Genomic DNA, 260,092 nt, shown 5'->3' with positions numbered 1-260,092 from the left:
GCTAATTCAGCATATAATCTGTCGAGTAGAGTTGTTCCTTTCTACTTTACTATACATTTTATTTCAGGAATGGATGCACTCTTTTATAAAATGTCTTGTCTGCACCTATCAAGATGACTCTGCTCTCTGACTCTTAATGTGCTGGCTCGGTTCTGTGAGCAGATTTCCTCAGTCCATCCACCCTGCATTCCAGGAATAATCCTCGCGGGTAGTGCTATACTTTTGTTTCATTAATCTGCTGGGATCGGATTTTTAATATCTATATTTTAGAACACATCTATCCATTTGTTCATCCAACAGACTCCATGTGCTAGGAACTGACCAGTGTGGGATAATGTTGGTGCATGCATGGTCCAGGAAAGGTACTGGACTTGGGAGCAGACAGTCATATGCAGCACAAGCCATAGAACTTTCTTCATTGTTTGTTTTCCAGCAGGGCTGGGCTCCATTTTAAGGAGGATGGAGGAAGGCACCTCTTTGTCAAGCTATAGTAGCAAGATTATGCTTCACTTGAAAAAATGTAAGTCTGAGTTCTGAAACAGTTGAAGAATATAAATTATCCTTCCTTGAATGTTGGATAGAAGTTGCTTCTAAAAGCGTACACCTACTTTTCCTTGGAGGGGTTGTTCTTGGGAAATATTTTAAGGTTTTTAATATTTCATGGTGATAGGACTTGTCAGGTTTTCTATCACTTTGTTTTCAAATTTAATGAGATTTTAATGAATATTAATTTTTTAGAATCTTATTTATTTTTATTAGAGAAATTTTACAGAAAAATCATGCAGAAAATACAGTTCCTATATACTGCCCCCCCATTATTAACACTTTGCATTAGTGAGGTACTTATGTTGCAATCAATGCAAGAATATTATTATAATTGTACTATAAACTATAGTCCATAGTTTAAGGTTCACTGTGTTGTACAGTCCAAATTTTATTCCACTAACATATATGCAACCTAAAATTTACCCTTTTAATTACATTCAAATGTATAATTCATTGGTGTTAATTACATTCTCAAGTTGTTCTACCATCACACTACTATCCATTACCAAAACTTTACAATCAACCCAAACAGAAATTCCATACAATTTAAGCATTAACTCCCATTTCCTACCCCAACCCAGCCCCTAGTAACCTATATTCTAGATTCTGACTCTGGAGTTTGCTTACTCTAATTATTACATGTCAGTGAGATCATGTAATATTTGTCCTTCTGTGTCTGCTTTATTTCCCTCAACATAATGTCTTCAAGGTTCATCCATGATGTCACATGAACCAGAACTTCATTCCTTTTTGATTCTGAATAATATTCCATTGTATGTATCTATCACTTGGGTTGCTTCCATCTTTTGGCAATTGTGAATAATGCCTCTATGAACATTGGTGTGCAAATATCTGTTCAAGTCCCTGCTTTCAATTCTTTTGGGTATATACCTAGTAGAGGGATTGCTTGTTCTATGGAAACTCTATACTTACCTTTCCGAGTAACTGCCAAACTGACTTCCACAGTGGTTGCACCATTTTACATTGGACATCCTTGTCTTGTTCCAGATCTCAGAGTGAAGGCTGTCAGAGTTTCACCATTAAGGATATTAGTGGTGGGTTTTTCATATACGCCCTTTATCATGTTGAGGAAGTTTCCTTTATTCCTACTTTTCAAAGTGCTTTTATGAAGAAGGGATGCTGTATTTTGTCAAAAGCCTTTTCTGCATCAATTGGGATGATCATGTGAATTTCTCCTCCTCCTTTTGTTAATATGGTATATTACATTAATTGATTTTCTTATGTTGAACCACCCTTGCATACCTGGAAAAATTCCATTATCATCGTATAAAGTTCTTTTAATGTGCTGTTGGATTTGATTTGTTAGTACTTTTTGTGTGTGGTTTTGTTAATTCTTTTTTTTTAAATTCAGTTCTATTGAGATATATTCACAAACCATACAGTCATCCACAGGGTACATTCAGTTGTTCCCAGTACCATTGTATAGTTGTGCTTCATCACCACAATCAATTTTTGAACATTTTCATTACTCCAAAAAATAAAAATAAGAATAAAAATAAAAGTAAAAAAGAACACCTAAAACATCCCATCCCCTCCATGCCACCTTATTTTTCAATTAATTTTTGTCCCCGTTTTTCTACTCCTCTGTCCATTCACTGGATAAAGGGAGAGTGATCCACAAAGTTTTCCCAATCTCACAGTTACACCATGTAAGATACATAGTTATACAAATGTCTTCAAGAATCAAGGCTACTGGGTTGCAGTTTGACAGTTTCAGGTATTTCCTTCTAGCTATTCCAATACACTAAAAACTAAAAAGAGATATCTATATAGAGCATAAGAATACCCTACAGAATGACCTCTGGACTCTACTTGAAATCTCGTAGCCTCTGTAACTTAATTTTGTTTCATTCTGCTTCCCCCTTTTGGTCAAGAAGACTTTCTCAATCCCACGATGCCGGGTCCAGGCTCATCTCCAAGAGTCATATCCCATGTTGCCAGGGAGATTTACACTCCTGGGAGTCATGTACCACGTAGGGCAGTGAGTTTTCCTGTCGAGTGGGCTTAGAGAGAGAGAGAGAGAGACAGGCCACCTCTGAGCAACAAAAGAGGCTCTCTAGGGGAGATTCTTAGGCACAGTTATAAGTAGGCTTAGCCTCTCCTTTGATTTACTGGTATATTGTTGAGGATGTTAGCATCTATAGTCATAAAAGAAATTGGTCTGTAATTTTATTTTCTTGTAGTATCACTATCTGGCTTTGGTATCACTATCTGGCTTTGGAATGATGGTGAAAGTGGCTTCATAAAATTAGTCAGGGAGTGTTCCCTCCTCTTCATTTTTGGGGGAAAGTTTGAGCAGGATTGGTGTTAATTCTTCTTGGAATATTTGGTATAATTCACTAGTGATGCCATCTGGTCCTGGGCTTTTATTTGTTGGGAGGTTTTGATTACTCTTTACCAGTTACTGGTTTGTTGACATCTTCTATTTCTTCTAGAGACTGTGTAGGTAGTTTCTGTGTTTCTAGGAATTTATCCATTCTGTATAGGTTATCTAGTTTGTGTACAGTTGTTTATAACATCCTCTTATAGCCTTTTTTATTTCTGTGGAGTCAGTAGTAATGTATCCCTTTTCATTTCTGATGTTAGTTATTTGTGTCCTCTCTCTCTTTTTCTTTGTAATTCTAACTACAGTTTTGTCAATTTTATTGATCTTTTCAAAGAACAAAATTTGGTTTTGTTGATTCTATTTTTTAAAATTCTCTGTCATTTATCTCCATTCTAACATCTTCATTATTTCCTTCCTCTGCTTGCTTTTGATTTCGTTTGCTCTTCTTTTGCTAGATTTTTTAGTTGTGAAGTTGGGTCTCTGATTTGAGATCTTTCTTCTTTTTTAATATAAGCTTTCAGAGCTGCATATTTCCTCTCAGCACTGCCTTTGATGCATCCCATAAGTTCTGGTATGTTTTTTTCATTTTCATTCCCCTCAAGATATTTCCTAATTTCCTTTGTGATTTCTTCTTTGACCCAGTGGTTGTGTAAGAGTGCATTGTTTAATTTCCACATATTTATAAATTTTCTAATACTCCCTCTGTTATTGATTTCTAGCATAATTCCATTGTGGTTGGAGAAGATATGTGGTGTGATTGCAATATTTTTTAATTTATTGAGACTTGTTTTGTGACCTAACATATGGTCTATCCTGTAGAATGATCCATGTGCACTAGAGAAGAATGTGTATTCTGCTGCTGTTGGATGAGATGTTCTATATGTCTGTTAGGTCTAGTTGATTACAGTATCATTCAAGTCTTCTATTTCCTTATTGATCTTCTGTCTAGATGTTTTATCCATTATTGAAAGTGGTGTATTGAAGTCTCCCACTGTTAATGTAGAATTGTCTATTTCTCCCTTCAATTCTGTCAATATTTGCTTCATATATTTTTGGGCTCTGCTATTAGGTGCATATATATTTATAATTGTATGTGTTCTTGTTGAATTTACCTCTTTATCAGTACATAGTGACCTTCTTTGTCCCTCATATCTGTTTCTGACTTAAAGTCTATTTTGTCTGATACTAGTGTAGCTACCCCAGCTCTCTTTTGGTTACTATTTGCATGGTATATTTTTTCCCCATCCTTTCACTTTTAGCCTACTTGTATCTTTGAAGTTAAGGTGAGTCTCTTGTAAACAGCATATAGTGGGTTGTGCTTTTTATCCATTCTTCCACTCTCTGACTTGACTGGAGAGTTTAATCAAGTTACATTTATGGCCATTTTGCTGCATGGTCTTTGTAAGTCTTTTACCTTTTGTGTCCTTCACATCCTCTGTTAAGGCCTACTTTCATATTTAATTGATTTTTTTATTGTAACATTTTGAGTCCCTACTCATTTCTTTCTTTGTAGTTTCTTTGTGGTTACCATGGGGCTAAAATTCAACATCCTAAATCTATAACAATCACATTTGATTTGATACCAATTTAACTTCAATAGCATACACATATACTGTTCCTATACCCTTCATCCCCCCACATTTGGTTGTTCTTGTTACAAATTGTATTTTTATTCATTGTATGTCCAAAACCATAGATTTATCAGGACTTTTTATGCATTTGCATTTTAGTACCTGTGTGATGTAAAAAGTGGAGTTACATAACAAAACAACAACAACAACAACAAAAAAACAATATAATAGAACTGGCATTTGTAATTACCCATAGTTATAGTTACCTTTACTGGACAACTTCATTTCTTTATGCTGCTTTGATCCACTGTCTAGTGTCCTTTCCTTTCAGTCTGAAGAGCTCCTTTTGGCATTGCTTGCGGGGTAGGTCTAGTGGTGACTACCTCCTTCAGCTTTTGTTTATCTGGGAAATTAAAAAAAAAAAAAAAATCCTGCCAGATATAAAATGATTGGTTTTCTTTCAGCACTTTAAATATTTTGTCCCACTGCATTCTTGCTTCCATGGTTTCCGATGAGAAATCAGCACTTAATCTCATTGGGACTCCCTTGTACGTAACATGTAGCTTTTGTCTTGCAGCTTTCAGAACTCTCTCTCTGTCCTTGGCATTTGACAATTTGATTACCGTGTGTTTCCCTTCGAGTTTATCCTGTTTGGGGTTCCCTGGATTCTTGAATGTGCATATTCATGTCTTTTGTTAAATTTGGGATGTTTTTTGCCTTTATTTCTTTGAATATTCCTTCTGCCCCTTTCTCTCTTTCTTCTCCTTCTGAACTCCCATATGCATAATATTGGTACACTTGATAGTGTCCCACAGATCTCTTAGTCTCTGTTCACTTTTTTTCATTCTTTTCTCTTCCTGCTCCACAGTCTGAATCATTTTAATTGTCTTGTCTTTAAGTTCACTGATTCTTTCTTCTTCCAGCTCCAATTTGCTATTGGCATCCTCTAGGGAATTTTTCATTTTAGTTATTGTGCTCTTCAACTCCCTCTGGAATAGACTTTCTCCTCCTCTCAGGTGCTCTATTCTATGACCTAATGCAAGTAATATTTGCCCCAGGCCACTTTGACTTAATTGTGTCTTACACTGTTTTAAGTTGTTTGCAAACTGCTTCTGCCTGCAGGGCAAATTCTGGGAGGGCAAGCCCAAGTGGAGTTTCCCAGAGAAGTCTTTCAGATGTCAAGATTGGCACCAACATAGAAGCACCCCAGTATGCTCTGTGGGGTCCTCTGCAGTCTCTGGAACAGGGCCAGTGACCCACAGTGAGAGCATAGGCTGACTCCTCACCATGCCAGAGAGCGGGTGGGGGAACTGCCTGCAAGGGTACCCCGAGCTTCTCCTACAGCTTTCAACTGCGTTTTCTTGATTCAGCACCCACTCAATTACTTCAACCCTTTAACAGTTTTCCAGAGTTTTGAGGAAGATGGCTCTGTCAGTTTTTGCTTATTTTTCAAAGATCCTGTAGGGGTACAGTTCTCTGGAGCATCTTATGCTGCCATCTTGTTCATCCTCCCCTTTCTATCACTCTTTAAATTAGGTTAAATGCTATGTATTTTTCTTAGAAATTATTCATTTCATCCGGAATGTAAATTCATAAACAGGAAGTTGTAAACAGTCTCCAGATTCTGAGAAAGTACATTTTCCCTGGATGTGGTTCTAGTCCCATTCCCACTCAAAACATGAGGAATTTTCAGTTTTCTTCTCTTTTTGTTTTTCTTGGAAAGACTTAACAAGATACATGTCTATTTTGTTGTCATTTTTAAAAAACAAGCTATTGGTTTCATTTCTGAAGTCTATGATTTTACTGCTTTCTAATGCATGAATATCCTCTTTTTATCTTTATTAATTCCTTTTCAAGTGTCTTGAGCTGAATATGCAATAATAGGTAATAAATGATAATGAATAATTTATTTTCATTCTTTCTTGGTTGATATTAAAAGTATTTAGACCACGACTTTTTGGCATGCACTTCAGGCCCACATCACATGGGCTTTGTAATATGTGGTGCTATTATCTTTCTACACTTTAATTGTAGATTTTCATTTAGCTTTTATTTAAAACTATTTGAAGGTTAAAATTTTTTTTCAATTGAGAAGGTGGTTTACCTTTTGTTATTTATTTCACCATGGTACGAGAATGTCCAAATACAATGGATGTCTCTCTTTCTTTTGTTATGTCTCTCTGTGTTCTCTCTTCCTTTAGTCTCCCAGAGTCCAATCAACCACAGAGCTCAGGGAGTGGCCCTTGCACTATCATCACTGGCTTGATTTTCCCCTTCATCCTCCATTTCTTCTCTGCCCAAAAGTTAGCTCTCCAAATCTCCTTCGTATGTGTGCTTATAGATGTCTGTATCTTTGAAAATGTATTGTGTTGCTGTGTGTCTTTTAATTTGCATAAATGATTTGGTACCGTGTATCTCCTCCTGTATTTGTTGGCTGAAGAGTCTCAATTTGTTAGCGTATCCATGTTAAATGGTTTTATTCCTTCAAGTAATTGCCCCCAAATGACCATTTCCAATTTTCCCCCCACCCAACATCAATTTGAACAGCCCATAATTTTCAGTTACTTTCAGTTATTAAAAGTTTTCTTTTCATGAAACGAAATAAAGCTTCAGTGGCTGAGAGATTTCAAATGGAGTCGAGAGGTCACTCTGATGGACATTCTTATGCACTATATAGATAACACCTCTTAGGTTTTAATGTATTGGAATAGCTAGAAGTAAATACCCAAAACTGCCAAACTCCAACCCAGTAGCCTTGACTCTTGAAGACAACTTACAAGGGGTGACAGTGTGATTGTGAAAACCTTGTGAAGCACACTCCCTTTATGCAGTGTATCGATGGATGAGTAGAAAAAATGGGGAAAAAACTAAATGAAAAATAGGGTGGGATGGGGGATGATTTGGGTGTTCTTTTTTATATTTATTTTTTATTCTTTTTCTGATTCTTTCTGGTGTAAGGAAAATGTTCAAAAATAGATTGGGGTGATGAATGCACAACTATATGATGGTACTGTGAACAGCTGATTGTACACCATGGATTATTGTATGGTATGTGAATATATCTCAATAAAACTGAACTAAAAAAAAAAGTCCCCATTTCAAAATTGATTCCATTTGAGCGTCACCTCACATCCCAAGCTTCCTTCCTCCTCCAGTGGGAAACTCTCCTGTGGGGGTTGGGAAGCTGTGGACTGTGAAGTATCCTGGACATGGACGTCCTCCCAACTCCCTCCAGCTCTCTTTCCCTTCGTGCTAATTTCCAGGAATTCCTTAGATATGCTAAATATTGACCTTTTGTTGGTTTTAGGCAAAGCAGATACCCTGTCTAAATCCATCATCTATTGTCAATGAGATTTTATGTAATTAAACCTAATGCATTTTCCCTCTTAAGGCTTGTTCTAGTTTGCTGATGCTGCTGGAATGCAAAACACCGGAAACGGACTGGCTTTTATAAAGGGGGTTTATTTGGTTACACATTTACAGTATTAAGGCCATAAGTGTCCAAGGTAACACATCAACAATCAGCTGGCTTCACTGGAGGACGGCCAATGGCATCTGGAATACCTCTGTTAGCTGGGAAGGACATGCTGGCGTCTGCTCCAAGTTCTGGTTTCAAAATGGCTTTCTCCCAGGACGTTCCTCTCTAGGCTGCAGTTCCTCAAAAATGTCACTCTTAGTTGCTCTTGGGGTGTTTGTCCTCTCTTAGCTTCTCCAGAGCAAGAGTCTGCTCTCAATGGCCATCTTCAAACTGTCTCTCATCTGTAGCTACACTCTCAGCTTCTCTGCATTTTTCAAAGTGTCCCTCTTGGCTGTAGCAAGCTTGCTCCTTTTGTCTGAGCTTATACGGTGCTCCAATAAACTAATCAAGGCCCATGCTGAATGGTTGGGGCCACACCTCCATGGAAACTATCCTATCAGAGTCATCACCCACAGTTGGGTGGGACACATCTCCATGGAAACACTCAAAGAATTACAATCTAATCAACACTGATACATCTGCCCACACAAGATTGCATCAAATACAGTGGCATTTTGGGGGACATAATACATCCAAACCAGCACAAGGCTTGTGAATTTTTAGTTTTATTTTTAAAAGTATACCTCATTCCAGGTCATAAAAACATAGTTTCACATGTTTTTAATTAGCTTTATCATTTTACTTTTCAGATTTAGGGTTTTAATTCCTCTGGAGTTTTCTTGTGGTAGGATCTAACTTCATTTCTCTCCCTCTGGTGAGCCAACTTTCCCACCGTCTACTGCAGAGTCCTCCTTTCTCACAGACTTGACACTTTCTTTAGCATGTAAGGAATCCCATAGGTGCAGGCATCAGGTTCCAGACTCTGTATTGCCCTGTTAGTATATTTTTCTGTTTTTGTGCCAGCACCACACTGTTTCTATGATGATAGCTTTGAAATATATCTATCTCATAGCTCAAATCTGTCCCCCACCTGACCCTCCAATTATTTGCTCTTCTTTTTGAAAATTGTCATATTATCCATGGACTATTATCTAAAATATATCCATTTAGAATCAGATCATCAAATTCAGCCAAAAATCCTGCTGGCAATTTAACTAGAATTGCTTGAACTTTAGGAATTAATTTGAAGAGAATTGACATGTTGTAATATTTAATTGTTTCTACTATCTGTTGAATAGATACAAAAGATAATTTATAAAATATGTACGGGTTCTGATACATGACAACATGGATGAAGCTTGAAGACATCATGTTGAGTGAAATAAGTCAGACACAAAAGGACAAATATATAATTCCACTTATATGAACTGCCTATAATATGCAAATTCATAGAGACAGGAAATTACAGTTTACCAGGGGCTGAGGGGAGGGGGATGTTCAATGGGTACAGAGTTTCTGTTTAGATTGATGAAAAAGTTTTGGTGGTGGATGGTTGTGACAGAAGCTCAATATTGTGAATGTAATTAATACAACAATGAAATGTATGCTTGAAAGTGGTTTAATGGGAAATTTCATATTGTATATATGTTACCACACAAAAAAATTTTAAAAATATGAACAGAAAATAAAGAATAACACCCATGTACCCACCACCAAGCATAAGAAATAGTACATTACTGGAAACTTTGAAAATTCCATGTGATAATTCCAGTATTTCAAGGCTTGAAGGCTCCTGATTCTACTTTTTTTTTCTTTTTCTTCTGTTGGCTTCCTTTTGCTTGTAATGCTTCAAACTTCTTTGTGTGTTGTGTGATGTTTTGAGGGTGAAGATCTGTTCTTTAGAGGGTTATCTGTGGGAATTCTCTGAGGCATGGTTTCAAGGTGGTCCTCTCCAGAGAGAATTTATGTTTGTTTCTGCCAGGTTCCTGGAGGGACAACCAACTCAGGACCTCTTCAAATAACATTGCTGGTTTAGGTTTTTTGAACCACCCAGACCATGTGGATTCAAGTCTTAAGCTCACATAAGGGCGAGTGCTTGCAGTTTGTCTTCACTCCAAGAGTGTGGTCCTGTTTAAGCCATGTAGCGTTTTGTAGGAGGTCTTTCATCAGGCTCCTCTGTGGGCAGGCCTTGGGTTTTGCCTTTTGTCTCCTGCACCTATGGACAAAGCTGTGGAAACTGAAGCTCAGTTTCACTGGGTTTGGCAAAGGCCTGGGCTCTGCTGGCCTCTCTGGGTTCCAACCCTCACTTAAGTTTTGGGCTCTGAGTATTCTTTATTTTTGTTACAACTGTCCATACATTTAAAATGATACATCAGTCTTTAGTTATCTTTAGCAAGAAGGTTGGTTAGGGTATCTAGTCTTCCATTTGGTAGGAAGCCAAATGCTGAGAATTAATATTTATACATGTTTCTAAGTTGTGTTATCTGTGAACAATGGTATATCTATACATTAATTTAGGTCTTCTTTTATGTTCTTAGGTATAGTTTTATTATTATTTTCCTCAAAGGCCTTATGCACTCTTCATTAGATTATGTCCCATAAATCCTGATTTGCATTGGTTAAAAAATATATATATATAATTAGGTGTTTTTCTGATTTGTAGAACTTTTCAACAATACAGAAGAGTGTAAAAGAAGTTGAAAAAAATTCTTAAGAAACCCACCGTCACCAGAAATAACAACTATTACCTTTTGATATATGTCCTTGTAAACATTATTCTTACACATGCACACATTTTTACACCAAAAGTGAGGAGGCTGCTTTGCATTTCAGATAGCTCACTCTACAGGCAGGACTGTAGAAAGAAGATGGTGGACAGTAAGTCCTTGGAGGCCCACTGGGATTTAAGGGTTGGCTCAGAGGAGAGGACCAGGGAGTTATGACCACAGAGTTAGCAGGAGAATAAAGACAGACCAGCATGGTCCTGAGCTCAGGCCCCATTGCAGAGCTTATGCACCAGAGAAAACATTCATAGCCATGTCCCATCCCCAGGAGCAGCACAGGCCTAATACAGCTCACACTGAGGATGTGTGAGAAACAAGCACTATTCCTAAAAGGAATAAACGCTCACCTGATTGTGGAGAAGAAAAGAATTTATTCACGATCTTGCAACAACGGGCACCCAACCAAAATGTGGGGGGTTGGCACCCAGAACAGTAGACCCAGCAGTATTTATTCCCTAGGCCTAACTCGCAAGTCCCTCCCCTGTTTCTCCAGTGGCTGGATACTTCAGAGATTACATTCTATTGGACAAGCCTAACTAACCAGCGCAAATTTGAAACATGCAGCCAATCTAAATTGGAAACATTTGAAAAAAGTCTCCTGCACAAACTTGAAACATTTGAAACAAGTCTCCACCTCTCTTTCCTTTGTTTTTTAACTGAAGAGCCAGTCTGAGCTAGTTTGGTAACAACTTATGAATCTATTTTAGGAACCTCTACCCCTGCCCCCCCAGTCTCCACCTGGCAAGGACAGTGGGCGGATAAACAGGAGGACAACAGCCACTGATTATAGCTTGGCTTCTTGACCCTCTGCCATTCTCCTGAGCTGCCCCCACTCTGTGTGACAGATAAACTTAATCTAATTCTCACAGATGTGGCCAGAAAAGGCCCCTGCGGTGAGGCCCTCCCTTCTGCTTTCCTTACGCCTCCCTTCCTCCCCTCCACAGGGGGAATCTGGCAGCCCCCTACTCTGCCAAGTGAACAAGACCTGGATTCAGATGGGGGTGGTGAGCTGGAGCTTCAGCTGCAAGCAGCGCCAGTACCCAAGTATCTACACCAGCACCTCCTACTTCTCACGGTGGATCCAAAAGTAGATCTCCAACAAGGACTTCATCAGCAGGGCTGGCCCTACCTTTCTGAACCCTGTCTTCCTCACTGGCTACATCCTGCTGGTTTCCTTGGGTTCCCTGTGGCTCCTGTAAATGGTAGTCCTGTGGTGCCCCTTCTGGAAGCTGCTTCTCCCTGCCCTCTGCTCTGCCTTCAAGAGATGTGGAGACAGGAAGAACGCAGGACATCAGGGCAGGGCGTCCTTGGGGGAGGGTCCCAGAGCCACTGTGTTTTCTGTCATTCAATGAAGATGCTCTTGAACTTCAAGCAACTGAAGTCATCACATTTCTTCTTGACTTTGAGTCCTGGAGCCCCCCAGGCACCCCTTCTCCTGCCCCTCATGCCCCCCCCCCCATCAGCTCTGGCTGTCCTCTCAAACTGAGCTCTCCCCTCTAGGGATACCTGGAGTGTAATCCTCTATCTGTCCCGTGTTGTGTGACCTTGGCAGATTGTTCCCCTCTCTGGGCTGCAATTTTTTCTGCTAAATAGGAGGTTGGATTCTGTGATCCCCAATCCCTGCTTAGTCATCGCTGCATGCCAGGAATCCCTGAGGTCCCTGGGGGCCCTCCCTTGGTCTCTGCTGAACACTTTGCATCAGACCCTCCTACAAGGTTTGGCCCTTCTCAAGAAACTCTCAATGGCCAGATCTCAGACCTGCCCTTGTGGCCTGTGTTCCAGAGCCCCTGGGCCTCTCCTAATCCCTCATTCCCCTGAAGGGTCTGCAGAAACTGCCCAGTTCCTCTTCCCTCCCTTCTTTGCCCCACACCCTGGCAGGGGTGGGTGTTGTAGGGGTCAGGGCAGAGTGCCTGCATGGATGACTGTGTGCGGTGATAGCACCCTGAGCTGTCTCGGTGACCTCATTGAATCAGACACCAGAGAGCAAGGACGGGCTGACCCACGCTAGCCAGACTGAGGGGAGACAGATCCCTGCCTTGTATGAGACAGCATGGGGCCCCTCAGACCTGCAGGGCTTCAGGTGTGGAGAGCTAGTCAGCCGCCCTTGCTCCTTGGGTGCTAGAAGGGCAGTGGGCACCACTCACGGTCTCAGAGATTGGAGCACTGAATGGCCAGCCCAAGTGTGCCTCCCAAGACCCCAAGCAACAGTTGGTGTCCTGGCTTCACTTAACTTTCACCTTATCTTTTATTAGGCTAGGATTTTCCAACAGCTCTGGACCAAAGGTTCTTGTAGTATTTCCTCACATGCCCTTTTTTTTAAAATTTAGTTTTATTGAGATATATTCACATACCATACAGTCATCCACAGTGTACAATCAGTTGTTCACAGTACCATCATATAGTTGTGCATTCATCACCAAAATCAATTTTTGAACATTTTCCTTACTTAAATAAATAAATAAATAAATAAAAATAAAGTAAAAACAGAACACCTAAAGCATTCCACCCCCCCAATCCCACCCTATTTTTCATTTAATTTTTGTCCCCATTTTTCTACCCATCTGTCCACACATTGGATAAAGGGAGTGCCTCACACTACTTTTTAAATATATATCTAATTTGATGGTCACTGAACCATTGAACTATTTCCTAAATTCCAACATACAAAGCACTCTCCTGCTTCCAGAATGGCATGATGGTTAACCCTTTCTCTGTGCATGGAAACCTCACCTTGTGCCTTCTTTTCTAAGCAGATGGGCTGTGAAGGAGGGGCCTTAAAATGATTCAATCTTTAAAAATCAGTATTTGAAGCATTTTACTCTGCTAACTTTCCGGGCCTTGGGACAAAGCTCCATTGTAATTACCAGGCTAGAGGGAAGGTGGGGCTACTCCAGGATCCTGGATACCAGGCCCAGGGCTTTGGACCATCATCTCATCATGGGAGGGGCGAGGCCATGAACAGGCTAAGGGCAGTGGGTTGCAGGGGACAGGAACTGGCCAAGGTTCGGTTGAACGACTCCGGAAACTGCTTGGCCAAGAGGGGTGAGAGAGAAAGGGCACAGGTGATGGGTGGGGGAAGGCTGTGGCCAGAAACAGGGCAGTCAGCGGGCGCCCTCAAGGCCAGGCACCAGTCTGGGTTGCATAAAGGAGGCGTAAGGAAAGGCAGTAACTAGGGGAGTCCTGGCACCAGACACCAGGAGCGCCATCGCCGGCGGCCCATGGGGGGCGTCGTTGCGGACCAGACACCAGGAGCGCCAGTGCGGGCGGCCACTGGGGGGCGCCGTCGCGGGCCGGGCACCAGGAGCGCCCTCGCGAGAAGAGCAGAGCAGAGCAGCGCGGCCACTGCTCTCCGGGATGGAACCCCGGCGTGGGCAGAGCCGGCAGGGCCTCCAGAGCCCCCTGCCCTCTGCCCCTGCCCGCGCCGGTGCCCGCGCCGTTCTCCTGCTGCTGCTGCTGGGGCCTGCGGGTGAGCCCCGCTCCTGCCCTCCCCTCCCGTCAGGCCCTCGGCCGGCTCATGTCTGACCTGCTCTGTGTCTTTCCTCAGGTTCCCTGGGCGCAAGGGAAGCCCCGGAGGCACTGTCTGTGGCCCCTCCTGCCGACCCCAGTGCCCCTTGTGCCCCCGGTACCACCTGTTCCTTGGGCCGGACTCCCATTCCCCAGCTGCCTGAGACCGAACAGCTGCAGATCTCTCCTCCTGGCCGCAAAACAAATTTTCAACCCTGTGAGTTCTGTGGACTAGGAGAGAGGGGTTCAGAGGAGTCTGAAGGGCCTTTGATCCCTGGGGAGACAAGGGATAGGGGAGGAAAGGGGGTGATGTGGAAGGGGGTGGGGTAGAAGAGACCTTCCTTTTACAGGCGTTTATTGAGCATCTATTATGGGCCCTGCCCTGTTCCCTCCTGAAGGAATGAATCAAATCTGGTAAGATAGGAGGCAAGGAAAGCCCAAGTCAGGATGCCTGTTCCCACCTCGCTGAGCTGGCTGTGGGGTAGGTCTCCCTCCCTCCAGGCCCTGCCCTGTCCCCGGTCCAGGTCCCAGTCGGTGAAGACCTGGGTCTCCAGCCCGGCTTTCAGGGCCACTGCTGTGTGGCCTTCCAGTGGTTTCTCTGAGGCACATGGGCAGCACGTTGTCTGGAGCAGTGGCTTTCAAGCATGTTTACTGAGACCCATCGTAAGGAATGCTTCTTATCCATGGACTCAGGGTACACAAGTTCACCGCCATAGAAAAATCCCACAAATAGGATTTACCGGCACTCTTGCTTTGCAGGCTGGTTCTCCCTCTCCTATGTTATCCTTCAGAAGTGCTGGTCCTGGCCCACCTACATAAATTTCACAACCCACTAATCCGTTTGGAAAGCACCTAGGGGTGAGACTACTGGGATCTTCAATTTTAAAAACTGGCTGCCCCAACTGACACTCCCACCAGCAGTGGGTGTCCCGGGGTGACACTCCTCATTGGCACTCAGTATCACAGACCTTTAGTTTTTGCCAGGCGGGTGGTATGGAGCTGAACCTCACTGTGATTTAACTAACAGGGCTGAGCAGCTTCTATGATCATTTGCCCCTGGAACCCCTTGGGATGTGTCTGTTTGTGTACACTGCCCATTTTTCTGTGGATCATCTTTCTTTCTTTTACTGAATTACAGGAGGGGGTTCCCAGAGGAGGGAGAGGGTCTGCTTTGATGGAAGTAGGGGGCACTTGATCACTGAGAAAGGAGAGGAAGGTGAGGGTGGATCCAGATAGATCATAGGCGAGTTTGTGAAAAGTCTAGCAGGAGATGAGGGGGCGCTCAGCCAGTTTGGAGGGGCTGGTGGTGCACTGGGCTGGTTGGCTGGGGCTGCTTTGGGGCCTGGGCCATGGGAAAAGGGAGAAGGAGAATAGCTGGGTAGCCCTGAGTGCCTTCTGAGGCTGGAGACCCCAGTCTGCATGTGGACAGCATCATTCCATGGGGAAGCCTGGATGGGTGCAGGCCAATGGCTGGAGAGGTGGGGAGTCGGGGCTGAGGGGAGAGGTGGGGAAGTTGCCATGGGATGTGGCTGGAAGGACACAGCCCCCATCAAGCTCTTGCCTTCCTCCTCAGCCTGTGGCAACTCCTTCGAGAAGGACCCCACCCTGAGGGACCCAGATGCCATGGCTCGGAGGTGGCCGTGGATGGTCAGTGTGCGGGCCAATGGCACACACGTCTGCGCAGGCACCCTCATTGCCTCTAAGTGGGTGCTGACCGTGGCCCACTGCCTGACTCAGTGAGTTGGGCCCCAGGTGGGGTGGGTGAAAAGGTGTTTGGAACCGTTGAGGGCCCGGTCATCCCACCTAGCTCTGCTCTCTGTAGAACACCACAGCCCCGGCCCCAGGTTTACTCCAGCTCCAAGCACAGGGGCTCTGAGCCTGCAAATTCCTGCCCAGGAGCCAGTCTTTTGAATGGACCCACCCCTTGCTCCCCTTGCCCCACCCTTCCGTCCTGTGCAGTCATTCCTCAGATAGGAAATGGAGGCTGGGGAGCTGTTTGCCCAGTCCTCCTGCTCCTCTTCTCAGGAAGAAGGCCCTAGTTCTTTCATCCCGCACTCTTCCTCACTCCTTCATTCATTCTTTCATTCAGCCAACAGTCTTTGACACTCCTTTGAGCCAGGGCAGAGAGAGGATGAATCATTCTTCACCAGTTGGCTGGGGAGACAGATGAGAAGATAGATGTCACGGGGAGTATCGTTGGTATTGGGACAAAGAAGTGGATGTGCCCATGTTCTTGGGCCAGGGAGAGTGGACTGGGGATAACATCTGTACTAGCTACAAGGGCTGACCCATTGGGGAGAGGAGCTGGAGAGTGAGGCCAAGGGCCAATTCCACTAGGCCTGTGTCACCTGCCAGGGGACAGCACAGGGCAGTGTAGTCTAGAATTTGGAACCAGAGAAAGTTCCACCAGTTCCTAGCTGTGCAGCCCTGAGCAGGTCACTGGGCTTCTCTGAGCCTTAGAGCTTTGGTTTCCCCTCCACAAAACAAAGGGTCGTTTTGAGGGCTGAACCACACAGTGTGTGTGAAGGGTCCTGTTGTAGGAGGCTAGGAGCTTGAAGCTGGTGGGTGGGCTGCCTGAATTTGCTCAGCAGGGTGGAGGGCAAGGATGGGAGCCTGGGGTAGGGATGCCTGGAGCTGATTGCAGACTCCCCTCATGGTTCCCCTAGGCAGAATGTATATTATTCGGTGCTGGTGGGGAGCCCGGTAATGGACGAGACTTCACCTGATGCCTCCAGTGTCCCGGTGCTCCAGGTCATTGTAAACAGGGAGTACCGGGACCAGCGGCACTGGTCGTGGATTGGCCGGGCCAACGACATCGGCCTCCTCAAGCTCCAGTTGCGGCTCAATTACAGCAATTATGTCTGGCCCATCTGCTTGCCTGGCCTGGACTTGGAGGTGAAGGATGGTACTCTCTGCAGTGTGACAGGCTGGGGACTCCCCAAGGCGAACGGTGAGTTGGAGCCTCTCCACACCGGGGTTGGAGTGGACCTGGGTGCAGGATGGGAAGCTACCATGGACAGACATTTCTGAGCCCCCTTCCCTGGGGAGACTGCTGCTCCCCTGGACCTCCCTGTTGGCCTCTCATTTCCTCAGCCTCCTTGGCTTTGAAAGTCTCAGCGGTGACTGAGTCACCCCTGCACAGGCCTCAGAGGACCCTATCAGTCTCAGGCTAGGACACACAAACAGGTTCTATGTCTGTTAAAAAAAAACAAACAAAAAACAAAACCGGAAGACCCCACCTGGCCAGCTAGGGGCAGAGTGCAAGCACAGGTTGGGAACCACGCAAGGCCCACTCATGGCTATTCCCTCCTTCCCCCGCTGGCCCTCAATCCCTCTTCATCCCAATTTAGGAGCAAGGTCCACAGAGCAGACATGTTCTCTCAGGCCAGTCCAAGGGTCCATTTCCTGATGGGCCCCAAGAGTGTCCACTCCCTTCAGGGAGCCCCCTGCCTTTCCCACAAGAGGAGTCTTTCCCTGTGGCCTCAAGGAGCCAACTTCACCGGGAACAGCGCACAGTCCCCTATCCCCAAGAGCTCAGGCCAGGGACAGACACACGGGTGGGAAGGACAGGGGGGAATAAGCAGTGCCTGGGCCTCCCGGATTGGGCCTAGGAAAGCTCTGAGGAGGGAGTGGCCTTCAGGGAGGGCTTGAGGAAAAGGCAGAGTTTGGACCTGACAGAGGCTTGGCAGGCATTTGGGATGGAATGAACAGCAAAAGCAAAGCTGCTGAGTGAGGTGTGGAATGGAGGGGTCGTTAAGGGGAAGACTGGTGATCTCATTGGGTTGGAGTCTGAAGCAAGCAAGACCAGGGAAGGCAAGGCCAGACTGTGGAGGAAGTCTGCTCCAGGGTGTTTGTATCAAGGGACCTTTGGGAAGCGTCAGCTATAATGGGTGGTGGCCACTGGAGAAGAGGCTGGGGGAGTTGGAAAGAACTAAGGGAGGGTGGAGAGAAGGCCCATTCCCAGGGGTGGGAGAGAAGTAGCCAATCCTGATGGGGGGCCCCTGTCCCACAGGCATATGGCCCCAGTCCCGCTCCATTCAGGAGAAGGAAGTCACCATCATGAACAACAAGCAGTGTGACAACTTCTACCACAAGTTCTCCAAAATCCCACCTCTGGTCCAGATCATCACCCCCCAGATGATTTGTGCAGAAGACAACGACAGAGAAAATTTCTGCTATGTGAGCACCTGTCTCTGTTGCTCACTCACCTCCAAGAGCACCGAGGGCACGGGGAAGGCAGGGCCTGAGGGATGGGGCAGGGGAGAGCTAAGGAAGAGAGTGGGAAGGGGATGAGCAGGGATGAGTGAGGGGAGGGAAGATAGGGGATGAGAGAGGAGCGGGTGGGGATGGAAGGTGAGGGTGAGAGATGGGGATAGGAGATGGGAGTTAGAAGGGGGTAGGAAATGAGGGATGGAGGATGGAGAGAGATGGGGAGATGGGGATGAGAAAGATGGGGGTGAAGATGGCAGATGGAGGACGGGGGAAGAAAAATGAAGGATGAAACCCTTTGAGGAAGCTCTTCTGGGTCTTGACCTCTCAGCTACCTCTCAGCTGTATTGACGCTGGGGGCAATGGAGGGGATCTAGTGTCCCTGACTGGGTCACGTTTCCCTCAGGCCACATCTGACCTCCTTGACCCTTTTTACCACCCCCCCACCCCATCCTACCCCCCACAGGAGATGACTGGTGAGCCCTTGGCCTGCCTGGTGGAGAACACGTGGTACCTGGTAGGAGTGGTGAGCTGGGGCCCGGGCTGCAAGAACGGCAAGGCCCCGCCCATCTACCTTCATGTCTCCCCCTACCAAGTGTGGATCTGGGACCGCCTCAACGGGCAGCCCATGGTCCTGCTAGCCCCATCCAGGGGCCTGCTCCTGGCACTCCCGCTGTCCCTCAGCCTCCTTGCCTCACTCTGACACCCTGCATGGTGTCCCTGGAATGCCCTCCACGCCCAAAATGCCATAAGATGCAGCCCTCACAGCCCTGGAAGGCAGGGCAGAGACTAGGTGCTCAATTAAATGCATCTCTTCCTCACACTTCCTTCTTCCTGGGCCCTGGAGGCCCCTTGCTCCCTGGGCCTGTGCTCATGGGAGACGTGTGAACTGGACAGGGGTGGGATGGGGGACTCCATCCAGTTTATGCTGAAATGTGCAGAGCCCTTCAGCCTCTGCCTCGCTCCAAAGGTTCGGAGTTGCTCCCATGGAAGGTGGAGGGAGTGTGAAGAGGTTTTATTGGGGTCATGTGATGGAGGGCCCAGAATGTACTACTCAGACTAAGCTCAGGCTGCCAGGTTGCAGCTTGAGGCTGGGGTGAGGGTTGTGGCTTTGTCTGGGCCCGGAAAGGAAGTGTGTTCTTTCTGCTTTACTTTAGTGGGAGTCAGACTCTCCTTGACTTTGACCTGCCTCCTGGCCAGCAGCTGGAACACACCCTAACGTTGCCCCAGAAGCACCACAGAGAACCACAACTGGAGACTGGGGCCGGTGCCCACTGGATCAGGCATCATCCCCACCACCAGCAGCCATGCCTGCCCATAAAGGGCTAGGGGAGGCTCCAAGTCAGAGGTCAGGGAGGCAGCTGGTCGGGCAGGCAGATGGAGTGCAAACGTGGACTTCCTCCAGGCGCCACCACCACCTTTCTGTGTGACCTCAAGTGGCCCTTGCCTCTCTGGTTTTCTGCTGCCTGGTCACACAGGAGGGCTCTGGCCTGTTGGTGGAATGACCTTTGCCACACCCTACAAATGAGAAACCCTTAGGCTGGACCCTGAGGGCAGAGGGCAGCTTCCATGGCAGGGCCTCTTGCAATCTGCCCTCTCTCCCTGATCCCAAGAGCCCACACTCCTCCCTTCTGTCAGCCTGGATCAACTGTCCTCCTTGTATCGTTGTAGTCTGGGTCCAGGTCAGAATCCAGGTGTGGCTTCTCTGTGTCCCCAGCACTGGGCTCTGCCCACCAAAGGCCTATTGAGAGCCATGGGGTGGAGTGGAGGGGAGTTGGGAATAGCCTTGTCAACCCTGCACCCTCTAGAGCAGGCAGCTTTCTCTCCAGTCGGGATGCCCTGCCCCTGGGGATGAGCTGAGGTGGCAGCAGCTGCCCCTCAGCCTCTTAGCCACTGACTCTATATCATCCTAATTCAGGCTGGGAGAAGAGTGGGGGGAGGGAACATCAGTCTGTCCTGAGCCACCTTTCACCTGACTGCTGCCTCACACCCCATGTACACGCTCCAGGGACAGAGCATCCTGAGGGGGTCATCTCGGGAGGCAGCTTTGTATGCTTGGGTTTGAGAAGGCACTCAGCTTTATTGACAAGTCTCTGCAGGCTGCAGAGGCAGCCGTGAACTTTTCCAGCAGGCTACTCTGCCTTGGGAACCTTCCTGGATGACCCCTTAGTCTCCAGGCCCCAGTCTGAGCTCCACATCCTGAAATTCGATGCCATCTGGGAGCTCTTCTGTGCATCTCTCCACCCCAAGGATTCAGCCCCCAGTGGGTTGTTTGGGCCTTTGCCTTCTGGTCAGCAATGCTCCTTTTAGGCACCCAGAGTTGAAAATGGTCGAAGAGGAGGCTGTGTGCTATTATATTCCGTGGGTGGAAGGCAGGTTTCTGCCTCAACACACCACTGCCCCCTGCTGTGATTCCCGAGAAACCTCCCACTACAGCTGGGCATAGAAAGGAACACCCAGAACAACCTAAGGCACCCCCACCCCTGGCTTCTCAGATATTCCCTGGATTCCCAAGAAGGGCCCCCAGACCCCAGCTTCCTTCCCTGCTCCCTCTGGGCCCGTGGCCTCAGGTCTCTGCACCCAGCACACCCCTGCAGTCTCCAGCCCGGAGCCCCTCTCGGCAGGCCTCCCAGCAGCCTCAGCTCCATCACAGTGTGTAGAACGGAAGTGGATCTCATTGCCTTGAGCTTGCTGTCTGCTGGGCTAGGGTTTCTCCTCCTTTTGGTTTCTCCTCCTCTGCTCACTGCCCTGGGCCAGAAGCCCTGCCAGACTCAGGGCAGTCCCCTCGCCACCAAGGCTGCCATCTGGCTGGGTCAGAGAAACTCCTGCTGCACAGCTTTCCCCAGAGACAGACTCTCTTCCCTCCTCACACCCCAACCCCACCCAGTTTGGTCATCCTCTTCCAGAGAGCAAACCCCATATCCCATTACCCTTCCATAGCCACTGCTGTTCCTTGCAGAAGGGGTGTGACAAAGGCACTTCTGGGTGGGTAGAGCAGTGTGAGGCCGCTCTGCCTCTGCAAAGGGACGGTGGCTCAAGACCAACTTTGCTGGGGAAAGCAAGGTCGCGTGGCTGGGTGAAAGGAGTGGAGTCTGGGCTGGGAGGCAGGACACCTGGTGCAGTCTTGTCCCTGCCCCTGATGGACCATGAGGACCTTTCTTGGGCCTCAGTTTCTCCTTTGAGCAGGGAGGGGCTATTCTGCAACCTCTCATCCATGCATGAGCTGGGAGTTCATGATGCCTGGACCCTGGAGAGGGCTTGGGTCTAAGGGCCTGTCAGCCCCAGTTGCCGCCTCCAGGAAGCCCTCCTCATTTCTCCCCTTTCTTCTTCTTGGCCTCATTCTTCTCATCCTCCTCTACCTTGATGGCCACTGTGTCCACACTGTCCTTCTTTTTCTTCTTCTTATCCTCTGTGGGGTAGGGGAAAGAGGCCGTGTGGCAGGACTGAGACATGGTCCTGGGGCCCAGTGGTATCAGGAGGGGAAAGGCACCAGAACCCCCCACCTCCTGCCTTGACTTCCTTCTTCCAAACCTCTCCTACCTACAGAACAGGCTCCTGGTTTTACCTGCCTCACTCGGACCAATTTCTGTGTCCTGGTCTCCCTGAACAGGCTAGGTCCCTTCCCTGAACCTGCCACAGGTGGAGGGAAGGAACAGGGCGACTGGGGGCAGCAGGACGGATGACCTGGCTAACTCAGCAGGGTTGGATGGTGGCAAGGGGCCAGTGCCTACTCACCTCCGGGAATTTCTGTGAGCTCGTTGAGGGGAGGCACAGTCTCCAGCTTGTCTGTGTACATCTTGGCTGCCTTTCGCTGCAAGTACCGGGCTTCGATCTCCTTCCGGGTCCGCGGCACGCGGCAGTTGAAGACACAGCACAGGGTGATAACTGTAGTGGGGACAGAGCAGGCTTGGCCAGGGACCAGACTTCAGGCACACCAGGGATGGCACCCAAGCTTCAGGCCTGCCTCCATCCACCTATGTGTATCACGTCCAAGAGACTCTGGCAGGAGGCTCAGCATCTTGACAAAAGCCCTGGGGCCCCCGGGTTTCCAGTGTCTTTCCTGAGCAGGACTGGCTTCATGCGGTCACACAGTGCCCTGTGCTTGGTTTAGTGTTCCACTGCTGTCTTACAATTCTTAATAATTTTTGAACAAAATGCATTTTCATTTTGCCCTGGGTCCCACAACTGATGTGGTCAGTCCTGGTCCTGAGGGTCTTTCTGACTAGACTGAGAGTTTCTGGAGGGCAGGGAACAGGGCTGTGTTATGACTCGAGCTGCAGCTTCCTGGAGGCTGCCCTGTGCTTTGAGCCCAGGCCTCTGGGCTCCCAGTGCATCCTAGATTTTCCTCCCCAGGCTCCTGAGAGCAGAGCCATACTCACCACGGATACCAGAGATGTGGCTGCAGCCCCCTCAGCCTCCCTGAGGACAAGCCTGGGGAGGGAGCTCGTGAGAGGGCACAGACCCTGGGCGTTCACTTCAGACAGAGTTATTCTAGGAGCGGTTTTCCGGCCGAGGGCAGATGCGCCCACGCCAGCTGGGCCAGGGCACAGAGCTGGCCTGCCAGGACCTGGCTGGGCTGAGTTTATTTTTCTAAGGTCCCCACCTTGGCCCCAGCCCCAGGGGACGGGATGGAGCTGGTTCCTATTATAAATCAGATGACCAGACATAACTTCCCGGCAGGCTCCTGGGGGCAGGAGGACCCCGGGTGGGACAAGCCAGGCCTATTTTGGGGTAGATGGGTTAGACCTATGTAGCCCAGGTTGGAGCACCTTCTGGGGTCATCTTGTGCAGTTCCCAGCCTCAAGGCAAGACAATGTCCCTTCAATCAAATACTGTAGCCCCACTGGGTCTCATCTAGACTCACAAAAAGAAAGAAAGAAGAATGAATGAATGAATGAATGAATGAATGAATAGGATGGTCTTGGAATCTTTGCTGCTGAAGACAGAACTGGATTCCTGGAAGAACAGACAGGGAGCTGATAGCACCCAAGCATGCTCTGACAGGGTCTGCACAAGGTCCCCAGCAGTAGCTCTGACCAGACACTGCTGTCTGGTGGTAGACCCGAGCAGATGGCAGGCCTTTCTTACCTTCAGGGCTGGGTTCTGGTCTTCTCTAGAACCTTGTGTGCATACCTGAGGCCTAAGTCTGGTTCCCTACTCCAAGCCTACTGGCTTGGACCCCCTCCTCCAGCCACCCAGCCAGGTGCCTCCTGGAGACTGTGGCCACTTAGGCTCTCCACACAGGTTGGCCCTGGGCAGCCAGAGTAGGGCTCAAACCCATCCCTTACTCCAGGCCTGCCCCACCCAGCCTGGCCTGGTTACTTCTCTTCAGAGAGGTGGAGAAGCAAAGTGCCTTGAATGAGTTCCAGGTTCCAGGCAGGGGCCTGAGATGTGAGTCCCCAGGCTGCAGGAGACCCCCCCCCCACACACACACACAAGGGGTCCTGTATCCATGGGCTTCTGGGAATGATGCTCCACTAACAGCCCCGCTGCCTGGGCCCAAGCAGACTGGGAAGCAGGAAAGATCTGTTTCCTTCCCAGGAGATGGGCCATGCTGCCTCTGCTCCCTAGAGATGTGCAGTGGGAGGTGACAGTGCTGACCTCCTGCTTAGGGGACTTTGGGACCATCCCGTTTCTTTCTAGCAGAGGGAGCTAAGGGTAGGGGCTGGTCTGTGTGGTTGATAGCCAAGTGCCTCCTCAGGTCCGGCACTGTGTAAGTTTTTTGTGTGGCCCCAGACACCTCTACCACGTGGGGCCAAGCAGTGCTCCAGAGAGGTCACTGTGTCTCTTGAGGCCCTATACTGCCCGCACCTTTGCTCCCTCGGGTGTCCCAGAAGTGCTCCCTGGACCTGCACTCTAGACTACTCTGGTGGTCCCTACATGGCAGAGGCACCCCCCAACCTGCCTCTTGGGGCTGGAGATTGTCCTCCCCTCTGGGCACCTGGGTTGAAACTTCTCCCTTTGTGGGGCCTCCACTGAGAGGCCTGTCTGCTTCTCAAATGCATTTGCTTGTAGGGAGGGCAATTCTAATGCCAGGAGACGCACATGCAAATCAGATGTCCGTTTCTCCCTTGGAGCCCCCCACATCTGGATGGGCCCTCTGTGGCCCGCCCTGCCCTCCCTGAAACCTCATCCCAGGACAGCTCTGTCTGGAACTTAAACGTAGCTTCAGTCTTCCCACCCAGGGTGCACTCGGTAAAGGTCCTTTAGGGTTTGTCTGTGACCTTGGGTAGAGGCTGTGTTTCCTCTCAGTCTCTGCTCACACCATTCCCTCTTCCCTGAATGCCTCTCCATCCGTCTCACTTGGCAAAATCCCTTTGATCTCCCAGGTGCAGCTAGAAGATTCCTTCTCTATGAAGCATATGCAAAGGAAGTGAGTTTTCTCCCCCTCACCTCCAACACACAAACAACACACGCACACACACACACACACACACACACACACACTTTGAGCTTTGTGGGAACCTCTGTCAGACTTTGTGCCATGGCAGCCTCCCCCACCCAGCCTGTATTTCTTGTGGCTCTCTATCCCCCTTCCCAAATTCCAGACCCCCACTCTGGAAGGAGGGCTGAGGGGAGCACGCCAAGCCTGCTTCTGTGGCGGCTTTGCATCAAGCAGCTCTCGGTCCCCAGGAGAGGAATGGGTCTCCTGCTTTTAATTGAGGCGGGTGTGAGTCATTCCCGGGAAATGGTATTTGACAAGGCAGAGTTTGCAGCTTGGGAACCACATCTGCTGGGCGTCTGGGGAGCCTCTGGGCTGATCTGTAGCCAAGGGTGGCCTTGCTGGGGCCCCTGGGTATGGGCCCTTTAAGCCAGCCAGACTGCAGGAAAAGCATCAGGGGGCCAGTGGTGACAGGGGAAAATGACACGTTCTTGTCCTTGTCCTCATCTTTCAGTGGAGTCCCCTGTAATTACCATAATTGCTGTGTGGCCGCCTCCCTGGGTCCAGCGGAATATTTCAGGTCACCACGGGCCCATCAGCCCTCCACGGGGACTTTGTGTGGACTGGGAGGTGCCAGAAACCACAGTGGGCCTCCTGTGGGTGCCTGGCCTGCTTGCACTGCCCGGAATTGCTGCTCTGAGCCCGCGGGGGTGGTGCTGGGGGTGGGGTGGGGTGGGGTGCTGCACTCCCAATGTGGTGTGGTGGGGAGGGTGGGGAGCAGCTACTCACTGATGGACAACACGAAGAGCGAGAAGATGCCCACCACGTGCCACAGGCGCATGTCCCAGAACACCACCGTCTCCTTGGTCAGAGGGGGTGGCTTCGGCTTCGGCGGGGCCGTGCTGGGCTGTGGGTCAGGAGAGGGGGGGTAAGTGAGGCAGAGGCCAGTGGGCTGGGACTGAGAGAGGCCCAGGTCCCAGCATGGGGTCAATCCAAGCATTTCAGAATCTCCTAGAATCAAGTGCCTTAGACATTAAAACCGACACCCTAGATCTTGGGAAGTTCCTGGTTTAGAACAGGAGAACTGAGCAGAGCCCTAGAACCACAGAGCCAGGGATTTGGAGTGTGAGGGTGACTGATGCTTAAGGAAACCAAGGCCTGGAAGGGCAAAAACAGACAGCTTGTCCTAGCAGGGTTCAGGGCCCCTTTGGGCTGGCTTTGGGCCTCCCTTCTTGCTCCAGTCCTGGGCCCTGCACAGACAGATGGGGTCTCAGGACCAAGGCCAGAGACAAGGCAAGGCCTGTGCGGTGCTGGTGGACTGACTTTGCCCTCCTGTCCCTACAGTGTGGGGTAGAAGTGTGGAGCCGTCTCTGCCACCTGGCCAGGACCATCACCAGGTGACCTCATACAGTCGCCTGCCCTACGTGGAGTCCCTCTCTGGTGATCAGAAGGCTAGACCAAAGTCCTTGCAGGACAGGACTAGACAAATAAATAAATAAATGGTCCACAGGGCGGCAGCGACACCTGGAGGCCAAACTATGTAAGCGCGGCTAAAGCGAGCCTGGGCCGAGGTCCCCATGGGACCTGACTCTACCCGGCAGTCAAGGGGACACGTCACTACCCTATGGGTCTTAGAGGCCCTGCCCTCCTGGCCCGAGAAAACAGCCCTGCCCCGGGAGTGTGAAGGGACCCTTGGGAGTCCGAGTGAGCCCTGTCCCTGATCTGAGAGCCATATGATCCTATCTTGGTCACCAACTTCAGCTGAGAGGCATGGATGGGAGTCAGGGCTTAAAGGGAGAAAGGACCCTGGGGCACCTGTGCAATACACTGTCCCCTGATGATTAGTCAAATAAAGTTGGGCATGAGGAGGCTCTTCTAGTTCTCTGGGAAGGAAAGGCAACTATCCACCTTCTCATTTCCCAGATCCACAAATGGTGACCGGGCACCAGTTACTATTCTCTGGCTCTCTTCTCACCAGGGTAAACTGGGGTGGGAGCCTTCTTTTCTCTGGACCTTAATTACTTCAAGTGCAGCTTGAGTAGGGTGGTCCCAGCAGACTCTGGAAACCTCTCTCTGCCTGACCTCAGCATCATTCCAGGGTCCTGAACCTGTGTATATGGGCAGACACACGTTTTATGTGGTGTGAAGGAATGCAGGTTGGGATCAGGCATGTGTGTGGGTTCAGGGAACACATGTATGGGTATGGAGCATGTATATGTGGTTGGGGCACATGTGGAGGGTCAGGTGCATATGTGTAGGATACAGGCGCACATGTTGTTGAGACACATGAGTGTGTGACTGAGCACATGTCTGTGGCATTGGGGCCAGGGTCTGGGCAGTGATAGAGTTCTCAGTATGTCGGCCTGGTTGGGTTGTGTGACTAGAAGACTCTAGGACTGTAATAAAGTTCTCAGATTCCAAGCCTAGGAGGCCAAGAGCTCACTTCTGACATGTTCTTGTTCCAGCATTGTTCTAGGTGGAGCTTGGCTTATACTCTCACCCCTGATGGGGACCAGGGTGGAGGGTGATGGGAATGGCTGTGCTGACAAGGGAAAAGCTGGGCCTCTCCTTGTGATGGGTTCTGCTGGGGGTCTGTCTGAATTCTGAAGCTTGGCAGCCCCCACCTCCATCAGAGCCTCACAGCCTGATAGAGAGGGTGGTGCCTGAAAGGCTGGGGTGGGTGGTGCCACAGAGCCCAGCCCTGCCCATCTCTCTGGTGCCTCCCCCCTCAACCCCCACCCCAACTAAGTCCCTGTGTGAGCCAGGCTGTTGCTCAGGCTGCAGGGAGATGATGGGCAGATGGACTCCAAAGGCAGTTTCCCCTGATGAGTTGCGAGAAGATGTGTTCCTAGAAAAGTCCTTGGCTGAGAACTGAATTGAACCCTGCTCCTGCCCCCAGCCTTCTGCCTGCACTCTGGCCAGTTCAGTTTCTGCATCTGAGGCCTCAGGGCAGCTGGCGAGAGGCCCAAGTATACCCCTTGGGGCTCAAGCCAGCCTGGCTCCCTTTACAGGGACACTGGAGCTGACACCTGACTCCAGCCCAGCTTCCTGGTCACACTCCTCTGGTCAGCATCCAGGACAGGCTAGCATTGGGGTGCAGGGCTCTGTCCCCATGTTCCCCCTCAGACCTTCCAGTTCAAGGCTGTGTTCTCTCAGTCCTCCCCATCCTGGGTAGACTCTGTCCTCTCTGCACCAAGCTGTCCCCCGGTACCTGCCCCTCACGGGTTCATCTGGGCACTTCTGGCTATCTCTTACAGTCCTGTTTCTTTGCACTGCCTGTTCCCGCCTCTCACCCCTCTGTGCCAACACTCCATCCCCCACTCTTGCCTGCTCTCTTTGGCCTCCTACTCCAGAATTCTTGGTCTGGTCTGCCACCTCCCTCTTTGACTCCCCTTCCAGACTTACAGAGATTGGGGTGCAAAGGGGACCAGGGATGCTGCAGGGAGCCCTCACCTACCCCCCCACCCCCCCACACACCTCCAGTCTTTCCTCACTCCAGCCAGGCTCCCAACCAACCATCCCTAGCCACCCTCACCTTGCCTGGGCTGTTTCCACAGCCCCTCTCAGCTCTCCCAACTACATGCAATTTATCCTCCTCCTTGCAAACCACAAGACTCATCTTGGCTCTCCCCTGCTCAGAAACCTTCCCTACTCCCTTTTATCACCAGGACCGGGTCAGATTCCCAGTGCCTGGGTCCCACCTGGCCCCCCTCACCTCAAGCTCAACACACTGCTGCTTCACCAAGGGTCTCCCCATAATCCTGTCACCCCTATTCCTCCTTCCTGGAATGGCCTCACCTTTTTCCTAAGGCTATTAGGGGGTCCTGGAGGATCTCTGGAGGCCATTAGACTAAGGACATCCTCCCAATTGGAGAAGGACTTGAGGATCAGGACTGAGTCTCCCTCATCTGACTAGGCAAAGCTGTGTTCTCCCCTCAGGTTGGGGATCCTTAAGATCAGGGTGAGTCTCTCTCATCAGACTAAGGATCCTGAAATCAGGGGCTCTGTCCTCCCATCAGATCAGGCACCCCAAGATCACAGGCTGAATCTCCCAGATAGCTTGGGAATGCTTGGGGCGGGGCTGTGTCCCGCCCCCCACAACCCCATCACTAAACGGGGTCTCCTAGGACAAGAGGAGAAAGGAATAGGGCAGCTTTGGATCAGAAGGGCGCCCCCCACTCCGCCCCCTGCCTGGATGGCGACAGTCACCCCAAACTCTCCGCGCCGCCCACCTCACCTCCACCAGCTGCCCGGCGACCCCTGCGAGACCAACCCCCAGTGCGGCGCCGCCCAGCGCCCAGAGGGGCGCGGCACCTCGCCGCTGCCCAGCCATCTTCGCGCCGGCTGCAGGCCTGGAGAGCGCTGTGATGCACGGGCCGGGCCGGATGGGCCCGGTGACCGCCCCCGGGCCAGCCCGCGTTCAGCCGGGAGCTCTGGTCGCCGGCGGCTGAGCAGGCATCACTTATTCATCGTCGGTGTCTAGTTCCCGGGCCGCCTGCCCCCACCAGCGCTGCGGGAGGAGGGGCCCGGGCAGCGCGCGCAGGTCCTGCCCCCTCCCAGGAGATCCGACTCCAGACTCCCCACCTCCCTCGCCCGCCCGGGGCGACAGGAATACTAGGAAGATGGGTGTGGGGGGGGGGGGGATCCTTAAGTGCCTCCCTACTGTAACCACTTGGGCCTCAGTTTCTCCATCTGGCCCAAGGGGAGGAGCTGCAATCTGCGTATCAAAGAGGCCCTCCCCATTCTGATGTTCTACTGGACCCAGGTGAGGGGGGCGAGTCATGACAAGAGCAGGTTGCTATGGTGACCGTCACTCAGGGATGTCCTGGGCTTTCTGGGATGGCTTCCTGCCCAGAGGCAGCTCTGGTCGCTCTGGACACCAGAACCAGAGGGGGGTGGGGTGGGGGTGGGGGAACAGGAGACTGATGTGGTCAGAGCAGCCACCTGCAGGTGCCATGGAAAGTTCCTGAAGGAGCTGCATCTTCTGCCCTTTGAACAGAGCAGCTCCCAAGAGAGAGGCTGAAGGACCATTTTCTGACTCTGGCTGACCCTCAACCTCTGCCCACACCTGAGCCCTGACCTCAGTCTGAGTCATGACCTGACCTCACACTGAACCTGCACACTGCACTCTGTTCCTGACCCCAGGGTAAGCCTTGACAACTCAGGGGTGGAAGGGGGGTCTGAGGAGCTGTGGAGACCAGGGGGAGGAGCCGAAAGCTTTGGAAGAGGAGTGAGGAAGCCTGGGTGACTTCTCTGGTCCATCCTCTCTCCTGCCTCATTTCCTTCCTTCCACTATTATTTATCTCCTGCCTGCTTGGTGCTAGGAGAGCCAGCCAGGTATTGGACCACCATCCTCCATCTTCTACTCAGTGGAGACCTGCTCAGGCCCGGGGTTGTTGGGCTCCCTCTGGCAAGGCCTCCTGCCCCCCTCCTTGGGCCCACCCTCAAAACTGGAACCATGTAGATCCAGAGCCTTGAGGGGCTCTGGCCTGAAGGTGCCACAGACAGGCAAGCACCAAGGCAGGCTGCAGGGGGAGCAGAGGGCCACCTGCAGACACCCTCAGGCCTCAAGACCAGGAGATGAAGGGGCAGGCAGGTAAGCAGGAGAGCTGCCAGCAAAAGACAGCTGGCTCAAGGGATCCGTTGAGGAGATAGGTTGGATCATAGGTACCTTGCCCCTCAACAATGGGTAGCAAAATCTGGGAATTGGGTAGGATGTGCCACGCAGTCCTCTCTAGGCTTTCCTTGGCCAGGCAACCAGGAACTCCATGAAAGCTCAAGTCCCTCCCAGCAGCTCTCTGTCTCCAGCTTCCTCATGCCATTGGTCATAGGCCAAGCTAGGGAAAGTCACCCTGGCCAGCCAGGGGTGTCACCCTGAAGACCTGGGGTCGGAGAGGCCTCCGATGTACTGAGGCAGTGTTAAATGAGCCTGACTGTGGCCTTGTGCAGACCATTACTCCTCTCTGCCTTGCTTTCCTCATCTGTGGAATGATGTGAGGATTATGTGAAATAATGAATATGGGAGAGGTGAGTAAATGCTGGTTTTTGCTTCCAGACACTCACACATGGCTCAGCCTGGGAGGGGAGGGGTGTTATTGTTTCCTGTAAAGTTCATTGTCTTTCCAGCCATCAAGAGGTAGGACAAAGAAGAAATCTGAGAGGGAAAACAATCACTGTGTATCCCTCACCACTCCCTGAGATGGCCACTGCTCCACATGGCGCCACCTGCTGAACAAGGCTGAGGTCTCACCGGGTACCAATTATCATAGGCCTTCTGTGTCCAGAGGTTTTTAGCTAACACAAGAATCCTAGGTCCCCTTCCACACTGTCACATATTATCACACGGGCTTCAAAGTCAAACTGATTCGGTTTTGGCAGGATGCCCCAAAAATCTTAGTGCAATTTTAAGCTTTAATAACCTCAAAAGTATAAAGCTACTGATTTAAATGAAAAAACCATTTGAAAGTTTAACTATTTAAATTTCCACTTTCTGCCCTCTGAAGATGGCAAAGTTGACTGAAAAAAATTAGAACGTTATTATTCAGTATTCACAAAATTATAAAGTTATTTATTCAATATTCACAATAAATAAGTGGAAAGAGAATTTAAAAAATTAAATTTTCAAATTATGTTCCTTATAAATGTATAAATATGTTCCTATTTCTCTGAAGTTGTTAAAGCTTAAAACTACACTAAGACTTTTGGGACATGTTCACATTCACAGCTATGAGACCTCAGGCAGGCTACTTAACCTCTCTGAGCTTTAGTTACTCATCTGTAAAATGCACAGAACTACAGTATCATGGCAACTGCACATCACAGGCCTTCATTATGATTATTGTTGTCATTGTTGTTAAGGCTGTAATATTTCACTATATAAAAATCCAAAACACCTTGCTCACTCAATGGACATTTTGGTTGTTTCCAATTCTCCAACATTAAACACCATAGTGAGATGAATATCCTGAAAGCTAAGGCCTTTTCCGTTTTGGGGAGCTTTACAGCATTTGGCCTGACTCTTTCTCTCTCTCCTTTGTTTGCTCATGAGGAATGGAGGCCCAGAGAAGGGTTATGCCCTGCCTAAGGTCACACAGCAACTGGGGCCTGAAACTCTGTCTTCTATCTCCAGCTCAGGGCTTCGCCCACTGCCCAGTACTGTTTCTACCACCCTAAGAGACCCCCACATTCCCCCTGCCTTCTTCCCCTAGTTGGGTCCATCAGGTCTGGGGAGGGGGAGCTCTGGATCACTGTGGCTCCCCAGCCTGGCTCCTTGGAAGACAGTGTTCCCTTCAGGCATGATGTCATGCATAGGGGCCTGTAGAACCCTGCTCCTCCCACATGTGCTATTTTTAGCTCCTGTGGGTTTCCTGTAGGGACCAGTCTAGCCCCCAGAGCTGCTGGGTTAGAAGCCATGACAGGCAATGGGCAGGGGTCAGGGGATGCTGTGCACAGCTCTCTCCTGGAACTTGAAATCCCAAGCCTCTAGGTCTGGGTCTGGAGAAGCCAGTGGGCAGGGAGTCGGGACCCCCAGACACAGAGCCAGGCTGGATCTGGGGTATCAAGAACTCAGCCTGTCGTGAGGTGGGGGCCAGGCAGCCTGAGCCTGTGACACAGCAGCTGGGGCCTGCTGGGAGCTGACTGCCCCTAACCTTGTTGGCCCCAGGCCTAGCCCAGAATAGCTCTGGGACTGGGCCCAGCTTGAGTCAGTCCCTGTGTGTGAATGAGCACGTGCTTGTATACCAGGACACTCATGTACACTGAGTGTATGTGCATTTCTACACATGGCTGTGTGTGTCTGGGTGTGAGTCTTGGTGTCTCCAGAATCACAGGCACCACCAATATACATGTGTATGCTCCCTGGAGCAGTATATAAGTCTGAGTCCATGTGTATGTTCACATGGTCTGCACATGTGTATCCATGTACAGGGCACCTTACTAGAGTCTAGAGTTGTACAACACAGAGCCCAGCCAGTGAGTTCGATAAAGATGGATGGGTCTGAGTGGCATAAATGTGTGTGCACACATTCCTGTGACTATGGAATCAAATGTGTGCAGGGGTGTAGGACTGGTGTGGGTGAGTGTGTGCACATCCATGGGGGACTGGGTAGGGCCCTTGGCTGTGTTGCAGGGGGCCAACGATGGTAGACCCAGTGGAAATACTACCCAGGGCCCAGGGGCCCCACCTGGTCTCAAGCCAAGGACAAGCTGGGAGAGGCTGGGCAGCTCTTGCCCCATTGGTGGATGATAAAACTGGGACTTGGCAATGCCTGTGAAGTCACCCAGTGAATGGAGAGTGGATGGGAGAAGATTGGCCCCCAACCCAGAGCTCAGCTAGCCTTCTAATTCCCCTAGATATGACCGAGCAGGAAGTCTGAGTTCTGGGGAAAAGCTGGGGTGGGGGGTGGGGGCCCTTCCCTTCCTGTCTAGCCCAGGCAGCATTGCCTTCACTCAGCTCCACCTACAGATGAGGGAATTGAGGTCCAGATGGGGGGAGGGGCTGGTTAGAGATGCCCAGTAAGGGAGGGGAAGGCTTTCCAGGATGAGGACCCAGGAAGAAGGTGATATGGAGCAAGAGGATTAGGTCACCGGGGGTCCAGGGGCTGAATATGCTCCAAGCCTGGTTGGGGGTGGGGAGGGCAGCTTAGCAGAACTCAAGCTCTCATGTGTTGGCAACCCAAGGTGGGGTCTGAGATTGACAGGTGCCAGGCCTCTTCTGGCCTCTGCTGGGGTTCCTTCCAGGCTGGCCTGAAAGGGAGGCCTCTGCATTCTCAGACTTGAACAGGGGGCTAGTGGGCCTCCCTTTCTGCTCTCCCTCTTCTCTAGACCTGGGGCTCATGCTCTGTTATGAAAAGGGGCAGATGCTGCCCAATGACACGGTCAGTGTCACGGGAAGTGATAGGGGATTGTAGAGGGGGACCAGGTGGCAGACAACCAGCTTCTTTGTTACAAGCTTGCGCCATTCTGTCCTCGCCCCCCACGCCCTCCCCCTCCCCCCCATTAGTCTTCCGCCTCTCCAAGGTCGCAGGACCTGGCACAGAAACCGCTAGCTTCACATTCTACCAGGCCGTGTTGAGACCCAAGAGTGAGGGGGGTGGGAGGGAGGCTTCTCCAAGGCCACACAGACAGGAGTGGAAGCCGGCCGCGGACGCCCAGCCTAGGCGGTCGCGGGGCCGCCTCGGTTTACCCTCTATCAGCTACAGGTTTCACTGATCACCCCGAGCGCCACTTCTGCTGGCCTCCGTGACTCAGTACTGGTCGGGAAGGTCCTGCGGTGCACTCCAAACCCGCAGAGAATCAGGATCGGTGGGCGAGAGAGACGGGGGTGGGGGGGTGGGGGTGGGGCGGGGATCCGGGACGAGGAAACCGAGGTCGTCTCCCGAATGCTGCTCGGCTCTCCTCGGAGCCCTTGCTGGGGAAACGAGGAGGGAGAGAAGAGTCTGGATGTGTGTGTTTGGAGGGCGCGGAGGGGTCAAGTCCACCCCCCCTCTTTCCCCTGCCTGTCCCCGCCGGTCCCAGGAGACTTCGGATACTTCGGCCCCTGGAGGACACCTAAGAGAGACCTCAGGAGAGATCTCCGGCGCCGGGCCGGACCCAGGCGGCGTCCCGCCTCCTCTGAGGCGGGCCCCGCGCTTCCCCGCCCCTCTTCTGCCCGCCTTCTTCCCAGAGCAATTCCCGAGGAGGGGCGGGCGGGGGGCGGGGCCTGCGCAGAGGCCGAGGGGCGGGGGCGGCGGCGAGTGGGGAGCCTCCCGGGGACTCCCGGTGCCGAGCACCCGCGCGGCTCAGGTAAGGGCGGGAGGGAGGTCGCGCGTCTGTGGGCGGGGTCCTCCTCTAGCGCCCTCCTCACCCTGGGTCGGGGCGTTCGCCTGGGCGCCCCCTCGGGCCGCCGCGCCGCCGACTCTCAGACCCCTGCAGGACGCACTCCCCGGCTGACGAGGTCGCAGCTCCGCCCTTCCCGTCCCACGGTCACCGGCCTCGGGCCGAGGGGTGGCGTGGGGCAGCACCCCGGGATCTGGCCTGGGCCGTGGTGCGAAGGCCGCGGGGCCTCACCCCAGGCCGAGAGGCTGCCAGGAGGAGGTGACGCCGGGCTGGTCCGGGCGGAAGGGCTGGAACCGAGCAACCCAGAAGGTGGTGTTGCCCGCACTGAGAACCGCACCGGCCAGTGCCGGGAAGCTGGAAGAGGATCGCGAGTTGGGAAACTCGAGTGACTGCGTGTGCTTGAGCGGGGGAGGAAGGGGAACTGCGAAATACGCTACCGAATAGATGTGGGTGAGGAGGTGTGTCTAGGGCAAAAAGCTTGGAAGCATGGAGAGGCAGGGAAGGGTGCTAAGGAAAGAGGCGGACGTGAGACAGAGGGCACTGTGACAGTTCAGACCCTCCATCAGGGGCGGTCCTCCTACCCCAACTGTCCACCACTGCTCCTGAGAGTTGATCCAGGGGCCTCCAGGGCAGCCCATGAGAAAGCCCCCACAGCAAGTAGAACTTCCCTGCCTGTCCAGACCAGGAAATACCAGAGTGGGTGCCATGACAGGGTGCGGCTGAGGTGCCTGCAGGGCCAGGCCTGAGAGAAGGCAGGGGGAGGCCCCAGTGACCTTGCCAGGAGAAACCCAGGTGGGGAAAGAAGTCAGGAATGCAGGAAAGAGAGCAGGTCTGGCTGCTGGTTAGATCGCCATGGAGACAGGCAGCTGACTCACCTGGACATGTCAAGGCTGGCCAGTCCTGTCCTCACCCCACCCCACGGTGAGCATCAGTGCTGCCTGGGGACGAGGTAGGTGGCTTGGCCCTGCCAGGAACTTACTGTGTGCCCTCAGGTGAGTCACTCAGCCTCTCTGAGCCATCTAGTTGAGGTGAGACTGGTGAGGCTGAGAGTCAGAGGCCTGGGTCTGAGCCCTGTACATGCTCTACAGATGGTGTCTCTGGGCCCTTCTCTCATTCTTGGGCCTCAGTTTCTCCCTCTGTACATTGTGTGCAGCCTGCCACTAAGGTATAACCTTGAGGACTGAAGAGAGGGAGCAGGTGAGGAGGCCAAGCCCTTGATGTCCTTGACCAGAGGGAAGTGGTTTATGGGTGGGACTGGGATTTGGGAGGGGAGTTCTCTTGCTGGATCTCCCCTCATGTTAAGGTTCAGCATCTCCTCCCTCCTTTCCCCCAAACACACTCATGCTTATTTGTGCCTGGTCTTGTCACTGCCCTCTCATTCTCCCCCTTGTCTCCAGGATGAACCTCAACACTCCCTAGTGTGAGAGTAGGGCCCCTTGTCACCACCAGACCAGTTCCTCAGCCTCAGCTGCAGCCTTTCCCCCACCCACCACCCTACCAGACATGCCTAATCTCTGGCCTTTCCTCAAGACAGTGTGACTCAGTTTCCCAGGGTTAGAGATCCCTGTACGGCCACAGTCCAGAAAGGGCCCCCAGTGATTGGCTGCCAGCCTGGGTCTGTAGGACTCACCCCAAGGGGAACCAGGACCACTTTGAAGGTGGGGAAAGCTGAGGACAAGTTACCACACCCAAAGCAGTTCCCCTGGACTGGTTCGTCCTTTTGAGGGGGAACTAAAATAGTTTGAAAAGCTTGGATCTAGTTGGACATTCACTTTATAAAGAAGGTGACTGAAGCCCAGAGAGAAGCAGGACTGTGGATGAGACATGGGTCCAGGGCAGGGGAGCAGCCTTTCATGTCCCTGTGGACAGAACTGGGCAGGGGCTGGCCCCACGGGCGTGAGGTGGGAGAAGTCTGAGGTGGAGAGCTCCCTGCCTGGGGTGCGGCATTGGCTGGGGTGGGGGTGCATGACCCTAAGTTGAGTGTGGGGGGTGCTGGTGTTCAAGACTTCCCAACCAGTGAATTATTTACTGCCGTTTCTTTTCTCCTTGCCCTGATCTGGTTCCTAGTTCACACCTCCCATTCTGCTCCCCACCCCGATCCAGCCAGCCCTGGGTGTCCTCGCCTCCCAGCTCAGACTCAGAGTTGACTGCCTGCTGAGGATGGAAATGTCATCTTCCAAAGGCCTTTCTATTCCACCAGTTTCTGGAGACATGGGTGAGGGTCAGGTGGACCCAGGCCACACTTGTGCACCCTCAGCCCCTTGGCTGGACTCTCCTGGCCTGCCTGAGTTGACCTGGAACCCCCTGCCTCCCTGGGGGCTGGAGCCGCATCAGGGGCCGGCAGAGAGAAGATGGCTGCAGCAGGGCGTCCAGCTGCTTCCCCTTCCTGCCTCTCCCTCTGGCGGCCTTGCCCCCTTCCCAAGCAGCAGCAGGAAAGGTGGGGCAGGAATGCCTGCGTCAGGCCCTTGGCCAGAGTTTGAGGAGCCTGCCCCACTCCACCCCAGAGCTAATTCCCTGGGGGCTGTGGGCTCTGCCAGGAGCCTGGAATCCCCTGTGGAGTCAGGTGACCTTGGACAGGGTGGGGGGAGGCTGAGACCCCTTCCCGTTTGCTCTTTGGGGCCTGCCTGTGTTGCCTTCCCATCACTGGCTGCCTATCATCAGCTACCCCAATTGGTTGTCCCCTGCCCCATCCCGGTGTGCTGACTCCAGAGGCTCAGAGTGCTAGAGCCAGGGAGAAGCCGAATCTGAGGGTCTTAGTCTAAAAGATCCTCTGACTCCCACCCTCAGAGGTCTGAGCAGATCATCCAGGCAGGAGACCTCCTGGGCCAAGGTCTGACAGGGGAGGACTCTGTCTAAATGGAGGCTGCAGCCTGGATGTTGGGGGGTTGGGGGTATAGATTTGAGCCCAGGCCCCTTGCAGGCCTTTCTTCCAGTCAGAAGGCTGGAGTCTCAGGTGATCTCTACCTGCTCACAGGTTCCCTCATCCTAGAGCAGGAAATCCAAAGGCTCAAGCCACCTGCCCAGCCCCAGTGGCACCTTCCTCTTGAGTAGGACATCCCAGCAGGCTTATCCAGGTTAGGGGGCACGGAGGATCAAGGATTCTTCCTGTACGGTCCCCTCCCTCTCACTGTTCTGCACCATCTCCTCTGCATCTGTCACCAAGTCCTTCTTCCCGAGTCTGACTTTCGGTCCTGCCACTACCTTACTCTAAAGTCCTCTGTGGCTCCCCATGGTTGACTAAGGCAAAGCAAGTCTCCTTGGCAGCCAAGTAGGGTGCTGCACGGTGGGCCTAGCCCAAAGTCCAGACTCAAACCCATGAGTCTTTGCTCTCACAGTTCCTGTACCTGCATGCCATGTCCTCCTCTCTGCCTCTTCATTTCTGCTCCTCCTTCATGGTTCCAGCAGGAAGCCTCCAGACTCCCCTTCCTCTTTCAGGCCTCTCTTTGCTTACATAGGCTTGTTGAATGACAGGCAGCCCTGAGCCACAGCCTCAAGGACAGGGCTGGACCCCTCTGAGAGCACATCCCTGCCTCCAGAGAGTCAACAGAGAACAGTACCACTAGAGTAATTAGAGTACCACTGGATGGTACCCTAGATACTGGGGAGCCATGGTATGTATTGGAACAGGAGAGGGAGCAGGCCAGAACTGGGCTTGAGGAGCATCTGCCCTTTGGAAAAAAAGAAAAAGATGCTTTCTTTGGCAGTTGTAACCCTTCTTTCTCACTCCTTCAGGCTCCCATTAGTTGGGCCTAGGGAAAGAGGAGGATATGAGGTCAATAGCCAGTCCAGGGGCTCCCCTTTGAGGCAACTGGGGCTCACTGTTTAGTTCTGATGAGGAGTGGCCATGGGCCTTGCTTCCAGGCATCTGTCCTGACAATGATAGGTACTGACCCTGCTCCCACCAGCTCTGTCTGCCTCTAATCTCTCTGCCCTGTCCAGGAGATCTTGGCCATGTGCAGTCCTGAGGAGGGCGCCCTGCTGCGACAAGAGGAAGTCTTCTCAACCACCCTCGCCCGCATCAACACCCTTGTCCTCCAGCCCCTGCTCTTGACCAGTGAGTCTAGGTCTCCAGTGGTGGGGAAGGTGGGAATGGACCCAAGGCCAGGAGTCCTACTTTGCTGGGCCCTCTGAACCGTGACTTTCTCAACCTCAAATGGGGTGGCAGTATGTGATATGGCATCTTTAGGGCCCTGGCCCCCCTTTGCTGGCTGCTGCCTTCTCAAAGGGACCTGAGGGGCTATACCATAAGCCCATGTCCTAGCCCAAACCCAGCGGTACATGCAGGCCAAATTTCACCCGTCCTGGGGCACAGGCCTGGAAGTGGCCCTCTGCCTGCTTTCTCAGCTTGCCCCTACCCAGAGCATCTGGTGGTGCCACGAAAGGCCCTGATGGAAGGCAGGATGTCTGAGTTTTACCCTCAGCTTTGGGTCTTGCTTGTGAGGAGTCCTTGAGCAGATCCCGGCCTCTTGGGACCCCTGTTGCGTCTGTGAAATGGCAGAGGCATAAATGAACCTATGAACTCTACATCCTGGATCCTGGGGACAAGAAAACCCAGAGACATGGGGGGAATTAGTATGCTGAGTTCCCCTAGATTTATCAGTGTTATCTCTGTTCAGTGAGGAGGTGGACACTGCCCCTGTTTACTCCTCCAGGTGACTGCCCACTCTTCCAACCTTTCCATCCCCCACTAAGCTCAAGGGGACATATCCACTTCCAGTCCTGCCCTGAGGACCCCAGGGTTGCAAGGACCTGGCTGCAGCTCCAGGGCTATGGGCTCCTGCTGGCCCTTGTGTGACCCTGGGGCCTCTGCCTGCTCTCTGGGAGATGGAGCAGCCATGTCCCCACCTCACAGTGTGGCTGTCCTCCTGCCCTAGCCCCAGAGCCCTCAGACCCCCGGGACAGAGAGTGCCTGCGGCTCTTGCAGCAGCTGCACAGGAGCTCCCAGCAGCTCTGGGAGGTGACCGAGGAGAGCCTGCACTCGCTACGGGAGAGGCTGCGCCACCCGGATTCCGTCGGTCTGGAATCTCTGCTGCTGCTGCGCAATGCTGACCATGTCCTGCAGGTCCATATGGAGTAAGAGAGCCTGGGCAGGGTGAGCTCACCTGGTGCTCACCTAGGGTGTGGGGAAGGCTCACCTGGCATCGGCCTCACCTGAGCTTGGAGATTAGCTTGGAAGCAGGTCCTGGCACTCTAGATCCTCATGAGCTTTGGGGCCTCCCAGGGAAGAAAGTCTGTGAATTAGAACTGCCTGGTTGGATCAGGACTTGAAGTCTCCGGTGCCCAGAGCCAGGCCACACTGTCTGGGCCTTCAGGACTGCAGCTGCTCAGTGGGTGGGGTCTGGGGAGCCCAGAAGGGCAAGGGCATGGGTCTGGGGCCAGGGGCTGGGCTTGCAGGGTGTCCTGTGTGCTGCCTAAAGGTACTTCGAGTCCTACACGAGCTGTGTGGTGGTGCAGGCCTTTCAGAAGGCAGCCAAGAGGAGGAGGTGAGCGTGGGTGTGCTGCAGTGGGCCTCTGGGTGGGTGGGGGCATCTGGGTGAGGGTGGGCTTGGGGAAGCCTGGTCCCCAGGGCAGTGGCATCACAGCCAGTGGCTTATCCTGGAACACTCCGGCTCTAAGAATTCTACATTAATCCACACCAGAAGAGAGAGAGGGAAAGCCTGCTGAGGCCGTCAGCAGAATCCGTATGTTATTTAGCCAGGGATAACTGGCTATAATCAGCCAGGGATGAGTGTGAGGCAGGGAAGGAGGGCCAGTTCCTGCTCATAAGTGAATGGTTGTAACCAGCAGTCCTGTCAAACTCAGATATTGCTACTAAATCCCCATTGGGGCAAATCCCGGGTGGTGTCTGTCTGATAGGGGAGAGATTTGGGGTCTGGGGCTGACCCTGGGTCCTGGGTTCTGAGGGATTAGCCCGGGCAGGGAGACCATGGTGGTGGGTGCTGGAGTGGAGGTGGAGAGTGAAGGTGCGTGTTGCCCTCCTTCAGCGAGTACTGGCGAGGCCAGCGGAAGACGCTGTGGCAGCTCCTGTCAGGCATGGGCTCCGAGGGCTCCATGGGCACAGCGCTGGTCCAGGTCCTCCGCCAGCCGCTTGCCCATCACCTGCAGCAGTATGTGCTCCTCCTGCTCAGCCTCGGGGACACCATTGGGGAGGTGGGTACCAGGGGCGGCAGAGGGCAGGTGCTTCTTACTGGGCCTGTGGTTTGTGGGGAGCTGAGGGAAGGGAGAAATGGGGCCCAAACTTGGGGACCCAGCCTTCATTCAGGAGGTCTGTTCTGAGAAGGGCCATCCATGCCTTGGGGGTCTGCAGGGGTCACAACACTGCTCTGGGGTGTTGGAGGGGGCATGCCCCTGCCTGGGAGTCTGAGAACATGGTTCTGCCTTGGAGGTCTTAGTGGGTCACAGCCCTGCCCTGGAGTGTGTAAGGGAACCTGGCCCTGCCCTGGTAGAGCCAGCAGGGACCCAGAGAGCAGATGTACAGTCAACCACTGGGTGTGAGGGATGGTCCTGACTCCCCTGGGAGCACCCCCATTTACACCCAAGCTCCAGGGAGGAGAAGGAGGAGCTGGAGCAGCTGTTGGAGGGAAAGGGGCAAGCTTTGGCCTAATCTCAGGCCTCCTGACCAGTTGGGGCTGGGACAGGGCTGGGGAAGCCATCACGGGGTGGGGTAAGGGTCCCACAAAGCCCCTCACTGGCTGCCCATTCCCCCTTACAGCATCACCCTGCCCGGGAGCTGGTGGTGCACGCAGCCACCCTCTTTGGGAACCTCCAGTCATTCATGAGGCAGGCATTGGACCAGGCTGTGGCCACGCAGGCCTTGTGGCACACCCTGGGCAGTCGGCTAAGAGTGAGTTTGGGGCCAGAGGGTCGGTTAGGGAAGGGGGTCCCCTATTGGGAACCATGGGCCTGCTGGGTGGCTCGAGCTGCTTGCTTTACTCCCTGTGCCTCAGCTTCTCCATCAGGAAAAGGAGTAGGTGGCTGAACCAGCTGGCTGTAAGGTCCTTCTGTGGAGCTGCCCTTGTCCATTTGCTGAGCACCTCCTGGCTGACCCTGGGGAAGCAGTGGTCAGCAGGACTGACCTTCTTTCCTGGGAGCTTGTTCAGAGTGGGAGACAGTATGTCACCAAACACTCCTGCCCCTGCATCACTATCCACCGTGGTGTGTGCTGCCTACACTGAGGAGTGTGCCCTGTCTCCTGAGAGGACTGGGCTTGAGGCCCATTGTAGAGAATTAGGAGAATAGATAGAGGGGACAAAGATTGCCAGAAGGAGATGGGTTTACAGAATCCCGGGCAAGAGTTGATGGGGGCTTGGCTGGGGCCATGCACAGGGGTGGAGTGTGTGGGGGTACAAAGCAAAACTCCAAGAGACAGAAGCGCTGCTGCCTTGTGGGAGTGGCCAGGAATGACCCCCCAACCTTGGTTCCCCTGTCCCTATCCAGTGGGGGTCCTGGGAGTCACCCCACTGCAGCTGGAGGAGGCCCCCCAGGAGGTGTCTGGAAGTGGAGGGTGGCATAGGTGGTGGAGCAGCCAAGAGCTTCCAGGACAGGGGTCCCTGAGCCTTGAACCTCCCTTCTCGACCCCCCAGGATATGCTCTGCATCCCTGCCCACCGACTCTTACAAGACAGCAAGGACATACCCGTGACAGTGGCCCCACTCCGGGCCGAGCGTGTGCTACTCTTTGATGATGCCCTCGTCCTGCTGCAGGTTGGAATGGGGCTGGGCTGGGGTCTTGGGGCCACAGCAGGGTCCTGGGGTCTGGTTGAAGGAGGCATGGGAAAGGGACAAGCCTCTGGGAGTGAAACTTGGGCTTGAAGAGCTGAAGTGGGGACAGAAAGGCAGCCCAGTGCTGGGCCAGGGGTGGCTAGCTAGTAGCAGCATGCCTTTCTGGAAGGAGGGAGGCTGTGGTGAAAGGCTGCTCAAGGTACATCCTGGCTTCAACCCTTCCCAGCTGGCATCCTTGGTTAGATGGCTTCACTTCGGTTTCCTTATCTGAAAATTGTTATTTTCAGGGATGCACAAAAAGTAATTATCAGGGGGATAATTGTTAGTGAGTTTGTCCAACAGCAAGTGCCAGACAACAATTAGTTCCCTTCTTCCTCAAGTAGGAGAGGAACTGGTGGGAGGTCACTGGTGGTCTGTGGTGGCCAAGGAGGCTGGATGAACCCTGCAGGACATGTACGAGGCTTCTAGAGAGAAGGACCATCTAGAAGTAGTGCCTGGGCTGTCAGCATTACAGAAGTCAGGAGGGAGCCAGGCCTGGGCTCTGGAAATTGTTACTTCACCCAGTAACCTTGACTGTGCTGTTTCCCCTGCACTCACATTGCCCTTGTGACGTCAGGATATCTTCTCTGCTCACTAGGATGTTAGTCTGGAAGTCCCTCATTGTTGCAGACAGGGAGGCAGAGGCCCAGAAGGGACCCAGTGCAGCCCCGTGTCTCCTGGATGCCTGGTTTTGGTGTTTGGTCTGATTTAGTTTGAGTTCCCCTCTGTTCCTGGCTTCACCCTCTGTGCTCCAGATAAACTGAAGAGATTTGGTCCCTTGAATGCACCAAACCTTTCACACCTCTGGACCTTTGCATGTGCTGTTCCCTCTGCCTGACTCACTCTTGTTCCTGGCCTGCATCTAGGTCTGATACCTCCTCCTCCAGGAAGCCTTCTGAGGCAATGGTGCAGTGGCTGGCCTGCCTGGGCCAGGTTGGAGGTGGCTAAGCAAAATCTTCCCAGAGGAGGGGATGCTCAGTCTACCTTTTAGAGTGGGGGTGACCCTCCAAGTAGAAGGAACAGCGCAAGCAAAGTTTCAGAGTGAGGAGAGTTTGGGGCAAGCCTGGGAAAGTGTGAGTGTGGAGAGGCCATGATGCAGGGGTGTGAAGAGGGGATGGGGTAGGGGCACACGAGCCCAGAGTGGTCATGTAGGGCTTGAATGTTAGGCTCAGCACTGAGGTCTCCGTCCCTCTGGCAGTAGGAGCCTTGGTGAGGTTTCCAGCAAGGGCTGACAGTGTCGGAGCTGTGTTTCCAGGAGACCACTCTGGTGGTCAAACAGAGAAGGCTGCAGGAGGAGAGGGCTGATTCTGGTTTCTTGGCCAGGCCCTCAGTGGGGAGGGAAATGGAGGGACCGTTCCTGGGATGGGAACAGATAGGGGTGATGAGGGCCTCGATGCTGGCATGCTGGTCCCCTGGGTGGTGCGGGCAGGGTTGGTAATTGGGGTAAACCTGGACCAGAGGTGCTGAGAGCGTCCGGCTCGGGCTCCCGCTGACACCTGTGCTCATCTCCTTCCAGGGCCACAATGTCCACACCTTTGACCTGAAGCTGCTGTGGGTGGATCCTGGGCAGGATGAGTGAGCAACCCCCCTCCATGGACACCCCAGGCCTTCCCTCCCTCTACCCTTGTGAAAACTGCCCACACCCAGGCTTAGATTTGCCCTCCTGCCCCTGCCACCGGAGAGAGCTGGGGCCTACTTGTTGCCTCTGTCTATCTAGGTACACGTTTCACCTCCTCACGCCTGAAGAAGAGTTCTCTTTTTGCACCAAGGACCCCCAGAGCCAGGTAAGTAGGGTGAGCTGTGAATTGGAGGAGTGAGGTTAGGGGGAGTGAGGGGAGAAATGGGTGGGGGAAGGCATAATGTGCAACCTTGGAGGGCTCCTTGGGAATGCAGGATGAAGGGTAGTCAGGATTCTAGGGTCATGGACAGTGTGAGTTGGGGGTCAGCCTGGGGTCAGGGGTTGGGTCAGCTTGAGGTCAGCCTGGGGTCGGGCACCAGAATGCCATAGAGAACAGGGTTTTTACTCTGAGAAGCCAGGATTGAGGCCTGTGTTGATTTTTTCCCTGTGGGTGTTGTCTAGTCCCTCTGGGCAGGCCCTGAAACTGCAGGGGAGGCTCTTACATCTGGCTGGGGGGCCTTGGGCAGCAGTGGGGAGCTGTTGGAGGTTACCCCAAGAGATAGAGAGGGAGTGGGGGACTGGGAGGGGTGGTACCTGGAGCCCTTAACAGCCTGTGCCTGATCCAGCAGCACTGACCTGCCCTGTGTTTTTCCATCCCTACCAGGCAGTGTGGCAGTGGAAGGTGACCCAGGCGGTGTGCCAGGCCCTGCGTGGCAAGAAGGACTTCCCAGTGCTGGGGGCGGGCCTGGAGCTGCCCGAGCCCCCTGCCTGCCGCTGTGGAGCATACACCTTCCGTGGGGAGGGCCGTCTCTGCCAGGCCACCTACGAGGGCGAGTGGTGTCAGGGCAGGCCCCACGGCAAGTGAGTGGCCAAGACCCTGGACTGGGCAAGGCGGGCTTCTCCTGGCCTGTGGTTTCCTCATCCACCAAATGGGCTTGATGATCCACCCCCCTTTCTGGAGTTGTTCGGACCCTGATTCTCCACTTCAGCTGTGCGCCCCTGTTGCAAGGCCCTGCACCTCAGCTGCCTGCTCTCTAGAACTGGAGCAGTGATAGGGGTGACCTCATGGGGGCATTGTGGGGGCCTGAGGGGCAGGCAGGACTCACACAGACCTAATTACCTCTCCCTGTGGTTGGTGAGTCACTTTTCTGTGCCCCAGAGTCTCTCTTAAGTCCACTTGGACAAGGCCTGATCATGGTAGGTCTGTGCCAAATATTAGTCTTGGTGATGGGGACACTTGGGAGCATGGGGCCAACCTCAAGGGGTGGGCCTGCAGTTGCCATTCCTTAGGAGGATGGAGGAATTCTTCTCACACCTGCACAGCATTGTCTGGTGGTGGTGAAAATGGTTTGCATGGATTTTGTCCCCATCAGTCCTCACAAGGACCCCATTTTATAGTTGCAGAAATGAGGCTGGGAGACTGGCATGGCCTGAGAGCAAGTCTAGATGACCCCACAAAGCAGCAAGAATATTCCCCCTGCCCCTGCCTCCCCCTGCCATGCAGTGGCTGGGAAAACCAGAGAACAAAATGCATCGCCGAGGTTACACTCCCAAGCATATTAGTTTCTTTTACCCTGCCTACTTCCAGAAAGGACTTGAGGAGGCTTATGAACAAAGACAGAAAAAAACAATGCCATGTCAGAAGAGGGAAGGAGGATGGTAGAAAACCTGCTGACTAGCATTTGGCTTGAGCTTGAAGTTAAGCTCTGAGCTTCCTGTGGGTCAAGGGAGAAAGGAAACCAGGCTCTCCCTTTGGCATGCTGCGTGCGCCCCACATGGCTGCTGGGGCAGGTGTGCTGGGAATAAAGGGCTAAAGGGCTTTCTGTAGGGGACTTGGAGCTCAGGCAAGAAAGCTGGGGGTTGGCCAGGTGGTCAGTCCAGGGGAAAACCTGGGGGTCAGGGAAGAGAGGGCCTCCAATGAAAGTCTGCAGCTGAGGCCAGCCGGGGGTCCTGGAGTGTGCTGAGGAGGGGTCTCATGGACCTGATGCCTGTGGACCATGACTGTGTTCCAGGGGGACCCTGAAGTGGCCGGATGGGAGAAATCATGTGGGGAATTTCTGCCAGGGCCTGGAGCACGGGTAAGGCTGACTGGGGCCAGTGCTGGGGGGTTGTGGGCAGGGGAGTGATTCCTTTCCTGCTGTGGTCACCAGTGTGGTACCATCCAAAATTCCCAAACCTCAAGCAGGAACTTAGAGACCATGTGGTTAAGCCTCCCCTCATTGTACAAAAGGAGAAACCGAGGCCCTGAGTAGGGGGCATGTCTTAGCTTAAGGTCAAGGAGGGAGGTGATCACAGGGCCAGCAGGTGCTTGGAGGGAGCATGGGGGCAGGATGGAGGGACGGGGCGTCTGGAGAGGGGCCCATGGGAAGAGGAGAGGGAGCCGAGCACCTTTGAGATTCTCCCCATTTTCCAAGAAGGCTCCTTGGAGGCAGGAGCAGCCTGGGTGGCGTGGAGGGGGTGTGACGGGGTGCCTCAGATCAGGGCTGCCCAGTACTGACTTCTCACCCTGCCCAACTGCACCTGGCTAGCTTTGGCATCCACCTGGTGCCCCAGGTCTGTGAGGACAAGTTTGACTGCTACAAGTGCCACTGGTGGGAAGGCAGCATGTGCGGCTACGGCATCTGTGAGTAAGTGACCCCTTGGCCTGAAGTCGGTGGGGCCGTTCCTGGGATGGGCATGTCCTCTGGGCCGAGCTCTGTGAGGCAGGGTTAGCCATTCGTGACTCTCTCCAGGTACAGCACCGATGAGGTATACAAGGGCTACTTCCAGGCAGGCCTGCGGCACGGATTTGGGGTCCTGGAGAGCACCCCACAGGCCCCCCAGCCCTGCAGGTACACAGGCCACTGGGAGCAGGGCCAGAGGAGCGGCTACGGTGTCAAGGAGGACAGAGATAGGTGAGCACTCTGCAGCCACCTCCACCCCCAAGGACCACGGGGACACAGTCCCACCCTGGGGGTCTGAGGGGCAGACAGGACTCTCACAGACCAGATTATCTCAGGCAGTCACCGTGGGCTCCCTGTGGTCAGTGGGTCAATTGTGTTTGTTACCCAGAGTCTCTCAAGTCTATCTCACTTACTTTCCCCTCTCTGAGTCATTGTTAGAGCTCTGCTGAGGGATCTGGGACCTCCCTGGCTGCAGGCCTCCCTCTCCCTGCGACCCCCTCCTTGTGCTGCTGGAGAGGTGCTTCCGACTCCCTGATCTGGTTCCAGATCTGGTTCTAAGGATCGCAGCCTTTCCACCAAGTCTGGTCCTTGGCCTGGCATTCGAGGCCTCACCCGTTCCTCTGACCTCACCCCTGCCTGCTTCCTGTGTGCCTCTCCAGCCTTTCTGGACCACTCAGCATTCTCTGCATCACACACTCCTGTCTTCATGGCTTTGCATGTGTGTGAATCACACCCCCACTCCATCTGTCCTTCCTGCCCCCTCCCGTGGGAAGTCTTCCGGGATGCCCGCCCCCACCAGCAGACTCCCTTTCCCCTCCCCCCTTTCCTTTTGGGGATCCCAACCTCACCTGCCCTGTGTCTGAGTTGAGTGGGCTCAGGGAATGTGTCACGTCTCCTTGTCCCTCCCACCCCCATCCCCTCCTCCGGCAGGGGCGAGCGCTATGTCGGCATGTGGCAGGCTGACCAGCGGCATGGCCCCGGGGTCGTGGTCACACAGGCGGGTGTCTGCTACCAGGGCGCCTTCCAGGCGGACAAGATGGTGGTGAGTGTGGTGAGCTTTGTGTGTCCTGAGCTGCCCCTCCCCCTGTACCCAAGACCAAGGCTAAAATTCTGGAACCTCCCTCCTGCTGGCTCTGAAGCCACGCTGAGGCCGGTGAGGAGTGGACGGGGCCGGAAGCTGGGTTCCCGGGTACTGGGGGTAGCTGGCACAAGGCAGGAAGCCAGCTCTGCCACCTGCCTGTCTTCACTTTGGCCAAGTTCCTACACCACCACCCCCAGCCTCAGTTTCCCCATCGGCAACACAGGTGAATAGTAAAGTCTCAGTGAAATAACAAGGAGAAGGCACTTATTATCCCCTGATTTGATGATGGCTGGCTCTGGGCTGAGACCTCGGTGTGATCTCGTGTAATCCGCTCAACAGCCCTGCAGGTCAACGTCGTTTTTCCTAATGTACACTTGACAAGTGCAAGGCTCACATTGGTAAAAGACCCTGCCTAGGGCCACAAACTACTGAGCGGCAGAGCCGAGGCTCACACACCCAGGGGTCCTGAGCCTGGGTGCCCCAGTGCTTGCCTTCTGTCTCACCCACACCCACCAGGTACTTGGCACATAGGAGTGCTCTGCCCTGGTGGCTATTATTGTGGTTTGTTTGTTTGTTTCTGCTCTACTTGGTCCTGGAAATGACTTAAGGAGGACTGTAAGGAAAAAGGGGAAAAAGGCAAGAGTAGGCACATAAAATAGATTTGAAAATAAGTCAAACACAAACTGTATCCTGTTTGGCTCTGAGCTTCCTGGTAGCCAATGCAGTGAGGGAGCCTGATGAGCTCCACTGTCAGCGAGAGGGAAGCAGGGATGGTTCGGGAGATGCCCAGCACTTTCTGAGCCTTGGGGGGCAAGGACGGGTATCCCAGGGGCTCTCTGAGAGAGGCCCCTGGTGGTGAGGAGCCAGGTCCAAGGGTGTAGTTTAGGGAGACCCAGGAATGAGGTCATGGAGCTGGTGCTCGGCAGGCCAAGGGCTGACAACCCACCTAGGCATAGATGCGAGGGGGTCTGTGACGGGGCTCAGGGTCTCTCTGTCTGTAGGTCAGTGCCCTCCTCTCCTCCTCTGCCCTGCTCCTGGCCCTCCCTAAATGTTCCTACTCTCCCCGGCTTCCTCCCAGGGCCCAGGGATCCTCCTCTCTGAAGATGACTCCCTGTACGAAGGTACCTTCACCAGGGACCTGACCCCCATGGGGAAGGTGAGGGCCATCGAGTCCCCACTCCACATCTGCTGAGGCCTTGGCTGGGGTCTGTAATCGCCCCCCTTGGACCCAGGGCTGAGGGTGCAGGCAGGGAGGTGGAGGAGGAAGGGGTGGGCCTCTCCTGCCTCCACCACATACAGGGGGCGGGTACAGCAGCTGCTCCCCAAGCAAGAGGGAGCAGGCTGGCTTGCCCCCTGTCCTGGGATGCTCGTGGTCTCCTGCCAGCTGTGTCCACCCCCCATCAGTCCCCCTAGTTTGGAACACTTCCCCTCCTCCCCCCAGTTCCTTGGCAGGTGTCCCTGGAGTCGCTGCCTTTCAGTTTGTTCATTCCTGAGCTGACCCCATAGAAGGCAATTATGCCCCTTATGGGGGCCTTTGAAACGTGGGGGCTGCTTTGGTTTAATATACTGGGTGGGGGGAGGTTGGGCACTACCGGCATCTAAAGTGTGCAGAGCAGGGGTGCTATGCTTGGGAAAGCCCCTGCTGCAAAGAATTGTCTCTCCCCCAATGCCGATGGTTCCTCGTCCCCTCCCCAGGCTGTTACCTGCCCCTGGACTCCCCACTCCTGCCCCATGGTGGTGGTTCTCCCCACTCTCCCGTGGCTCTCCTCCCCTTTGACTTCTCCCTCTCTCCTCCCTCCTGCCTCAGAGAGCGGCCCTCGGGTGGTGGGCACAGCTGTTGGTGGGGGGCTCCTGCAGGAGTGGAGGATTATGAGCCCCTCAGGGTGGGGCAGGTAGCAATAGATGGTGGGAAACCTTCCCATCAGCCCCTAGCCTTTATGACCCATAATGGATGTGAGGCCATGAGGCCTGTTGTGTTTGGATGGAAGGACAGCTGGACAGACAGGTTGACAGATGGACATCTGTGTCCCGCTTCTGGCTTCCAGGGCAAGATCACCTTCCCCAATGGCTTCACCTTGGAGGGCTCTTTTGACAGTGGGACAGGGAGTGGATTGCATACGCAGGGTGTGCTGGACACAGGTGCCCTCCCCCCGGACCCGAGCAGCACCTGCAAGCGGTGAGAGCCTGGCTCATCTGGCCGTGCATCCTGGAGCCCGTCTTCGGGTGTGCTTTCCACTCCAAAGTTCTCAGGTCTCATCAGAGAGTCTTCTCTGAGCCTCCTCCTGAGCAAGTTAGCAAGTTCAGAGGGGGTTCAAAGAAGGGCACACAGCCCTCCAGTTAGACTCTTGGAATCAAGGCTATGTGGTAATAACTCTGTATGCCATAGATATGGAGAAAAATGTTATTTGTTGGCTTTGCTTAGGCTCTGCTTATTTCTAGGATGATTACAGGGCATTTGACAAAACAAACAAACATAAGAATAAAATAGGAAATGAAAGTATGGGTCAAGCTTAAAAGAAAGGCAGGCAGCAGTTAGGATTGAGTATTTGCCTGGCTGAACTCCCTGCCAGCCAAGGTGAAAAAGGAAACTTGCTAAGTGGCATCACTGTCACTATCATGGGGGATTTGAGAGGAGGATAGACTTCTTTTCCTATGGGGACAGAGTTCTTCCTTGGAAAACTGTAGTTCAAGTGTTGACTCTTGGCCACATCTGTTGAGGAAGACTTGGTATTGCACCAATGAGAGAGTCTGTGTGGGTGGTGGGTGCTAATGGGGTGTGGTCCTGGCATTGATATAACCCTTAGGCAGCTTCTCAGATGTGCAGCTGACTACTTGATCCAATCATTGTTCCTATATGCTTCCTCTCCCTGACAGCAGAAACTGGGAGCAGATGGCAAACCTTGGGGGCACAACAGCCCAGGTGGGGTGCAGTTGTAGGATGACGAGTGAATGAGACAAGGGAGGGTCAGTACTCCATTAGAGTGTGACCTCCCTACCCCCACATAAAGTCAGACCCCTGGGCCTGTTGGCCATGGTGGGGATCAGCCTCAAGAAGGAACCAGGTCTGGTGGGAAGGCAGAGTGGAGTCTCATGACAGGGGAATTCCAGACTTGGGGCACTGATCTCTTGAGCCAAGATTCCACTCTGGACTTTGGGCTCCACCTCTCCAGCTCTGCCCACTTTTCTGTCTCCATCTTTCCAGGGTTCTGTGTCCCGGTCTCTCTTCTCCATCATGGGTAGATTCCCTCCCTCTCTCTGCCTCTCCTTTCTCCTCCTGGAGACTTTGAGGTCAGCCCCATCTGCATCCCCTGATCCATCCAACCCTCCCTGGCGCTGACTCCGGGCTGGGCTGGGTACCTCCACCCTTCCAAGGGCTGGGTCCTGGCCCCCACAGCTCTGTCTCCTCCTGCTGCCTCCATCGCAGGCAGCTGGGTCTGGGTGCCTTCCCTGTGGAAAGCCGCTGGCAGGGCGTTTATGGCCCCTTCCGGGACTTCGTGCGTGCTGGTTGCCCTGGGGACCTGCAGGAGGCGTTGCTGGGCTTCCACGTGCAGAGCTCGAAGGTGCTGCGCAAGTCCCAGGAGTACCTGTGCTGCGAGAGGTGAGGCCCCAACGTGTGACATGGTGTCATCCGGGCTGCTGAGGATCAGAGTGGGCTGGGGAGGACGACTGCAGAGGGGAAGACTTGGGCCCAGGTGTGGGTGAGGGACGTATATGTGGTACCCCAGGACCCACCCTGAGGATGGTACAGGCAGTATCGAAGACATCCTGGAGGAGGTGCTGCGACACCGGGAGCCCAAAGCCCTGCAGCAGTACCTCGGGAAGGTGAGGGCCTTGTGGGGAGGGGATGTGATGCTGACTGGAGGGGACAGGCCTGTGGGCCCCTTCTCCTCAGAGGGCCTTGATGTTCTCATCTGTGGATTGGGGGCGGTTGTGAGTCTTGCCTGGGCAGGCTGTGCTCCAGCCCCTGGCTTTGAGCATCTCTTCATTGTCAATGCCCTGGCCCAGGCTCTGAGCAACTCGCTGCACCCCCTGGGAAAGCTGCTCCGGACACTGATGCTGACCTTCCAGGCCACCTATGCAGGTGTTGGGGCCAACAAACACCTGCAGGGGATGGCCCAGGAGGAGGTGAAGCAGCATGCCCGGGAACTCTGGGTCGCCTACAGGTGAGCTCAGTGGCACATAGGAACAGCCACCACCTTGCAACCCAGGGTGCAGGGGTCTGTCCTTTCCAAGCATCAGCTCTGCCTAGTGCCCCAGGCAAGAGTAGTGCCTCTATCTCAGGTCTGAGGTGACAGAACCAGAGGGTTGGTCAGTTGTGGGACTTGTGAACAAAGGAGTTACAGGGTAGGGAGATGAGAGCAAGGACTCAACTGCAGCCCTCAGCCTAAATCCATTCTCCAACCAGGCCCTAAGCTGACCTCTAGTCCTCTATTCCTACTGCAGGCTGAGCCCTGATCCTCAGGGAACTCTACCCGTACTCTATCCAGGCTGAGCCCTGATCCTCAGGAAACTCTACCCGTACTCTATCCAGGCTGAGCCCTGATCCTCAGAGAGCTCCACCCCTATTGCAGACTGAGCCCTGATCTTCAGAGAACTCTACCCCCACTGCAAACTGAGCCCTGATCCTGAGGGAATTCTACACCCACTGCAGGCTGAGCCCTGATCAACTCAGATCCCATCTACAGTCCCATGCTGATAGGTGACCCCATCACACATTGCAAATAGGAACCCTAGATGCTACAGTTCCTTCTGGTGCTGGGATTTGAGGATTCTCCATGCTGACATCCTGTCATTCCAACTTTCTAACCCCTGTGATTTGAGAGACTGGACTCTGTAAGTCCATGTTCCACAGTTCTGAGAGGCAGAGCCCATTGGTCTCACTGTGGTGACTAAGAGGGTAGACGTCCCACTTCTGTGGGACGTGGGAGCTACATTGTCCCTCTCTCATTGTTTTGCAGGGGACTGCTGCAGGTTGCCTTACAGCGAAAGGGCCAGACTCTGGAGGATGAAGATGTGGAGACAAGGTGACCAGCCCAGGCCCCCATGGGGTCTTCACAGGCTCTTCTCCCCTTTGTAACCAGGCTCAGTTCCAGGGTGGCCTTGTGCCTCTGCTCCTGGGGCCTCCCTCAGGGAAAGGGGTGCTACTGGGGAAGTGTTGGAGGGTTCATGCTGTTGACCAAGTCTTGTTCATGGACCATTTGGGGTCAGAATGACTTGTGACCCCTGCCCCATGAGCAACCAGGGAGGGGCACTGCCACAGTTCATCGAAAGCGTCTTTATTTTAAAAGCATTACCCCAGCCTCATCTCTTGGGTATACAGAGAGTGAGAGCTCTTCCAAGCCCCCCCTCCCCCAACCTGTACACAGTTGGGAAAACTGAGGTTTGGCAAGGAGTGTGCTAGAGGTCACTCAGAAAGAGCAGGAGTTCCGTGGGTTATTAAATCCAGTCCCTGGACACTGAACCCTACAGTTTGCCTTCAAATTCCAGGCCCAGAGATGTTCCCGATCAGAGAGGCCTTTCTGTCACTGCACTGCAGAGGGGAGAGTGAGGTTAGACATCAGGGAGAACTCACCCCTGGACTCCTAGGAAGCACAGCAAACTAGGATGACTGCTGAGAGCTTTGCTGCAAGTCATTTGTCCTTTAAGGAACCTGGGTTTGCTTTCAGTCAAATGGGGATCAAAATCCTCTTCTACTCTGGTGTGCTAAGTTCTGAAAGTTAAATAAGAGAATGAGGTGGCCAACAGATAACAATCGAAAGAGTAAATGAATGAATGAAAACAGGCTTTGGAAAGGGTTTTCTAGGTAGTGGAGTGGAGGAGGCCAGACACAGGGACTGTGTTTGTTGGGGGAGTCAGGGCTCCCTGGGCTCTTTGAGAGGTGGCCCCATGTAGTGATCCCCATCTCCTAGACCCACAACCTGCTGACCCCAATGCCCCTGTCCTGGTCTCTGTCACCCAGGGACCTGCAGGTACATGGATTGGTGCTGCCCCTTGTGCTGCCCAGCTTCCACTCAGAGCTCTTCACTCTCTACCTGCTTCTTCACGAGAGGGAGGACAGTCTCTACAGCCAGGGCATCACCAACCTGAGCCTCTTCCCTGACACCAAGCTGCTTGAGTTCCTGGAAGTGCAGAAGTAAGCCTTTCCTGCCCCCGCCCCCCATGCCACATTAGTCAGGGTTCTTGGGTTAGCAGAGGATGCGAACTCAAACTATCTTCAGTAAGAAGAAAAAAGGGGGAGGAGGGGGTGTTTAATGTGCTCATGAACTTGGGAAGTTCCAGGGGGTTTGCATTCAGGTGTGGCTGCATCTAGGTGCTCAAACACATGACAAAGGGAAGCACCTTCTATTTCTCCGTCAGTATTTCTCTGGCTCCCTGTGGTGATGAAAAACATGGCACCATTTTGTTGAGGATCATACTCTTCCAGTTCAGCCTGGCCTTGCAGGGAGCTTGTGCCTCCCAAACAGCTCCAGCAGAGCCCCTGGAGTCCCTCACTGGCACGGCCCTCCTCTGAACACTGAGCTCTGAGGTCCTGAGCCCGCCTCTGAACACTGACTGTGGTTCCCATTGACTAGGCCTGCCTCAATATCCACTAGGGCTGGGGCAAGGTCACCTGCTCTGGGCTCTTGGACTGGGAGTGGAAATGGGGAGGTTCTCAAAGGGAAAAGCAAGGCTAGTCCTGGAGAAAGTCAGGTGGGTGTTCACCACATCCCAGGAGTGGTGCCTCCTCCAGGGCCTCCCTTCCACCCTCGGCCACCAAAGCGTCCTTTCTCCGTGGTCTGATCCAATGATGTCCCAAGTGATTCCCTGTCCCCATGGAGGGCATGGGCGCCCACTCTCCCTCCTCCCACACCTGGGTCTCCTTTGTCACAGGATGGTGCTTCCCAGACACACCCTCAAGCCCTGTTTCTTCTGTCTTGGTGAATGTTTCCTAGTCACCAGGCCAGAGACCTAGCTGTCAACGGCCTCCCAAACTTCCCTCCTCTTGCCTTCCTGCTGTCTCGGTGCCACCTCCTCCACCCTGGCCTCCCAGCTCCACTCTCTCCCATGCCCCTGCCTCACATTGCAGCCTCTGCAGTGTTTCTACATCCCTCCCTGTTCACCTCCCTGCACTGGCTCCCCATTGCCTCCAGAACAGAGTCCGTTCGCAGCCCTCACACTCTGGCCAGACTACCCTGACCTTGCCCGGGCAGGGCCCCTGGCCTGCAGTGCTGGCCCTCCCTCTCCTCGTCCCCTCCAAGTTCAGCTCTGTTTCAGGGCCCAGGGGGAGCGCTGCCTTCTCCAGGAATCCCTCCGGCCTCCCTTGCCTCGGCTGCCTCCCCTCGCCTCAGGCTTCTCACATCACAGCCTGGCTCAGGGAGGCCCCTGTGGAACATACCCTTTCCCTTCCCTGCACTTGCAGGTGGCACTGCTGGGGTACTTGGGGGCACATGCCCAGCCCCCTGATCCTATCGAAGCCCCCTCTTCCTACTCTCTTAATTTCAGGCACCTGTGGCCCCTCAAGGACCTCACTCTAACGACCAATCAGGTGAGGGTCGGGTCCATTACCTACCCCAAGAAGGTGGCGGGGAGGTGGGGAGAGCTGAGCCTAGAGCCGAGGGCTTCCAAGGACCCTCTTGCCTCACCCTCGCTGGTTGGAGGCTGCAGAGGAGCTGGGCAGGGGCAGAGGTGAGGGAGGAGACTGCAGGCTTTCTGCGTTATTCTAGCCTCCCTGTGTGGCTAGGCCAGGCCCAAACACAGGTGCGACCCCTTTACTGGCTGTTCACCAAGGTCCTTGAGCTCTGTGTCTCCTTGGTAAGAGAGAAGCAGTACTAGGACTGCCTCCTGGGTTTGTTGTGAGATGAAGTGAGCCAGTACAGTGAGGCAGTGGTTCGTGGAGTGTGCTTGCCTGACCAGCAGCACCAGCATCACCTGGGAACCTGTTAGAAAAGCAGATTCTTGGGCCCACCCCAGACCTACTGAATCAGAAACTCAGGGGGTGGGCCCAGGAATCTGCATTTGAACAAGCCCTCCAGAGGTTTGAGAACCACTGACATGGGCACTCAGAACCAGGAGATATCCAGTGACCATCGGCCATTATGACAATCTCCCTTGTCCATTTTGATCCTCCCAACCTTCTGGAGACCATTTACCCCTTTTTACAGTTGGGTAAACTGAGGTTTGCAGTGGAGCTGTGACTTATCCTGGGTCACTCAGCCCTCAGGGCCTGGGCTGTGCTGAAGGCATGGCTGGCAGGGTCTGAGCTAAGTGACAAGGAAGGGGTGGGTGGCAAGGGGCTCAGGGCCAACCTTGAGGAAGGGGGAGTTGACAGAGCTGGGGGGCCACCGCCCTGTCCATCAGGCCCCATCCAACCTGGCTCCCCCCACCATGTAGAGATACTCCCTGGTCAGGGACAAGTGCTTCCTGTCAGCCACCGAGTGCCTGCAGAAGATCATGTGAGTCCCGCCCGCCCTGGGGAGGGTGGGGGCGGAAGGCAGGCATGCTGGGGGCTCCCAGTTGGCACTGAACTGGAGGGCCTTGACCCGGAGCCAGCTACTCTGCAGCACCACCATGGACCCGCGGGAGAAGCTGGAGGTGCTGGAGAAGACATACGGGGAAATTGAGGCCACTGTGTCACGGGTGCTGGGCCGGGAGCACAAGCTGCCCATGGACGACCTGCTGCCACTGCTCATCTATGTGGCCGCACGTGCCCGGTGAGCCCCCTTCCTCCCCAGCCCCAGCTAAGGTATGTGCCCAAGTCCTTGGACACGATGGTTTATGGATACAGCCTTTCGTGTTACAGATGGGGAAGCTGAGGCCCAGAGAGGGGAGGATCCTTCCCAGGGTCCTATGGGTGTCAGAGGCAGATTGGGGTCCACCCCCCAGGCAGCCAGCCACCCAGGGCAGGGCGGCTGGGGAAGAAGTTCTTCCCCAGTCACTTGGTGCCAGGCCCTGACAGCCCCCCTCCTTCCTCTTGCCCTCCCTTTCTTGGAGGGGTTATTCCCCAGAATCCAGCACTTGGGAGCTGAGATCCACCTGATCCGTGACATGATGGACCCCATCCACACAGGAGGCCTGTATGACTTCCTGCTCACAGCCCTGGAGGTGAGGGACGGAGGTTGATGGGCTGGGCAGCAGTGCCCCAGCCGTTGGCAGGCCCCTTCCCTGCCCCAGCCCCCATGGTGGGGAGGAGCTCGCACTGACAGGCTCCTGTAGTTTCCTGAAAGAGGGTCCTCACAGAACCCCTGGTCCTGCCCTTGTTAAAAGGACAAGGGAAGGGCAGGGGATTCACCAAGGCCTCATGGTGCATCCCAACCCTGGGGACCCCGGGGTCCTGACAGGGCTCCAGGCCACATCCCCGGGCCCTGTAGGAGAGGGAAAGCCCCATTTCCCTTGCAGACTGGGGCTGAGGGGTGAATTGGGGACTTGGCTGGTCCAGGCTGGGGAGGCAATGGGTGCCTCCCCAGAGCCCGTGCATGTTGGGGGAGGTGGGGAGCAGGTGGCTGGTGGCCTCAGCCTCACCTCTCTCCACCAGTCCTGTTACGAGCACATCCAGAAGGAAGACATGAGGCTACACCGCTTTCCTGGCTGCTGGGAGCCCAGGGAAGCCTGGTAGTCTGGGCTTTCCCTGACTGACTGCAGGACTGAGAGGGACCACACTGGACTTCCTGTTGGAACAAGCATAGCCTGCCCAGCCCTTCGTCACCCAAGGGGCAGAGGGCAGGACGGGTCCTTGGAGATGGATCTTGGGGGTGGGGGGGGTAGATGTATTGTTTTATGGAGGAAGATGCCACTGCTGCCCTGCCTGAGAATGAGGAGAAGGGGTGATGGCCGTGACTGTCTGCCACCACTGTCTAGGCCCTGGTCCAGTCTCAAATGACTCTTGTTGACCTGTAGCAGTTCACAGGCTGGAAGCAAGGAGTCACTGGCTTCTCCTAGCCTGAACTTTGCTCCCAAATTACTGAGCCTTTCTGGGCCTCAGTGTCACCATCAGCAAAGTGATAGCCTGGATGGTCTGTAAAGGGCCTCTGTCCATCCTGCTGAATTCTGGAGTCCTGCTGGAAGTTGGACTTCAGTCTGTTGGGCTGTAACTGAAATTCTTATGTCACTGTTGGCCTTATTCCCCGTTTCTCCACTCTTGGTCAGAAGGCTCCAAGTTGCAAGTATCCACCCTATTTATTCGGTCTGTCTCCTGTGGGTGATCTCCTGGGGATCTGCCTCCCTCCCACCTCTGCCCAGGGCTGAACCCGCCTCCCAGGGCTGCAAGGCAAGAAGAGCTCCTGCCTGCAGGGTGACCTCAGCAAGGCTGTTTCACTCGTAGGGTGTGCAGTTGAAGGGGTGGTCTTGGGGGTCTCTAAACTGAAGCCCACTTTCATGTGATGTAAACAGCAGTGCTGGAGCAAGCAGGAGGGTAATAAACTCACCTTGCTTGACTGAGTGCCAGCAGGCCCCAAGTGCCATGTGAATTACATTCCTGTGACTGCTGTGCACCTGCGTGCACATGAGGCAGGCCTGGGTGCCTGACCAATAAGCTCTCTGGCTCAGGACCCTTCCAGTTGGAGGCAAATGCCAGTGGGAGCTCAGTTGCCTTTGAGAGGGGACTTGATTTAAATAGTGGTTATAGTGTGGGACCAAGAGATGCAGGAGCTGGGTCTTGGCACAGCTTCATCCCTGCTGGGCCCAAGTTTCCCCTCCCCACGTGGACAACAGGCAATATGACTGTGTTCTGAAATGGTCCAGGGCAGGAAGCATGAAATGGTCCAGAGAAGGTGGCTTGATGCAGGCATGTGGTGGTGCTACAGAGGCAGCCCCCAGGGGCAAGCTGGGCCCAGCTGCTGGACCTGCTCCTGCCACCATCATGCCCTGGGCCATAAGCAATCGGGTCATCGTTCTTGGCTCCTGGTGTCCCTTCTGTAAATAAAGCACTGGCTCTCTTGGGCTGAGGGAGGCTCCGAAACAGCCCAATCACACCTGAGTCCAAGGCAGGGCCTCAGGGACACCCACTGAGCCCTAGGGATGGTGCAGGGCAGTGGATACAGAGACCCAGGGAGGGGGGCAAGGGCAAGGCTTTATCTGGCTGGTTCCACCATAGGTAGCAGCTTGAATGAAGAGCCTCAGGCCCTGGTTCTGCCATTACCTGTGGTTTCCCATGAAGGTCCCCAGGAGATGATTGAACTAAAGAAGTGCAAGGATATCCGGGATGCCACAGGCATTCCCACTCACCCATGACTATGGCAACTCAGCAGTATTTCAGTCCTCCCAACTATCACCTAGTTCTTGCCCCTTGAAAGGTGAGAACAGCCTATCCCCCTGACTCAGAGGCAGCCCCAAGTTCTTGCAGTGCCGTGGCCCTGCTCTGGAGATCCTGACAAGCTGCCTGGCCTCCTTCAGGAACCCTTGCTGCAGTTCAGATTTACCAAGACCCTTCTCACTCATCCTCTTACTGGGCTTCACCCAAGACCAGCTGGACAGGACTTCGGGAGCTAGAGATTCCAACAGCAGTCAGGGCTGTATCAGAGCTTTATGACAAAATCCACGGAGCAGGGGCTGTTTGCATTAGACAGTTCAGGAAGTTGACAGCTGAGGCCAGTGTTTCATTTTTGGAAGGGACACCTGGAGCCAGGATGCCTGATGGAGAGAAGTCCCCTGTGGTCAGGGTGAGTCTGTATGTCAACTCCTCCCTGGCACACAGCTCAAGGGACAATTTGCTGCTGCAGGAGCTCCTGAGGACACACAGGGAGGACAGACTGGGGGCCACTCTCTGGATGTTGGGGTTGTTAATCAAGGATCCCAGTGCCATGGTCAGCTGTGGGGCCTCTCTGCCTTCCACCTTTCTGGTCCCCATCTCATTCTCCTTTCAGCAGTGATCTTCAGGAAGTGGTAAAATTCTTCATTATCGATCTTGAACGGGACTTTTTGATCACCTGGACCAGAGACACTGCTCATTTACAGCCCCCTGGTGACTTTCTGCCGGCCAAGGGCAGAGTCTCAGGCTATGAAGGGACCCAAAGACTCTTAAGAACCGATTTGGAGCTGAGAATGAGACACCCAAGAGGTTATATGACCTCTCAGTGAGCAGATGTGTCTGAGTTGTGCAGCCTGGCCCTTAAGTGACCTGCCTTCCCAGAGTGCAGTCCTGATAACCTACCTACCCCCAACTTTATCCTGGCCCTGGTGTTGGGCATCTGCTCATTCAACCTCTCAATCCCAGCTTCCCCCACACCCACTACTTCCCTTCACCAGCTAAACCACTGCCACCCATACCTGCACCCCACCCCTGCTCCCAGCACCATTGTTCCGTCCACCAGAAGTGCCCTCCTCTGGTCCCACCAAGTCCCAGGCTGATCCATCCTTGCAGGCCCAGCTCACGTAAACCTGTTCCCCAAGAAAGGAGCCTCCCCTGCTCCACAGCCTTCTTCCAGGGCCCTCCCCAGCGCCATCCTATTCTATTGTGGGGACTTGTTACTGGTGCACACAGTGAGCCACCTGATGGCGGTGGGTGCCTGCTTCCCTGTCTCTCCATGCACACTGCCCAGTTTCATCCTGAGCTTGTGCTTCATGGGCAGTGGGAGATGAGGGTAGAAACACAAGTTGGCAAGGGGAAGACTGGACTGTGAAGGGCCCTGAATCCCAGGTCCAGGTCTACACTTAAGATTGGCTGGGGCTACATCTGAACAAACTGAAGTTCCGTGGATGTGGCCAGGCAGATGGGGAATGGAAAGCCTGGTCAGACTCAGGCCTAAAGAAGACAGGAAGTTGACGACAAAACCTCAGGAGATGGGGAAGAAAAGATGAATGTCCTATCCGCCTATTCCAGGGCCCAGACTGACCTCGCCTGGGCACCAGAGGCTCAGGCCTGGTCCTCCCAGCCCAGGGCTGTGTCCACACCTGGCAGCGATGATGACAGTCCAGCATCTGTCCAGTCATAGGTCTCTGGCTGCAGGAAGTGCCACATGGTGGCCAGGTTACAGCCGTCAACCCAGCTGCAGTGATGGACGTGGTGTCTGTCTGGAAGGAACAAGAGCACGGTGGTGCCGTGAAGCCCGCTGCAGGGAACACCTCCCTCCCTCAGCAAGTACTACCCCATTTGGGATACTGTCTAGAATAGGATGGATGTGGTTGAGGCCTCTTCAGCAGGGAAGGGCTCCCAAAAAAGCCACCAGCAGACTATCTGTGCTTACTTGGCAGAGAGAGGAGGAAACTGGGATTGGGATAAATAGAGCCTGCTGCTAACACCGAGAGAGAGCTGGCAGACGAGGTGGAAATGCTGACCAGCCTCTGCTTATCCGGATCACCTCTGAGGGTGCTGGAAGCCAGTGCACGCCCAGGGCCGTCCCATTGTATGTGACCCCTTGCCCACTGCTGCTCCAGGGAACACTGGAGGTCCTGGGGGTGCTAGAGGACAGTCAGAGGGGTGATCCTGGAGAGGCCCTCAGCAATATTGTGTGAATGATGCAAATGTCCCTGGAGCAGGGACCTGAGTTAGGGCCTTTTGATCTCAGCTGGGAGGTGGGGAACTACCCTCCCTTGGATACTGGGCAAGGGATAAGGTTAGGGTCAGGGCCAGGGTTAGGGATTAGGGTTAAGGTTGGGGTTAGAGGTTAGGATTGGGGTTAAGGTGATGTGAGAGTTTAGAGTAAGGGGTTAGGGTGAGGGTCAAGGTTAGGTTCAGATCAGGTGAAGGTCCTAGTCCCAGAAGTTAGGGATTTTCCTGGTTGTCTTTGTCATGGGTTGTACAGATGTGAGCTGTGTCTTTTGCTCTTGACATGGGAAAGAACTTGGGGTGGGGACCAGGTGCTAGGGCCTTGATCTCTTCCTGACCTTGGCCAAGTCTTTCCTCTAACTTACTGGGTCCTGTTTGCTGTCTGCAAGGGAAGGAGATATGAGGCACCACTGTTCTGTCATCACGGGAAGGAGGAAAGAGAAGACACTCAGTACCCTCGACAGGGAAGGGCAGGCAAGAGACGCAGCTTGGGCTCTGGGTGCTTTGAAGAAGGCTTTCCCAGACCCTGCTGGGCACTCCTGGTCTGACAGGCTCCAGGGTAAGCAGTTAACACCCTTTATCTCAATTTTTTCCTAACCACAACCCCAGAGATCACAAACCAGGAAACGGAGGTCCTCAGGGGAAGGAGGAACACACACTTTCCTGCTTGATAAATAGTGGACTGAGTGGTGAGATTGGACTGGAACCAAACAAGGGCCAATTCCTTGACTGCAGGGCCTCAGCGTTTCTGCTTCCTGGGGGTGGGTGTTAGGAGAAGGAGGTAAGGGTGGGGTGAGCCTGGAGCCCAGGTGCCAGGCCGCCTGCTTCCCCCCCACCCCCATTACAGAAGTTGCCTCAAGGTTGCCAGGTCTCTAGATATGTCTCCTGGCTGAGGCCCAGCCTCCTCAGGTCCGAAGGTGGCTGTGAAGTCAGGAGGAGGGTGGCCCTGGGGAGGCACTGCCTCCTGGTGTCTCTTTCAAGCTGTCAAGCAGTCCCTGAACAGTAGTTGGGCGGCTGGCACCCCTGCAGCAGGGTTGGCTTGCCACACTCTCTTAGATTTGGCTGGTAAAGAGATAGTGAGTCCACGTGGAGTCAGTTTACACTCACCTAGTCAGCAGAAGCAATGTCAGCAGTAGCAATGTCAGCAGTGTCTGCTCCCTTTGTCCCTAGTCCCACGGGACAGCACTGAGCCAGAGGGGCCAGGGAGCAGGAGGCCCAGGCCAACGGCTGCTCTGCCACGGAGGAGCTGCCTCTGAAGGACAGCCAAGTGCTTTATTGACCGAGCCTGTAGCTATTACTTACTGAAACTAGAGAGGGGGATGAGAGAGGCCTTGTGGCCTCTTCTGCAAGATATGGATGAGTAACTGCCTTGGGGGCCCCTCACCAGGCTTAACCCCTCTTGCTCCAGGAAGAACCGCGCTTGGGGCCTTGCCGATAAGGCCTGTGTGGAGACGAGCAGGGTCGCCAGGGCACTATGCAGAGACATTCCCTGTGACTACACCCTGGCCTTCTGCGGATATGACATGATTCCCTTCTGCATAGCAGATGTGAGCCAAATTATTCACGAACTCCTAAACGGACTGTGTTATATATTTGAATTCTCTAAGAATTGTTTTGAAGCTAGGCCATCCCATCAGATACCCTATAGTTGTACTGATAGGGGCATGGATCAAATCCATTCTTTTTGTCTTAGAGTACATTGAACACAAGTGTTCATAACCACAACTCCCAGGAGGGTGATCAGGCCCGCTTGGATTAGACTGTAGCCCAGCCCCCTATTCAGGGCCAAGCCAGTTAAATATGCCAGTAATCCAGGAGCAGCAAGAGGTGCTGGCAACAGCACATCGTCCAGCTGGACTGGCCAGCAGGAAGCCCAGGGCAATGCAGTTGCCCATTGTCATTCGCAGGAGAGAGTTTAGACCGGTTTGTAAGCAACCTGAGGAGCAGTATGCTGCTAACGTGGGGTCAAGGCCCAATTCTTCCAAACCTGAAGTTTGGGATTAACAGTGGGAGGGAAACTGCAGTACCAGAAAGGACTTGTAGAAAGGACTTTTGCCCTTATAATGTTTAAAAAACAGCTATTAAGTTTCTGGCAGCAGAATCAGGTGGAGGATGACAGATCCAGCAGTCAGTTAAATTTAGTTGCTATGGTCTGGAAAAAGCACATGAAAGAGGTTTTTGGTTTTTGTGGTGTTAGCAGTACAGGGAGACCACTGGCTACCAGCAAATGATGAAATGAGGCTAAGGGGGATCCTATCAGTATCCAGAAAATTCTGCCTCCACTAAAGTCCTCAGTCGCAGGTCTCCTGAGAGAATGGGTGTCCCGTGGTTAGACTGAGGGCAGCGGTGACTGTCTGGGGTGAGGTTTCCAAAGCCTTCGGAGAGCATAGGCTGGGCCAGGTGACCCGCAGGTGAGAGCCGAGAGAGGTTACCGCCCCCCTCCCCCACTCCCACCTCCCACCTCGGACCTCCGGGGCCTAATGCCCCTTCCCCTCCAGGAGAGTTGTTGCTCTTTCAGTGTCCCCTGCTCAGTATGACCTGACCCTACAGTAACCACTTTACTCCTTTAAAAATTCTCGCCATTTCTAACCCGTATCATCTGGCCAGTTTTGTCCCTAGGTGATTACCTTGCGCCATCCTAGAGCATCTCCCGTCTCCTGACATGTGGGCCATGCCAGCAGGACCACTTAGGAACTGTCACTTCACACTCGTGATCACACCAATACCCAAAACCGCCCAGACCCACCAAGCATAGCCGGGAGGTCAGAGAAGCACAGGTTTAAGGTCTCCCACCCCCAGGCTCTCCTTTGCCACCCATTTGTGCCAGGAGAAAAAGGAAGAGTGTGGAGGGTTAATTATGTGGCTGGGGTTTCTTACAGCCTTGTCTCCTTCTGCCTTCCCACCTAATAATTAAACATTTTATTTACATGCATGGTACCCTTTGAGAGCACCACACTTAGAGTCCACACTGTCTTTAGTGTATGTTATACTGGTTGCTGAGCCTCAGCTGCCCACTTACTTTGCCAGCTTTCTTTTTTTTAAAGAGCCCATTGGATCTTTCAGTGGCGTGTGCTGCTGGTTGATACAGGGCATGAAATGTCCCATGAATGACCCAGATAACAGCCTGTTGCTCGTACTATTTCCCGCGAGGTTGACACCACTCTCTGACTCATCGTTCAGGAAATTCAAATATGTAGCAGTACATTTAAGAGTTCTTGAACTGTGTGGCCCAAATCTGCTTTTCAAATGGCAATTGTACTGTAATAACCCAGAAAAAATGATACCCCGAAGAAGAGGTTTAATTGACTTCTTTCCCCCAGTTGTCCTCCATTTTCATATTCATTTCAATATTCCTGACCTGTAATGTGTCATTCTTGACCCCAAGCCACATTCCTGGGGAGATGTCTGCTGGGTTAGCATTGTGCTTTCTTCTGAACCTGGGCCAGGGTAGGGCCTTGTGGTACAAACAGAGCTGCTGTGAGGGCCACAGAACTGGGGAGTGACAGCCAAAGAGAAACTACTCCTCTGAGTGCAGCTCTGGGCAGAAGCTGCTCAGGGCAGACAGGGGCAGGAGGGTGACTGGGCCCCCGAGGATTTGGGGGGACTGTCGTTATTTTCCACTTTTTATTTGAGAAACTGCTCCTTCGCCATTCCATGCTGGACTGCGGGCCTGTTAAACACATCACGCCCACCCTCCCCTGGCCACAGGGGACTTTTGTGAGTGACCCATCAGCTGGCCTTGGTGACAGGTTCAGGACTGGGCATGTGAACCAAGCTAGGCCAAATAGAGTACACCCTGGGACCTTCCCACACCAAAATATTAAAGGGAAAGGCTGACTCTGTGAACTGGTTTTGCAAAACTGAGAAGATATGATTTGGGGTTTGCCAATGTGTTATCTTCCCTGATGCAGGGAGGGAGGCTGTCTGAGTTGGAGAGAGAGGAAGAGGGAAGTGGAGAGAGGGTGGGGAGGGTGAGTCCTGCAGTCAGAACTTTAGTGTATGTTCTACTGGTTGCTGAACCTCAGCTGCCCTCTGGTTGTATCAGCCCATAAATTACTCCCTTTTTTGGTTTAAAGGTTTGAATTGATGTTTGTCATTTGCACAGACAAATGTACTAGCCTAGGGCCTACTCTAGGAAAAACTCCTTCCTTCTATTTGCTTTGGGCTTACTTTGCTCTTCTATTTCTAGTTCCTTAAGATAGAAGCTTAGATTATTGATTTGAGACCTTCCTTTTTTTCCTAATGTATGCATTTAGTGCTATAAGTTTCCCTCGAAGCTCTGCTTTAACTGCATCTCACTGATTTTTATAGGTTGTATTTTCATTTTCATTCAGATTAAAATATTTTCTAATCTCTTGAGACTTCCTCTTTGAACTGTACATTATTTAGAAGTATGTTATTTAACTTCCCATCTTCCAATGTTGGAATTTCTAATCTTCCATTTGGTTACCTGCCTTGTATCACCAGCTCTGATTCTGCATTCTCTTTCATATTCCTAGGGAATCCTGATCTGCACGTCTCTAGGGCACCTCTCACTCACCATGTTCCAGATGTGTCCCCACTGCCTCTGTTACCCCACTGCCTCTGTTACCCACTGCCTCTGTATTCCCTCCTTTTTTGCAGCTTAGGAGAAACTCTACTGCTGATGCATCCCTCCCTTCCACACCCCATCACTTCCTCGGAGCCGTGTGCGTGTTCCCTCTTCAAGAAGGCCCTCACTCTTCTCTGCCCCTGTCCTTCCTTGCCCTTGCCACTGGGGCACCAGTGGCCTTAGTGTAGGGCTCCCTTGCCACTCACGGGTGCCTACAGAAGCTCCATCTATCCCACCTCTGTCCTCCCACCCCTTGGTGCTGGGTGACCCTCTAGAACCGTGGCCACTGTGGCCTTCCCCCATCTAACATTGTTCAGTGGCTTCCCATGTCTTTTAAGAGAAGTTCAACTTTGTCAGCAAAGCCACACTCTTCTTGCTCTGTTCTAGCTTTGTCAAATGTATTCCCTCAAGGCACTGGGGACCTGCGAGCCTCTGAATCTCTCAGCTTCACTTGGATCATGCTTGCTTGAGCTTAACTAGCTTGTTCTTACAAAGCCCTTCCCTCGGCCAGGCTGGGCTCCCTAGGGTGTGGACGTTGCTGCTGCTGGGTCCCTGTGCTCACGTCCCGCACACTTTATTGCCTTGTCTTGTATGCCTTCTTCCCTAGGCCACAGCTTAGGTAGCTTCTTGAGCCAGCACCTCTGATTTTTCTTTACCTATCCTGGTTGCCTAGCCCAGTCCTGGCATGTGGAATGAGTAAATAAACAGATGGAGTGGATAATCAGAACTTCCCTGCGATTTCCTCCTCCACAGCAACTCTTCACCTACATTTTCTGCCTCGCTCCTGCTGGAAGGTCTTTCTTTGCTTCTGCGAGCCTCTCAGCCGGGCAAGCCTGTCTTCTCTTTGCCCTCTGTTTAATTCCTGTTTTCCTCCTATGCCCAACAAAGATGCCTCCATCAAAACACACTCAAAGTTCCCCAGCTGGAATCATAGTTTATTAGTTGAATTGAATCCCCAGTTGAGTGAGAGACCTTAGAGAGACCCCATTTTCTGGATTGTGTAATTATGGAGTCTGGGGAAATGTTCCCCCAACCCTCCTTGTCTCCTGTTGGCTCCCACTCCCCAGTGGAAGGCTCGTGGGCTCCCAGGGGCTGTGGATGGAAGCACTTTATGCTGTAACAGGGCTTTGGGAGGTCTGCAAAACCTCACCCGCCCCTGTGCAAAATCGCCCCCACCTTGCTCTCTGCGTCTCCTGGAGACACTGTCCCCATGTATTTAAGGCCCCAGGCCCAGTCACATTCCACTCTCAGAAGCAGCACTGTTCTTCTGGACCTTAAAGAAGGCTGGGGAGTGACAGTGACATTTCAAAATCCAGAATCTATCTGGTAAGCAGACTTTGGTTGGGCTGGCTGGATATACTTGAGCTGATCTGATGGAGAGCTAATCAGTGCAAACATGCAGAGATTTAAAATAATGTAGGGAAGTGAAAAGAACCTACATCAGTGATGGCAAGACAATCAGGCTTATTAAAACCATCCTGATTTTTATTGAATAGGTCTAGCCAAGAATGTTTTTGAAAAAGCTAACTAAATTCACCTGAAGAGAAAAGAATATTAGATCAATTGATTTTCAAACCTTGTTTTAATGACTATTTACGATATTTTTATTTCTACAGGTAGTTGCATTTTCTTCTCAGGAAAAGAAAGCCAGAGAAATGATAATTTTTTAGGAAACATATGCGAAGCAAAATAATTGTGCAATGTGTAAATTATTTCCATCAAGATCATCTTCCTTAGTGCACTTAGAATTTAAAATATTTAAAATATTTAGATTCCAAAATTAGAAGAGAATTATATGGAAATAAAGTATGTTGCTTGGAGCTTTGATATTAGATTACCTCATCTTTAGAGAGATTTTGGATTATACCTGTATATCCATACGGAGAGCACTGACTTAGATAACGCCCACTTAGCATTGGGAAGGGATTTACAGGTAAATCCTGTAGGTGGGGAAACAATAATAGCATGAGCTCTGTTTTGGTAAAGCAAAGAGACTCAGGGGTTTGCATTGACTTCTAGCAGCTTGGCTTGAATGCTTTGTGTCCTCTTATGTTAATGAAGCAGGAAGCACTCAGCCAACATTTGCACGCTTTCCAGTCTCCTCTGGGTTGTTCCGCAGCCCCAGCCTTGTTTCCACCTTCTGCTTCCATTCTTCTCTGAGTCTGAAAGTAGAACAGAATACACACCGAAGGAGCATCCATCTCCATGGCTGTTGCTCCAGAGAAACTTCCTTCCTTTTATTTCCCTGAAGGTTGTGTGTGTGTGTGTGTGTGTGTGTGTGTTCAGGTTTTAAAGGATATGCAGAGGACTTGCAAATTTAAGTATATTTATAGTTTGACTCAGTTCTGTTTAAACTATTCTACTCTTAATCCTCTGAACTTACATTATCTTTAAAGTTCTGGGAAAAAACCTCTGGAATTCCTTACCCAGCAAAACTATTTTTCAAAAACAGAGATGAAATAAAGACATTTTCAGGCAAACAAAAACTGGATGAGTTCACCACCAGCAGACTGTCACTATAGAACATGTTAAAGGAAGTCCTTCAAGCAGTAGGAAAATGACACCAGATGGAAATCTGGGTCTATGCAATGGAATGAAGAGCACCGGAAAAGGCAACTTTGGGGGTCTATATTAATACTTTTTTCCTTGCTATTTAAATCTCTCTAAAAGATAATCAACTGTTGAAAGCAAAATGTTGATGTATTGGGGGTTTAGAATATAAGAGGAAGTAAAATGCACCATGCACAAAAGTTGTACTTTGTCCAGTAGCACAGAGGTTGGAGGTGGAGATGGTAGGATACAGTTAAAATGTTCTTATACTACATGGGAAATAATATAATGTCACTTGAAGATAGACTGTGATAAGGATGTATACTAGAAATCCTAAAGCAAGTACTAAAATAACACAAATAGCTATAGCTAAAAGCCCGCAGAGGAGAAAAAATGGAAACATTAAAAAAACACCACCACTACCACCAACAACAACAAAAAACTCAATTAATCCAAGAGGCAGAAAAAGAGGAAAAAGGGAACAAAGTACAGATGAGACAAATTGAAGACAAATATCAAGATAGTAGAGTTAAAACCCAGTCATACCAATGAATGTTAATGGTCGAAACAGTCCAACACAAAAATTGTCAAATTAGATTTAAAAAGTAATACTCAAATATATACAGCATAAAAGAAACCCCGAAACACACAAACAGATTAGATATTAAAAAGATATTCCATGTTAACTCTAATCAAAGACAGTGGAAGTTATATTAGTATTGAACAAAGTAGATCATATAGCAAAGAATATTACCAGAGAGAAAGTCATGGTGAAATAAAGGGGCCAGATATGATAATCAGAAACAATTATGCATCTAATAACAGAACATCAAAATACTTGAAGCAAAATGTGAAAGAACTTCAAGGAGAAATAGACAATCCATAATTATTGTCAGATTTCAATACTCATCTTTCAAAATCAATAAAACAACTAGACAGGAAATCAATGAGGATATAAAAGACTTAACTCTTTTCAACCAATTTGACATACTTGACATTTATAGAACACTCCACCCAACACCAGCAGAATACATATTCTCTTCAAGCACACATGGGACATTTACCAAGACAGGCAATATTCTGGGTCATAAAACAAGCCTCAAGAAATTTGAAGAGTCAAGCCATGTAAATATGTTCTCTGAACACATTGGAATTAAGTTAGAATCAATAGCAGAAAGATACATGGAAATCTCCCCAAGTTTGGAAATTAAATAACATGAGTCTAAGTAACCTATGGATCAAAGAATTTGATTTCAATATACCAGAGACTATCAGAAATTGAAATTAAAATACCTTTTATAATATCATAAAAATGTGAAATAGGGATAAATCTGACAGAAGGCATGCAAGACCTGTATGCTGAAGACTATAAACCATTGTTGAGAGAACATGAAATAGACTAAATGAAGGGAGATAAATACAGGTTTAAGAGATGCTGAATATTATTAGGATGTCAGTTATCTCCAAATCAATCTATAGATTCAACTCCATTCCAGTCAAGCATAGCAGGCAAATTTTTTTTAAAGTAGAAATTGAGAAGCTGATTCTAAAATTCATAGGGAAGGGCAAAGGATCTAGAATAGCTAAAACAACTTTGAAAAAGAAAAAAGTTGGAAGACTTACACAACCTGATCAAGAATTATGATAAAGCTAAGTAATCAAGACAGGGTGATATGGGCACCAAGATAGACAGATAGATCAATGGAACAGAATAGAGAGCCCCAAGTGCAGCAGCTGGAACCCCTATATATGAGAAAGTGATTTTCATCAAAGGTACAAGGACAATGCAGTGGGGAAAAGATAGTCTTTTCAACAAATGGTGCTAGAATAATTGGATATCTATATTAAAAAAAAAAATGAACTTCAATCCATGCCTCACACCATATTAAAAATTTAGACCAAAATGGATTATTGACCTAAATGTAAAGCTTAAAACTGTAAAACTTCTAGAAAAAATATAGAAGATAATCTTTGTGACCTTTGGTTATGCAAAGATTTTTTAGATACAATACCAAAAGCATAATCCTGAAAGAAAAAAAAAAGTTTATTAATTGGACTTCTTCAAAATTGAGAACTTCTCTTCAAAAGATACAGTTAAGAGAATGAAACAAGCCACAGACTGAGAGAAACTATTTGCAAATCACATATCAGATAAAGGACTTGTATCCAGAACATGTAAATAACTCTCTAAAATCAACAGAAAGAAAACAATCAACTGATTAAAAAAGCAGGAAGAGGAGTAAACTATTTGAACAGTCACCTTGCAATGGAAGATATACGAATAGCAAATAAGCATGTGGAATCATGCTCAACATCACTAGTCATAAGGGAAATTTAAATCAAACTACAATGAAATGCCACTACACACATATTAAAATGGATAAAATTTAAAAGACTGACCAAGTATGTGCAGCAACTGGAACCCCTATACACTGATGGTGGGAAGGTAAAAATGGTCCAACGACTTTGGAAAACATTTTGGCAGTTTCTCAAAAATTTAAACATCTACCTACCATATGGCCCAGCCATTCCCCTCCTAGGTGTTTTACTCAAGATAAATGAAAGCATATGTCCATATAAAGGCTTATATACAAATGTTTGTAGCAGCTTTATTTGTAATAGTCCAAAACAGGAAGTAACTCAAATGCCCATCAATGGGTAAATGAATAAACATATTGTGGCATATGTATACAATGGAATGCTACTCAGCAATGAAAATGAATGATTTACTGATACATGGAACAACATGGATGAATGAACACACTATATGATTCCATTTACATAAAATTCTAAAAATTGAAAACTAATCTGTAGTGGCAGAAAGCAGATCAGTGGGAGTGGGTAGGGAAAAGCAGGAGGAAGAGATGACAGAGGGTCATGGGGAAACTTCCGGAGGAAGGATGTCCATCATCTTGATTGTGGTGGTGGTCTTATGAGCGTACATGTGTGTCAAAACTTATCAAATGTATGCTCTAAATATATGCACTTTATTGTATATCAATTATGTCTCAAAAATCTGTTTTAAAAACTGAATAGATTTAAAGAGCTGTACCAAAAAATTAAAAATTGTTTTTAAATATGTGGGATACATCTAAAAGCGTATTTAGAGAATTTATAGCCTTAAATCATTACATTAAAAATACTGAAAAGCAATGAACTTTACACCCAACTCAGAAAGCTTGAAAAAAAGAGCAATGGAATAAACTCAAAGAAAATGGAAAGAAGACAATAAGAAAGATAAAAGCAGAAACGAGTGAAATAGTTTTTAATCTTGTTAAGAAGATTCAGATATCAACTCCAACAGTAAGAAAATAATACAAAATAATAGACATAAGGGGAATAAAATGAAACACCATAAGAAATTAAGATAGTTGAAACAAGTCAATTAAATGTAAAAGGACTAAACTCAGTAGTGAATGACCAAAATATGTCAGATTGAAAAAAATTCAATCCATCTATATACTTGTTTAAAAAAGACACAGCTGAATTATAAAGACAGAGATAAGTTGAAAAAAAAACATGGGAAAAATATATAAGCAAATACTAGTCAAAAGAATGGTGGTTATTAATAGGTAGTAAAATAGAATTTAAGATGGAAAGCATCATTAAGGATAGAGAGAGTAACCGCCTAATGATAAAAAGGTTCGCCTCACCATGAAGACAATACAATTCTAAACATGTATGCCTGTTTTAGTTTCCTAGCTGCTAAAATAAATGCCATACAATGGTTTGACCTAACAACATGAGTTTATTGGCTCAAGTTTATGAGGCTAGAAGTCCAAAATTGAGGTGTCAGCAAGGTGATGCTTTCTCCCTGAAGACTGTGTGTCATTCTGGGGCTGACTGCTGGTAATCCTTACGGTTCTTTGACTATGTTTGTATTATATTATACATATAATGACAAGTTATTTACAGATAAAATGATATGCCTGGGATACATATACATGTATATGTATATTTATAATGAGCATGCTATAAACAACTCAGAATGCTAATTATATTGTTATTTTGTCTATTTCATCCTTAAAAGATAAAAACTCTTTTAAAAAGAACTACCATGCCATCACATTTTAAAAAATTAACCAAAAAATACTTGACTTCATCAAATATCCAGTTAGTTCACAATTTCCTGATTTTCTTCTAATTTCTAATGGTTGGGTTGGTTGAATTAAGATCCAAATAAAGTCACACATTCCTCTTTGCTCCTGTATCTTCTAAACTTCTTTTAATATATGTTCTACCTCATCTGCCCCCTCACCCTTGCAATTTTTTGGAAACAGATTGTTCATTCTTCAGAGCATGCACAGTCTGGATTTTGCTAACTATATTCTGAGGTTACTTAAACATTTTCTTGTGTCTCTTTCCTGTTAATTGGTTGGCAGATCTAGAGGCTTGATCAGATTCAAGTTCAATTTCTTTTGACAGACTACTTCACGGATGATATGATGGACTTCCATCATCTCTGGTTGTCTCTCTTTCTCTCTCTCTTTAACTTTTTATTTTGAAATAATTTCAAACATACAGGACAGTTGCAAAAATAATTCAAAACCAACAGAGAACTCCAACATACCCCACCTCTGCCACCCAGAAATCTAGACCCACCAACTTTTAACATTTTGCCACATTTGCTATATCATTCTGTCTATCCATCCATCTGTCTATCTGTTTCTCTATCTATTTTCTAAGGATTTGAGAGTAGGTTGTATATATCATGTGCTTGAACACTTAAAACTTCTATGTATATTTCCTAAGAACAAGGATATTCAACTTACGTGACTAAAGTACAGTTATCAAGTTCAAGATATTCCAATTTTTCCTATGTCCCAGTAATATTCTTTTGGGCATTTTCTCCTGTTTTATTAGATCCAACCCAGGATCCTGTCTTGCATTTAGTTGTCATTGTCTCTTTAGTGGACACTTACATGCAACATAAACCTTCCCATCTCAACCACTCCCAAGCATACAATTCAGTGGGATTAATCACATTCATAACGTCTTGCTATCATCCATTACCAGAACTTTCCCGTCATCCCAATCAGAAGCCCAGCAACCATTACACCTTAACTCCCCATTCCCTATTCCCAGATTCCCTCCCCCACCCCCTGGCAACCTCTACTCTACTTTCTGTCTCTGTGAATTTCCTTACTCTAGATATTTCATGTAAGTGAAATCATATAATATCTGTCCCTTTGTATCTGACTTATTTCACTCAACATGACGTCTTCAAGGTTCACCCATTTTCAGAACTTCATTCCTATTTTACAGCTCAAAAATTTTCCATTGTATGTATATGCCACATTTTGTCTATCCATTCATCTGTCGATGGACATTTGAGTTGTTTCTACTTTTTGGCTATTGTAAATAATGCTGCTATGAACACTGGTGTTCAAATATCAGTGCAAGTCCCTGTGTTCAGTTGTTTTGAGTATATACCTAGAAGTGGGAGTGCTGGATCATATGGCAATTCTAAGTTTAATTTTTTGAGGAACTGCTAAATTGTTTTCCACAGTAGGTGTACCATTTTACATTCCCACCAACAATGTACTAGGGTTTCTATTTGTCTGCATCCTCAAAGGCACTTGTTATTTTCCTTTTTAATTTTTTTTTAATAATAGCCATCCTAGTGGGTATGAGGTGATTTTGATTTGCATTTCCCTAATGAGGTTGAGCATCTGTTATATGCTTTTTGGCCATTTGTATATCTTCTTTGGAGAAATATCTGTTCAAGTCCTTTGCCCATTAAAAATTTTTTTTGTCTTTTTGTTTTTGAGTTGAAGGAGTTCTTTATATATTCTAGATGTTAAACCCTTATCAGATTATGGTTTCCAAATATTTTCTCCCATTCTGTAGGTTGTCTTTTCACTTTCTTGAGAATGTCCCTTGATGCAGTCTCTCTCTTTTTGATGTTAGCAGACATTGATGGTCATTGTTTAGATCCAATTTATTTTCATTCAGTGTTGCCAAATGTCGATATTTTAATTCTGTCAATCCTTTTTCACTATTTATTGGTGCCTAAAGCCAAGCAGTAGGCTGGAGAGGATGACGTCACTGACAGAAAACAGAGGCTCTGGGTAGGGAGGGTACAGGGAAGAAACAGTCTGACATCCTCTCGTCCTCCCATCTCCTGTTGACTGAACTCCACAAGAAGCCAGAGGGCAAAGTGATCCAGGGATTGGCATGGGAGGAAGGGTCAGCAGAAGGAGGAGAATTTATGGGAATTAGAGAGTTAAGAGATTATCCAGCCCAGCAGGGAAGCCAACAATGGGGAGAAAGGATCCTGGCTCAGAATAAGGAGGCAGAAATGACCCATACAAGAGACAATTCCTTGGTTCTCTTGAATCTAATCAGTCATGTATTTCTTGAGCACCTACCATATGTTCAGGACTGTAGTAGGAGCTTAGGGGAATACAGAAGAAATACATAAAAATGGCTGTGTCTCTGTTCTCCCAATATGGCAAGCTCTTTCCCTGCCCCAGGTCATTTGCACATGCCATTTCTTCTCCCTGGAATGCTCTTCTCCACCCTCCATCTTTGCGCAGCTCTCCTTCTCCTACAGATGTCAAGGGCGGTTGATGCTAGAAAGCTAGGGGAACCGAACCTCAGAGTGTGGGAATCAGCTTGGGCTGGCAACACTAACATGCCAGCACATCCACACACGAAGCAACCTCACTCCAAGGGCCAAAGTGAACGAGCCCAAGGCCAAGGCTGCTGCGAGGCAACAGAAAGGAACACTTGGTCCCTGCAGTGAGCAGATGGGAGACGGCAGCATCTGTGCCAGCTCTCAGCCCAATCCCAAAGCCCTTCCCCAGAAAAAAAGGGAATGTTTGCATCAGGTGCTGGCATGCTTCATCTATTAATGAAAGAAAAAGATCAAGCACACACTCTATTTCCCACTAAAAAAGGACGGTAAGTCCTCATCCTTCCCTTTATTTTTCTTAGTGTCTGCTTCCCTATGATAAAAATAAGGATGAGGAGATCGATGCACAGAATAACTCACTGCAGGTAACTCACCTGCAGGCCCACAGGGGCAGGGCTGAGGTTTGAACCCAGGTGCCCCTAACCACTGTGCGCTCGTACTCACCATTGCCCACCCCTGCCACTTTCTTTTCCTCTTGTTTGCTCTCCTGCAAATGATGTCTTCCTTTGGCCTCTTGCTGCCACTATATTCAACCCTGTATCAAATGGGAATGCTGTAGCGGGAGGGGAGCTATCATTCCTGAGCCCTGTTTTTAGGCCAGTTGCCATGCTGGCACTTTTGGTGCATTTTCTTATTTAAACCTCATCACAACCTAATGAGTTAGGAACTACCTTCTCCATTTTGTGAAGGGACAACATGCTCAGACTACCTAGGTTCCTGGAAGAGGGGGAGAAGGGTAAGGAATATATTCAAAGTCTTCTGCCATCTCACCAACCAGAAAGTTTATTTTCTTGCAATCTTTTGTTATATGCACATGTACATTTTAATGTTTTAACAGACTGCCCAGTTTGTTTCAGAACCTGCTTTGTTCACCCCCAGGCTGGCACCTTTTCTGGAGGCTTTGGAGTCTGCACCTTCCTCAGGCCGGTTTCACTTCACCTGAGGGCTTTCACGTGCTCCTGGGGGCCCAGGGTAGGTGGCTCACTGCAGCCTGCCCAGTGGTCTGGTTTGGGGAGAGGGAGATGGCAGGGGCTGCAGAGATGGCTGCCCACCCCCTCTCTGAGCATCCCCGGACGGGGCACCCTAACAGGGTGCTTCAGCAAGGAGAACGGCCTACTCTTGCTTGGTAGCGGCTGAGAATGTGGTGGAGTTAAGTCTCTAAACGTGGAAGATGCTGGCAGCCCCTGGGACTCGGCGGGGGTTTGGAAGACAACAGCGAGTGTAACAGGTGAACGAACGCCTGTTAGCCCAGCAACCACTGGGCAGACAATACAGAGCACGGGCCCTGCCATCTGGCAGCTCACACCTGCCTCGCCACCCCGTCGCCACCCACCAGCAGGGCTTCAGTGAACAGATGGCCGACTGAGCTGCTCTCTTTGAGGGGACAGAGAACCCAGACGGGCCTGGCCTCACAGGTCGGGAGGTGGTGAGTGTGTGGGCGGTGAGCTGGCACAGTCTTCCACAGTGACATTGGCCTTTGCCCACAGGAGTCACTGCTGTCTTCTTGGCAGACTCACTGGCCCAAACATCAGGGGTGCACATGGGAAGGAGAGCGACCCCCTCGGCCCCCCTTCAGGGACCACGCAGGGAACTCTTCTCTTCACCCAGCGGGCGATGAGAACTGCTGTTTCCTCTGCTCAGTTACTTTTCACAGGAACATCTGTTGACCTACTCCCCAAATTTAGTGTTTAACCCTCATGTGCTAGCAACGGTGGCAGAGAGGCAAGAGAGAGTCTCCAGTTTATAAAGATAACAATTAGAATACACATTTGTTAACTTAAAAGAATGTTTAAAATTACTGCCCATAACTGTAGATGGTGGCAAGACTGCATGCAGGAAATATTAAAATAATTTAGTCCTCGGAGACACCCATCTGGCATTTTTCTGGAGAAATAAATTTCGCTTTTAAAAAATAGAGAAACAAGCCACGTACTTTCTCAGGGCACTTCTCCCCAGGCGATGTTCCTCCCATTCTCGGTAGCAAGTCTGTTTGCCAATTTCCTTTTCCCAGAAGCGTTTGAGCTCGAGACAGGTGTCCCGGCAGAAGACTTCACGGCGGACGTATTGATTGTTCATCCCCTGAAAAAGAAAATCACAGCCAGAGACCCTAGAACATCGTCCCTCGGACTTTGGAAGGTACGAGTCTGTTTGATGTAGACCTCAGAGGGAGACCCCGGGCTGGTCACCGGCCTCTGCAATTCTGTTTCCTGGTCTGCCTACGGGGATGACAACACCCCACCCCCCTCCACTTGTCATGAGTCCGTGAAATGTGGACACAGAAGCTCCCCCCATGGAGCCAGATGTTTACTCTAGACCCATTTTCCCACTAACTTGATGTGTGTTCTGCTGGTCAAGTAAATTCTCTGGGCCTCAATTTCCTTGTCCTTAAATTAAATTTGATCATGAATGTGAAAGTGTTTTGCGATCTACAAAGTTCTGAATAAATGTAACTTTTATATTTCCTGAACCCTAAAATGTATAGAGTGTATAACTATAATTGGCAAGTACCCATAATAACTTGCCTCAGCTTTCTCTTCTGTAGAGATGAAAAAAAAAAATCCCGCTCCCCTTCTTCTTCTTTCTGGAAAGACCTTGGCTGTGCATTGGAATCACTCAGGGAGCTTTACCCAGTACTGATGTCTGGGATGTGGTCTGGGTTGTTTAAAGCTCCCTACTGAGTCTCATGTGCAGCCACGGTTGAGAGAGAGCTGCAGTCCCAGATCACATCCTCTAATGCTAAAGTCACACCCAGCCAGCTGGCCCCTGCGAGGCCAAGGTGATGAGGGCTGGGGGCAGGGATGTCAGGGTGGCAGCCATCTTGCCAGTAGGCCCTATTTTTCCATGTTGCAGATAAAGCTAGATAGTAATTGACTTAATCAATAATCAATATCATACAGCTGATAAGTGGGGTGGCTGTGGGGGGCTCTGTCTACTGCCCCCCATTCCCCCCACTCCCCCACACCCCCACCCTGCCTCCCAGGGAGGGGGAAGTTTGACTTTCTTACCCCCTGGAGGTGCTCAGTGATCTCACACTTTCCTGGTAAAATAACAGGGATGGAGTGACTGATAAGCACTGAGTTGTTCCAGTTGTTCATGACTTCACAGGCAGGGGGGTGGGGGTGTGTGGGGGGGTTGGGGGTGGGGGCTCTGTCCTCTCAGAGCAGAGTTCCTTGGGGAAGGTGACTACCCTATGTTTTATTTAAATACCTTAAAGCATGTAGTCAGTGCTCAATAAATATTTGTCAAATTGAATTAATTGACCCTCCTCTCCCCAAAGTTTTTATCCTAAACAGCTGGCTGGAAATGACAGTGGGCCCTTTGGCAGGGACACTGTCAGGGCCCCCTCAAGTCACCTTCAGACTCTCATCTTGCTTTAGTGTTAAGAGAGCTAGGCCCTCCTCTGGCCCAAGGCTTCTCAAACTCTAAAAGCACAGGAGTCTCCTGGGGATCTCATTAAGGTGCTGATTCTGAATCAGTAGGTTTAGGTGGCACCATGACTCTGCATTTCTAATAAACGCCCAGGGATGCCCATGCTGCTGACCCAGGACCTCGCTAAGTAGAAGGCCACCCCACCCAGAGCAGCCGCTGCGTCACTCTCCGGCCATGACATGGATCAACAACCATGCACATGCAATTCCTTCCTTCAGCTTCCCTGGGGGGCATGTCTGGCGGTAACATGTGCCTTTAAAACCAAGGGAAGCCCCAGCATCCTTATTCTGTATGTCCTTGCAGTCAATAAAAATGGAAGAGGTGTTAACAAAACAGTGTCAGACTTATGCATTTTCACCTGCAGAGCTCCAGTGGGATGCGGGGTGGGCTCTAGCAGTTACAGTTCCATGTGTGTTCCCTGCAAGCTCCCAACGTGCTTGTATTCAGCATTTTCCTGGGTACAACCTCCAGCAGAAGCAGGTTGCTGGGACCCCCTGTGGACTTGGCAGGAGTATGTTAGCAAGCAGCATGCCTCTCAGGAAGGTCAAAGGCAGGAACTTCCATTTGCATGGCCATTTGCTGGAGTGCATCATTACAAAATGATCCTGATAATTTCAACTTCATAGGAAGTTTCTGGCATTCATAGAAGAGACATTTTAAGGAAGTAAATGCTTATTAGACTTCTTTAATGCACCAAATTTAGAGAGTTCATTTTACTCTTGAAGTGTTTATTTAAGAAGAAACTAGAAGCCTGAGCCTGAATATAGAGTGTCCACATTTTCTGGGCCCTTCCCAACTGGTCCTCTAGATGTACTGCATGTGTTCAGGTCTGTATGGTGCCAAGGCCACAGACTTGGGAGTCAGGTTCAGAGAACAGCTGAGAACAACTGAGGCCTCCACTACTGAGGAGAAAATCACATCAGGGTGGGCCCAGGAGAATGCAGGTGGCAAGCTGTGGAAACCTCTGGCTCTGCATCTGCCTCAGTCCCCTTTGCTGCTGAGCTTCTGAGGCTCCAGGCCAGTGCAGTCGCTGAGCACAGAGGAAGCTAAGGCAGCATTACAGACTAAACACTCCTGGGGCCAGGTGAGCTTCATCTGGGAATGAAGCAGCTGTGTTCAGCATCTGAGAGTCAAGGGATGTAGACACCCAGAGAGTCCGTCCATGTCCCACCTGAGGGCATTGAAATACTTTCTCTAAGACAATGCTGGCCAAAGGAGAGACGAATTGGGGCCAGAGTCAGCCATCAGTTTACAGCGACAAATTTAACAGCATCATATGCCCCTGTTGAGGATGTGTTGCCAGCCCAGTCCCCTGGCCTTGACTCCCCAGAATTGTCTGGAGATGTCTGTCCCTGCTTCCAAACCCTCCTCGGGGTCTTCGTGCACTCATGGTCTCTCTCTATACTAGAGAGACTCAGGGTCCCTTTGGATGTCCCCAAGCTACCTTGCCGGGACTGCAAAGGGTCACCCTGGTTTGCTGATCTTCCTGTCATCCCAGTAGTGCCAGGACTCTAATGTTCTTCATGAAATCTCACCTGTGCAGATGTACCTGCCCTATCTGCCTAATGCCCTCTGCTTCCTGCTCACTCTGGGTCCAGAATCAGAGTGTAACAAGCCAGGAGGGGGAGCATCACATGGGGGAGTGTGCTCTGTGTCGTCACCTCAGGGCTTTGGGACTCTGGACAAGTATGTTCTTTATGTGCTCTGCACCTCAGTTTTGTCATCTGTGAAATGGGATTGCTTATGCTGAAATCAGGTTGTGTCCATGAGAATACCTAATGCATACATCTAATTGTCTCAGACTGTTGCCTGGCATGAGCTAGGCCACAGCCAAATCTAACAGAATGTCATTGACAGCTACAAAGTAAGTGTTGATTTTCTTTATTTGTAATAGTAAATGTTTGGCTGCTTGGGTATCTGGCTGAGAGTCATTTGTCTCTGTCCCTAGTCTGTTGACCACCATTTGGGATGCTTAGATGACAGGACATAAATCTGTTCTTAAGTTGCACAATGATCCTATGGGACCCCGCCCAGAGGAGCATTTGGTGAGAGCTTCTGGTGGGTTTCGTCCTTATGTCCTTTTGCCTCTGGTGGTACATCAGAGCCGAACCTCACCGCGCCCATTCATTGGGAGGTGTCTGGCATGTGTAGAAGGAAGATGCTTGTGTTTCCAAGGAATACTAGTGTTCCCACTGGGCTAAAGATTGGCATCCATCTCCACCATGATGTTTTACAACCTAACTGGCTGTTGTGCTGGAAAGTGCTGGTGACACAATGGTGAAAACAAGTAAGAACCTCTCTAAGGAGACATGCATTTTTGCTTTTACACAAACTACCCTGTCTTCTTGTTTTAGTCTTTGTCCCCAATGTGAGCAAAACCGGAGCAGCTTCTAGTACCAATTTTGTAGCCTCAAGGAAACAAAATTGATGACAATATTAAAAATGCGCTTTTAGGGAAATATGAAAACAAGGCAGGAAAGAGGGAATAAAAGGTATCCAATCCCCCTACTCTGCCCCACTCCCAGCCCAAGGGCATGGAACTCAGGGTTCTGCTCTTGGGTCATTTCAGGTGTACTGGGGAGTGGGGCGGACACAGCCTTGCCACAGGCACCAGCACTTCAGGGTGAGAGGAACTGGGTGGGGGCAGCTCGAGGAGAGTCACTCGACCTGGTACAAGGGCCTCCTGGGGAGGGGGCCAGGCAGGAGGGGTAGGTGGGAGAGACTGGAGCGCAGGAGTGAGAGCCCTGCAGAATCAGAGTGACAGAAAGCAGAGATGGGGCAGGGGGCTGGTGGCAACGGGGCACGAGGGACTTTTTAGGATTATGGAAATGTTCAATGTCTTGTTTAAGGTGGAGGTTGTACAACTGTATCCAATTGCCAAAACTTATCAAACTGTACTCTTAAAATGGATGAATTTTATTACACATAAATTATACCTCAAAAAATGCTGGGAACCCATAGGCAACAGCCTCTTTAAGAACAACAATCAAATGCAGCCCCCTTCCCCATAATGTTGACACCCCCTTTCACATGAACAAGTTAGGGTGCTCACTGCCTAGATGCTCCTGAAGATGGAGAAAGTGATTAAATGAGAGGAAGGGGTAGCAACAGACGAGGTAGGATTTAACAAAGGATTACAGATACTGAAACTTTATATATATAATATATAACATAAACTTTATATAATATATATATATATATTAGATGCTAGGGTATTAGAATAGCTAGAAGGAAATAACTGAAAAGGTGGAACTATAATCTATAACATTTTTTGAAATTTGCCCTATAGTTATTTGTTGAATTGTGCTTTGAAAATTATCACATTTCTGTATATATCCTGTATTTCAAAATAAGGAAAGAACTGAAACTATGGAACTGTAACTCCTAACATTTTTTTGCTATAAATAAAAAATAAATAAATAAGTAAGTAAGTAAGTAATAAATAAAGGATGGGAGGAAGTTTCTTCTCTTTTTGGACTAGAGTCATCTGGGTTCCTTCTGGCTCTAATCTACTGGGAGACTCTGTCAGCATCATATCAGTCAGGGGTTAAGTCCATTCCTTGTCAGGTACACGTGGCTTCTAAAAGAGGATAACTGCTCCACCTTGCAGAGGTGTGAGGAGAAGAATATCAATAGGTGGAAAGCCCTTTGGGAACATAGGGCCTATCCTTGAGAAATAGAGCTTGATTCTTCTGCATGTCCTCTGCCAAGAACTCTGTCTGCCAGATGGCACCTCTAGAGAAAGAGTGGTACTGCTACTTTCAGGCAATCATCACCAATTTGGCAAAGCCATAATTTCATTGACAATTATGAACTTTGGTTCACACAATTAACTCCTGCTTAGAGAGAACTACAGCGTGTAGCATCGTTGCCTTAATTCAGCTATGCATTTGTTGAACTTCTGCCATGTGAGGCACTTATGTGGCACGAAGGCCGGCCAATGTCCCATGAACCAGCTAAAACAAAGGAACACCCGTCCCTCAGGAGCCCTAGTGCTGTGCTAACAGTTGAATTCCCCAAGCCTCGGGTTAGTCATAGTATTAAACCCAGGTTGAGGAATGTGAGAGTTTTTTAGTTTTGGCTTACACTGGTCATTCTCATGACTCTTGGCCAGAGCGACTTGTATGCCAGCTGACTATGCATGCAACCAACGTACTTCACGCATATCCGACACCTCATGAAAGCAACTGTTTTGTGATTTTTTTCACATTTCAAAAAGTACTTTTTAAAACTGTTTTTACTGAAACTGAACAGAAGGGTTCCAGTTCCAGATAAGATGGACTGAGCACATTCCATTCTCCCAAAGAATGCAGCTCTAAAACCTGGACAGGTTGTACGGAGCAGATATGTGAGGACTTGGAAAAGCAGATAGCAGCAGGTGGTTGAGGGAGACCAGAATTCGAAGGACCACTGAGCTGGCGGTGAGTTCTCCATTTTCATGCCGGCATTGTCAGTTTAGACTCAAGGCAACCTGAGACCCAGAACTGGGCACATGGTCAGAGAGGGCTTTGGAGGCCTCTGGTTCTGACTGAGGAGCAGGAAAAGGGACCCCTAACGCTTAGAGGGAGAGGGGGAATTGCTTGATTTCCTTTTCTCCTTCTCTCAAGTCTCTGAGGAGAAATTCCAAGGACCGGCAGCAGGGCCTGCAGAGACAAAACTCTGAGGGCAGGAAAACTTGCTCCCTCTCTCCATTCAGAGTTGTTGTGGTCCTACCAGGGTAGTGGGACCCCTGCTGTGTGTTTCCTTCTCTCAGCCCTCCTGACACTTGACCCTCACTTGATGTGAATGCAGCTATGGGAAGTGCTTGGCGGAGCAAGGTAATGGCATCTGGCCAAAGAACCATCATTAGCCGTTTTGGAAATACAACTAAGCCCTTGGGGAGATACCACCATGCCCCTATAATAGTGGCAAATAAAAAATACTGACAATACCAGGTGCTAGAGATGATGGATGTGGAGCAATTGGAGGCTGCATACATTGCTGGTGGGAATGCAAAATGGTATAGGTACTCTGGAAAACTGCTTGGCAGTTCCTTACAAAATTAGACATATACCTACCATATGACCCAACAATCCCACTCCTAGGGGTATTTAGCTTAGAGAAATGCAAACTTGTGTTCACACAAACACCTGTACATCTGTACACAGCTCTATTCACAATTGCCTGAAACTGGAAACAATCTAACGATCCTTCAATAAATGAATGAATAAGCAAACTGTGGAACATGCATACAATGGAATACTATCCAGCAATAAAACAAACTACTGATACGTGCAACAACCTGCATGAATCTCAAAGTCATCATGCTGAGTAGAAGAAGCTAATCTCAAAAGGCTATAGATACTCAATATAATTCCATTTATATGACATTCCTGAAAGGACAAAACTACAGTGAATACTGGGGTTAGGAGTGGGGGGAGGGGATGCCTACCAAAGCACAGCGTGAGGGAATTTTGGGGGGCGATGGAAAATGTTTTGTTTTCTGATTGTGGTGGTCATTACATGAGCCCATATGTGTGCTAAAATTCTACAACTGAATAGATACAAAATAATCTTTTTCCTGCATGTTGATTTTAAAAAGAAATTTAAAATAGCAGAAGAAAATGTTTTTAGCAAAACATATTTTGAATTTTTGCTGCTTCCATAAGATTCAAATCACTGAAGCCTCAAAGATTTTTTTACCATCCCTGAGCCACCACTGAACCTGCTACTCAATTGGCCCTGGAACCAGTGGCATTGGCATCACCTCTAAGCTTATTCCAGATGCAGAATCTACCCTAGACCAAAATCTGAATCAAAATCTGCCTTTTAATCAAATCCAGGGTAACTTCTATGCATGTTAAATTTTAAAAAGCTCTGCTTCAGAATTACAGAGACCCAAACTAAGTTAATGTGTCAGTGATCCGAGAAACCTGCTGCGATCGAGCATCTCTATTTGAAGATTCCTTGGGGTGTCTGTTCCACTCGGCTGTGGCATCCCTCAGTCTTTAAGAACGGGGTTTCTTTACTGCATTTCCCCTTATCACAGCCTTGTTAAGCGGAAACTGGCACTGATTTCTTTCTTTCTCACATAGTTTAACTTCTTTTTAATGTATCATTGAAGTGTATAAATTAGACATGAGAAAGGTCCACTAAGATTTCTAAGTCACTCCCAAGCAGATGCAAGATAGGGAGTTCAGATGGAGGGATGAATCCCCGTGGCTGAAAAGAGACAGATTGACACAGATTACACCATTTCACTACCCTCTGACCCAGGCACGCCCGAGGTCAGCATCCTTTACCTTTGTGATGAGCCTGCTGCTGTCTTGATGTGGTGTAGAAGACGGTGCCTCTGGCAGCTCTCGTTTCCTCAGCTCCGTCCGGGGTTTACCAAGGCCACGGCCTGGACCTTTTATATGCAGAGAGGAGGAGGCACAGAGACGCCCCAGCCTTTCAGGGTGCCAGGTTAGTAGCAGAATCATGGGGATCTCATTCCAGGGCTCCCTCCCCTGCTCCCACCGCCCACCCCAAGGCCAGCGAGCTGCTCTGGCAGGCCCTGCAGGGCCCATGACTTGGCTGGAACCAGGAGGTGTTGTTCAGAGCATGCTCTGGATTATCTGTGCAAAGCTGCCCTCCACCCCTCGGGAAGGTAAAGGAGCCCAGGACGGTGTGACAAGTCACACTTGGGGGTCACCTTACAGGATGACTTATTAGAGAAGCGTGTTGTGCTCTGGAGCCACTAATCCACGATAGGGTTTAATGATGACATTTCACAATCTGCCCCGCTCTGCCCCCAGTGGAGGTAGGAACTGGCCACCAGTGATTGTTTTCCAGTAAAAGGCATCAAATCCAGAAGGGCTTCTCAGTTGACAACTGAACGGCCCTTAGGTCATTCTGAGCAGCAGCCTCTGTTCTTGGGCTATACATCCGGAAGGGTCTCTTGTCTGGGGACTGACACAGCTCAGGCTGTCATAAAACCCTGCTATGCCACCAATGAGCAAACTCACCAGTTAGATTACGCAAGTCCAGAGTTGATGCTCAGACCTCCAGGGCAAAAGCTGACGGCGGGCAGCAAGGTGGAGCATCTGAGGGAATGTCAGACGCCTGTCTGTGGAGGTGTTTTAATAAGCCACATTCACAGAATTACAGGGTCACAATCCAGGGACCCAGCGGCCTCCTTCTCTGAATGTGAATGCCCAATGGAGCCGCAGAAACCAGATCATGCAGTTGAGGTTTTTCTTTAGGGAGATTCTGAAGACTCTCCTCAAAGCACCAACTACTCAAAGGACACATGTTATAAAGAAAAGAAGTCATTAAAATGATACCAAAGCGAACACTGATATCAGTGCATTTTAAGGTAAAAATGCCCGTTTTGTTTTAGTGTAGAAAAACACTGAAAAATGTTGATAAATGTTACATGCAAGCAGAGGAAGATAGACAGTAGTAAAATATTGTCTACTGCAAGCTTTCTAAACACCCTTTTCTCCTTTAAAAAAAAATCCACAGCGAAACTGAATATTTGATAGATGAAAGATTATATTGAAGGTTTTTTTTTCTTCTTTATTTTCATTTTCACTGACACCCTACATTCTGGGAAAGCCTTTTGGTTACATGAGATTCCTCAAACTTTATTGAAGCCATTCACAAATCCTCCAAGAAAAAGCTTATCAAATTAAATTTCTCAGTGTTGCAACTCTCCCTGGGCTCACAACTGATTTGAGATTGGAGTTTTTTGTTCAGTAAAATTTCCTTGCAATCCATCCAAATTGTTGTGTGTATCAACTGTCTGTTCCCTGTTATTATGGCTGGGTAGTCATCCCTGGTTGTGAGTGTCCCACAGTTTTTTAACCATTCACCTATTGAAGAATGTTTTATTTTTTTCCAGCTTTTGGCTATTACAAATAAAGCTGCTGTGAACATACATCTCACATACAAATAAAACTGCTATGTTCAGGTTTTTGTATGAACATGAATTTCTTTTCTCTGGGATGAATTCCCAAGAATGTGATTGCTGGGCTGTACGGTAAACACATGCTTAGTTTTTAAAGAAACTGCTACATTATTTCCAGAGTCCCTGTACAATGTTACATTCCAAACCTGAATATTTTAAAGTTAATATCTGCTTTTTTTTATTTATCATGTTTTGCTTTGTTTAAATTTTTCTTATTTCAAGATAATTCACACTTAACAGAAAAGGCACAGTAGTACCAAGAATTCCCGTAGACTCATCACCAAGATTAACCAAATGCTAATTTTGAACAATTCCTCTGGCAATCATTCTTTCTCTTTTCTGAATGGTTTGAAAGTAAGTTACAGATATTGCACTCCTAAATACTTCAGTGTGCATTTTCTAAGAACAAGGATATTCATGTGTATCACCACCATACAGTTACTATATTCAGGAAATTTAACAATTTTTATCTAAAATACAATTGTTTTGCAAATTTTGCTAATGCATCTTACAGCAAATCTTTTTTCTGGTCCATGGTCCAATCCCAGATCACACATCACAGTTATTTACATGTCTCCCTGGTCTCCTTCAATCTGGAACACTCCCTCAGCCCTTTTTGTTTTGTTTTGTTCTTTAGGCTTTCACGACACTGACATTTTTGAAGGCCCCATAATTTGTGGAATGTCTCTTAATTTGGTTTTGTTTGATATTCACAATTAAAATCAGTTTGTCGATTTTTGGCCCAAACATTACTACTGTGATGTTGTTTCTTGCTCAGGGCCCCATCTCAGGAGGCACAGGATGTCCGTTTGTCCCAATATTGGTGATGTCAACTTTGAGCACTTAATATTTAAGACGGTCGTGCCAGTTTAGATGTATTATGTACCCCAAACGCCACATTCTTTGATGCAATGTTGTGGGGGCAAATGTATTAGTGTTGATTTGATTGGAATTCTTTGATTGAGTGTTTCCATGGAGATGTGATGCAATCAACTGTGAGTGAAATGTTTGATTGGATAATTTCCATGGAGGTCTTACCCCACCCATTCAGGGTGGGTGTTAATTGGATCAGTGGAGTCCTATAAAGGAATTCACAGACAGAAAGACTCAGAGCAACTGAGAGCGACATTTTGGAGGAGCTGCAACTTGCAGAGACTTTTTGAAGATGGTCGTTGAAAGCAGAATTTTGCTGATGCTTTGGTACTAGCCCAGAGTTTGCCCTGAGAAGCTGCAGCCTAGAGAGGAACATCCTGGGAGAAAGCCATTTTGAAACTAGAACTCCGGAGCAGATGCCAGCCACGTGCCTTCCCAACTAACAGAGGTTTTCCGAACGCCATTTACCATCCTCCAGTGAAGGTACCCGATTGTTGGTGACTTACCTTGGACACTTTTATTATAACACTTATAAAAGCCAATCCATTTCTGGTATTTTGCAAAAAGGCAGCATTAGCAAACTGGAACAATAGTATTCGCCAGTTTTCACCACTGTAGAGTTATGTTTTTCCATTTGTAAGTAATGAGTATTTTGTGGGGACACCATGTAAATATCCTGTTGCTCATCAACTTTTCAGATTCTAGTTGTTGTAGTGTCCACTGACGATTCTTACCTGGAACAATTTTTATTATGATGGTTGCAAGTGTGATTTTCTAATTCTCTGTTTCCTTCCACATGTATTATTTGGCATTCCATAGTAGAGAAGGGTTTTCTCTCCTCATCTATCAGTAAGTCTATTTATGTAAATACCTTTCTATTTGTTATCATATGGACACATGGATTCTTATTTTATTCAATGGATTATAATCCATTACTATTATTTTAAATTTTTATGATCAAATTCTCCCAGATTTGGCCAACAGGGACCTCTTCAAGCTTGCTGCTGTGTCTTTCAACATGTCCCCATCATTATTCTAGAGCTTCCTCCCTTTTTGGCACAAGATGTTCCAGGCACAGCTTGTCCTTCCCCTGCCCTAGTCCTGCCATCAGCCGTTTCCTCCAAGTCCTTGGTTCCTTTTGTTAGAGAAACATCTGGGTGCTGGGTGTGCTCATTGCCGTGGGGCTGTCGTTGCTTCCAGGCCCTTCCAGAGGCTGAAGTGAGCTATGGGAACGCGGCAGAGCCTGGTCTGCTTGGTTGGTTTCTAGTTGCATTGCCTCCTGGGACAGCCAACAAGGTGAACACGGGGTGTTTTCTGAGTCGAGGGTCTCAGTGACTCCCTCCTTGGACTCTGCCTGGCCAAGCGGGGCAGCCACAAGAACTGTGTGGCAGAAGCAGTTCCCTGGAGGAGAGGAGAGAAGCAGGGTCTGCAGCCCAAGGAGAAGCCTGGTGAAATACCCACCGGGTAGAGTGTTTGGAAGATAAAGCTGCTTTGCCCCTCACAGAGCTCCTGGCTCAGAGGAGACCCTGGTAGATGGAAAAGTTGATGCTTCTATTATCACTGTCACTGTCGTCACACGAACAGAATGCTTCTTCCTTCTCCTTTCTTGGAAATGGGAGATTTATGTTGCTTTAATTTTTTGACTATGGGGTTGTCCCAAAATGGTGAAGGAAGCTATCGGGGGTGCCAAGGCCCAAGTGGATCCCAAGATGTTTGCATTCAGTGCAGCATACACTCTTGGCTCTGAGAGCTGAGTTATTAGATATAGTGGGGGATGTGGGTGGGGTGGGGCTAGGGACTGAAATAAATAGCATGAACAATCCTGTGGAAGAGAACAACCCAGGTTTGAAAATCATCAACAAAGTGCACAGCGAGGCAAGGGAGGTGAGCTGTGCAAGTGCAGAGTAGGATTCTGACTTTATTTAAAATTGTGATACTTTGTTCATCGTGGATTTTTGCATTAATTTTCATTTTTAAAATACTGCATGAAAATATTATTTATTTTGATTCCTGAGAGTTTTGGCTTCCTTTTTTTTAAAAAAAATCCTCAACCAAATGGGGAAGGAAAACCCAGCCAGTGAGACCAGCCTGCAAACCAGGAATCCTAACCATCAAGATCTGATTCAGCTTCAGGTAAGTAGTAACCTGGTCCAACCAGCAAATTCAAATATTTGGAAGACACCCCATTCATCAGGAAGTGGGGCCGCTTTATGGAGTTTGGGGGCTAAGTGGAAGCAGAAGAAGTTATGAAACCAGAGTCACCGGTCAGAAGAGGGTTGGCAGGAAACATGATGAAAGCCCAGGCTGTGGACTGGGCAGAGCCCCCAGGAAAGGGCCATCTCTGTGCTTTGGTTATGCCTTTGTGACGGGGTTCTGGGAGGCCCTCATCGGAGGGGGATGCTTTCATACACGTTTAGGATGCAAGTACTGTCCCTTAACAGTGCTTAGACCTTTTGTAGGCAAGTTCAAAAGTAAATAGAGCAAAAATCAGGGAGCCAATCTGGATCGTCCATTTCTTTATCTGATCCCACCTGTGCTGGACTGAATCCATTATGTCTCCCACAGAAGCCATGTTCTTTAATGCTTTAACCTTGTGGGGGCAGATTTATTAGTCTTTTGATTAGGGTGGGACCTTTTGATTGAATGTTTCCATGGAGATGTGACCCACTCAACTGTGGGGGAGACATTTTGATTAGATTATTTCCATGGAGGTGTGACCCTGCCCATTCAAGGTGGGTCTTCATTAGTTTACTGGAGTCCTTAAGAGAGCTCAGGGGCCGAGACAGACCTAGACACTTGGAGATGCAGACAGAAAGACATTTGGAGATGCTAAGCTAAGAGATGAATCCCAGAGTTTGCCCAGGAGAAGCTAAGAGAGGACCCCCAGATGCTTAGAGAGAAACACCCTAGGAGAACAAGCAAGGATGCACAGGCGCTGAGAGAGAGAAGCTAAGAGAGACAGAGGCCCAGAGACATTTTGGAGAAAGCCATTTTGAAACCAGAATCTGGGAACAAAGGACCAGCAGAAGCAAGCCAAGTGCCTTCCAGCTGACAGAGGTGTTCCACACGCCTATCTTCAGTGAAGGTATCCTCTTGTTGATGCCTTAGTTTGGACACTTTTATGGCCTTAGAACTGTAAATTTGTTACCTAATAAATCCCCTTTATAAAGCCAATCCCTGGTATTTTGCATAATGGCAGCTTTAGCAAACTGGAACACCAGCTCTTACTTATGTTGGTTTTGTGACACCTGAGTATTTATATGGATCATGTGGTCTTCCCAGCCTTCTTCCAGCTGTTTCTGTGGGATGGGCTGCTGGAACCAGGAAAGGCCTTCCCAGGGCTGGGAGCCCCAAGGCAGAACTGGGATTCCAATCTATGACTGTCTGACCTCAAAGCATGTGAGTGCTCTTGAAGCTGGTATGCTTATGTCCAGTCAAAACTGGCCCATTTATTAGGTGAATTAAATATAAGTTGCAAATGTCCATATAAAACATGGTTTACATTGTTTAATTTGTGCCACGTGGCTCTAAAACATGTCAACATGTCTGTTCATCATTTTAATTGGGAGGAGGTAAGGGAATTCAAAGTGAGAATTTCGATACTTAAATAGCAAGTAACTATGAGCAAATGCAGTAAATTAAAAAAACAGATGACCAAATAAATGACCAAAACGAATGGATTTGGGGTTTGATCAATAGAAAGTGAGCGTGACAGCAAGGCTTGAGGTTTAAGGCAGCAGGGTCTGGAATCCAATTCACTCCATATGACATCCTCTGTTGTGACATGGCCAACAATTGAATGGAAAGCAAAAAACTTGTGACTGTGCAACCCGAAAGGATTGTTATCACCAAGGATGGTTAGAAGGTGCATGTGACCAAGATTGCTCAGGAACAGTAACCATTCCACCCCAAGTTTCAAGGATGGTCCTGACTTCAAATATTTCCACCTGTTATCCCTTAACTCCACCACTACTTGAAGATCATGATTTCTCTTTGTTTGATTTGTAAATTACAGTCATGGCAAGCAAAGAGGGCTCTGGATGGTTGGGCCAAATCTGAGAGACAGTCTGAAGTCAGATCAGCAGCCTGCTATATCTCTGGGTGGTTTCAACCTTGGACAAACCTGCACTTCTCCGGGAACCATGGGAGATGGTCAAAGAGGCAGCAATTGAGCACCACTGGATCCCCCTGTCCCCTCTCAGCAGTTCCTTTACCCTGATTCCTTACTTCCAGCCTCCTCTTGTCCCAATGGAGAAGTCAAGCGTCTACAAGGCTAAAATTTAATACTGATTTTGTAAGATACTTTTTAGTTTACAAAGTACTTTTAATTACATTACCTAATTTAATGAGCTATCAACAAGGATAAGGATAAGTGATAAGTGTAACCAGTATAACAAAAGCCATGAGATAAGCTTGGGAAGTTCCCTGAAACAGGCCCTCTGCTGCAGAGGGAGACAGCAGGGAAGGTGGAGCGGCTGTCGGTGAGTAGGTCTGTGAGTGCTGGGTGGCATGGGCAAGACAGAATGGCTGAGCCACAGACCCCTCTTCCCAAGTGGCCCAGACCCTGGCTCACCACAGACCCCGAGTGATGCAGCACCCAGATCTGGAGCTTCTCCAAGAATCATCCCCTGCTAATCTTACCGAAGCCTCCTTGCTTCTCTGAGGCTTGGAGTGGGCCTGGAAGACCAGACCAATTTGTGATGCATAAATCTGAAATGAATTGAATGTCTGTCCCATTGACCATTTATCTCCAAGTGCCTCATTTATAATCAAGCATTGCAAAAGGTAAGAGTTGAGGAATTGGCAGTGTCTGGGATTTTATCTTTCTTGGCTGGACTTTTGCAACCACACTATGAATCTGATCCATGTTCCATTACCTCCTGGTAGGCAGTTCCTGTTTGGCTTTTGAGGTGGATTCTAGTTAGTCAAGTGCCCTGGATTACATGTGCATTTTCACTGGAGTTTTCCCTGTCATTCTCTGAAGAAAAATGAGAATGAGGCAGAGTCTCTGGCAGTGCCAATGGGGAAGATCCTTTCGGGCTGGGGACTTTTTGTGTCTTTCCAGACACATTAAGAACAAAGCTGCTGAGTCCAGTCGTGTCTGGCCAGGCACGTCCTTAGGCTTCTGGGGATACAGATGGGGAAGGGCTGGGCTGCCCACGCAGCTGCTCTCTGGCCAGTCCTTGGGGGCAGTTCCATGGAGAAAGAGTTGGGCTGAGGTGACAGTGTGGAGGCACTTGGGACGGCGAGCAACATAAATGTGGGTGGCGTGTGGGCTGCACCCTGTGGCTGGGTATCTGTGAGAGACCAGAGCCCCCAACCAGGGCTGCTGGTGCACAACAGGTGATGCCAGCAGCTGGATTTGAGGACATCCCCCTTTCCCTGTCAGAACCTCCATCATCCTCTCCAGGCTCCTCCTGATGCTAACAACCTCCCAGGCTTGCATCCTGGTGCCTAATGCCACTCCTGATTGGTTAAGGGAGGCCCTTGATGTTGTTACCTGGGGATCAAGGTGTCCTGAGGGGCAGCCTGGGGACTGGTAGAATCCAGAGGCCTAGTTAAGACCCAGCTCTGAGAATAGCCAAAAGATGGAAGCAACCCAAGCGCTCATCCACAGATGAACGGAGAAACAAAACGTTGCATATCCATACACTGGAATGTTATTTAGATGTAAAAAAAACATTAAGTTCCAATTCATGTGACAACATGGAGATGAACCTTGAAAACATTATGATGAGTGAAATAAGCCAGAAAGAAAAGGACAAATATTGAATGACCTCACTTCTATGAATTATCTGTAGTAAGTAAATTCATAGCTATAGAAAGAAGAGTACAGTTTACCAGGTCCAGAGGGATGGGGGTGGGTGTGGTGGGTGGGGTGAGTGGGGTGGGAAATTATTTGCTTGATAGGTACAGAGCTTATGTTTGGGGTGATGACAAGTTTTGGTAATGAATAATGGTAGCACAACACTGTGAATGTAATTGATACCATTGAAGTGTACACTTAAAAATGATTAAAATGAGAAATTTTGTGATATGTATATGTGTATAACCTATATATATGTTACCACAATTAAAAAAAAGACCTACCCCCGTCCTGCCCTGTCCAACCCCCAACTCCCACCCCCAACCCTGAGAAAAAGAAAGACCTGGCTCTGCCTCTGTCTGCTAAATGTTTGTTAGAGAAAAAAAATCAATAACGTTAGAGTTCATTTGATCTGAAATCTGCATTTCTGGGATGAGATGGGGCTAGGGGAAGGGAGGTCCAACATAGCATGGGATTTGAGAGCCTGAGTTTGGCGTTAGTGTTAGGCTCTGTCTCCACCTACCAGCCATGAGGCCTTGGGCAGATTTTTTACCCTCTGAACCTCAGTTTCTTCTGTGAAATAGAGGTTATCCTAGTTACTTAACACTGATTGAAAGCATCAAATGGGATGATACCTGTAAGTTTTTCTAGCCAAGTTCCTGGAAAAATTAGTTCACAATAGATGGGTGGCTATTGGAAGCTACTAGGAGAAAATTAAGACCCAGAGGGGTTAAATGAATTGCCCCAAGTCAGACAATGAGTGGTATTTGTTCCATTACACCACACTGTGGCCAAAAGAAGTGCCAACAGAAAAAAGTGCAGGTCTGTAGGCCACATATATGACAGGAAAAGGGTCAACGTAAATCTGCAAAAGACAACAACCTAATACAAAACTGGACAAAAGATAGGAAGAGGCCACCTCTTAGAAGAAGAAATGCAGATGGTCAATAAGCAAATGAAAAGATGCTCAATCTTATTTTCAGAAAATACTAGTGAAAATAACAAGGAAATATTAGGTTAACCCATTTGCTGAGGATTAAAAAGAGACTAATACCCAATATTGAGATGATGCAGGAAAACGGGTGCTCTCAGAATCTTTTGGTGGGAGTGTAAATTTAAAAAACATGTACTATTATGCAAATTTATTTGAGGTTGTTTTGTTTTTGTAATATGTAATAGGTGAATGCTTTTGCTTGGTGTAAAAAGTTCAAACAACACAGAGATACATAGAATAGGCATGAGTGTTCGCCTTCACCGCCATATCATCTCACCCCAACCTGACCCCACTTCCCTTTTCAGGTAAAACCACTTCCAAGTTCAGTGTGTCTCCTTCTAGTCCTTCATCTAGGCATGTGTACAAATATGTGAAGAAACAAGATATGTGGTTTTAAAAACATAAATGAAATGTTACACATACATGCTTCAACTTTCAATTCTTTCCATGTCTGTTCATATAGATTTTGTTCTCCTTTTTAATATTTGCATAGTTTACATGGTAGAGATATACCATACGTTGTTTAACCACTCCTTTATTTAGGGGCATTTAGGTTTTTTTCCAGAAATTTTGCCCTTGGAGTTATGTCACCCTCTGTGCTGGGCTGAATCTGTTATGTACCCCATAAAGACTATGTTCTTTTAATCTATTCTTGTAAGGGCAGACCTATTGTGGTGGGAACTTTTGATTAGGTTGTTTACATGGAGATGTGACCACCCAATTCAAGGTGGGTCTTAATTCTCTTGATGGAGTCTTTTATTAGAGGATAAAAGGCAGATGAAATGCAGAGAGACATTTTGGAGACAGCTATTGAAACCAGAACCAGGAGAGAAGCTAAGAGATGAAATCCGGAGTTTGCCCCGGAGAAGCTAAGAGTGGACTCCCAGACACTTAGAGAGAAAATGCCTCAGAAGAAGCAAGAGGAACCCACAGGAGCTGAGAAAGCCATTGAATCCAGAGCCCAGGAGAGAAGGACTAGCAGATGTCGCCATGGGCCTTCCCATGTGACAGAAACACAGATGCCAGCAGCCTTTCTTCAGAGAAGGTATCTTCCTTTTGATGCCTTAATTTGGATATTTTCATGGCCTTAAAACTGTAAATTTGTAATCTAATAGATCCCCATTGAAAAAGCCAACCCATTTCTGGTATATTGCATTCCAGCAGCTTTGGCAAACCAAAACACCCTCATAAGATCATATTTATGCACAAGTGCAATTCTTTTGGTGAGATAGGTTCAATGTCTAGTCTGTTTTACTTGGCACAGGCCTTCTAGGCTGTCCCCTGACAAAGGCTCTAGGAACTTACCTTTTCACCAGGAATTTAGGTAAGGGTCTGCTTTTACATATATACATATACATATACATATATATATATATATATATATATATATATATTTTTTTTTTACAGAAAGGTTTTTGAAGGCCATCTGTTAATTTGTATCAAAATTTTATCATATCACTAAAACACTCATGTGGACAAAGATACAGATATGGGGTGATCATACAGAAACAACAAAGATCTGGAAACATCAAGCATCCAGCAAAAGGTAATTGGGTAATATTCCTGGAGCCTCCATCTGTGCACAGGTGAGGATGAGTCCATGTGTCAGAACCTCAGGACAGGGAGCACATGTTTAAAGCCTGTACATGTCACTCTTGAGTGTGCTCAGCTTCACAGAATCCCAGCTGCCCCTGTGCCTCTGCCGTACACACCCCGAGCACCCTTTGCAGGGGGCTCTCCGATGTAGACCCCATGCCAGTTCTTATGACCGGGATTATATAATTTTCCACTTTCCTTTTGCTTTCTCATGTTGGAATCTGCCATGGGGTTCTTCCTATACTGAACCATGGCTCATCTGTGAAAAATTAATTTACATCATCTATTCGGCACAAGAGAAACTTGTGCAGTTTAGAAGTGCCGCATCACTTAGGGGAAGAGTGGAAGAAGAATGTGATCTCCCTCTTCTATTTTCATTTCTCATTTTTTTTTTTTTACCCCTGATCACTGTTGTCCCCTCTGTGAAGACAAGCGGATGGGGGTGTTGGGTGGTTAATTCCACAGCAAGAACAGATCCCTGGAGGCTGCTGGGTGACCAGAACTGGGGGTGCCAGACTGCCCTAAGGATGCAATCTCCTTTTTCATCTTCCTTCTTGGTGGGGGTGGAGGAGGCAATCTCAAGAGGTGCTAATTGTGAAAAAAGGTTGCTGATAATGAGAAAGGAGAAGATAAGGAAATGGGCTCCCAGTCAGTCTTCCTTTCTCCCTTCTCTTCCTTTTTTCCTTCCTTCCTCCATCTACCAAGCACTGCTGAGACTTTTTTGGGTCCCAGGCATCCGGCACACAGGTGCTGAGGATGTTTTCTGAGAATTGGAGGAGTGGGGGGCAGACACAGAAGCAAGCAGTGTGATACAGGTTATGGAATCTATGAGAGATGTGGGGAGATGTTCAGTGGCAGCTCAGAGGAAAGGTCCTTTCCCCACGGAAGGGAACGGCGGGGTGAAGGGAGCCCAGATGGTGTTTCACCCTCCCAGATGTGGGCCGGCTGTAGTCATGCCAAGGTGAGCTTTGCTCTGAAATCATTAATGTCCTCGGCCTGTCATGTTCACTGATGTGTTTTGACTCCTGTTTTTTTTGGTCTTGGGTATTTTTATAGTGTATACATTATATTAGTAAGTAGTACATATATATAATATGCATTTAGGGTATGTGCTAAAACAGGGTTTTCTGATGGGATGGTCAAAAAAGTCTGGGACTCTTGATCTCTGCAGAAAATTTTGAAAAGCACATTCAATCTGAGGAAGGCCCAGAATCCTCACAACTGCCCAAGGTGCAGACATTCTGAAAAGTCTACCTGAGCCCATGTGGCAGCTTCCCTCTCTGCACACATGTAGAGCAACAGCATCAGTGGGGAGAGTGGAGGACCCCCAGGGGACTGGCACACCATTCAAAGAAGGCCTAGGAGTTGCAAACCAGAATCTTCCAGGGTAAATTAGGACCACAGGCTGGGTTTCCCTGCAGCAACCATGACAAACTGGACGTGATGCCTTCAGTGGGGAACCAGCTACCTCACACAGTCCCCTTACCTGCCTGGCCTTGGAAGACATCTTGGTGTGCTACCAACAACACACTTGCAAAGCCTCACCACTTGGAAGACACTCCCAGGTGAGTTTATTTCTATTGAGTTCTATTGAGTTTATTTCTATTTAGTTTGGACCAAAAAAAGATGGTTACTCATTTTATTCATAATAGCCCCCAAATGGAAAAAAAACCCAAGCATCCATTGATAGGGGAATGGGCAAATGAATTATAATAGAGCTATATAATGGAATAATCAGCAATAGAAAGGAACAAACTACTGAAACACACAACACACTGGAATACTTTTGTGCTTCAAAAGACTTTGTCAGCAAGGTGAAAAGGTAGCCAAATCAATGGGAGAAAATATTTGGAAATCACATATTTGATAAGGTTTAATATCCAGAATATATAAAGAAATCCTATAATTTAACAATAAAAAGACAGACAATCCAATTTAAAAAACAGGCAAAAGACTTGAATAGACATTTTTTTCCAAAGAGGAAATGCCTAAGAAGATATGAGAAGATGCTCAACATCACTAGCTATTAGGGAAATGCAAATCAGTACCACAATGAGATATTTTACATCTATTAGAATGGCCATTATTAAACAAACAGAAAACTACAAGTGTTGGAGAGGATGTGGAGAAATAGGAACACTAATTCACTGCTGGTGGGAATGTAAAATGGTACAGCCACTGTGGAAGATTGTTTGGCGGTTCCTCAGGAGCTAAGTATAGAATTGCCATATGATCCAGCAAATCTGCTGCTAGGTGTATATCCAGAAGAACTGAAAGCAGAGACTAGAACAGATATTTGCACACTGAAGTTCAAAGTGGCATTATTCACAATTGCCAAAAGATGGAAGCAACCCAATGTCCATCAACTGATGAATGAATAAACAAAATGTGGTATATACATACAATGGAATATTATTCAGCAGTAACGAATGAGGTCTTGATGCATGTGACAACATGGATGAACCTGGAGGACATTACGTTGAGTGAAATAAGTCAGACATAAAAGGACACATATTGTATGATTTCACTAATAGGAACTACTGTAATTATAAGAAGCAAATTTATAGTGTTAGAATCTAGAGTATTGGTTACCAAGAGACAGAATGGGGATAGAGAATGGGGAGCTGATGCTTAATTTGTGCAGAATTTCTATTTAGGTTGATTGTAAATGTTTAGAAATGGATAGTGGTGATGGTAGCACATTACTGTCAGTATAATTAACAGCACTGAATTATGTTTGTGAATGTGGTTGAAAGGGGAAGTTCTGAGTTGTGTTTGTTACTAGAAGGAAAGTTAGGAGATAAAACAGGATTGTATAACAGCGAACCCTGTTGTGGACTTTGGACTGTGGTTAATAGTACAAATATAAGAATGTTCTTTCATGCATTATAACAAATGTGCAACTCTATTATAAGGTGTTTACAACGGGGTGGTGTACGGGAAAAAATACACCTAATGTCAACTATGGACTATAGATAACAGTAATTTTAATACTTTCCTTAAATGTAACAAAATTACCATACTAATGCAAAGTTTCAACCATGGGGGGTATATGGAAACACTGTATTTTTTACATGACTCTTCTGTAAAACCACAACTTCTCTAATTAAAAACAAAATAAAAAAATTAACAACAAAAAAAGACACAAAGTATTTGTATGAAATGTACACAGAAATAAATCTATATAGAGACAGAATTAGATTAGTGCTTACGTAGGGCTGGGGAAGGATAGAGGGATTGACAGGTTACTGCTAAGCAATAGTTGGTTTTTCTTTTTGGCGTAATGGAAATGTTCTAAAATTGTGGTGAAGAATGCATAAGTGTGATTATACACTTGGGATGGATTGTATGGTATGTGAACATCTCTCAATAAAACTACTTAAACAAACAAACAAACAAGAAAACTGTGCAATCACCTTGAGCTCTCAGCTCTTCTGGTTTCCTCAGTTTCAAGCCAGATGTAGTCTTAACGTTCCATGTATAAACAAATGCAATACATCCTCATCATGGAAAATATAAAAGAGAAAAAAAACCACCAGCACAAAGCACCAGTCAGTCACTTTAACACTTAGAAATAACCATAGTTTGCATTTTGATTAATATATTTCCCATTTTTACTGTGCACAAACACACTATATTTTAAAAATGGGATTTACAATATATAGTTTAATCACCTGGCTTATAACTAAATATATTGCAAACATTTTCCCTCTTCTTCTACAAAAGTTAAAAAAATTGCATATTATAGAGAAAACAATTTATTAACCAATCTTGTTGGAGGAAATTTAGATGTATATATTTTTTTTTTGAAGATTTTCTCCAGCATACAATGCCTTGGGAAAGAGGGACTTTCCTGACTTAGGAGGTTTTCTAGAGGTGATAGAAATTTGCTCTTCAATTTAGTTTCTTAACTTGCTTCTATACATCCATCTAACCATCATGCAAGTAACCCACTTTCCTTTCTCCACTGTCTCTCCATTTACTTCCTCTTTCTTCCCCACCTCTGGTTTGCAGGCATCCTTCCATCACCCCAGCACTCCTGTCCCCTCACCTCTAGCATCTCTCTCCTCCACTTTAAAACACTTTCCTTCTGTTTCTTTTAAAGATTCTGTCTTTATTGACTTTTATTGACTCTACTAAAAACTTTATGCTCCGTTCCCCATTAGGATTAGACTTTAATAACCTGGAGACAGAATTCAATTGTTTAAAAGAAAATATTAATCAGAATTCCTTCTCATTGGTTAGAGCTCATGATTCAAGAAACAAAGGACAAGGGTACAATGTAGATATGGCTGACTTTTTTTTAAAGTAGTTTTTGGTGGGAGGCTGGGGGTGGAGTGAGGGAAGTAGCTGGTACTTTAAGGAAGTGTTAGGAACTCTTATGGAAATGTACTCATTATTGGAAGGCAACTAATATATGATCATCTTTCAGGTATGATATTAGAGTGGTGACCTTGCTGGCAGCCATGAAATTTCCATGGTATACAAGGTTGTTGCAGAGAAAGGCAAATGTTGATTAATAGTAACTTTGTGTAGAAAGGCAAAAGCAAGCCAGCATAAGAGTAGTAAATGCAGATGGCACCAAATCTGGAGTCCTGGAAGCCGTGAGGTGCTCATTCATCACGTGGCCATCTGGAAGGTAGAGAAACTCAGTCATTAAAGAAAACCCCTTTGGCAGTTTATCCTGCTGCCCACACACGTGGCCTATCTATGCAAGCCAAAAATCACGGGGGCCCAACAGTTGATGAGTACAGTATGCTTAGGGGATCAATAGTACCAGCTGATCCTCTGAAAAAGATCAACACAAGTTGCCACGGGCCTACTGTTAACTCCCTCTTCCCCAGATGCATGCTCTCATGCTTTGTAACCTGCCCCATGGGTGACACCTTCAATTGCAGGGGTGGGACAGAACTTGGTTAGGCTCTGAGGATAAGGGGAGGGCGTGCTTTGGGCCCCAAGTTCCGGGAAGGAAACATGGTACCCACTTGTCCGTTTAACCTGCCCTCGTCACCTGCCTTCCCCCAGCCTGACACTGAGGAATGCATATGGAATAGACATAATTCCTAAGTAAAGTGTTTGTTTTCAATCCTTTCTGGACTTGAACATTTTCAAGTTTTAACACCCACAAGGGTCAGAACCATGTAGGGCCTCTGACCTTGGGTGATCCTGGGAAGACCCTGTCTCTTCTTGTCCTCCTTCTGGCCCCTGCCTTTCTTTTTGTTTTTTTTCAAATTAATATGAACCAATAAGATGGAAGAATTCAAAGATCAATTACTAGCGGGGCTGTACAGGGGACTTTTAGGATCCAGGAAAAAGTTCCTAAAGGAGGGGGGGGATAAAGCCTCGTGTGGAATTTTAGGGGTGTTCACTGGATTTCGGTGCCCTGACACTGCTGTGACACTAATTGAGTGGTTCATCCTGGGGCCCATTTGGATGCCCCTCCTCAAAGAAAAGAAACACCAGAGAGCACCTCTCTGAGTTTTAAGAAACCGAGTCTTTTCTTGTTTATTTCTTCAGTAGAAGCTCACAGGCTATAAAAGGATGTCAAATAGACTTGAAATGGCAGCACAACCAGCTACATTTCTAACGGAGCAAACATCAAGGTTGCCAATGTGACTATCCTATCTGGAGTCCCTGACGCTTTTACAAGCAGAACATTGGCATTTTCTGCCCTGAGGTTCTACGGAAGGGAGACCTTGTTAACTAAGTGTCTCCAGGCAACTAACCAACCTGAGAGGGCAAAGGAGAGGAACACCCGCTTACCACAACCAGGTAGAAATGTTTGAGAAAAGCAGCGAAGCCAGCCTTGCCAGCATCTGCACATGGAACACTTCCTGGGGAGCCAGGTGTCATGGGGCACAGAGCCACAGTTCCTGAGAAAGAACAGAAAAGGAAAGGCATATGCATTTTAAATTCCCACTTCTTCCCATTACTCTCCAATCCCCCCCCCCCCCAATGGCTTACTCTCTGCGCATGTCACGCTCACAGTTCCGTCCATGGAAGTAGGGGGGGCAGGCACAAAAGGACCCTAGCATGCAGGTTCCCCCATTCAGACAGCAGGTTTTGTTGAGCTCCTTAGCTGAAATGTGAGAAGAGATGGAGGAGAGGGTGAAGGGATTGCAAAGCCAGGAAGGCAATTCCTGTGAGTAAAGGTTAACTGGCTATGGGCTTATTTCCCCCAAAGTGTTTACAGATGTCCAAAAATTGTAATCCTCACAGTTAGTAAGACTGTGCTTTTTAGTGCTCTCGATACCTATGCCTTTTGAGCAAAGCAATTTTTATCATTCACAGGCCCGGTAGTGGTTCCCCGCATCCCGGGTAGGGGTGGGTCAAAAAGGTACTCAGGAGTCAAACGAAGGCTGGGAACAGAGATATTACTCTGTAAGTCTAAGGCAGATGGAACTTACTGTTCTGGATTCCTGGGAACGGCACAAGCTGGAAAGGCTGATGACGAACTGCAGGTTCCTTCTGAGACCGAGCGTCGGCACCTCTGAAGTCCAGGTCTCCCTGTGACGGATGTGCAAGTTCATGGTGGACCAGAGCTTAAAGACAGAATCAACCCATGGAATCTCCGTTCCAGGTCACGTGAAAAGTGTCAGCGATCAAGAGGTAAAAAAAGGTCTCTCACCAGCAACTAATCCCAGTTCTAATGCTTTGGAAATGGCCATGATCAAAATCACACTAGGAGGAGGAAATCAGACATCTGTTAGCAAAACAAAGCAAAGCAAACCCTTGTAGTCAACACCTGGCTCCTCCCTAAGGAAGAGACCACAGACCGCTAAGGAATCTGTGAGCACCACCTCCCTCCTTCATTTTTTTCCCTCTTTCTTGTTTTAATGGTTGCCTAATTCATGCAACAACATAAAGAAAAATGTCCAACTCTTTCCATATGTATTATTACTACTTAGGCGCTGTCTTCATGTTATTCAAAGTAGGCATAAATCCTTTATCTTCTATTTCACATTACAGTTTTCGTTTAAGAATTTTAAAACGGCTACATGATATTCCACATTATTGACGAATCATATTTTACAAACTTTCATTTAAAAGGTTCAAGGTTAAATTTATTTTTTGCTATTATACTTACTGGTTTTGCAAATATTGAATCTGTCTAAACCTTTAACCTTTTCAGAAAGACTTTTTAATTTGGTTGTAATATTGGCCTTTTCACACAGAAGAGCAGGAAAACACTACCCATTTCATAGGGAGAGCCAGAAACGTGATTGAAAATGTTAAAAGCCAACAGCAAAGTTGGATGTGTGAGGTTCCCCGTCTTTCAGGAAAAGCAGTTGCACCATTAACTCTTTTAAGGTTTAAATAAGATTAAATCAAACAGCAGTGCTGCAGGACATTGACTCCTAAACTAGCAGTCTCTAGTAATCACAAATTCACGTCCAAGATTGGTTCATACCTTGAAGAAAAGCACTCCATCTTCCTGCGGTCCACAGCTCTTAATTTAGGAGAAAAAAATAATAGCATGGCTTTAATTGACCCAGGCATTGCCAAAACACCCAAAGAAAAACATTAATTTCCTGAAGTGAAAATGAGAATTTAAAAAGAAAAATACCCCCAATAAGAAATGCGCTTTCCCCAGAAGGTCTTAGGAGAAATGGGAGTCAGGATATCCAAGAAACTGGAGCTCATCACTCTTCGGCACTAAGGAATGCTCTGACCTAGAGCCTGGGACTTGGCCTTCCTGGGGAATCTCCTTCCTCAACAACAAACCTCTGGGGTGGCAGGGGGTGGCGGGGGTCGGCGGGGGGCCGACGCCCGGGACAAAGCCCAAACGTCCCGGGACCGAGGTGAGAGGCCGCCAAGGGGCTGAAACAAAGCGAGATAATGGAAAAGGCGGAGTCTTGCAAAACTGTGGTTAACTAGTCCGAGTGTCTCTGTCAATATTTGACGGTTAAAAACATGTCAGATTTGGTCTTGAAAAAAGGTAAATCAATTACTCTATCAAGTTGGTGACTCCAGGTTGGAGGAGCGGTGGAAAGATGCGTCTCTCGAGGCGTTTGATAATTTATTTCTAGGGTTCATTTCTTGCAATTTGCTTTCATCTTTGTTTTTCCAAGAAGCCTTACGCTTCGTCGTGGGGATACTCAGGTGGCTGAGACAGGTAAGCTCTCCGTCCGCGGGAGGTTAGGTTCGTGGGGAGAAAGACCAGGAGGCATGCAAATTAAGATGCAGCCCGTGGGATGCTGGCTCGCGAAGTTCAGGGTCCAGAGGGGCCCCCTCGGGATTCCAGGCCTCGTAGGAGTGTGGGTGTCAATTCCAGGCGGACCTGAGCTGCCAGTGGAGGCTGGAGGGAGCGGGAGCGGGCGCCGGGTGCACGCGCAGGGGAGGAGCCGAGCTGGGAGGGGCGAATGTGCGGGAGGCGCAACCCTCGCCGGCAGCAGGAGGCGGGGGTGGGGGCACAGCCGCCCAGGGTCTGCAGTCGGGGTGCGAGGACGGCAGATTGCAAACTCGAGCCTGGCCCGCGCCAAAAAAAGCTCGTGAACACCGCAATCCGGATGGGAGGCCATTTCAGCCTTGCCAATAGGTTTTACTTGGATTTCATCGCAGTCCCCCAGTGCCCAGCGCGGTCTCTCCCATCCCCTCGTACCCCAAGGCACTGGGAATGACCTCCAGATTTAGGTATGTCACATGTTACCGCAAGTGTTTATTTGGCATTTGCGCGGAGTCCCAGACAAGAGCCGGTATCCTGTCACCTGATTTCTCAATTCTCCAGGTTATTTAGTTCGTTACTAAATTCGTCCAAAGGCACGAATAGCTTCGAAATCTCGTTTAATTCTGATTTCTAAAGTACAAGCCTATTTACCTATATAGCTAGGCACACGAATATGAAGCTTTCATGCAGTTCCGTTTTCACCGGTCTCGGTTCGCCGGGTCCGTGCGGTGGCAGACTGGAACAGCAGCGTCCGAGGCCCTTTCGGCCTCAGCGTCCGCGAATGCGAAGGGCTCACGGGTGCTGACGAGCGCCGTCGTCTCCTACACCGCGTCTTGAGAGAATGCCACTTACAATTCCTTCTATTGGGGAATAGGGCCTCATGAGAGCAATTGTGGGGTGCTGCCCTTTTGCCTATAACCAGCATTTCCAACTCAACAGCAGGCTGCTACTTAACACCTGCTGCGCAACAACTGCTCCCTGCATGGCCTTGCAGCTTTTTAAAGATTCCTCGGGACTGAGGAACTTGGCCTGAAGCTCTAGGAAGCCGGAAGTGGGGGAGGGTTCCGGGGAGCTGAAGGTCTGCTGGGCGACTCCGCCGGAGCTGCCGTGAGATAATACTTAATATCGTGCATTTGCGCGGTACTTTCTGCATCACAATTCAACGTGCTCTATAGATATGTAGAGTCGGCGTCGTTAGTCCCGTTTTAAGGACGAGACAACAAATTCCGCTTGGGGATTTAAATATCTTTTTTTTGGGGGGGGGGGGTCGCAGATCTATGGCAGAACTGGCAGCAGAACACAACCTTGGCGCGCGCACGTCCTCATCGAAAGGCCCCGGCCGCTGAGCGCGGTGTGTCTGAACCCCGGCCGGCCGGGCCTGGGCTGGGAGTCTCTCGCGGGCAGCCTCGCCCCCTCCCTTGTAAAAGGCGCTGGTAACAGAGTGACGAACAAAGGTTCTTGGCTTCTGTGGACCGCACTGTTGCTCTTTGAGCTGTTGTGTATTAAAAACTGGGCTAAGAGGGACAGAATTATGTGCTTAATAATCATACAAATACGGATTTGGCTTAAAACCATCCAAGTAACCACTCAATAAAAAATAATTGGAGCAAAAGTATTGCAGTGAAAGGATAGACTTCCAGTGGCTGGCTAAAATTCAAAGAAGAAAACAAATTTGGAGATTGGGATAGATTTTAGGTGTAAAAATTTAGATTAAATTAGCCAATTTAACCGCATTTTGGTGGTTTGGAACATAGAGAATTAAACCTTGGACGGAGTTAATAAATGAGTAACCATTTTTGCAGCACAGGGTTTTAGGAAGTGTCCCCCAAGCACTCAGGCAGGCAAGAAGCTGGGAGAGCCTTTCTCATCCCTTGCTGAGCTGTTATCCTCTGGAACGTGCCAGGCCCACTTATTAACAAGTTAATGGCTTTGTATTTTTGCTGGTGAACTGATAAAGATAGCAACTGGAAACCTATTCTCTGTTAGTCACAGGTCTCTTAAAAGAATAGATAGCTGCTTTCAAAACTCTGTGAGGCAGATATGTACAAACAAGTCTTTTCAGATCTATATTGTTAGAGAAACCATGTAAGTGGGACTGAGAAGGGCTTATGAGAGGACCCTGGAGGAGGAGGGGGAGGAAGGAGAGGAGGCTTCTCCTACTTGGGTGCGGCCTTTTCCCCTGCACCCAACTTGATCAGGTGCCAGCTGAAAGGATGAAGACAATGATGATATAAAAGGGGGTCAGGGTGGGGGAAGGTCACCTTCTCTGCCTATAGTCACAGGAGGTATTTGACCGGTAGTTTCTGTTAACTCACTGTGGTTACTTATGATCCCCAGTGTGTGAAAGACACCTTCTGTTTCCATTTTTTGTGTGACTATATTGTAATTTTTCCTATACAGATATGCCATAAAGTATTTTATCAATGACTGGGCACTTCGCGTGTTTCTGTGTTTTGCAGTGAACTCCTTTGTAGATCCATCTTGGTTAACTCTTGAGGGTATATCTGTCCAGTAAATTTCTAGTGTTGGAATTGCTTGGTTAAAGGGGGGATGTTGCCCAATTGTTCTCCAAGAAGGCTGCACCAGCCTCGCAGTCTGCCATGTCCCTCACAGCTTGGACTGCAACAAGCATTTTCATATTATGCTAATTCCATATGCGAAAAATGGAATCTCATAATTCTTACCGGACCAAGGCGGTGGATTCTTCTGCCTGATGTGCTCAGATGACCAATTTCTGAGACATCGAGGTTTCAAAGAGAGAAGAAGTTTTATTGCTAGGCGCAAAGTAGGAGAACAGATGGAGTTGTAATCGAGAAGTTAAGATTTAAGGACTGATTATGATTACTGAATCATTATATAGATATTCCTTTTTAATTTCTGGTATATTCAAGTAGACAGAGGGAGATACCTGAAACCTGAACTGTAATCCAGCTGCCTTGATCTCTGATAATGATTGTATAGCCTTTATCTTGTGCCTTTGTGATTGTGAAGACCTAGTGAATAACCTTCACTTTTACCCATTTATCCAGTTTTTCTACTTTGGAGTCCTATGATCACTAAAGAAGCCCCTAATGTTTATTAATGAAGGGTCTTGGGTCAGCCCAGAACTAACCCACCCAAGTCCAAAGCTATCTTGATAACCAAAGCTGGGTCTAATCAAATGGGCCCTCCTGACATGTGAAGTATCTTAGACTTTAACCTACAAGTCACCTTTACCTCATTATAATACTAAAAATCATGCCCATTATCATAGTAAGACTGCCATTTTCTTATGTATGTTCTGTGACTAAGCATGTAATCAATCTGTGCATGCTCATTAATTAGATCATGTCTAATTACATCATCTGGGGCCATTATACTCATTATCTTAAAACCTGCACATATTTTGATACTATAAAACTATCAGAATTTCTGCTGCTCTGGGAGATAGATTTTGGACCCATAGGTCTTCTGTTCTGCTTTGCACCTAGCAATAAAACTCTTCCTCTCTTTGAAACCCTGGTGTCTCAGGAATTGGTCAAGTGAGGGCATCGGGAAAAGAATCCACCGCCTTGGTCCAGTAACGTTACCACTATTTGGATTTGCATTGATTCTTATGCTAATTGGATATTTATATTTCTCTTTCTATAACCGACTTGAATAGAACCTCTGTTGCCCTCACATCAACAGTTTCCAGGGGGGTCCTTTGATCCGGCCTTTAGGAGACTCAGCCCAGTCATCTGCTCTGGGAAGCCCTTCCTGACGCCATTGTCTCTTCCTGCCTCCCGCTGTGCTGAGAGCTCTCACCTTTGTTCCCGCTGGCCCCGGAGTTATTGTGTCAACACTCCATTGTAAACTGCTTGCTTGCTTGTCTTTCAACAACCTTTTCCCCCTTCTCCATCTCTTTGTCTAGGAGATCCAAAACTGCAGTCCTCCAGAAATTTCTGCTTCCCCAAGTGTGGTGGTTTCCTTTTAGCTAAATCTCATTCCGTCTGGCAGATAGAAACTTTAAGTCTCAATCCTATTTCCTAAAATGGGGATGGGGTAGAGCAAGGACAATGAAAAGTGCCACAGGTAAACAACTGTTTCCCCAAGCCTGAGCCTGGAAATACAACAAAGGATTATTCCTGTCCCCTGACAACAAAGGAAAGATGTATTCTAAGCAGTCACTGATTGAATTCTGGGTGATTTAGTTGAGAAAGTGCTCACAATACAGAAGACGAGATAACTTTGTTGCATTTACTGGAAACCATGTTAGGTTGACAAAGTTTGATTTTAGACTTTTAGGCATGGTGATGACTTAGAATTATTTTGCACCTAAATTTTTCTCTTTCCAATCAAATTCAACAAATATTTACTGATTAGCTTTTCTGTGCTGAACACAGTGGGGGAGACAGAGGTCCAGTCCCCCCTCCCTCACTCCCCCCAGGTGAGACAAACCCTGTAATCTATGCCATTTTAGTGTTATCAAGAAACTGCTGGTGGCGGGGGCGGGGGTATGGGGGGGGTTGGTTGGGTGGGTGGGGTGTGTGTGTGTTGGGGGTGGTGGTGGCATAGTCACTTCCTGCTGTCCAATCAGCTCCAGCAGACAAACGAATGGAGACACTCCTAGAAGGCAGATGTGTGAAGACAAGCTGAGGTCCCACTTAAGACCTAGGGAATCTCATTTAAAAGTGCTTTTTATGTGGATTTTGTGTTTGATTATATTTGGGCATTCTTCACAACTCTTAATGGTTTTGTAATGGATTAAATGCAAAACGGAAAAAGGGAGGCAGGGATGCAAAGCCCAGGCCATTAGAAATGGATTAAACTGCTCTAGTGAAAAGGATATCCTGTATTCAAATGGCCCTGGAGCACTTTGAAAAGTGTCCCACTTTGCGGAAATGAGCTAGTGGGCTTCATAAACACTTGCCTTCCTCATATTTTCTTACGGTTTTATTGTTCCTTTGTGTGATGTGTAGATGCTAAAAATGTGTCATAATCAATTCAGACCTTTAATAGAAAATAACCCCAAGCAATAATAAATCCCCAAATCACAAAAATAATAATAACCCCTAAAGCAGTGACTGAGGACCAATTACTGATGGATGCGCAGACCATTGTGTGGCAGGTCATGGGGCATCAAAGCAAAATCACGTGGTATTAACGTGCCACCCCACAAGTGACTTAGTTGTTACCGAGGAGGAAAATGTTTTTTCCCAAAGGAGAGGTCTGGGGCCCCAGCAGCCCGCCAGCTGGTTGAACCTGTAATTTCACCCAGCAGGCCTCACTCATGGATGCTGTGCTTTTGAGTCCATCTGTCTCATTTTTAGGTCTCAGCATTTGTCGTGTGCTAAGCACTTAAAAGTCATTGCTACCTGAAAGTAGCTGTACCTCTATATTCGAAGCAAAGCAAAGCTAAAAGCTTATTCTTTAAAAAAGTTAATGCAGTTTATGGAATTTTGGTAATAATTAACCTAGTTTTTGTTGTTGTTGTTGTTTGTTTGTTTTAGTATTTATTGTTAATTTAAAGAAAAACACAACCCAGAAGATCCCCTACTGAGGTTCTGGTTCATGTCACCTTGCAGGCTTCTTTCCAAACAGGGCCTGGACGCTGACTGAACACTGTCAGTGATTCTAGCTGGTTTTTACTTGGACCATGCGTAAGATGCAGTCCTGGATAAAATCCCGTCTTTGGGGCTACTGTATTAACCCAGACTGCCAATTCACATCTTGCTGGTCTAGAATTAATCCATTAAAAATAATAATAATAATTCTTCAGAACATGGAACTTTGGAAGTATTAACCCTCTGGGAGGCCAACTTTTCTGAAAACATTTTGTTATTTGGGGATAGTATTTCTATGTGATGCTGGGAATCTGCCAGGGGAGAATTTCCGGGGGCAGAGGTGGGCTGGCAGGTGGCACAAGTAGTGCATTGGTCGGAGCCCCAGTAGGAAACAGATGGCTCATGTGGAGTAGAACATTCCAGAACGGGGTAATTATCTCAGTTGGCCAGGGCAAATACCATAAACTGGTTGGCTTAACCAACAGGAATTTATTGTCTCAGATTTGGAGGCTGGAAGTCCCAAATCGAGGTGTTGGCAGGGTGTGTTTTTCTGGGAGTCCATGGTGATCTGTCATGGCGGTCCTCTGTCATGTGGTGAGTTCTTTCTCTCTGGCGTCTTCTCCTCTGATTTCCACTGACTTCTGGTTTCCACTGACTAAATGAGTCCCAGATTCCTCTACTTATAAGGACCTCAGCGATACTGGAGTAAGGCCCACCGTGGTCCAATTTGGCTTCACCAAATAGGATCTTCCAAGATCTTATTCACAAATGAGTCCAACCCTTGATTAATAATAGCGTCTTCAAAGGTTTTATTTACAGTGGGTTCACACCCTCAAGACCAGGGTTGAGGACTTGAACATGCCTTTTGTGGGGCACATTATTCAATCTAGCAGATTTACAGAGGGGCTATTGGCACGGGTGTGGGTGGAGGAAACCACAGGGAATAGAGCTGGAGCAGCTGGTGGTTACCAGGACCTGGAAGAGGCTGCCTGAAAAGGAGCTATTTTTGTTTAGCCAAAACAAACACCATACAGGGGTTGGCTTAACAACAGGAATTTGTTGGCTCATGGTTTTGAGGCTATGGGAAGACCAAAATGCAGGCATCAGCAAGGCAATTCTTTCTGCCCTAAGATGTGGTGTTCTGGGGCTGGCTGCAAGTGATCCTTGGACCTTGGATCTCCATCACTTGGCAATGAACATGGCAGCATCTTCTCCTTTCTCCTCCTGGTTCTGTTGGCTTCCAGCTTCTTTCCCTGTGGCCTTTTCCCTGTGGCCTTCTCTAAAGGCCTCCAGTAATAGGATTAAGACCCATCTTGATTCAGTTGGCTATACCTTAACTAAAAATGACATCTTCAAAAGGTCCTATTTATAAGAGGCTCACATCCATAGGAATGGATTAGATTAAGGACATACTTTTCTGGGGTGCATAATTACAAGCCATCACAGGAGCTATGACTTAGTTAAGAGATCCATGCTTGGTCTAGAGATCTAGCATTCAAAAACAATGGGATTGGCATTGTTTCCCGTTGTGATAATCCACCATTGTTCTCCATGGCATATTTGGCTTTTGCACCTGTCAAACAGGTGAGTAAAATGAGTGTGAGGTTGGTGTCACCAATTTGCAATTTCTCCAGGAGAGTAGGATAGCTTTGGTGCTGTTTTGGTGGAGGTGACGGGCAGTTCAGGGGCTTCCCCTTGCCTCTTTCTATCACATAGCCCTATTTTATGGGTCAAGGAGCCAATTTCAGAATTCTGTCAGTTAGTAAGTATGTCTATTCTCGCCGTACATTCTGGAACTGAATAAATAACCACAGAACCAGTTCACTGGGATTACTGTTGATAGGATTGTCAAATAAAATACGGGATGCCTAATTAAATTTGAATTGCAGATAAATAATGAGTAATTTTAGTATAAATATGTCCCCAATATTTCATGGGTTATACTTACACTAAAACATTATGTATCATTGATATGAAATTCAAATTTAGCTAGGTGTTCTGTATTTTTATTTGCTGAATCTGACAACCCTACCTTTTGGATGCACACTGACTCCCACAAGCCCACACTTTGATGAGAGGGTCTACAATGGCTTTGTGGGTCTCCTTGGATCACCACAAGCCTGATCAAAAACCTCCTGGAAAGTCAGGGTTTTTCTTTCTTAGTGCATAACCCCCTGATAATTAAACTGTGGTCTCTTCAGGGAAGGCTTGGGGGTTTCATGGTATCTATCTGTGACCATGTTGCAGGCTCCTTCCTCAAAGGAAGCCTGTCTCTCTCTTATTTGAAGGGCTCTGTCTAGGGACCCTATGAACTATTAGGCATCACCATAGCTCCCTGGACGTCAAAACACAGTTTTTGACCATTCTGTCCTGTGGCTTATTTTGGTAACTGTGCCCACCGTGTTTCTTTTTTTTTTTTTTTTTTCAAAGGTCAACAAATGGACTTTAATGATTCATTTGGGTAAAAGTGTTTTTGCACAAACATGCAAAACACACATAAAAGATGAACAAGAACATTCTTTCCACAAGTACTTTTAGAACAGCAATGCCTAAGTTTAACTTGGTATATATTTCAGAGCTTAAGAACCATCTATAAGAAACAAATCTTTAAATATTTGCACAGTTAAAACTCAAGACACATACATTTATTATCCCAATATTGAAAATACTCCCTTAACATTTATTTATTACTCTTATCGGTAGATTTGCCTTTTAAGGTTTTCCTAGGAGAAAATACACGAAAACAGCATCTTCTATCCAGATTATCCATCATTCTTTGAACCTTACTAGGAATAACAGTCTTAAAATAGCTCAATTTCAAAAAACACTGACAAACTGCTGGAGTGTTACTCTTATTTTCAGGATCTCTGTTTGAAATGAATGTTAGAAAAACAATTCTGTCCTGGCATTGGTGGGATAACTGAGACACAGCCATACTGTTCACAAATTCAACATAAAAGAGTGCCTGCTTTAATAGAGATAAAAAAAGGATGGGTAAGGCAGTAGAGAAGTCAGCTGTAGGTGACGCACGCACCCCAGGGTGCTGAGCTAATCCTCGTTAGGTTTTACCAGCACATCTCCGCAAGGAGACGCACATCCTAGTTTCAGATACTCAACAATGATCACCTTCCTTGTAGATATAAAAGACGCTTACCTCTTGACAGCTCCAGTCTTAACTGCAAAGGAGAAGTTACTAGACCCTTGTTCGAGGTGCCCCAGCCATGTGGTGCCCTGACCAGCCGCTCCCAGTGTTTCTTAGGAGGGTGCTGCTGGCTCTGTGACAGGGATAATCCTTGGCTGGGTGGGACTATCCCTGACACTGCAGAACATCTATCATTCCTGTCCCACCCACAAAATTTAGCAGCTTCAAGGTCAGTATGACAACCAAAATACACACCCACACATTTCCAACTGCCCCGTGATGGGAACTCCTGGGCCAGATGATTTCAGGGTAACATCATGACTTCCACAGAAAGTGACTGCTTCACTACCTTCAGCAATGATGACTGAAGAGGAACACTTCGTTAAATGTGAAAATGTTAAAAAACCATTGTTAATTAAATGCTATTTTGGAAAGATAAACTCATGGCAATTGAAAAGGCTCAGACGCACAAAGTGCAATAGTTACTTATTCCCAATGCACATACATTCACAGGAAAATGGCTGTTTACATTCTACTGGCATATTTTACCCCATTTATCTTTAGTATAAAAATATGTCCATCTATTACAATAAGATAAAAAACACGGAGATGTTCGCAATAAGCTCCCTCAAACTGGTGCTCCTGGAAACTGCTGCTGTCTTTGTTCCAAAACTTGCTGGTTTAATAGTTGTTGCTGTTTCTGTAAAAACTGCACTACTTCAGGACTTCTTAGTAAGGACAGTCTTTTTTGATTTAACACTTGTTCTAAAAGAGTCGGTTTCGCAGGACGATCGCCAAAAGATCCTGCTCTCTGTTTAACGATGGCGAGGATGCTATCTGCGCTCTCCTCCAGCTTGACACCGCCCCCGCCGCCCGCCGCGCCGCCGCTCGGGGCCTGGTCGCTCTTCTTCTTGTACTTGTCCTCGTACATCTTGTTGCGGTGCTTCTTGCACATCCACGGCTTGCGCTGCTTGGCCACCTGGCTGGTGGTCTCGCGGCAGCCCTCGTACGTGCAGGTCTTGCTCGCGCCCGCGCCCCCGCCCCGCCGCCCGGCCGCGCCGCCCTCGCCCCCGCCGCGGCCTCGCAGGGGCGCATCACCAGCAGGGCGAGGGGCGGGCCCGGGGTCCCGGGGAGGGGCGCGCCACTGGCGGCCCCCGGGCCCTCGGCGACGCCCTGCACCTCCGTGCTGCTGCGACGTGCCCGGGACCCCGCCCGCGGCCCAGCGGCGCCCCGCACACCCGCGACCCGGCCCGCGAGAGGAAGGGGCGCCGGCGCCGCGGAGAGACCCGATTGCGCCTGCGCGGCCACCGCCCACACCACCGTGTTTCTGAAGGTTGAACACTGACAGCTGGCCTCCACCAGGCAGGGGTCCATTATTGCTTCCATCTCCCCCATCCCATCGGGGAACCCAATTCTACTGCCGCACCTGCACCACCATCCCACAGAGCTCTTCAAGGTTGCTGATATTTCCTTTGCCAATGCATTTCATAATGTTTGGTAAAGAGAATGGAGTGTCATCTAGGCCCTTCCAGGCCCTCTGCTTAGGGGTGGCTGAGCAAATTGCATATTGTAACACATCTGTTTTTCTGACCCATCAGATTATGGCTCTATAGCAGTGGTTCTAACTTGACTGTGCATCAGAATCACCGAAGAGATTGTTAAAACACAGATCGTTGGACTACCCCAGAGCTTCTGATTTGGAAGGTGTGCTGGTTTGTATATTTATGCCCCCCAGAAAAAGCCATATTCTTTAATGCGTTCTTGGGGGCAGATGTATTAGTGTGGATTGGGTTGGAACCTATTGGTTCAGTGTCCCTGGAGATGTGACCCACCCAACTGTAGGTGATAACTCTGATTGGATCATTTCCATGGAGGTGTGGCCCCGCCCATTCAGCATGGGCCTTGTTTAGTTTATTGGAGCACTATATGAGCTCAGACAGAAGGAGCTCGTAGCTGGCTGGAGCTGAGACAGACATTTGGAAAACGGCTACTGGAAGCTGATGCTGACATTTTGGAGAACGCCATTTTGAAACCCAATCTAGGAGCAAGCAGACGCCAGCCACATGCCTTCCCAGTTAACAGAGGTTTTCCGGATGCCAATGGCCTTTCTCCAGTGAAGGTACCCTTTATTGATGGACACTTTATGGCCTTAAGACTGTAACCTTGTAACCAAATAAACCCCCTTTTATAAAAGCCAATCCATTTCTGGTGTTTTGCATTCCAGCAGCGTTAGCAAACTAGAACGGTAGGTTTGGAGTGAGGCCTGAGAATTTGCTTTCTTAAGACATTTCCAGGTGATGTTGCCCCTGGTCCAGGGACCACAATTTGAGAACCACTGGTTTACGTAAGTCAGGGAGTTTAGATTTTATGACCTCATTAACTGTAGGCCATCTTTGTGTTCAGACTTTATTAGCCAATCTGGTGGACCAAGGATCTGCAGACTTCTTTTGGGAAGGGATTGGTAGCAAATATTTTAGGCCTTGAAGGCCATACAGTCATTGACACAACTACTCACCTCTGTAGTTATAAGGTAAAAGCAGCCATAGAGAGTACATAAATGAAGAGGCAGGACCATGTTCTAATAAAACTTTATTTATCAAAATAGACCTCAGGCCAGATTTGGGGCCATAGTTTGCTGACCCCAGTGATAGACTTTTGTTTTTTTTTATTGCATTAAGGTATATGCAACACCACATTTCTCATTTTAACCACTTTTAAGTATATAATTCAGTGGTGTTAATTACATTCACAATGCTGTGCTACCATCACCACCATCCATTGACAATACTTTTCTGTCACTTCAAACAGCAACTTTATATCCATTGAGCATTAACTCTCCATTCCTCACCCCACTTCCACCCATGGTAACTTGTTATCTTCTGTTTCTATGAATTTGCTTATTCTAGTTTTTTTCATATAAGTGAGATCATACAATATTTTTCCTTCTGTGTCTGGCTTATTTCACACAACATGATGTCCTCAAGGTTCATCCATGTTGTCACATGTATCAGAACTTCGTTCCTTTTTAAGGCTGAATAATATTCCGTTGTGTGTATATGCCACATTTTGTTTATCCATTCATCCACTGATGGACACTTAGGTTGCGTCTACCTTTTGGCAATTGTGAATAATGCTGCTATGAACATTGGTGTTCAAATATCTGTTCAAGTCCTTGCTTTCAATTTCAATTCTATATCTAGCAGTGGGAATGCCAGGTCATATTGCAACTCTATACTTAGCTTCCTGTGGGACTGCCAAACTATCTTCCACAGAGACTACACAATTTTACTTTCTTACCAGCAGTGAATGAGTGTCCCTATTTCTCCACATCCTCTCCAACACTTGTAGTTTTCTGTTTGTTTAATAGTGGCCATTCTAGTAGGTGTGAAGGGATATTTTATTGTGGTTTTGCTTTGCATTTTCCTAATGGCTAATGATGTTGAGCATCTTCTCATGTGCTCCCAGGGGTAGACTCTGAATTCCAGGTGAATCCACCTGTCCTTCCCCACCAAAACAGATTCAGCTCAATTGAGCCTTTTATTTCTTTTTTAGAATACCTGCCTCTCTGTCTTCCCCATGCCCTTGTTGATATATTAATGAGATCTTGAATCTCTGTTGTGTAGGCTACCACCTCCCCAGAAAGAACTGGGAGAGGTTCAAGGGAATGTGGGGTTTGGAATTCTCAGTCTCATCGTGTCCTCCCAAATGTGCCTAACCAGTGTCCTTAGCTCAGCGCAAGAGACCTGTTGGGACTGAGAATTTTTGGTGCTCTGCAGCCCTCCTGGGCTTGACCTCAGTTATGTTGCCTGTGGTTACAGGAGATGAGGGTCTCTTTCTAGGCTGCCATGTTTTTATTTTTTAAATAATAAAACTTTATTTTTAAAGCAGTTTTAGGTGTAAATAAAAATTGCACAGGAAATAGAGTTCCCATATAACTCCCTCCCTACCCCCCACACCTAGTTTCTTCTATTAACATCTTGCATTAGTGTGGTACATTTGTTACAATCAATGAATCAAAATTGGTATATTATTAGTAACTAAAGTCCATAGTTTACATTAGGGTTCACTCCTAGGGTGTGTACACTTCCATGGGTTTTGACAAATGTCATGTATCTGCTATTATGATGTCATACAAAATAGTTTCATGGCCCTAAAAATGCCCTGTGCTTCTCCTATCTATCCCTCACACACCCTCCACCCAGATCCCCTGAATCTGTGGCTACCACTGATCTTTTTATTGTCTCCATAGTTTTTCCTTTTACACAATGTCACGTAGTTGTAATCATACAGTATGTAGCCTTTTCAGATTTTCTTTCACTTAGCAAAATGCATTTAAGGTTCTCCATGCTTTTTCATGACTTGATAGCTTATTTCTTTTTATTGATGAATAATATTCCATTGTATGGATATACCAAGTTGTTTATCCATTCATCTGTGGGAGGGCATCTTTGTTGTTTTCCATTATTTTTGCATTTATTAATAAAGTTGCTATATACATTTATGTTCAGGGTTTTGCATGGACATAGTTTTCAACTCCTTTGACTAATTACTTAGGAGCACAGTTGATGGATCATATGGTAAGCCTATGTTTAGTTTTGTAAGAAATTGCCAAACTGTCTTCCTAAGTGTTTGTACCATTTTGCATTCCTATCAGCAAATGCATGAGTTCTTGCTTCACATCCTCACCAGCATTTGGTGGTGTAGGTGTTTTGGATTTTAGCCATTCTAGTAGGTGTGTAGTTGTATCTCTGTGTTGTTTTAATTTCCCTTCATTTTTTTAAATTACGTGATCACAGCTTTTAATTTCTCCATTTTTCCCCTGTATCATTGAAAGAAGCCACATGGCTCCACAATTTTTTTAATTGCTCATTGCTGTAGCAGTTAACTGCCACAGTCACTTGATCTCCCAAAGCCTTGTCCTGTGTCTATAATTCATACCATGCTACCACCAGTGATAATTAGAGTAATTGAGATGTCACCACATTCCATGGATTACCTGTGTCCCCTTTCTTAGAAAGGAGATTTTCTCTGTGCTCCTCGGATGTGTGAGTACCCCAATCACAAAATCCCATTTTATGTGTCTGTTTCTTGGGCATCTAGATCTGTCAGGATCTCAACAGAAAACAGATCGCCCACTCAAATCAGTTCTTTTGAGGAAGACTTTCAAAGGGATGGGTGTATGGGAACAACAAAGGATACTATAGTAACCTGGAGCAAGAAAGTTGAGCTGTTACGACTTCTCGACTTCTCGGCCTGATGGGACAAGGGAGGGAGTGGTTTTCAGCATTTAGGAGAAAGTCATATCGAGTTAATCACTTGTGATGAGCAGTGACTTTGGTTGAGGGACATAGCCAGTTCAAGGTGACCTTGCAGGAAGAGAGCTGGGGGAATAAATAGCCTGCCTCGGTTTCCTTCCTCCTCTCTGGCCATGGCTTCTCATTGACTAAACTCAACCAGAAGCTAGAGGACACGGGTGCCTTGCTGCTGTGGTCCACTTACAGGCCAGCCTCCTGGGGAGAAGAGCAGGGTGTAGACAAGTGGAGATGGATTCTGTGGTACAAACATAAAACATCCATCACAAGCAGGTACCGGAGAGGACACTGAGAGGAAGAGAAGATTGTAAGTGGCACTTTGGAGACCAGAAATACAGAGAGAGAAAGGCAGGTAGGAAAGAGGCTGATGGGTGGTCAAGGGATAAAACATTGTCTAAGTAATGACCATTCTTCTGACTATGCAGTAGCCATAAGTTTTCATTGAAGTATAATTTTAATTTAATACAGCAGCTTTGAAATTTTATTAAGTTTGCTTCAGTGGGTTTTATTTGTGTCTAATGAATTCTAGACTGACTTAATCCTCACCCCGTCAGCATATTCCAGTTTCAGTCCCATCAATCCAAATCAGGAATTTGTTGTATTCCTGGTGTCCATGGCAAGGCTGGAGAGGTAGAGAGCAGAGACGACAGATGCAACCCTACTGGGGGAAGCTGTGGGTCAGGAGACTTGGGTTCTGTGCCTGGCCTGACTTCTCCGTGTGGCACAATGACTTTTATAGTCATTGGAGCACGTTCAGACAATCTATTTTGATCCCCAGTTATCCAGTCACATCCTTCAATTCAACAAAGATAAAGGGGCTCATTTATTGGGGATCATCCCATCTATTCTCTTCCCTCAATGACTCAGGAGAGGATTCCTCAGTGTCCAAGGCTTCTTGCCCTGGGTGCCTGTGGCTGATGTGAGATGCCATTAGTCACACCCCTGGTTTGACTATGTGGGGTTCCTGGCCAAGCTCCCATCTGGAGAAAAAGCAGGAAAAATTTTTAGGGCAATGGCAAATAGAAGAATTTTGTTTTTGTTTTTCAAAAAAAATTTTTTTTTTTTTGCTATTTTGGGTTCCTTGCATTTCTATATGAATTTTAAGATCAATGTGTCAATTTCTCCCAAAAAGGGCAGCTGGGATTTTAATAGATTGCATTGACTTCACAGATCAATTCAGGGGGTATTCCCATCTTGACAATACTATCTTCTAATCCATGAATATGGGTTGTCTTCCATTTATTTAGATGTTGAATTTCTTTCCATGATGTTTTTTTTTTTTTTTAATCATCATTTTATTGAGATATATTCACATACCACGCAGTCATACAAAACAAATTATACTTTCGATTGTTTGCAGTACCATTACATAGTTGTACATTCATCACCTAAATCAATCCCTGACACCTTCATTAGCACACACACAAAAATAACAAGAATAATAATTAGAGTGAAAAAGAGCAATTGAAGTAAAAAAGAACACTGGGTACCTTTGTCTGTTGGTTTGCTTCCCCTACTTTTCTACACATCCATCCATAAACTAGACAAAGTGGAGTTTGGTCCTTATGGCATTCCCAATCCCACTGTCACCCCTCATAAGCTACATTTTTATACAACTGTCTTCGAGATTCATGGGTTCTGGGTTGTAGTTTAATAGTTTCAGGTATCCACCACCAGCTACCCCAATTCTTTAGAACCTAAAAAAGGTTGTCTAAAGTGTGCGTAAGAGTGCCCACCAGAGTGATCTCTCGGCTCGTTTTGGAATCTCTCTGCCACTGAAGCTTATTTCATTTCCTTTCACATCCCCCTTTTGGTCAAGAAGATGTTCTCCATCCCACGATGCCGGGTCTACATTCCTCCCCGGGAGTCATATTCCACGTTGCCAGGGAGATTCACTTCCCTGGGTGTCTGATCCCACGTAGGGGGGAGGGCAGTGATTTCACCTTTCAAGTTGGCTTAGCCAGAGAGAGAGGGCCACATCTGAGCAACAAAGAGGCATTCAGGAGGAGACTCTTAGGCACAAATACAGGGAGGCCTAGCCTCTCCTTTGCAGCAACCGTCTTCCCAAGGGTAAAACTTATGGTAGAGGGCTCAACCCATCAAACCACCAGTCCCCTATGTCTGTGGTCATGTTAGCAACCATGAAGGTGGGGTAGGCAAATACCCCTGCATTCTCCACAGGCTCCTCAAGGGGGCACTACATCTTTTTTTTTTTTTTCTTTGTTTATCTTTTTTCTTTTTTTTTTTTTTTTAACTTTCCCTTCTTTTTTAAATCAACTGTATGAAAAAAAAAGTTAAAAAGAAAACAAACATACAATAAAAGAACATTTCAAAGAGACCATAACAAGGGAGTAAGAAAAAGACAACTAACCTAAGATAACTGCTTAACTTCCAACATGTTCCTACTTTACCCCAAGAAAGTTACATAATATAGCAACATTTCAGTGAACTTGTTCCTACTACATCCATCAGAAATTAACAGACCATAGTCATTTCTGGGCATCCCCAGAATGTTAAATAGCTTATCTGTTCTTCTTGGATTATTGTTCCCCCTTCCTTAATTGCTCTCTACTGCTAGTTCCCCTACATCCTACATTATAAACCATTTGTTTTACATTTTTCAAAGTTCACATTAGTGGTAGCATATAATATTTGTCTTTTTGTGCCTGGCTTATTTCGCTCAGCATTATGTCTTCAAGGTTCATCCATGTTGTCATATGTTTCACCAGATCGTTCCTTCTTACTGCTGCGTAGTATTCCATCGTGTGTATATACCACATTTTATTTATCCACTCATCTGTTGAAGGACATTTGGGTTGTTTCCATCTCTTGGCAATTGTGAATAATGCTGCTATGAACATTGGCGTGCAGATATCTGTTCGTGTCACTGCTTTCCGATCTTCCGGGTATATACCGAGAAGTGCAATCGCTGGATCGAATGGTAGCTCTATATCTAGTTTTCTAAGGAACTGCCAGACTGACTTCCAGAGTGGCTGAACCATTATACAGTCCCACCAACAATGAATAAGAGTTCCAATTTCTCCACATCCCCTCCAGCATTTGTAGTTTCCTGTTTGTTTAATGGCAGCCATTCTAACCGGTGTTAGATGGTATCTCATTGTGGTCTTAATTTGCATCTCTCTAATAGCTAGTGAAGCTGAACATTTTTTCATGTGTTTCTTGGCCATTTGTATTTCCTCTTCAGAGAACTGTCTTTTCATATCTTTTGCCCATTTTATAATTGGGCTGTCTGTACTATTGTCATTGAGTTGTAGGATTTCTTTGTATATGCAAGATATCAGTCTTTTGTCAGATACATGGTTTCCAAAAATTTTTTCCCATTGAGTTGGCTGCCTCTTTACCTTTTTGAGAAATTCCTTTGAGGTGCAGAAACTTCTAAGCTTGAGGAGTTCCCATTTATCTATTTTCTCTTTTGTTGCTTGTGCTTTGGGTGTAAAGTCTAGGAAGTGGCCTCCTAATACAAGGTCTTGAAGATGTTTTCCTACATTATCTTCTAGGAGTTTAATGGTACTTTCTTTTATATTGAGATCTTTGGTCCATTTTGAGTTAATTTTTGTGTAGGGGGTGAGGTAGGGGTCCTCTTTCATTCTTTTGGATATGGATATCCAACTCTCCCAGCCCCATTTGTTGAAAAGACCATTATGGCTCAGTTCGGTGACTTTGGGGGCCTTATCAAAGATCAGTCGGCCATAGATCTGAGGGTCTATCTCTGAATTCTCAATTCGATTCCATTGATCTATATGTCTATCTTTGTGCCAGTACCATGCTGTTTTGGCAACTGTGGCTTTATAATAGGCTTCAAAGTCAGGGAGTGTAAGTCCTCCCACTTCGTTTTTCTTTTTTAGAGTGTCTTTAGCAATTCGAGGCATCTTCCCTTTCCAAATAAATTTGATAACTAGCTTTTCCAAGTCTGCAAAGTAGGTTGTTGGAATTTTGATTGGGATTGCATTGAATCTGTAGATGAGTTTGGGTAGAATTGACATCTTAATGACATTTAGCCTTCCTATCCATGAACATGGAATATTTTTCCATCTTTTAAGGTCCCCTTCTATTTCTTTTAGTAGAGTTATGTAGTTTTCTTTGTATAGGTCTTTTACATCTTTGGTTAAGTTTATTCCTAGGTACTTGATTTTTTTAGTTGCTATTGAAAATGGTATCTTTTTCTTGAGTGTCTCTTCAGTTTGTTCATTTCTAGCATATAGAAACATTACTGACTTATGTGCATTAATCTTGTATCCTGCTACTTTGCTAAATTTGTTTATTAGCTCTAGTAGGTGTATCGTCGATTTCTCAGGGTTTTCTAGATATAAGATCATATCATCTGCAAACAATGACAGTTTTACTTCTTCTTTTCCAATTTGGATGCCTTTTATTTCTTTGTCTTGCCGGATTGCCCTGGCTAGCACTTCCAGCACAATGTTGAATAACAGTGGTGACAGCGGGCATCCTTGTCTTGTTCCTGATCTTAGAGGGAAGGCTTTCAGTCTCTCACCATTGAGTACTATGCTGGCTGTGGGTTTTTCATATATGCTCTTTATCATGTTGAGGAAGTTTCCTTCAATTCCTACCTTTTGAAGTGTTTTTATCAAAAAGGGATGTTGGATTTTGTCAAATGCTTTTTCAGCATCTATTGAGATGATCAATTGATTTTTCCCTTTCGAGTTTTTAATGTGTTGTAATACATTGATTGTTTTTCTTATGTTGAACCATCCTTGCATGCCTGGAATGAACCCCACTTGGTCATGGTGTATGATTTTTTTAATGTGTCTTTGGATTCGATTTGCAAGTATTTTGTTGAGGATTTTTGCATCTATATTCATTAGGGAGATTGGCCGGTAGTTTTCCTTTTTTGTGGCATCTTTGCCTGGTTTTGGTATTAGATTGATGTTAGCTTCATAAAATGAGTTAGGTAGTGTTCCATTTTTTTCAATGTTTTGAAAGAGTTTGAGTAAGATTGGTGTCAGTTCTTTCTGGAAAGTTTGGTAGAATTCCCCTGTGAAGCCATCTGGCCCTGGGCATTTATTTGTGGGAAGATTTTTGATGACTGATTGGATCTCTTTGCTTGTGATGGGTTGGTTGAGGTCTTCTATTTCTTCTCTGGTCAGTCTAGGTTGTTCATATGTTTCCAGGAAATTGTCCATTTCTTCTACATTATCCAGTTTGTTGCCATACAGTTGTTCATAATATCCTCTTATAATTTTTTTAATTTCTTCAGGATCTGCAGTTATGTTACCTTTTTCATTCATTATTTTGTTTATATGGGTCTTCTCTCTTTTTGATTTTGTCAGTCTAGCTAGGGGCTTGTCAATCTTGTTGATCTTCTCAAAGAACCAACTTTTGGTGATATTTATCCTTTCTATTGTTTTTTTTTGTTCTCTATGTCATTTATTTCTGCTTTAATCCTTGTTATTTCTTTTCTTGTACTTGGTTTAGGATTGGTTTGCTGTTCATTTTCTAGCTTCTTCAGTTGATCCATTAGTTCTTTGATTTTGGCTCTTTCTTCCTTTTTAATATATGCGTTTAGTGCTATAAATTTCCCCCTTAACACTGCTTTTGCTGCATCCCATAGGTTTTGGTATGTTGTGTTCTCATTTTCATTCGTCTCTATATATTTAGCAATTTCTCTTGCTATTTCTTCTTTAACCCACTGATTGTTTAGGAGTGTGTTGTTTAACCTCCAGGTATTTGTGAATTTTCTAAGTCTCTGATGGTTATTGACTTCTAATTGTATTCCATTGTGGTCAGAGAATGTGCTTTGAATAATTTCAATCTTTTTAAATTTATTGAGGCTTGTTTTATGTCCCAGCATATGATCTATTCTGGAGAAAGTTCCGTGAGCACTAGAAAAGTATGTGTATCCTGGTGATTTGGGATGTAATGTCCTGTAGATGTCTGTTAAATCTAATTCATTTATCATATTGTTTAGGTTTTCAATTTCCTTATTGGTCTTCTGTCTGGTTGATCTATCTATAGGAGAGAGTGATGTGTTGAAGTCTCCCACAATTATTGTGGAAACATCAATTGCTTCCTTTAGTTTTGCCAATGTTTCTCTCATGTATTTTGTGGCACCTTGATTGGGTGCATAGACATTTACGATTGTTATTTCTTCTTGCTGAATTGCTCCTTTTATTAGTATGTAGTGGCCTTCTTTGTCTCTCAAAACATCCCTGCATTTGAAGTCTATTTTATCTGAGATTAATATTGCTACACCTGCTTTCTTTTGGCTGTAGCTTGCATGAAATATTTTTTTCCATCCTTTCACTTTCAGTTTCTTTGTGTCCCTGTGTCTAAGATGAGTCTCTTGTATGCAACATATTGATGGTTCATTTTTTTTGATCCATTCTGCGAATCTATATCTTTTAATTGGGGAGTTTAATCCATTTACATTCAACGTTAAAACCGTGAAGGCATTTCTTGAATTGGCCATCTTATCCTTTGGATTATGTTTGCCATATTTTTCCCTCTCTCTATTAATATCCTTTATTGTACCCATACCGAATCTCTTTAGTACTGAACCTTTCTCCAGGTCTCTCTGTCCTGTCTTTGTTTCTCTGTCTGTAGGGCTCCCTTTAGTATCTCCAGTAGGGCAGGTCTCTTGTTAGCAAATTCTCTCAGCATTTCTTTGTCTGTGAAAAATTTAAGCTCTCCCTCAAATTTGAAGGAGAGCTTTGCTGGATAAAGTATTCTTGGCTGGAAATTCCTCTCACTCAGAATTTTAAATATATCGTGCCACTGCCTTCTTGCCTCCATGGTGGCTGCTGAGTAGTCACTACTTAGTCTTATGCTGTTTCCTTTGTATGTGGTGAATTGCTTTTCTCTTGCTGCTTTCAGAACTTGCTCCTTCTCTTCTATGTTTGACAGTGTGATCAGTATATGTCTCGGAGTGGGTTTTTTTGGATTTATTCTATTTGGAGTTCGCTGAGCATTTATGATTTGTGTATTTATGTTGTTTAGAAGATTTGGGAAGTTTTCCCCAACTATTTCTTTGAATACTCTTCCTAGACCTTTACCCTTTTCTTCCCCTTCTGGGACACCAATGAGTCTTATATTCGTACGTTTCATATTATCTATCATATCCCTGAGGTCCATTTCGAGTTTTTCAATTTTTTTCCCCATTCTTTCTTTTATGCTTTCATTTTCCATTCTGTCATCTTCCAGGTCACTGATTCGTTGTTCAACTTCCTCTAGTCTTGTACTATGAGTGTCCAGAATCTTTTTAATTTGGTCAGCAGTTTCTTTAATTTCCATAAGATCATCCATTTTTTTATTTAGTCTTGCAATGTCTTCTTTATGCTCTTCTAGAGTCTTCTTGATTTCCTTCATATCCCGTACTAGGGTCTCATTGTTCATCTTTAGTTCTTTGAGTAGCTGCTCTAGGTGGTGTGTCTCTTCTGGTCTTTTGATTTGGGTGCTTGGGCTTGTGTTATCCATATCGTCTGGTTTTTTCATATGCTTTATAATTTTCTGTTGTTTTTGGCCTCGTGGCATTTGCTGAACTTGATAGGGTTCTTTTAGGGTTTGTAGACCAGTTGAAGTCCTTATCTCTAATTTATCAGATCTACAGCTTCGTGGAGTACACTTTCTCTAACTAACCAGCAGGTGGCGTCCACGAGCCACCTGTTCTCCACAAGCCAGATCTCCCCTGCTTAGCCTTTTTGGTGAGTGGGGGAGTGAGTCTTGTGGGGCCCAATTGGTGTACCAAGCTTGCGTGTGTAGTTGGTGTTGCCTGCCCTGTATGTGGGGCGTGTTTCTGGGCAGTCGGGGAGGGGGGGTGGCCCTAACAATCAAATCTCCCTGATGATCCTGGAGTTTTAAAGCTGCTGCAATAGTCTAATCCTTCAGTTCAGTCCTGCCACAGTTTGTCTCTGCCACTGACCCACAAGTCTTTGGTATTGGCGTATGGCTCCTGAGACTTGCAAGTGGGCCCCTCTTCCAGGCTGTGCACCCCGGGTCCTCTGTTGAGGGATGACTGTGCTATGTCACAGGTGAGTGCCGTCCCCCCAGGGCAGTTCTGGGCTGCTGGGCTGTGTTGGGAGGCTCCCAGTCTGCTCAAATGATGGCTGAATGGGGCTCTGTTAATTCACACTGCTCCCCCTTCCCAGCTCTGGGACATTCAGCTGAGGTTGCAGGGAAGGCTAATGTCCACGCCCAGTTTTGTGGTGTGTGCCTGTTATTTGAAGCACTTCCGTCACACTGGGTTGTCTGGGGCAGCTCTGGGCTATGGGGCTGGCGATGGGCAGGAGTGTTTCCTGTCCACCAGGATGGTGGCTGTGAGCGGACACCCCCCTTTTCTTGGGAAGTTGTGTTGTTTAGTGAATTTTCTCAGCCACTGGAATATTGCCTTTTGTCTCAGAGCTCTCTTAATTCTGCTCTTGACTTGACGTGCCCAAATTTCAATTCTTTGAAGCTTTCTGTATTGAGCTTCTTAGAGTAATTGTTTTAGAAAAAGCAAAAAGGATTTAAAAAAAAAAAAAACGGCCCTCCTCAGAGATCTAATGGGTTATTGAAATGCTAATAGACAAAGCAACCAGGGCCATTAAGGAAAGGTGCACAGGGCAGAGAGATCAGCTTTGCTTCGGGATTTGCATATGCGCCTCAAGGCCTGATCTCCGCCCTTCCCCTTTCTGTGTTTACCAGAACTCCAAAAATCCTCTGCTTTTATTTTGGAGTTTTTCGTGTTGTTTTTATTCTATGTCTGTCTACTCTCTGCTGGGCTGGCTGCTCTCAGAGTCTCTGGTGTCTGGTCTCAGTCTATCTATGGTTGGAGTTTGAATCAGTAGAATGAGTTTCCGATAAGGGCAGCCACTGCAATTCTCCCTTCTCCTTCCCGGAGCTGACAGCCCCTCCTCCCCCGGGACTGAGCCTGGCAGGGAGGGGCGCGGGTCCCTTGGCCGCAAAAACTTACAGATTTCGCTGATCTCAGCAGTTCCACGTTTTCATGAGTGTTGTATGAAGTATGCCCAAAGACAGATTGCTCTGTGGTGTCCAGTCCACGCAGTTCCTGGCTTTTTACCTACTTTCCTGGAGGAGTAACTAAAACATACAGCTCACCAGTCTGCCATCTTGCCCCGCCCTTCCATGATGTTTTATAGTTTTCCATATACTTGCTGTTACATTTGTTCATGTGTATTTTTATCTTTTTGATGCTATTATAAATGGAATTGTTTCCTTCATTTCATCTTCAGATTGTTCATTGTTGGTGTGTAGAAATATAACTGGTTTTTTTTGGCTATTGATCTTGTATTCTGCAACCTTTCTTAACCCATTTATTAGCTCTAATAGCTTCTTTCCCCCTTGGCCATGGTGTTTGACTCAGAGTGGATACGGGACCTAAACTAGTCCAATCAGAGAGAACTTCAGGGCTTCTGCTGGGGATGCAGGGGCACAGTTCTTTCCGGGAACTGTGTCTGTAAGGGTGTGAGACTTAGCCCTGCTGCAGTTGTGTGTTCTGTGTACTGCAACAGCCAATGAGGGGAACACCCTCTCCTACCCCCCAGGGATAACTGAGAGGAAGCTGAGACAATGTGAATAGCAATATTGTAGTCTGAGCCCTGGATCAAACTGTGCCTGAGCTTTTCAGCCCACATGAGTCAATAATCTTTGCAGTTAGTTTATTTAAGCCAGGTCAGGTTTAGTTTTCTGCCCCCACCTTGGTTACATCACTGCTCACCTCCTTAGCTCCATTTTGGTTCCCATCACTCCTGGATCTGATTCTGGTGGAGTCTGTGTTGTCCCATCTCTTTCTATCTTTATGCTTCACTGACAACCATGAGGCCAAGTCTCCCCTGACAGGCCTTGGTCCCCAACTTGGATCTCCCCTTCTCTCCTGCCCTTGGCCTGGTTGGGGAGACCCTGACACCTTCTTTATTTCAATAAGCTCTTCAGTTTATGAAGAGACACACTGATGCTGCATCTAACTGCATGAGGACTAGCATACAGCCATGATGGAAATCAGTCAGTAAGACAGCCAATGACACCAAGCAGACTGGCTTGTCTAGAATTGGCTCCTTCTGCCCTGAAAAAAGAACACAGTGAATTCAAGGTTTTAATAACAGGAAAAAAAATGGCATTTTTTCTATTGGTTTCTAAATACGTATTTCCCATTTTCCTTTTTCCTCCTCTACCCATGAAGATCACCAGATCTGATTCAGTGTCTAGTTAAGTCACCTAGGGTTTTCCCAGGAAGGTTTATTCTGGGGCTCAATCAAGAGTTGCCATTGCCTGGGCTTTGTTTATGAAGCTTTATTTTTAGGTGTTCTTTTTGTCAGTGTTCCAGGGTCACTGCTGGGCCAGCCTGATGCCAACACCTAAGACCAAGCTTCTGGGACTTTCTCAGCAAATACATTTAATGTCAGGGAGGCAGATGAGTGCATATTCCTGGGAATATTCAACTTGTCTTAGGTTACTTTACTTTAGTTCCTTATCTTTAAATGGGAATATTAATACCTATTGAGCAGAGATGATCTAAGATAAACACCTACCATGGCTTCTAGCACATTATCCTGCCATGGGCCAGATAATGAGCGAGGTGCTATGGCTGCCAAGATTTAATAAAACAAACAATGTTCCTATGCACAGGCTCACAGTCAAGAGGAAATGGACATTTAAGTAACTGAGTCTAGTTAATGTTAGAGGGCCTGTGCTTAGTATGCTGCGGTAGGGAAAGGAATAAAGCATTTTTCTAGGAGTGGGAGAGTCAGAGAGGCAACAGGTATTTGCAGGCATATGAGGTGAAGAAGAATATTTTGGGGAGTGAGAACAGAGCAAGGCACAAAAGCATCAATGAACCTGGCTGAAGGAGGACACAGGAAGTGAGGCTGAGCTGGCAAAGTGTGATGGAGGCCATTGACAGATGAGGCCATGGAAACTAGCAGCACACAGGTCATGGGGACCTTGCATACCAAGGAGCTTGCCTTCTAACTGCAGAAATGAGAAGAATTAAATCAGCAGGAGGGTGACCTGAGCACAACTGTGTTTCTGGAAAGATCTCTTTGGATCACAGGGATGCAGGCTGGTGGCAGAAGCTGGGGAGAGACTGTTGCAACAGAGCAGAAGTGCAGATGCTGGATGACGCTCAGGCTATGGGGACGGAGAGATGGGTGGATGGCAGGGATGTTGAGAAGGCAGAATCTACAGAGTCTGTGATGATTCGATAGGTTGAGAGAGATGGCGGTGGCTGGTTTGAAAGCCACTGTGTAGTTTCTAGTTTCCTAAGGGCTTGGAAACAAGATAACTAAGCAGAGTTTTGCGTATAAAATATAGGTAAATGGGCATCGTATCTCAGAAAGATCATTGGCTTTGAGTGTTACAGCCCTAAGCCCAGGGCAGTGTCCGTCTGAAAGCAGGGTGTCTGTTTTAGTTTCCCAGGCTGCCAAAAGCAGATACCATGATCTGGGGTAGCTTAACAACGGGAGTTTATTAGCTTACAGTTTTAAGACTGAGCAAACTGTCCAAATTAAGGCATCATCAAGGCATGCTTTCTTCCTGAAGACTGACTGCCGGCGATCCTGGACTCCTCTGTCACATGGCAAGGCCCATGGTAGTGTCTGCTGGTCTCTCCCTTCTCTTCTCAGTTTCATTGCTTTCAGCTTCTTGCGTCCATGGCTTTCTCTTTCTTTGAATATGATTCTTTTATAAAGGACTCCAGTAGGAGGATTAAGACCCACCTGGAATGAAGTGAGTCACACCTTAACTGGTTTGTACCCGTAGGAATGGAATAACTTTAAGAACATGCCCTTCTGGGGTACGTACAGCTTCAAACCACCACAGTGTCCTTGGACAAAGTACTTAACTCCTCTGGCCTTATTTTCCTGGTCAGTAAAATGAATTGAGTAATGCCTCCCTTTCATGTTGCCAGCAGGAGATGAGATAAAGGTCAGAAAGTGCCCGATATAGCTCCTGCCACATAAGGATGGCAGTACATTTTATCTCCTGTTCGTTTCTGTTATTTTCCAAGGTTAGATATAATGTTATAAAGCACTTGGAACTGTGCCTGGCACATGGTAGACACTAAGAAAAAACAAGGTTGCTATTATTTTTGAGTGTGCAGGTTTTTAAAATTTTGGCTTTGTGTGGGTATATGTTTCATTTTAACCTCATAATAGTCATACCAAAGTTGAGTAAACAGAAAATTAAACAAAAATAGCTTTCCAACCATGATTCTACTACCACACATAGGAAGAGTGATGAAAATTTTTAATTGGTGTTCTTGTTGGAGTTTGGCTGAATGGACCAAAGCGTCCCTGGGTATCCCTATAGATTCAATCCATTGCAAAGCCATCCTCCAGGGGGCGCTGGTCACTGACCACGTGCCTGATGGATGTGTGGTCAGCTTTGGGGGTACAGATGACATTGCCCGCAGCCATCCCACTGGCCCACATCTGAGTTCTGGCCTCTCCCAGTTGAATTAGATTATGTCTGGGAAGGAATTTGGCCTCCTCCCAGAGAAAAACTAAATAAATGTAAGTCTTGGCGAGAAGGGCACAGCATTTTGCTCTGATCCTGGATTCCAAGGCTCCCTGTCGCCTTTGTGGTGAAGGGGAGCAGGTACCTGGAAACTGCCCATTGGGAGAGACCAAGTCTAGATTCTACGACCGGGCTGTGCGGCCCAAGAGCAACACCTTGCCGGCCACATGTGTACGTTTAAATATTCTGGTAGCTGCATTTAGAAAAAGTACAAAGAAACAGATGAAATTAATTTTAATACTGTATTTTATTCACCCTAATACATCCCAAATATCATTTAATGATGCAATTAATATAAAATTAATAACGAGATATTTCACATTCTTTTTCTCATACAAGTCAGAAATCGATGTGTATTTTACACTTTAGGGCACATCTCCTTTCCGACCAGCACCTTTCCAGCGCCCAGCAGGAGCTGAATCACACAAAGGTGCATTGGGTTCTTGGCGGCCTGCCCGGGTAGGGAACGTCGGGTTGTATATGAATTGGGCTGTTAGCAGCTGTGAGCAAGGGGGTGGCTGTGAGAGGACGTTGGGAAGTGAGGACGACAGGGTGCAATCCTACCAGCCACCACTTGGGAGCTCAGAAACGGGAAGGTCTTTGTGGATACACTCAGCCCAGAGGTGCAGCAGGCTATACACAGTGAGCTTAATGCAATAACAACAACTCCTTACATGAGCATAAGTACATTTTGTATTTTAAAATATTTCTTGGTTCACATTCCTGGCTGTGAATCAGAATCAACTGTGGGGCGTGCTAAAAATTTTGACCCCCGGGCTCTGCGCCAGCCTTATCGAGGCAGAATCTCCCCGGGGGTGGAAAATGGGCTTCCTGGGCAATGCCGTGAGGGGCCGGGACTGCGGGCTGCTGCGTCAGCCGTGCAGATTCCAGACTCTTGCCATTCGCGGTGTGTTCTTTGGCCCAGCGACATCCGCCATCACCGGGCGCTCGTTAGAGATACAGACGTTCGGCTCCTCTCTGACCTCCTGAGTCGCACTGGGTGTAGGGCTGCCAGATGAAATATAGGATGCCCAGTTAGATTTGAGTTTCAGACAAGCAATGAATAATTTGTTTAAGTATAAGGTATACCCCATGGGATATTTGGGATATATTTTATACTAAAAAAAAATTTTTTTTGTTTATCTGAAATTCAAATCTAACTGGGTATCATGTATTTTAATTTGCTAAATTTTGCAACCTTGTTGGGGTGCACATTATAATCTGAGGAGCCAGGGCTATACAATGGCATGCCCCTCCAACACTATCACCATAAAGGTATCCCACTGTGATTTGAATGCATTTGTGCAAAAAATAATTGTATCTTTCCCATTTAAATACGATTATGCATTTTAAAAGTGATTAGATCGCTTATAAAATTGAAATAGTATTTAAATAGTATCTGAACTGTAACTGTCTTTTCAATTTATATTTTTTGGATCAGAATACCATGAAAAAGAAGAGCAAACAAAACAAAACAAAAAAGAACTAAACACTTATTACTAAATAGGTAGCTTATACTATTTATCAAAAGAGAAAAATAATTAAAATAATTCTATCCCAAATAATAACAGAGCATATCCCATACGATAGAGATATGATTTAATATAGTCAAAGATTTATTTGAGCCCCACCAAAAACTTAGTATAAATTTAAAATTATAGTCTAAGTAGAAATGCTAACCAACAGAAAATATTCCATATAGAATATAGCCCTTTCAGAATCAAACCGTGTTTCCAATTTGAATTATTATATATTTATTGGATAAAAATGTTTTTTTCTTTTAGAACAAATGGTCTGTCTTTGCCATTAAGGGTTTGTGGCCTGGGAGCATTGAGGGACTTGACAAACCAGAGCTCTGGCTGCCAACACTGCCCACATCATTCCCTGCCTGGGATAGCGCTCTGTCCACTTACCCCCACTTCAAGGCAACCTAACACTGCAGCACCTCCCCTGAGTCCGGGCTGCTCTGAAAATTCCTGGTTGATGGTCCCCAATGACACACAGTCTAACACCGAATTCTTTTAAGTAGGTAATTTTTCCCTCTTGATTAGCTTGTAGGCTTCTGGAGCAGTGCGTCTCAAACTGTAATGTGCCTACAAATATCTGGAGACGCTGTTAAACTGGGATTCTGAGGGAATACACCTGAAGTCAGGCCTGAGAGTCTGCATTTCTAATTAGCTCCCAGATGATGTTGGTCTTAGGTATATACTTTGGGTAGAAGTTTCTAGAAGGCAAAGACCATGCTAGGGACATTTGTATTGCTACTCAGAGCCATGCAAATTGTAGATTCATTATAAGTACCATTTAAATTAATGCCTGAATCAGAATTCAAATACTTTTGGTTTCTACCCTTCTAGAAATATCTTTGAGTCTGTTTAACACAGGAAAATTGAGAGTCTAAAGAAGATTTCTAATTTGTTAGCACCTATTGGTTACTGATTATTAACTTATCAAATTGTCATCTATTGGATATCAGCAAAACAGATTTTCCCAATTAGTAAAATCTCTAAAGAGAACCTAAAGTCACGAACATTTTAGGAAATTAAAAAGAAAAAAGGTAAGGATGAAATTGAGGCCTTCAACCTCTGTTGCTTCAAACCTAAAAAAAATTTGTATTTCCTTGGACATATGGCTTTCTTATCCTGCTTTTTGTTTGGTTCCCAGCTTAGAGAACTAAGAACACAGAGCCCTTTCCCCTGTGTGGCCTTGTTTGGTTTAATACGTTCCAGGATATCCAATATAAAAAGGCCCAGCCATCTCTACGTGACATGTGGATAATCCTGGGTTATCAGGCTCAAATTAGCGACTGGTCTTTGCTTGGTGCCAAGCCGTCATCTACGAAATCTGTTTTGTCTCATGCTGGGCTGAGTCACATAGAATAGATAGATGGTTTATCAGCACATGTCCTACAGATCATATTATCAGCTTACAAATATAGCCTGTTAGCACACAGGCTCTGGGCAGCCCAAGCCCTTCTGGCTCAAGCGTGTTGCTGCTGCCGGTGTAAACAGTGTCAACAGCCCCCGGCTTGCAGGCCGCAGTGGGCACAGGGTTTTGGAACTGTCAGCAGTCACAGGTAAGTGGCGGGGCTGCAGAAGATGTGGTTCCAGATGGCCATTTTCGAGGGGGTGTGAGGTGAGCAAGTCTTGGTGGCTGCTCCTGAAACTGGTGGTGGTGGTGGGAGGGGGGCGGGGAATAGGGGGGAGGGGTGTGGCCCATGCAGGAGGGTGGGGGCGGGGGAGTTGTTTTGATGCACCCACACACACAGCTTATTTTTGGAGTCTCCCCTCTTCTGCCATGGTGACCGCAAACCAGCTTGACTGACCAGGATCTGCACTGGGGAGAAGATTCGTAGCATAATATGGGCTGAGGATTATGCATTCAGCTTTATTTGGAAGTCAAGACGTAGAACTGAATGGGCAAGGAGGAGAGACTGGGGTGGTGGTTGCCTGCGGCAGGGCTGCCTCTATGGCAGGGTCCCCCCAAATCCTGTTCCTGGTTAGTGGGTTACTCCCAACGTAACGCTCTGGGGTGCAAGGCTGAGCTCAAGACTTTTTGGTCCAAAGTGCTGTCTGGGAGGAGATAAATCAACTTTGTTTGTGTCCTCTTCAGTGTCCTGAGAAGTGTGATTGATACCTGGCCCAGGCCTTTCCTCCCACAGAGGGTCTTGACCCCTGACATGGCTGTGGGGTGGGATAGAGAAGTGCCTGAAGACCCATGGGAGAACTGCCTGGCTTTGTAAGTCAGCCGCTCAACCATGCCACTGGCTCTTTTGCTGGACAAAACCTTTTCCCATGACCTGGGGGCTGGGACACTCCCGTCATTTTCCCAAAGAACCTCTGCTAACCTTCTTAGGTGGAGAAAAATCCTCAGATGCTCATGTACCTCCGGTTTTGATGTTATATTTGACTGGTGACACTGAGTCTGCCTTACTTTTTTGGTTGTTTTTGTTTAAATAACTGGTTTTTTATTTAGCTTTACTAAGTGCCAAGTTCTATCTTTACACTCTTTACAAATAATCACACTTAATCTTCTCCATAATCCTGACAAGTGAGATGCTATTATTATACCCATGTCTAGAAGAGAACACCGAGGGTCAGAGAGGTTAAGTAACATTTTCAGGGGCTTGCAGGCAGTAAGCCGGGTTGACAGGGCTCCAGCGCAGGCGGCCAGACCTTGACCTCTTAATTCTGCCCTATACCCTCTGCCTACTCTGGCTTGGATTTTCTATCTTAATACATTGCCATGGACATAATCAGGTGTCCTCCAAGGAAGCTCTGAGCATGTGACATAAGATGTCATTTAACTCAGAATATGTGTCTATACTCATTTTTTTTTTAATATTTAGCCCTTGTTTACTCCACTGTTTCTATCAGAAAATTCCCTCTGAGTTCCAATTCTGGGGTTCAGGAAATGAGTTGGTGGGTCACTGAAGCTCCTTTGCTGCCAAATTATCACTCCTACTGTACCTTGGTGTCACCAGAAATTCCCATTGGTGCAGCCACTCCCTTGGATCCCAAAAGGCTGCTGATAGGTATCTTCTTCAAATCAGGGATACCTCTGGTAAGGGGCTGCAGATGCAGTTGCACCTTGGCCTGTCTACAGGTCCCAGCTTGCAAGTGACCAGGCGGGAGGCCTGGAGCTCACCGCCCAGGGGAACCAGAGGTCCTGGGAGCATGGGGCCTCTGAGCGGCAGATGAGGATGAGGGGGTCAGGCTGCTCCCCGTGGCTGGTTCAGGTGACCCCTGGCACTGTCCTCAGCCTCCCTCTGCAGCCCCTCCCCCAGCCTCACGAAGGGAGTGCCAGGAACGGCTTGAGAGCTCTATGGCCGCCTCCCAGCCTCTCCCAGATCCTTCCCACAATTCTCGCAGGTGTTAGCCCTCCCTCCCCTCCTCCAGCCCAGTCTGTCAGTTGACAATGAAGGAGAGGACTAGGTGGCCTGAAGGTACCCCACCCCCATCCCAGAACCCTGGCATATGACTCTGAGTGGGACTAGAGCTCTGCTGCCAGAGGACATGTTTTTCTAGTCACACCTCTGGTTTGGGATTACAGATGGTTCTGGAAAGTGATTTGATATAACTGGGTCGTGGGAAGGGGCTAAACATTATTTGACCAACCCTGCACTGATGGCCCTTTCCTCTTGCAGACCCCCTATAGGACCATCCCTGACCCCTCCCATCCCCCCGGCCAACAGGCCCCTCCTCTTCAGCGCCCACCATGTTTTGTTCAGCCTCTGTTGTTCAATCAGCATGCCGCCTTGAAATTTATCCCTTTATGCATCTGTTATCCCTTCTAGATTAAGAACTTGGAGCAAGCTTGGGCCCTCATTCATCTTTCTGTGTTTAATGAGTGCCCGTAAATGTCAGTTATTTAGGGTTTCCAGGGATTGAAGAACTGAAATACACACCAAGCATTTGAGCTCAGTAGACACGTTTCTGCATCGAGGTCCAGGAGCAGGGGACGGGCCACCGTGTAGATCTTGAAGGACTCGGGAGTGACCTCTGTGCGGGGGTTGGACGAGGTGATGGAGACTCCCCTCCAGTTCCCACTGTCACCCTGTGATCTGTTCAGGGCCGGTTGGCTGAACCGAGGGGGGCCAGGCCTTGAGCCCAAGTCTGGGGACGCCCTGGTGGCTGCTCTTATCAGTAAACCATTGTACTTTTACAGCTCGGTCCATGGACAGATGAAATATAATTAAACAAACAAATGCTTGAACTTGCAGTAAGTGCTCTAAGGTAAATAAGCAACAGACAGAGAAAATGTCTGGGGAGCCCTTAGAGAACACTTAAACTCATTCTGGAGGTGGGGAGGAGGCCCAGGGAGTGGGAACGGTGTTCCGGGCAGAGGGAGCCCCGGGTGCAGGGCTCTGAGGTGGGAGAAGTGTGGGGCGGATTGAGGAGGAACTGAGGAGGAGGAAGGAGCCGGGCGGGAGGTCAGGGCCAAGGGCAGATCCTGTCAGGGCCTCGCTGGCCCCTGTGAGGAGTTTGGCTCTCACTCTTGTTCCCAAGGGCAGGCTCTGGAGGACTGGAGCCAGGTGGTGGTGTGAACTGTCTCTCACTGGAAAATGACTCATGATTGTGTGGAAAATGGATTGGAAGTGAGTGAGTGGGAAGCCAGGAGAACAGTTGTGAGGCTGTTGCTGAACAGAGGCAAGACGTGGCCCTGGCTGGTGGTGAGAGGGGCATGCCCTGTAAGAGTGGCTGTGAGTGCTGAGTGTGTGTGTGTGTGTGTGCACGCACGCACACACGGCACGGTGGGTGGGCAGCATGAAGATAAAGGAGTGACCTCCAGAGTGTGATGGAGCCAGCCTCAAGACTGGGAATTAAGGCAGTTGGGGAGGGATGGATTCTAAAGGAACAGCGTGGCAGGAATCATGTTTCTTTGAGATATGTGTGACATCCAAGTGGGAATGTCAAGGAAAAGGTGGAATATAGACACAAGGTGTCACTATAAGTTAGACTGATCTTTACAAGAACCTTTTATTTTACTATCAACTGTATTAGTTATTTATTGCTGCATAATCCCAAATTGCTCCCAAATTTAGCAGCTTACAACAACAAATATTTATCTCACCCTCCCCTTGTCTGAGCCCCTCCCCTTCTCCAGGGGCTCTGGATGGAAGCTGTGGAGGCATGGCGATCCTCAGTGTTGGGGGATCGAGTCTGGGCTAGGACCTCCCAGTAGCTGTCGCTGGGGTGGTGGTCCAAGGCTCTTATTCCTCGGAGGCTATGTGACCATAAGGTCCACCACCCTATTGCTGTAGCCAAATTCAGTGTCATACCAGGAAATGAGCTTGGCAAAGTTCATGGAGGGCCATGCCAGCCCCAGCATTGAAAGTGGAAGAGTGAGTGTCATTGTTAAAGTCGCAGGAGACAACCTGGTCCTCAGTGTAGCCCAGGATGCCCTTTAGGGGCCCTCTGATGCCTGCTTCACCACCTTCTTGCTGTCATTGCATTTGGACACCTTCTCCACATGGCAGGTCAGATCCACGGTGGATGAATTGGGGGTGGGGACGCAGAAGGCCATGCCTGTGAGCTTCCCATTCAGCTCTGGGATGATGTTGCCCACTGCCTTGGTAGCGCTGGTATGATGTTCTGGGCAGCCCCATGGCCGTCACGCCACATTTTCCCAGAGGGGCCATCCACATTCTTCTGGGTGGCAGTGATGGTGTGGACGGTGGCCATGAGTTCCTCCACGATGCCCAGGTTGTCATGGATGACCTTGGCCGGGGGAGGGGGCGGGCAGTTGGTGGTGCAGGAGGCATTGCTGGTGATCTTGAAGGAGCTGTCATACTTCTCATGGCTCAAGCCCTTCACAAACATGGGGGCATTGGCTGAAGGGGCAGAGATGATGACTCTTTTGGTGCCATCCTTCAAGTGAGCCCCAGCCTTCTCTGGGGTCATGAAGACACCAGTGTTCTCCACAACATGTTTAGCACCAGCATTGCCCTGTTTGATGATGGTGGGCTCTTGCTCCTGGAAGATAGTAATGGGATTCCCACTGATGACAAGCTTCCCATTCTCAGCCTTGATGGTGCCTTTGAACTTGCCATGAGTAGAGTCATACTGGAACAGGTACACCATGTAGCTGAGGTCAATGAAAGGGTCATTGATGGCAACAGCCTGCCCTTTGCCAGAGTTTACAGCAGACCTGGTGACCAGGTGCCCAATAAGTTCAAATCCATTTATTCCGACCTTCACCATCGTGTCTCAGGGATATGGCTGGCAATACATGAAAAGATGTGGCTGTCTGTCAAGTGGGGAGGAGCAGAGAGCCTGCACTTCACTTTTAATGAAAAAAAGGTACTTGTTCTTTAGAAAGTTTGGGGGATATTGGAACAATCGGGGTTAAAAAGAGAAGAGGACGACTCCCCAAGAGGATGCATCTGATTACTATAGACTCAAAACCAGTTTTAGGTAAAGAATTGAAGGGAGACAAAGGGCAGTCCCACATGTCAGAAATTAAAGGAAACAAGGTAGAAAATTGAAATCAGCATTTTCAACTCTTCAGACTAAAATTATGGACTTCAAATGTACAGCTGCACAAATGTAAGCCAGCCTCCCATTCATATTGGTAAGTCATTTATGGAGAGCACACACATGAGTCAGAAGATTAAATATTTGGCTTTAGTAACTCCATTGACTGCTATTTAGAAGTGAACTTAGTGTTTGGAATTGGAGAAGAAAATACTTAACAGCCCTACTACTTACCAGTTGGCACTGTCTTGTGCAAACCAGGAAATGGATTTAACCAGATTTAGATGCTACAGGGGAAATTAAAACAATATGTAGAAAATTATTTTATTTAGATAAGGGAGATAAGTATACTTAGTGGAATGTACATTGAAATGCACTTTTATTACCTGGTGTGTATGTGTGTACATATATATTTTGCAATAAGCAAATAATTGCTTAAAACAAGCAGTAATAATGAAGGGGAAAAGTAAAAATAATAGAGAAAGCTCCTTGAGTAGCCTGAGAGTGATGCAAACTGGATGCAAATCTTTATTCATTCATCATTCATTCATTCATTCCTTATTCATTCAACAAGCATTTATAGAGGGCCTATTATGTATCAGAAGCTGTACTAGGTGCTGGGGATACAGGCATAAAAATTTTCTGGGCCTCTCATGTTTCATGTGATGAAACTGAGCCTAAATCATCTCTAGGGTCCCACGTGGATGGGATGGTCGAGGTGTTCCTGAGCCTGACTTGCCTTTCACTCAGCCAACCAGGTGAATAGAGATCAGCAGCTTGTGAGGGTTCACGTTGCAGAGAAAACTCAGGAACCGTGTCCCTGGGCTCTGTGGTCAGTCTCAGGCAGGAACAGGCTCAGTGAGGTTTAGCACAATGTTTGGTCTTGTTACTTAATGGTGGTTGGTGTGTAGCTTCCTCCTTCAGGTGACTGGGAAAGGGCAAGGTAGGAGGTTCTAGAGGCTGGCTGGAAGCAGAGGGATGAGTTGGGGTCAGCTGTACTGAGAAGATAGGGTAGGAGGAGGATGGAGAAGGCATTCCACCCTTCTCTGTGGGGAAGAATTGAACTGACGAGCTACCAAAGGTAAACACAGGTCCTGTACTTAAAGGAAGGAAAGAGAACACAAATATATTTAGGAGAAATTTCTGGCAAGTAAGAGGGAGAGTTTTCTGGTTCATTCTTAGTTAAGTAGCAAAAGTAATCATAATACTGCCTATGTGAACTTCTGTTTTTATTGAAGTTTATGGAAGAACTAAAAGGTTGTGTTCTACTATTCTACTTTAGTGTGTTTGAGTGTGTGTGAGAGAGAAAGTGAGCAAGAGAGAGAGTGCTCTGATTAATTCCTCAAACGAATCCTTGAGTACGTTTCAACCTATTGGAAAGATTAGATGCACATGCTAGTAAATTTGATAGAATGTGAAACTGAGGCTTGAGGAATGCTCAGGGGGTTTGGGGAACCCAGAGTTTAGCTGAGGAGTGGGGAAAAGTGTGATGTTCTGGAGGAGATGACCCAGGGTGAGTGTTGAAGTGTGACTTACATAGAGTACTCTCAGACCTTAAGAATATTATCAAAGTTCATCCTGAATGTAACCATTACTTAAAAGAGTTGATTGATCCATGTTTCATTTAAAAAGTCATGTTAAAATGATTTTCCTCTGTGCATATGAAGCTTACATATATTTCTTTTAAATAGGTAATTTCATTCTCCCAAGATGGGACATAAAGTGATCGTATTTGACATTTCTGTCATCAGAAACTTATGGGAAAGTCGTGTGAAGAAGCACAAAGCTTGGCAGAAGAAGGAGGCAGAAAGGCTCGAGAGAAGTGCATTGGAAAAGTATGTGTTTGCTGTTATTAGTCTTGTAGCTTATTTAGTGAAAAGGGACTCAAGCAGCAACAGTTGTGTTGTGGAGGAGGAGATCTTTCTTCCAGGACTTTTCACCATCTGCGACGCATGTCTAGTTGGACTTCAGAACCCTTACATCTCCGTCTAAAATGAGTATCGATTGCCTAACACTAAAACCCATAATTATAAATACCTGCCTATTCCAGGCACTCTGCAAGGCATGGGGATGACAGTGTGAACATGATAAGTTCTTCTACAGTAAATACTGGGGATGACAGTGTGAACGTGATAAGTTCTTCTACAGTAAATACTGGAGAAGAGGGTTAGTTGGTCTTCAGTGAATCAACTCAGCAGGTTTTCTGATGCTTTCCACATCCATGTAAGCCACAGGATGGCAGCTTGGGGTTACTCTCTGTCATGCACTTCAGCCCTCAACTCTTGAGCTGAATGTTAGCTAAGATTCCTTGTGTTGTGCCATTTTTACCTGTATTGTAATTATATAATTTGGTTAAATATCTTATCAACTCATGAAATATGAGAAAAAAGAGTTATTTATAGGAATCTAAGTTGAATGCTTTGCAAAGACTATATTTCTGATAAATATGTGAATCAACAATTGAATTAGCCCTGTACAAGATTGACTAAAGTATGATAGGCTGAAAGGTTGCACATTCAGGTGGCTTTATCTATGTCTATAATTTCTGTTCACAGTGAAGAAACCAAAACTAGAGCTCTTGGATGGTTCCTTATGAGTGTGGTTTGTTAAAAAAAGGCGGAATGGGATTATGATGGGCAGACCCACTCTCAAAGGAAGTCCGTGATCCTACATCATATTGGCAAATGGTGGTATATTTGTATACTTTGAGTTAAAAAAAAATGTGTAAGGTGTGAATGTATCTTTATTCTTGGTTCTCCACTTTTATGAAGTTTTTGGATTTATTCTGATTCTGCTTGATATTTAAGCTCTACTGTACGCATCACACCTGTTCCAGGTAGTTAGCATTATCTCCCTCTTGCAGATGAGGAAACCGGGACCTAAGTAACTTGCCCAAGTTGACACAGCTGGTAAGTGGAGGATTCGGCCAAGCCCTTTCCCTTACATAAAGCTGTAATCACAGGTAGTTGGAATATCTTTTCACTTGCCACTAATCTGAGATTATCTAATATAATGTGAATCTTGAATTTCAGCATTGGAACCTGCAGTCCCCGTGGTTATGAGTCTGAGTGATCACCAGGTTCCAGGGCCCAAGGGCTCAAAGTGGCTCTCAGCCCTGCTCCAACTGCCTTCCCACTCCTGGCATCTGGGGTGACTCTGGAGGAGGACAAGCTTTTTGCAGGCAGATCCAACCTGGGGGGTGAGGGAGTTTAGGAAAGTCTCAGTCCCTGATGTAACCTCCTGAGGGTTTTTGGAACTGGAGCCCTCTGCAGAGAGCTGTGGTCTGCAAACTGTGTTCCGGTTGCTTTGTAGTGGTGTTTGCCCCGACCTCCCTCTCTCATAGTGGTGGTAAGCAGCTTTGTGCCAGCTTCAGACAACTCAAGTACGCAGGACTGACCCCACCCTGGGCCCTGTACCATTGGACTTGTGTTGTGTCTCATTTTAACCTAAGACAGGAAACTTAGGGATTTATCTTTTCCAGCTCAAGGTAAGAAAAACAGCCACCAAGTTGGTGGGGCAGGTAAGGGGAAATGTGTGTGTCTGGGGGAAGACAGCATCTGATCTATCTTGATAGACTTGTTAGTGTCTTAGGACCGTCAAAAATGGGTGTAGTTTATTTATCTTCTTCCCAGGTATTTTTGAGGTTCTTTTGCAATGTGGTTATTGGTGCTCTTTGAGGGTTAACCTTTAGTTTCTCAGGGTCTGTTGCCAGTGTACAAATTAATATGTTGAAAAACTGATGGATGCCTGATCATAAAAGGCAAACATCTGGTTAATTTAAATTTAGTAAAACAAAACCAAATAAAACCCTCCAGTTTGCTGTTGCCTCACAACAAGGTATTATTTTAATTTGTAAAACTGTATTTGTTTATGAAGCATATACCAATACAAAAGTTGTAAGTAGAGATAAAATACAGAACATTACTCTATCTGAATGAAACTCAGTCATTTAAGAAGAGATGGGGAAGTGCTGGTGTTAGGCTCTAAGTGAGGAATTTCTTATCCAGTGAGGCTATTTGCCATCCCGGCTAGGATTGTGGGCTCATTTCCAATGGAAAGGGTATTTTACTGCACATTTATTGATTTAATTAATAGACCTCTAATGGCATTGTTTTGTTTTTTAAATCTTGTATTTGAAGTTCTATTAAAATCGATTCAAGGGATTACTGTATGGCTTACTATATGGATGATAAAGTAAAAGAAAATGATATTTTATTTATTTTAATTACTCTCAAGGAAGAGAATGGGAATTTAAAAAATTAATTTATATTCTCATCTTGACTTTCTTATCATTAGGTTTCAGAGGCAATAATATAAAACATTTAGAAAGTAAACACAACATACTGATTTGGTATATAACTTTTGTGGGGTATGTCTAATTTCCTCTTTTCTCCATTTTTTTGTTGGTGGTACTAAGATATGTGAAATATTTATGTCAATTGGTGATTTGTGATAAAGGAAAGATGTATTATGTAGGGCTTAACTGGTATCATTTTGGTATATTGCCATAATCTACCTTCATGTTCAGTCCAAGAAATGAGGAAAGAAAAATTAGAGACGTTAACCTGAAAAGTGCTTAGCGGATACAAGAATTTGCAGTGGCTGGGCTGTTGGCTGTTAAAATTTGGCAGGGATTTCTTCTAAAAGAAGGTCAGTCAGCATGTCTTAGACCTAGGGCATGCCCATCTCCCCTGACTACTACAGTCAGATCTAGATCTACAGGAAAATATTTTAAAAATATTTTTATCATTTTGTTATAAAAATATTTAAATCAGAAAAGCAACAGTCCCCACCCCCTGTGACATTTCCCGGAGGAGCCCACTTCTAACTTTTAGCATTGTCGTCTGATATTAAATTCATCTCTCTTTATGTGCTGATGTTTTTGATTTATCTCTTTTATTGCAATATTTATGGACTTCACATGGAAACCCTGAAGACCTAACTAGTCGATGGCTGAGTGCTTTTCCCTCGATTAGTTCACTGTGATTAAGACCTGGGTGGGGTGTTAGCTATTGCTAGCCAGTGCCATCAGCAAAATATTTTATTATTGAAATGCTCCCCTTTCTTCCAGCTCACTGGCAAACATGAAACCCCAGTGATATCCAGAGAGGTTTTTTAGGAGCAAAAAGTCTGATTAAGAAGTGACATTTGCACATGGACCTGGGGGAGCCAACTCTGCAGAAATCTGGGGACAAGTGTTCTAGGCAGACATAACAGCGAGTGCAAATATCTCAAGGCAAGAATTTGCCTGGGTGCTCAAGGAAGAGCAAGGAGGCAAGCATGGCTGGGCCACCAAAGCAAGAGAGGATGTGCTAGCAAAGAGGTCAGATAGGTAAGGGGAGGGTACGGATCTGTGGAGCCTTGTTGGTCTTAGTGGGACTTTTGCTTTTACTGTGTGAGATGAGAAGCCAATGAGAGGTGTGGGCAGAGGCGTGACACGATGTGATTGACGTAAGGCTCCCTCAGGCTGTAGGGAGGTGGCACAGGCAACAAGCGACAGCAGCTTGGACTGTTCCTTCCTGATGAGCGGTAGCTAGATTCTGGATAGAACTGACCATATTTGTTGATAGGTTTGATATGGGGTATGAAAGAAAGAGTGGAGTCAATGACCCTGAGATTTTTTATCAGAGTAAAAAATTTGTCAGAGAAACCTGGAGGTGCCTTTTACTGAGGTGGGGAAGAAGCAAGATTTGAGGGTGAAGATCAGGAGTTTGGGTTGGAATAGTGTTGGGGATTGAATCATGTTTCCCACAAAGCGCATGTTCAGGTCCCACCCCCGGTCCTGGGGGTGTGAACCCATTTGTAGATGGGACCTTTGAAGATGTTATTAGTTAAGTCGCCCAACCTGAATGAGGGTGGACCTTAACCCACTATGGCTGAAGTCCTATGAGCTAAGGAAATTGGACCCGGGAGAGAAGGCCACAGGGAATCAGTGGGCTGCAGTGAGTATGTTGTGACTGGAGATGTAAATTTGGGCAGAGACGGAGAAGAGGAGAGGCTCGAGGCCTGGGTCTTAAGGCACTTTGAAATTCAGAGGTTGCGGAGAAGAGGAGGAGGCAGCACAGTGGTAGAGAGGTAGGAGGGAAACCAGCAGTGCGAGGTGTCTTGAAAGCCAAGAGAAAAATATGCTTCAAGTGATCAAAAGATCGACTATGTCAGATGCTACAGATGGGGCAGATAAGATGAGGCCTGGGATTTGACCATTGGATTTTGGTGAAGTAGAGTCACTGAGGTCACCAGTTTCAAAAAAGCAGTGAAGGTTACTGAAGCAGGTTCAACGAGAATGGGAAGAATTACAGGTATGAGGCAGACAATTCTTCCATGGAATTGTGCTGTAAAGTGGAGTGAAGAAACAGGACTGATGGGAGACCTGAGGCTGAGAAACAGTTTTAAGATGGGAGAAATAACCACATGCTTGTGTGCTGAAGGGGATGATCCACTAGAAGGGAAAACTGATGAGGGGGAATTACTGTAGCATTGTCCTTAAATTAGCAAGAGGAGGGTTTAGTTTCATGGGAAGGGATTTGCCACAGGCAGGATCTTGGAGAGTTCCTCCAGAGGAATGCACAGGAAGGCAGAATCTATAGAAACCGAGGCAAGTAGGTGGCTCAGATGTAGTGATGGGAGTTGAAGGTCTCTTCTTTTTCATTTCTTTCCTGCATGAAACAGGAAGCAGAGTCATGAGCTGAGACTGAGGATGGAGTAGGTAGTGATGGAGGTTTGACTGAAAAGGAGGAAATGTGAAATAGTCATTGAGGGACTTGAGACCATGAAGGGGCCAGGGCAGTGTGATTTGACTGCCCAGCAACAGGGAGAGGTTCCTCAGGCTAATAGTCATGAATTCAAAGTGATTCCAGATTGCAAGGCTTTGGATTTTCCTCCATGCTCATTTACCGTGTAGTTACATGTGCAGAATAGGGGGGGAATTAAATGTACACTAAATTAGGGTTTGTCCAAGTGAGTATTTGAAAGCCAGAGAGAATCAAGAGAGTTGAGGGTATAAACTATGAGGTATTAAAATGAAGAACCATGGCATTTATTTTTATAAAAGCTTTATTGAGGGGTGATTAACATACAATAAACTACCCATATTAAAAGGGTACAATTTAAAAAGTTTTGACATACGTATACACCAGTGAAACCATCACCATGATCAATATAATCATCATATTCATCACCCCAAAACCTTCCTCATCACCCTTGGTAATCCTTTCCTTTTACCCCTCCTCACCCTTCAACCCCAGGCAATCACTGCTTTCTGTCACCATGGATTGCTTTGCATTTATTGTAGTTTTATATCAGTGGAATCACAGGTTATGTAATTTTCTTTTGCCTGGATTGTTTCATTCAGCCTTGTGATATCAAGGTTCATTCATGTTTCAGTGTGTACCAATAGTTCTTTCCTTTTTATTGCTGAGTAGTCTTCCATTGTATGGATAAACCACGGCTTGTTCAACTATTGTCAAAGTGAATCTGGGTTGTTTCCAGTTTTGGCTATTATGGATAAAGCTGATATGAACATGTGAACAATTCTTTATATGGACAAATGCTTTCCCTTCTCATGTGTAAATACTTAGGAATGAAACGTGGAATGTTTGGATCATATGTTAGGCATGTGTTTAACTAATTAAGAAACTACCAAACTGTTTTCCAAAGTGATTGTACCATTTTAAGTTCCTACCAGCAGTGTGGGAGAGTACTAGCTCCTCCCCTCTCTCACCAACCTTGGTATGTTCAATCTTTTTATATTAATTAGCCATTCTAATTGGTGTATAGTGTGTGGGTGATGAATTCTTCCTGCTGCTGTATATATAAAAGATCTTTATTTTGCCTTCATTTTTGAAGGACAAATTTGCTGGGTATAGAAATCTATGTTGACAGTTAAAAAAATTTTTTTTAAATATCTTCTTTTTGTCTTTCTGGGAGTACAAGTGACTTCAGGTTTCCTCTTCACACTGGAAGTAGCCAGGGAAGGGGTGGTCCTATTTTGAGTGCAGGGGGGCACCAGTGGCTCTTTTGAGCTGTCAGACTGTTTACCCATTTCTTGAGATATAATCAAAGGGCACTGTTAGGAGAAATGCTATTGCTATAGTGGGGGAGAAGCTGGAAATAAATTCTTCTTTGTCACATTGTAATATAGGTGGGGCCCAGTCCTGGGACCCAGCTGTCTGCTGGGGTCTGGCAGGTAACTCGCCTATAGGAGGTTGGGTCCAGAAAAGCAGACAGAGCAGGTGCCACAAGTCCAGGCAGGGTAGTCCAGAGCTCAGAGTGACCACAAGAACATGCCACAGAGCAGCACTGCACGGGACCTCTGGCAACAGGCCTGCTCTTGTGAGAGCTCCTCCGTTTGGCTGCTGCTGATGGGAGCCCGGAATCCACTGATCGAGGGCAGGGAGAGGAGGAGTGGAGCCTCCTAGGGAACCCTGTCCCCACCTAAAGCCAACACAGAGAGAGAGACCGTTGGAAAGCCCTCACATTTGTGCTAGTTAAAATCCAGCAGGATAAATCTTCATCCTTCAGTGACCTATTTTTTTCAAGGATCAATACATGATTTAGTCATGTAGGTGACCAGTTATTGGTGTTAATTTAGATGATTTGTTTGTGTGTGCATGTGTGTACTTTAGAGGTATGCCAAACTTCTTTTTAGATGTCTGATTGCTCATGAATAGAGGTTGTCTGTGCTAAATGACAGTGCTGATTATATCATTCTGTAATGTATCTGTAACAGTATGAAAATATTTTATTCCTGTAAGACTATCACTTGCTATTTACAATTTCAAAATGAGTCCTAAGGAATATTTTAAGGAAAAGGACTGCTGGAAAGTGTCCCTAAGCCCTTCAAAAGGGGGAAAAGAAGCTCTTCTTGTTGCAGTGTGGCTTCTACCCTGACTCACAAGGATTTGAGAATCATCCAGACGGGAAGATGGTTTTAGCCCCTCCCTTTACATTAACAGGAGAGTCTCTAAGAAGAACTGTCTCGAGTTACATTTTCTTTGTAGAAAAGTCACCTTAGGTTGACCCTTTGCTTCCTTTTTTTAATCCACTGAAGCAAAAGTGCTGCTGAATGGGCATGTCCCAGATTCCCCATGACCCCTCGGCTAATGCCATAATTGCTATTTCATGATGGTCAGAAATTGCTGGGAGGTCTCAAAGCCAGCATGCAAATAACAACTTCAGTAGCAGCAGCTGCTGCAATGCCAGCAGTGGCTCAGCTGGCCTGTTGTTGGTGTGTGGCATTGAACATTACAGGCTGGTGAGGCAACATGTACTGTCAGGGGCTTAAAGAACTGGAGATGAGGTTGAGTCAAACTTCTTTTCATCAGGGGGACTGGGATGGTGTAGCAGTCTGTGTCCAATCAGGAGACAGAAACCGAATGATAGGTTAAACAGAGGAATCTTACTCTAAGAATTAACTATGATAAAACAGTTACTATAAGTTAGAAGTAAACTCTCTGGGGAACCCCAGGGCAGGGGGAGACTACTCAAGGAAGGACAAACCTCGTTGAGAAGGGGTGGTTCAGCCCACCAGTGAGCAGAGAAGGTTGCTGGCTTGGTCAGGCTGGGGCTGGTGTGGAGCTGCTGGGCAAGCAATGGGCCCCCTCTGCAATGCAGGCCGGGAGCTGCCAAAACACTGACACCATGAAGGGGGCGACGCTGCTCTGGAGGAACCCCTAAAGGGCATCCTTCATCACACCAAGGACCAGGTCATCTGCAACTTTAACAGTGATGCCCACTTTCCACTTTTGATGCTGGGGCTGGAATTGTCCTCAGCAACCACTTAGTCATCCTCATTCCCTGGTAGGACAATGAATTTGGCCCCAGCAGCCATGCGGTGGGCTCAGGGTCCGTGTGGCCTCCAAAGAGTGAAGCTCTGGACTCTAAGCCCCAGCACCAGTGCTGGAGAAAGAGCAGAACCCTCATATCCTGAGGAATCCTTGCCCCACCTCCACATCCGACATACGTAGGTCTCCCGTCCTTGACCGGTTCCCAACTGTGTGGGTTATCAATTTATTGCCTCTTGGATTCGATATGTGCTTTATGATAAACAACAGAAGTCCTTTAAGCATTTCTCCTTTAGAGTGAGTGTGATGTCAAACTTTCCCAGTAGAGGGCGCTGGTGGGGGGGGGGTGACACTGCAGGAGGAAGAGGCTTCCTGTGGTTGGAGGGGAGGCTGGCCCTGTGGAGGTGTGGACAGCGGTGGAGGCTGCCCCAGCCCCAGCCCAGATGTAATTCCTTGGTGGCTGTGCAGCCTCAGCCCGGCGATACTCTGCCAGCTGCCCTCTCACCGTGGAAACCAAAGCCTCATTGCCTCCTGTGTGATGGGGGAGTGGGCAGTGGTGGGGGGGAGTGGACGGCGGGAGGGGGATCCACAGAGCCGTGCCTCCATCTGAAAGTACCCCCCCCCCCAGCCCAGCAGCTCTGGAGGTCTCCTCCCCGCTGCAGCCCAGTTCCCACTGCACACCCCTCCCCTGGTGCTCATCGCCTGCTCCTAAGACGTGCTCCTTCCGGCTCAGTCACTGTGTTTTCATTGTGCTATTTGAATTCAGGGCCTGTCATCAAGGTTAAATGCCTGGCTCCTCCCCCACACTTCCACATATGCCCCCAACTCACAGTTGTAAATAATTAGGTTGATGTTTCACCATTATAAAAAAAGCCCTATTGATGTATGCAGTTTTATAAAAGCCATGGGAATTCGGAGGGTTGGTGACTGGCCAGGCTGTGTCCCCACCCCCCATCCACTCTCCTCAGGAATGAAGCTGAACCTCTTATCCCAGTCACTGGCATTTAACCACACCCGAGTCCTACTCTTAAACTCTTGTTAACACTCCCAACTTTTGATCTGGTAAAAGGCTCTGTCTATGAAGCATTTATTAGAACGTTAAAACACTTTTGATTGCCCTCAAGTCTGCCCGGCTCTGATTCAGGATTCTCTTCAGGTGCTGTGGGCTGAGCTTGCCAAGGGAACGGTTGCTGGGCTCCACGTCCTCTGCTCACCCTCTTGGCAGCCCTGCTCCCCCAGTTTCCCTTTTCGCTCATTCTTCCGGCATTTGCACATCACATTTAGTCAAGGGCAGGCAATTGTGAGCACGCAAAGCCAGGAACTAATGCTGCGTGCCCAGCGGTGTAACAAAACCAGACAGGATTGCTAGATAACAAATGCAGCTACCTAAAATGGGCCCTGAGAGTTGCTGTATGAGAAGGGGTGCAGGAAGGAGGTCTGGGTGGCCTCTCCCCACCTCACAGTGCCCCTGCTGAGCTTCTGAGACCCTCAGTGCTTCCAGGGGACTTAACTTGTGTTAAAGGATAATTTTCAAAAAAGGCGAGCTCGTGACTCTCTTGCAGATATAAAATGAATACGTTAAAGATTCAATTTTCTATTTTTCTCATTATTTACACGAGGGTGCCACGAAAATGTTATGACCCGCTCAGGGGAAATCTAAAGGACAGACACATTTAGAGATCAGGAATATTGAAGTGACTTTACAAATGGAGCAAACTGACTTTTCAAGGGTAGAGAGTTTTCCCTCCCTGGACAGAATTTATCTGTGTTTCTATAGACAAGAGTTATTTGTATTGCTATCATTTTTCTACAAGTTAACTTCAAGCTCTACGGAGTTGCAAAATGGCCCCATTAAAGACAAGGGCGCATATCCCTAAGGGACCAGATAATCCCCACAGGCTCCAGCATTCCAGTGAAAGTTTACCCTGCAGTTTCTTTTGCCTATTTCAGTCTTAAATTTCTCCACACACTTGACAGTGCCTGAAAGTGGCCCAGACCAGGTCTTGCTGCACACCCCTGTCCAGACCCTCTTAATGCTCTCAGGCCCCTCCTGACACTCCCCTCCTAGGCTTTCTGCAGACCCCACAGCACCTTCCAACAGCTGAGTGTGGTTCTAGCCACCCTTCCTTCAGGTAAAAGCCCAGAGTTTCTTTGCAAGGACTGACCCTCTGCTACAGGGTTTATTTAGCGTTTATTTAGTATTTGTACTGCCTGGGGCCCATTTAAAAAATAGCCCCAGAGCCCTGGCTCCTGCCTGCCAGGAGTTTCCTGAGTTGGGCAGAATGCAGCTAAGTCCCATCCAGGGTGGGCTACCTGATTTTGATACAGGCAATATCTGTGTCTGGTGGATTTGAAGGAAACCCACAAAGAATCTTGTCATACAGAATATGAACTCATTAAAGGCTCCAAACCAAAATCAAATCCCTAAATGGAGAAAGACCTACCAGATGCAAGACACAGTCCTAAGGGCTGTTTGGGCATTTAGAGGAAAGCAAGACGAGCATTGTGGCCTGTTGTCACCATTGCGCTTATGATCAGGCTGGGGAGAGAAGCCATAAATGTGGAATGCTATAAAATGATAATTCAGAATATTAACAAAAAGAAGGTCCTGAGGAGTGGTGGGAGGCTGAGGAGTCCTGAGCCAGCCCTAGTGTCTGGTTAGACCTGGAGTTTATGAACAGGAGTGAAATTTCCCAAGGTGGTTATGGATGATTGGTTCGGTTTGCTAAAGCTGCTAGAAGGCAGTATACCAGAAATGGGTTGACTTTTAACAATGGGAATCTATTGAGTTACAAATTACAATTCGAAGCCTGTGAAAATGTCCAAATTAAGACATCAACAAGAGGATACCTTCTCTGAAGAAAAGCTGCTGGCATCCAGGATTTCTATTGCATGGGTAGGCACATGGTGACATCTGCTGGTCTGGTTTCGAAGGCTGTCTCCAAAAGTTTCTGGGCATTTCTCTCTCTCTCTCCTCCTGTGGGTCCTTCTTGCTTCTCCTGGGGTATTTTCTTTCTAAGCTCTCTCTCTCCATGAGCTCTCTTAAAGGACTCCAGTAAAGGATTAAGACCCGCCTTGAATTGGGTGGGTCACATCTCCATGGAAACAACCCAATCATAAGGTCCCACCCACAATAGGTCTGTGCCCACAGGGATGGATTAAGAGAACATGGCCTTTTCTGGGGTACATAACAGCTTCCAGCCAGCACAACGACATTCCAAAGTCAGGTACTTTATAAACTGGGGCCATCTAGATATTTCTCTCTTCAAATGCCCTTGAAAGATCAGCACATTCCTGTGGCTCTGCATTTTTTTCAACTTAGGTTGGCTCAAGATAATATCAAAGGAAATTAGAAGCAATCAAATCTGTAGATAATTTTGGTAGAAATTTTAGCCAGGAATTAATTACATCTAATTCATCTCCCCTACTTTTTTAGGGTCTGAGGTTTCCACTACATTCCCCGTGGCTGAAGAAAGAGGAGAGGAGGAGCAGGGAGGAAGGTGGAGGGGAGGGCCTGGGGAAAGCATGGTGAGGACCGCCCCTGCTCCCAGTGGCCTGCCTCGGCTCTCCAGGCAGGTGCTGGCCAGTCCCCACCAGAGTGACCGCTGCCTCTGCTGCCCGTTGCAGGATAAAGGAGGAGTGGAACTTTGTGGCCGAGTGCAGGAGCAAAGGCATCCCCCAAGCTGTGTACTGCAAGAATGGTTTCATAGACACCAGCGCGCGGCTTCTGGAAAGGATCGAAAGGAATTCTCTCACAAGGCAGAGTGACCTTTCCAAGGAGAGAGACAAAAGGAGGAGTGCATTTGTGTTTGAACTTTCGGGAGAGTGCTGGAAGGTAAATCTGTTTGCTTCTCTGTTTGCAGTGAGTGGGTGCTCAGTGCGCCGCCCACCTGAGATCCGGGCACTGGGCTTGGTGGAAAGAATGCTTGGATCTTTAGAGAGCTTTGCACAGGGAGGAGTGGATTATCTGCTCTGAACTGGTTCTCATGTCCTCTTCCCCCTGAAGCACAGTGGAGCCCTGGAAAGAGCAGTGCAATCCACTTGGATCCTTCTGGGGCCGAGGATTTGTAACCAGGGATGGTACAGCCTTTAAGGATGCTGAATCCTGCTGTTTTTCACTTGACATCTAAAACAACTCTGCCCTCTTTTTCTTTTTAACCAAACTGAGCTTTTTATTTATAGAACACCTCTCAGTGGGTGTTGACCTTGCTGCCTTGTCACAGTGCTGTAGAGCTGCAAAGAAGCTTCTCCAGACTCTATTCAGGTTTTCTGCCCTGAGATTCCGAGCCCAAGACAGATCCTCCCCACCCCTGTCTGCTCCCCCGCCCCCACCCCACTCAACTTGCTGATTTGCTTAGGGAGGTGTCTCCGGGGGCTGTCTATGATCTGAACTGACTTTTTTTCATGTTAAATCTGACATTTTCTGGTTGAAGCAGCACCTTTTAGCATAGGATAAGTCAGCTTGCTTAGGGCAGCCTGTGACTGGAAGATGTTCTGGGGCTGTAGTCCATTTTACTAAGACAAAGTTCCTCTGGGACCTGCTCCCTCTCATCTCTTTTTACCCTGCCATTGTATGAGGGAAAGGACTCTGGACTGGGTGACTAACTATTTGGGATGATTCTGGTAGAGTTCTCCATTCTCTCCTTTGTGCTCATCACACTTTGTGATGCTGTGGTCAGTGTCATGAAGTCAGGGAGGCGTGTGCCATCCTCATTTCTGTTCCACCCCTTCAGTGCGGAGAACAACCTCATTCGCAGGAGGTCTTGATAAAAATTTGGTGTAGTGGGTTGAATAGCATCCACAAAAGATGTGTCCAAGTTCTAGCCCCTAGAACCTGTGAAGCTGACCTAATTTGGAAAAGGGGTGTTTGCAGATTTAATTAAGTTAAGGATCCCAAGATGACACCATCCTGGATTAGGGTCAGTCCTAACTCCAATGGCAGGTGTCTTTATGAGAGACAGAAATGGAGACCCACAGAGAAACAGAGAAGAAAGTCTCATGACGATGGAGGCAGGGAATGCCAAGAATTGCCAGAAGCTTCCTGAGGCTGGGAGAGAGGTGTGGGACGGGCTCTCTCTCACAGCCTCCAGAAGGAATGGACCATGCTGACACACTGATTTTGGACTTCTGGGCTCTGGAACTGAGAGAGAATACATTTCTATTGCTTTAAGCCCCTAAGTTAATGGCAATTTGTTACAGCAGCTCCTGAAACTAATACACTTGGTGAATTGAATTTCTTCAACCAGACAAGTGGCATCTTTAAAGTCTTTAAGCATTCTTTACATGTTTACAACTTTATCTCCGAATGCTTGAGCTAGGGGAAGCCTTGGAGGCTGCTGAGTCCCTCACTGTCACTTTAGAAGTGATTCAGGCCCAGGAAGGCAGCACGACTGGAAAATGGCGGAGCCTTGACCAGAAGTCAGCTCTCCTCTGTCTTTCTGGTGCCCTTTCCCTACTGTAAAATCATAAAAACATTTGGAAATTTGGCACAGCAAATATTAAATGTTTATCCAGTATTTCTAAAAGTAATTACAGAGTAAGGGAAAGGCAGCACACATTTTAAAATCTAATGTACAGGAAGACTTTATATTTAGAAGATGTTAAGTTGGTATGATATAAATAAATGATAGGTGTTGTGGCAAAGGTGTGAGCCTGGCTATGTTCACAGCGCATTGATTTTTAATCATATGAATTCATGGCTGCTTTGAAATTGGTCTAATCTGCCATTTTGAAATTAATGGCAATTGCAGTGTCTTTGCTTTCTTTTTAAAATGGCTGGAGAGTTGCACATAAATCTAATGCTCTGATGCATGCTCAGTTTTACTTGGCTGTGTACATATTGCCACTCAACTTCAACAAATCAAGGAATTCATTCTGACTGATGTAATTTAATTTTTATTTTAGGAGTTCCCAGATTCATTGAAGGAGCAGACCCACCTGAAAGAATGGCATATAAACAATACTTTGATTCAATTCATTCCTGCATATATTGAGCTGTTTCAAGCAATGAGAATTCTGGATCTGCCAAAAAACCAAATCTTAAGTCTTCCAGCTGAAATTGGTATGTTACTTAGCAGGAGTCTTCAGTTCTCTTGTCTGTGGTAAAAAGGCAGCTGGTTGGCAGGCAACACTGCACAAACTGTTTCCTCCTGGGTAGGGAATTGAAGTGTGAGAATTTCGGATCTGAGCAGGAAAAAATCTGACCACTAGATGGCAGTAGCACATAAGCTTAGGGTGCTGCTTTAACAGAGGGGACATTCCTTTCAGCAGATCTTCCAGAGGCTGCCGTGTGAGGGAGCTGCCAGAAGGGGAACAGGGCAAGGAAAACTTCTGGGGGAGAGGGGAAAGGGAGAGGAGAGCTTTTGGTCTCTAGGCAGTGTTGCAGAATTAGCATGGTGGGAATCGCTGGGCCAGAAAGCAACAAGGTGCAGAAGTGGCTTTGGGTCTTATAACTAACTACAGGGCCTGTCTTATCTGTAGCTAGATGTCGGGCACAACTTCATGGGTTGTGCAAAGCAGGCCAGCTCCAAATGGCTAAAGATGGCTTATTTGCACTATTTTTTAAAACATTTGTATGTGAGTTTGGCACTGGAAGGCTTTTTTAGGCTAACAGACCCAGGCTACTATAAAGAAGCAAACAGCACATGGCCAGAGTCCAGAAGCTGTCTGGCTCATTTATGTAACCTCCACTTACTGCCCCAGAAGGTCTCTGGGTGGGGTTGTTCCCACGTCCCCAGGGCTCCTCATTTGCAGAGATGCCTTTGGCAGTGGTGCTGTGACCCCAGCTGCATAACTCAGCACATACAAACATTTGCCAATTGCTCAGACACTTAGATGTCCCGTGAGTGAGTGAGGAAGTGCTTAGGAACTCTATGCTTATTTTCTTTTTGTTTTAGGAATCTGTGTTATTTCCGTGTATTAATTCACTGATACTTTTTTTTTTTAGCCTGCCTTTTTTTTTTCAGTTAATAGTATAATTTTTTAATTTAAATTCAGTTTTATTGAGATATATTCACATACCATACAATCATCGATGGTGTATAATCAACTATTCACAGTTCCATCATATAGTTGTGCATTCGTGACCCCAATCTATTTTTTTTTAAATTCAGTTTTATTGAGATATATTCACATACTATACAATCATCCATGGTGTACAATCAACTGTTCATAGTACCATCATATAGCTGATGCATTCATCATCCCAATCTATTTTTGAACATTTTCCTTACCCAGAAAGAATCAGAATCAGAATAAAAAATAAAAATAAAGAACACCCAAATCACCCCCCTCATCCCACCCTATTTTTCATTTAGGTTTTGTCCCTATTTTTTCTACTCATCCATCCATACACTGGATAAAGAGAGAGTGATCCACAATAGCCTGTCATTTTAATAGATCAATATTTTATGATTCTTTTTTTTTTTATTAGAGCAGTTGTAAGTTTACAGAAAAATCATGCATAAAGTACAGGGTTCCTATAAACCCCCTTTCCCCCTGCAGTTTTCTCTATTAATGTTTGCTTTAGTGTGCTACCTTTGTTCCAACTGATGAACCAATATTTTTATAATTGTATTATTAACTATAGTACACAGCTTGCCGTAAGGTTCACTCTTTGTGTTGTACAGTTCTATGGTGTCCTAGTTTGCTAATGCTGCAGAATGCAAAACACCAGAGATGGATAGGCTTTTATAAAACGGGGGTTTATTTCGCTACACAGTTACAGTCTTAAGGCCACAAAGCGTCCAAGGCAACACATCAGCAACCGGGCACCTTCACCGGAGGATGGCCAATGGCGTCCGGAAAACCTCTGCTAGCTGGGAAGGCAGCCGGCGTCTGCTCCAAAGCTCCGGCCTCAAAACGGCTTTCTTCCAGGACGTTCCTCTCTAGCAAGCTTGCTCCTCTTCAAAACATCACTCCCAGCTGCACTCCCAGCTAGCAGAGGTTTTCCGGACGCCATTGGCCATCCTCCGGTGAAGGTGCCCGGTTGCTGATGTGTTGCCTTGGACGCTTTGTGGCCTTAAGACTGTAACTGTGTAGCGAAATAAACCCCCGTTTTATAAAAGCCTATCCATCTCTGGTGTTTTGCATTCTGCAGCTTTAGCAAACTAGAACAGATTTTGGTACCAGGAGTGGGGTGCTTTTGCTGCTGAGTTTGCAAATACCAAACATGTCGGAGTGGCTTTTTAAGTGGATAAGGGGAAGACTCTGAAAGAATTGTGAGGGGCTTGATAGAAAAGGCCTAAACTGTTTTGAAGAGACTGTTTGTGGAAATATGGACTCTAAAGATACTTCTGATGAGGCCTTGAACAGAAATGATGAATGTGTTGTTGTGAACTGGAAGAAAGGCAATCCTTGTTTTAAAGTGACAGAGAATTTGGCAAAATTGAGTCCTGGTGTGAGATGGAAGGAAGAATCTGGAAGCAACAACCTGGAATACCTAGTTGGGGAGATCTCCAGACTACGTATGGAGGATGTATCCTGGCTTCTCCTTGCAGCTTATAGTAAAATGCAAGCAGAGAGAGAGAAACTTAGAACTGAACTCTTGGGTTCCAAGAAACCAGAAGCTGATGGCTTGGAAAATTACGAGCTTCCAGGGGGTGGAATTCCAGAAGCTACAGCCCAACGTGAGGATGTAACCAAACATGGAACCCAGCCGCCATTTCAGTACAAGCCAAGATTGGAGATGGAATTATCCAGAAAGGATTTGTGGAAACTCCTATTGTCTGATGGCTTTGACCCCTGTATGCTTCATGCGAAGCCAACAGAATTTTTGGGAGATCTTTGCAGACAGAGCCGCTGCCAGTCGGGACTGGAGGAGAAAGACAAGGAACAAATTGAAGGAAAAGTTTCTTCAAAGACAGAGCCATGGAGGTTGAGGTCTGGAGTCAAGAGGCCTTGGGCTGGGAGAGTGGAGCAGCCCACATGCATGGAAAGGGTGAGTTTGCCCCAGAGGTCGAGGGTGGGCATTCCACCTCGATGCTCTGGAAGAGTTTTGCCACCCAAGGTCCCAAAGAGGGTGGAGCACATTCCCAGGGAATTGGGGAGAGCCTGGCTGCCACCACACTGTTCTGAAGGGGTTGAGCATGTGCCCCGGAGATGGAAGGGAATCCGGGAGCTGCCCCGAGGTTTGAGGAAGGTGGGGCCAAGAAGGTGGTCTCCCCAATGTGTGGGTATGTTGGAGCACTCACGTAAGCGTTTGGAGAGGAAAGGGCTGCCGAAAAGGCCCTTAGGAAGGGTTAGGCTCCCACTCTCTCAAGCCCCAAGGATGCAACGTTGTTCTATAAATGACTCTCAGACTTTGAAATCTAATGAAGTTTGTCCTGCAGGTTTTAGGAACTGTTTTGGTCCTGTTAACCCTGTTTTCCTTACTGTTTCTCCTTATGGCAATGGGAATGTTTATCCTATGAATGTCCCTCCTTTGTATACTGGAAGCATATAACTTGTTCTAAGTCCACAGATCCAAGGCTAAAGGAGAATTGTGCCTTAGGACCCACCACGCCTGTAATTGATTTTGATGGGATTTTGTACATAACTTATGTTACTGAAACGATTTAAGTTTTTGGGATATTGTGATGGAATGAATGTATTTTGTATTTGGAAAGAATATGTTTTTCTGGGGTCCAGGGGGTGGAATGTGCCGGTTTGAATGTATTATGTCCCCCAGAAAAAGCCATATTCTTTGATGCAATCTTGTGGGGCAGACATAATAGTGGGGATTAAGTTGGAGCATTTGAATTAGGTTGTTTGCATGGAGATGCACCCCACCCAACTGTAGATGATAACTGATGAGGTATTTCCATGGAGGCGTGGCCCCACCCATTGAGGGTGGGCCTTGATCAGTGGAGCCATATAAACGTGCTGACTCAGAGATGGAACGGAGTGCAGCTGTGAGTGACGTTCTGAAGAAGAGCAAGCTTGCTAGAGAGGAATGTCCTGGGAGAAAGCCATTTTGAAACCAGAACTTTGGAGCAGACGCCAGCCACATGCCTTCCCAGCTAACAGGTTTTCCGGACGCCATTTGCCATCCTCCAGTGAAGGTACCTGATTACTGATGTGTTACCTTGGACACTTTATGGCCTTAAGACTGTAACTGTATAGCCAAATAAACCCCCATTTTATAAAAGCCTATCTATCTCTGGTGTTTTGCATTCTGCAGCATTAGCAAACTAGAACACATGGCTTTTAAAAAATTTGTATTCTGGTAACATATATACAGTATAAAATTAACCACTTTCAAGTATACAATTCTGTGGTGTTAATTACATTCACAGTGTTGTGCTATCATCACCACCAGCCACTGCCAAAGCTTTTCCATCACCCCAGACAGAAACTCAGCACCGATTAAGCATGAACTTCCCGTTCCCCACCCCGCCTCACCTCCTGGTAACCTGTATTCTAGTTTCTGATTCTATGACTGCATATTCTAATTATTTTAAATTACTGAGATTATACAATATTTGTTCTTTTGTGTCCGACATTTTATGCAACATGATGTCTTCAGGGTTCGTGTGTGTTGTTTCATGTATCACAACTTCATTCCTTTTTACAGCTGAATGATATTCCATTGTGTGTATATACTACATTTTGTTTATCCATTCCTTGGTCGATGGACGTTTGGGTTGCTTCCATCTTTTGGCAATTGTGAATGATGCTGCTCTGAACATTGGTGTACAGATAGCTGTTTGAGTCCTTGCTTTAAATTTCTTTGGGAATATACGTAGAAGTGGGATTGCTGGGTCAAATGGTAGTTCTATATTTTTTCTGACAAAATGTTTTCCACAATGACTGCACCATTTTAAATTCTCACCAACAATTGTATGAGGATTCCTATTTTCCAGATCTTCACCAACACTTGTTATTTTAAGAATAGCTGTTTTTAAAATGGTAGCATTCTAGTGGGTTTGAAGTGTTGTCTCATGGTTTTGATTTGCATTTCCCTGTTGGCTAATGATGTTGAGCATCTTTTCATGTGCTTATTGGCCAGTTGTATATTTCCTTTGTAGAGATGTCTATTCAAGTCCCTTGCCCATTTTTAAAATTGGTTGTTTGTCTTTTTGTTGTTGAGTCATAAGAATTTTTTTTTAATTTTGGATATTAAACCCTTATCACATATATGGCTTCTAAAAATTTTCTCTCAATCTGTAGGTTGTCTTTTCCATTTCTTGATAGTGTTTTCTTGATAATGTCCTTTATACAAAGTTTTAAATTTTGATGAAGTCCCATTTATCTATTTTTTCTTTTGTTGCTCGTGCTTTTGCTTGCCTAATACAAGATCATTAAGATGTTCCCCTATATTTTCTCCTAGGAGTTATATAGTTTAGGTCTTTGATCTATTTTGAGTTCTTTTTTTGTATATGGTGTGAGATAGGGGTCTGCTTTCATTCTTTGGCTTGTGGATATCCAGTTTCCCCAGCACAATTTGATGAAGAAACTTCTTTCTCCTTTGATTGGATTTGGCACCCTTGTAAAAAATCAGTTGACCATAGATGTATAGGTTTATTTCTGGGCTATCAACTCTATTCTAATGATTTATTTGTTCGTCCTCATGCCAGAACCACAGTGCTTTAATTACTGTAACTTTGTTATAAGTTTCAAAATTAGGAAGTGTGAGTCCTCTAATGTTTTTCTTCTTTTTTAAAGATGATTTTGGCTATTTGGGGTCCCTTGCCCTTCCATATGAATTTGATGATTGACTTTTCCATTTCTGCAAAGAATGCTGTTGGGATTTTGATTGGGATTGCACTGAATCTGTAAATCACTTTGAGTAGAATTGACATCCTAATAATATTTAGTTTTCCTATCCATGAGCATGAACTGTCCTTCCATTTATTTAGGTCTTCTTTAATTTCTTTCAGCAAGGTTTTGTAGTTTTCTCTCTATAAGTCTTTCACTGCTTTGGTTAAATTTATTTGTGGATATTTGAGTCTTTTAGTTGCTAATATAAAGGAATATTTTTCTTGATTTCTTCTTCAGATTGTTCATCACTAGTGTATAGAAACTGATTTTTGTGTTGATTTTGTACCCTACCACTTTGCTGAATTTATTGGTTCTAGTAGCTTTGTCATGGATTTTTTTTTTTTTTTTCTAATTTTTTGGATTTGCAGATCATGTTATCTGCAAATAGGGAGTTTTATTTCTTCCTTTCCAATTTGGATGCCTAAAATTTTATAATTCTTAATCATTTGTATCATTTTGTTGTTCTGTTGCATCATCTTGAAATGAAGAACACAGTGGTCATTATTGCTTCTCTTTCCCTCAGGGTGTGAGGGACAAAGATCAGGGGCTGCACAGAGCTCCACTCTCACATCACATGCCGTAGGATCAGGTGGAGTGGCATGCTTATGTGAAAATTCACCAGAATCCAAGATGGTGTGGGACCAAGGGTGGCTCTGGGTTTATAAAGACGCAAGGCCCCAAACGTTCTTCCACTTAGACCGATTCTCAGGGTTATTTATGTAGCTGCTAACTTTGACGTAATGTGTCCTCCCAGATACAAGGAAGATTTGCTTAGTGCTTGTATAAGAGAAGTAGATTTCCCAAGTTCAGGGTTCCTCAGCTGTGATGAAAACCCCCTGTAAGCATAGTGTCTATCTGGGCACTCCCTTTGGACTTGAAGGTAAGGGGTATCAGTGCAGATATGCTGTCTCTGACCCAAGAGTTTTGTGTCTTCTGCCAGGATCTGTGAAAAAGTAACAAGCCAATTTTTTAGCTTGTAAGTAGGGTAAATTCAAATCCCAGACCCAATAAGAATAAGTACTTCTGCTACCTTGCCCAGTTTCTGGGATGGTAGAGAGGCTCTTAGAATTTAGAAGAACCATAGAAGTACATCTATATTTTAAGGGTCATTTACCTTATGCCTCATTCATTTTGCAGATCAAAGAAACCAGGTCCCAGTGATATTAGCTGACTTAACTGTCATCACTCAGGGTCAGGGGACTTAGAGTCTTGGCTAGAAGCCAGATTTCATTATTTCCAAGTCATTTTGGGGCAGCCTTACTAAAAGTATAAGTAACTGAATAGAATTTCTGGGGACTGAATCACTCTTAAAAATCCTTCTAAGATTGTAAGTTTCTGTTCTCACACATCTGAGAAGCCATGATGGTTGACTAGACGCAGGGATCCTTGTCATCTTGTCAACCTGGGATCAGGAACCTGCTGTCAACAGCCAGATGGATGGGGTAGCAAGCATGGAGCCATGGAAAAGGGGGGGCTGGGTCATCAGCTTGGGGTGAGTCTGTTCTCACAGTTGCCTAAAATTCTACCACAGGCACTCTTCTTAATTTATGTGTGGTTTTGGTCCCATAAAATGTCTTCTTTAAATCATTGACAGCCAGCATAATTTCCATTCTTTTCTTGGGAGCCAGTTTGATTTGGGCAGCAGTTCCCAACATTGACAACACATTAAAATCCCCTGAAGATCTTTAAAAATCCAAATGTCCAGGCCCCACTGCAGACCAATTCTATCAGAATCTCTGGACCTGGGGTCCAGGCACTGGTATTATCATTTTTTTAATGCAATTTTATTGAGATATGTTCATAACATACAATCCATCCAAAGTATACAACAGTGGCTCACAGTATGTCATCATATAGTTGTGCATTCATCACCACAATTTTAGAACATTTTCATTACTCCAAAAAAATTAATAAGAATTAAAAAAAATAAAAAAATAAAAATAAAAAAGAACACCCCAAACATCCCATATCATCTATCCCCTTTATTATATATATATATATATATATATATATATATATATATATAATGATTATTTTATTATTTATTTGCACATACACTGGATCCAGGAAGTATACGTCCCAAGGTTTTCACAATCACACGGTCACATGATAAAAGCTGTATAGTTATACAGTCAACATCAAGAATCAAGGCTATTGCATTACAGTTCAACAGTTTCAAGTATTTCCTTCTAGCTATTCTAATACACTAGAATATTAAAGGAATATCTATATAATACATAAGAATACCCTCCAGAATGACCTCTTGACTCCATTTGAAATCTTTTAGCCACTGAAACTGTATTTTGTTTCATTTCTTTCCTCCCTTTTAGTCAAGAAGGCTTTCTCAATTCCATAATGCCAGGATCATCCCTTGGAAACACGACCCAAATAGAAGGGAGGGCAGTGAGTTTATCTGCCAAGATGGCTTAGAGATACAGGCCACATCTGAGCAACAAAAGAGGTTCTCTGTGGGCAACTCTTAGGCATAGTTATAAGTAGGCTCAGCTTTGCCATTGGAGAGATATGCTTCATAAAGGCAAGTCTCTAGATCGAAGGCTTGGCTTATTAAATTGGGATCCCCTGTTCAGGTACTGGTATTTTTAAAGCTCCATAGATGGTTCCTGTTGCAGCTAGAGTTGAGAACTACGGGGCGAGGGAGCAAGGATGAAGTTCTGTGTGCTTAAGGGGAGAAGAAGAAAGTGAAGAGTGAGGGGTTCCTGGAAGGTCGATGTGTCATTTGAGGCACTCAACTTAATCTCTCTGCTCTTTAGTTTCCTCACCTATGAAGTGGGGATCAAAATGCACTTTCTTTATTTGGTTGTTGGGAGGATTGGATAAGATTAGAAGAACCAAAGTGCTGGACACATAGTTATGATTATTCCAAGGTAAGCAAGTCCACTTGGAAGCACGAGAAATCTCCACACTCACATGCATGGCAAAATTTCAAAACATCCTAGAAAGGAATTAAATTTAAAGTCCAGCACTTCCAGTAAGCATTGTTAATGGTTTCCTGGGTATCAAAATTATACACATACCTGTATTCTTCTATAGATCTACACTGAAGCATAATCATTTACAAATATATTTAAATATGCATGTTAAATATATTTATATAAATGGGTTTATGCCATGCTCTCCAGACTATGCCTCGCATGCTTCCCCTGATCATACCACGAAGATGGAGATAAACTGGGCCAGGCTATCTGGGTCTGTTTTCTGGATCTTCCGTTGACTGGCTGAGTGACCCTGGGCAGATCTCAGTTTTCTCTTCTGTACATTGGCGATAATAATAGTACCTACCTCATGGTTTGTTGTGAGGATTAAAAGAGATAGTACAAAGAAAGCACTTTGGAACAGGTAGACCCCCAGCATTTGGTGGTGGTTGTTGTGGTTGTTATTATTATTATTACATTTGCTAATGTTATTTTTCAATATAAAAATGTTCACACCTTCCTGTTCTTCCCTAAGGGCTGAGTGATGATTATGGCATGGTTTATTTAATTTGTTCTTCAAAATGTTTAAATTAAATTAATTGAATTGAATACTTGTCTCAGATTCAGAAAATGTACATTCTAGTCTAGCTTTGAGTTAAACTAAATATCTTCATCTTAATTTCTTTGGATCTTAATATCCTCATTTCTATGATAAAGCGTCATATCATCATTTTTAAAACATTTGCCAGCTCTAAAATTCTCTAGTTGAAATTTTTTATATGTTTCAACCTGTGTGAGGGAAGGGAACAAAAAAATCTCAGAAGCTTTGAACAGTCTATCTATAGTGGGTTTAAATCATATGTGTCTTGTAATTTAGAGTCTATTTCAATTCAACTTCATATAATTCATCCATGACTTAGGCAGAGAAATAGCATTCTCCCCTTATCACATGGTTGAGGAATGTATCCCCAATTTGGAGATTTTTTTATGACAGACGAGTCTCAAAGTTTTCATCGTTACATGGGGCATTCTTAACAAAATGAAAAACAAAATAATAAAGATAGATAGGTCTTCTCAGAATCATTTAGGTAGTTTTTAAACCCATATTTTCTTTTAGGGAATGGTTTTCCGCAGTGCTTGCTTCTTGGATATTATTTGGATTATTAACGTAGAGTATTTTGAATATATCTTCTTTTTTTCCAGACATAAGTAATGTGGACATCTAGAATGAATTGTTTTAAACATGCTGCAAAATGAAAAGAAATTAAAATATATTAAATTAGGGCATGTTCTCCACAAACTAGAGATAAATGAAAAATATATTCAGCTACAGGATCTATCAGGTAGCCAAGCAAGAATGAGGAACATGGGGCTGGCCAAAGGGCTTCTAATTCTTTTATGTTGAGCAGCTGTATTTTGTAAAGGAGGTTGGGTTTGATCTCTTAACATGTTGTCTTATAGAACCATTGTGGGTTGGTGGAGGGGAGAAGTTGGGGAGGAAAGATCGACAGACAGGGTTTACTCTTTTTCTCATTATCAGGACAGTTATTTTTAACATTTGACATCAAGGAATTAAGAATGGCAGTGAGTGGTCCTCTTAACTCTTTTGTGAAACTCCCAAAGAATTACCAGTATATGGATTTAAAATAGGCAATTATTGAAATCATTAAAGATTTTTATCCAAATAAAGTAGGGTAATTTTTTAAATTTTTTTAAATTTTTTTATTTAATTTTATTTTTAAAAGTATGGTAATTTCTTATGCTGTTCCTTGGGTCCTAGAAACAAAAGCCTCTAGACAATTGCACCACAATTGGATCATATTCTGTTCATTGGAAGTTCGGTCTGAGGACTTTGGAAGAGCAAATACAGCCCCCTGTAAACAAGCAGCGAAGACCCCAGTCGGCCTCGTGTGGAGCCTAATTCCTGAACCAGGCTCCAGGCTCCTGGGGTCCTTCTCAAGCACAGCCCAGCAAGCATGGCTGAGGGGACGTGGGGTTGAACCGGCCCTGAGGGATGTACTTCCTGCCCTACTTTCTGCCACGTCTCTCCGCGATGCTGCTGACTCTTTCCTCTTTGCTCTTCCCAGGCAGGGGGATTTGCTGTCTCTGGTTCTGTGGATGGCTTTCTCCCTAGAAGACCCACTGCACGGCCTGTCTCTGCTTGCTGTCGGTGCTCCCGCAGCTCCATCTTCCCTCCCACCCCCTGCTCTCAGAAGCGTTCAAGCTCCTCAGCTTGGCTGTGAGCTCAGGCCTTCTGGGGCGTGGGGCACTCTGCATGGCCGGGGGTCCTGTTTGTTTCCTTCCAGAGTCCTTCAGGGGCTTGAGAGATTAAGCCAATGTCACACGCAGCACATTCCACCTGGCAGAGCAGGGAACAAAGCTTGGCTTGCTAACAGTTGACCTCAGCACGTGTCAGCCAGCCGGGACTTTTTTATGGCGCTTCTTTGCTGGTCGCAACTGGAGCTGCCCATGTCCCATTCCTGGAGGACTGGTGAGAAAAGCTTGATCAAGCAAGCAGCCATGTATTTTGCTTATGTGATTTTAATGAGAACCAAGTTGTACCTTTGTCTCTTAAAAAAAATTAGAAATATTGAAAATGCACTTAAAATCCTTCCATTAGTTTTATTCTTACAATTCTAAATTCTGCAACCGTCCTCCCCTTGTTGCCTGGCTCCTGTTTTGTTCTGAGGAAAGCCCATTTATTTACCACACATCTCTCCCTGCTCTGCTTACAGGACTGACTGGTGTGTGCTGTCACCTGCTCCATGTGCCATCTTTTCAAAGGTTATTTGCAGGCATGACTCACTGAGTTCTCTTTGGGCTGGTTCTTCTGAATCATCTTGTGCCAATAGCTATCCATAAACTCATTCACTCAAGGCACATTTATTGAGCACCTAACACACTGAGAGCACCTAACACATACAACAAAAAATATTTGAGTACCTGCTACATGCCAGGCACTGTACCAAGTCCTGGGGAGAAAATGGTGAACAGATACAGGCCCTGCACTTACGAAGGTTATAGTCTGGCAGGAGAGATGGACACCATTCTAAGTGTTATTGACAAATAAAATAAAAGGCTCCTGTGCCAAGAGCTGTAAAGAGCATGCCTGAAAAGCTGAGAGCTGCAGGAGGAAGAGGGAGTGGTTGGGAGGAGGACCGTGCTGTTGGTAGCTGTGTGGTCTGGATCACTTACACAATCTCTGCAGGACTCCATTCCTGAAGCCGGGAAGTTACCCAGTGCTGGCCAGGTTTGCGGAGGCTTCATCAAAAAGAGATAATTTCCCTGATAGCACTTTGTCATCTATAATGTGCAGTGCATTTGTAAAGCCCTTGACCATTATTAACTATTAATGTTTGACATATCAGTATAGGCAATTTTAATAACCATGTTTTCTAAGAATGTTTCAAACCTTGATGCTGTATTCTATGTTTTTGCTCCCATGATAAATAAGCCGAAAACAAATGTGGTCAAATAAGAAATGAAGTGAATGATGAGAAAGTAAACGGCCGTCTTGAAGCTCTGGCCACACTGGGCTGGGTGTTGCACTGCTGAAGATGAGGCCTGGTGACTTTGATGAGGCTTTCCTAAGTGTGCTCATTTTCCAAAGCCCTGTTTGCCAGGGCAGACGGCTGGTGGGGATGACCCTACATGAGCAGGAAGCTGGAGCTGCTATTACCAGGGCACCGTCATTTCCTGGGGTTTCTGCAGAGTGCCCTTTGCCTCCTGAATGAGGCAGGGGGAGGGAGAGCGAAGGGAGTGCCCTGCTTAGAGAGGCCCAAAGCGTTCAGGATGAAAGATGGATAGATATTTAACAAAGAGAACTTAAAAAAATACTACATTGTGTTTAGCACCCTCCCACATCCAACAGCTGGGGCCTGGGATCTAAATCCTCTTTGACCGAGAAAACGGAGCTCTTTTCAGATAAATAATGCCAAATTCTTGCCAAAATACCAAGAAAGGGAAAGTCATATTTATATAATGAAGTCAGGCATCGTGGAAATGAGCAGCAAGGATAACAGTGACTTTAATGGAAACATATACCATTTCTTTGTGTCTATAATTTATAAAATGTTGTGCTTGATGTAGACTTTCTTAAAGCTATTACTTCTTCTTTGACTGTCTTTAAGAAGTTGACATACAGCTTTCTCCCTCTTCAGTTACTTTATCTTATCTTTGTATCTCCTCATGGTAGTAAAGGACATTTAAAGATGGTATAAATGTGTCCTAATGCACTGGAATAAATGCAGATCAATCCGGTCATGTAACTCTAATGGATACATTTACTGCACCTGTCTGAAGACAAGACACATGGGACATTCACGTCTTCTGTGCCAATCTCCTACTTCCCTTATTTAAATGAAAGAAAGTTTCTGCAACACACAGACTTGCAGAAACTGTGGCTACGGAAAGCATTAGTGTGGTCCTCTGTTCCTCAGTCCTCTGCATAAGCGAAATGACTTTTCCTTATTTTATATTATCCCCTTTTCCTGCTACTTTGACCGCAACAGGCACTTTCAGGTTTTGCAGTGTACATCAGGTGGGGCAAGTTAAAGGGGCCACTGGTTTCCACATCATTAATATTTCTAAGGAACTGAGTAGTAGCACTGTTGACTCAGAAATGGCCCTGCCTCCAATGCACTGCCTTTGTATGTTTCATTTCTTCATTTACAAAATGCCAAGAAGTTTGTATTTCAGGTGTCTACTCTGTAAAAGTAAACAATAATTCAGATTTTCTAATTTTAAATATTAGTTGAAGAATGTTAATGAAGTCTCTAACACCTTAGCACATGTATGACATAATTTTTGAGTATTAAATATATTTGCGGTGATACTAGTTCTTGGTTGGAACTGGTTATTTATTGATTCAGTCGAGACAAAATTGGGCTGCAGTATTTTCTAATCAATCCAGTTTTTGCAATTATTCTTAGTATTGTCACTGTCTGCTTGGAAGAGGGACTTACAGCATATTGTTCGGGGTGCATGATGTCATAAATGGTGAATTACACGTGATCTGTAAACAGTCGACTTGCTTGAATCATTTATCACATCTATAGAGCTTTGAGCATATTTCATTGCCGAGCTCCCTTTCATTAGAGTCCGCCACTGGCCATAGCAGGTCACAGTGTTTCCTAGGAGCTGTACTGTTCTTCAAAGCCATTGCTTGTTATTTAATTCAGGTAATTGCTGAGGGGGTTATGCTTTGTGGGTGCTGGGTCTGATCCAAGCAACTCGGAGGACAATCTCCTGCACTCACCTCTCCTGTTGTTTCATGAAGGATTAAACAATGAAAGGGTAAGCAAAAACTGCTATGATCAAGGACCAAAATGTTCAGGATAAAAGATGAGTAGACATTTAATAAAGAGTGCCTATAAAACATGCGAAGTTATGTTTAGGGCCCTCCCTGTTATTAGTTATGCAAAAGTTTTAAATCTGAGGGTTTTTGTTTGTTCTTAAAAGACCTTAAAGGACCTACTCAATGGATGTTAACCCCTTCTGATGACAGGTCGTTTGAAGAACCTTAAAGAACTCAATGTGAGCTTCAACCATCTGACAAGCATTCCTCCAGAACTGGGAGACTGTGAAAATCTGGAGAAACTGGATTTTTCTGGGAATCTAGAATTAACTGAGCTCCCCTTCGAAGTAAGAAATAAACATTTCTGCACTATGATTTACTTTGATTTTGGTAATGACTCTAAATGGTCTAAAATACAGGGTAGAAGGTTAAAAGAGGAAGTCCATCTTTATTATATCACATTATTCTGGCATTTTAATCACCCTATACAAGCTATTATAAGGTCTTTTAAAAATGTGCCTACTTAGGCCAGGGCCTGAATTGAAGTTCAGACTATCAAAGGGAAACTAAGCAAAACATCTTATTCATGCAAGGTATTTTTTTTTTTTTTATTAAAGTCAGTTTTATTGAAATACATTCACACACCATACAATCATCCATGGTGTACTATCCACTGTCCGCAGAATGATAACATAGTTATGCGTTCATCACCACAATCTATCTCTGAACATTTTCCTTACATCAGAAAGAACCAGAACAAGAATAAAAAATAAAAGTGAAAAAAGAACACCCAAATCATCCCCCCCATCCCACCCCATTTGTCCTTTAGTTTTTATCCCCATTTTTCTACTCATCTATACACTAGATAAAGGGGGTGTGATCCACAAGGACTTCACAATCACACTGTCACCCCTTGTAATCTACATTATTATATAATTGTCTTCAGGAGTCCAGACTGCTGGGTTGGAGTTTGGTAGTTTCAGGTATTTACTTCTAGCTATTCCAATGCATTAAAACCTAAGACGTGTTATCTATATAGTGCATAAGAATGTCCACCAGAGCGACCTCTCGACTCCATTTGAAACATGCAAGGTATTTTTATTTAATGTCTGTTTAAAGTATGATGGCTGTTGTCCACAATGCAGATCCCATTTTATTTATCCACAGTGATGAATTCAGAAATTAATAAATAAGTAAAGGGGATAAAATTTTTTTTCTATATACTCAGAATTAGTAGATGATTAAAGTAGTCTTATAGATAGGGTTTAAGAAATATATCAATTTAAAAAATTTTCATATTCTCTTGGTCTGTATTAATTAGAGAAATGATTTTAAATCATTTTCTGATAAAATGGAGCAGATAAAAGTGAGCAATTTTTATCAAGATTCTTGTGCTGAAGGAGATGAGGATATCAAAATCCTGCTGGTAATGAATGAGCTGAAAATGGTCATTGCCGGTGAGTTTCTGACGAGGCCTTGGCCACTGATCGTAGTCCTAGGAGAATTCTTTTCCTTTCCAGAACACTGCTGTGTGGAAGTGGCTGCCTCTACTATCACCCTTCTCACCCCAGGAAGTGCCAACACCAGTTCCAACCTGGGGGTATTGTGAAGGTAGTGGGGACGGTGGGAGAATGTTTAGACAGGGATCCAGCAGTGGTGCTGAAGGGGCAGGATTTGCACAGAGGTGTGTGTGCATGTGGGGAGCCAGTGGCTAGGGTGGTGGCTTTTGGATGGTTCTGGTGAGGGTCCATACCCAGGGCTCAAGATTCCCTGCACAGGTCTGTTCATCTCCTAATCTTCCCCAGCCTGGGAAATGGCTCGACCTTCATGCAGATGCTCAGACAGGAAGTAAGTCATCCTTGGCCTCTCTGGCACCCATGCCCTATATCCAATCCATAAGCAAATCCTGTTGGATATGCCCTTCAGAATATAGTCTGAATCTGACTATTGCCCAACAGCTTTCCACTAACACCCTAGTTCAAGCCAGTGTTATCTGTTACCTGGGCTGGGGCAATGACTTCTGGGCTGGTCCTTCTGCTTCTATTCTTCCCTATAAAAAAAAGTTTTCCCTTTTACTTAGGTGTAATTTACATACCATTAAAGTCACCCACTGTAAGTATACAGCCCACCACAATCCAGTTTTAGAATCTTCCCATCACTCCCAGAAAGTTCTCCCATGCCTGTTTGCAGTTAATCCCTGCTCCCACTTGACAACTACACATCTGTTTTCTGTCTCTATAAATTTACCTTTTCTGAACATTTCATACAAATGAAATCATACAACCTATAGTCTTCTGCTTCTGTGTTCTTTCTCTTAGCATAATTTCTTGAGGTTTATCCACGTTGTCCCATGTGTTAGTAGTCTGTTCCTTTTAATTGCGGATTAGTATTCCTTTGAAAGGGTGTACCACAGATTGTTTATTCATTCATCAGTGATGGCCATTTGAATTATTTCTGATTTTGGCTATTGCAAAGAATGCTGCTGTGAATATTTGCATACAGATCTTTGTATACACATATGTTTTCATTTCTCTTGGGAAGATTCCTAGGAATGGAATTGCTGGGTCATATGGTAAGTTTTATGTTTAACTTTTTAAGAAACTGCTAAACTATCTTCCAAAGTGGCTGTACCATTTTACATTCTCAATAGCAATGCATGAAGTTTCCAGTTCCGTCACATCCTTGCCAACACATGATATTATCTGTCTTTTTTATTGTAATCATTCTAGAGGGTGTTTAGTTCACCTAATTTTGGTTTTATTTTGCACTTCCCCTAATGGTAAGTATCTTTTCATGGTCATGTTTGTTGTTCTTATATCTTCCTTGTTAAAATGCCTATTCAATTATTTTGCCCATTTTTTAATTGGGTTGTCTGTCTTCTTATTGCATTGTAAGTGTTTTTTATGTATCCTGTATACAAGCCGCTGATTAGAAACACTATTTGCAAATATTTTCTGCCAGTCTTATCTCATGATTTACACTTTTTAATGTTGTTTTTCAGTGCACAAAGGTTTTGAATTTTGATGTTCAGTTTATCCATTTTTCTTTTATGCATTTCTGTATAAATTTTAGGATCATCTTGACAATTTCTATAAAAAGCCTGCTGGAATTTTATTAGGGATTATACTGGATTTATAGATCAATTTGGGGAGAATTTCCATCTTCTCAATCTTGAGTCTTCCAATCTGTGAACATGAAATGTTTCTCCATTTATTTAGGTCTTTATTTTTCTCAACAACATTTTGTAGTTTTCAATGTACAACTTATTTTGTTAAGTTTATTCTAAGTATGTTATTTTTTGATACTATTGTGGATAGAATGGTTTTCTTATTTCATTTTCAGATAGTTCATTAGTATTATGTAGAAAAAAATTGATATTTTTACAGTGATCTTGTAATCTGCAATTTTGCTAAACTCCTTTATTGGCGCTAGGTTTTTCTGTGTGGATTCCTTTGGATCACAAATGAAGACTGTGAATAAAGACAGTTTTACTTGTTCCTTTCCAATCTGGATGCCTTTAATTTCATTCTTTGTGTCTCTCTTTTTTCTGCTTGCCCCCACCCCATTGCATTAGATAGAATCTTCAATATACCATTGAATTGAAGTGGCAAAGAGGATATCCTTGCTTTACTTTACCATTAAGTATGATGTTAGCTGAGGGTTTTTGGTAAGTGCCTTTTATCAGGTTGAGAAAGTTTCTTTGTTTTACTAGTTTGGTGAGAGTTTTTACCATGAAGGATAATGGATTTTGTCAGTGCTTTCTGCACCTATTGTGATAATCATGCAGTTTTTATCCTTTATTCTATTAATATAGTGTACTACATTAACTGATTTTCAGATGTTAAACCAACCTTGCATCCTTGGAAGAAATTCCACTTGGTGATGGTGTGTATTCCCTCTTAGATGTTTCAGGATTCAGTTTCCTAAAATTTTGTTAAGGATTTTTTTTTGTGTTTTTGTTTATGAGGGACACTTATTTGTAGTTTTCTTGTGATGTCTTTTTCTGGCCTTGGTATCAGGCTTTTTGTCTCTGGCTTTGGCCTCTTAGAAAAGTTGGGAAGTGCTCTTGTCTCTATTTTCTGAAGGAGTTTGTGAAGGATTGTTATTATTTTCTTTGAAATATTTGCTAGGATTTACCAGGGAAGCCCTCTGTACCTGGGCTTAGCTTTATGAGAAAATTTTAAATTACTAATTCAACTTCTTTACTTGTAATAGATCTATTCAGATTTTCTATTTTTTTCTTGAATCATTTTCAGTAATTTTTGTCCTTTTAGGAATTTGTCCATTTCATCTAAATTATCTAGTTGTTGGCATAAAGTTTTTCATAATTTTAAAAATAATCTTTTTAATTTTTGTTGGGCAGTGAGTCCTCTTTTGTTCCTGAATTTTTTCTTGGTTAGTTTAAGCAAAGGATTTCCAGTTTTGTTGATTTTTTCATAGATCCTACCTTTGGTTTCATTAATTTTTCTGTAATGATTTTCTCTTTTCTATTTCACTGATTATTATTTCCTTTCTCCTGCTTGCTTTGGGTTTAGTTTTTCCTTTTTCTGGTTTCTTAAGGGGGGAGCTTAAGATATGGATTTGGCTCTTCTTTTGTGATGTAAGCAATTAGAGCTATAAATTTCTCTCTAAGTGCAACTTTTGCTGAATCTCATACATTTTGATAAGTTGTTTTATGTTTTCATTGAATTCAAACTATTTTCTAATTTTCCTTGTTATGCCTTCCTTGGTCCATGAGTTATTTAGAACTGTGTTGTTTAATTTCAGAATATTTGAAGGTTTACCATATTTCTTCCTGTTGTTGATTTTTAATTTAATTCCGTCATGATTGGAGAACAAACTTGGAGTTCAAAACTTTTAAATTTACCGAGACTTCTTTATTGACCTAGCAGATAGTCTAGCCTGGAGGATCTTCCATGTGTGATTGAAAAGAATGTGCATTCTGCTGTTGTTGACTGTGGCGTGTTTTATAGATGGTTTATTGTTGACCCCTCTACCAGTTCTCTGTGAGAGCAGGGCTTTGTCTTACTCACTCATATCCTTAGCTCTCAGAAGAGTGCCCGGCACGAGCAGGCAATTATTAAATATTTGTTGAATGAGTGAATAGATGGGTGAATATTAGATGGATTTTTTAGTTCCAACAACCTTTATTGAATCCTCCTGTTTACAGTCTGTACTGATTTCTTATTACCAAACATTTCTAATCCAACCTTTAAGATCTAATATGATGCTTACATTCCTCAAGCTCACCTTTTGCCAGATCCAGCAGCTCCGTCTGTTTTGAATCTTCTGGTTCAATCGGACTGTCCCTACAGATGGTTTCCTGACACTCCTACCTCCTTTTTGTGCCTCCGCATGTAGTAAAATTTGCCTTGTCTCCACGAGCATAATGCTTCCGATACAAATAATAGATATAATCCTGATTCAATATTCAAATAAATGGCAAGTAGAATGAATGACCTATAGAAGGTTATGTGAAAGAGAACTAGGAATACTAGTGACAGAGGTAAATATAATGAAACTGTCTAGCAACGTGCATATTCCTGTGTAAATGAGTGTTCTGTTTACTTTAAATCTTATAGCATCAGGATTTTCAGGCAAATGTAATTGCTCTTCAAGAGTTTATGAGTGCCTGTTGCCTTTACTTTGTCCTTGATGAAAGCAGCTAGTGGGAAAATGATTTCTATATCCAAGTAATTTCTCTCCTTGCCAGTTTGAGGCTACCGAGATTTTCCTTATTTTAATTTTCATGTCTTAACTTTTTTCCTTTAAATATCCCCTATAAATTATTTTATAGTCTAAAAAACCTGCATTTTCTATAGTTATTGTAAAAATAGGAAAGAAAAAAGGAAGGACACCGATTGTAATTCAGTCTTGATTTTCCTGCTGATCTGATAATGCTGGTAACACAAAAACTCTAGGCTGAATTACAGGCACCCAAAATATCTCTCTTGACATTTTATCCACCCTTACATCACCATCTCCACATTCATTTTTCTAAATTCAAAACAAGAAAAAAATTAGAATGTGTCCATTCAATAGGATGAATTTTCCTTCTGATTCATTAAAGCAAATTCAGTGATAAGGAATTGGGTTTTTATCTTTAATTAATTAAAAGCATAAATCTACTACTTTTTCCTCTAGATTTCAGTACTACTTCCTATAAGCCCAAATGTCCCCATATTTCATAGCAATTTTGAAAACTTATTTTGAGAAACATCCCAGATTTTATTCATGTAATCTTAAAATAAGTCAATAAAAAGTAGTAAAAATCTCCTTCTTTGTTTCAGTAGTAACTTCCAAATTTACATAACCAAATCTAAGCATGAGATGCTTTTCCTGTTTTGTTTGATAGTCACAGATTTGCATTTGAGATCAAATATATTTTTTCACATATTTCAATTACCATTTAGAAACAAAAATTATGGGCATAAAAAATAAGCCATAGAGATTTCTAGGCATTTGCCATGTCATTTTACAACCCAAACATGCGTCTCCTTAAGATTTGCCAAAACTTATAGATGCAGCCTTTGCCAAGTAACTCTATTTCTTCGAGGCTCATGCTTTCTGTCTTCTGTGACTTTGCACGTGCTGCCTCCCAGGGGAGTTTTCTTCCCCACTTTCCCACCTGCCAGGAACCTCCAGACCCAATTCATATACTCCATTCTTTGTAAAATCCCCTGACCCCTGACTCTCACCCCACTGCGATGTTAGACAGACTAGTCGTTCTTTTCCTGCTTTACCTAATAATACAAGTTAGAAAGTTCTTCATATTAGTTCCCACTACATAAAATTGTATTGCTTATTTACTCAAGAGTAAATTCCTTGAGGGCAGCTGCAATGTGCTGTTTATCTTAGCATCCCCAGCCTGTCGCATAATGAATGACACATAGTAGGTGCTCAAAAATACATATATATTGATCTCTATGTATTCATAGAAATGCCTCCGTTGGGGTGGGGGACATTGTGTTAAAATTATTAGTTTAACCTAACTCCCATTCTTATTCAAAGTTATTATAAAAGTAATTGGAATATTTTGTTATTCCTTTCTAGTTAAGTAATTTGAAGCGAGTTACATTTGTAGATATCTCAGCAAACAAGTTTTCCAGTGTCCCGATCTGTGTCCTGCGGATGTCTAATTTGCAGTGGTTGGATGTCAGCAACAATAGCCTGAATGACCTGCCACAAGATATAGACAGGTAGCTACTTGCCTTCTGAAGGTGAGGTACATGAATTAGTTACTAACGCCTTAGACATGCAGCATTTTAAACCTGCGGAACATGTGAATGTTCTTTGAAATCAATTATTTTCAATTTTCAAGGTCCATTTTTCCAGATAGTTAGTTTGGTTCTTTAGAGAATAAGACCATTTTCAGTTGGCGTGCATCTGCAGGTTTATGTGCATGTGAACTCATGTTCATTGTGTTGGTGAATCTTAAGTTGCTTCGGTCCTCAATTGAATGGCACTATTAACTTTCCTTTCCCTCCACAGAAGTGGAAAAGTGAATTTATTACATATAGAAGAGAAACATGCCACATGTTCAGAATATCAGTGAGGGAATTTTTTTTTTTTTAAAGTATATCCTTGTGGCTATTTCATCTTTAAATATCAATTATTGCACTGAATCATGTAAGATTCAGTCATTCATTTATTTGTTCATTCCACAAGTGTTATTAGGCTCTGATGCAGCAGCCCCAGCTGGTGGGTTGGGTTTAAAATGATGTCTGAAATGAATTCTCTGACCTCCCGGAATTCACAATCTGCCTTATGAACTAGTATATATAAACTGACACAGAGGTCAAAATGGTTTAGGCCTGAATGCTGTCTCCAAGACTTGTCTGTACTCCTGGTACATATGATATGTATCAGCGCTTTCTAGGCTTATGAGACAGAGTGGGAATTGTTTTAGTTTGCAGCACTGGGGAACTTTGTAAAATATTTGGGGGGCCAGTAAAGATTTTGCAAATAATAAAAGAAAACAAAACAGAGGGGGGTTATCAATGAGTTAGAATAAAATGTAAAACAATAAAACATATTTGAAGGATATTTTGATCATTTCTTTTTTACTGCAGGTTTCTTCCAAAAGTTAGAAAATATGATAGGAGAATAACTGTGCTTTCAAAATGTACAGTAGGAAATATGTGCCAGAATCTGTTTATTCTTACTCAAACTCTAGTATGATTTCTTTCTAGGGCCTGTTTATCCTTGGGAATATGGGAGATGGTTTAGAGGGAGGGATACACTGATTTTTGAGGCCCCACTACAGCCTACTCTGTATTCATGCAATTTGCTTATCCTGCTGATATATCTGTGTCTTCCAAAGCAATTGGCGATTAAGTCAATAAAAACTTAAAAAAAAAAAGTGTGTTGCCTGGCATGACTTTATTTATTTTATATTTTAAAGTGAAATTATTCTCCTAAGGGTCACATATATAAAAAAAAAGCTAAGTAGGGATGTTGTACCAGAATTTGTGAATCATGTTGTTTTTAGTTGTGGAGCTAAGTGCTTGTGTTGTAATCCCTTTCATTTCTTCTTAGACTAGAAGAACTGCAGAGCTTTCTCTTGTATAAAAACAAGCTGACTTATCTTCCTTACACCTTGCTCAACCTAAAGAAGCTCACCCTGTTAGTTGTCAGCGGGGACCATTTGGTGGAGCTCCCAACTGCCCTCTGTGACTCGTCCACACCGTTGAAGTAAGTAGAGACCCTCAGACACGAGGAGCTGGGTGGCTGTCTCAGGAACTGGTTGGATTGATTGGTCTCTACGTGGAGAATCTGATCTGGGGTCATAGAAGTTCTGATGAACATTTTATGGTATTTTGAAGTTTTTTGGCAGATGGCGTGGGGAGGAGAGGGTTTCTGGAGAAAAGTTACTTCCTGGCATGTTTCTGGGGCCCCTGGTCTCGTGACTCAGCACTCACATCACCCTAATGATCTGAAAGGCTGGCCTAGAGGGGTCAGTGGCTGTTGAATGAATCCTCCCTGTTTGCCTCACCTTTCTTGGGGTTTCCTTAAGAGAAACCATCCAAAATGGAGAAAAGCCATCCCTGCAAAGGCAACACAGACTCCAAACTGGAGTGGGGAATTGAGGAATCTTCCTTCTCCTTGAGGTGAAATTGAAGAGATCCAACTCCACCCTCCTTTTGGCTGACTCTGAGGCAGCTGATGGCTTCCCAGGAGCACATCCTGCTAGAATTTGGGGCCTTGGGGGTTCTCCCATCACCTCTGTCCTGAGACCACTTGGGCCCATCCCTAGCGCTTAGAGCCTCCCTGGGAGTCCTCAAGCAAAGCTGCTCTAGTGACAGCCACTTCCTTCCTGTGTCCAGGGGGCCATCTGCCTCCGACACCCCTGGCTAGTTGAACCCACTGAGGAAATATTTCCTGAATCCTCACTTCTCTTGTGGCAAATGCTCACTGTCATCATAAAGTTAATTTTTTATCTTCTGGTGCTTATAATAAGACTTGAGAAATAGAGGTTTAAATATTGGAAAGAGAGAAACCAAATTCATTTCTGTACAAGTACAAGATACATAGGGGTATAAGATCTCTCCTGTCCCCCACCTGCTCCTTCCACTGGAGTGGGTCTCCCCTGCCCTCAGCTGTCTTCAGGGAAGTTGTGTGATGAGAAGAGGGATGGCTGGATCTGCCCTCAGGACCCCTTCCACATCCAGGTAACCAAGCAGGCTTGGCAACCCTGGGTCCCAGAAAGGCAGGAGAAGAACCTCTGCTCAGGGTAAAATTGTGAGTCATGTACAGTAATGAAGGTAATTTCAAATGATAGATTGTAGGGCTTGGAAATCTAAGAGAATCAAATGAAAGCTTTTTGAATTAATAATGTTCAATAAAAAAGACTAGATACAAGCCCACATAAAAATTTAATATTTTACTGATTTCTTAGAAATGATCTGTAGAAAAGTTATGGGAAAATGATGTTAAAATATAAGATTTCTAGGAAAAACCTTAGAGAAAAATAGTTCTCTGATATGAAGGAAACTAAGAAGTATTCCTGGAAGATATCAAGGAAGTCTTGAGTATGTGGAAAGACATACTGTGTCTTTTCTGGATGGAAAGACTGTAAAGATGTGACTTCTTCCAAAAATTATACTTAAGTGTAGTGTGATTCCAATCATAATTCCAATGGAATTTCATTTTGGAACTTGAAAGACTGATTTGAAAGTATATCTGAAAGGAAAAAAGAGCTAAGAATAGCAATGATAATTATGGAAAATGAGTAATGTGACATAACTTGCCTCACAGAGAATTAGAATGCATATAAAAAGTGTAATGATAGAGAAACTAAGATGGTGGTTAGGTGAGACAGGGCAAAAAAGACCTCTGTGAAAAACATTAGATAAAAACCAGAAAGTGACCCAGAATACCGGTTACAGCGATGCGCCAGCTGGACGAGGTCTCCTAGTTCCACAGGGGCCGTATACTTGGTGAAACCAGGGGTCTGCATTCTGAAACGAGTGACTAAGCTGGCTGGAAGACCCGCAGCCGCGCGGCAGTCTGGGGAAGCCAGGGTTTGGCGTTTGGAGACCGACAGGCTCTTTAAAAAAAAAAAAAAAAAGGGAAAAACTCAGGAGCGGCTGCAGCTGCGATAGTGGGAACCACGCATTAAAACACAGCAAGAGGGGGCTGGGCTGGCCTCTTGGTGTCTGGCCTGGAAGATAGCCTGCTGCAGATACCCTCGGGGCCGGGGGAACGGAGGGGAGAGCCGGAAGTAGAAAGAAACCCTGCGGCTCGCAGCTGGCTCCCCGGAGGGCTGGATAAACTCCTGCCTGGGGCCGTGCCCACAGCCCAGAGCCCCGCCAGTTCTCCCGGAGCTGGGAAGGAGGAACTGTGCAAGGAGGGGGGGGGGTTCAGACGCCCCATTTGGCCATCTTTGCATCAGGCTGAGAGCGCCCCTGCACGGCCCGGTGGCCCGGGGCTTCCCTTGAGGGATGGCGTGCACTGGTGATGTAGCACAGCATTCCCTTGGCAGAGGTCCTGGAGGATTGCGGCTGGGCGGGGAGACCCACTCGGAGAACCCAGGGACACTACGCCAAGTCCGGTGGTTTGTGGGACAGTGAGAGAGAGGGTCTGGGGCTGAAATGAAATGAAGGCTTAGACTCTTGTGGTGGCCTTGGATCTCCGGGAACCTGGGGGATTTGAATATTAAAGCTCTCCTTCCTCCCTGGCCACCCGCGCAGACGCCCCACATTCAGGGCGGACGGCTCCAGCAACACACCCAAACGGAGTTCTCCAACTGAACCCCACAAGAATCAGTTCCCCACACACCATGGGAACAAGGTTGACAACTGACTTCAGGGGTATAGGTGACTCACAGACGCCATCTGCTGGTTTGTTAGAGAAAGTGTACACCACCAAACTGTTTCTGAAAAATGAGATAGATATTTATTTTTACAACTTGAAAGAACCCTGTCAAGCAAAGCAAATGCCAAGAGGCCAAAAACAACAGAAAATCTTAATGCATATGATAAAACCAGATGATATGGAGAATCCAACTCCAAACACACAAGTCAAGATTTCTGAAGAGACACAGTACCTTGCACAATTAATCAAAAAACTACAATCAAGGAACGAAAACATGGCAAAGGATTTAAAGGACATCAAGAAGACCATGGCCCAGGATATAAGCTACATAAAGAAGCCGCTAGAAGAGCATAAAGAAGACATTGCAAGAGTAAATAAAAAAATAGAAGATCTTATGGAAATAAAAGAAACTGTTGGCCAAATTAAAAAGACTCTGGATATTCACAATACAAGACTAGAGGAAGCTGAACAACGTCTCAGTGTCCTAGAAGTCCACAGAACAGAAAATGAAAGAACAAAAGAAAGAATGGAGAAAAAAAATGAAAAAATCGAAATGGGTCTCAGGGATACGATAGATAAAATAAAACGTCCAAACTTAAGACTCATTGGTGTCCCAGAAGGGGAAGAGAAGGGTAAAGGTCTAGAAAGAGTATTCAAAGAAATTGTTGGGGAAAACTTCCCAAACCTTCTACACAATATAAATACACAAGGCTTAAATGCCAAGTGAACTCCAAATAGAATAAATCCAAATAACCCACTCCAAGATATATTCTGATCAGACTCTCAAATACTGAAGAGAAGGAGCAAGTTCTGAAAGCAGCAAGAGAAAAGCAATTCACCACATACAAAGGAAACAACATAAGACTAAGTTGTGACTACTCAGTGGCCACCATGGAAGTGAGAAGGCTGTGACATGACATATTTAAAATTCTGAGAGAGGAAAATTTCCAAACAAGAGAGAAAAATTTCCAACCAAGAATACTTTATCCAGCAAAACTCTCCTTCAAATTTGAGGGAGAGCTTAAATTTTTCACAAACAAATGCTGAGAGAGTTTGCCAGTAAAAGACCTGTCCTACTTCAGATACTAAAGGAAGCCCTACCAACAGAGAAACAAAGAAAGGAGAAAGAGATATAGAGAATTTTAACAGACATATATAGTACCTTACATCCCAAATCACCAGGACACTCATTTTTCTCCAGTGATCACAGATCTTTCTCCAGAAGGGACCATAAGCTGGGACATAAAACAAGCCTCAAGAAATTAAAAAAAAAAAAAAATGAATATACTCAAAGCACATTCTCCAACCACAATGGAATACAAATAGAAGTCAATAATTTTTGAACTGTAATTCCACTATTTACTTCCTACATGATATAAAATACACAAACTCTAAGGACAAATCAGTGGTTTTGAACTCAATGTAGAATATGTAATTTTAGACAACTATATAAAGGTGGGGGAATGAAGGAGTATAGGAACAGAGTTTATGTGTCCTATTGAAGTGGAGGTGGTATCAAAGAAAAACAAGATTGATATGGATTTAAGAGGTTAATTTTAAGCCCCACAGTAAACACAAAGTAATTATCAGAGACTATAACCATAGAGATGAAAAGTAGAGTTTGGGTTAAGAGAAATGGGGGAAGGGGCAATGGGGAGTTAAGAAATGAGTGTAGGGTTGCTGTTTAAGGTGAAGAGAAATTTCTAGTAATGGATGGTGGGAAAGAGCATTACAACTCTAAATGTGATTAATCCCACTAATGGAATGCTAGGGAGGGGGTGGAATGGGAAGATTTAGGCCGTATATATGTTTCTGCAATTGAAAAAAAAAAACAGACAGTCTAAATAGATGACCACTGAATACCAAGGATGAACTTGGATGGAATTGGAGGATAGAGGACAGGTGGCTCAAAGGGACACAGTTGAGACATAAGGAAAAGGAAATATAGAATGTAAGCTTCGTATCATTGTTGAATCTCTTGTACTTCTTAGCTGCGCTTAATGGGATTACACAAAAGAATGTTCTTGTTCATGGGAAGTGTATATGTGAATTATAGTTTATGGTCAAGGATGTGTGCAGCTAGCTCTCATATGTTCAGAAGACAGAGCAATAGATGATGGATGATAGATAGGGAGGGAAAGAAATAGCGATGTGGCAGCATGTTAAAGTTGGTGGATTGAGCTATCGGGGAAGGGGGGTCAGGGTATGATGGAATTCTGTGTATGGGGTTAGTATTGTTTTTGTAACTGTTCCTATAACTTTGAATTTATTTCAAAATAAAAAAAAATCATAGCTTATTAAAACAACAAATAAGACAACTCTATAAAATCCATACCCTGCATAAAAAAAAAAACGTGTAATGATCAAGCCAATGTACTGGACAATGGTTTGCAGATAACATATTGAAACAGAATAGCTAGTCCTTAAATAGATCCAAATACATGATATAGGGTTGTTCATAAGCCAGTGGGGAAGTTATGAATGATTTAATAATGTATTGAGGAAGTTGGCTAATTAGAAAAAAGATAAAGCCTGTTCTTCCCTCTATAGTATAAACAGAAAGAAATCCAGGGGAGGCGGGGCAAGATGGCAGACTGGTGAGCTGTAAGTTTTAGTTACTCCTCCAGGAAAGTAGGTAAAAAGCCAGGAACTGCGTGGACTGGACACCACAGAGCAATCTGTCTTTGGGCATACTTCATACAACACTCATGAAAACGTGGAACTGCTGAGATCAGAGAAATCTGTAAGTTTTTGCGGCCAGGGGACCCGCGCCCCTCCCTGCCAGGCTCAGTCCCGGGGGAGGAGGGGCTGTCAGCTCCGGGAAGGAGAAGGGAGAACTGCAGTGGCTGCTCTTATCGGAAACTCATTCTACTGATTCAAACTCCAACCATAGATAGACTGAGACCAGACACCAGAGACTCTGAGAGCAGCCAGCCCAGCAGAGAGGAGACAGGCATAGAAAAAAAACAACACGAAAAACTCCAAAATAAAAGCAGAGGATTTTTGGAGTTCTGGTGAACACAGAAAGGGGAAGGGCGGAGCTCAGGCCTTGAGGCGCATATGCAAATCCCGAAGCAAAGCTGATCTCTCTGCCCTGTGGACCTTTCCTTAATGGCCCTGGTTGCTTTGTCTATTAGCATTTCAATAACCCATTAGATCTCTGAGGAGGGCCGTTTTTTTTTTTTTTTTAAATCCTTTTTTCTTTTTCTAAAAAAATTACTCTAAGAAGCCCAATACAGAAAGCTTCAAAGAATTGCAATTTGGGCACGCCAAGTCAACAGCAGAACTAACAGAGCTCTGAGACAAAAGGCAATAATCCAGTGGCTGAGAAAATTCACTAAACACCACAACTTCCCAAGAAAAGGGGGGTGTCCGCTCACAGCCACCATCCTGGTGGACAGGAAACACTCCTGCCCATCGCCAGCCCCATAGCCCAGAGCTGCCCCAGACAACCCAGTGTGACGGAAGTGCTTCAAATAACAGGCACACACCACAAAACTGGGCGTGGACATTAGCCTTCCCTGCAACCTCAGCTGAATGTCCCAGAACTGGGAAGGTGGAGCAGTATGAATTAACAAAGCCCCATTCAGCCATCATTTGAGCAGACTGGGAGCCTCCCTACACAGCCCAGCAGCCCAGAACTGCCCTGGGGGGACGGCACTCACCTGTGACATAGCACAGTCATCCCTCAACAGAGGACCCGGGGTGCACAGCCTGGAAGAGGGGCCCACTTGCAAGTCTCAGGAGCCATACGCCAATACCAAAGACTTGTGGGTCAGTGGCAGAGACAAACTGTGGCAGGACTGAACTGAAGGATTAGACTATTGCAGCAGCTTTAAAACTCTAGGATCATCAGGGAGATTTGATTGTTAGGGCCACCCCCCCTCCCCGACTGCCCAGAAACACGCCCCACATACAGGGCAGGCAACACCAACTACACACGCAAGCTTGGTACACCAATTGGGCCCCACAAGACTCACTCCCCCACTCACCAAAAAGGCTAAGCAGGGGAGAACTGGCTTGTGGAGAACAGGTGGCTTGTGGACGCCACCTGCTGGTTAGTTAGAGAAAGTGTACTCCACGAAGCTGTAGATCTGATAAATTAGAGAAAAGGACTTCAATAGGTCTACAAACCCTAAAAGAACCCTATCAAGTTCAGCAAATGCCACGAGGCCAAAAACAACAGAAAATTATAAAGCATATGAAAAAACCAGACGATATGGATAACCCAAGCCCAAGCACCCAAATCAAAAGACCACAAGAGACACAGCACCTAGAGCAGCTACTCAAAGAACTAAAGATGAACAATGAGACCATAGTACGGGATATGAAGGAAATCAAGAAGACCCTAGAAGAGCATAAAGAAGACATTGCAAGACTAAATAAAAAAATGGATGATCTTATGGAAATTAAAGAAACTGTTGACCAAATTAAAAAGATTCTGGACACTCATAGTACAAGACTAGAGGAAGTTGAACAACGAATCAGTGACCTGGAAGATGACAGAATGGAAAATGAAAGCATAAAAGAAAGAATGGGGAAAAAAATTGAAAAACTCGAAATGGACCTCAGGGATATGATAGATAATATGAAACGTCCGAATATAAGACTCATTGGTGTCCCAGAAGGGGAAGAAAAGGGTAAAGGTCTAGGAAGAGTATTCAAAGAAATTGTTGGGGAAAACTTCCCAAATCTTCTAAACAACATAAATACACAAATCATAAATGCTCAGCGAACTCCAAATAGAATAAATCCAAAAAAAACCCACTCCGAGACATATACTGATCACACTGTCAAACATAGAAGAGAAGGAGCAAGTTCTGAAAGCAGCAAGAGAAAAGCAATTCACCACATACAAAGGAAACAGCATAAGACTAAGTAGTGACTACTCAGCAGCCACCATGGAGGCGAGAAGGCAGTGGCACGATATATTTAAAATTCTGAGTGAGAGGAATTTCCAGCCAAGAATACTTTATCCAGCAAAGCTCTCCTTCAAATTTGAGGGAGAGCTTAAATTTTTCACAGACAAAGAAATGCTGAGAGAATTTGCTAACAAGAGACCTGCCCTACTGGAGATACTAAAGGGAGCCCTACAGACAGAGAAACAAAGACAGGACAGAGAGACTTGGAGAAAGGTTCAGTACTAAAGAGATTCGGTATGGGTACAATAAAGGATATTAATAGAGAGAGGGAAAAATATGGCAAACATAAACCAAAGGATAAGATGGCCGATTCAAGAAATGCCTTCACGGTTTTAACGTTGAATGTAAATGGATTAAACTCCCCAATTAAAAGATATAGATTCGCAGAATGGATCAAAAAAAATGAACCATCAATATGTTGCATACAAGAGACTCATCTTAGACACAGGGACACAAAGAAACTGAAAGTGAAAGGATGGAAAAAAATATTTCATGCAAGCTACAGCCAAAAGAAAGCAGGTGTAGCAATATTAATCTCAGATAAAATAGACTTCAAATGCAGGGATGTTTTGAGAGACAAAGAAGGCCACTACATACTAATAAAAGGGGCAATTCAGCAAGAAGAAATAACAATCGTAAATGTCTATGCACCCAATCAAGGTGCCACAAAATACATGAGAGAAACACTGGCAAAACTAAAGGAAGCAATTGATGTTTCCACAATAATTGTGGGAGACTTCAACACATCACTCTCTCCTATAGATAGATCAACCAGACAGAAGACCAATAAGGAAATTGAAAACCTAAACAATCTGATAAATGAATTAGATTTAACAGACATATACAGGACATTACATCCCAAATCACCAGGATACACATACTTTTCTAGTGCTCATGGAACTTTCTCCAGAATAGATCATATGCTGGGACATAAAACAAGCCTCAATAAATTTAAAAAGATTGAAATTATTCAAAGCACATTCTCTGACCACAATGGAATACAATTAGAAGTCAATAACCATCAGAGACTTAGAAAATTCACAAATACCTGGAGGTTAAACAACACACTCCTAAACAATCAGTGGGTTAAAGAAGAAATAGCAAGAGAAATTGCTAAATATATACAGACGAATGAAAATGAGAACACAACATACCAAAACCTATGGGATGCAGCAAAAGCAGTGCTAAGGGGGAAATTTATAGCACTAAACGCATATATTAAAAAGGAAGAAAGAGCCAAAATCAAAGAACTAATGGATCAACTGAAGAAGCTAGAAAATGAACAGCAAACCAATCCTAAACCAAGTACAAGGAAAGAAATAACAAGGATTAAAGCAGAAATAAATGACATAGAGAACAAAAAAACAATAGAGAGGATAAATATCACCAAAAGTTGGTTCTTTGAGAAGATCAACAAGATTGACAAGCCCCTAGCTAGACTGACAAAATCAAAAAGAGAGAAGACCCATATAAACAAAATAATGAATGAAAAAGGTGACATAACTGCAGATCCTGAAGAAATTAAAAAAATTATAAGAGGATATTATGAACAACTGTATGGCAACAAACTGGATAATGTAGAAGAAATGGACAATTTCCTGGAAACATATGAACAACCTAGACTGACCAGAGAAGAAATAGAAGACCTCAACCAACCCATCACAAGCAAAGAGATCCAATCAGTCATCAAAAATCTTCCCACAAATAAATGCCCAGGGCCAGATGGCTTCACAGGGGAATTCTACCAAACTTTCCAGAAAGAACTGACACCAATCTTACTCAAACTCTTTCAAAACATTGAAAAAAATGGAACACTACCTAACTCATTTTATGAAGCTAACATCAATCTAATACCAAAACCAGGCAAAGATGCTACAAAAAAGGAAAACTACAGGCCAATCTCCCTAATGAATATATATGCAAAAATCCTCAACAAAATACGTGCAAATCGAATCCAAAGACACATTAAAAAAATCATACACCATGACCAAGTGGGGTTCATTCCAGGCATGCAAGGATGGTTCAACATAAGAAAAACAATCAATGTATTACAACACATTAAAAACTCGAAAGGGAAAAATCAATTGATCATCTCAATAGATGCTGAAAAAGCATTTGACAAAATCCAACATCCCTTTTTGATAAAAACACTTCAAAAGGTAGGAATTGAAGGAAACTTCCTCAACATGATAAAGAGCATATATGAAAAACCCACAGCCAGCATAGTACTCAATGGTGAGAGACTGAAAGCCTTCCCTCTAAGATCAGGAACAAGACAAGGATGCCCGCTGTCACCACTGTTATTCAACATTGTGCTGGAAGTGCTAGCCAGGGCAATCCGGCAAGACAAAGAAATAAAAGGCATCCAAATTGGAAAAGAAGAAGTAAAACTGTCATTGTTTGCAGATGATATGATCTTATATCTAGAAAACCCTGAGAAATCAACGATACACCTACTAGAGCTAATAAACAAATTTAGCAAAGTAGCGGGATACAAGATTAATGCACATAAGTCAGTAATGTTTCTATATGCTAGAAATGAACAAACTGAAGAGACACTCAAGAAAAAGATACCATTTTCAATAGCAACTAAAAAAATCAAGTACCTAGGAATAAACTTAACCAAAGATGTAAAAGACCTATACAAAGAAAACTACATAACTCTACTAAAAGAAATAGAAGGGGACCTTAAAAGATGGAAAAATATTCCATGTTCATGGATAGGAAGGCTAAATGTCATTAAGATGTCAATTCTACCCAAACTCATCTACAGATTCAATGCAATCCCAATCAAAATTCCAACAACCTACTTTGCAGACTTGGAAAAGCTAGTTATCAAATTTATTTGGAAAGGGAAGATGCCTCGAATTGCTAAAGACACTCTAAAAAAGAAAAACGAAGTGGGAGGACTTACACTCCCTGACTTTGAAGCTTATTATAAAGCCACAGTTGCCAAAACAGCATGGTACTGGCACAAAGATAGACATATAGATCAATGGAATCGAATTGAGAATTCAGAGATAGACCCTCAGATCTATGGCCGACTGATCTTTGATAAGGCCCCCAAAGTCACCGAACTGAGCCATAACGGTCTTTTCAACAAATGGGGCTGGGAGAGTTGGATATCCATATCCAAAAGAATGAAAGAGGACCCCTACCTCACCCCCTACACAAAAATTAACTCAAAATGGACCAAAGATCTCAATATAAAAGAAAGTACCATAAAACTCCTAGAAGATAATGTAGGAAAACATCTTCAAGACCTTGTATTAGGAGGCCACTTCCTAGACTTTACACCCAAAGCACAAGCAACAAAAGAGAAAATAGATAAATGGGAACTCCTCAAGCTTAGAAGTTTCTGCACCTCAAAGGAATTTCTCAAAAAGGTAAAGAGGCAGCCAACTCAATGGGAAAAAATTTTTGGAAACCATGTATCTGACAAAAGACTGATATCTTGCATATACAAAGAAATCCTACAACTCAATGACAATAGTACAGACAGCCCAATTATAAAATGGGCAAAAGATATGAAAAGACAGTTCTCTGAAGAGGAAATACAAATGGCCAAGAAACACATGAAAAAATGTTCAGCTTCACTAGCTATTAGAGAGATGCAAATTAAGACCACAATGAGATACCATCTAACACCGGTTAGAATGGCTGCCATTAAACAAACAGGAAACTACAAATGCTGGAGGGGATGTGGAGAAATTGGAACTCTTATTCATTGTTGGTGGGACTGTATAATGGTTCAGCCACTCTGGAAGTCAGTCTGGCAGTTCCTTAGAAAACTAGATGTAGAGCTACCATTCGATCCAGCGATTGCACTTCTCGGTATATACCCGGAAGATCGGAAAGCAGTGACACGAACAGATATCTGCACGCCAATGTTCATAGCAGCATTATTTACAATTGCCAAGAGATGGAAACAACCCAAATGTCCTTCAACAGATGAGTGGATAAATAAAATGTGGTATATACACACGATGGAATACTACGCGGCAGTAAGAAGGAACGATCTGGTGAAACATATGACAACATGGATGAACCTTGAAGACATAATGCTGAGCAAAATAAGCCAGGCACAAAAAGAGAAATATTATATGCTACCACTAATGTGAACTTTGAAAAATGTAAAACAAATGGTTTATAATGTAGAATGTAGGGGAACTAGCAGTAGAGAGCAATTAAGGAAGGGGGAACAATAATCCAAGAAGAACAGATAAGCTATTTAACGTTCTGGGGATGCCCAGAAATGACTATGGTCTGTTAATTTCTGATGGATGTAGTAGGAACAAGTTCACTGAAATGTTGCTATATTATGTAACTTTCTTGGGATAAAGTAGGAACATGTTGGAAGTTAAGCAGTTATCTTAGGTTAGTTGTCTTTTTCTTACTCCCTTGTTATGGTCTCTTTGAAATGTTCTTTTATTGTATGTTTGTTTTCTTTTTAACTTTTTTTTTCATACAGTTGATTTAAAAAAGAAGGGAAAGTTAAAAAAAAAAAAAAAGAAAGAAAAAAGACAAACAAGGGAAAAAAAAAAAAAGATGTAGTGCCCCCTTGAGGAGCCTGTGGAGAATGCAGGGGTATTCGCCTACCCCACCTCCATGGTTGCTAACATGACCACAGACATAGGGGACTGGTGGTTTGATGGGTTGAGCCCTCTACCATAAGTTTTACCCTTGGGAAGACGGTTGCTGCAAAGGAGAGGCTAGGCCTCCCTGTATTTGTGCCTAAGAGTCTCCTCCTGAATGCCTCTTTGTTGCTCAGATGTGGCCCTCTCTCTCTGGCTAAGCCAACTTGAAAGGTGAAATCACTGCCCTCCCCCCTACGTGGGATCAGACACCCAGGGAAGTGAATCTCCCTGGCAACGTGGAATATGACTCCCGGGGAGGAATGTAGACCCGGCATCGTGGGATGGAGAACATCTTCTTGACCAAAAGGGGGATGTGAAAGGAAATGAAATAAGCTTCAGTGGCAGAGAGATTCCAAAACGAGCCGAGAGATCACTCTGGTGGGCACTCTTACGCACACTTTAGACAACCTTTTTTAGGTTCTAAAGAATTGGGGTAGCTGGTGGTGGATACCTGAAACTATTAAACTACAACCCAGAACCCATGAATCTCGAAGACAGTTGTATAAAAATGTAGCTTATGAGGGGTGACAATGGGATTGGGAATGCCATAAGGACCAAACTCCACTTTGTCTAGTTTATGGATGGATGTGTAGAAAAGTAGGGGAAGGAAACAAACAGACATAGGTACCCAGTGTTCTTTTTTACTTCAATTGCTCTTTTTCACTCTAATTATTATTCTTGTTTTTTTTGTGTGTGTGCTAATGAAGGTGTCAGGGATTGATTTAGGTGATGAATGTACAACTATGTAATGGTACTGTAAACAATCGAAAGTACAATTTGTTTTGTATGACTGCGTGGTATGTGAATATATCTCAATAAAATGATGATTAAAAAAAAAAAAAAAAAAAAAAAAAAAAAGAAAGAAATCCAGATCAAGCCAAAAATTAAACATAGAAAGAAAACTACAGAAAGAATAAGAAACACCATGGTAGCAATGGTGGATCGGTGGATTGACGAAGTGTTTCACAACTATCCCTTGTGAGACCCCATTAAAATGAGAGGAAAAGGACAAAAAGATATATAAACCCACAATGATGGTGAGAGCCAGGGGTGGGGTGGGGGGGAAGCTGTCTGTCCTGGTTTGCTAATGCTGCCATTATGCAAAATACCAGAAATCTATTGGCTTTTGTAAAGGGGGTTTATTTGTTTACAAATTTACAGTCTAAAGGCCATGAAAATGTCCAAATTAAGGCCCTTCAGCGAAGGAAGGTCAATGGTGTCCGGAAAACCTCTGTTAGCTGGGAAGGCACGTGGCTGGCATCTGCTGATCCTGGGTTGTGTTCCAGCTACTCTCTTAGCTCCTGTGCATTCTTCAGAATGTTGCTCATGTCTTCAAAGCTGTCTCCAAAATGTCTCTCTAGGCTGCAGCAGTGAGCTCTTTCTGTCTGAGCTCTTATGTAGGACTCCAGTGATTAAATCAAAGACCCACACTGAATGGGCGGGGCCACATTTCCATGGAAACATTCAGTCAAGAGGTCACACCCTAATCAAAGGTGTCACTCACATTTGGGTGGGTCATATCTCCATGGGAACACTCAATCCAAAGGTTCCAAACTAATCAACACTACTACATCTGCCCCCATAGAGATTGCACCAAAGAACATGGTGTTTTGGGGGACATAATACATCCAAACTGGCACAGCATCATAGAAGATTTTCATATAAACAGGCAACTCTTCCCCACCCCCTAACTTCCTCCCTGATTCCAATGGTCCAAGCATTCAGCAGCCAGCAGCCTTAACCCCCAGACCCAATGCTTGAGGTTTCCTCTAGGATGACTCTAGAGAAAAAACCCTGGTTTTGTGTTTGGAGATTCCCCATGGGGCTGGCTGGCTCCCTGCCTGAGTGATGCCCGCAGTGAGGCTGGTGCCTTGGCAAGCTCTGCCCCTGTGCACAAGGTGCCGGGCAGCATTTTGTTGCCCCATTCTCAAATATGAAGGTGTCCCGAGCCTTACCAGATAATTGTAAAAAGGGGTTCATGTGGAACAGTGATCAAAATGACACAAAGCTAGATAATACGGCTGGGGTGGGGGAGAAAAAACTGATAAAAAAAAAAACCCCTCCCATTGGTGTCTAAGAGAAATTTGAGAAAATATTGCATGCTTTAAACAACATAATAAAGGAAGAGCAACCAATGGAGAACAAGTAGGAACTCTTGGAAATTAAAAGGGTGGTAGCTAAATGAACAACAAAAAACAAACAAAAGTAAAATATACCAAAATAACGATAGCAACAAATCCTGAATGGAAAGTTTGGAAGATAAAATTGAGCAAATTTCCAGAAAGAAAAATAAAAGGAGAGGGAAGGAGGGAAAGAATTGGAAGGGGAAAGGGAGGAAGGAGAAGAGAAGAGATGAGAGATATAGATTCTTAAACAAGGAAATTAAAAATGTGCTTAATAGTGGATAAAAGGTATGAAGGGTTTTATGTACTGTGTTTGCAGCTTCCTGTGAATATGTAATCATTTCAAAATAAGAAACCTAAGAATGTATATGCTTAATAGGAATCCTAGAAAGAGAGAGCAATCAGGAGAAGTTTGTAGAAAAATAACATAAAATCATTTTCCAGAACTGAGGCAAACCTCTAGTCCAGAGCAACATCTCTAGTCTAGATCAAAAAGGCTCATGGAGTACCTCAAAAACTGGAAAAAAATCGACACTTAGCACATCATGAACTTTGAGAACATTAAGCCTTAGAAGGAACTTCCTCCAAAAGCATCAAGAAAGAAACTGCAAGTCATCTCTAAGGCAGCAGGTGTCAGACTAGCATCAAGCCACATTGATAACTCCGGCTTCTGGAAGATGATGGAACAAGGTCTTCACATGCTCTGAGGGAGATATTTTCAGTCTAGAATTCTATACCTGGCCAATCCACCAATCCAGAGTAAGGATAAAATACATATCCTCTGACCCTTTCCTAGAAGTTATTTGAGGATGTGCTTCCCTGAAACAAGGGCATAAACCAAGAAAGAGGAAAACGGGAGATGCAGGAAATAGTGAATAGTGGACCCGCCCCAGGACAGCTGGGAAGGAGAGCGCCCCCATGGCCAATTAGCGGCAGTCTAGAGAGCAGCCCCTCAAGACGGGGCAGGAGGAGAGGGGCCCTGGAGCAAGAGCTCTAGGCAAAAAGGAGGGGCAGAGAATGTGCTTGGAGGGAGAACTTGAAATACGAATGCTATGAGAAAAAGCAATAGTGGGGCAGGAAAAGACAAATAAAAACGCTTGGAAAAATGAAAAAAAATCTGTTTAGACAAAGAAAATGTAGTTGTCATACACTTCGAAGAGAACAGTCTTTACATTGGCACAAAAATGTAAATATTGTTTAGTGATTTTCAAGTTTAGAACGAAACTGCAGAAAATTTAAATATGGTTACATGGTATTGACCTTCACAATGTAAAAGTAAAGGTTCACAACGTCTGTAATGTGCTTTGAAGTACCTCCACAAACAAGGGGGCTCGATGGATAGCTAGAAGGGTGGCTGGACGGGTGGATGCGTGACAAAGCAAGTACGAAACAGCAGCTTTAAATGTGGAATCTAGGTAATGGGCACATGGTGGTTACTGCACAATTTTTTCAAATTTTGTCAATGTTTGAAAACGTTCCATATAAAATGTTGAAAAAGTAAAAGAAAAGATAAAAATTTGGAGGTGGGAAGTTTGGGGAACTGGAGAGGAGAGGAATACTTTCACCTGTTAAATATTAAACTATTCGTCTTAAGGTAAAACCCATTTCAAACAGAGTAAGTGAAAATAGTGATAGGAGTAAAGAGGTGAAATTCGCATCCCCCACAGCCGGAAGACAACAAGGATGTTTAAAATTTGTAAGGTGAGAATGGGAAGGCTCTGACACCCAAATTCCCATCAGAGGTGGGATCCTGTCCTGCACTATCAATAAGGAAGGACTTTACCTGAATGCTCCATGAGCTTAATGTAGACCAAGGTGAAGAAAATGTAAATTTCAAAGCATTGGTATTAATGGGCCATGATCACTCCGGAAGATCTGAAAGAGAAGAGTGAGTAGGAAAGACTTGCTCTGCCAGCAATACTGGAGAAAGTCAAAAGTCTTTAAAACAACATTTTGAAATAATACAATTAGAGACTACAGAACCTGGAGCTGTATGTGGCATGTAATTGCTTTAAAATGTGCACATGAAAATTGGAATTAATTGTAATTTGGAGATATATCTTTCACTGCCTTGTAATTTTATGTTGATATTGATAAATTAGCTTTCTCATTCCTTTGGCTTTTATATTAGTAACATATTTTTCCTAAGAACAAGAAGTTCACCCTAGATACAGAAATTTGTAGCAATAAAGTTGACCATTATTTCCTTAAAAAAAATAATTGGTAAGGGGAGAGGCCAGGAATATAAGTGAAAAGAATTAAAAGAGATTGCTTCTGGGATTTCGGAGTAGCCAAGGGCTAGGGTGGGAGGCTACTGCTTTAAAAAAGTACTTTTGCACTATTTGAATTTATAAATATGTAGAGTGCTTACTTTGATTTAAAAATTTAAAGGATGATAAAATATAGGTATATTTCTTATTTTTTAATAGGGAAGGATGGTAAACATAAATTCAATGAAAAAAATCACAAAGGAAAAGTTGAATGGATTTGTCTACATAAAACAAAACATTTTTTTACTTTCTCCATATTCAAACATTAAATAAATTAAAAGGAAAGTGAGCTGGGAAACACACACACACACACACACACACACACAGACACGCACACACACACGCACATATTAAAATATGACAGATACATGGCTCATTGTCCTCCTCATATACTTATAACTCCTTTACAAAGCTAATACCCCAAGACAGCAGGATTTACAACAAAAGACTATTTGAGAGATTTCCTATTTTGAATTAAAATAATGATTCCTTCCTTCACATCGAAACGTCTTTCAAAATTGTGAAGATGGAAGATCAGATGGCATTTCAGTGTCTCTCTTTTAAATTATTATTATTTTTTTTGGTAGCAATAGTCCATCTTTTAAAGAACTTTTCTGTGGGGATTTTCTCCAGGTCCTTTTAAAGTTTGATGTCACTAATTGAAACTAATTTCAAACCTAACTAGATATCATACAATTTTAAGGCTCTGCCTGAGAGAAAATGCTGTTGTCCCTTCACAGCCTCCTGCCTCTGTCCGTGGCTAAGTTGCTCTCATTTCCTCATCAGGGCTCAGAACAGTCTTTGCCTTAAAACTGAGATCATAATACCACTGCTTTCTCTGTGGAATTCCACTGATAACGTTAATATTATGTGGTCAAGGATAAGTGAGAAGTTGAGATTTAGTACCAAGAAGGCACTGGTAAAAATGTGATATTTTCCATACTTTCTTGAATAGATTTGTAAGCCTTATGGACAATCCTATTGATAATACCCAGCGCCAAGATGGTGAAAACATGATGGAAAGTGAACAGGATCGCCAACATTTTGATAAAGAATTTATGAAAGCCTATATTGAAGATCTAAAAGAAAGAGGTGGGTTACTCTTATTTAAAATTAGTCAAAATGAATGTATAGAAGTCCACTCACACAAGTAACATGTTTATTGGTATGTGAAATTGACAAGAAGTTAATTGGCTAGATGGCAGGTTATTTAACTTTATACATTATTCTTCCCTTTACCACAAAATATCATGACACATTTCCTTAAAATATCAAACTTTCCAAGTGCACTTGAATGTTTGATGTCATCGACTAATTGACAGAGGCTGGGAAACCTACCCTTAAAATGTGAGGGTGAGTTTCTAAAATAATCTTGACAAGAAATATTCTAAGTTAATGGGAAAATGACTCAATTTTACAAGCCCATTAAACTCAACATATATATATATAGTGTCATACATATATATAATATATATTGTCATATATATGTATATTATTGAGATTGTTCACATTACCATACAGCTGTCCAAAGATCCAAAGTGTACAATCAATTGCCCATGATACCATCATACAGCTGTGCATCCATCACCACAATTACTTTTTTTTCAATTTTTAGAACATTTTCATTACTCCAGAAAAGAAATAAAGTCAAAAAAAAGGAAACTCGAATCCTCCCATACCCCTAACCACCCCCCCTCCTTTATTGATTCATAGTTTTGGTATAGTACATTTGTTACTGTTGATGAAAGAATGTTCTGTAGTACATAGTTTGCAATAGGTATGTATTTTTTCCTATATGCCTCTCTATTATTAACTTCTAGTTATAGTGTCATACGTTTGTTCTAGTTTGTGAGAGAGATTTCTAGTATTTGTACAGTTAATCACGAACATTGTCCACCACAAGATTCACTGTTTTATACATTCCCATCTTTTAACCTCCAGCTTTCCTTCTGGTGACATACGTGATTCTGAGCTTACCCTTTCCACCACCTTCACACACCATTCAGCACTGTTAGTTATTCTCACAAAGTGCTACCATCACCTCTGTCCATTTCCAAACGTTTACGTTCACCCTAGTTGAATATTCTGCCCATAATAAGCAACCGCTCCCCATTCTTTAGCCTCATTCTATATTCTGGTAACTTATATTTCATGTCTATGAATTAAACTCAACTTTTGAAAATATTTTCTCTTATATAAACCAAGGTACACCTGAATAAAAAGAAATCACAAAAGGAAAACCACAAGATGGCAGATTGGTAAATAGAGCCATTTAGTTTTGGTTTCCTTAGGATGGTCATAATAGACAGGAGCACAGGGGGTCAAAGTACTTCAGGAAAGGTGGGGGAAGGGTCTTTTTCCTTGCTTCCAAAGGAGATGAGCAATCCTGATGGTGTTCCGGAAGCTTAGAGCCCTTTCCTGTCAAAAGCACATACACAGGAAGAAGGCATAAATAGGTCTTTGTTCTTCCAACCGTCCTTTCCTCTCTGTGTGTGGATGCCTGGAAGTTATTGCTTAATATTTCAGTTCCTTAAAAAAATTTGTTTTGGTAGTCTAGGTGCAGCTGACAGAAAGGGAAGTGCCATGCCTGTGGGTGCAGGGAGGGGGCAGTGTTGGCCCCCGTGCCTCTCAGGATGAGCTTCTGTGGCAGGTTCTCTCAGCCGGCCTCAGAAAATGTGCATGTGAACACACTTCTCCCTTGTTAGCAACCGTCTGAAGATGTTTCCTTAACATTCAGATATTCAGAGGCTTCAGTGACATTAAATTTGGGAAATTTAAAAAAATTCAATTAAGTTAAGAAAATTTATGTGAAACATGAAATTGAAATAACAACTGTTTATTTGTCAAGCTGTATCTATGAGTTTTATAATTTTCCTCTTGCAAAAAGTTTTGTGGTTGTATTTTATTTATTTATTCATAATTATACTTCAGAACTATTATGTAAAAATGCAACAAAGAATTAGAAACTAGACATTAAGTTCTGGATCTTTGCAGCCAGCAATAAAATCATTTGCTTTTAAAAATTAACTTTAGTGATGATAGATTTTGAATTTATTCACTTATTTCCAGATAATTGCACTAATTCTATCCTTCATATATTTCTATTAGATTGAAGCAAATGATATTAATATTTGGCTGGCTTTGACCTATAAAAGTGGCAGTTTTTTTTTTATAGCTCAACCTGTATAGGGTAGGGCATGAACTTTCAATTTTTTAAAAATTTGGTTTTTTTCTTTTCATCATGGTGTCTTCCCTTTTTTCTCTCCTTCCCCACCAGACCAATGTCAGAGTCCATACCCTTCAGGAAAATAAGTAGATTTAGTCAGTCCACATGGGTCTACAACCTTGTGTGATTCAAGAATGATGAAGAAGCAAAGCCCCTTGGTGGTCCTCAAACTCTAGTGAGCATCAGAATCACCTGCAGGCCCCACCTTAGAGTCTGACTCAGCAGGTCTAGGGTAGGTCCTGAGAACTGGCATTTCTAACAGGTTCTCAGCTGATGATGACGAGGGTCTGAGAACCACACTTTGAGAACCATTGGTCTAGACCATCTTTTGACAAAATTTGGCTTTGATGGGAGAGAGAGTGAGCAGTAACCAGCAGAAGGAGAAAAGCTGAGAGAAGTTTTACTTAGTAAGATCGTGCTTGGTTTAGGAACTGCCCAAACTCTCTGATGAACCGTACCCTTTTCCACCCAGTATCTAGAGCACCAGGTCCTTGCTCATCTTCTTTTTTGTCAACTTATGTTACTGTAGGGTCATGCAGTTTCCAAGATCCCAATGTAGCTGTGTGAGTTGTGTTTCAGGTTAATTGGAAAGCTTACAAGAGAACAAGAGTTAATGATTCTTTCCTAGATCTAAACATTTCTAAAGCTTGACTACACATTTACGGTGGCTGACTTAATGGGTGATAAAGGCATTACCTCTACACTTAAAACATGAAGTGGCATGTTTTATTTACACACAATAATTTGTGTATTGACATAGGCTATGGCATGTATGTACATTTCATAATAAAATGATTGTGTATATTTTTCCCCTCTGTACAGAATCTGTTCCCAGCTATACCACGAAAGTATCTTTTAGCCTTCAACTTTAATATCATCCAACAGAGGACTGCAAAATCTATCCTGTGGAGCCATTATGGGTCATGTTACATACAAGAATGATGGCTTGTGCCTAGAAATCACTGTCATAGTTGTTAGGAAAAATGATTTTCAAATTTCAAATATATAAATACCTCCCTCCATAGACTGGAGGGCTGATAAATGGGTTTATATATTGATATTTTTAGGTTCATTTGAACACGTGTTTCCAAATACTGCACATTTAATATTTTAGAAAATATATTATTTTTTAAAATGATAATTTAGAGACCAAATTTTGAAGTTGATTGTGCTGTTTTCAGAAATAAAAGGATAAAGGGGGATATAAAAAGAGCATTTATATTAGACTAGTCAATGAGAGTTTTATTTTGTTAATTTTAAAGTGTTTAATGCATTATTTTACTAAGAATAATTTTCCTTGAGTTTATACAAACTGCTATTTCTGTAGTTTTTAAGTTATATTTTGGCAAGCGTAGGCTCCCCTGAAGCCCTCAGGAGAGACTTTAGGAATAAACCAGGCCTTGAAGGTGGTAAGAAGACTGGAAGTTCCGCCCGTGCATTGGACACAGGACTCTTGGCTGGTGTGTTGTTAGCCCTGGTGGAGAAAGCGTGGGCCTGGCTGGTCACGGGAAGCCTTAAATGGCCCGTGTGGGGGGTCGTCCCATGCTGAGAGGTGCCTCAGGGGTCCTGGGACCCTCCCCAGAGCAAAGAGCAGCGATGATGCCCTCAGGGCTCCTCCAGATTGCCCCTTTCCCGAGGTGGCCATGTAGAGCGACCGGGGATGCCTCGTCCCCACTGATGGTGAGTCCTCCACCAGGCTTCCTCATGGGTGCCACAGGAGAACTGTGCACATGGCAGAGGTGATGTGCTCCAGAGGAAGCCCACAGGCGTGTGTTTTACATGGGCAAAGGCGGATTCCTTCCAGGCCTTTGGACTCTTCCATCACAGCGTAGGATCCTGATGAATTATACAAATATCCCTATTTTCATACCATTGTCTTAGGCTAAAATAAATAGGATTGTGACTGATTGCCTGGAAGAGAATCTTAAGCAAGTAGCATTTTGTGAGTAAGACCGAAACTTGCATACAGTCACATGTATTTGTATTTGATTGGACTTCTGTGTGGTCTACCCCAGGGCTGTCCAATAGAACTTTCTGCAGTGATGGAAATGTTCTCCATCTGTGCTGTCAAATACATGGGTTCTTGAGCACTTGAATGGTGGCTAGCTTTACTGAAGAAGTAAAATTTTAGTTTTATTTAATTTAAATGTAAATAACCACATGTGGCTGCCATATTGGACAGTGTTGGACTTTTGAACAGTCAGCACCCTGCTTGCTGCACAATACTGTTGGTCAGAAAGAGAGACACGTATTCCCACCTCCAGGGAAGGGGTCTCCCTGCATGGAGGGTACCAAGGGCATAGCGATACCTGCCACCTGTAACGGCAGTCCTAGGGTCCCAACACACTCATGGTATGCAGATGTTGGGGTCGCTGGCAAAGGCAAGACTCACACAGGCACCGGATGGAAAAGCATTTTACTCACACAGAAAAGAGAGCAAGGCCAGCTCCACCAGTGGACACTGGTCCCCCTTGGCTCACACACACAGGTGCAATAAAACGGACATGGTTTAGCCAGACTGTCCAGTGTCTCCAGTGAATGTTACATAGGCTTGGGACGATAGGGGATGGAATGTGCCGACACATCTTTATCTTCAGAGTGTGTGTGTTTGATCTGTAGGCGCTCATGTGAAGGGAGTTGGCTCACATTCTTCATCCCTTCCAGGACCCAGGCTAACACCAGGCTTATTTGTGGGTCACAGGGAAAGGAGCGGGCTGGGTTTCCGCCGCACAGGCAGCACAAGTGTAGCCAGTTGCGTTTTTTTAGAGGTTAAGCTGGAGTGGACATGAAGGGTGACTTTTATTTGTTCTTGTCTGAAAAACCAGTCTGTCCTCAGAGGCATGCACTTATAAAAGGTTACTATGAACATCCCAGCATTTTGTCTTGGGAGGGGGGTGCTTAGTCATAATTCCAAAGCTGTTATCCTAGCAGATGTAAAACAGGCAGAGCACTCTATAAACCATTGGTTTATAGCAATCGGTGGAAGATTGCTTCAACTTAAAAACGAACTTGAGAAGTAGGTTAAGGGTTGAAAAGGGTAGGAAAATACAAAATCACTTTAATTGAATCTTAGCCAATTGTGTTTTTTTAGCAACTTAAAAGATGTAATTATAGTTATTGATTGTACTATTTAAATGATTTTAGAATTTTATTTCATGCCAAAGTATATAGTATTTATAGGCAAATGGAAAAATATATCTAAAAATGGGGGAAATGTGGGTTTTCACATAAATCAACTATGCATAATTTATTTAAGTTTTATTTCATTATAATTAGTCTTTTGTGCAAAAACCCTGTCTTGGTGTTGTTACATACAAATAACTGAAAAAGTATTGCATTAATATATAATTAATTTCATGTTACATAATACCCCCAAATATATATTTAAAATATGATGTTTTTAGTGACACTATTTTTAATGTATTCATATAGATGTAAAAATGAATAAAGGTTCTAAAGGAGAATGTGCTTCTTAGTGGAAATATCATATAGATTTGAAAACTGTAATTACAAGTTTTATGTGATATATATGAATTGACACATAATCTGGAAGAGTAATTTACATAATAGGATATATGTATGAACATTAAAGCAATATGAGTGAAAGAATGCAACATAATTCTTAGAAGAAAAATAATGCTCTGGTCCCAAAAGCTTATTACTGTACCCATTTTTCATATCTTGGAGAAAAAGGAACAAGAACACATAGGTGAAATCATAGAATAATGCCTTTTTTTTAATTAATAGAAAATTAACACCAGATTTCTTAAGTCCAGTTTTAATTTTTTTTTAACCAGAATCCACTTTAATTTTTGGTGAGTTTGTCTACTCCCCTTAGCCCCCTGTTCCCTTTTTGCAAATCACAGAAGCTAATGTCATAAAGGAATAATAAGTAAACTCCTTACTCCCATATTTGTCTCAGCTTGAAATGTGGTGGATCTAACTCCTTTCTGCAGAAAAAGACAGAGACATCCTTATAATTCTAATGTCGGGAGGTAGGAGGAGATGGACACTTCTTGGTTTTCTGTACAAAAAAAGCCAACATTTTCCTTAACCCTTGGTCTGGTTTGAGATGCCCTCCTTCAGAGGACTTGGCAGGTTCTTCAGCTGTTTGATGACTTACTTAAAACAGACATCACATAATACTCAGTTTTTTAATTTTAAAAGGAAAAGGCTGGGAACAGGGATGTCCAAGGTCTTTCTTATCTTTTAGTTGCAATTTTATAACTAAAGGAATAAAAGTTGTGGACCATACATGGAAGGCACATGGCTGGCCTCTGCTGGTCCTTCACTCCAGGGTCTCATTGCTTTCGGCTTCTGGTTCCTGTACCCCCCTCTCTGAGCTTCTGTAGGTCCTCTCGTAGCATCTCTGGGGTGTTTCTCTCCAAGCTCTCTGGGTGTTTCTCAATCCAAGCTCTCTGGGCTTTTTCTGTCTTTTATTCTCATAAAGGACTCCAGTAAAGGATTAAGACACATCTTGAATTGGGTGGGTCACATCTCAAAAATTTCCCACCCCTAGTAAGTCAGCCCCCAAGGGAGTGGATTAAAAGAATGTGGCCTTTTCTTGGGCACATGGCAGCTTTAAACCAGAACATAAGCCCTGGGCTAAGTCCTGCCAGACTCCTTTTTGGAGCTTGGGAGAAGGTAGGAGGATGGCCTAGCTTAGCTTGCACTGTGATCTGGAGGGCTTCTTGCCCGTTCAGATTTGCTGGGTGAGAAATGACCGATACAGGGAAGATTCTGTATTCTTTTAGTCTCATATACATTCTTGGGTTGGAATGAACATGTCCCTTTTCCTCCCAGTTATCTTGGATTCCAAATGGGGTTTCATGTAGTTTCCTTAAATTCTACTGCTGCTTTACTTCTGTGGAAGACATAGACAAAAGCACAAGAGGGACATTGTAAAAGTTAAAGGTGGAGATTTCAAAAGCTTATTTATTCATTTTAATTTAATTAATTCTACCCACTTGCCAAGTCATGGCTTTCCTGAAAATTTGTTTTGTGGATGGAGAGTCCTTTATGACATTTATGAATTAGCTCTTCTCTGGGTGAATATGCAATAGAAACAAACAAACAAAAAAACTAACAAACAAAAACATGAGAGGCGAAGGCATCACCTATGCCCAACTTTCCAAGGGCCTTGACAAGTGGTATCTCTGCAACGGGCTTGATGTTTTGGGGGAGGCAATGTGATTAAAGCTCACCATAGAGCTTATTTTTTTTCCAAAGATGTTATTTTAATATTGCCAAAGGAGAAGTATTTCTTTTTGTAAATTCTTCAATATTTGTGCAGGGCAAATACCTCTCATCAAGCTGCTTTCTGCAATATACACAATGCTAAGAATGATTGTCCTGTAAAGGATAATATTAACCTCATGGTGTGAGCTGGAAGAGATTTCTGAGTCTTTAGGCTATCTCTTCCTGGGATTCCCTTAGTTACCAGTTTAGTGCAGGAAATGTTTGTATCCCTTACTGAAGCACATTTTGTATTGGCTCAGAATGAATTATTTTCACTTGAAGACTTCATCCTCTATTTGACTGGGTCACAATTTGGTATTTACAGTTTTACTGAGGGTAATTACACTTTTTTTTCATTTTATGAGGCCTTTAGTTTTGGTATATAGGTGACTTTTAATGTTGTTACCTGTTTTTCTGTTTCTTTATATGTCTCTCCACTTGGGAATTCCTCTGATGTCTAAAACAAGCATAGTACAGATGAGTTTCTTTTTCTCCTATTTTCCATAACTACCTTAACAATATTTTCTTCGTCTTCCAAATATGCAATTCTATATAATTGTCTTTTTAAAATATTATCTTTAAAAAAAAACCCCACAGATCTTACACATTTCTCCATTCTTTAAAATACTTGATTCTAGTTTGTCTTTTGTTTTTCTAATCAAAATTCTGGTGTAATCCTGATTCATAGAGATGACACTTTTCCTGATTTCTCATCTCTCAGCTTATCCCAACTTTAATCTGTCCTACTTGTCAGTAGGAAGATTAGTTGTCAAAATAAGTTTTGATCATGTAATAGCCTTAACATTTTAAAGAGTTTTTAAAATTCTTTCTTGAAATTAAAGTTTGACTGTAGTCTTCAGTGAGCTCACAAATTGCTTTCCGTCTACTTTCCTCATTGCCCTAGTTATCTGAATTTCTGCCATTTTCTAGTTTGTTTTTTCTCTATTTATATGCCCCAAGTCATTCCATCCATCCCTGCTCTGTCCTTGATTATGAGAGTCTTTTTCTAGGCAAAATAATATCTGCAAATATTTAGCATCTGCTTGCATTGGCCATCTCTCTATTGGGTGCCCATGTACACACACACACTCACCTGCACACACATACACATACATACTCCATTCTCTTCTGAAAGCTGGTTAGCAATTGGACTCAGGAAAACAAGAGTGCAAGGTCAGTTTCTTCCTAATGCCCTGTAGATTGGGAAAATCACTTTGAGTGAGCCTTACTTTCTCGACCTGTTAAAAAAAAAAAAAAAAGAGTTGGAGATGACAATTTCTAAAGCTGATATTTTATGATTGGCCTTCCACTAAGAACCCTTTTTTTAGGTTAATGACCCAGTCCCTCTTCCCCACTTCAGTGGTTGCTCAGCCCCTAGCTGTTTATGAGCTGCTGGGGCGTGCTTGTTTCTCTTACTAATAGGCATGTGTTTGCACCTGTCTTGTCTCACCATTAAATCCTAAATTCCTGGAGTTTGCCCAATGCAAATGGCACACAGTAAGTGTCTAAAAATGAATTGCAAGTCTGTGAAGAGCTTACCCACACATTTCTGCTATATTCTCAAAGGTTATATCTGTGCTGAGATAAATAAAGATTATTTCTGATACTGCCTTGAAAGTATGAACTTGCGTCTTTTGAAAAAATAGCATTTTCTTACTTTTGTGAATCACATGTCAAGACTGGCATACAAACATTCCATGTGAACCAAAGTTCCCTGCAACCTTGTCTTGAGTTCCAGTTCTCAGGGAAGCTAAATGATAATACTTCAGGTCTAATTTTGCTTTGTCTTCACATCTGCCATATTTTACTTTAAAAATAGTCTCATTATAGAACAGATGATAATACAATCATTAAATAACACTGTACTTAAGGTGACACGGCAATTTAGGAAATTAGAGTCTTGTGTAACTGCAGGAGCCAAATTCCCTGGGGCTGAGATGAACACCCGGCACCTTGCTTGGTGATGCTTAGTGATTTAGTCTGATAAATTAAAGCAACATTCCTTCACAGGGGATTACACTAATCTTCCAAAGTTCCCGCTTCTATCTCTGAAGTTTCTAGCAAGTAGGGTAATTCTTATTTGTTCAAGTGCATATTGCCTTTTGAGACGGAGAACTCTCCATCTGAAAAACAGCTTCTGGGGCACTACTGTACCCTAGTAAAGACAGAGCATCTGAGCATAGAACACCTAATGCACCTGATTACAGGAGTTGCACACCACTGGCTGAGTGTTTTTGGATTCAACTACTCAGGAAGTCAGGTGGCTAGAGAGCAACAATTCATTGTTCTGTGGAAGCAGTGCATACAGGATTAGCCTTAAGCAGATCCAGAAGGCACAAGCAAATTTTTTGAGCAGGTAGCCAAGATTCCTTTGTCTTCTCCTCTACAAATGCCTTACTTTAGTACACACCTATGGCAGAGTGGAGTTTACTTAGCACCATCAGAGAAAGAAAGAATTTGCATGTGACTCACAGATGGGTGGTCATGAAATGCTGGTACAAGACAGGAATGGACTCCTTAACCACTGGAAACCATTAATCTTTTCTCTATTTCTCTAATTTTGTCATTCAACAATGTTTTATAAATGAAATCATACTGTATGTATGGGATTAGCTTTTTTTTTTTTTTACCAGCATAATCTACTTGGGCTTCATAGGTTGTTGCCTATATCGATAGTTTATAAGTTCTGGTATGTGCTACAACATGTATGAACCTTGACAAGATCATGTTGAGTGAAATAAGCCACACAAAAGATTGCATGATCTCACTAATATGAAGTAATTAGAATAAGCATATTCCAGTTGTATCAGGAGAGTTGAATTATGTTAGGTGAAATTATGACTGTTACTTTTCTATTTAGAGGTTAAGGATGGTTTAAGGAGATTTTTATGGGTGCCAAGCTGACATGGTTAAGTTCATGTGTCAACTTGGCTAGGTTTTGCTCTCCAGTTGTTTGGTCAAGCAAGCACTGTTATGTACCCTCGAAAATGCCACGCTCTTTTAATCCATTCTTGTGGGTGCAGACCTATTGTGGGTGGGACCTTTTGATTAGGTTGTTCCAATTGGGATGTGATCCACCCAATTCAAGGTGGGTCTTAATCCTTTACTGGAGACTGCCGTGAGAGGATAAAAGGCAGAAACAGAGAGAGAGGGCAGAGAGATGAGAAATGCCCAGAGAAGCAAGAAGGACCCACAGAAGCCCAGGGACACTTTAAGGGAGAAAGCCATTGAAACCAGAACCCAGGAGAGAAGGACCAGCAGACATTGCCATGTGCCTCCCCATGTGACAGAGGAACCCCGGATGCCAGTAGCCTTTCCTCAGAGAAGGTATCTTCCTCTTGATGCCTTAATTTGGACATTTTCATGGCCTTAGAACTGTAAATTTGTAACCTAATACAACCCATTGAAAAAGCCAACCCATTTCTGGTATATTGCATTCCAGCAGCTTTAGCAAACCAAAACAGAATTAATCAAAACTTTCATTGGTGTTCTCAACTGGTGACCTACTCTATGGAATTTGTACTTGCCAATTCCTATGGTCATGTGAGCCAATTCCTATAATAAATCTCATAATATTTACATATATTTAGCCTGTTAGTTTTTCAGTTTTTTTCTCTGGAGAATCCTAATACAGAGACTTTTTCTCTTTTCTAATATACACATTTAGTGATATAAATTTTTCACAAATTTTGGTAGTTTACATTTTCATTTTCATTCAATTTGATGTATTTTTTAAAATTTCATTTGGAAGTAAGCTGTTCTCAGCCACATATAACATGAATTGGAAGTGATATCAAGCCTGTGGTGGGAGGGAAACCCTTGCAACCAAAGGCGGGGGAGGTGGCTGAGTATAAAAGATCACCTTTCAGGGAAAGATTCCTTGGGGGAGTTCCTTGGGAAATAATGGAAAAATTGTCTTTAAGGAATAGTGATATCCTACATTAAAACTGAACCATTTTTTAAATCCTATGTTGTTATTAACATATTTTATTATCTCCACAAGTTCAAGAAAAGAAGAAAACACCATGTAGTAAACAGGTTTAGATTTATCCAAGCCAGTTAGGCCATCACCAATAACCAGGTTTATCAGCAGGTTATTGGCTCCCTTCTGCAAAATCTTGCCATCAAGGAGCATATCACAATACAAGCAGGTCTAAAACTGAATTCTGCCGAAGGAATAAACATTCATTGGCAAGCAACCCCAGTCTTGCCACCTGGACTGTATGCCTTCTGGTTGTTAGGTGGTCCAGGCATGGAAATGTGTTATCAGGCCACAGTATCCTCTGTTTAGTGGGGAATATGGGTCCAGGGTTTTAAACCCATCACTCTCAAAGTGGGATGCTGAGCCCTTCAGATTTCTATGTTTCATCCATGGGTGAGGGAGGAGCAACTGAATAACCACATATATTGCACATCACTAATTTCACTAATAAAAATGATTTCTAATGTCTTTTATGCTAATGAGTAGGCCCTTATAGAAATATTTGGAACTTACCACACTCTCTCTGGAGTGAGGATCTCAATTAGGGGCTAATGAATGCTAGCGAACCTCTGGGATGTGCATTTCTGATTTGTGTCCTTCAAATGCTGACCAACCATCCCCAGGGTATAGAGGACACATTAACACAGATACACACACACACAGACTCACACACTCCAGGATCTATATTGAAGTGTCTAGAAGTAAATCACAATGAATGGTGGGGAGAGAACATCTCCAGGAGAAAGAAGCAGACTGTGTGGGTAGGTGATGGCAGCCACGGGGCCTGAGAAGACAGTGACAGACCACAAGATAAAATTAAGAAGCCTGGAGATTTCCTAGCTGCTCACAAGAAAAAGTCACCTTTTCAAATGTCCCAGATTTACATGCTCAATATGGTAGCCACTGGCCGCATTGGCTATTAAGCCCTTGAAATGTGGCTGGTGTATCTGAGGAACTAAAATCTTAATTTAGTTTAATTTAATTTAAATTTTAAAACTGATTCTCGATTCAACTATTGGACAACTTTAAATATGTTTGGAACAACTTAGATATGTGAATATTTTTTCAACTGTAAATTTTCTGAAATCTAAATACAGATTATTTCTGAAGAAAATATAATGTCTGAATTGTGTTGTGAGTGTAAAATACACAGTGGATTTCAAAGACTTAGTACAAAAAGAAGAATGTAACAAGCTTCACTAATAATTTTTATATTAGTCATATGTTGAAATGATATTTTGCACATTTGGGGTGAAATAAAATGGGTTATGAAAATCAATTTCACCTGGTTTTTGTTTTACTTCTTAAAATGTGGCTTCTGGAAGCCTTGACTCTTGAAGACAATTGTATAGCAATGTCGCTTACAACAGGTGACAGTGTGATTGTGAAAGCCTTATGGATTGTACTCCCTTTATCCAGTGTATAGATGGATGAGTAGAATCACAGGGACAAAAACTAAATGAAAAATAGGGTAGGGCAGTGTTCTGGGTGTTCGTCTTTACTTTTATTTTTTGTTCTTATTTTCACTTTTTCTGGTACAAGGAAAATGTTCAAAAAATAGATTGGGGTGATGAATATACAACTCTATGATGGTGCTGTGAACAGTTGATTTTACACCATGGATGATTGTATGGTATGTGAATATATCTCAATAAAATTGAACAAAAAATAAAAAAAGTGGCTACTGGAAAATTTTAAATTACATGTGTGGCTGGCATTATATATTTCTGTGAGGCTGCACCTCCCTAGTGAAGGTGATCCTTGTAGGAGAGGGAGGTAAATAAAAGTACTAAGAGGGCTTAGCGTTCACCTCTACTTTTGCATTAGAAGACAGCAGCCTTGGCTGTAGGTGAGGCACTTGGCAACTCTACAGAGATTTCCTAATAGCAAAAACTCCAAAACTTTTTCTGGTTCTGGCCATTGCAGAGTAGCTAGGGTTGGACCAATCCTACCACCAAAAATAGCCATAAAAGCTGGGTAAAAGCAAGGAAACAAATGCTAGAAAACATTGAAGAGCTCCCCACATAGATGCCTGGAGGAGCTGGGGTCCTCACGAGAAGGGACACCCACAACGTGAGCCCCACATCTCTCCAGCTTTTACTTGTGGACAATTTCCAAACTGCAGTGCAGGGAATAAAGTAAAACAGAAGGTGATGGCTCTATTTGATGGAGGAGACAGAGGTCAGAATTTGAGGCTATCCAAGCACCTGGAATATGAAGGGCAAAATCCCAGGGAGAATGGAACGGCAGAGAAGAAGCCCCAAATTCTGCATTCAAATTTCTCTCAAGTCTTTGGCTGATTCCTGAGATGTGCACATACAGGGTGACATCCCAAGAAAAAACAGAAACATAAACAGCAGCTAGGAGTCTAAAGGCTGAGCAGAAATTTGGGCCGCCATGCCATGCTGGGAAGTCAGAAATTGGAGTGAAGGCCCGGCAAGGTGAAGGGGCCTTGGTAAACACCCCTGTCTTCTTGTGAGACCACAAAAAGTCCCACCTTAGGATTAACGGCACAGCTGTGACTAAGGACCACCCCAGGACCATGGGCTAGGACCGCTGCATAAGGGCAAAAGTGAAATAGACCAGGTCCTCACAGCTTCTAACACCAAGCCTCAGGAGATTCCTGCCTGACACACATATGGTCCAGCCGTCTGTGCTCATCCCTCCTCTTAACATGGGCAGACCCCTGCCTGCAGGCCCTCTGTGGTCATTGTTCAGAGCTGTCTGTCCATTCCTGTGCCAGTGTCCTCCTGTCACAATGACAGCAGTGGTGATGTCCAGAAGGCAAGATCTCATTTTATGTATGTATATATATATATATATATATATATATATATATATATATATACACATATTTCTTTTTCCCCCTCCAAAACTTGTTTATCAATTCTTGATCATTTGTTCTTCCATATAAATTAAACATTTTGTTTTTCAGTTTCAGAAACAGTGTGTCCTTTGCCATTGGGTGAGCTAGGATCAAACATTACTATAAGAGAGGAGGGAAACAAAGAAGTAAAGTGGGCAAGTGAGTAAAATGGGACGCCCCATATTTCACTTTGAAGCTATTCACAGCCCGAGTGCAGAGAGCCCACTTTTCAGACCAGATGTGACGCCTTCATCCATTCGCTCGTCCCTGGAGTGTTCTCTGAGCACACACTGGCAGGTGAGCCCCTCTGCTCGTTAGGAAGCAGGGAAAAGGTGCGTGGGAAGTGGTTCACTGTGGAAGTCAGTCAGCACTAGAGCTAGATGGAATAGAGCAGGTGCTAAATGGACGAATCACCCACAGACACCAAAGGAATGAAATTCTCACCAGAGAGATGAAAGGAAACATCACAGAGACAATGGCACGTAAGTAAGGGCTTGAAAGCTGGATGCGCTGTTATGAGTAACTAGGAAGGGGCAGAGGGAACTTGTGAGCACATGTCTAGTAGTGGGAAAAAAAAACTGCACCCATGGGATGGTTGGAAGGGTGGTGTCGGGTGACAGGTGGGGGGTGAGAATGGTCAGGATTGGCAGCCCAGAGAGACAACTTCAAGATGGGACATGCCCCAGGGGGAGCCAGCAGGGTGCAGGGAGGGGCTTGACTTGGCTTACCCTGCACCTGTGGGAACAGCTCTTGAGTCAATAGGGAGGGACCGAGTAGTGAGGGGGTGGTGATGGGGTGAGTGAAAAGATGTATTTGCCACAAATTGCATTAATTTTAGCCACATAAACAGAAGGATTCACATTTCTAGCTAAAAAGATGTGAGAATCAGTCTTAAAATTATTCTCATTAATTGGAACAGAATTTTTTTTTTTTTTTTTTTTAAAGAGCTACTAGTTTTCAGAATACTGGTGAAGGTCCATCTGCAGACTTCCACACTTGGTCCTTTATAATGGGGGTCCCCCAACATTTTTAATTGTGCAGCCCTATCAAAAAATGTTGAGCACACACTCTAAATGTAGGCATATTTATTTATTTATACATTATATCACTATACCATTATACTAATATATTAATGCAAAGTGTAAAACATGCCACAAGAAATACTCAATTTTCAAGAAAGAAATAAAACCAAAATTAAATGGAGTGTTTTTTCTTCAGTGCTTGTATCCCCCTGTTTATTTTTTAAAAAGTTTTATTCACACACCATACATTCCCTCTGATGTAAACAATCAAAGGTTCCTGGTATAATCACATAATTATGCATTCACCACCACAATCTATATGAGGATATTTCCATTTCTTCCACAAAGAAAGAGGAAGAGGAGAAAAAAGAAAAAAAAGAAAAAGAAAAAAATGAGGGCTAAAAAATATATATATAAAATACAATACAATACAATAAAAAGGTCAGAAAAAACACCAACACCAAGAATCCCATACCCTTCCTTTATATCCCCCTCTTATAGACATTTAGCTTTGGTATATTGCCTTTGTTACAATTAGTGGAAGCATATTACAATGTTATTTTTAACTGGAGACGCTAGTTTGTGTTGATTGTATTTTTTCCCCCAATACGATCCTGTTTTCAACACCTTGCAAAGTTGACATTCATTTGTTCTCCCTCATGTAAAAACATTCTTATATTTGTACATTTAATCACAATTATTGACCACTCTAGGTTTCACTAAGTTATGCAGTCCCAGAATTTATCTTCTGTCTTTCTTTCTGGTGTCATACATACCCTAACCTTCCTCTTTCAGTTGTACTCACAGTCATCTTTGTTCAGTGTGCTTTCAATATTATGCTACTATCACACAGTATTGTGCTATTCATCTCTGGATCTATGAAATCAATCCTCTTGAGCATTCTATACTCCTTCAGCACCAAATGCCCAATTTCTACCCTCTTTCTATCTCCTGATATGTTCATTTCTACACTCTTCTCCAAACCTCCCTCTTCTGTCTCTTCCTATCTGTCTGTAGCACTCCCTTTACTATTTCTTGTAGAGGAGGTCTCCTGTTCACAAACTCTCTCAGTGTGTTTATCTGCAGATATTTTAAACTCTTCCTCATTTTTGAGGGACAGTTTTGCCAGACATAGGATTCTTGGTTGGCAGTTTTTCTCCTTCATCTTGAATATATCATACCATTGCCTTCTTGCGTCCATGGTTTCTGCTGAGAAATTCGCACTTAGTCTTATTGAGCTTCCCTTATATGTGTTGGCTTGTTTTTCTCTGCTGTTTTCAGAAGTTTCTCTTTGTCTTTGACATTTGAAAATCTGATTAGTAAGTGTCTTCTAGTAGGTCTATTGGGATTATTTCTGTTTGAGGTACTATACTTCTTGGACCTGTAATTTTATGTCTTTCATAAGTGTTGGGAAATTTTCATTGATTATTTCCTCTATTATTCTTACTGCCCCTTTTCCCTTCTCTCCTCCTTCTGGAATACCTAAAACACATATTTTTGTGTGCTTTATATTGTCATTCAGTTCTCTGAGACCCTGCTCATATTTTTCCATTCTTTTCCCTATCTGTTCTTTTGTGTGTAGGATTTCAGATGTCCTCTCCTCTAGTTCACTAATCCTTTCTTCTGCCTCTCCAAGTCTGCTGTTGTATGTCTCCATTGTGTTTTTCATCTCTTGTAGTGTGCCTTTCATTCTCATAAATTCTGCCATTTGTTCTTTCAAGCTTACGAATTCTTCCTTATGGTCACCCAGTGTTTTCTTCATATCCTTCATCTCTTTTGTCATATTTTCTTTCAACTCATTGATTTGATTTAGAAGATTTGTTTGAACATGTTTAATTGGTTGTTTCAACTCCTGAATCTCAGTTGAGGTGTCAGTTCTTTTGACTGGGCCATATCTTCATGTTTGGTGTGGCTCATGATTCTTTGCTGTCTAGGAATCTGATTTTCTTGATTGGTTTATTCTGGAGATTGTTTTCTCTCTTTTGCCTAGGATTTTCTTGTAGGTTGTCTTTGACTTCTTTCTTTTCTTTGTTTCTCTTGCTGGTCAGTTGTCAGAGTGGCTCTGCTCCCCAGTCTTACCTCAAAATCAGGTGCCCACAATGGCCTGCCACAGGGATGGGAGGTAGGCACTGGGATCCTCAGCAAGTTCACTGTGTATGGTAATACAAATCTGCTGGCTTCCAGTGGTTCTCCATCATCTGTCAGCCAGCAAGTCCTGGGTTTATTTTAGAGCCCTGTTTTAACAGTTGAGTCTTCTGTATTTCTCAGCCAAAATCGGGCCAGGTTTCTGTACAGGGCATGTAGACCGTCTCCTGTGGTCCTAAGAAAGGGTCTGGAGCATCTTTTTAAAAGTGTTTCAATTCCCTTGCACCTTCCAGACTGTCCAGCAGATGGCACTGCTCGGTAACTTAGTCCTCAGAAGCTGCTTTGCCTCTAAGCACAGGCTACATCTACACAGATGAACTGAAACTGTGGGATTCCTATACCCTCACTTTGCTGGCCAAACTCTGGGTCAATGTGGGGCTCCACCTGTGGCAAAGTACTTCCTCAGCTGACTCAGGGCTGGAAACATAGTCTTTGTCCATGTTTTCTCAGTCTCCTTGTCCCTCACTGACCTGAGCCTGAAATGTCCTCCCCTGTCCCTGGGTCTTCAAATGGTGGGGTATGTCTCACTGTGAGAGATTTTATAGTCTGTGTCCCTGGTGGGAGGGGCCCTGTCTGCTGATTCTGTGCCTTTCCCACACTGAGCTGGAGTGAAGGGGAGGGGAGAGGACTGGCTGTTCCAGGATGGAAGATTCTTACCTGACATTTTTTCTCTTTTTTCAATTCAGCATCTGCAGGGTCCTTCTCCAGTCTCTTTCCTCCTCCAGAGTTTCAAACAATTCAGAATTGTCCTTTTTTTTTTGTTGACTCTCTGGAGAGAAGTTGCCAGCAGCTGTTTACCTCAGCATGTTGATGACATTTTAAATAGAATTTTAAAGATACCTCTTCCACCTCAGTGGATCATCTTGCCTTGCCCCTCAGCTGTTTGCACCCTGCTGTGGAGCCTACTGCTCTAAACCCAGCTTTTCAGCCTAAGGTTTTAGATGCCAAATGCCTCCACAGTCTGACATCAGAGAGTCTGTGCAAAATTTTCTGGCAAGAGGGCTCACAAGTTTCATAAGATTTCTGTGAGTGATTCTGTGAGCCACAAATGCTTAGGCTCACAATATTGTAGTTTTTATAACAATCACCACAACAACAATGAAAATGAGACAACAGCAGCAAATGCTCCTATTCCTGGTATGTTGGGACACGTGATAACAGAATTCCTGTCCTGAGGGGCAGAGCTGGACTCTCCTTTCCAACTGGCAACTGGTGTCTGCTCTTGGGCTCCATGAAGTGGGGATATTCATTATCTGTATAGATACATTTCCTCTTTTCAGTCCAGCTTGCCCTGTCACTGCACCCTCTCTGGTGTTATTGTTTGGGGGAGAAGGCATTTGAGTAGCGATCCCAAGGGTAGGTGAACTTATTGGTGACACTTGTTGGGTTGGATATCTTGGAGAAGTTGATGGTTTTGAGATGCTGCTAATTTGGGGAGCACTGGCAGCCTTGGAGGGCTTAGAGACTTTGGGGTAAACTGTCAGCCCAGGGAGCTTGTCTGTTTTGGGGGATGGTTGTGAGTGGGGGATGTCGATGTGGGTAGCAGTGACTTTTCCTTTCTTCAGTCCAGCTTGCCCTGTCACTGCACCCTCTCTGGTGTTACTGTTTGGGGGAGAAGGCATTTGAGTAGCGATCCCAAGGGTAGGTGAACTTATTGGTGACACTTGTTGTGTTGGATATCTTGGAGCAGTTGATGGTTTTGAGATGCTGCTAATTTGAGCAGCACTGGCAGCCTTGGAGGGCTTAGAGACTTCAGGGTAAACTGTTGGCCCAGGGAACTTGTCCGTTTCGGGGGATGGTTGTGAGTGGCGAATGTTGATGAGAGTAGCAGTGACCCTGGGCCCCACGGAATTCTTAGATGGTGCAGGCTGTGATGAGGGTATTAGTGGCTTCAGGCCCAGGTCTAACCTGCTCCAAGCACAAAAATCTTGCAGACATGCCTCACAGTTGTTGCTGTCATGTGGCCCTTCAAGAGAGATGTCCTTGATAGTAGGAATCTCCTCCATTGACTCAAATCCTTCTCTGTAGCATTTCTTCAGAATTCGGAATACCAGGTTGCTCAGGACCCTCGAGATGTTCTCTTGTGTGAACTCAGGAACCTCAAACTGAGGCTGAGAGCACTTATGGCACCTCTGGAAAAAGATCCTCATCTTTACCCTGCCCCTGGACTTCCTCTTCCTCCAGTGCATATGGAAGAGGACCTGAACTTGGGCTGAGGCCCAACTGCGAGAACAAAAGGAGCACCGGAACCTGCAGAGACAGAAGACAAGAGCTTCAGCTTGGTTCAATATGGCCTAAACTATGGGCTGCTGCCAGAGGTAGAAAGATAAATCACTTGATAAGGGTCATTAGTGGTGGTGGAAGAAATTAATGAGCTCCTTGTTCCCATCTCCATTCTGCTGCCAACATGCTATATGAACCACAGCTTTCCACCATGAAAATAGCAAATCACAAGCTGTCAGAGCTGGAAGCAATCTTGGATATCTTCTAAATCCAAAATGCTTATTTTAGTGATGTATAAACTGGGAACCTGACAGGCCCAGAGACCCAATGGATGTAAGAGGCCAAGATAAGACTAGAACCCCAGTCTCCTGATGCCAAACCAAGAGTGCTTCAAATTTAGATGTAAATGGGTCAAACGCTATAGTGTAAAGGCAACCATTAAATTAGTTCCTGTGATCCCTGAACTACAATCCACAAATGGATGCAGGTGTGGTGGTAAGTCATAGACCCACATCTCAGGAAAGGCCTAAAAGGACCAGTGTTCTTTAAGGGAAAAGCATTGCCTTATGCTTGGTTACCCAGGGTCTCCCAATCTTCCAGTATTACAGGGAGATTTCAGTGTCCAGCTCCTTCCTCTTTTGCTCTCCCTCCAACCCAACTCCTTGCTCAAGGTAGCCTGGGAAGCTTCATATTCTGAGTGCCCCTGGCTTCACACGGGGTATAAGAGAATGCTACCTATTCTGGTTTGCTAATGCTGCCATTAAGCAAAATACCAGAAATGGATTGGCTTTTATAAAGGAGGCTTATTTGGTTACAAAGTTATAGGCTGTTCTAGTTTGCTAATGCTGCCAGAATGCAACACACCGGAAATGGATTGGCTTTTATAAAAGGAGGTTTATTTGGTTACACAGTTACAGTCTTAAGGCCATAAAGTGTCCAAGGTAACACATCAGCAATCGGGTACCTTCACTGGAGAATGGCCAGTGGTGTCTGGAAAACCTCTGTTAGCTGGGAAGGCATGTGGCTGGCATCTGCTCCAGAGTTCTGGTTCAAAATGGCTTTCTTCCAGGACATTCCTCTCTAGGCTGCAGTTCCTCAAAAATGTCACTCTTAGTTGCACTTGGGATATTTGTCCTCTCTCAGCTTCTCTGGAGCAAGAGTCTGCTTTCAACAGCCATCTTCAAACTGTATCTCATCTGCAGCTCCTGTGCTTTCTTCAAAGTGTCCTCTTGGCTATAGCTCCTCTTCAAAATTATCACTCTCAGCTGCACTGAGTTCCCTCTGCCCATCAGCTCATTTATATGGCTCCACTGATCAAGATCCATCCTCAATGGGTGGGGCCACACCTCCACGGAAATATCTCATCAGAGTTATCACCTACAGTTGGGTGGGGTGCATTTGCATGCAAATCTAATCAGCACCAAAACGTCTGCCCCACAAGACGGCATCAAAGAATATGGCTTTTTCTAGGGGACATAATGCATTCAAACTGGCACACAGGCTTAAGGCCATAAAGTGTCCAAGGTAAGGGGTACCTTTACTGAAGGATGGCCAATGGCATCCAGAAAATCTCTGTTAGCTGGGAAGGCACATGACTAGTGTCTGCTCCAGAGTTCTGGTTTCAAAATGGCTTTCTCCCAGGGCATTCCTCTCTAGGCTTCAGCTCCTCAAAAATGTCACTCTTAGTTGCTCTTGAGGCATTTATCCTTTCTTAGCTTCTCCAGAGCAAAAGTCTGCTTTCAAAGGCCGTCTCCAAAATGCCTCTGTAAGCTGCAGCTCCTCTCTCAGCTCCTGTGCGTTCTTCAAAGTGTCCCTCTTGGCTGTAGCAAGCTCGCTCCTTCTGTCTGAGCTTATATAGTGCTCTAGTAAACTAATCAAGGCCCATGCTGAATAGGCAGGGCCATATCTCCATGGAAATTATCCAATCAGTGTTATCACCTACAGTTGGGTGGGGCACATCTCCATGGAAACACTCAAAGAATTACAATCTAATCAATGTTAATACATCTGCCCACACAAGATTACATCAAAGATAATGGCATTTGGGGGGACATAATATATTCAAACCGGCACATTTCACTCCCTGGACCCCAAAATGACATGATCCTTCCATGTACAAAATATATTCATCCCATCACAATATCACAAAACTTAAATAATTTCAGTAACAATAAGCACACGATCCCATCAGAATCAGTTACAGGTGTAGTTGGTCCTAAGGCATAATTCCCCTTTAGCTGTGGATCTGTGAAACTTAGAACAAGTTATGTGCTTCCAATATACAAAGGAGGGACAGTCATAGGATAAACATTCCCATTGCCATAAGGAGAAACTGAAAGGAAAACAGGGTTAACAGGACTGAAACAGTTCCTAAAACTCACAGGGCAAACTCCATTAGATTTTAAAGTCTGAGTCATTTACAGATTGATGTTTTATCCTTGGGGCTTGAAAGATCGGGAGTCTAACCCTTCCCAAGGGCCTTTGTGGCAGCCCTTTTCTCTCCTAACGGTGGGGTGAGTGCTCCAACATATCCAGCTGGGGTGAGTGCTCCAACATATCCATCTCCGGGGCACACACTCAACCCCTTCAGAACAGTGGGGTGGCAGCCAGGCTCTCCCCATTCCCAGGGAGTGTGCTCCACCCTCTCTGAGGCCTGGGGTGACAGCAATCTTCCTGAACATCGAGCTGCAAGGCCCACCTTCAACCTCCGGGTCAAACTCACCCTTTCCTTGCATGTGGGCCACTCTGCTCTCCCACTCCGAGACCTCTTGACTCTAGACCTCAACCTCCATGGCTCTGTCTTTGAAGAAATTTTTCCTTCAATTTGTTCCTTGTCTGTCTCTCCAGTCCAGAAGAGCAGCGGCTCTGTCTATAAAGATCTCGCAAAAATTCTTTTGGCTTTGTGTGAAGCACACAGGGGTCAAAGCTATCAGACAATAGGACTTTCCACAAATCCTTTCTGGATAACTCTATCTCCAATCTTGGCTTGTACTAAAATGGTGGTCAGTTTCCATGTTTGGTTAAATCTCCCCATAGGGCTGAAGCTTCTGGGGTTCTACCCCCTGGAAACCCTGAATTTTCCAAACCGTCAGTTTCTGGTTTCTTTGAACCTAAGAGTTCAGTTCTAAATTTATCACTCTCCGCTCACATTTTACTATAAGCTGCAAGCAGAAGCCATGCTATATCCACAACTTTTAGTTTCAGAATCTCATCTGCTAAGTATTCCAGCTCGTCGCTCTCAAATTCTTCCTTGCGTCTGACACCAGGACTCAATTTTGCCAAATTCTCTGCCACTTTAAAACAAGATCGCCATTCTTCCAGTTGGCAAAGACAAACTGCTCAAGGCGTCATCAGAAGTAACTTTAGAGCCCATATTTCCACAGTCTCTTCAAAGCAGTTTAGGCCTTTTCTATCAAGCTTCTCACAATTCTTCCAGAATCTTCTCCTTATCCATTTAAAAAGCTGTTCCAACATATTTGGTATTTGTAAACTCAGCAGCACCCCACTTCTCTGGTACCAAAATCTGTTTTGGTTTGCTAATGCTGCCATTAAGCAAAATATAAGAAATGGATTGGCTTTTATAAAGGGGGCTTATTTGGTTACAAAGTTACAATCTTAAGGTCGTAAAGTGTCCAACGTAAGGGGGTACCTTCATTGAAGGATGGCCAATGAAGTCTCGAAAACCATTGTTAGCTGGGAAGGCATGTGGCTGGTGTCTGCTTCAGACTTCCTGGTTTCAAAACGGCTTTCTCCCAGGACGTTCCTCTCTAGGCTGCAGCTCCTCAAAAATGTCACTCTTAGTTGCTCTTGGGGCATTTGTCCTCTCTTAGCTTCTCCAGAGCAAAAGTCTGCTTTCAAAGGCCATCTCCAAAATGTCTCTGTAAGCTGCAGCTCCTCTCTCAGCTCCTGTGCGTTCTTCAAAGTGTCCCTCTTGGCTGTAGCAAGCTCACCCCTTCTGTCTGAGCTTATATAGTGCTCCAGGAAACTAATCAAGGCCAATGCTGAATGGGCAGGGCCACACCTCCATGGAAATTATCCAATCAGTTTTATCACCTACAGTTGGGTGGGGCACATCTCCATGGAAACAGTCAATCAAAGACTTACGATCTAATCAACACTAATATGTTTGCCCACACAAGAGTGCATCAAAGATAATGGCATTTGGGGGGACATAATACATTCAGACCGGCACACTACCTCTTCTCAGCAGGGAGGACAGCAATATTCTGAGCTAATATATTTGGACGAGAGGAGAAGGCAGGGATGCACCTGACTCCACTTAAGACAGGAATTATGGGATAGCAGGTGTTTGCAGTATGACAGTGACACTGCTCACCAAATTACCCATGCTCTCCCTTACATTTCCCAGCCTCCTTCCAGTTAGGTTGGGGCCATCTGGCCAGTTGGTCAATTGGATGTGGGCAGACGGATTTAGGCTACTTCCAGATTTGGCCACAGAAGGTCTTAAGACTCTGCAGCTCCCTCTTCCTCTGCCTTGGTGACTCTGGAAGCCATATGTTAGGTAAATCACTGATATTTCAGGGCTTATATGTTACTGCAGCCTAGCCTAGACTTGACTGGATGAATGCAGGGCCATCTAAAACCTGGGATGGTGAATTGAAGGGATCTGGGAAGAATAAGTTAGTCAACATTTCATTCCTATATCTTGAATACAGCACCAATTCACAGGGTGGTGCTGTATGTGAGGGTGAGATGAGGGAACACGCCAGAAAATGTGACCATTATGATATGTCCTTGCTGGGGACCTCTAGGGTTTGGGGGTAGAAAAGGGCCTGGGCCTTGTTCTCCAAGCTGTAGCCCACTGTCCTCCTTTCTGGGTCACCCTGCTCTGCTAGTACGCCAGCTCAGAGCTCAAAGTCCTCACAGATAAGAGGACTGAGCCTTTGCTCAGGTGCTCCTGATGCCAGCGCCTGGTCTGGGAGAACCACAGGGTGGGAGGAGAGCTATGCTTCCTCTGCTCAGACCCCCTCCCAGAGAGGGGGCGGCAGGCGAGCAACAAGCACCTGCCCCAAAGTCTTGGATACAGTCCCAGGACTTCATTCTTTGTGCATCAGGGGCAGTCACCCCCTGCCCCTGAGGGTTGGCTTTCCCACCTGAAAAAGAGAGGGCTAGACTTTGGATGCTCACTAAGTCTTTTTATTTCAAAAAAGATTCCATCAGCTCAGTGAAGAGAGAGGCAAAGTGGCTGCAGGGTGCTCAGCAACTCCAGCTCTTCTGATCTGTGGCCGAGCGGGTCTGCCCTGTGCCAAGGGCTCTCCCCTCGTGGTCTTCATGGCCTGCCCACGGGTTTCCCAAGGCAGGAAACATATCCAGCAAGCCTTGCTTATCCAGCCCTCATGGGGTTGAGTGAAATATCTGCCATCCCTCCCCTTCTCTCTTCTTACTGCTTCCCAAACCTCACCCCTCGTGGCCTGATTTCTCTATACTCAGACATTAGGCCACACCAGTGCCCAGGCCTGCAATTGTTTGGGGTTCATTGTAATAGGAAAAAAATCTTATTGAAGCTAAAACTTCTTGAATGACTGGGCAGCTTTCTTCCTATAATCTTCAATTTACAAGCATGGAGTGGAACAAGAAAAGTAACAAGTGAACATAGTAAGAAATAAGCAAGAATTTCCTGGAATGCATCACATCACATTCCCTGCTTACCTGGCGAAGGTCCACTGCTTGTATTGTGTCCACCCTTGCTCCGGGACGTAGGGTTGCAGGTCCTTGTCTAGTTCCAGGGTCCATCTATGCCACGGTTTCACCTCCTGAATTAATTCCTGGAACACTTGCTTCCACACCTCTATGTCTTGACTCATCTTTGCTATGGTGTGCCTGGCAGGCTTGCAGTCTCCTGGGCCCTGACAGGTCCGCAGCAGGAGATGAGGTTTTGCATTTCTAAGAGCAAGGGCTCAAATCTGCTGCCTCTGGGTAGCTGGACTCGTCTTTGCCCTGAAAAGAAAGTCCAATTGAGTCTGGCTCCAAGTTTAGAGGACAGCATTAGGCTCCACATAGAATTTCGAAAGACATGGATTGCATAATTTCATTGATTATAATCTTATCAGAAAAGAGCTCTGCACTGGAAATCAGGAAGGCTGGATTTCTGCTGTTGACTTACCTTTAACCTGGAACACATCTTTTTACCAACTGAGCCCCTGCAGATTGTGGGAGGGAGGCTGCAGCTGTTCTTCCCAGTTCTAATATTTGAAAATTCTTATCCACTGGGTTGCTGTGCTCATGATCAGGGGAGGAGAGTGACCAAGAAGGGTGCAGCCACTGCATGGCCTTGCTTGGGATGCTCGCCTGCCTGCTTGGGGCTTTTACTCCTGACCACATGCCCAGTCTCTGTAGGATGGCACAGACCTGGCATTGCCCAAGGCTGCCCAACTGTAAGTGGGAGGATGGAGACCCAAGACTCAATCTTCCAACCATTAGAAACCAAGGCTGATGCAGTCAGTTTGCTGCCAGGAGATGAGGCTACATGGAAGCCTAGTGAGTGAGAAGCCACTGGTGACAGGCAAACCCAGAGCCAAGGTCCTCCTCCCCGGGGTGCCTTACCATCACCCCACTTCCTCCTGGAGAGACTTGAGAAAGGGGAAGGAGCGAGGATCAGGGGTGAAACTATGGGGTGAGTACAGAAGCAGGTCAACCCCCAGGGAAGGTGGGCAAGATTCTCGGCATCTCAGCACAGGAACAAGTCCCCAGACAGACTTGGGTCTTCCTCTCTGCATGGCCACTGACCCCTGTCCTTGACCATCTCCAAGAGGAAAGACTTAAGCAGGTGACACCACGTCCTCAGCACGTCCTTCTCTGGCCTGCCCCAGGGCACAATGTAGAAGCACTGAGAGGCCCCAGAGATCCTCAGTCACCCCCAGCCTCCAGCCCCTCTGCCTGGGTGCAGGCCCATGTGACAGGCTCTGTCCCGGCCTTCTGGCCCCGTCCACTCTCCCCACACCAGCCTGGTGGGTCATTCCAGAGGTGGAAACCTCCACTTCCCAGTGCTGCTGAACACGGCGTCCCTCACAGTCCAGCCTCAGCCCCGTGGTGCTCATTCTTCCCCCAGGCCCCGGTGCACCCCTCAGCTCCCAACCCCAGCTCCTTTCCCTGGACCACTCTCAGAACATTCTGGCACTCTGGAGCCTACTGCTTTGGCACCCCACATCTGGTCCACCCAGAACACCTGTCTTCCCCCCTCACATGGCTCCTGTTGCCCTTCACGTTCTGGGGGTCATGCAGGGCAGAGCATGTTCTGCACCCCATTCCCTGATCCTGGTGCTAGCTAAGGAATTCCTGTGCTCAACTCCTAACTTCTGCTGCAAAAAGAAAACTCAGCACAAGGTGGTGGGAATGGCCTTGCTTTCTCCCCACAGCTGAATGGAGGTGAACACTCTACGGCCTCACAGAGCTAGTTCAGACAAAGAACTGGTTCTGAGTACCATCTTGCATGAAAATGTTAAATCAGTTCTGTTTCATAAAACCACTCTTAAGAGTGATAGTGCAAGGACATCTTGAAAGACAGCCAGATGGCTGTCCCTGTAAAAGTGACCTCGACCTCTTGTTCTGGTAAGAATGTCCTGATTGAAAAACTCTGTATTCTTAAATTAAACAACTTGAAAACAAATATTTAAACTAAGAGCGAGAGAGAGAGTTTCCACATTTCAACGAACATAAGTTAAATGCTTCCCCTCTAACTACCACGAATGCACCGTTACTGGATTTTCCAGGGAATTCTGGGTCTCCAGGCAGGGGGTACCAGGACCCTGGAAAATGCACACAAGCTCCAGCTTGGCTGAAGATAGACTGATATTCGTCAGATCAGCAGTTCTCAATCCTGGAGCATGCTGAAATCACCTATCAATCCCAGGCTCCAGCCCCAGAAGTCCTAATTTAATTGCTCTGGGCATCAGCATTAAAAAAAAAATTTCCCTGTGTGATTCTAATAAGCAGTCATGGTAGGGACTGTATAGGAAGGCTGATGGGAAAGAAAATCCTGAGATACCAGTGATTTGCAATCAGAAGAGGAAGACAGACCTATAGACAGAGATGGCCTTCCACCCCCACCCCTCCGTGCTCATGTGCACACACACACACACACACACACACACATACACTACTGTGTCAGATTCAGCAGGCTTAGAGAATCAGTCCAGGGGAGCTTGGTCCTCTCCAGGAGTGGGGTCAGACTCAGGCCTTCAGAACAGTGGCCACGGGGAAGGCAGTGAGCCCTGAGGAGTGGTAGGGGAGAGAAGGGAATGGGAAGGCGAGAGGAGAGGAGGATGCAGAGGAAATGGAGCAGAAGGGGAGGAGAGGGGGAGAAAAGAAAAGAGATAAGGAGATGGGAGGTGGGGAGTGGAGGGGGAGAAAATGACCTGAACAGTGCCCGGGTGCTCAGTAATTACTTGATTGAATGTTGAATGATTCCTGTTCCAAACTCTGCAGAGCTGTCCCAGTCCGGAGTCCGAGGGTGGGAGGCGGGAGGGGTGGAGGTGGTCCTGAAATTGCTCTTATCACAGCTCTTAGAAGGACAACTGGCCTTACTTTTCTGTATCTATGTTTTCCCTGGGCGGTCATTCCCATTTCCTGTCTGATGACGTGACTCTTGGTCTGTTGGGTCTTGTTGGGATGTGTCATCATCCCTGATACAGTCCTAACAAATAATTCCTTCTCTCAAAGTCCTCAATTTAAGAGCCCTTGGGTCAAGGGAAGCCTCTTTTCACTTTCAAATCTGGTGCCCCAGCCTCTTAGGATCTTGTTCTTTTCCCCAAGAACACTGCTCTCAAAGTCACGTTTAACAAGAATGCTCTCTGTTATTTTTCTTTCATTTCACACAGCCCCTGTGCTGACCTCAAGAGAAAAAAAAATAGTTGTAAACCAATTTAGCTTTTCCTTGAGACTGATAAAATGTAATTCCTCAGGACAGAATTTTCCACCCCTGGGACTTTTTAAAGTTCCATTTGAACCACTGGATTTATCATCATTCAACTGAGATTCTTTAAACTTCCCATTACTCTTTATTTGCCGTTGACTGAAAGTCGCCATCCCTCTGTGATAAAATTCACAGCCCGGGCCAGGCCTCACGTAATGAACAATCCAGAACCAGTGTGAGACCACGGGGCTTCAGAAACCACGCGACTCTTTTCTGAGGCACAGGAGTTGGGGCAGCTCAGCCAGAGGCACCTGCTGACATCTGGCTGGGAGGATGTAATGGATAGAGCAGCGCACAGCAGTGCTGTTTCCAGAAGTACCTGAGTCTGCAGAGTTCCCGCTGCCTATTCTTGAGCTGAAAATGGGAACCTCCAAAGCCGGCAGCAGCCCTCCCTGCTCCAGTCCCTTTTTCTGCTCTTAGGGCCTTTTTCTCATTTTTTGTTTGCATTTATTTCTTCTTAATTCTGCTGTCAACGGTGTAAAAAAAAAAGTGAAAATAAAAGTAACTGTTTCCTTATTAAACGTCATTGACTAGATCCAGGGCAGGAAGCAGAAGGTGCCCTCAAAGGGGCCGCTTTACCAAGGGGCCGTCTAGGATCCTTCGCAGGCAGAGCGCAGGAAGTCAAGTCACTTGGTTCTGGCCTTGCTCCTCCGTAGAGGACAGGGTACGGTTGCCACATAAAACATCGGGCACCCGGTTAAATTTGAATTTCAGATAAACAACATGTACAAGAAAGAATATTTTAATGTAAGTGTATCTCATGAATTATTTGGTATGTAATTGCACTAAAAAATTATTCATTGTTTATCTCAAATCCAAATTTAACTGATCATCCTGTGTACGTGTGTGTGTGTGTGTGTGTTTGTGTGGTGTGCGCGCGCGTGTGTGTCTGTGCTAAATCTGGGAACTCTAGACTGGGGCCTTGAAGACCACAGCTTCAAGCAAAGCCAGGCAGGTCACAGGCTCCCCCACCTGTGACCAGCAGCCGGGGGCAACTGTGGAGCTGGAAAATAAAGGCCAGGGCCCGGGAGGGGTCACGGCTGGGCACAGGGCGACCCGCGGCCGAGGTCTGTGGGCCCTGCCTGGCGGTGCAGCCTTGACCTTGCTCTCGCAGGCTGCAGGTTGGCGGGCAGAGGAGTGACACGCAGGAGGGCGCAGCGGGCAGCGGGGACAGGAGTTGGCGCACGCGCCTGGCCCGGTCCTGCCTCTACTCCCCTGTGCTTGGTGCTCTGGTGTCCTCATTCCCTGCTCTGTCCTTAGGGCCAAGTGCCCTTGTTTGAGACCGAGGCAAACAGGAGAGAAGAGTCAGGACCCCGCCCGCCCCAATGTAAACTGAACGTTGATGGACTTAGATCCAGAAGCTACGTAATACGAACAAAACCCTCAAAAAAAACCCCATAATATTTCAGATAATTCGAGTTTCAGGTCTTCTTCTATCCCTCAAAATGTACTTTAGGCCATCGTGGTGCGGGGGAGAAAGGAGAAAGCAACGTGGTGCCCAGAGGTGGTCTAACTGATTCTAGACCTTTAGACTAGCCTGTCTTTAACTGTTCAGATTTTCTCAGCTCATCTTCATCTGATTCTTACCCTGGATATGTGGTGCAATTTTTAAGACTGCACTTTTTGTGCAATTGTTTTACCTCTAGGAGAGAGCTTCCTTTCCTCTGTTCCTTCTCCGGGACTCTTGATTTGTTCTGTTTTTGTGTAGACATTTCTCCCCAGCTCCTGTGATTTGTTTAAATTCTCTCCCTCAATCAGTGCCCGGTTTTCCTTACGCTATCCAGTTCTGGGAACCATCCTAGCTTAACAGCAGTTCAGTTTAATACCCACCAACCCACCCCTCTTTTTTTTTTTTCCTGAGAGGCTTTTCTGCCTCCGTTTTCTTCCGTTAGGGTATCTCGGCCCAGGCAGCCAGGTGGGGACAATCCAGAAAGGTGTGTCACTTCAGAAAAGTCCATTTTGCCTTTAGGTGTTTAGCTGAGAGAAAATGGATTGAATAAGGACACAACGGTTCTTACCAGCCTTTCTATCGTGGTCTCTCTCTCTCTCTCTCCCTCTTTCCCTCTCTCCTCTCTCCCTCACCCCCCCCCCCGGGGGGGGCCTTTGCATGCAGCACTCCTCCGGGGCTTGTGTTCCACCCTGGGTCTCTGTGGACTTAGGTCCCTGTGCCTGGATATACCTGTAGTTCTAACTCACTACTTTGAGTTGCTCTACAGTCTCAGTCCGCGGTGGGAGGACCTGGGCCATGAGGCCTCTGTGTGACTCGCAAGCTGCGTGGGACCGAGGGGGAGGGGAAAGGAAGTATTCTGGTGTCCGGGATGGATTTCTCCTACCTGAGATTTTTCTGTTTCTTTGATTAGGTGTTTGTGGAGTCCTTCTCCTGTCTCTGCTGTCCTCCCAAGTTTGAAGCAAGTGGGGTTTGTTCTTTAAATCACTAAATTGCTAGGGGGCCTTTTTCAGGCAGTCTTATGTTGCCATGTTGATAACATCACCAATTTATATCTGCATTTTTGTAGAGTATATAACTAAGAGTGGAAAGGCTTGGTCATAGTGAATGCATATGTTTAACTTCATTAGATGTGCCAGGCATGGAAAATGGTAATGACAGTTTATACTCATTCCAGCAATGTGGGAGTGTTTCAGTTGCTCCACTTTCTCACCAACACTTCGTATTGTCATTCTTTATAAATTAGCCTTTCTAGGGGATGTGTACAGGTATCTCACTATGATTTGTGATTCCCCTGATCATGCTTGAGTTTGAGTGCTTTTCATAATGTTGATTGTCCATTTGAATATTATCTTTTGTGAAGTACTTGGTTAAGTCATTTCCTCATTTAAGAAAATTAGGTTGTTTAATTATGTCTCCTTTATTGATGTTGTAATTTTTAAAATTAATTTTGCATACTGGTCTTTTTCAGTTACATGTGTGAGAAATACATCTGTCTTGTCTTTTTACTTTGGAGATCTTTGTAACTATAAATTTGAAAACCTAGAGGAAATAGATAGCTTCCTAAAATTGTAGAACATAGTAAAATTGACTTAAAACCTGAATATTCCTGTAATTATTAAAGAAAACCACAAAAACTGGATCTAGGTTATGTGGTCTAGGTTGTTTTCCAGGTGTGTTCTACAAAGCATTCAAGGAACAGATAATTCCACTTTTGTATCATTTTTTTTTCACACCATAGAAAAGGAAGTCACATGTGATAACTCATTTTATTAGGCTAATATAACCTTGACTCCAGAAGTGATCAAGAAGACAAATTACAGGCCAGTCTTACTGAAGAACTTATATAAAATTTACAAAACAACTGAAACACTTAAAGTGAATCTAGCAATGTGTTTTAAAATCTATCTTGACCAAGCTGAGCTTATGCCAGGAATGCAGAAATGTTTTAGCATTAGAAAACATATTATTGCAATTCACCATATTAACCTAGGGTCTTCAAAATAGATGAAAAAACAAACAAAAAGAGCATTCAGTAAAATCAAATGTCCACGTGAGACAACCTGCCCACCCCCAGATGTCCACAAACTAGTAACAGAAGGGAATTACTTAGCCTGATAAAGAGTATCTAATAAAAACCTGCAGCAAAATCATTCCACATGGTGAAATGGTAGGAGCTTAGCTTTTAAAATAAAAAACGAGACAAGGGTACTCTCCATAATTTACATGCAAACTTCTATTCGATATTGTCATAAAGATCAGAGCCAGCCCAAAACATAGTTAAAAGAAAAAAGAAGAAAAATAAGGCTATAGAGATTGGAAAGGGAGAAAGAAAAACTGTCATTATTTACTGACAATATAAGTGTTCAAATAGAAAAGAGCCCTAAAAGAATATAAATGATGAGAATTAATAAGAGTTCAGCAAGATTTCTGGATATAAGATACATACATGGAAATGAAATTTATTTAAAATGACATTTACAATAACATTAGCAAAAAAATAAGGGGCTTAAGCATCTAATGAAAGATGCTGAAGAAATTTATGGAAAAATTGTATTCTTTATAAAAGACATTAAAAAAAGACTCAGATCTCTTCCAAAAGGAGAGCGATACCATGTGCATGGACAATGATTCAATATCATAAAAATGTTCATTCTTCCCAAATTAATCTAATAGTTCAATGCAATTTCAATCAAAACACTCATAGAACTTTTCATGGAACCTGACAAATTTGGTTCTAAAATTTGTACAGAACGAAGGGCCACAAATAAGCAAGACAATTTTAAAGAGGATCAAGATGGGGTGGGATTCTCACTATTAGACATCAACACATTAAAAAAAAAACAAACAAACCATACTAATCAAAGCATTGTGCACAAATTTCCTAATTAAATAAGATAGAAAGCACCACCTAGAAATATGAGATATGAGAGAGGTGGCACTGAAGATCATTAGGAAAAGCTAGAGTTTTCAATAAATTGTTCTAGGAAAATATAGTAAACAATAAATACAAAATTAGGACCTTACTTACTTTAATTTCCTCTGGATTAAGGGCCTAAATATGAAAGGAAAAAAAAAAAAAAAAAAAAAGAAGCAGCTTTTTGAAGTACATCCTTAAACAAGACACACAAAAATATCTATAGCTTGACTATAATGCAATAACTTTTTCCTCACAAGACACACTCTTGAAAATTGAAAAAAGAAGACACAAAATGGGAGAAGGTATTTTCAACATATTTAACAAAAAAGGTGTTAATAGAGAGAATATATGAAAAACTTTTACAAATCAATGAGAAAAATATAAACAATCCAATAGAAAAATGGGCAAAAGGTATGAATAGGCAACTTACAGAAGAGCAAACATGAAAGGTCAACAAGCACTTGAAAAGATGCCCAATCTCACGTGTATCCAGAAATGAAATTTAAAGTCAAGATGACATAGCATTGCACACAGGTCTTTTTCCAAAAGCTGAAACATCTAAAACACCAAGTGTTTGTAATCATGTGGAGCAACGGGGACAGATATACACAGCTGGTATTAGTAGAAATTAGTACAACTACTTTGGAAAGCAGTTCAGCTTTGAAGATTCACATGCTCTATGCAGAAATTCTACTTCATGCACTATCTAGGGAAATAGTCACACAGAAAGCACTATGTGGTATACAGATAAGGATATGTACTAGAATATTTACAGAAATACCATTTTAATACCAAAATAACATGAAATAAAAACAGTGAATAGATAAATTGTGTTAGAGTCAACTAATGGAATTCTATACAGCTATGAAAATGAATGCTCTACAGCCTACGAGCCAAACGTGTTCCTTCACCTGTTTTTGTACTGCCCATGAACTAAAACCAGTTTTTAAAGACGAACGTTTACAATTGATAAGGAACACTAACTTTGACGTTATATCTCCAAAAAAGAATTCCATTCTTCTCATTAAAAGACCTGCACTACATAAAAAATTGTATTCAATTATTATTATTACATTTTGAATTTTGTCATTAAAAATATTGTGAAAATTTGTCTTCACTTGTTATATAAGTAGCTGTATATAATATCCTCAATTTTGCTTCTTGGCCCACAAATCCTTAAATATTTATCATGCTACCCTTTGCAGAAAGAGGCTTGCCAGCTCCTGAACCAGTGTTACATATATCAGCATGGACATATCTCACAATCATAGGGTTCAGGAAAGAATTCAGGTTGCTGGAGAATACACACAGTAGGATACTGCTTCCGGGAAGGACGAAACCACACCACCATGTTCTGAGTGGCTTAGGGAATCCCTCACATGTTGTAAAAACATAAGGAAATTCATAAGCATAAAGGAGGGAGGATGTGATTAAGGAGTGAACACAGAAGGGCATTTCTATATTGATAATATTCCATTCTTAAGCTAAGAGGAGAGTCTGTGATTGTTAATTCTCTCTATCTTTTTGAATGTTTTAAATATTTTATGATAAATTAAAAGCACACAGATATGAGATGAGAGAAGGACCAAAGCATCTCTTGAGACCCCTGGGAGCAACTGAGGCTGCACAGTGGTTGTGAGCTGCCCTGGCCGTTACACCAGTGTTAGTGTCTCGGGCTTGGGCTACCTGCACCTCTAAATGCTGCTAAGAGCATTGCTGGGCAAAGGACGGCAAGGCAAGCATGGGACACCGAGAACACACTGGGCTCAGGTGAGAGAAAGCTTATTTGTAAAGTGTGTCTCCTCTGAGCCTGGTTTCCTTATTGGCCCTGCTCCCCTCATGGCTGAAGCTGTCCCTGAGGCCAGCCTGCCATAGAGAAACTCACCCGGTCCAGGGACATCAGGCACACTCTCCAGTGCCACGCAGGAAAGCCAGGAAGGGGTCAGAGGCTCCCAGGGCCAAGCCAGCCCAAGTCTTGTCTCACCGGCCTTGGTCCCCAGGGTGCCATAAATGGGCTACTTTGTGAATTAGGACACACTCCTCTGAGGCTGAGGCTGACCTTCTCTCCCAGTGGGACTGCTTTCAGGGCAGCAGAGGCATCAATAAAGAATAATTAACTATGAGAGGAGTAACTGTAAGATATAGGGAAACCCCTTAGGATATACCCCAGGGTAGAGAGCCATACCCAAGCAAGGTCAAACTGGGGAGTGATTCAGACCTCGTTGGAGGAGGTGGGGTCCAGCCACTGGAGAGCAGAGAAGTCTGTTGGTTTGGTGAGGCTGGGGCTGGTTTGGAAGGCAGGCGGGAGCAGGCGAGCAGCAGCCAGGGGCGTGGACGTGCAGCGTGAGCCTGGCGTCGGTGGGGCAGGAGACCCTCAGAGCCTGTGAGTCAGGAGGGGGCTTGCGGAAGGAGCAGCAGCTCAGTGCGTTACCCTCTGGGAGCCACGTGGAGGCTTGTAGAGGGAGTCTGGGTGCCAGGGCAGACAAGACGCCTGCAGAGCACACAGGCTGTGTGTGGGGGATCTGGTTTCTGTGTTGAGAGGGCTGTGGAAAAGGTCATCATCAGACTGAGGCTGCAAAGTTGCAGGCTCCACTTAATGTCCTCAACCCCACACCGCTGTCCCCAGCCCACAGGAAGCCTCTTTCTCTTGCAGTGTCCCTCCAGCACCCTCTACTGAGAAAACTTAACATTGTGCTCACTTTAAAGGAGATGCTTGAAGGAATTTCATTTATCACAGAGCTTACATGGAAGGGTGCCTTCAGAGCTGAGAGGTAATAAATTGATAACTGACACAAACTTTATCACAAATGCATGACGTAACAGGAGCAGACCCAAGCAACTGTGGAAAATAGTGTTTTGGCTGAAAATCTTAAGGCTAGGGACAGAAGGAACTGTAAACACTGTACCCTAATTGGTAAACTTATTTCTCACAGGGGTACAGGTTCACACTCACGGAAACTGCTTACAAGTGTACTGGGGCTGGACAAATAAGTAAAAGGGTGGTGGGTGTGGGAGCCTCCCTGACAGGGTTTTCACTGTAAGAGGAGGAAGTTACAGATAAACAAGAAAGGAAGGCTGGAATGAATCTTGAGGACCGGATTAGAGTTGAAGACATCAGTATGAACTTTATGTTATATATATATATAAAATGCAAATGGATAGATACAGAAGCCATTACGGAGTATAGACACGTGTGCAAACATGTGTTAGTGTACGGACATATTTCCTAGCCCTGGCTACTGAGAGGGCCTGGAAGCACGAAACCCCCATAGCAACAGGAACAGGGAATGGAATGAAGGCTCCTTGGAGAAATGTCTGATTCTAGGGTTGGGGCAAGGGAAATTCAGGGTGAGCCTGGAGCATCTTGCAGTACTAGAAAGTAAGGAAGTTCTCAAAAAAACTGGGGCATGCCAAAGGGACAAAGGAACCACCCTGAAAGACCTCCCAGTGGCCAAAGCTGGAACAATTAGAGCAACAAAATAAATAATGTGGTCCTGGATTATAACCCAAAGTATAAAATAAACATAGCTGAGTCCATCCTGATATAAATAAATGATTGGAGAAATAAATAAATGGGGGAGAAAAGACAAATCTTCTATAAAGAAGAATTCCAAATTACGTATGTGTACACGTGCTCCTCCAGGAGGTGAACCTTAACTCCTGCCCCCCACCCTGTTGTGGGTGGGATAGTCGTAGAGACTCACTTCCAAAGAATGGAATATGGAAGGGAAAAACCATAACTTTACAGTGGAGAAACCTGACAAACACTGTCTTCACCAAGCCATCAACGTTACCATCTCCAGTGAGGTCGTGGGGAGGTCATTGACCCCTGACTGAACGGGGTGAGGTCGTTTCACTTCTGCAGTATTCTTTCCAAAACCCCATAGGCTCAGTTTATTCTTAAGACAAACCCAGATTGGGGGACTTTCTACAGGATGCCTGGCCAGGATTCCTCAAGATCGTCAGTCATAAAAATGGAGGTAAGACTGAGAAACTGCCACAGATCAGAGGAGAGTAAAAAGACAAGACAACTCAGTGCAGTGTGGCTCCCGGGATTGGATCTTGAAGCAGAAAGAGGACATTAGGACGTTAGTGGCAAAACTGGTGGAATCCAAATAAAGTCTGGAGTTTAGTTAACAGCAATGTACCAACGTCAGCTTCTTAGTTTTGACAAATGGACTGTGGTGACGTAAGATGTTAACAAAGGTGGAAGTCTCTGTCCTATCTCTGCAACTTCTCTGTAAAACTCAAATTAGGCCAAAATTAAAAAACAAACAAACAAAAAAACCAAAACTAGGTGTTTTGGGGGCAGCTGTTCGCCTCCCTGAGCCTCGGTTTCCCCATTTGTAAAATGAATGGAGTAGGCTCTCTGAGGTCCACAGAGGCGAATTGTGGCTGCCGGACCAGAAAACACCCACATCATCAAGTCCCCTCAGGACCTTACAACTGAAACACCCCGTGACTCTAAATCTTGGGGCAGGGCGATCTCCAGCCTGTTCTGGTGACAAAAGCACAGAACAGTAAGAAATGTGGGTCCCCCAGGCTGCTGCGCCAGCAGAATGTGTTCTAGCCCTCTGGGCTGTAGTGAGGGTGCAAGGAGAGGCCAGGTTGAACATGTTCAGGCCTGGGCTGTGGGAAGCCCTGTGGCAGCTGCAACCCCATTCTTGAGGGGCCTGTCTGTCCCCATCCCCACAGCCCCCCGGATATCAGTTCTGGAGGGAAGGACTTCTGCAGTCTCTGGTACATCCCTGGGCCAGCACAGTGCTCAGTCAATGTCTGTTGAATGAATGGGCGGCAGAGACCCTCCAGCTGTGTTTGAGCCATGGGGGGATGATGTCAGGGGAGGAGGGCCAGCCAGAGGCTGCTGTGCCCCCCTCCCCACCTTTGGGGGACAGACCAATGGAGAGGCCCCAGCTTTTTACTGTTGGAGTTAAAAGTATTCCTGAACTCTCCCATGGCTCCAAGGCCTGGGCTGCTTGAGCCTGGAATCCCTCTGCTGAGGCCTTGGGAACAGCTCTCTCTTGCTGAGCTTATCTAGACACCCATTGGCAGCTGCCTTCCCCAGGCTTCCTGGCTTCCTGGGAGCCTGTGGCTCTCTGCCTTTTAGGAAGTGTGTCTGGTTTATTTTAAAGAGAGAGAGAGACAGAAGGGACAGAAGAAGAGAGAGAGACTGAAGGAAAGAGAGAGAAAGTAACACAGCTATTAAATATTTACACAGAACAGACTGAAAACACCCCCAGCTTCAAGCACTCTAACCCTAGTCCCGCTAAGGTATTTTTTTTTTTTAATTAAATTCAGTTTTATTGAAATACATTCACATACCATACAATCATCCATGATATACAATCCACTGTCCACAGTATGATAACATAGTTATGTGTTCATCACCACAGTCTCTCTCTAAACATTTTCCTTACATCAGAAAGAACCAGAACAAGAATAAAAAATAAAAGTGAAAAAAAACACCCAAATCATCCCCCCATCCCACCCCATTTGTCCTTTAGTTTTTATCCCCATTCCTCCACTCATCCATACACTAGATAAAGGGGGTGTGATCCACAAGGTCTTCACAATCACACTGTCACCCCTTGTAATCTACATTATTATATAATTGTCTTCAGGAGTCCAGACTGCTGGGTTGGAGTTTGGTAGTTTCAGGTATTTACTTCTAGCTATTCCAATACATTAAAGCCTAAGAGGTGTTATCTATATAGTGCATAAGAATGTCCACCAGAGTGACCTCTCAACTCCATTTGGAATCTCTCAGCCACTGAAACTATTTCGTCTCATTTTGCATCCCCCTTTTGGTCAAGAAGATACTCTCAGTCCCACGATGCCGGGTCCACATTCATCCCCGGGAGTCATACTCTGCGTTGCCAGGGAGATTTACAACCCTGGGAGTCGGGTCCCACATAGGGGGGAGGGCAGCGAGTTCACCTGTCGAGATGGCTCAGTTAGAGAGAGAGAGGGCCACATCTGAGCAACAAAGAGGTACTCAGGGGGAGACTCTTAGGCACCATTACATGCAAGTTTAGACTCTCCTTTGTGGTAATGAGCTTCATAAGGGCAAGTCCCATGCTTGAGGGCTCAGCACATCAAACTGCCAGTCCCAATGTTTGTGACAACATACGCTAGGGGATCAGCATCTTAAAGTTTAGAGATAGGCCTTACAATTCGGGGATAGAGTTAACTGCTGTAAGAGCTTACAATCTAGGGACTATTAGAATTATTGTGTCCACGTTAGGCTATGTTCTAAGATTCAATTCTGAGTTTACACATTGTAGTTAGTCCATATTAGTGAGGCATCATCCCTCTCACCATGTTTTCTCCAACACTTTTACTCCTATATATATATTTTCCTACAATTTTATAGAGTTATATTCACATACAATACATTTATCCACAGTGTACAATCAGTTGTTCATGGTATCATCATAAAGTTGTACATTTATCACCACAATCAGCATTTGAACATACTGATTACTACAAGAAAAATTGTTTTTTTTTTTTTTTAAGCAATAAGAAAAAATGATAAAAAGAAAAATAACATGTCATACAATACAATATACTACTAAGGACAGCAAATAACACCACTACCAAGAATCCCATATTACTCCCCTATATCCCCTTCTCATATACATTTAGCATTGGCGTATTGCCTTTGTTACATTTAATGGAGGTATATTACAATGTTACTGTTGACCATAGACTCCAGTTTGCTTTGATTATGTTTTTTCCTGAATACCATCCCTTTTTCAAATTTCTACATGGTTGACATTCATTTGCTTTCCCACATGCAAAAACATTTTTATATTTGTATATTTAGTAACAGTCATTGGCCACTCCAGTTTTTGCCACATTATACAGTCCCAGTCTTTATCATCTATCTTTACCTCTGCTGTCATACATTCTCCTATCCCACCTCTTTCAGCTTTACTCACAGACATCTTTGTTCAGTGTACTTACAATACTGTGCTACCATCACACAGTATTATGCTATCTATTTCTGGATCTATGCAATCAATCCTAAACATTCATTTGATGAATAGTAGTCCTTCAGCATCAAATGGCTGATCTCTGCCCTCTTTCTATCTCCTGATCGCCTGTGTTGTCAGCTTTTAACTCCCAAAGTTTGTTCATTAATGTCTGTTCATATTAGTGAGACCATACAGAATCTGTCCTTTTGTTTCTGGCTAACTTCACTCAGCATAATGTCCTCAAGGTTCATCCACATTATTACATGATCCATGTCTGTGTTCTGTCTTACAGCTGCATAATATTCCATCATGTGTATATACCACAGTTTGTTTATCCACTCGTCCTTTGATGGACATTTGGGCTGTTTCCATCTCTTGGCAATTGTGAGTAATGCTGCAATAAACATTGGTTTACAAATGTCTGTTTGTGTCTTAAGTTTCAGTTCCTCTGAGTATATACCCAGCAATGGAATAGCTGGGTCATATGGCAAATCTATATTTAGCTTCCCGAGGAACCTCCATACTGTCTTCCAGAGTGGTTGCACCATTCTACATTCCCACCAACAATGAATAAGTGTGCCTCTTTCTCCACATCCTCTCCAGCACTTGTCATTTTCTGTTTTTTGGATAATGGCCATTCTGGTAGGTGTGAGATGATATCTCATTGTGGTTTTGATTTGCATTTCCTTAATAGCCAGTGAAGTTGAGCATTTTTTCATATGCTTTTGAGCCATTTGTATTTCCTCTTCAGAAAAATGTCTGTTCATGTCTTTTGCCCATTTTTTAATTGGATTGTTTGTCTTTCTGTTATTGAGATGCAGGATTCCTTTATATATTCGGGATATTAAACCCTTATCTGATATGTGGTTTCCAAATATCATCTCCCATTGTGTAGGTTGCCTTTTGACTTTTCTGACAAAGTCCTTTGATGTACAAAAGTGTTTAATTTTGAGGAGATCCCATTTGTCTATTTGTTCTTTGGTTGCTTGTGCCTTGGGTGTGACCGCTAGGGTATTGTGGGACTCTGCAAAGAAGAGATGTGGACCCTACAATATCAGAGGTGCCAGGGAATGGCAAGTTGCCTTGCTACGCTCCTCTTCTACTGGTGCCTCAGCTCTGGTCCACACTGGGAACCTCCACAATCTCTTGGCAAGCCCATCGACGCCTGCAGGCCTTTGGCAGAGGCCTGAGGAGTGTGGAAGTTGGGGGGAAAAATCCCGGACCTCAAGTCAGGAGATGGATGGCTGTGAGTTAGAGCTCTCCCTGGAGGGGCCCTGGGAGGCCCTGAGGAATTTGGAAGTAGCATTTGTACTGACTAGTGTCTGTACTGACCTTCCTTCCTGTCCCCCTCCCTGGCCTTGTCCTCCTTGCCAGCGTGCTGCCTGCCCAGGCCTCAGCCTGTCCACGGTGGACGCACAGCACACCTAGTGGATCTCAGCCACACAATTCACCAAGGAACAAACTGCCAGCAGTGAACTCTGTCCCCAGACTGTCGGGTCATGGCCATGCCTCACAAGCCCTTCACAGGTGAATGCCAACACCGTGGGGAGCAAAGGAGTTTGGTCCACATGAGTGGGTCTGGTAAGGGTGAGGGCCGGTGCAGGGAGAGGAAAGGCACCGCAGCCCCTTCCTCTGAGGACTGAGACTGGCACTAAGCGAGCAGATAATCCTGGACACCCTGCACTACAGAGCTCCCTCTTTCCCCCCGGTTCTCCTTCCCCTGTTTCCTCAGAAGAGCTTTCCATCTTTCCCTCCCCGGCCTGCATTCTCACTCATTCGTGCTCCCCAGCCTGCGCCTGTGTCCCCCTCCCCAGTGGACAGTGTCTTGCAGCCCCCACAGCCACCGTGGTCTGGGCCCAGGGCCCAGCAGGCCCAGAGGCGGACGGAGCTTGGGGGCCAGCCAGCAGACCTTATCACCCCCAGGCTGCACCCCTCAGCTTTCTGCTACCAGCCTCTCCAAGCCCTGAAAACTCCAGCTGGCGCCCTGGACTAAGGTCTGACTTGATACAGGATTTAATCAACAAAAGAAAACGAAAAAGGCTGACTCTGCCTGGCCTTGGCAGGAATTCCACAGAGCTGGAACAGCTGGCCATGCCCTCTCTCCACCAAGGACAAGTCGGGGGGCAGCTGGGCCCAGCCAGAGGGGCTCTGGAGAGCAGAAGGCTGAGGAAGCAGGGGAGGGAGTATGGCCTTGGGGCCTCTACAGCTCCCAAAGGTGTGGAAGAGTTAACCTCTGCCCCAAGGCAGCAGGATTTTCCCTGCCTGGAGGTGTGTGTGGGTGCAGGAAGTGGGGCGTGAGATGAGACAGGTTGTATAGCTTCGGGCAGGGAACAGTTGACGTGATTTTTTGTTTTCTTATTCCTCCCAGTGGGCCCTTTTGATGTTCCTGCATCATCAACCACAGTTAGTTTTAATCTATACCAATATCCTGGGGCCCCTAGATCACAAGGCTCGGTTCCAGTGTAGGAGGAGGGTGGAGATTGTCAGAACTTTCCAGGCCCTCCTTGGCACTGACTTCCCAGCAGGGACCTGTAGATTTCCAGGGGAGCAGTGGTGGGGGGTGGCGAGGAAAGCACAGCCCCTGGTGTCTGCGACTGTCTGGGAGAGCACCTGGCCTCCCCTTACTGCTGTGCCTCGGTCTCCCCCTCTGTGAGATGGGCAGACGGCCATGGGAACTGCCTAAAGCAGGTGGCTGAGGATCTAATGAGTCACGGACACACAGCATTCAGAACAGTGAGTGTCACAGGGCAAGTGCTCAGAAGATATTTGCCAAACACTCTCAGAGCTATTCAACATTGACCTGCATGGCACTGGTCATAGGACATAGTCTGCTTTAGCCGATATTGCCAAACAGTTCTCCACAGTGGTTGTACCAATTTACATGTCAGTTAATGGGGTCTAAACAAAATCCCATTATACTTGGTACTACCTTCTCAAGACTGGTTATGACAGGGGAGACAAGCTGACACAGGGAGCTTGATAATTATCGGCAAAAGATTCCTTGAGCAAGTACTGCCTTCCATAGAACCACCGGCTGAGGGGTGTGACCCAGGCATGCCAGGGGTGGCAGGAAGGAAGAGGCCATGGAGATGCAGCTCCTAAGCTTCCAGGAGGGGGCTGCACTCAGATGGCCCCGTGAGTCTGAGTTTGAGAGGGGAAAGAGGGGTGCCCAGCCTGGGGAGGAAGAGCATCTGAACACTAGGGCAAAGAGTGTGGCTGTGGCTGTGATGCCCATAAGCAGGGGTGGTGGGCAGAGGGCCGTGGCACCTCCACTGCACTCACGTCCCCACCGAGCAGGCCTGCTGTCTTTTCTGCCCACTTGGGCAGGAAGTCTGAACTGGGCTGCGGCTGGGGCAGACAGCTTGTTTGAGGAAGCCCTCATAGATTTGAGGTCCATGTCTTGTATTTCACTGCTCAGAGCTAGCCTGGATAAACTCTTTTGTGCATTGGCACCTGTGGACCATGCACAGTGGCTCATAAAATAATGAATCAACATTGTCCCAAACTGCACTCAAGTGCTGGGGAGCTTTGTCAATGTGCCCATCATCTTCCTCACTGTCAGCACACACGTTTCCTGCTCTTGCTCTCAAGTAGAGGCAGTCAGCATGCAACCACAAATAAGTTTTAGTTGTGAAACTCCCAGAGGCAGGCTCTGCACCGGGATGGAGAGTCCAGGGAAAAGCTTCGGTCTCCCTCTGTGCAAAGAAGGAACCAACACATATGAAAACGGTGGAGGTGAGCAAAGGGCCCCTGTAGCCGAAGGCGTGAGGGGAGATCGGCTGCACCCTCCACTGCCACAGACACGTGGAAGAGGGAGGTCAGAGTGGCACTTGGGGGGCTGTTAGGAACGTTGTTGATTCCCAGACACCTGGGATATGAAAACACAGATGAGCCACGAACATGCCACAGAGTATTCTACAAACCCTCAGTATTGGATGGAGCATTTTGTTGTGAATAGACATTGTCCTGGGGAGAAAACGAGCCATGGTCCAAAAAATTATTTTAAATGAAGTTCCAGACCTCTGCCTTTGACTTCTGTTGTACCAGTGCCACTCTGAGTGGGTCTGGGTCAGGAGGCTTGCGCCTTCTCAGTCCACTTGGATGTCCAAGGGTCCCCAATCTTATGGTGTCCAGAACGGAATGTCTCATCAACTCCTTCCCCATCTCTTTCATCCACAGTCCTCTCCAACTCAGTAAATGTAACTCCATCCTTCTAGATTCTCAGGCCAAACACCTCAGTGTCATCCTTGACTTGTCTTCTCACCCTCCACATCCACTCTGTAAGCAACTTCCATTATCTACAGCTTTAAAATGTCCAGAATCTCACCCGCTCTCATTCCTTCCTCACTGCTGCACCCTGGTCTGGCCACCTCATCTCTCTTCTGGATTATTGCTGAAGTCACCACAATCTGTCTCTCTGCTCCCCACATGCCTCTCCCTCTTGGCCCATCTTTACCTCCTCCAAATGGCTCCTACCTTCCTCAGAGTAAAAGACAGAGTTCTTCCAGCTACCCACAAGGTCCCACAACTTGTGGTTCCTATAATCTCCTTCTCAGTCATTTGGTTCCAGCCAAGACACCTTGTGGAAGTTGCTGGAAGATGCCAGGGTTGGGGTGCAGTGAGTGGGCTGGGCTTTCCCTGTCTGCTGCAGGCCAGGCTGTCCCTCCTCCAGCGCTGCCCCAACTCAAAGGCAGACCCCCCTCCATCTACAGGGCTCTGGGCAGAGGCCCAGCCTTTTGTGCCTGTCCTGTTGCTGCAGTCAGTGGACACTCTCATCTCACTCTCCCAGCACTGACCACACTCTGGGAACTGCCTGCTCCCTTGTCTTTTGCCCTTGGGGCTAGGGACTGAGCCTAATTTTCCTTGGTGACCCCTCTACTCGGCAAAGCCCTGACCCAGTGCAAATGCTCCATAAAGACATTTTCAGCTTAAAGGAAGCCCCTCCAGGGCAGGTCTGGGCAGGCCACAAACTCCCTCTGTTCTTAGAGACTCCATTTGTAAAGTGGCTTCAAAAAAGACCTCCAACTCTGAGGGTGTCTGATTTTCTTGGTCATACTATTTCATAGGAGCAACCTCAAGCCAGGGTATTTCCAAATATCCTGGAAATTGCTCATGTTCCGGACTCTTTCCTCCATTTCCAAATAGACATCAGGTTCTGCTTTATCTACCAGTTCCCCAGACTTTGCCCACCAGTTCCTTATTTGGAGGGTCCTCTTCTGACCTCATGCCCTCATCCTGGCCCTCCGGCATCCATGTTGCATCCATTTTGCACCTTCCCTGATGACTGAGGGATGGGGGTTGATAACTGGTGAGCCTGGACCTCGTCCCTGGGTTGCTGGCACTCTCCATGGCCCCTCCTGTGCCTGCTGATTGGCCTGCACAGAGGGCAAAGCACATCCCTTGCCCCTACCCATCAAGGTAGTGACCTTCAGCTCCTAGGAAATGATCAGGTGGCCACATGGGTTGTGGAAATGCTTCCCTTTGGCCCAGAGAACCCTGGAGGTAGGAGAGGGAAGCTGTTGTGGAGAGAGGCAGGACTTGAGAACTGGGAGGCAGCTCGTTGGAAGACAGATTGGAAAATGCCAAGAGTTGCTGCCCAGGCTGTTGGGAGGGACCATTAGCGATAGTTTTGGGTCTGTAAGGCTGAGGGAATTTTGCAGAAATGGTGAGAAAGAGAGATGGAGGATAGTAGTTAACTTTGGGGTGGGGGGATGTGTTGTGACTAGGGGGAGGTATAAGGGGGCTTTTGGACATCGGCAATGCTTGCTTTCTTTTTTTCTTTTCCTGGAAATGCTAGAGAGGGGTGTGGCTTGACTCATCTCAGGGAGCGTTGTCCCTGGGCTTTGCTTAAGGCTACGCTCCTGATCTCTTTATTCACCCCACAGGCCCTCTTGAAGCCCACTGGCCACTCCTTCTTAACCTGAGTGATTCTTATGTAAGTGATCTATTTGGAATAATTCACTAAATTGCACTTTCGTGTTTTTGCACTTTTCTGTATGTAAGTTATTAGAAATATGTTTAAACATGATCACCCAGTCAGCTTGCTTCAGGGGATCTCTGATGGCCCAGTTGGCTCCACCCAGATTAAAAGAGCCATGTAGTTCACATGGTCACTCCTTGCATAGCTGAGGAGGTGGGTGGGTGCAGGGTAGGGGGGTGGTTAAGGGAAGTGGTGGGGTGGAGGGCAAAATTTTTCTTTTTTTTTTTTTTTAAGTTTTATCTTTGTGTGGTCTATTCTCTGACTCATTCATCAGGACTGTGGAGCAGATTTCTCCAGCTCTATCTGAGACAGATATTCCCTGGAACATCCCCATTTCCTTGTAGCACCATAAGTGCATTAAGGAAAAGGCAAAGACAGACGCTGGGGAGGGGACCAGCCAGAAGGAAGTGATTGGCATCTCATAAGGGTGCATCCATTTGAGCATCCCTGAAGAATAGTAGGGCTCCTTCTCTCTTTTTGGAACACATTGGAACTCTCCATATGTTGGGGTAGCCACTTTTTAAAGAGTTAACTCATTTTGGCATCTCTGGGAAGAAATTCAGATCTCTGTGTTTCTGATAACCTCCCAGGATAGGGGACAACTCCCTCACGCTTGTGGATCTTCCTATCTTTTTTCGTCTGTGACTCCTGTGCAGCAGGAAAGAATGGGTGTGAATGTGGTTTGGGGAACAAAGGACATCAAGGGGGTCTTAAGGAGAAAGTTTGGAATGAATTCTGAAGGAGGAAAGGGTCAAGTGATTTCAAAGCATGGACTAGCTTTTTTTCTTTCACTTTAAGATTTGAAAGCAACCTTAATAACATTGTTATCGGGTAGAATAAATGGCTTTACCACTGAAAGATCTTCTAATGGGAAGTGGTTAAAGAAGCACAGAGGCCAATACCATTTTTTTTGTTATAATACTAACTGAGGCCATCTCTGTGATTGACTCTCAAAACTGGTCCTCCAACACATCCTCCAACTTTCTGCCCCATTTTAACGAATATCTGTCCAAGTGTCTGCAAACAAGGCACAAAGAAGGGCTGATGTCTTCTGAATGTATTTCCTTTGAAAAGTGACCCAGGAAGTTTTCCAGTTACCATTCTGCCCTGAGGTATAGTGGTTTCCGGGAGGCTCAACCTGACAAGTTTTATAAGCATCATCAATCTTAAGGAAAAAAGTAATTATCTTTGGTATTTTCTAGCCTCTGATTCAGTCGCCAGACTGTGTAGCAGACAGTTTCTCTTGCTCCATCTGGGACAGACTTTCCCAGAGGTCCCCCCGTTTCCTTGCAGCACCTTGAGTGAGTTAAGGAAAAACAGTCAGAATATGGGTTCTAGACCTAAGAAGTCTTCAAACAATCACTGACTGGTTATTCATTTTGCATATGTTTTTTTGATATCCCAGTGTCTGCTTGCACAGTTCTATAGATCTAAAAGAAATGTATGAATAAAGCCAATTACTTTCACCAAGCAGCCTCCAGTAACATCTGGAGGAAACAAAATGTGAAATAACAGCAGGTGTTAAATACAGCCAGCGCTGTTCTGATTCAGTGCCATACAAGGGACGCAGGTATTGTGACTCTCACCCAAAGGAAGAAAGGGTCTCTGTGGGCCAACATGTGGGTGCAGGCTTTTTGAAGGGGTGGAACTGGACATTGGGGGGCAGGGTGGGAAGGATTTGGCAGTCAGATTCATGCCTATCTGCACCCACTTCCCCAGGAAGTCTCTAGGTAACTTCTCTGAAAACCCACTCTTCTACACTCTTTTCTATTTCTCTAGGGAACTGCCTATCAACTTCCACTTTTGCTCCTTTTATCTCTTCTGCTTAGTAGAGCAGATTAATGTTTCATCACAGCCTTCAGCATCTCCTTTGCTGCACAGAATCCTTACTACATGACTCTCCAATTCCTAAAACGTAAGATTGGAGCTCCTCATCCAGGCCTTGATGGTGCACTCTACCTGGGCCCCAACTTCTCATCCAACTGTTGACCCGTCCCTATGAAATTCCCAAGTCCTGTCCACCCTCCGGCCAGGCTTCCTCCTGGGGCCTCAGCGAGTGAGACGTGCACCTTCTTGCTTCAGGGCTCTCAGAGCCACCAGCTTCCCATGGCACCCGTGCTGCCATTTTCTCCACTCTCAGTGCCTTATCCCTTTGTCCTTAGGGGCTCTCTCAAGCTCTCTCCACCCAGGAGTTTGTCCCTATTGCTAAACACCCTCCTCTGGCTTCCTGTGGCACCTTCCCTTGGAACCCTGTTAGTGTTTTACTTTACACTCTCAAAGTATTGCAGTGATCCTCATAAACAGACCTGCTGTTCATTTGCAGATATTCTGATGGCTCAGACAGAATTCCATGCCTGTTTCTCCAGCTTCTGCACAGCACCCCAAGGTGAGAGAGCTTGAGTGCTAATGCCTCCACACATTACCTCTGCTCACCTTCTGACCCATGGTACAAAGGATGATGTGGGAAAATAGCCTGAGCAGGGAGTGCATCCTTGACGTGCTTGGGGGTGCAGAACATCAAATCCTGCCCGGACGGAACACTGTCCAGGGCAGCACCTGCATTGTTACTACATGAAGCGCAGCCTGTCCCTGACTTCCCTATCATACTAACTTCTTTATCCTGCCTTCTTCAGTCTGTTACTAACTCCCCTATTTTCTGTGATAAGATGAAGCTAATAAATATGATGTGAAGCAAGCGGAGGTACTCTTTGTCTTCAAGGCTCTGAGTCCCCTGCTCCCAGAACTTTATATTTTGTGTCCGTGTTTCATTTCTGCGCCTCCCTGTCAGCAATAGGATGAGACTGAAGGTAGAACATCAGTGAAGAATGTACACTTCCTTCACCTGCAAAGTAAAATGCAGATTAGGTAGAATTTTGGAGAATTTAGCATGGATAGTTGAGGATCTAGCTGTTGCCTTTTCTGAATAGCAAATGGCAAAGCAATGTCCCTGGACAAGAGAACATATGCAGCTACCTCTTCCTGCCCCCCTTTAATCTTGCAGCTGAACACGGCATTTGAGTAGAGTCAGTTTTCAAATTCTTGAAAACCTCAGTGGTCAGGACTTTGCCTGGGCCAGGACTGCCTGCTCACTGTGCCCGGGGAGGGCGGCAGGCAGCCTTGTTTTAAGTGACCCTAGAGCACACAAGGAGCCTGACCCTGGGGAAGGGGAGTGAGTCCTGGTAGTGGTGACACTAACTTGTGTTCCTTATGTTTGTTTATGTGGTTGGTTTTAGTTTCTTTAGCCAGATTGTAGCCAGGCATTAGGGCCTCGTTTTGACCATGATGGTGAACTACAGACACTTATTGCATAAATATTTGATGTCAGGAGGTGCTTTGCCAGGTGCTGGGGATTGAGGATGAACTATGCAGTGTCCCTGCCTGCCAGGAAGGGGGAGACCTGCATTAAACAGATCATTCCAACACCACATGATGAGTGCTTTGATGCAATACCTCGAGACCGTGGAAGCCCAGGGAGCAAGTATCTCATCCTCCCAGATGGATGTGGTCCTGGGTTAACTGGAAGAGGGGGTGGGCTGGTTACAGGGCTTGGGGATCAATGCCTGAGAGGATGGCAGGAACACCCCCAAGGAAACCACCTTTCCTTTTAAGCACAATAGTTGTTTTATTTTATTTTTTTATTTTTTTAGTAACACACACTTTTTTTAAAAATTATAGTAAAATCAGGCAATGGTCTGACAATAAAAAGTCTGCTTATGAAATACTATTAAACTTTACTTGCAGGATATTAAATCCTTAGAACTAAGGTTTTCCCCAGAAAAAAGATTAATGGAAACATTAGTCGTTTTTCAGACTTGATAACTGCAGCTTTGGAAGGTGGTTTTACACAAATACTAAATTAAAAAAAAACAAAAACTTCAGGACACAATGAATTGCTTTTATTTCACTATGCATCCACATTTTAGCATTTAGTGGTCCTCTTCTAGTTTGCTAATGCTGCCAGAATGCAAAACACCAGAGATGATTGGCTTTTATAAAAGGGGGTTTATTTGGTTACACAGTTACAGTGTTAAGGCCATAAAGTGTCCAAGGTCACACATCAGCAATTGGGTACCTTCACTGGAGGATGGCCAATGGTGTCTGGAAAACCTCTGTTAGCTGGGAAGGCACGTGACTGGTGTCTGCTCCAAAGTTCTGGTTTCAAAATGGCTTTCTCCCAGGACATTCCTCTCTAGGCTGCAGTTCCTCAAAAATGTCACTCCTAGTTGCTCTTGGGGTGTTTGTCCTCCCTTAGCTTCTCCGGAGCAAGAGTCTGCTTTCAATGGCCATCTTCAAACGTCTCTCATCTGCAGCTTCTCTCTCAGCTTCCGTGCATTCTTCAAAGTGTCCCTCTTGGCTGTAGCAAGCTCGCTCTTTCTGTGCTTATATACTGCTCAGTAATCAAGGCCCATGCTGAATGGGTGGGGCCACACCTCCATGGAAATCATCTAATCAGAGTTATAACCTACAGTTGGGTGGGGCACATTTCCACGGAAACACTCAAAGGATTCCAATCTAATCAGCACTAAAACGTCTGCCCCACAAGATTGCATCAAAGAACATGGCTTTTTCTGGGGGACATAATACATTTAAACCGGCACAGTTCCTGAATAGAAAAGTAGGAAAATGCAGCAATTTGTCAGGAAGTGAAGCCCGCCAGTTTCAGGGATCTGCTGTGCACACTGAGTTCTTTCCTAATCCCAGCTGAGGATCGTGAGAGGCAGCAGCATCAAAACCAAAGTATGCACCGAATTCAAGGTTCTTTTTGTTCCAGTTGTCAGATTCCAAACTAGACCCAAATGGATAACAAGATGACCAAATGAGGGTCCTGTTTAAAACGTCTTCATGTTTAAAAGCAAAAGCAATTACAAGAAAACAATTCATTCAGGGGGATTGTGTGTGCTTACAAGTGTCTTCATGTGGCCTTTCTCCAAGTTTAACCACCAAGGACTCTGAGAGCTGGCAGGTCTGAGTAACCTTTTCACCATGTTGAAACTTGAGCTGAAAGAAATGCATCAGCTGATGATGACAGCAGAGGGTGGCAGGGCTGAGGACCCAATTTTCATTTCCCAGCCTGGTGGAGAGTAAAGAAACATGGTTCCAAAACTAAATGAGGGAGGTCGGAGACTCTTTCTAACCTTACCTGATGGCTTCTGGCCAAAGCAAGGAAGTGTCATGGAAAGCATTGGGTGGTGAAGGTGCAGGAAGGGACTTCAGGAAGAGGAAGGAAAAAGCAACACCCTTGGATAAGGGGGGAAGAGGGAGGTATGGGAAAAGCCCTGAAAAATTCCTCACCAAAGGCCAATGTCAGAGGGGAACAGAGGGGGCTACAATCTATTCTTCGGCCAAGGGTGGTATTGGAGAGTGGGGAGAGGATGATGGCTTGGAAGGGGGTAGTCACTTAAGAGTTAAAAAAAGAAACCAGGGGGTGCAGATGAGGCACTCTCACGCACCCAGCAGTGGTCCTACAGGCTGCGACCTGAAACCTTCACATCTATTCTAATACGCCACCCCAATCTGGAGGGTGGTTGTAGGGGGAGAAGGAAGGAGGAATGCAGGGGAAGGGGAAGGGGGAGAAGACAGAGACCCCAGGCCATGTAATCAGCAGCCAGGTGATTGTGTGATGTGTCTCTTCACAGTTGAGTTAGATGTGCCCCACCAGTTATGATGGGAACCAATTTAAATGTACTTTCTGGATCCCGGAAGTTCAACTACATGGACAGTGATTACACTTGAAAGTATGATTTGTTATAGCACAACTTATATATTTCAAATGGACAAAAAATTAGTATCATTCACAGTATCTTAAGATAAAATGCCTTTGAAGGGGAGCTTCCTTTCCAGTACTTTGAGGTCTACAAGACGTATCTAGAAAATTTGCTACTGTGGGAAATGAAGACTGCTTAAATTGAATGGGGGTGAGGGGAGAGCCTGTGGTTTTTCTTTTTGATTGATTGCCGTAACACTGTCCTTCAGGTGGTTGAGGGAGTTTCAGATTTTCTTTAGTCATCATTAGGCACCGAAGTTCTTGCAGGACAACTTTGATACTACATGGATTCTGCCATTTTGCTAGCACTGATATGGCTCTTGGGTCCACCATTCCATTAGAAATATTAACTCCATTCATATTAAGTTTTGTTACAAATCTTAAAAAGGGGGTTGATTCTGGTTATTTAGGTCCACATTCTATTTTTTTAAATTAAATTCAGTTTTATTGAGTTATATTCATATACCATACAAACATCCATAGTGTACAATCAACTGTTCATGGTACCATCATATAGTTATGCCTTTGTCACCCCAATCTATTTTTGACCACTTTCCATATGCCAGAAAGAATCAGAATCAGAATCAGAATCAGAAAAAAAAGTGAAAAAGAACACCCAAATCATCCCCACCCTCCCACCCTATTTTTCATTCAGTCTTTGTCCTCATTTTTCTATTCATCCATCCATACACTAGATAAAGGGAGTGCGATCCACAAGGTATTCATAATCACACTGTCACCCCTTATAAGCGACACTGTTATACAATCGTCTTCAAGTCAAGGCTACTGGATTGGAGTTTGATAATTTCAGGTATTTACTTCCACATTCTATTTTAAGGCTGTATTCAGTTTTCATAAATTGTTCTTGGAGGCCCAATTATCATCCCTGTCCATCTTGTAAGTGTCATGTCTCTGTCATCTTCTAGACCCCAGCTAACTGTGCCATGTCCTAGTCCTTTCTGTCTTTCTTCAAGTTCTTCCAACAGTTGGAAATGGTGAGAGACTTTTACTCCCGAGCCTGTGGTGGCTGCCATCTTACGTTGCTGTTGCTCGAAGGCCAGAACACAATAGTTTATGTGTTTTTTTATTTGTTATTTTGTTACATTTATTTTATTTTATTTGGAAATAATTATAGATTCACAGGAAGTTGCAAAGATAGTATAGAGGTTCCTTGTACCCTTCACCAAGTCTCCATTTACGGTTCTATCTTACGAAGCTATAGTACAATACCAAATTAGGAAAATGACATTGGTGCCTCCTTATCATGTTATCACGTGTCGATTCATGTAAGCATCACGGCAGTTAAGATACAACACTAGTCCATCACCACAAGGATCTCCACGTTACCCCCTTATAATCTCAATTCCCCCCTCCCTTTATCGTCTCTAACCCCTGGCAACCACTCTTCTCCATCTCTTTTATCTTGTCATTCCAATAACGTTATATAAATGAAATCATACAGATGTGACCTTTAGAGATTGGCTTTTTCCACTCTGTGTAATGCCTTTGAGATCTAGCTAAATCATTGCACCTATCCTTCTTTTTTATCCCTCTTTATTGCTGAGTTAGTATTCCTTGGTATGAATATACTAGTTTGCTTAACCATTCACCTTTTGAAGGATATATTGGTTGTTTCCAGTTTTTGACTACTACGAATAAAACTGCTATGAACAGTGGCTATAGGTTTTGATGTGAACATAAGTTTTCATTTCTGTGGGATAAATACCCAAGAGTACAGTTGTTAGTTTGTATGGTAAGTACATGTTTAGCTTTGTGAGAAACTGCCATACTCTTCCAGAGGCTGTGCCATTTTACATTCCCACCAGCAACATATGAGTGAGACAATTTTTCTGCATTCTCACCAGAATTTGGTATTGTCACCTTTTTTCAGTCATTCTGTTAGATGTGTAGTAATATCTCATAATGGTCTTAATATGAATTTTTTAAAGCTAGTGATAATGAGCATCTTTTATATGCTTATTTGTCATCTGTATATCCTCTTTGGTAAATGTCTCTTCATGTCTTTTTCCCATTTTCTAATTGGATTTTTCTTTTTTAACTGTTGAGTTTTGAGAGTTCTTGGTCAAATATATGGTTTGCAAATCTTTTCTCCTGGTTTATGGCTTGTCTTTTCTCTGTCTTAATGGGATCTTTTGCAGAGCAAAAGCTTTTAATTTAAATGAAGTCCAATTTATTGTTTTTTTTTCTTTTATGGATCGTGCTTTAGGTGTCATGTCTAAGAACTCTTCACCAAGCCATAGGTGCCAAAGATTTCCTCCTATGGTTTTTTTCTAATAGTTTTATGTTTACATTTAAATCTATGATCCATTTTGAGTTAATTTTGTATAAGATGTGAGGCAGGTTGAGGTTCAATTTTTTTTTTTTTTTTTTTTTTGCCTATGGATATCCAATTGTTCCAGCAGTATTTGTTGAAAAGATTAACCTTCTTCCACTGAATTACTTTGGCAACTTTTTTCAAAAGTCAGTTGACCATACTTATGTGGGGTTATTTCTGTGTTCTTTGTGCCATTGATCTATGTGTCTACCCCCTGCTAATACCACACAGTCTTGATTACTGTTGCAACATAACAAATCTTGAAATTGGGTAAAGTGATTCCTTCCCCTTTATTCTTTTTCAAAATTGTTTTAGTTATTCTAGCTCCTTTGCCTTTCCATGCAAATTTTGGAATAATCTTATTGATATCTACAAAAAAAAAGTCTTGCTGGGATTTTGAAGGGAATTGTGTTAAACCTGCATATCAGTTTGGGGAGAATTGATTTCTTTGCTCTATTGAATCTTCCAATGCATGAGCACCCTATGACTCTCCATCTTTTTATATCTTCTTTGTTTTCTTTCATCACTGTATAGTTTTCAATAAATGAGTATGCTTTTTTTTTAGATTTATACTAAAGTATTTAATTTTTTTGAGGGATTGTAAATGATATTGCTTTTTAACTTTTATTGCCTACATGTCCATTGCCAGTATATTGAAATATAATTGATTTTTGTACATAGATTTTGTATCCTTAAACCATGCAAAATTTAAGAAGTTTGTTTTTTTGTAGATTCCTTGGGATTTTCTGCATAGACCCTTAATACCACCTGCAACTAAAGATAATTTTATTTCTTCCTTTGTGATCTGTATACTCCTCCCTACCCCCACTCTTTTTGGATTGGAGCAAAGGATGTTTATTTATCAATTATTTTTAAAACTTTATTTTTAGATAATTGTAGATTCACATGCAGCTGTAAGATCAATACAGAGGAACACCCTTTCCTCAGTTTTCCCTGATGGTAATATCTTGCATAATGATTGTACAGTATCATAACCAGGAATTTAACATTGATACAAACCATCAACCTTATTCAGATTTAACTAGTTTTACATGCGCTCATTAGTGTGTATCTTTAATTCTATGCAATTTATAATGTGTAGATTTGCATGACCACCACCACAGCCAAAATACAGAACAGTTCCATCACAAGGTTCCCTTATGCTAACCTTTTATAGCCACAGAACCTCCCTCCTTCTCTCTGCCCCTAACCTCTGGCAATCACTAATCTGTTCTCTATAATTTTGTGATTTCAGTGACGTACATAAGTGGTGTATGCCTTTTATAACCTTTTCTTGCCTTTTTTCTCTGGCGAGGACTTCCAGTACTATGTTGAATAATAGTGATAATAGTGGTGAATAACACCCTTCTCTTATTCTTGGTCTTTGGGGGAAAGAATTTTCTTTTACCGTCAAATATCATGTTAGTTATAGGGTTTTTGTAGAAGTCTTTTGTTTTTGCTTCTGATTTTTAAAAAAATCAATTTGAGGAATTTCCCAAGTTCTCCTCTATTTTTAGTTTTCTGAAAGTTTTTATCATGAATAATGAATAGGTGTTGAACTTTGTCAAACACTTTTTTCTGCATCGATTGATAATGATTACATGACTTTTCTTCTTTACCCCATTAATATGGTGGATAAATTGATTGACTTTTGATTATGCAACCAGTTTCGCATCCCTGGAATAAACGCCATTTGGTCCTGTTGTATAGTTCTTTTTTTTTTTTTCAATATCAGAGGAGAAAGAGTTCAGGGAAGAGTTCTCAAAAGGTAGGGAAGCACCCATGCTTCAGAAGATTCTTTTACTAAAACTGGGTGACATCAATCAAAAAAATTGGTCCATGAAAGAAAACAATAATTCAGTTAATAAAAACAGTTTTATCTTCAAGAGGGACACTGTGTAGTGATGCTGACCTTCCTCCTCCTGGTTCCAGCCAGGACTCAGGCCAGGGCTTAGTGGCCCCAAGGACCCAGGTTGTCCAGTGCTACTGTGAGGAGACCCCTTCAAGGGAGGGGTAGGAAAGTGGCAGGATGGGGAAGACGGGGAGAACATTCTGCCGTCCCCAGTCTGGAACAGGCAGGGATGAAGGACTGGAGGATGTGCTCTCAGGATCCCCAGGAGAAGTGGGGAAGCAGGGGCTTTGCCAGTTCTGGGGGTTTAGAGCCCATGCTGAGTGGAATTCCCTCTTTGCCCAACTGCCTCTTATACTGCTGTGTCGAGTCTGTGAGTCTGGGATATGCTAACTCAAGGGTGATACAATCTTATTGAAGGTCATTTGTATGTGATGAATCACATCTCTTGCTGCTTTCAAGATTCTCTCTTTATGTTTCAATAATTTGAGTATAATGGTGTTGATCTCCTTGAGTTTATTCTGCTAGGAGTTTGTTGAGATTCTTGGATGTGTATTTTTCATCAAATTTGGGGATTTGGGGCATTATTTCTCCAAATTTTCGGTTCCTTTCTTTCTCTTTCCTCTCTTAGGACTTCCATCATGCATCTGTTTGTACACTTGACATTGTCCCACATGACTCTTAGGCTCTGTTCATTTTTCTTGATTCTTTTTTTCTTTCTGTTAATCACTGGATAGTGCAAATTGGACTATATTTAATTTCACTGATTCTTTTTTCTGCCTACTCAAATCTTCTGTAGAGTCCCTCTAGTGAATATTTCATTTTAGTTATTGTACTTTTGAACTCCAGAATTTCTAAGTGGTTGCTTTTTATAATTTTTATATCTTTATTAATATTTGGTGAGATGTCATTCTCATAGTTTTCTTTAGTTCTTTGGCTATGTTTTTTGTTTTGTTTTGTTTTGTTTTTAGCTCTTTGAACATATTTAAAGTGGTTGTTTAAAACTCTTTGTCTAATAAGTCCAAAGTCTAGGCTTCCTCAGGGACAGTTTCCATTAATTGCTTTTTCTCCTCCTGCATATGGGTCATAGTTTATTGTTTCATTGCATGCCTTGTAATTGTTTTGAAAAGTAGACATTTTGAATATTATGGTATGGCAGATTTGGAAATATAGATTCTGCCCTCTCCCTAGTGTTTATTATTTTTTCTTTCTTTTTTTAAAATTCAGTTTTATTGAGATATATTCACATACTATACAGTCATCTATGGTGTACAATCAGCTATTCACAGTACCATCATATAGCTGTGCATTCATCACCACAATCAATTTTTAAACATTTTCCTTACACCAAAAATAATAAAAATAATAATAAAAAATAAAAGTAAAAAAGAACACTCAAATCATTCCACCCTACCCCGCATCCCACCCTATTTTTCATTTAGTTTTTGTCCCCATTTTCTACTCATCCATTCATACACTGAATAAATAAATGGAGTGTGAGCCACAAGGGTTTCACAATCACACCGTCACAGCATGTAAGTACATAATTATACAATCGTCTTCAAGAATCAAAGCTACTGGGTTACAGTTCAACAGTTTCAGGTATTTCCTTCTAGCTATTCCAGTGCACTAAAACCTGCAAAGTCATTTCTATGTAGTGCATTAGAATGTCCTCCAGAGTGACCTTTCAGCTCCAAGTGAAACCTCTCAGCCACTGAAACTTTGTTTCATTTCGCTTCCCCCTTTTGGTCAAGAAGATGTTCTCAATCCCACATGCTGGGTCCAGGCTCATCCCTGGGAGTCATGTCCCATGTTGCCAGGGAGATTTACACCCCTGGGAGTCATGTCTCACATAGCAGGGAGGGCAGTGAGTTCACCTGCCAAATTGTCTTAGCTAGAGAGAGAGAGAGAGAGAGAGGCCATATCTGAGCAACAAAGAGGTGCTCTGGGGGAGACTCTTAGGCACAGTTATAAGGTGGTTTAGCCACTCCTTTGCAGTAATGAGCTTCATAAAGGCAAGCACCAAGACTGAGGGCTCGGCATACCAAATTGTCAGTCCTCAGTGTTTGTGAGAATATCAGTAATAACCTAAGGTTTATTTTTGCAGCTTGTAATAGTAGTTTTTACTTGTTGTTTAGTAACTTTTCTGAACTAATTTTTAATTATTTTTTATTGTAGAATATGACATATATACATAGAAGTGACAACTTTCCAAGTGCAATTTAACGAGTAGAGAGCAAATTTCAAAGAATATTATGGGTTACAGTTCAACAGTTTCAGTTATTTCCTTATTATGAAGTATAACATATATACAAAAAGGTAATATCTTTCAAAGTATGATTTAACAAGTAGATGTATAGGAAATTTCCAAAGTTGTTATGACTTATAGTACCATAGTTTCAGTTATCTCCTTATTGTGAAATATAACATATATACAAAAAGGTACACCTTCTATAGAGTAGGCATGAGATATGGAAGGCAATCATTTCAGAGAAATTTCATCACAGAGAGAGTAGTTTAATCCAAGGGAAGGAGGAGGAAAGTAAGATTCCTCAGGGACAGGGTGTAGGGAGAAGAGGGGAAGAGCAAGGAAAGAGGCCTTGGAACCACTGCTAGCTCTGTGGTTTTGAAAGAGTCTCCCAGGGACAGGCTGTGGTGGGGAGACAAGAGCAGAGAGAGCTGTCAGGAGGCTGGAGCAGGAATTCAGGGTCATCCTGTGACTGTAGAATATAAAGGAATGGTAGGTGCAAGTGGCAGGATGAAGGAAGAATGGACTGCATGTGGGCCTTGGATCACACATCGTGACTGAGAGGAAGAATGGGGTATCAGTGAGGACACGCAGTATTGACCAAGAAAGACTGAGAGTATGGCCCCAAATCTGCAAGACTTAAGTAAGGAGAAGGCCACAGGGAGAGGCAGAAGTGTCTGAAGAGAGAGGAGGAAGAACTGAAGGGAGAGGAAAGACTGATCCAAGCAGAGAGAAGCTCTTTGATTGCTGAGTTTCCTTTACAAAAGGGGCAATATTTGGCAACAACGTTGGTTCAGAGCCATTGCTCTCCTCTGCCCCCAATCCCCACACCCTTAGCTTCCTCCAAATTCTCCATAAACAGTTCACACTCCAGAAAGTTCACCTCTCTTTACAATAGGACCGACCAGGTGGCTGAACTTTAAAAGTCTTTTCCCAAAATGATTTTCCTGGAAATTAATACTCTCTGGAGAAGATTTTGCTCAGGATCAAGATTTGCTAAGTGGATCAAGAAAAGGGGGTGTCTTGTGTCCCCTCTCTGCCCTTTCTCTTACCTTCAACATGAACATGCAGAAAGTTAAAGATGAGCAGGCAGGATGCCCCAGAGAGCCCTGATTTAGTACTCTTTGCAACTAACTTCTGATGACCTTGGGAGAGTTGTGCTTTTAGTAATAATATACACTTGTAGGATTAAATGCAATGCCACAGCTCACATGTAAACATCTCTTAAAAGGATCCAGATTTGTGCTAGTTTTACTTCTGCTTTAAGTTGAACAAGAGTAGAGGGAGGAAAAGGAGGATAGGATATAGACTGGAAAGAGAGAGAAGTGGAGGAATGGAAAGTGAGCGGGAGTATTCCCGGAGACGACCTTCACCTGGGAGGCACCAGGATGAGAGGCTCTGGGCTGCCAAGGACCCCTCCAGGGATTCCCACCAGCCTCTGACTGCAGATACAATTGACTAAGATGAGAGCATCTCTGGCCTTGAAAGGGGGTGTGGGAGGGTTTGGGGTCTGTCCCCATGGTCCCCAGCCTCCACAGTTCTCCCTGGCTAATCACTGGTGCTCTTCAGGTGTCCTCTCACCTTGTCCTTGGAAGCTGATGGGGCTGTAGGAGGCTCTGGCTTCCCGGCTGGAGCAATTTCTTCTCCAGCCCCTCCCATCAACTCCCCAGCTGCTGTTTTCACTTCTGTCCTCCTCTGGGCAGCAGACAGGCGGATGCTACAGAGAGCAGGACAATGGCCCTGGCCAGGCTGCCCCCTCCTCAGCTCCTTCTGTGCTTTGGTGCAGGGCTTGTCCTCCTCTGCTCCACTCTATGGGGTCTCAGGTCCTGCTCAGCTCTGAGGTTCCCGCTCCTCAAGGTCAGGTGCAGAATCAGAATACCCCACCTGCTGGGAGGTCTCTGTGGTGGTTATGAGCTGTGTACCCCAGAAAAATGTGTTCTTAAACTCAATCCATTCCAGTGAATATGATCCCATTGTAAGTTAGAACTTTTGATGAGGTTATTTAGTTAAGGTGTGGCCCAATCCAATTAGGATGGATCTCAATCCTATTACTGGAGTTCTTTATAAGCTAAGTGAAATTCAGACATAAAGAGAACACCACAGAGGGAGCAGCCAGAAGCTGAACATCATTGGAACCCAGAAGAGAAGGGAGAGACCAGGAGAGACTGCCATGTGCACTGCCATATGACAGAGGAGCCCAGGACCAGAGGTCACTGGCAGCCAGCCCCAGAACGCCACAGTCTTTGGGGAGGAAGCATTGCCTTGATGATACCTTGATTTGGACATTTCCTGGCCTGAAAACTGCGAGCAAATAAAATCCCATTTTTAAGCCAATCCACTGCATGGTATTTGCTTGAGCAGCCAAGGAAACTAAAAGAATGTCCTAGGGCAAAACTGGAGAAAAGGATAATGGGTCCAGAGCTCCCACTCTGCTGGGGCTCAGTGCTCTGGCCTCTCTCATGGGATGGCTTCTCCCCACTTCTGGGAAGATGGGAAGGGTGCTGTCAATCAAAGGATCCGGTGGTGGGGCTCTTGGTCTCACACCCAACCTCTCTCCATATTTCCTGGTCAGTGAGGGCCTCCACTGTGCCAGACCTTGCTCTGGGGTCTCAGGACCCTGAGATGGGTCAGCCACAGTCCTGTCCCTCCTGGAGCTCAGAGTTTTGGTGAGGGAAAATGGACCAGTGATTATAATTACAAGATATTGTGATAGAAGGAAGCTCAGAGGGTTTCAGAGCAGGCTTCCTGGAGAGGAGCATCCATATCACATGTAAACTCATATGTTTAAGAGGGAGGAAGGGACACAGAGGTAGAAATGGGAAAGAAACTACAAAGGAGAGAGACAAAAAGAGAAGGAGAGAGGAGGGTGCACAGCGATAAGAGAAATCAGAAAGAGCCTTTGCTGTTAGAAAGAGGGTGGGGCACAGCTTGGTGGGGAATCAGGAAAAGTATGTGGGAAAAATAACTCCAGTTCTGCCATCCACTATGCCCCAGAGTGAGCTGTTCTCTCGTCCACTTTCAAAGCACCCTGCAACACCTCTGTCAGTAGGCTCTACACACTGGATGGTGACTCTCTGGCTAGACATAGGTTCCTCCTGCTGTACCAGGTGCCCCACAAAGGCCAGGCTACCTTCTGCTTACCCCTGTACTCCTGTGCCCAGCTGAGGGTTTGGCACACAGCAGGGGCTCATGAGGCCTGCAAATATCAACTATAGCAGCCCGTACTGAACACTGCAGAAGCATCTCAAACATGTCAAGTCATTAGACGTAACCACCTTATGGTCATTATTATCAGCATTTTTTGGGGGGGGGGCACATGGGAAAACTAAGGCCTAGACTGTGTGAGGGATTGACCCAGGTCCACAATTGTTTCCAGGTGCAGCTGGTTCAAACCCAGGCACCCAACCCCATGTCTTGGGCTTCCAACCACATCTTAGGATGGTCAAGAATCAGGAAGCTCTCCATCCATCTCTTTCTGGCCTTGGAGGAGCACTGTGGCCTGGGGACTGCTCAGAGGGCCTGGGCACCCCCAGCCTGGAGGAGCTGGGGCAGAAGGAGGGCTGACCAACTCCCTGAGCTGCTGGTGTTGAAGGAGGTCAGGCTGGAGGCTGTGAAGCAGGCCTCTTCCCTGGCCAGAATGCAGCCCCAGGGGAGGGGCTGCAAAAGGGGTCTGATTTAAGGAGCTTCCTGCTTGGGGGATTTCCCTAGGTGGGGGCTGCATTCTTTCTGGGAAGGCATTTGAATGGCTGGCCCTGGCCAGCGGGGGCTGCCCTCTAGACTGCTCTTGGCTGGCAGCTTCCTGGAAGACTCTTCCTTGAGCTTGGTGTGCTGCAGTTTCTTCCTCAATGAATTGGTGATTAGAAGCTCATGCTTGGCCAAGTTCGGGCTTCTGCCAGGGAGATGGGTGTTACCCTAGCCAGGAGAACCAAAATCTTGGAACTGGGACGATGCTAGAAATAGACACCTGGGATGTTTCCACTTGCTCTCTGAACCACAGGGAGAGTGGTGCAGTGTCACACAGCAGGTCTGCAGGGTCCTGTGAGAAGGGGGCCCAGAGGGGCAGAAGGTCCTGATTCTCAAGAAGGGAAGGGTGAGGAGAAGGAGGAAGAAGAGGAGAACAGGGGCTGAGCCAAGCATGCAGAGGCTCTTTGTCTCCATGGGTCTTTTGTAAATTGGGCAACATTTGGCAACACCACATATTGGTTAATAAAGCCACCGTTTTCCTGTGCTTCAGCTGAGCTTCCCTCCTGATGGCAGCTCCCACCACCCACATACCACTTAGGGGACAAACATGTTTTCTCCGGACATGATTATCTCTATGAATGATGGCATTTAGTGAGGACTTAGGATGGTCAAGAAGCAGGAAGCTCTCCATCCATCTCTTTCTCTTTCTGGCTCATTCTCTGCCCCTCTCTTTGAGATGATCAGTAAAAGAATGGTCAATACCAAGGCACCAGGTGCCACAGGGAATCACTGGAGGGGGTGGGGGCCAGGGTCAATGGTGGATTTCCAGACCTGCCACGGGGCAGCATGTGACCTTGAGCGAGCTGCTCTGCCCAAGTCCCCTTGTCTGGAAAGCAGGCGTAATGAGGCACTCCATGGGGCTTCCATGGGGATCAAAGGCTTGTGTGGGGAAAGTGCCAGATTGTGTGCTTGGTCCTCAGCAGGGGTTCAATACCTGCTGGTTTTCCTTCCTTCTGAGAGTCACAAGCACAGACTTCATTCTTGGGCCCCCCTCTCTGCATCCTGAGCTCTCAGAGAGCTCCGAGGCACTGTGGGAGTGAAGGCCCCTGCTATGAGACTAATGGGAGATTTGGAGCTAGCAGGGATGGCCTCTGTATCTCACTTATGTGTGACCACATGCAACCCCTAGCTTACCTGGTTTTAGAATGGAAACAGTTACTAACGTACAGAGCTGTTAGAGTCTCATGAAACAAGGTAAGTGACAGCACTGTTTGGAGTTAAAAGTGCCATCTAAATGCAAAGGATTCTTATCTCTCTTCTAGGGATGGCACAGACCCCCCCCCCCAACACCCCCACATTAATGCAGGCACTCCATGCCAGGAAACTATGATAAACACAAGCAGGGGTGTGGTGGTAGACTAGCTCTCTGGGGAAAGAGGGTGCTTGATTTGGAGCTTTTGCTGATTTCCATGGTGTATATAGTTCGACCATGATCAAATTCAAGTTATGGATGGCTTAACAACCTAGCCTAGCAAAATATCTAAATATTTAACAAGCAGCTCTTTACCAAGCCAGGAACCTCTCACCACTCACAGGGGCAAGAAACAAGGCCTGGGGTCTCCTGACAGCTAGGCTAGGGTCCAAATGTGAGTGAAGGTCCTGGGAACTCCTTTCCTCCTTTATTCTCTCTGGAGTTGTCTCTGCTTAGATCTCAAGGTTAATAAAGCCCCTTCCATCCCAACACTCCTTTTGGAGTTTGAAGTGAGGGCCACACAGAGGGCAGGGTGTGGGGTTTACTGGTCTGTGGGGAGGGCTCAGCTTGGTCAGAAGAGGGGACTTGGGCCTGGCCAGCCTGCTGCTCTGCAAAACTCATCGAGTGAGTTTTTTGTTGTGGTTGGTTGTTTGTTTGTTTTGTTTCTGGGAAGAGAAGTGGGATTGGGGTAGAATGGGTTCAGCTTTCCCCACCTACCTGTAAACACCATCTCCTGCCAAGGTAAAGTGGTTTGCACAGCAGCCAGCTTCTTTGTGCTCCTTATGTTCATACCAAACGTCATGGCATTTGGAAACCTGCATCCTCCTCCCTGCAGGCTCTGGGAACTGGCCCAGTTCATGGCACACTGGAGATGTGCCATACATAGGTGTTGAATTAATGGATAAATTAATGGGTACATGCACACAGCTCTGGGCAGCCTGGCATTCCTAGCCCTCCCCTATACTGTCTCTCAGACTCGACCTGTTGCAAGCAGGATCCTTTGTCTCCCACTAGCCTATCCCTCCTCCTTCATATTTTAGATGTGTTACATTTAGGTGCCTACAGGACCTGCAGGATGAGCTGACTGGAGGAAAATGGACCCATGGTGTGCAGCTCAGGCTAGAGGAGGTGACTTTGCTAATCTTTCTTCAATCAAGAGCTCCCAGTTAGAAAGACCTGAATGATATTTTGTTTTCCCTCATGTTCAGGTAATTGGTCATTCGGTCCATGCTCCCAACCCTTTACTTGGCTGTTTCCTCTGCCTGTAGAAATCCTATCCTTCCTTCAGGTGCTCAGATCAAATGCTGTTCCTCAAACCCTTCGGGAACCCTCACAATGGGAACTGGTCATCCCACCTCTGGGAGAACCCCCCCCCCCAACTTTTTTTATACTGCCTTGACTTCTCCTGCAATGTGAGTTAAGTGTGTGCCTGAGTGTGCACTTTCCTCATTGCTCTGTGGGCTCCTGAGGGCAGGGATGAACCCCTCTTCTCTACATTCCTTGGTCCCCCCAGCGGAGCACGTAGAGGTACACACCTTGTATGTGCCATGTGCATGAATGACTGTTTATAATAGATCAGTTAAACCTGATTCGTCTTTCTGGGCAGACCTACCCCTTATATCTGCTTCCTCTGCAGATGGCCTTGGAGGGCTACTCTGCATGGGTCCAGCTGAGCAATCCCTGGCCTGGGACTGGGTCATTTCCAGCAGATACAGCATGAAAACAGTCTTGCCTTGTTACATCAACCCTGCCCCCCAACCTCTGCCCCAATCTGCCTTCAGGGCACCCCTAAACCTCAGCCTTTTGGTTGTGGTCCCAGATTCTCTGTGCTCCTGCCAACACTGTAACGACATAAAGGGGTAGCCTCCCAACCTATTCTTTCTCTAATTTGCCTATCAGAGATAGTGACATGGATTATGATGTTTCTTAATTCTTTTTTAACCATGAAAACACACAACCTAGTTGCTAATTTAGGTACCAAGATGCTTCAACACTCCTGAGAATTAGTCAACTTTGTATTTCTTCACTATTTTTGAAAGAGCTTATTGCAATTATTGATGAAAACATTTTTTCATGTTGCGATATTGTGTTTCCAAACAATGAGAGACCCTGACTCTGTCACCTGAAAACCCAGCTGGTTCCAGCACTGAACCCCAGACCCTGGGCTCGTGCCAGGAAAGCAGATCCATGATCAGAAGCTACTGTCAGGGGGTGGTAGGCAGTTTCTACCTGTCTGGGGTGGAGGTGCCCCTCAACCTCCTTGAGGGCTTCTTGGACTGGGGCCCCATCTGCTTCTTCATGGCTGAGTGCCTGCTGCATGCCCACCCTTGTACTGCAGGCTCCCTAGGATATCACTGTCTTCTCCAGGAAACACTTTTTAGTACCAAGTGGTCTAAGCAAAGAGTCAAGTTTGGGTTTTCAGAGTAACATGCTGGCCAGAATGAACTGTCAGGAACGGGGTTGAGATGCCCTGTGCTTTCTTTCACTGTTGGGTACCTCAGTTCTTGAACTTAGCCCCTTTTGGAGCTAAGTTCACTTGAGTACATTCAGGGCTGCCTTATTTTTTCTGAGACCTCCAGCCTGTCCTACTGCATACACAGGCACTGTGCTTGATGTGATGTACCCTGGGATGGACAATTTTGTTTGCTTCCAATCGATTAATGACACAAACACAGCCTCGGAGAACCCTGTGCATCAGCTGTTGTGCATTGTGGGAGTGTATTTACAAGACGCATTCTTCGAAGCAGAACTCCAGCTTTCAAATTTGAAAATGGCTTCCCCAAATAGGGTCAGCTTATGTGTTGATGACAAAATATGACAGTTATCAAAATGGGCTCTCCATCTCTCATCTAATATGGCCCATAAATAACACA

General features: G+C 45.4%; 9 protein-coding genes, 2 long non-coding RNA genes and 1 pseudogene across 22 annotated transcripts; 4 read left to right on the top strand and 8 right to left on the bottom strand.

Moving 5' to 3' along the window:
• Positions 1 to 13,559: 13,559 nt before the first annotated feature.
• On the top strand, positions 13,560 to 19,021 carry LOC119526678 (probable threonine protease PRSS50). Its single transcript, XM_037825991.1, has 7 exons — positions 13,560 to 13,647; positions 13,796 to 14,071; positions 14,150 to 14,326; positions 15,683 to 15,845; positions 16,776 to 17,059; positions 18,122 to 18,288; positions 18,785 to 19,021. The coding sequence occupies exons 1-7, from the start codon at positions 13,560 to 13,562 to the stop codon at positions 19,019 to 19,021; spliced, it is 1,392 nt and encodes a 463-aa protein (XP_037681919.1).
• Positions 19,022 to 21,626: 2,605 nt separating this feature from the next.
• Positions 21,627 to 29,033, bottom strand: TMIE (transmembrane inner ear). The gene is made up of 4 exons (XM_037828923.1): positions 28,938 to 29,033; positions 25,490 to 25,607; positions 22,054 to 22,203; positions 21,627 to 21,727 (listed from the first exon to the last, which is right to left on the bottom strand). The coding sequence occupies exons 1-4, from the start codon at positions 29,031 to 29,033 to the stop codon at positions 21,627 to 21,629; spliced, it is 465 nt and encodes a 154-aa protein (XP_037684851.1).
• Positions 29,034 to 34,409: 5,376 nt separating this feature from the next.
• ALS2CL (ALS2 C-terminal like) lies at positions 34,410 to 58,057 on the top strand. Of its 9 annotated transcripts, none has more exons than XM_037849384.1 (26): positions 34,410 to 34,483; positions 38,456 to 38,570; positions 39,391 to 39,589; positions 39,934 to 39,999; positions 40,501 to 40,666; positions 41,229 to 41,360; positions 42,100 to 42,219; positions 43,793 to 43,851; positions 43,994 to 44,060; positions 44,559 to 44,755; positions 45,907 to 45,972; positions 46,423 to 46,521; positions 46,627 to 46,788; positions 47,488 to 47,599; positions 48,717 to 48,794; positions 49,684 to 49,814; positions 51,063 to 51,236; positions 51,364 to 51,460; positions 51,644 to 51,801; positions 52,597 to 52,662; positions 53,598 to 53,771; positions 55,121 to 55,163; positions 56,009 to 56,070; positions 56,179 to 56,328; positions 56,623 to 56,719; positions 57,150 to 58,057. In XM_037849384.1, the coding sequence occupies exons 2-26, from the start codon at positions 38,468 to 38,470 to the stop codon at positions 57,228 to 57,230; spliced, it is 2,859 nt and encodes a 952-aa protein (XP_037705312.1). In that variant the 5' UTR covers positions 34,410 to 34,483; positions 38,456 to 38,467; the 3' UTR covers positions 57,231 to 58,057. The 9 variants fall into 9 exon arrangements, 8 of the variants coding, with proteins under 8 accessions (XP_037705312.1, XP_037705340.1, XP_037705324.1 ...); XM_037849412.1 differs by lacking the exon at positions 34,410 to 34,483 and adding an exon at positions 34,498 to 34,774; XM_037849396.1 differs by lacking the exon at positions 34,410 to 34,483 and adding an exon at positions 34,498 to 36,731.
• Positions 58,058 to 67,759: 9,702 nt separating this feature from the next.
• On the bottom strand, positions 67,760 to 76,957 carry FAM240A (family with sequence similarity 240 member A). The gene is made up of 2 exons (XM_037828916.1): positions 76,809 to 76,957; positions 67,760 to 67,850 (listed from the first exon to the last, which is right to left on the bottom strand). The coding sequence occupies exons 1-2, from the start codon at positions 76,949 to 76,951 to the stop codon at positions 67,760 to 67,762; spliced, it is 234 nt and encodes a 77-aa protein (XP_037684844.1). The 5' UTR covers positions 76,952 to 76,957.
• LOC119528585 lies at positions 76,052 to 78,423 on the top strand. The gene is made up of 3 exons (XR_005215752.1): positions 76,052 to 76,301; positions 76,887 to 77,011; positions 78,398 to 78,423. It is a non-coding gene; the product is annotated as an uncharacterized LOC119528585 (long non-coding RNA).
• Positions 78,424 to 99,245: 20,822 nt separating this feature from the next.
• On the bottom strand, positions 99,246 to 104,211 carry TDGF1 (teratocarcinoma-derived growth factor 1). Of its 2 annotated transcripts, none has more exons than XM_037849353.1 (7): positions 103,071 to 104,211; positions 102,915 to 102,953; positions 102,132 to 102,184; positions 101,911 to 102,045; positions 101,468 to 101,582; positions 101,267 to 101,376; positions 99,246 to 100,135 (listed from the first exon to the last, which is right to left on the bottom strand). In XM_037849353.1, exons 1-7 carry the CDS (start codon positions 103,145 to 103,147, stop codon positions 100,020 to 100,022), a joined length of 645 nt encoding a protein of 214 aa, XP_037705281.1. In that variant the 5' UTR covers positions 103,148 to 104,211; the 3' UTR covers positions 99,246 to 100,019. The 2 variants fall into 2 exon arrangements, with proteins under 2 accessions (XP_037705281.1, XP_037705288.1); XM_037849360.1 differs by having other exon boundaries at positions 103,456 to 104,211.
• LRRC2 (leucine rich repeat containing 2) lies at positions 103,920 to 200,169 on the top strand. Its single transcript, XM_037849333.1, has 9 exons — positions 103,920 to 104,137; positions 139,803 to 139,946; positions 151,521 to 151,728; positions 153,798 to 153,954; positions 168,072 to 168,208; positions 174,915 to 175,060; positions 176,400 to 176,555; positions 194,085 to 194,221; positions 197,178 to 200,169. The coding sequence occupies exons 2-9, from the start codon at positions 139,822 to 139,824 to the stop codon at positions 197,225 to 197,227; spliced, it is 1,116 nt and encodes a 371-aa protein (XP_037705261.1). The 5' UTR covers positions 103,920 to 104,137; positions 139,803 to 139,821; the 3' UTR covers positions 197,228 to 200,169.
• On the bottom strand, positions 111,599 to 113,775 carry LOC119526672 (regulatory factor X-associated protein-like). Its single transcript, XM_037825978.1, has 2 exons — positions 113,764 to 113,775; positions 111,599 to 113,664 (listed from the first exon to the last, which is right to left on the bottom strand). The coding sequence occupies exons 1-2, from the start codon at positions 113,773 to 113,775 to the stop codon at positions 112,966 to 112,968; spliced, it is 711 nt and encodes a 236-aa protein (XP_037681906.1). The 3' UTR covers positions 111,599 to 112,965.
• Positions 137,042 to 137,838, bottom strand: LOC119544158 (annotated as a pseudogene).
• On the bottom strand, positions 200,066 to 202,824 carry LOC119544176. The gene is made up of 3 exons (XR_005218782.1): positions 202,687 to 202,824; positions 202,000 to 202,050; positions 200,066 to 201,219 (listed from the first exon to the last, which is right to left on the bottom strand). It is a non-coding gene; the product is annotated as an uncharacterized LOC119544176 (long non-coding RNA).
• An 8,557-nt stretch (positions 202,825 to 211,381) lies between these two features.
• Positions 211,382 to 229,127, bottom strand: RTP3 (receptor transporter protein 3). 3 transcript variants are annotated; one of them, XM_037849312.1, is made up of 3 exons: positions 229,016 to 229,127; positions 219,502 to 219,789; positions 211,382 to 213,858 (listed from the first exon to the last, which is right to left on the bottom strand). In XM_037849312.1, exons 2-3 carry the CDS (start codon positions 219,654 to 219,656, stop codon positions 212,667 to 212,669), a joined length of 1,347 nt encoding a protein of 448 aa, XP_037705240.1. In that variant the 5' UTR covers positions 219,657 to 219,789; positions 229,016 to 229,127; the 3' UTR covers positions 211,382 to 212,666. The 3 variants fall into 3 exon arrangements, with proteins under 3 accessions (XP_037705240.1, XP_037705248.1, XP_037705233.1); XM_037849320.1 differs by lacking the exon at positions 229,016 to 229,127 and adding an exon at positions 222,376 to 222,459; XM_037849305.1 differs by lacking the exon at positions 229,016 to 229,127 and adding an exon at positions 222,237 to 222,368.
• Positions 229,128 to 229,342: 215 nt separating this feature from the next.
• Positions 229,343 to 246,885, bottom strand: LOC119526665 (ubiquitin-conjugating enzyme E2 variant 1-like). The gene is made up of 3 exons (XM_037825966.1): positions 246,716 to 246,885; positions 246,043 to 246,182; positions 229,343 to 229,479 (listed from the first exon to the last, which is right to left on the bottom strand). Exons 1-3 carry the CDS (start codon positions 246,883 to 246,885, stop codon positions 229,343 to 229,345), a joined length of 447 nt encoding a protein of 148 aa, XP_037681894.1.
• Between the last annotated feature and the right edge of the window lie 13,207 nt (positions 246,886 to 260,092).

The sequence above is a fragment of the Choloepus didactylus genome, chromosome 1 (assembly GCF_015220235.1).
Source record: "Choloepus didactylus isolate mChoDid1 chromosome 1, mChoDid1.pri, whole genome shotgun sequence".
Taxonomy (NCBI): domain Eukaryota; kingdom Metazoa; phylum Chordata; class Mammalia; order Pilosa; family Megalonychidae; genus Choloepus; species Choloepus didactylus.
This window is presented reverse-complemented; position numbering and strand designations above follow the sequence as displayed.

Excerpts from the sequence above, each read along its gene's own strand:
- LRRC2 (XM_037849333.1), top strand. The coding sequence starts at position 139,822 with ATGGGACATAAAGTGATCGTATTTGACATTTCTGTCATCAGAAACTTA. Across the intron at positions 139,947-151,520 it reads GAGAGAAGTGCATTGGAAAA|GATAAAGGAGGAGTGGAACT; the intron begins GTATGTGTTTGC and ends TGCCCGTTGCAG. Across the intron at positions 168,209-174,914 it reads TAACTGAGCTCCCCTTCGAA|TTAAGTAATTTGAAGCGAGT; the intron begins GTAAGAAATAAA and ends ATTCCTTTCTAG.
- LOC119526665 (XM_037825966.1), bottom strand. The coding sequence starts at position 246,885 with ATGGCAGCCACCACAGGCTCGGGAGTAAAAGTCTCTCACCATTTCCAA. Across the intron at positions 246,183-246,715 it reads ATGATAATTGGGCCTCCAAG|GGTGGACCCAAGAGCCATAT; the intron begins AACAATTTATGA and ends TTCTAATGGAAT. Across the intron at positions 229,480-246,042 it reads ACCTGAAGGACAGTGTTACG|GCTCACGCTGCACGTCCACG; the intron begins GCAATCAATCAA and ends CACCGACGCCAG.
- TMIE (XM_037828923.1), bottom strand. The coding sequence starts at position 29,033 with ATGGCTGGGCAGCGGCGAGGTGCCGCGCCCCTCTGGGCGCTGGGCGGC. Across the intron at positions 25,608-28,937 it reads TCGCCGGGCAGCTGGTGGAG|CCCAGCACGGCCCCGCCGAA; the intron begins GTGAGGTGGGCG and ends CCTGACCCACAG. Across the intron at positions 21,728-22,053 it reads GCTCACAGAAATTCCCGGAG|AGGATAAGAAGAAGAAAAAG; the intron begins GTGAGTAGGCAC and ends CCTACCCCACAG.
- RTP3 (XM_037849312.1), bottom strand. The coding sequence starts at position 219,656 with ATGAGTCAAGACATAGAGGTGTGGAAGCAAGTGTTCCAGGAATTAATT. Across the intron at positions 213,859-219,501 it reads AAGCAGTGGACCTTCGCCAG|GTTCCGGTGCTCCTTTTGTT; the intron begins GTAAGCAGGGAA and ends CTGTCTCTGCAG.
- LOC119526678 (XM_037825991.1), top strand. The coding sequence starts at position 13,560 with ATGAACAGGCTAAGGGCAGTGGGTTGCAGGGGACAGGAACTGGCCAAG. Across the intron at positions 13,648-13,795 it reads AAACTGCTTGGCCAAGAGGG|ACACCAGGAGCGCCATCGCC; the intron begins GTGAGAGAGAAA and ends TCCTGGCACCAG. Across the intron at positions 18,289-18,784 it reads ACAGAGAAAATTTCTGCTAT|GAGATGACTGGTGAGCCCTT; the intron begins GTGAGCACCTGT and ends TACCCCCCACAG.
- TDGF1 (XM_037849353.1), bottom strand. The coding sequence starts at position 103,147 with ATGAGCTCCAGTTTCTTGGATATCCTGACTCCCATTTCTCCTAAGACC. Across the intron at positions 102,185-102,914 it reads ATGGAGTGCTTTTCTTCAAG|TGTGATTTTGATCATGGCCA; the intron begins GTATGAACCAAT and ends TCCTCCTCCTAG. Across the intron at positions 100,136-101,266 it reads AACATTTCTACCTGGTTGTG|ATGGCCACGTGATGAATGAG; the intron begins GTAAGCGGGTGT and ends TCTACCTTCCAG.
- ALS2CL (XM_037849384.1), top strand. The coding sequence starts at position 38,468 with ATGTGCAGTCCTGAGGAGGGCGCCCTGCTGCGACAAGAGGAAGTCTTC. Across the intron at positions 40,000-40,500 it reads AAGGCAGCCAAGAGGAGGAG|CGAGTACTGGCGAGGCCAGC; the intron begins GTGAGCGTGGGT and ends GCCCTCCTTCAG. Across the intron at positions 53,772-55,120 it reads GAGTTCCTGGAAGTGCAGAA|GCACCTGTGGCCCCTCAAGG; the intron begins GTAAGCCTTTCC and ends TCTTAATTTCAG.
- FAM240A (XM_037828916.1), bottom strand. The coding sequence starts at position 76,951 with ATGAACAATCAATACGTCCGCCGTGAAGTCTTCTGCCGGGACACCTGT. Across the intron at positions 67,851-76,808 it reads GGGAGAAGTGCCCTGAGAAA|ACTCAGAGAAGAATGGAAGC; the intron begins GTACGTGGCTTG and ends TTCTACTTTCAG.